The sequence below is a fragment of the Eleutherodactylus coqui genome, chromosome 1 (genome assembly GCF_035609145.1).
Source record: "Eleutherodactylus coqui strain aEleCoq1 chromosome 1, aEleCoq1.hap1, whole genome shotgun sequence".
NCBI lineage: Eukaryota > Metazoa > Chordata > Amphibia > Anura > Eleutherodactylidae > Eleutherodactylus > Eleutherodactylus coqui.
The window spans coordinates 101,538,658-101,827,015 of NC_089837.1; the positions used below are offsets into that span (position 1 = coordinate 101,538,658).

At 43.7% G+C, this 288,358-nt stretch overlaps 3 protein-coding genes across 7 annotated transcripts; 1 reads left to right on the forward strand and 2 right to left on the reverse strand.

Moving 5' to 3' along the window:
- The first annotated feature begins 30,725 nt into the window (after nt 1-30,725).
- Nucleotides 30,726-54,767, forward strand: FAM168B (family with sequence similarity 168 member B). Of its 5 annotated transcripts, none has more exons than XM_066598231.1 (9): nt 30,726-30,855; nt 31,382-31,437; nt 36,287-36,360; nt 37,932-38,012; nt 43,681-43,773; nt 47,629-47,771; nt 48,525-48,702; nt 48,919-49,044; nt 51,471-54,767. In XM_066598231.1, the coding sequence occupies exons 3-8, from the start codon at nt 36,297-36,299 to the stop codon at nt 49,029-49,031; spliced, it is 672 nt and encodes a 223-aa protein (XP_066454328.1). In that variant the 5' UTR covers nt 30,726-30,855; nt 31,382-31,437; nt 36,287-36,296; the 3' UTR covers nt 49,032-49,044; nt 51,471-54,767. The 5 variants fall into 5 exon arrangements, with proteins under 5 accessions (XP_066454328.1, XP_066454330.1, XP_066454329.1 ...); XM_066598233.1 differs by having other exon boundaries at nt 48,528-48,702; XM_066598232.1 differs by having other exon boundaries at nt 37,935-38,012.
- Nucleotides 54,768-83,912: 29,145 nt separating this feature from the next.
- Nucleotides 83,913-216,628, reverse strand: LOC136624120 (uncharacterized). The gene is made up of 14 exons (XM_066598236.1): nt 216,497-216,628; nt 157,424-160,843; nt 153,322-153,624; nt 145,644-145,779; nt 118,296-118,426; nt 100,486-100,665; nt 98,706-98,897; nt 96,539-96,718; nt 94,613-94,845; nt 91,497-91,626; nt 89,784-89,915; nt 88,643-88,886; nt 87,022-87,099; nt 83,913-84,205 (listed from the first exon to the last, which is right to left on the reverse strand). Exons 1-14 carry the CDS (start codon nt 216,533-216,535, stop codon nt 84,048-84,050), a joined length of 5,556 nt encoding a protein of 1,851 aa, XP_066454333.1. The 5' UTR covers nt 216,536-216,628; the 3' UTR covers nt 83,913-84,047.
- A 29,828-nt stretch (nt 216,629-246,456) lies between these two features.
- Nucleotides 246,457-247,512, reverse strand: LOC136624391 (probable G-protein coupled receptor 148). The gene has a single exon (XM_066598399.1). The coding sequence runs from the start codon at nt 247,510-247,512 to the stop codon at nt 246,457-246,459; it is 1,056 nt and encodes a 351-aa protein (XP_066454496.1).
- Between the last annotated feature and the right edge of the window lie 40,846 nt (nt 247,513-288,358).

Consider the following 288,358-nt stretch of genomic DNA (forward strand, 5'->3'; position numbering starts at 1 on the left):
AGTTCAGGGTTTCCATCTCTCTGCTGTGTTTTTGGAGAAAAACTGAAATAAAACAAAAAATAAACTTTTTTCCCATTGGTTTCTATGAGGTTTCAAAAAAACAGATAGCAAACGGAAAAGCTTCCGTTTGCTTTAATTCCATCAGGTTTACGTTTTTGGGACGGAAACCTAAAGCTGTAGACTGCGCTATTCTCCTGTCCAGAAAAACTGAAACCTGATGGAACGGAAACAAACTGAGACCTTTACGTTTGCTTTCTGTTTTTTTTTCTCCCTTTTTTGTTTTTAAACCCAATTGAAATCAATAGTAGCCTTAGCTCATTTTGTACTGGCAGAAAAAACTATGGTACAACTATGGTAACCATGTTTCCCTGAAAATAACACTTACCCCTAAAATAAGCCCTACCCTGATTTTCAGGAGGGTGGCTTGAGATATAAGCCCTACCCTGAAAATAAGCCCAAGCTATACTACATAAAAAAGCAATACATTACGTAGCAGGCGCCGTCCAGGTTCCTCCCGCTGCTCTCCGGAGTTCTGGCAGGCTTGCTTGCAGTTCTCAGCCACCGACAGAAGATTGCTTGCTCGTAATGGGGTTCGTAAACCCCCTCTACAGCAAGTGATCGCTCTGATTGGCTTAGTCGTGGCACCAATCAATGCAGAGCTCAATTAACCAATGCAATCGCTGCGATTGGTTCTTCGAGCGCTGCATTGATTGGCTGAGCTGCTGTGCTTGAGAACCAATCAGAGGCATTGCTTCCTGGAGGCGAGGTTTACGAACCTCTTTACCAGGAAGCGCTCTTCTGTCGACGGATGAGAACTGCAAGCAAACCAGTCTGAACTCCACAGACCAGTGGGAGGGACCTGGGCAGCACCTGCTAGGTAAGTATAATAAGACATCCCCTTTTGGGACAAAAATTAATATAAGACAGGGTCTTATTTTTGGGGAAACACGGTAGATGATTAAAAAATGAAATGTTTCACGATTCCAGTGTGCGCTATTGATGAGTTTAGAAGATAAAACCTCTCTACAGTGTACAACAGCTAAGAACTGTCTTCACCTTTAAGATATCTAGAGAATGTTACATCTGCTACATACAGAGCCTTACAAAAGTATCCCTCGCCCAGTGTTTTTCCTGTTTTGTTGCATTACAGCTTGCAACTATTTGGGTTTGTACTGTTTGATCTACACGACTTGTCTATCAATTTGAAAGTGCAAAATATTTTTTGCTGTGATATAAATAATAATTAAGACAAAAAACAAGAGTACTTTTATGTGTATAAGGGTGCAATCACACGAACGTATATCGGCTCGGTTTTCACGCCGAGCCAACATACGTCGCCTTCATCTGCAGGGGGGGGGAGGCTGGAAGAGCCAGGAGCAGGAACTGAGCTCCCGCCCCCTCTCTGCCTCCTGTCTGCCCCTCTGCACTATTTGCAATGGGGAGAGGCGGGCGGGGGCGGGGCCAATTCTCAGAACTTAGCCCCGCGCCCGTCCCGCCTCCTTTCATTGCAAATAGTGCAGAGGGGTGGAGAGAAGGCAGAGAGGGGCGGGAGCTCAGTGCCTGCTCCTGACTCTTCCATCCTCCCCCCCCTGCACACGAGGGCGTGAAAACCGAGCTGATATACATTCGTGGGAATGCAGCCTAAGGGCGAGCACCCACTGGCGTTTGCGTTTTCCGTGGGAAAAAAACGCAGCGTTTTCGCCGCGTTTCCCGCGATTTTTCCGCGCGTTTTTCGCGGCATTTTCGCGGCTTTTCCATTAATTTCCATTGACTTTCATGGGTGCATTAGGAGAAAAATAAGGACACATGTGCAACTGACAGTTCCTATGTTAAAAACGCAAACGCAACGCAAAAAAAACGCCAGTGGACAGGAACACATGTTATCTCTATGCCTGTGCAGGAAAAACGCAAAACGCAAAACGCAGGTAAAAAAACGCCAGTGGGTGCTCGCCCTTAGGGCTCTGTCACACCAGAGTATTTTGCTGCGCGCTGAACTCATATCTCATGCGCTGGAGCACGCAGCAAGTACGCAATGACATCCCCCTACACTATCTTGGCGTGTAAATAAATAACAAAATAAATGTTAATACAATTTTTATATAATAACCTCCATACTCTCACTGTTCAAATCCTATTATACCAAGACCAATATTTATCCCTAATAACACTATATATGGGACAAATAATTCCACCCCACCATGACCACATATTACCAACACACTAATAGCAACATACTGTCACTTCATGAAGACCACTCTAAAGATCAGAACTACCAATATTAACACTATATGAGGGTTAAAAATAACCTCAGACCATAACCACATAATACCACCACAGTGTGGCTGAAAAAAGGCCCCCACTCGGTAATAATGCTCCATACAGGCTGCCACTCAGTAATAATACCCCATACAGGCTGCCACTCCGTAATAATGCTCCATGCAGGCTGCCACTCAGTAATAATGCTCCATGCAGGCTGCCACTCAGTAATAATGCTCCATGCAGGCTGCCACTCAGTAATAATACCCCATACAGGCTGCCACTCTGTAATAATGCCCCATACAGGCTACCACTCAGTAATAATACTCCATACAGGCTGCCACTCAGTAATAATACCCCATACAGGCTGCCATTCAGTAATAATACCCCATACAGGCTGCCACTCCGTAAGGATACCCTATACAGGCTGCCACTCAGTAATAATACTCCATACAGGTTGCCATTCAGTAATAATACCCCATACAGGCTGCCACTCAGTAATAATACCCCATACAGGCTGCCACTCAGTAATAATACCCCATAAAGGCTGCCACTCAGTAATAATACCCCATACAGGCTGCCACTCCGTAAGAATACCCTATACAGGCTGCCACTCAGTAATAATGCCCCATACAGGCTGTCACTCAGTAATAATGCCCCATGCAGGCTCCCACTCAGTGATAATGCTCCATACAGGCTGCCACTCAGTAATAATGCTCAATACAGGCTGCCACTCAGTAATAATGCCCCATACAGACCCCCACTCAGTGATAATACCCCATACAGGCTGCCACTCCATAAGAATAACCTATACAGGCTGCCACTCAGTAATAATGCCCCATACAGGCTGCCACTCAGTAATAAGGCCCCATACAGACCCCCACTCAGTGATAATACCCCATACAGGCTGCCACTCCGTAAGAATTCCCTTATACAGGCTGACACTCAGTAATAATGCCCCATACAGGCCCCCACTCCGGAATAATGCCCCATACAGGCCCCCACTCTGGAATAATGCCCCATACAGGCCCCCACTCAGTAATAATGCCCCATAAAGGCCCACACTCCGTAATAATGCGCCATACAGGCCCCCATTCTGTAAGAATACCCCATACAGGCCCCCACTCCATAATAATACCCCATACAGGCTGCCACTCAGTAATAATGCTCCATACAGGCCCACACTCAGTGATAATGCTCCATACAGGCTGTCACTCAGTAATAATGCTCCATGCAGGCTCCCACTCAGCTATAATGCTCCATACAGGCTGCCACTCAGTAATAATGCTCCATACAGGCTGCCACTCAGTAATAATGCTCAATACAGGCCCACACTCAGTTACAATGCTCCATACAGGCTGCCACTCAGTAATAATGCTCAATACAGGCTGCCACTCAGTGATAATGCTTTATACAAGCTCGCCCCTGTAATAATTATCCCTACAGGCCCCCACTCAATAATAATGCCCCATACATACCTCCACTCAGTAACAATGCCCCATACAGGCCCCCACTCCGTAATAATGCTCCATAAAGGCCCCCACTCAGTAAGAATACCCTATACAGGCTGCCACTCAGTAATAATGCCCCATACAGGCCCCCACTCCGTAAAAATACCCCATGCAGGCCGCCACTCAGTAATAATACCCCATGCAGCCTCCAACTCAGTAATAATGCCCCACACAGGCCCCCACTCAGTAATAATGCCCCATACAGGCTCCCACTCAGTAATAATACCCCATACAGGCCCCCATTCAGTAATAATGCTCCATACAGGCTTACACTCCGTAATAATGCCCCATAGAGGTTGCCACTCAATAATAATGCCCCATACAGGCTGCCACTCAGTAATAATGCCCCATGCAGGCTGCCACTCAGTAATAATGCCCCATACAGGCCCCCACTCCGTAATAATGCCCCATACATGCCGCCACTCAGTAATAATGCCCCATACAGTCCCCCACTTCGTAAGAATACCCCATAAAGGCTTCTACTCAGTAATAATGCTCCATACAGGCCCACACTTAGTGATAATGCTCCATACAGGCTGCCACTCAGTAATAATGCCCCATACAGGCCCCCACTATGTAATAATACCCCATACAGGCACACACTCAGTTATAATGCTCCATACAGGCTGCCACTCAGTAATAATGCTCCATACAGGCTGCCATTCAGTGATAATGCTCTATACAGGCTCCCACCCAGTAATAATGCCCCATACAGGCCCCACTCCGTAATAATGCTCCATACAGGCTGGCACTCAGTAATAATGGCCCATACAGGCCCCCACTCAGTAATAATACCCCATACAGGCCCCCATTCAGTAATAATGCTCCATACAGGCTCAAACTCCGTAATAACGCCCCATAGAGGTTGCCACTCAATAATAATGCCCCATACAGGCTGCCACTCAGTAATAATGCCCCATGCACGCTGCCACTCAGTAATAATGCCCCATACATGCCCCCACTCCGTAATAATGCCCCATACATGCCGCCACTCAGTAATAATGCCCCATACAGTCCCCCACTTCGTAAGAATACCCCATAAAGGCTTCTACTCAGTAATAATGCTCCATACAGGCCCACATTCAGTGATAATGCTCCATACAGGCTGCCACTCAGTAATAATGCCCCATACAGGCCCCCACTATGTAATAATACCCCATACAGGCACACACTCAGTTATAATGCTCCATACAGGCTGCCATTCAGTGATAATGCTCTATACAGGCCAACACTCAGTTATAAAGCTCCATACAGGCCCACACTCAGTAATAATGCCTCATACAGGCCCCACTCCGTAATAATGCTCCATACAGGCTGGCACTCAGTAATTATGGCCCATACAGGCCCCCACTCAGTAATAATACCCCATACAGGCCCCCATTCAGTAATAATGCTCCATACAGGCTCACACTCCGTAATAACGCCCCATAGAGGCTGCCACTCAATAATAATGCCCCATACAGGCCCCCACTCTGTGATAATGCCCCATGCAGGCTGCCACTCAGCAATAACGCCCCATACAGGCCCCACTCAGTAATAATGCCCAATAAAGGCCCCCACTCATTAATAATGCCCATTACAAGTGCACACTTAGTGATAATGCTCCATACAGGCTGCCACTCAGTAATAATGCTCCATACAGTCTGCCACTCAGTAATAATGCTCCATACAGGCTGCCACTCAGTAATAATGCTCCATACAGGCCAACACTCAGTTATAAAGCTCCATACAGGCCCACATTCAGTGATAATGCTCCATACAGGCCCCCACTCAGTGATAATGCCCCATGCAGGCTGCCACTCAGTAATAAGGCCCCATACAGGCCCCCACTCAGTAATAATGCCCAATAAAGGCCCCCACTCATTAATAATGCCCCATACAAGCCCTCACTCAGTAATAATGCCTCATACAGGCCCGCACTCAGTAATAATGCCCCATACAGGCCCACACTCTGTAATATTGCTCCATACAGGCCCACACTCAGTTATAATGCCCCATGCAGGATCTCACTCAGTAATAATGCTCCATACAGGCCCACACTCAGTGATAATGCCCCATACAGGCCCCCACTCAGTAATAATGCCCCATACAGGCCCCCACTTAGTAATAATGCCCCATACAGGCTCCCACTCAGTAATAATACCCCATACAGGCCCCCACTCAAAGCGCTGCGGAATAAGTTGGCCCTATACAAATAAAGATTATTATTATTATTATTATAATAATGCCTCATACAGGCCCCTACACAGTAATAAAGCCTCATAAGGCCCCCACTCAGTAATAGCGCTCCATACAGGCTCCCACTCAGTATTAATGCTCCATACAGGCTGCCACTCAGTGATAATGCCCCATGCAGGCTGCCACTAAGTAATAATGCTCCATGCAGGCTCCCACTCAGCTATAATGCCCCATACAAGTGGTAAAGAGTTGACCTATATTGCTCATAATGCCCCATACAAGCCCCCACTCAGTAATAATGCTCCATACAGGCCTACACTCAGTGATAATGCTCCATACAGGCCCCCACTCAGTAATAATGCTCCATACAGGCCGCCACTCAGTAATAATGCTCCATACAGGCCCCCACTCAGTAATAATGCTCCATACAGGCCTACGCTCAGTGATAATGCTCCATACAGGCCCCCACTCAGTAATAATGCTCCATACAGGCCCACGCTCAGTGATAATGCTCCATACAGCCTCCAACTCAGTAATAATGCCCCATACAGGCCCCCACTCAGTAATAATGCCCATACAGGCCCCCACTCAGTGATAATGCCCCATACAGGCCCCCACTCAGTAATAATGCCCATACAGGCCCCACTCCGTAATAATGCTCCATACAGGCTGCCACTCAGTAATAATGCCCCATACAGGCTCCCACTCAGTAATAATACCCCATACAGGCCCCCATTCAGTAATAATGCTCCATACAGGCTCACACTCCGTAATAATGCCCCATAGAGGTTGCCACTCAATAATAATGCCCCATACAGGCTGCCACTCAGTAATAATGCCCCATGCACGCTGCCACTCAGTAATAATGCCCCATACATGCCCCCACTCCGTAATAATGCCCCATACATGCCGCCACTCAGTAATAATGCCCCATACAGTCCCCCACTTCGTAAGAATACCCCATAAAGGCTTCTACTCAGTAATAATGCTCCATACAGGCCCACATTCAGTGATAATGCTCCATACAGGCTGCCACTCAGTAATAATGCCCCATACAGGCCCCCACTATGTAATAATACCCCATACAGGCACACACTCAGTTATAATGCTCCATACAGGCTGCCATTCAGTGATAATGCTCTATACAGGCCAACACTCAGTTATAAAGCTCCATACAGGCCCACACTAAGTAATAATGCCTCATACAGGCCCCACTCCGTAATAATGCTCCATACAGGCCCCCACTCAGTAATAATACCCCATACAGGCCCCCATTCAGTAATAATGCTCCATACAGGCTCACACTCCGTAATAACGCCCCATAGAGGCTGCCACTCAATAATAATGCCCCATACAGGCCCCCACTCTGTGATAATGCCCCATGCAGGCTGCCACTCAGCAATAACGCCCCATACAGGCCCCACTCAGTAATAATGCCCAATAAAGGCCCCCACTCATTAATAATGCCCATTACAAGTGCTCACTCAGTAATAAAGCCTCATACAGGCCCACACTCAGTGATAATGCTCCATACAGGCTGCCACTCAGTAATAATGCTCCATACAGTCTGCCACTCAGTAATAATGCTCCATACAGGCTGCCACTCAGTAATAATGCTCCATACAGGCCAACACTCAGTTATAAAGCTCCATACAGGCCCACATTCAGTGATAATGCTCCATACAGGCCCCCACTCAGTGATAATGCCCCATGCAGGCTGCCACTCAGTAATAAGGCCCCATACAGGCCCCCACTCAGTAATAATGCCCAATAAAGGCCCCCACTCATTAATAATGCCCCATACAAGCCCTCACTCAGTAATAATGCCTCATACAGGCCCGCACTCAGTAATAATGCCCCATACAGGCCCACACTCTGTAATATTGCTCCATACAGGCCCACACTCAGTTATAATGCCCCATGCAGGATCTCACTCAGTAATAATGCTCCATACAGGCCCACACTCAGTGATAATGCCCCATACAGGCCCCCACTCAGTAATAATGCCCCATACAGGCCCCCACTTAGTAATAATGCCCCATACAGGCTCCCACTCAGTAATAATACCCCATACAGGCCCCCACTCAAAGCGCTGCGGAATAAGTTGGCCCTATACAAATAAAGATTATTATTATTATTATTATTATTATAATAATGCCTCATACAGGCCCCTACACAGTAATAAAGCCTCATAAGGCCCCCACTCAGTAATAGCGCTCCATACAGGCTCCCACTCAGTATTAATGCTCCATACAGGCTGCCACTCAGTGATAATGCCCCATGCAGGCTGCCACTAAGTAATAATGCTCCATGCAGGCTCCCACTCAGCTATAATGCCCCATACAAGTGGTAAAGAGTTGACCTATATTGCTCATAATGCCCCATACAAGCCCCCACTCAGTAATAATGCTCCATACAGGCCTACACTCAGTGATAATGCTCCATACAGGCCCCCACTCAGTAATAATGCTCCATACAGGCCGCCACTCAGTAATAATGCTCCATACAGGCCCCCACTCAGTAATAATGCCCCATACAGGCCCACACTCCGTAATAATGCTCCATACAGGCCCCCATTCTGTAAGAATACCCCATACAGGTTGCCACTCAGTAATAATGCCCCATACAGGCCCCCACTCCATAATAATACCCCATACAGGCTGCCACTCAGTAATAATGCTCCATACAGGCCCACACTCAGTGATAATGCTCCATACAGGCTGTCACTCAGTAATAATGCTCCATGCAGGCTCCCACTCAGCTATAATGCTCCATACAGGCTGCCACTCAGTAATAATGCTCCATACAGGCTGCCACTCAGTAATAATGCTCAATACAGGCCCACACTCAGTTACAATGCTCCATACAGGCTGCCACTCAGTAATAATGCTCAATACAGGCTGCCACTCAGTGATAATGCTTTATACAAGCTCGCCCCTGTAATAATTATCCCTACAGGCCCCCACTCAATAATAATGCCCCATACATACCTCCACTCAGTAACAATGCCCCATACAGGCCCCCACTCCGTAATAATGCTCCATAAAGGCCCCCACTCAGTAAGAATACCCTATACAGGCTGCCACTCAGTAATAATGCCCCATACAGGCCCCCACTCCGTAAAAATACCCCATACAGGCCGCCACTCAGTAATAATACCCCATGCAGCCTCCAACTCAGTAATAATGCCCCACACAGGCCCCCACTCAGTAATAATGCCCCATACAGGCTCCCACTCAGTAATAATACCCCATACAGGCCCCCATTCAGTAATAATGCTCCATACAGGCTTACACTCCGTAATAATGCCCCATAGAGGTTGCCACTCAATAATAATGCCCCATACAGGCTGCCACTCAGTAATAATGCCCCATGCAGGCTGCCACTCAGTAATAATGCCCCATACAGGCCCCCACTCCGTAATAATGCCCCATACATGCCGCCACTCAGTAATAATGCCCCATACAGTCCCCCACTTCGTAAGAATACCCCATAAAGGCTTCTACTCAGTAATAATGCTCCATACAGGCCCACACTTAGTGATAATGCTCCATACAGGCTGCCACTCAGTAATAATGCCCCATACAGGCCCCCACTATGTAATAATACCCCATACAGGCACACACTCAGTTATAATGCTCCATACAGGCTGCCACTCAGTAATAATGCTCCATACAGGCTGCCAGTCAGTGATAATGCTCTATACAGGCTCCCACCCAGTAATAATGCCCCATACAGGCCCCACTCCGTAATAATGCTCCATACAGGCTGGCACTCAGTAATAATGGCCCATACAGGCCCCCACTCAGTAATAATACCCCATACAGGCCCCCATTCAGTAATAATGCTCCATACAGGCTCAAACTCCGTAATAACGCCCCATAGAGGTTGCCACTCAATAATAATGCCCCATACAGGCTGCCACTCAGTAATAATGCCCCATGCACGCTGCCACTCAGTAATAATGCCCCATACATGCCCCCACTCCGTAATAATGCCCCATACATGCCGCCACTCAGTAATAATGCCCCATACAGTCCCCCACTTCGTAAGAATACCCCATTAAGGCTTCTACTCAGTAATAATGCTCCATACAGGCCCACATTCAGTGATAATGCTCCATACAGGCTGCCACTCAGTAATAATGCCCCATACAGGCCCCCACTATGTAATAATACCCCATACAGGCACACACTCAGTTATAATGCTCCATACAGGCTGCCATTCAGTGATAATGCTCTATACAGGCCAACACTCAGTTATAAAGCTCCATACAGGCCCACACTCAGTAATAATGCCTCATACAGGCCCCACTCCGTAATAATGCTCCATACAGGCTGGCACTCAGTAATTATGGCCCATACAGGCCCCCACTCAGTAATAATACCCCATACAGGCCCCCATTCAGTAATAATGCTCCATACAGGCTCACACTCCGTAATAACGCCCCATAGAGGCTGCCACTCAATAATAATGCCCCATACAGGCCCCCACTCTGTGATAATGCCCCATGCAGGCTGCCACTCAGCAATAACGCCCCATACAGGCCCCACTCAGTAATAATGCCCAATAAAGGCCCCCACTCATTAATAATGCCCATTACAAGTGCTCACTCAGTAATAAAGCCTCATACCGGCCCACACTCAGTGATAATGCTCCATACAGGCTGCCACTCAGTAATAATGCTCCATACAGTCTGCCACTCAGTAATAATGCTCCATACAGGCTGCCACTCAGTAATAATGCTCCATACAGGCCAACACTCAGTTATAAAGCTCCATACAGGCCCACATTCAGTGATAATGCTCCATACAGGCCCCCACTCAGTGATAATGCCCCATGCAGGCTGCCACTCAGTAATAAGGCCCCATACAGGCCCCCACTCAGTAATAATGCCCAATAAAGGCCCCCACTCATTAATAATGCCCCATACAAGCCCTCACTCAGTAATAATGCCTCATACAGGCCCGCACTCAGTAATAATGCCCCATACAGGCCCACACTCTGTAATATTGCTCCATACAGGCCCACACTCAGTTATAATGCCCCATGCAGGATCTCACTCAGTAATAATGCTCCATACAGGCCCACACTCAGTGATAATGCCCCATACAGGCCCCCACTCAGTAATAATGCCCCATACAGGCCCCCACTTAGTAATAATGCCCCATACAGGCTCCCACTCAGTAATAATACCCCATACAGGCCCCCACTCAAAGCGCTGCGGAATAAGTTGGCCCTATACAAATAAAGATTATTATTATTATTATAATAATGCCTCATACAGGCCCCTACACAGTAATAAAGCCTCATAAGGCCCCCACTCAGTAATAGCGCTCCATACAGGCTCCCACTCAGTATTAATGCTCCATACAGGCTGCCACTCAGTGATAATGCCCCATGCAGGCTGCCACTAAGTAATAATGCTCCATGCAGGCTCCCACTCAGCTATAATGCCCCATACAAGTGGTAAAGAGTTGACCTATATTGCTCATAATGCCCCATACAAGCCCCCACTCAGTAATAATGCTCCATACAGGCCTACACTCAGTGATAATGCTCCATACAGGCCCCCACTCAGTAATAATGCTCCATACAGGCCGCCACTCAGTAATAATGCTCCATACAGGCCCCCACTCAGTAATAATGCTCCATACAGGCCTACGCTCAGTGATAATGCTCCATACAGGCCCCCACTCAGTAATAATGCTCCATACAGGCCCACGCTCAGTGATAATGCTCCATACAGCCTCCAACTCAGTAATAATGCCCCATACAGGCCCCCACTCAGTAATAATGCCCATACAGGCCCCCACTCAGTGATAATGCCCCATACAGGCCCCCACTCAGTAATAATGCCCATACAGGCCCCACTCCGTAATAATGCTCCATACAGGCGGCCACTCAGTAATAATGCCCCATACAGGCTCCCACTCAGTAATAATACCCCATACAGGCCCCCATTCAGTAATAATGCTCCATACAGGCTCACACTCCGTAATAATGCCCCATAGAGGTTGCCACTCAATAATAATGCCCCATACAGGCTGCCACTCAGTAATAATGCCCCATGCACGCTGCCACTCAGTAATAATGCCCCATACATGCCCCCACTCCGTAATAATGCCCCATACATGCCGCCACTCAGTAATAATGCCCCATACAGTCCCCCACTTCGTAAGAATACCCCATAAAGGCTTCTACTCAGTAATAATGCTCCATACAGGCCCACATTCAGTGATAATGCTCCATACAGGCTGCCACTCAGTAATAATGCCCCATACAGGCCCCCACTATGTAATAATACCCCATACAGGCACACACTCAGTTATAATGCTCCATACAGGCTGCCATTCAGTGATAATGCTCTATACAGGCCAACACTCAGTTATAAAGCTCCATACAGGCCCACACTAAGTAATAATGCCTCATACAGGCCCCACTCCGTAATAATGCTCCATACAGGCCCCCACTCAGTAATAATACCCCATACAGGCCCCCATTCAGTAATAATGCTCCATACAGGCTCACACTCCGTAATAACGCCCCATAGAGGCTGCCACTCAATAATAATGCCCCATACAGGCCCCCACTCTGTGATAATGCCCCATGCAGGCTGCCACTCAGCAATAACGCCCCATACAGGCCCCACTCAGTAATAATGCCCAATAAAGGCCCCCACTCATTAATAATGCCCATTACAAGTGCTCACTCAGTAATAAAGCCTCATACAGGCCCACACTCAGTGATAATGCTCCATACAGGCTGCCACTCAGTAATAATGCTCCATACAGTCTGCCACTCAGTAATAATGCTCCATACAGGCTGCCACTCAGTAATAATGCTCCATACAGGCCAACACTCAGTTATAAAGCTCCATACAGGCCCACATTCAGTGATAATGCTCCATACAGGCCCCCACTCAGTGATAATGCCCCATGCAGGCTGCCACTCAGTAATAAGGCCCCATACAGGCCCCCACTCAGTAATAATGCCCAATAAAGGCCCCCACTCATTAATAATGCCCCATACAAGCCCTCACTCAGTAATAATGCCTCATACAGGCCCGCACTCAGTAATAATGCCCCATACAGGCCCACACTCTGTAATATTGCTCCATACAGGCCCACACTCAGTTATAATGCCCCATGCAGGATCTCACTCAGTAATAATGCTCCATACAGGCCCACACTCAGTGATAATGCCCCATACAGGCCCCCACTCAGTAATAATGCCCCATACAGGCCCCCACTTAGTAATAATGCCCCATACAGGCTCCCACTCAGTAATAATACCCCATACAGGCCCCCACTCAAAGCGCTGCGGAATAAGTTGGCCCTATACAAATAAAGATTATTATTATTATTATTATAATAATGCCTCATACAGGCCCCTACACAGTAATAAAGCCTCATAAGGCCCCCACTCAGTAATAGCGCTCCATACAGGCTCCCACTCAGTATTAATGCTCCATACAGGCTGCCACTCAGTGATAATGCCCCATGCAGGCTGCCACTAAGTAATAATGCTCCATGCAGGCTCCCACTCAGCTATAATGCCCCATACAAGTGGTAAAGAGTTGACCTATATTGCTCATAATGCCCCATACAAGCCCCCACTCAGTAATAATGCTCCATACAGGCCTACACTCAGTGATAATGCTCCATACAGGCCCCCACTCAGTAATAATGCTCCATACAGGCCGCCACTCAGTAATAATGCTCCATACAGGCCCCCACTCAGTAATAATGCCCCATACAGGCCCACACTCCGTAATAATGCTCCATACAGGCCCCCATTCTGTAAGAATACCCCATACAGGTTGCCACTCAGTAATAATGCCCCATACAGGCCCCCACTCCATAATAATACCCCATACAGGCTGCCACTCAGTAATAATGCTCCATACAGGCCCACACTCAGTGATAATGCTCCATACAGGCTGTCACTCAGTAATAATGCTCCATGCAGGCTCCCACTCAGCTATAATGCTCCATACAGGCTGCCACTCAGTAATAATGCTCCATACAGGCTGCCACTCAGTAATAATGCTCAATACAGGCCCACACTCAGTTACAATGCTCCATACAGGCTGCCACTCAGTAATAATGCTCAATACAGGCTGCCACTCAGTGATAATGCTTTATACAAGCTCGCCCCTGTAATAATTATCCCTACAGGCCCCCACTCAATAATAATGCCCCATACATACCTCCACTCAGTAACAATGCCCCATACAGGCCCCCACTCCGTAATAATGCTCCATAAAGGCCCCCACTCAGTAAGAATACCCTATACAGGCTGCCACTCAGTAATAATGCCCCATACAGGCCCCCACTCCGTAAAAATACCCCATACAGGCCGCCACTCAGTAATAATACCCCATGCAGCCTCCAACTCAGTAATAATGCCCCACACAGGCCCCCACTCAGTAATAATGCCCCATACAGGCTCCCACTCAGTAATAATACCCCATACAGGCCCCCATTCAGTAATAATGCTCCATACAGGCTTACACTCCGTAATAATGCCCCATAGAGGTTGCCACTCAATAATAATGCCCCATACAGGCTGCCACTCAGTAATAATGCCCCATGCAGGCTGCCACTCAGTAATAATGCCCCATACAGGCCCCCACTCCGTAATAATGCCCCATACATGCCGCCACTCAGTAATAATGCCCCATACAGTCCCCCACTTCGTAAGAATACCCCATAAAGGCTTCTACTCAGTAATAATGCTCCATACAGGCCCACACTTAGTGATAATGCTCCATACAGGCTGCCACTCAGTAATAATGCCCCATACAGGCCCCCACTATGTAATAATACCCCATACAGGCACACACTCAGTTATAATGCTCCATACAGGCTGCCACTCAGTAATAATGCTCCATACAGGCTGCCAGTCAGTGATAATGCTCTATACAGGCTCCCACCCAGTAATAATGCCCCATACAGGCCCCACTCCGTAATAATGCTCCATACAGGCTGGCACTCAGTAATAATGGCCCATACAGGCCCCCACTCAGTAATAATACCCCATACAGGCCCCCATTCAGTAATAATGCTCCATACAGGCTCAAACTCCGTAATAACGCCCCATAGAGGTTGCCACTCAATAATAATGCCCCATACAGGCTGCCACTCAGTAATAATGCCCCATGCACGCTGCCACTCAGTAATAATGCCCCATACATGCCCCCACTCCGTAATAATGCCCCATACATGCCGCCACTCAGTAATAATGCCCCATACAGTCCCCCACTTCGTAATAATGCCCCATACAGTCCCCCACTTCGTAAGAATACCCCATAAAGGCTTCTACTCAGTAATAATGCTCCATACAGGCCCACATTCAGTGATAATGCTCCATACAGGCTGCCACTCAGTAATAATGCCCCATACAGGCCCCCACTATGTAATAATACCCCATACAGGCACACACTCAGTTATAATGCTCCATACAGGCTGCCATTCAGTGATAATGCTCTATACAGGCCAACACTCAGTTATAAAGCTCCATACAGGCCCACACTCAGTAATAATGCCTCATACAGGCCCCACTCCGTAATAATGCTCCATACAGGCTGGCACTCAGTAATTATGGCCCATACAGGCCCCCACTCAGTAATAATACCCCATACAGGCCCCCATTCAGTAATAATGCTCCATACAGGCTCACACTCCGTAATAACGCCCCATAGAGGCTGCCACTCAATAATAATGCCCCATACAGGCCCCCACTCTGTGATAATGCCCCATGCAGGCTGCCACTCAGCAATAACGCCCCATACAGGCCCCACTCAGTAATAATGCCCAATAAAGGCCCCCACTCATTAATAATGCCCATTACAAGTGCTCACTCAGTAATAAAGCCTCATACCGGCCCACACTCAGTGATAATGCTCCATACAGGCTGCCACTCAGTAATAATGCTCCATACAGTCTGCCACTCAGTAATAATGCTCCATACAGGCTGCCACTCAGTAATAATGCTCCATACAGGCCAACACTCAGTTATAAAGCTCCATACAGGCCCACATTCAGTGATAATGCTCCATACAGGCCCCCACTCAGTGATAATGCCCCATGCAGGCTGCCACTCAGTAATAAGGCCCCATACAGGCCCCCACTCAGTAATAATGCCCAATAAAGGCCCCCACTCATTAATAATGCCCCATACAAGCCCTCACTCAGTAATAATGCCTCATACAGGCCCGCACTCAGTAATAATGCCCCATACAGGCCCACACTCTGTAATATTGCTCCATACAGGCCCACACTCAGTTATAATGCCCCATGCAGGATCTCACTCAGTAATAATGCTCCATACAGGCCCACACTCAGTGATAATGCCCCATACAGGCCCCCACTCAGTAATAATGCCCCATACAGGCCCCCACTTAGTAATAATGCCCCATACAGGCTCCCACTCAGTAATAATACCCCATACAGGCCCCCACTCAAAGCGCTGCGGAATAAGTTGGCCCTATACAAATAAAGATTATTATTATTATTATTATTATAATAATGCCTCATACAGGCCCCTACACAGTAATAAAGCCTCATAAGGCCCCCACTCAGTAATAGCGCTCCATACAGGCTCCCACTCAGTATTAATGCTCCATACAGGCTGCCACTCAGTGATAATGCCCCATGCAGGCTGCCACTAAGTAATAATGCTCCATGCAGGCTCCCACTCAGCTATAATGCCCCATACAAGTGGTAAAGAGTTGACCTATATTGCTCATAATGCCCCATACAAGCCCCCACTCAGTAATAATGCTCCATACAGGCCTACACTCAGTGATAATGCTCCATACAGGCCCCCACTCAGTAATAATGCTCCATACAGGCCGCCACTCAGTAATAATGCTCCATACAGGCCCCCACTCAGTAATAATGCTCCATACAGGCCTACGCTCAGTGATAATGCTCCATACAGGCCCCCACTCAGTAATAATGCTCCATACAGGCCCACGCTCAGTGATAATGCTCCATACAGCCTCCAACTCAGTAATAATGCCCCATACAGGCCCCCACTCAGTAATAATGCCCATACAGGCCCCCACTCAGTGATAATGCCCCATACAGGCCCCCACTCAGTAATAATGCCCATACAGGCCCCACTCCGTAATAATGCTCCATACAGGCGGCCACTCAGTAATAATGCCCCATACAGGCTCCCACTCAGTAATAATACCCCATACAGGCCCCCATTCAGTAATAATGCTCCATACAGGCTCACACTCCGTAATAATGCCCCATAGAGGTTGCCACTCAATAATAATGCCCCATACAGGCTGCCACTCAGTAATAATGCCCCATGCACGCTGCCACTCAGTAATAATGCCCCATACATGCCCCCACTCCGTAATAATGCCCCATACATGCCGCCACTCAGTAATAATGCCCCATACAGTCCCCCACTTCGTAAGAATACCCCATAAAGGCTTCTACTCAGTAATAATGCTCCATACAGGCCCACATTCAGTGATAATGCTCCATACAGGCTGCCACTCAGTAATAATGCCCCATACAGGCCCCCACTATGTAATAATACCCCATACAGGCCCCCACTCTGTGATAATGCCCCATGCAGGCTGCCACTCAGCAATAACGCCCCATACAGGCCCCACTCAGTAATAATGCCCAATAAAGGCCCCCACTCATTAATAATGCCCATTACAAGTGCTCACTCAGTAATAAAGCCTCATACAGGCCCACACTCAGTGATAATGCTCCATACAGGCTGCCACTCAGTAATAATGCTCCATACAGTCTGCCACTCAGTAATAATGCTCCATACAGGCTGCCACTCAGTAATAATGCTCCATACAGGCCAACACTCAGTTATAAAGCTCCATACAGGCCCACATTCAGTGATAATGCTCCATACAGGCCCCCACTCAGTGATAATGCCCCATGCAGGCTGCCACTCAGTAATAAGGCCCCATACAGGCCCCCACTCAGTAATAATGCCCAATAAAGGCCCCCACTCATTAATAATGCCCCATACAAGCCCTCACTCAGTAATAATGCCTCATACAGGCCCGCACTCAGTAATAATGCCCCATACAGGCCCACACTCTGTAATATTGCTCCATACAGGCCCACACTCAGTTATAATGCCCCATGCAGGATCTCACTCAGTAATAATGCTCCATACAGGCCCACACTCAGTGATAATGTCCCATACAGGCCCCCACTCAGTAATAATGCCCCATACAGGCCCCCACTTAGTAATAATGCCCCATACAGGCTCCCACTCAGTAATAATACCCCATACAGGCCCCCACTCAAAGCGCTGCGGAATAAGTTGGCCCTATACAAATAAAGATTATTATTATTATTATTATTATAATAATGCCTCATACAGGCCCCTACACAGTAATAAAGCCTCATAAGGCCCCCACTCAGTAATAGCGCTCCATACAGGCTCCCACTCAGTATTAATGCTCCATACAGGCTGCCACTTAGTGATAATGCCCCATGCAGGCTGCCACTAAGTAATAATGCTCCATGCAGGCTCCCACTCAGCTATAATGCCCCATACAAGTGGTAAAGAGTTGACCTATATTGCTCATAATGCCCCATACAAGCCCCCACTCAGTAATAATGCTCCATACAGGCCTACACTCAGTGATAATGCTCCATACAGGCCCCCACTCAGTAATAATGCTCCATACAGGCCGCCACTCAGTAATAATGCTCCATACAGGCCCCCACTCAGTAATAATGCTCCATACAGGCCTACGCTCAGTGATAATGCTCCATACAGGCCCCCACTCAGTAATAATGCTCCATACAGGCCCACGCTCAGTGATAATGCTCCATACAGCCTCCAACTCAGTAATAATGCCCCATACAGGCCCCCACTCAGTAATAATGCCCATACAGGCCCCCACTCAGAGATAATGCCCCATACAGGCCCCCACTCAGTAATAATGCCCATACAGGCCCCACACCGTAATAATGCTCCATACAGGCGGCCACTCAGTAATAATGCCCCATACAGGCTCCCACTCAGTAATAATACCCCATACAGGCCCCCATTCAGTAATAATGCTCCATACAGGCTCACACTCCGTAATAATGCCCATAGAGGTTGCCACTCAATAATAATGCCCCATACAGGCTGCCACTCAGTAATAATGCCCCATGCACGCTGCCACTCAGTAATAATGCCCCATACATGCCCCCACTCCGTAATAATGCCCCATACATGCCGCCACTCAGTAATAATGCCCCATACAGTCCCCCACTTCGTAAGAATACCCCATAAAGGCTTCTACTCAGTAATAATGCTCCATACAGGCCCACATTCAGTGATAATGCTCCATACAGGCTGCCACTCAGTAATAATGCCCCATACAGGCCCCCACTATGTAATAATACCCCATACAGGCACACACTCAGTTATAATGCTCCATACAGGCTGCCATTCAGTGATAATGCTCTATACAGGCCAACACTCAGTTATAAAGCTCCATACAGGCCCACACTAAGTAATAATGCCTCATACAGGCCCCACTCCGTAATAATGCTCCATACAGGCTGGCACTCAGTAATAATGGCCCATACAGGCCCCCACTCAGTAATAATACCCCATACAGGCCCCCATTCAGTAATAATGCTCCATACAGGCTCACACTCCGTAATAACGCCCCATAGAGGCTGCCACTCAATAATAATGCCCCATACAGGCCCCCACTCTGTGATAATGCCCCATGCAGGCTGCCACTCAGCAATAACGCCCCATACAGGCCCCACTCAGTAATAATGCCCAATAAAGGCCCCCACTCATTAATAATGCCCATTACAAGTGCTCACTCAGTAATAAAGCCTCATACAGGCCCACACTCAGTGATAATGCTCCATACAGGCTGCCACTCAGTAATAATGCTCCATACAGTCTGCCACTCAGTAATAATGCTCCATACAGGCTGCCACTCAGTAATAATGCTCCATACAGGCCAACACTCAGTTATAAAGCTCCATACAGGCCCACACTCAGTGATAATGCTCCATACAGGCCCCCACTCAGTGATAATGCCCCATGCAGGCTGCCACTCGGTAATAAGGCCCCATACAGGCCCCCACTCAGTAATAATGCCCAATAAAGGCCCCCACTCATTAATAATGCCCCATACAAGCCCTCACTCAGTAATAATGCCTCATACAGGCCCGCACTCAGTAATAATGCCCCATACAGGCCCACACTCTGTAATATTGCTCCATACAGGCCCACACTCAGTTATAATGCCCCATGCAGGATCTCACTCAGTAATAATGCTCCATACAGGCCCACACTCAGTGATAATGCCCCATACAGGCCCCCACTCAGTAATAATGCCCCATACAGGCTCCCACTCAGTAATAATACCCCATACAGGCCCCCACTCAAAGCGCTGCAGAATAAGTTGGCCCTATACAAATAAAGATTATTATTAATATTATTATAATAATGCCTCATACAGGCCCCTACACAGTAATAAAGCCTCATAAGGCCCCCACTCAGTAATAGCGCTCCATACAGGCTCCCACTCAGTATTAATGCTCCATACAGGCTGCCACTCAGTGATAATGCCCCATGCAGGCTCCCACTCAGCTATAATGCCCCATACAAGTGGTAAAGAGTTGACCTATATTGCTCATAATGCCCCATACAAGCCCCCACTCAGTAATAATGCTCCATACAGGCCTACGCTCAGTGATAATGCTCCATACAGGCCCCCACTCAGTAATAATGCTCCATACAGGCCCACGCTCAGTGATAATGCTCCATACAGGCCCCCACTCAGTAATAATGCTCCATACAGGCCTACGCTCAGTGATAATGCTCCATACAGGCCCCCACTCAGTAATAATGCTCCATACAGGCCCCCACTCAGTAATAATGCTCCATACAGGCCCACGCTCAGTGATAATGCTCCATACAGGCTACCACTCAGTAATAATGCTCAATATAGGCCCACACTCAGTTACAATACTCCATACAGGCTGCCTCTCAGTGATAATGCCCCATACAGGCCCACACGCAATAATAATGCCCCATACAGCCCCCCACTCAGCAATAATGCTCCATACAGGCCCACACTCAGTGATAATGCTCCATACAGGCTGCCACTCAGTAATAATGCTCCATACAGCCTGCCACTCAGTGATAATGCTCCATACAGCCTGCCACTCAGTGATAATGCTCCATACAGGCCCACACTCAGTGATAATGCTCCATACAGCCTGCCACTCAGTGATAATGCTCCATACAGGCCCCCACTATGTAATAATACCCCATACAGGCACACACTCAGTAATAATGCTCCATACAGGCCCACACTCAGTGATAATGCTCCATACAGGCCCCCACTCAATAATAATGCCCCATACATGCCCCGAATCAGTAATAATCCCCCATACAGGCCCCTACTCAGTTATATGTACTAAGATAGAGAAATTTAGTCCATCAATTGTGCCTGCAGCATGTCTGTACACCATAGGAAGATTAGAAATTATTTTTGTCTGCATCCATCCAAATCAGATATAGATGTTTAGGCCACATTCAGTTAAAGGGGTTGTGCCAGAATATAAAGTTATCCCCTATCTAAAGGTCTCACCGCTGAGACCATCGCCAACCTGGAGAACTGGACTCCCGGGTCCCATTTTCCTGTCACTGCGGGGGTCGCTTTTTCCACCGCATTGACGTCACTCTGAATGGATGCTAGCTGAGCACGCAGAGTCAGCTCTTCATTCATTGCAATGGGAGTGACGGAAATATCCAAGCAGGTGCCGCAAAGGTTCTCGGCAGTCCCATTAAAAGTGCATGGAGCGCTTGTGAAGTTGCTCGACCAGCGCTCCATTCAGCCTCTTCCTCATTGCGGGGAGAGCAGTAATCCCGCAGTGAGGAGGACAGGGACCCCCACCAATCAGCAAGTTATCCCGTATCCTGCAATTCTGGTATAATCCCGTTTAAGGGTGCGTTCACATGAGCGTGTTTTTGTGCGTACATACGCACGCACAAAAACACGCTTCTATTTGCAACAATGCATTCCCTATGGTGTGTGCACATGTCCGTACTTTGCAGGTGCGTGCCTGCAAAGATAGGACATGCGTGCACCATAGGGAATGCACGCATTGTTTTCAATGGAGCAGCGGCTGCTGCCGGCGGCTCCATTGAGAAACAATGGTCTGCCGGCTCCCTGCATTCTTTTTCAGGGAAGGGCTTTACATATAAGCCCTTCCCTGAAAAAGAAAAATTTTTGTGTAAAAAAAATGCAGGCATTCTCTTCAATGAAGCCGCTGCTGCTGCCGGCGGCTCCATTGAAGACAATGGTCTGCTAGCACACCTGAATTGTTTTTCAGGGAAGAGCTCTACATATAAGCCCTTCCCTGAAAAAGAAAAATTTTTGTGTAAAAAAAAATGCAGGCATTCTCTTCAATGAAGCCGCTGCTGCTGCCGGCGGCTCCATTGAAGACAATGGTCTGCTAGCACACCTGAATTGTTTTTCAGGGAAGAGCTCTACATATAAGCGCTTCCCTGAAGAAGAAAAATTTTAGTGTAAAAAAAAAAACTACTAACCTGTCCGCCACTGCTGTGTCCCCCACTAGTTAAAACAATTCCCTGCTGCTGCATTTGCCACATCTGTGGCAGATGCAGCAGAGGAATTCTTCAATTTTCTACCGCAGCTGTCAGACATGTCAGCTGCGGTAGAGGATTCTCCTGCTGGCAATTGATTTCAGGAAAGGGCTTTAAATATAAGCCCTTCCCTGAAAATCAAGTATAAGTGGTTTAAAAAACAAAAAAAATAGATACTCACCTCCCTTCAGCTGCCGGGGCTCAGCCGCGTCTTCTCCTGCTGTCCCCTGCACTGTGGTGCTGATCTATCAGCAGGCGGGGATTTTAAATCCCGAATGAATGATGGGCGAGAGCTTCCTGTGATAGCTCAGAACTACAGAACCGCGGACAGCGGCAGGAGCCGCGGCTGAGCCCCGGCAGGTTAGTATTCAATTTTTTATTTTTACACTACTTTTAATTGACTTTTCAGGGAAGAGCTTATGAAGCCCTTCCCTGAAAAGCCATTCACGGCTGCTGAGGCTCAACAGTGACTTCTGCCGCTGTCCCGGGCTCTGCACTGCTGTTTTGAGCTATCAGCAGCCGGGGATATAAAATCCCCACCTGCTGGTAGCTCTGATTGTGATTGGCTTAAGTGCTCAGCCAATCACAATTAGAGCTACCAGCAAGCGGGGATTTTAAATCCCCAGCTGCTGATAGCTTAGAACTACGGAGCCAGGGACAGCGCCAGAAGTCGTGGCTGAGCCTTGGCAGCTGAAGGGAGGTGAGCATTGATTTTTTTTTATACACTTTTTTAAATGGCTTTTCAGGGAAGGGCTTATGAAGCCCTTCCCTGAAAAGCCATTGATGGGGATGCCGGCAGCAGGATTCTCTACCGCAGCTGTCATGTGTGACAGCTGCGGTTGAGAATTAAAGAATTCCTCTGCTGCATCTGCCACAGATGTGGCAGATGAAGCAGCAGGGAATTCTTTTAACTAGCGGGGGTGAAGGAAACAAAACCTGTAGTCTGAATTGGTACCTGAACGATGGGTCTCTATATACAAAATTATTGGAAGATGCTCTCTCTCTTAGGATCTTGGGATTCACTTCACTCACATCCAGACTCCAAACACTACTGGATATCTCTCCTCCTCTTCCATCTTCACCTACATGGAAGCTGAAGGTGCTTCCATGTGGCTTTGTGTTAGCACTCTCCAAGGTAGCAGACAAGATGGAACTCCTTTCCCGCTCTCAAGCACTCCTATTTATACCTTCACTTATACCACATGACAAGACAAACTGATACATTTATCAGTGCATCCACATAGGACAAAACATGTATGACATTTATGGAGGGGACCACGATGGTGTTCTGGGCCACTACAATAGTCAAGGTTGGCGGCACAGGTGTGTAAACAAGGTCCAGGCCGAAGATCAAGGCAGGCTTCCGGCAATTACAAAGTCCAGAAAACAAAGCCAAAGTCAGGGACCACAGAATCAGGCAAGGTTCAGAACCTGAATATAAACTAACTGGAGCTTTGTCGCGATTGGCAGTATGAGACCAAATTGCTTAGGCATCCTACTTGACGGGAGGATGCCTAATATAGCAGGGAATAGCTACTTATTGATGGGGGACTGGATTAGGAAGTATGGACTGCCCCTACAGTCAGAGGACTAGCGGTGAGCAGAAGCAGAGGTGCAGTGTACAACATGTGGCAGGTGAGCAGTGATGATTCACTGTGACAATAGGTCATCAATATGTTCATTCCAGAAAACTCTTTTAAGACTACACTATCCTGCCTTTGGCTACAAATTCAAAAACTGCAGCAACTTCCCTGGTCTAAAAGGATTTACTATAGGATAGGTGGTAAATGTTCAGTTAGTGAAGATCTGGCTGCTGGGACCTGCACTGGTCACAAGAATGAGGCTTCCAGTTCCCTAAAATTGAGCTGGCTGTGCGGTGCCCCACAGCGACCAAGACACGAGGCCCACACTGAGATGCTGGCGGGGGTAGAGGTGTCACTTGTCACGGTGGCTCTACCAGACTCCTCCCCGGAGGGACGTACGGAACCTCAGCCAAGGCACTTCTAGGCCTCTTCCAGGCAACGCCGGGTAGCGGTTACCTGAATAAGTGTGGTAAACTTCAAGTTGTCACACGTGACACCACCGTGCCTTTACACCGTTGAGTATCAGACGGTTGAATAAAGAAAGTCCACACGAACTTGATAACCCAGTCACTGGGAACGGGCAATGACCGGTGAACCTTACTGTAAATCAGGATACAATACAGCTTACTCGCATGTGCAGAAAAGACAGCTCTTTGAGTGATTGGTCAGGGAGGAGAATTCAGGATGAAATCGGGCCTACAGTCTCAGTTATCTGCATTGCGCCACTCCTGGACACACACACTCTCCGGGATTCTGAATTACTCCAGAGGAGAAACATGACACTCCACTGACACTCACTCAGAACTCTTGAGGATGACTCTGGACGGCGGACTCCTTATTCCTTTCTCTCCTCAGAGGTGGTTCCTGACATGGAAGGACTCAGGGTACCTTTCCTCTTCCTCCATCACTCCATCCTCACAACCGTTGAAGATGATGAAAAACCCAACATGTCTCAATCACTCACATTTATAGAAGGGCGACATCACGTGACGAGACAGATTTTGATACTTTCCCAGACATATCCCAGCGACTTTCAGACATTATCCTCTTCCATGCTGCAGCTGTGTAATACACATAACAGCAGACAAGACACTTTGCACAGTGCATCAACATAGAAGACATGACATGTATCACAATTATGGAGGGGCCAGAAATGGGTGTTTCGGGCCACTACAGCTGAAGTAGGGAGAACAGAGAGAAAGCTATATATGCATAGGTAGTCAACTTTTTCGCTATGGTCCACAAACATTTACAAATAGTAATCCATAACTACTGTGAGCACATATGTGTCCACCTAGTGATGATAGATAAAAACACTGACATGAGATGCTCAGAATATGTTTATCCCTGTCAAGAATTAGCATTTTCAATTAGTTATCAGTTCTGAGATATATCATTTCAACAACAGTGCTATAAAAAGGTATTTGAACGCAACCAGATGGCCCCAAAATTATATATTTGTTTCAATAAATTGTTAAAATCTGACCCCTTAGGGCTATATAATGTATATATCTGTCACAGGCAAGTGCTTCGTATGTCACAAGGATGGGGGGTACTGCTACTGTTCTTACAAAGTCACTAGCACAAGTGAAACTTTTTATGAAGAGCCATGTCCTGTCAAGACTGGAAATAATGTTGATCTTGGCAGTTTACATTGTTGATGGCAAACGCAGCATCTAAGTTGTTTGACCTCTACTTACCTTATTCCGATTTTATATGCAACTTATTTTTCTTAGCTATGACTTATACGCATCTCATGCCTAAACTTATTCCCGTTGCAAAAGTATACTTATCTTTAATTATTCCTATCTGTAACACTACGGCAGTAGAAAGCCCATCCCAGGATGACGACTGCAATCTATATATACATATATATATATAAAAATATAAATATCCACGGTCAGGGAAGTGATTCAATGGAATTTGGAATAATAGCTCATGCCTTTCATTAGAACTATTTCAAGTACTCAAGGCAAACCATCGTGGAGGTCCCTACTTTTGTAGACCCTGATGGAATTCTTCCAAAGGCTCCGCTGGCATTTCTTTTATTCCTAGCACATCTAACTAAAATATTTCCCAGTAAACAACATTCCAAAGAAGTTTGTTGTGTAGAGTGGGCCACGGAAAATTAGCCTGGCACCACGCTACCTGAGAGAAAATCTTCGCTGCCCATAGCAATCAATCGCAGCACAGCTTTTATTTTATCTCAGCAGTTTCAGAAATGAAAGCTGCGCTGTGATTGGATGCTATGGGCAACAAAGACGGATTTTCTTTTAAAGAAACGGAACAATCTCCATTAGAGCTCATTTAGTGCTGTTTGGTTCCATTAGAAGAAGAATTCGTTTGGCCATTGGGTGCCAATCTCCTGCTCCCGCAATGGGGCAGGGAAACAGGAATTCTTAGCGCAGATGAAAGCGAGCCCTGAGCGTTAGTGTGTGAGGCAAGGGCGTGCATACCATAGAGGCAGACCATGCAGCTGCTATGGGGCCCGTGGAGAGAGGGGGCCCAGTGATGTTTCGTCTCACCCCCTTTTTTACTGGGTGATTGAAACCAGTGCAGTTAATTGAATTGCTCAAAAACAAGGGGGTTGTGAAATGTCTTAGAGACCTTTCACAGGGGATGGAATTAGGACGCAGGATGCACCCAAATCTACAGATGTGGATTTTGATGCAGAATTGCAAGCAGGTTTTAACTGCAATAAGGGTGGATTCAGATGACCGTATATCGGCTCGGTTTTCACGCCGAGCCGATATGCAGTGTCCTCATCTGCAGGGGGGGGGGGAGATAAAAGAGCCAGGAGCAGGAACTGAGCTCCCGCCCCCTCTCTGCCTCCTCTCCGCCCCTCTGCACTATTTGCAATGAAAGGAGGTGGGACGTAGGCAGGGCTAAGTTCTGAGAATTAGCCCCGTCCCGCCTCCTTTCATTGCAAATAGTGCAGAGGGGCGGAGAGGGGGTGGAGAGGAGGCAGAGAGGGGGTGTGAGCTCAGAGCACAGCTCCTGGCTCTTCCAGGCTCCCCCCCCCCCCCTGCAGAGAGAGACGACATATATCGGCTCGGCGTGAAAACCGAGCTGATATATGTTCATGTGAATCCAGCCTAAAAGTGATCAAAAAAGCCATATGTAGCCCAAAATTGTACCAATGAAAACTGCAGCTCGTTTCGCTAAAAATAAGCCCTCACAGAGCTCCGCCCATGGAAAAATAAAAAAGTTATAGGACTTTGAATGCAGCAATTAGAAAAAAAAAGATTTACAAAAAAAAGGTTTTAATTGCAGAAAAGTGGAAAAACCTATAAAAAATATAAGAACTTTGGTATCATTGTAATTGTACCGTCCCGCAGAAAAAATGTAGTGTGTCATTTAGGGCTTATTCAGATGACCGTATATCAGCCCCGTATTCACGCCAGCCGATATACAGCGTCCCTCTCTGCAGAGGAAGGAGGCTGGAAGAGTCGGGAGCAGTGCTCTGAGCTCCCGCCCCCTCTCTGCCTCCTCTTAACCCCCTCTCCACCCCTCTGCACTATGTGCAATGAGGGGAGGCGGGACGTGGGCGGAGCTGATTTACAGAACTTGAGAGGGGGTAGAGAGCAGGCAGAGAGGGGGTGGGAGCTCAGTGCACTGCTCCTGGCTCTTCCAGCCTCCTTCCCCTGCAGAGGGACGCCGTATATCGGCTGGTGTGAATACGGGGCTGATATACGGTCGTCTGAATAAGCCTTTATGCTGCAAAATTATCGCTTTAAAAAAAAATCTATGGCAGAATTGATGCGTTTTCTCTCCCTGCGATCATAAAAAAAATAATAAAAGTTTTACAGTATAGTCTATGTACCCAAAAACGGCACCGATAAAAACTACAGTTCGCCACGCAAAAAACAAGGCCTTATACGGCCGCGTCGACGGAAAAATAAAAAAGTTATGGCTTTTGAAAAATGGAAATTAAAATCCGCCAAAAATCGTTGCGTCCTCAAGCCCAAAATATCCCATGTCATGAAGGGGTTAAACAATCTTCAATTCTGTATCAAATGTTTCCGTTCCATTGTTTACACAGACTGCTGCACCTTTGTTTCCAGTTTTGGGAATGGAAGACAGGTGGATACTTTTTTAAATTGCATTGTACTCAGTTGGAGGCAGATGGAGCTTGAAGACAATCTGTTTTTCAGCGGAGGTTCTTCAATGAATGGGGCTCCGTGGTTAGCACTGTTGCCTTAAGGCCCATTTACACACAACGATTATCGCTCAAAATTCGTTCAAACGATGTCTTCTCAACTATAATCGTCGTGTGTAAATGCTACCATTGTTAGCTTTTCGGCCGAACTATGATTTTTAGTTCAGCATAAAAACCATAGTTCAGCTGGCCAGCTGATAGCAGGGACCGCACACTGTGATTCTCCGTGGGAGTACTGATAACATTGTTTTAGGCTGCTGTCCCTCTGGAGAACAATGGAGCTGTAAATGTGCCCATCTTTCACTTTTCTGCCGAACGATGGATCTCAGTTCGGCTTGAAATCCGTCGTTCAGCAGAACAGCTGATAAGAAGGACCGTGCGCTGTGTTCTGCCCGGGGAGTGCTGATTACAGCTGATTACATTGTCTCAGCTGTCAGTTGGGTGGCAGAACAAGGGAATGTATTCAGAGCACAGCGTGTGGTCTGTTCTCTGAATACAGCTCCTGGCGGCTCACACACTGCTACTTGGTACTAATAGGCATTAGTACCAAGTAGTAGTTTATGCAACGTGATCACTCAAAAGCCATCTTTTGAGTGATCATCTTTGTATCTAAATGCACCTTTAGGCCACATGCACACGGGCGGGTCGTATTCCACATGCGGAGCCGGCAGCGGAATCTGATCCTGTGCCCAGCTGGCATCCGTGCGTTCGTGTATTTTCTTCTCTGTACTGCGGATGGTCCGCACGGCAGACAAACGCAGTACAGATTTTTTTTGAAACTCTTGCTTTTCCTGCAGAACCCACAGCCCGGCTGGGCCACGGGTCGGACGGCTTCCATTGACTGGAATGAAAGCCGTCCGTGCGGGAACTGCTGTGAAATGGAGCATGCTGCGAATTGTCATCCACGAGCGGAAACCGCAATTGGCTTCCACTCATGTGCATGACAATCATTTTTCCATAGCGTGCTACGGGGGGTTATTGCTGCGGAATCCAGAGGCTGACGCCCGCTCCGCATTCCACAGCACAAATCCGCCCGTGTGCATGAGGCCAGCAGGCAGACCCTCCTGTCTGGGGGGGCGACATGCAGCACCTCAGTAATCTGCTGTGGACGGCACTGCTGTGGGGGCGGGGGAGATAGCTTTTGAGGTGCAGGAATTTCAGGGGGGCAACAAGGTGTGAACCCGTCCGTGCTGTATGTACACCTCACACACGTATGTATGTACAGCTCACACATATATGTACACCTCACACACACGTATGTATATATGTATGTACACCTCACACACACACGTATGTATATATGTATGTAAGTATGTACACCTCACACACGTATGTATATATGTATGCACACCTCACACACACGTATGTATATATGTATGTACACCTCACACACACGTATGTATATATGTATGTATGTATGTATGCACACCTCACACATGTATGTATGTACACCTCACACACACGTATGTATATATGTATGTATGTACAGCTCACACATGTATGTATATATGTATGTATGTATGCACACCTCACACACACGTATGTATATATGTATGTATGTACAGCTCACACACGTATGTATATATGTATGTATGCACACCTCACACACATGTATATATGTATGTATGTATGCACACCTCACACACGTATGTATATATGTATGTATGTACAGCTCACAACATGTATGTATATATGTATGTATGCACACCTCACACACATATGTATATATGTATGTATGTATGCACACCTCACACACACGTATGTATATATGTATGTATGTACAGCTCACACACGTATGTATATATGTATGTATGCACACCTCACACACATATGTATATATGTATGTATGTATGCACACCTCACACACACGTATGTATATATGTATGTAAGTATGTACAGCTCACACATGTATGTATATACACCTCACACACACATATGTATATATGTATGTACACCTCACACATGTATGTATATACACCTCACACACACGTATGTATATATGTATATACACCTCACACACGTATGTATGTACACCTCACACATGTATGTATGTACACCTCACACACACGTATGTATATATGTATGTATGTACACCTCACACATGTATATATGTATGTATGTATACCTCACACATGTATGTATATATGTATGTATGTACACCTCACACACGTATGTATATATGTATGTAAGTATGTACACCTCACACACGTATGTATATAGGTAAGTATGTACACCTCACACACGTATGTATATATGTAAGTATGTACACCTCACACACACGTATGTATATATGTATGTACACCTCACACACACGTACGGACGCACAGCGCACACTCGCAGCTTTGATAACACAGCCGTCTCCAGCGACCGAGTGGCACTCGCACCACGTGACAGGTCCGCTATCAGCCCCGCCCACATAAGAGCAGCCCGTGGGGCGGGAGGTGCAGAGCCCCCCAGCCGGAAGTGACGTCAGCGGCCCGGAGGTTGTTGCTGCGCAGTATTCCCAAAGAAAGGAAAAACCCGGAGAGCGGTGAGTGCGGCGGCCGGAGCGGGAGGTGAGGCGGCGGGCAGAGGAGCAGGGGGGCCGCTACCTGCGCTGACGGGCTACACCTGCCGGGCCGCGGCCTAGCCGCCCCGTCTGTCCTCTCTCAGCCCTGTAGCATCCGGTCCCGTATGTCTGCACAGGACTGGCGGCCCAGTGTCCCGCCGCTGCCATGCATGTGGGGCCCTCAGTCTGTGAGGAGGTCTTAGTGCCCCCGGTGATGTCTGCTGCCCCTCAGACTATTACAGGGGGCACCTCAGTACCCGCTGCTTGGTAGGGCACAGTGCCAATCTATGCTGGTTGCTATGGACACGCTACATGAAGGCTACAGTCTTTTCATTGGGTTGTCAAGTAGCGGGTCCATAGCAACGAGGCTGTCGCTGACTACCGGGAAACCGGCGTTGTCTTTTGGGCGGGTGATCGCCGAACTGCAGCTGTTAGAACACCGACTGTCGGCCATGCTGGGATTTGTGGTCCGTGTTTAAAATGTCTCTTTTTTTCCCCCTCTTTCTAGATAGTTTCTGGAGAATTCCTGACCTTCCGGACGGAGTAGAGAACTTCTTCCAGCTTGTAAGTGTGCTGCAGCTCTTCATGGTAGCTGGTGTATAATGTGCAGCGCCCCTACGGTGCTGGGCAGCCATGCTGACGGGGTGCATTACGGGTCTCCCCCTTCTTACTACTATACTTGGGGTAGGGCGTCAGTAGCAGATCAGCGGTCACCCAGCGCTCAAGATCCCGGCTGATCCGTGTCATTATGGAGCTGTGCAGGAAGCAGACAGCTCTGTACAGTGCACAGTGGCCATGGCTTGTATTGCATCCTGCTATTCCTTCACTTCAATACGGCTAGGCATGTAAGACCAGCCAGGGCCACTGCGCACTGTTCGGAGCTGTCTGCTTCCTGCACAGCTCCATATTGATAGTCTGTCAAGTGCTGAATCACTGCCGATCTGCTCTTGATGATCCGTCCCGAGGATAGTAGGAAGCGCATTGTAATCTATAGAAACTGTGTGACACTTGCTGAAACGTCTGAGTTCTGCTCTTTTTGATAGCGCCGTAGACTGCGCTATTCTTGTAAGAAAAACTGTCTCCTAGGCAATCTAAGGAGATCTGCCGCAGAATATAACTGCATGTGATATCTGCCGGCACGGAGTCCAAGCTCTAGATGTGATTCCTGTAGTGTGGGGTACCTGGTGTAGATAATTTAAGTTGGGGGTCCTGGGAGGTCTGATATATTGAAGGGATATTCTGGGACTTGGCTTTTTCTACTGATGACAAATAGGTCATCAATAACAGTCAGCAGGGACCCGCTGCCCAGATCCCCCACTGATCAGCCAATTCCCAGTGCCACTGTTGTTATGGTCGGCAGATGAAGCAGAATCGCAGACCATGGCACAGTGGCTCAAGTTGGTATTTCAGGCACCGCTCCCCATTGAATTCAATGGAGGCTGCACTGCGGTACCGACCCGGCTGCTGTGCTGTGGTCAGTGCTTTTTGCTTCCTCCGTGGACCATAGCGACAATCCCATCGGGATGGAAGCGGCAGCTCCCTGCTGATCTCTATTGATCACCTGTCAGTCATCAAAGAATATTAACCAAGTCCCGGAATATCCCTTTAATATAAGGTATATGAGTATATTTGGCACTGCCCTCTTATAGAAGCCGCTCCCATGCCCCCTGTGAAGGGCTCTCCCAGTTGGCATCGCTGTATTTCTGTGCACACGTTGTAGGATTGAGTCAGATCTGTGCTCTTTAGAAGTTCTACATATTGAGAATGGTTGTAGTTTGTACAAGGGTGGAGACGGAGATGTCCTACTGATATATACCAAAGTCAATATATTGGTCAATGTTTTGACTACTTTAGAACTCGGGAAGTCAGCAGTGTGGGCAAAGGTCAGTCCTTTCTTTGGGTGCGTTCAGTTGTTGCAGAAGGACTACAGCGGGAGCGCATACATTTAGGGCTCCTGCACACCGGTGAGTTTTGCATGAACCTCTGACAATAAAACCAATGGGTTACCTCATTCAGCATTTTTGCACCCGTCAAGCAAAAAAAAACAAACCACGACCTGCTCAGTTTTTGCGCACTTAAGCCACCATAGGAGTCCGCACAAACTGGTGTATGTCACTCCATGATTTTGCTGTGTTAATGGATAACACTGCGGACTAATTAGGCTGCCCAGCCGGATCAAAACTTTGCGGCTGTGTCCTGTGAACGGGCCCGGCATCACAAAAAGGTACAGTAAAATGCGCGCAAAAGCAAGCGATGGCGCTCAATTCACAGTGCACTTGCGTCATCTTCTCGTGAGCATATATACGCATATGCTAGTCTGCAGGAGCCCTTAAAGAAATGAGCTTAAAGGGGTTGTCCCGCGGCAGCAAGTGGGTCTATACACTTCTGTATGGCCATATTAATGCACTTTGTAATGTACATTGTGCATTAATTATGAGCCATACAGAAGTTATCAAAAGTTTTATACTTACCTGCTCCGTTGTTGCTAGCATCCTCGTTCCCATGGAGCCGACTAATTTTCGGCCTCTAATGGCCAAATTAGCCGTGCTTGCGCAGTCCGGGTCTTCTGCTGTCTTCAATGGGGCCGCTCGTGCAGAATGCCGGCTCTGTGTAGCTCCGCCCCGTCACGTGCCGATTCCAGCCAATCAGGAGTCTGGAATCGGCAATGGACCGCACAGAAGCCCTGCGGTCCACAGAGAGAGAGGATCCCGGCGGCCATCTTCAGCAGGTGAGTATGAAGACGCCGGGATTCGGGTAAGTACTACCCGGTTTGTTTTTTTAACCCCTGCATCGGGGTTGTCTCGCGCCGAACGGGGGGGGGGGGGGGGGGGGTTAAAACAGGACAACCTCTTTAAGGCTGCATGTCCACGGGCGTGAATAGTGTTGCTATGGAAAGCGCAGCCGCAGCGTCCATGAGCGGAGAATTGTAGCGTTTCCCCGCCCGTGGGATCTTTTGCAAGGTGTTTGCTTCTATGGCGCTTTGTTACTAAGCTTCTGTTCACGTTAGGCTTTTACTAGCCTTTAGGTGTATTTGTTTTAATACAAAACAATTATGGTTTATGTACTTTTTTCTATTCCTCAAAAATAACATACAAAGCTTGTCTGTGTATACAGATATATCTAAATATTTTCCCATCAGCTGAACGTATGGCTGTATGTCTTCGTATGTGGTTTTTGTTTAGGAAAAAGCGTGCAACTACAAATTACTATTAAGGCCCCCTCACACAGGCGGCTGCAGCAGCGTTGACCAGCCTTTGTGGTAGCGGTTTCATCCCAGGGGAGGGAGAGTACATTGCTGTAAAATCGTGCTGCTTAACGTGTGAGCAGCGCCATTGAAGAGAATGGGAGCGTTGTACAGTGTTTATCGCAGTGCTAAACGCCGAAGAAGCGCCTGTGTAAGGGAGGCCTTACGAATAGTTTGCAGTGAAGGAAAAAAATGTAATGTAAGGAAAAACTTCTCTAGACTATGTATGGCCATCCATTTAATGTCTACACTTTAAATACATACGGGTACGCTTACAATGGTATACGCTAGGATTTTCATGCAGAATAAACATACGTGAAATACAAATGTGAAGAGCCCCTTAGGCTATGTCCACACGGGGCAGGTGCAGTATGGATGAGTGAAAAACAGGCCCCTTTTACTGCAATTTCCATTGTGTTTTTTTTTCTGCCAAAGAGAAACCCTGCACTTTTACATCAGACTTGCATCAGTTTTCCGCACCCATGAATAAAGTTGCATGTGATCCCCTTAGTAAAATACTTTGAAAAACGGATTGCGCTCACATGCAAACCGCGTGTCATGCGAGTACAAATGTTATTTTTCTTCTAATATGCTCCCATAGTAAATGAGTGATTCTTGGACAAGCTTGCCCACGTAGCTGCCGCTGTTCTGCCTGCCATTGAAACCACTTTGCTGTTTGTTACTAGCAGCCGAGTGTGCGCAAAGGACTGACCACTCGAACTACCTGCCCTTGCACATGGAAGGGGAATCTATTAAAGGTGTTGGGCCACAATTCTTGTGTCAAGAAGTCGCAGTTCATCACATTTACTGCAAATTAGGCCAGAAAACTGGCATAAATCATAGCAGAAATCTACACTCGCCTAAAGCTGGCATAGATTTCCTGTTAGTGCATGGGTGGCCTGAGATGGGTTTAGTATATAAAGAGGCCTGCACTTCTTAATGTGCATTTTTGATGGGTGAGGCTGCATATTAAGATGATCACATGAAGCACTGGACTTAAAGGGGTTGTCTCGCGCCGAAACTGTTTTTTTTTTTTTCCATCCCCCGTTCGGCGCAGGACAACCACAAGGGATGTGTTAAACAAAAAAAACATATTACTTACCCGAATCCCCGCTCTGCGACGTCTTCCTTCTTCTTCCTTCACCAAGATGGCCGCCGGGATCTTCACCCACGATGCACCGCGGGTCCTTTCCCATGGTGCACCGTGGGCTCTGTGCGGTCCATTGCCAATTCCAGCCTCCTGATTGGCTGGAATCGGCACACGGGGCGGAGCTACGTGATGATGCGTAGAAGGGGGCGGAGCCAGAACGCCGCTCGTGCCCGGACCGACCAGAAGGGAGAAGACTGCACAGCGCAAGCGCGTCTAAAAAAGCAAGAAGCTATCAGAATTAGACGGATCCATGGAGACGGGGACGCCAGCAACGGAGCAGGTAAGTGTATAACTTCTGTATGGCTCATATTTAATGCACGATGTACATTACAAAGTGCATTAATATGGCCATACAGAAGTGTATAACCCCACTTGCTGCCGTGAGACAACCCCTTTAATAGATCAAGCCACTGACTGGAGCAGTCACGCTTTTGTGACCATACTAGGGGAGGCATGCAGGAGTTGCATAGGATACTAGTGCCTTGGCGATGTAGGTTTCAGTAGGGCAGCAGGCAGTCTCCTGAGCTGGACTGCTGCGTTGCCCATTCTTCTACTTGATGACTTTAAATGTTCCTGAAATGGTAGGGGTGCCTACTTGGGAAGGGAATCGACCAGGAGGTGGGTGCGTTTCCATTGTAAGCATGAATATGTACCTTTTGCAAAAAAAAAAAAGTTGGGAGATCCCTTTAAAGTGTCTCTGAAAGGTAAGTGCATACAGAGTGGAATTTCTTGGATTCCAATACCAGCAATGTGGACAATATCTGGGCAATGTTAACCCCATGCTGTGGGCTTTACATACATAGAAACTGTTAACCCCTTCAAATGTGAAATCCGCATGACAGTGTGCACCATTCGGTGTAGACGCTCTGCTGCAGGGAAGCCTCATTGTGTGTCCATACTCTCCTACTGGCGGCTTGTTTACTGATGTGCAGGGAAATCTGATGCGAGGTAAATGTGAAGTTATGTTCAGGGGAGTAGTGACTTGTTTCCTTACTCTCTACCTGTTTTTGTTCTTTTAGGTGTACAATCATGAACCCTGTTTATAGCCCTGGTTCTTCTGGGGTTCCTTACACTAAAGGCATTGGTTACCCTGGTGAGTATAGTGTATGGGTTGTATAGCCAGGTATGTTTTTACTGCATTTGTCTAAGCTTGGCATCCTTGCATATAGCTGGTTAGCATAGTGTCACAAACCATTTGTGCTGTGCTTTTTAACAAGTTTTTAAATTTTTATTTTTTTAATTTTCTTTTCCCTCAAAATAAAATGTAAACTTAATAAAATGGTAATTTAAAAAAAATTCAAATTCATGACTTTTTCACCTTTTTAAAAAATTTTTTGAAATACAAGTGTTCTAAAAGACTGAAAAAAATGAGGGCATTTTGGAGTAAGGTATCCTTCGTCTTTTTTTTTTTTCCCCCTCTTCCTTCTCTGAAATTTTCAGCCATCCGCTGGATGGGTGAAAATTGATAGATCGGTAGGGGTCCAACTGCTGGGACCCCACCAATCCCAAGAAATGGGGTCCTGTTGGCTTCAAGGGAATGGAGGGCAGAGTGCACCGCTCCTCCATTCTGGAGATTACTAAAAGCTTTTCTTCCTGCTTTGTGCTGAGAATTTTTTTCCAGCGCTATCAATGAAATGATGGGAGCAGCGGCGTGCCTGTGCAACCTCTACTGTTACCTTGAAGGCCAACCAGACCTAGATTCTTGGTATTGGTGAGGGTCCCAGCAGCTGGACCCCCTCCAATCTATCAGTTTTCACTCATCCAGCAGATAGTTGAAAATTAGAAAAAAATATTTTTTGAAGTCTCTGGAATACCCCTTTTAGAAAGGGTTTCCACCGCTTTTAATTGCAGGAATATATCTTAAATGTACGATTTTTAAGGCTGTTCTCACACAGCACAACTCCTCCATTGATTTCAGTGGGGCTTTGCAGACTAATGCTTAGAAATGCTGGGATTTTCAAACACTGTCTACTCTATTTTTGTGCATTTTAGTGCTTTTTAACACACCTGAGAATGATGGTGTGTTAAACACTATCAACCGCAGTAGAATGTGTTCAAAAATGCAGCACAAAATCACAAGATTTGCAGCACGTTTTGGTGTAGATTCAACCCAGATGGCAAATCTAGTAAATATCTGCGGTATGAAATAACCTACTGTGGCTGTAAAATCTGCACCACTGGTCAATTTATGCTGCAGATGTTTATGACTGTGTGTGGATGAGATTTAATAAAATTACACATGCAATTGCTCTGTAGAAAAACCCGCAGCATTTACATCCCGTGTGGATGTACACGTTCATCTGCCGTTCAAAGCAATCCCACCAATGTGATTTAAAGTGCCTTCATAAGATACTCCCCGTTAGTCTTGAGACTTGCTCCTCCAAATTTCCCTGTAGTTACCACAGGCACTTGCTGGACTTTCATTTTAAGTGTTTTATGGGTATGAACAATCAGTTCTAATAGATTTGCCCCATAGGCTGGGTGTACATCTCCCCAATCGGTGAGCATTTTTGTGCAGAAGTCTTCAATCAGCCGTCCAGCGAATGTTTGTGCCTGATGATGGGGCCTTAAGATCTTCTCTAAAACAGTTACCTATAAACTTTAGTGATACTGTGCTTTATCTATAAACTTGTATTAACTTAATAATCTCCTCTTACTTTCTAGCAGGCTTTCCAATGGGGTATGCTGCTGCTCCTGCCTATTCTCCTAACATGTATGCTGGCACAAATCCTGCTTTCCCATCAGGTAAACAAGTGTTTCTTGCATAAATGTACTTTATGCACATTGTACATATGCAGAACATTTTACAAGCTTAACGTGACTAAGCTGGTGTTACACACGGATTACTCCCCAATGAGCCTGATAACATTGGTCCGACTCTTACATCCACAGATACAACGAATTCTCGTCTTATCTGTTCCGACCGTCCTGAAATAAAACCTTTCTATTCCCTATAAGTGAGCGGCCTTTCAGATATTTTTCAGTCTGTTTACACACTCTATGATGGATTTTTACACCTACTGCATCAGACCAGTTTTCTTGGACATGAGACCGATTTCAATCAGCCTAGATTTCAGTATGATTAGACATAAACTAGTCTGGTATCTATACATGTAAAAAAGTATCCTTAGGCCTGTCTCACAAATGATGAGTAATTCATTATCCTTTTTGTACTGAAATTATGGCAGAAGAAAGTCATAATTTTGGGACAAGTGCTGGCTTGCACGAAAACGAGTGACTTTTTGCATTTTAAATGGGGTTATGCTTAGTCAGTCAATCTTTATCACTAATGCCATAACCAACTGATGTAAATTGCAGCTGAAATCTATGCCGGCTTGTAGCTGCCGTGGAATTCTGTAAGCACACAGGGCAGCAAGAGATGTGCCTAATATATTAAGATACCTCTTGTATATTTCTTAATATATTGGGTGTGTCTTTAGACAGTGGGGTTGCATATTAAAAATGCCATGCGATGAGCGGATATCCCAGCCCACTGCCATTATACAACGGGGGTGGAAATGCCCAAGCTGGCTTTACTCCCACTGAAATCAATGGGAGCTGAAGTAGCTAAGTGTGTTAAAGCTGGTAGTGAGTCACAAGATCTTATACAAATGTGGCATCCACCATTGTTTTGCACCACATCTGTGGTGCGTAAACCATTGAAACATTCCCTGTTTTATTTTTTGCACTTGCACATATGAGGGACTACAGCCCCCTGTCATGACAGTAGTCTTCGGCAGAACTGATGATGGCTTCTACTCATTACATATCACTTAAGCAATTATAAACTTGCTCAGGATTCCAGGCTGATTCTGACATTTATGCGACCGACCTGCTCTTGGTAGATTGCAGGAGCTTTAAGGGCATGTTCACATGTAATGCATTCGCTGTGGACAATACTGCAGCATGTTACAGCAGTAAGCAAAGTAAAAGATTTTTAATTTGTCACTAAATTTTGAGCAAACTCATGCTTATGTGTTAGCCAATATGATTACTAGCAAACGTGCAAACTACTTTATCCTAAAATGAGGTTTATGTGCTGAAAAATAGATCAAAAATGCTGATTACTAGGGTTTCCCTTTTAGTTTGCTGTCCATTCTGTCATGTGAAATCTGTCTCTAGCAGCAGAGGCTCTGGCGCACACTACAGGTGGAGAAGGAAGGATCTTGCGGTTGTCTCATGCTGCCCAAAAGTCTGTGTGGAGGCAAAAACTGGCACAGATGCTGCTGCAACTTCTAGTAATTGTTTTACACTGTCACAGCTAAATGAATTACATCTACACTGATCAGCTGTTTCTACTGCTTGTCTGTATATGAGAAATAGGGGAGCAGGATCTCCTCTTAATGTATGATGCACATTAGAGACATCATGGCAGCTAGGGTACACCCTCCAGCTCAGAAAACTGTGCAGAGGGGAAAGCTGTCGAAAGATGCAAGTCATAATGGACAAAAAGTGTTATTCCTCATGTACACATGGCAACTTATTTTGAAGTCACCTAAAAGTTTGGGTACACTTTAAAGGAGTATTCTAGGCATTTACTACTGATGACCTATCCTCAGAATAGGTAATCAATAGTTGATCGGCAGGAATCTGCCTTTATGGATCTCTGCCAGACAGCCTCAGGCTTTCAGTACAGTGGGGCAGGAAGTGTAAAGGGCAACTCCACTCCCATTGAAATCAGTGGATGCAATGCCTCCTATTATGCTTTCGGCTCGCCATAGCTGGAAGTTTAATAGACCGTTTCAATGAGTGAAGCTGTCTATTACGCTTTCAGCCCTGACCGCTGATAACTATGTCCAACCCTGCTGCACTGAAAGCTGTAGGATCAGCTGATTGGCAAGGATCCAGAGCAGTGGATTCCCGCCAATCAGCTATTGGAAATAGATGCATGGAATTTAAATCTACTGCAGTTCGACTTTTGGTGGGTTTTTGCCACTTATTTCACACTTGGGGTGAAATCTGTGACCGAAGCCGATTTCAACACTAGTTCTATGGCAAATCTGCAACAGATTCTCCAGTTTATGCCATCTGTCCACATCGCCTAAAGCCTCATGTTTCTCCCCCACCCTGCGGATGCACTGCGGGTCGTCCGTGTGGGGGAAAAAAATCCCAAAGTGACTGCCTTCTCCCTCCTTGAGAGGTATCTGCCTACAAATTGTGGATCGCTAGTTTCCATAGAGATCAATGGAGCCCATCTGTGCGGAATCTGCAGTAAAATAGATCATGCTGTGATTTTCTTTTCTTCGTGTGGCATCCACAAATCAAATCCACAGGTGTTAATTGAACTGCAGACGCCCCATGCTTCCCTATGGGCGACTTAAACTGTAGATCGTATGTGTGGGCGCCCTGCAATTCAAATCCGCCCGTGGGCATTGGGCCTAAGGCAACGGCATCAAAGTATGTTGCTGCAGATTTCTAGACGTGCGCCTCCTGCTATCAGCGTATGGCAGGTGGTTGCTTCTATTTTACTTCTTAAATCCTAATGTTAGGTGAGACTTGTCGGGGTCCTGTAGATGTCTTAAGCAGGTGTACTTAACTTTCTCGAAGTACTGTTTCTGTACTTGGCTAGTGGTGGCTTCCTACTTGTTGCTTCAGTAACAGGACCTTGGTCTTAAGTCAATACAAAGTTTCCTTCCTCTCCAATGCAGAATCAGAATGTGCTTCAGTCGCTCTTGCAGCAGTTTTAAAGTATTGATCCCTGTTGAATGGTATTTAATAACTCGCACACCCCACCGTTGGCTATGCATGAATATGTAAGCCGGAATGATTCACAAGCTGCATGTCATGTTCTGGCTGGAGGGACTGATGTCGGCGAAAACCTCCACAATTCCCAGGAAGGGAGCTGAATCATCTCTTAGCTGGTAATACCTCCCTTCTATTGAGCTTCTCACCGGAGCTCTTGGTGTTTGTGTATTGTCGGGAGAAGTATGCATGACTAAACACTACAGCAGTGTGGTGTCGGCTATGTATATGGAAAAATAAGCCATGGGGGAGATGGTCCTCCTTGATATAAATGCAAACTTGCCAGCAAACCCTATAGAGTATTGAGGGAACACTATTCATAATGTATTAATGAATTGCTTTTCACGCAGGTCCTTAATATAATGTTTAAAAGGCCATTCCAGCCAAAAACGCTTTTCCATCCCTGCCCTACTTACCTGGCTGTCGCATTCTGGGGGTCTCCTTTTGTATATTGCAGTCACTTCCATGCAGTGCAGCCTCCTGCCTGATACTTATCAGATACATCTTGATTTTTATTTTTTTTTTCTCCTGCTTTGCTTTTCTTCTATGCTGTGCTTGCAATCCCATGATGCATCACATAACCAGCTAGAGTCACTACCATCTCTGCCTGCTGGGAAGATGGTGTAAATATTACTGTGTGACAAGAGCCCCCTAATCATCAGCAGTAATTGTAATAGGAATTTCGCTTCCCTCTCACCCTGTTGTGAAAAACTTGTGTGGTACTTGCCGTGTAATTATAGAGAAAGGAAGTGCTGGAGAGAACATAAAACCAAGTAATTTCCAGGCAGTCACTGAGATCATGACCCAACCGAAGAGAAGGACTCCAGGTAAAAAGGAATAACTAACGTAAAGGGACTAGAAGGTGTAGAGCTCAAACCATGTCTAGAGGTTGTCCTGGCAAATGTTCATCTCCCATTGTACACCTCTGATATACCCATGGGCTGCTGTTAGGCATATTTGTGTCAAAATAGTGTTTTTGTGGCTGTTGTATATCAGGACATCAAGGCCTCAGCTGTATTAAACGCCACCCAACTGTGATGTGACCCCAGCGTTGGCCATAGGTAGTCTTCTGCAAAGATCAAATCTCTACCCAGCGATGCTAGGTCAGGAGCGCCTCAGCCATGTGAAGTAGAGCTGCGGCTATGATGGGTTGTGGTGGAGTTCATAAACCTTGCTAGATACTTGAAGGCTGAATTCTTCTACCTATGGCAGTGGCATGTAGTTGGTACCTGCCAAGTCTACTCCTTTATGTGGAAGCAAAATAATGCCTAAGATGGCATCATTTTGTGGGAGCGGTTGGCACCTTTTAACAACTATGGCTGGCACCTATAGGAAATGTGCTGCAATGAGGAAACCAACATGTACTGAAAATCAAACTCTGCTATTGTAAGTGATCAGGAATTTGTGGACCGGTTATCCAGCCAATCTAAAATGAATCATGGGGTGCCAAATGATGTGTCTTGGGGCCCGTTCACACTGGCACTTTCATCTACATTTCATGTACATGAAGGAAGTAAAAAAAAAAAAAATGCATGTTTTTTTTTGGGGGGGGGGGTCATACATTTACACTTTTAAATTCTATGCATGGTATACATTTTGATCTGTTTTTTTTTTTTTGTTTTTTTTTCAACTTCATTTTTTTTTCTATCACAAAAAATTTATATGTTAAGCATATTGAAATGTACAGCGATACTTTTTTTTTTTTTTTTTTTTTTTTTTACATTAACTGCGTTATTGGAAAAGTGTTTACGCCTCCTTACTGGTTTTCATTTGTTTTTTTTGTTTTTTTCCTGTGGGACAGAAAAGCGTAGTCAGCCATACTTTTCAATCTAAAAAAAACATGCATGCCATGCTAAACACAGTCAAACGTATATGAATTGTTTGACTGCATCTAACCCACTATACCTTATGGGTCCATTAAACGCTACGGTTTCATCTGGGGTTTTTTGGAAACGTCGTCTTTTCACGGATTACCATATGAGAGTGGGGACGGGCCCTTAGACATTTCTATAAACCTTGCGAACATGACACAAGCTTAATCTGTTGTGTGATTTATATGTGGTGTATGTTCATTCAGGCTAGTCATATAAGTACTTAAAAGGGGTAGCCCATGAAAAAGATTGTTTATAGTTAAATCCGGCACATAATTATAACCTTTTTTGCTTTACACTTGGTAAAAATGTTTCAACCCCCCCCCCCCCCCCCCCCCCCCCCCAATATTCCAGGACTGATTTTAGAATGTAGCTACCTGCTGTTTGTACTGAAGACACTTCTGTGTCCGGTCCACCTCAGTAAATGTCCCAGGCTGATCACACTGCTCAGTCTTGCTTCTCTGCAGCATCGCTGTCTCCTCTCTCATCACCAATTCTGCATGCCTTCTGACCTTCTGACTTCAGAAGCAGCCGCTCATCACAGCAGGGATCCTTCCTTGTACTCAAGGGAGCAGAGACGGAAGCAGGACTGAGCGGGTGGAACAATTACTGAGGTTTAAAAACTATAATTATGGGACAGATTTAACTATAAACAAACTATATTTTTTTTCTTTGTGGGACCCCCTTTTAAATATCTCGGCTTCCTGCAGTCTGTGCCCTCGTGTCTTGGGGGTACCATTCATTTATAACTGCATTGACATTGAAGCTAAACTGAACTAAAATTCAACTTTTGTTTTCAGAGGTAGAACAACCATCATATGCGACTGCCGGTCTGCAAATGTACATGTTCGGGCACACGTTCTCTGCTGCGAGAAACGGTGCACTTAATTCAGGTACCTGCTTTGCTTTTCTTTACCTCTAGTCGTCTTTGCTCTTCCTTTTAAGTAATGCATTAAAAAGCAAAATAAGTACCTGAAAGTTCTATGTCTAAGGTAAAATATGCTAGAAACGTGATGTATTTGGATAGTGCCTGCAGCCATCTGGCACCTAAACTCCACATTTGTGGCTAACTGATTACCCCTTCTCTAAGGTTAGTTACTCAGTGAGACTTGCCATTAAAGGGGTTGTATGAAGAGTGCAGGTTATTTGTTATCCGCAGGATAGGGGATAATTTGCTGATCGTGGGTGTCTCGCCACTGAACCCCCGACTATCTTGAATTGGGGTCCCATGCTCCCCGACATCCTCACTGTTTGGTTACTGCACCCCCACAGTGAGGAGACTGAAGGGAGCACTGGTCGTGCAAGCGCACCATTCACTTTCAGTAGGGCTGCGGAGATGCCAGAGCGGCACCCAGTCAGGTATTTCCATCAGCCCTGTTGAAACGAATGGAATGCTGACTGCACATGCTCAGCATGAACAGGACATAAGAGTGCGGTTCTGGGGATCGCAGGGGGCTCAGCAGTGAGACCCTCACCGATGAGAAAGTTATTCCCTATCCTATGGATAGAGGATAACTTGCACTCCTGGTACCGCCCCTTTAACTTTCATAGCTTAGTTTTAGCACCCCAGCACAGCTAGTGTTAAAGGGCTCTGCAGAAGTTACTGGGGTTTACTCTCGGGAAGTCTGCCTCCTTTTCCATCCCAGCTATTTATCTTCTCTTCTATTGCCAATGCCTTCGTTTTGCATTTTTGTACTCCCTTCCTTACTCGACTGGAAGATGGGGCTCCTTGTATGGAAAATGTGCAGAAAGAATAACGGGTGGTATTCATGTAATTGAGACCTTAGTACTGAAGGTATGGATTCTTGCAGGAAGCTATTCTTGTTTAGGGCAGGTACATATGCAGACATTTATTTATTTTTTTCTTCCTCGCCACAAATATGCAAGTGGGCATTCAGATATTGCTCTGAGTACACAACAGATTTCACATCTACTGTCAAAGGGCTGAAATCCTCAACAGAACACGCGATAGATTTTAAAATCCACATTGCAGGTCAATTACCATGCAGAAAAAAATCCTCAGCTTATGGATGCGATTTTGTAAAATCTTATCCATTTACCTGTATTCTGTGGATTTTGCTGATGTAAATCTACAAGTAAAATCCGCCTTAACTCTTCTACATAAGGACCCCCACTTAGATGCTGCGATCAGGTAATTTTAATGAATGCCTACGAGTTTTTTTACATGCCTCCTGTGGTATAGGAGTAAAGTAACAGCCTATAGAAGATCTTAGATGTAGAGACGCTCAGTGGCTGAAGTTTTCAAATGGTTGTTAGGCTCTTCACTTTTTTTTCCTGCCCAGGACAGATTCCCTCCCGGATTTCTATTTCTATGCAGAAAACCTCATAGAGCCAGAACCATAGAGTTCAATAGGTGAGATGGAGATCCCACGTGGTTTCCCTGTCAGTCTTAAAGGTGGTTTCCAGGGAAATGCCATTGATAAGCTATCCCCTTGATAGGTCATCGGTAGATTATTGGCTGGGGTCTGCCACTCGTGACCCTGACCTATCAGCTGATCGGGAAACCACGGTCAGCATCACTATACACTGAGGTATGTACCAGAAACTGCTGCTCTGACCCCTGTGTAGTAGCTGGCTCTTTTAATTGCAGGCACAGCTCTTGCTGTTTTTTTTTTGTTTTTTTTTGTTTTTTTATGAGCTGCGCCTGTAGTTACACATTCTGGCCACTACATGGAATGGAGCAGCATCTCTCTCTTCGTACCCCAGTGTGTAGCGCCTGTGACAGCAGACACCTGATCAGTCGGGGTCCTGTGTGGCAGACCCCAATTGACCGGGGTTGTTGCGTTATCCTTAGGATACATCACCAATAATAATTCCTTGGAAAATCCCTTTAAGACTGACGAGCATGGGAACAATATGGGGTCCGCATCTTACATATTGGACATTATGGTTCTTTCCTTATGCAGTATTCTGTATAGAAGACTGAAATCTGGGATTGTATCGGCGTTGGACAGAAAAACTTAATGTACGAAGGGCCTTAAAGGGGTTGTCCCGCGCCGAAACGGGTTTTTTTTTTTTCAATAGCCCCCCCGTTCGGCGCGAGACAAACCCGATGCAGGGGTTTAAAAAAAAAAAAACGGATAGTACTTACCCGAATCCCCGCACTCCGGTGACTTCTTACTTACCTTGCGAAGATGGCCGCCGGGATCTTCACCCACGGTGGACCGCAGGTCTTCTCTCATGGTGCACCGTGGGCTCTGTGCGTTCCATTGCCGATTCCAGCCTCCTGATTGGCTGGAATCGGCACACGTGACGGGGCGGAGCTACGAGGAGCAGCTCTCCAGCACGAGCGGCCCCATTCAGAAGGGAGAAGACCGGACTGCGCAAGCGCGTCTAATCGGGAGATTAGACGCTGAAATTAGACGGCACCATGGAGACGGGGACGCTAGCAACGGAACAGGTAAGTGAATAACTTCTGTATGGCTCATAATTAATGCACGATGTACATTACAAAGTGCATTAATATGGCCATACAGAAGTGTATACCCCCACTTGCTTTCGTGGGACAACCCCTTTAATGTCCGCGTGCTTTGCAGATAAACCTGCTGTATACATTAAACCTATTAAAGGTAAAAAAGATGCTGAACTTAAAGGGGTACTGCCTGCTATATTCTATAAAACAAGTGATACTCGCCTCCCAGTAAGGTATGTAATGAACCATATATTTCTATTTTAAATATCAGTGGCTTGACTGTTAAAATTAGTGTTACATCAGATTCCGTAAAAAGCGCGTGCCGACTTACCTTCTATTAACCGGGTTTTCTCGCTAGTTGGAAACTCCCGGTTATAGCGCAGAATCACACATGCCTGTCTTTCACAATTCTTACGGACAGTTCAGCGGTCTTTATTTACGTGGGTGCAGAAACGACATGCTGTATCTGACACATGATGGTGGCGACCAATCACTGCCCACTAGGCTGACGCCCGTACTGGCTACACAACCATAGAATGCCATTATGTAGACTCTCAAACTCACATGAGATGCTATTGTGCTTTTTAGTATGGAGTAAGAAGGTCTTCACAGCACAAGCGCCTTCCAGTTGGCTTATGAGAACTTGGTGCAAGTGCTGCATGTTGTAGCACGCAAATAAGATGTGGAATGTCGCAGATTGAAATGAGCTCATCTGTGTTACTTGATTTTAAAAAAAAATGGAGAATGGCAGCCAAATACTCCGTGAATTTGATGAATGTTCCTCTTTTTGCTTTAGTACTACAAGAACTTTAAAAACTGCCTGTGACCATTTTTGTAAAAGCTTTCATCGCACACAACTAGTCTGTCTTCCTCGGTGGCACTGATGCCAGAGTGGGTGACTCCCTACAGTGATGGTGGCACTGATGCCAGAGCGGGTGACTCCATGCACTGATGGTGATGGTGGCACTCACTGTATTGGTGAAGGAATCTGTATAGGTAATCTCCACCAGCTATTGCTGATATTGACAACCCAGAGGGTCTGGCGGTCAGTCTCTCTAGCTGTGGAGATTAAATGGCTAGATAACTGTGGGAAGCGGCTACTATGGGGACTTGCAGGCAGCTTACAGGTGGAGAGGTTCTTCAATGAAATGCTTTGTTGATGTAATTACTGTGAGTCCTGTCTGACTCCATCTCATTGCTAATCTTATGGTTCTACCTTTTACAGCAATACCTTACACTCTAGAATTATTACAGTTAACAGCTTGTTGTCTACACCCGAATATGTACTCTTACCCATCATGCTGCTATCTTGCAGGATATACGTCAGGTACGCCATACAAAGTGTCCTGTTCCCCCACCAGCGGGACTGTTCCACCCTATTCTTCTTCTCCTAACCCTTACCAGACTGCAGTATACCCAGTAAGAAGTGCCTACCCACAGCAAAATCCATATGCACAGGTAAAGGCTGGTTACATTAGTAGTATTAATGTGTCTGTCAGCATTTCAGTTGTAGACATATATTGTATCTTATGCATGTATAAGTGAACGAGCTATATACCAGGCGTTGTATTCAGAAGTCAACCTTTTTTTTTTTAAATGCTGTACTGCTTTTCATCCTTGTTGTATGAAGAATATATGTAGCAGAGCTGTGTATGTGACGTGCATGTAGCAGAGCTGTGTGTGTGTTTGACGTATGTGTAGCAGAGCTATCTATGATCTATCAAACACCCTAGAGATGCAATGACAGTGATGTCATCCCAGGTCTTAAAGCAGCAGCCCTGTGCTTATAACTCCAATATTAGTAGATGGTGCATTGCACCACCAGAAACCCTGGTACTATAATTTCCTAATAATTACTAGTATCTTTTTAATAAATGACCTGTCCTTTTATTTTGAAGATCTCTGCTGGCTGTCAAACATACACGGGTATAAAACCTGAGTGATGCGAGCCGCTCACACAGCGGCAGGCTTTATTACAAGAGAGCTGTGGTACAAAGTGATGAGCCGTGTGGCTATGTGAGCAACAGTGTTTCTACGCAGGCTTTCAGCATAAAGCGACATTACAGATCAGTCAGGCATAACATGCGTCGTGTTTATACCGAAGACTCTCAAATCTTGCTTTCTTCACTGCTGAGCTCTAAAATACAGGACACAACTCTTCGGAACGGCTGAACTAGTTTCTCTGTAAGTAATTATATTTTTTCTTTGCAGCAGGGAACCTACTATACACAGCCTCTGTATGCAGCTCCTCCACACGTAATCCATCACACTACAGTTGTGCAGCCCAATGGTATGCCTGCAACGATGTACCCTACGGCAATCCCTAATCCTAGAGGCAGCGGTGTAGCTATGGGCATGGTAGCTGGAACCACAATGGCAATGTCGGCAGGTATGAGCGTGTATTTCCTGTTACACACTGTAACTAAACTTGGATGTTTTATGAATGTAAAGGAAGCCTCTATGTCCTTATGTTCTTCTGAACTGCTACACTTTTTTTTTTTTAATTTAATCTTTTTTTGCTGCTGCCTTCCATTTGCTGCAGATGATACGTTTAAAAATGAATAGGTTTGCAATGTATTATAACGATCTAATTCTTGTTTTCTAGGTACATTGTTGACCGCCCATTCGCCAACTCCAGTAACTCCTCACCAAGTTACAATGCCTGCATATCGGCCTCCAGGGACACCAACTTATAGTTATGTCCCAACACAATGGTGATTAGCCTACCAGTGTAAGTGTGTTTTGTCATGTCTCTTATCCTCAGCCTTTGTGCCATTTTGATTCTGGGTTCGATCAGTCCTCATTGGTTCTAAACCTAGAACAAAATTACCAATTGCCATAACTTGAGCCTTCTATGCATTTTGTTTTTAGCTTGGTTTTTATCAGCTACCTCAGTTTTCCGATCGTGCAAAAAATGTCGGCCCCCCCCCCCCCCCCCTCGCTCTTATTCAAAGCTATGCGTTGACAAATTGCAGCTATGGGATTTCCTTATCTTCATCAACCAGGGAATGTAAAATGTTGTCATGTTGCTTCCTGCCTACTATGTCTAACATTCTAGATCTCAAAGTTTACACAGTGCTGAGTCAAGTGGTAAAGTGTAGGTGTGAGGAGACTTATAAGGCCGTGCATGCTCCTCTGGGAAATGTATGCAAATGGAGGATGCAACAATGCCTCTATAGCGCCACCTATTTGACTTGCAAGAATGTTGACTTCTATGTCAAAGGCGTTTTTCTGTCTTCCTACAAGTACAGTGCTGGGAAAAAGGTCTCTTATACTGCATACTTGTAAGGGCGCTTTTACACTGACCGATTTATTAAAGTTCGGATTGTGCAGACATTAAAAAAATATTGAACGATGATCAGCCTAGTTGTCAGCTTTGGATGCCCGCCTTCATTCAAAGTAATGTCTAGTGCGCTCCGCCTCCATTCACTGAGCAGCAATCGCTGGTGCGGATGTTGATTATCCCATGTAAAAGGACCCTTAGGTTCTGTTTTCAGCACACCTTTCATCAGACGTGTTCTTCAAGAGTATTGTCATAACTAGCAGTAACTTTACCAGCAGTTGGTACTACAGTAGCTCTTCTGTGGATTAGCCTTCACTCCCAACATACATCAGTAAGGTATTCGGATTGTGTTGTCTTTGGGCACATCAGGAGCTCCAGTGGGATAGTCATCCCATATCCTGGAGGAAGAAGTGTTTTTTTTGTTTTTTGTTTTGGAGTGGGTGGTTTGTTTTATTTATTTATTTATTTATTTATTTATTTATTTATTTATTTTTACCTCTTTCTGACCCAAATATGCCTTTTTACTGATCTCACTAATAGACTTTAAACCTGCACATACATCATAAGGTGCTCACTTGAATAACATCCAGGCTTCTGCCAGGAACAGAGAAACCTTAGATTGTGGCAGTTTAACCATTTAGATGCCACAGTCCATAGCAACTATCATGTAAGCCGATGGGAGAGGGGTGGTTTTTGTAGGTCACCCATTGGGACACTGCAGTGCAATCAGAAGGGTTCCCATTGCAGCTGGGAGCCTGACATATCTGCTAGGTAATGCGGTCTATTAGATCCCAATGAGTCTAATGGGCTTAGTAGAATGCACCACATGAGAAAAATGCAGTGTACTGTCCCAGCGATCAAACCATCTCATAGTCAAGTCCTTCAGGGAATAAAGTGTCAAGAGGGGGAAAAAAAAGTTCAATAAAGTTTAAATGACAGGGGGAAAAAACACACACAAAAAAAGCACTTTCCTCCACAGTTTTCAAATGAATGAAATATATTTTAAAAACACCTAACAGGAATTGTTCATAATGACCCGGTCAGTGAAAATATTTTATAGTGCATGGTGAATGCTGTAAAAATAATTTTAAAAAGTAATGCCAGAATTGTTTTTATTTTGTTCACCTCCCAAAAAGCGTCATAAAAAGCAATCCAAAAGTCATATACCAATAAAAACTACAACTCTTCCAGCAAAGAAAACAAGACCTCATAACTCTATTGCCAGAAAACTAAAAATGCTGTGGGTCTTGGAATGCGACGATGCAGATTCAATTGGTTTTTCCTTTAAAAAAAAACAAACTGTTTCTATTGTCGCAGTAATCGAGCTAATTTAGATACGTTATCATGTTAGTTTTACTGAATGGGGAAATGCTGCAACCCCCCCCAAACAAATAGCGGGTGTAGGGAACATTTCTGGGTGTAATACAAAATACCATTCTAGGGTACAGAATGTGTCATTGGAGTATACAACTCGTCCCTCAAAATAACAACCCCTCATACGGCTAGGTCAACAAGTTATGGCTCTTGCAATGGGATTATGAAAATCTCTTAAAGGGATTCTCCCATTACTTAAAACTGCTCCACAGCCAGGACTTTCTGACCAGGACATGTGACTGATGCAGCCAATCACTGTCTACTACAGTTACCTTCTATAGCCAGTGACTGGGTGCAGCAGTCACATGTCCTGGTCAGTAGCAACCAGGGAGCAGCGTGACTGGAGCAGTTTTAGGTAATGGAAAAACCCCTTTAAGGCACAACATAGGCTGCTCAGGAAGGGTTAATGGTGAAACTCCTGTAAGTCAACTTACAGGATATCTGTCTAACGTTGTTTCCACCTTCTGATTACTTACCTATTCTGGTTGCTGTTTCTTCAGGTTTAGAGATGGAAGATATGCAAGCAAGTAAGATGCTTATTAGATGGTGCTGAAGTGTTATACCTCCAGCGAGAAGTTTCTTTCTTCTGAATTCTCTCAACACTTTGCCTAACACTAATTCAGGATCCGAAGATTTCCATTATTGCATATCTTAACATCTTGGGACTCTAGTGGTTGTCTTTAATATGAAATCCTGTTTTGTGGACAGTCTTGCAATTTTTTAGCTAATTCTAATGATAAAAAGGGAGTTGTTTCAATGATCCATATCTAGTTGAATGCATGTTTAAACACAAAAATGACGCTTGCTCAGTTTATTGCAGTGACATATGCAAACAAAAAGACATCATATGCAAAATCCAAAGGAGTCAAGAAATCGGAAGGCTTTTTGGCAGTTGTAAGGCCTTAGAAACTTGAGGCAAGACTAATCACCCCAGTGTTCTTTTGAGTGTTGCTCTACCATTTCTTTTGAAGGTTGTTGCTAGTAAGATGTTGCCATGTGATCTACAACATCATATGAAGTAATTAGTGTAATTCAGATTATACCCAACTTCTCACTAGGGATAATAAGTTTATTTTATTTTTCTTTCAATTTTTCATTCCTCCTAAGTTTGTCTTTCTACATTGTGTTAAATATAGGAATAGCTGGTTCTGTTGATTTGACCATGTGAGCGGCCGTGTGACTTCAGGAAGAGAACTTGGGTCATTGAATGTGCTGAAAGTTACAGCTAGCATTCAGTCTATCTCCTTGGGTACAGATCACACCATGCATGAGGTGGCCGCTTTCTAGTATTCGCTCTGCACTTATTGCAGGTTAGTAGATTGTCACTACAGGCATTCCGCAGAAGTATAAAGGACCTGCTGCTTCTCTGCTCCTAGTATTTGACTTGACTGAAATTGTAGGGAAACCCCCAAATTTTATGCATCATGACAAGTGAGAGAATATGGAAAAAGTGGAGATGATAGTTCTCGGCTCATACGATACAATGACCATATTTTTATTTACTTTTTTGTTTTTTGTGGTTTTTTTTTTTTGTTTTTTTTTTTTAGACATTATAAAACTTTTTGTTTTTTGTTTTTTTTTTATTGCTCACTTTGTGCAGAAGTTTTCTGTTTTGGTTATCCACAATAAAAATAAATCTGGTGAACATTCTTTCCAATGTATATACATGTTCCATAATAAAAGGGTTTTTGTTTAGAAAAATATAAATAAAACATGTTACACAAACCTGCTATTTGACTCATAAATTCTCATGGCTGTCGCTAGGCTGATGCCCAGTTAATAACTACACAGACATTTATGCTATGCCTGTACAAGCTATCAATCTCTGTATAGCTGCTGTGTCCATATGGATCAGCTGTAGGAGATTTATTAAAGTGATTATCCCTCTTCTAGTTTTGCTGCAGGAAGCGGACAGCTCCATACATTGCACAGTGGCCCTGTTTGGTACTGCAGGCCGAGTCCTATTCACTTCAGTAGGACAAGGCCTGTAATACCAATTTAACCCACTGTGCGGTGTGTGGAGCTGTTACTTTTTCTTTGCACCGCTTTTAATTGCCCCAGTGGTGTCTGTGTAGTCACTTTCTAGGTCCCAGCTTAGTGGTAAGTGAATCCTTGAAAGTGTTTTGGTACTTTGAGACATGAAAGTTCATGTATAGTAGCTTCCTTCTGGAGGGATTTTATAGTATTTAAGAGTGTATGAATGACAATGTAAATCAGGTGGTATTTGATCACTGGTAACATCCGGTGCTCCTTCAGCAGTATTAAGCCCCTCTACGGGGTCAATTTTATTACTTCGTAGCTTAAGGGCCTTTTTACAAGTGCCGATAATTGAGAACAAACTTTTGTCCACCTGATCACTGCCTTGTGTGAAGGTGCCAGGAGACCCTTGTATGTTGGCTGATTGGCACCACAAATCCTCTATTGTCAGCAACACATCGCTTTTTGTAAAGAGGAATGCGTTACAGACAACAGTGGAACTGTATATGCCCGAACAATTGCATTAAGGATCATTCGGCACATACACTAGTGCTGACTACTTCATATATAACAAGTCCTGATGGACCATTAGGAGGAGGGTCTGCACCAAGTCTTGGGTGCCTGTCCCTAATTGGTATATTCAGATGGGTACAGAGCAGGTTGCAGTAATAGTGCACAATCTATCCTTTTGTTACAGTTTTCTATCTTGGAAGCGAATTGGGAGTAGCCATAGGGACAATTCATCCCTTATTAATCAGCTGAATGTTTGTGCATTGAGTATAGAGAACAGAGCGATATACAGCAGGTTGTGAAGTATTGTACATGGCTAACAGTCCACTCTACTACTGTACTTGTATAACAGATTTATGTAATAATCCAATGTGATGTCCAATAATCATTTCCTTGTATTTTATATAGAGGGGGGGGGGGGAGGAGAATTACCCCTATCAAATACACCTTTCAATACATTTCCCCATTGTGTGTACAATGTTCTATAAACACCCTTACAATGTCTACACTCACTATTAGGTCGCTCGCATACCGGTTTTCTGGTAGCTCGCTCTTTGATCAAATCAAGGGTTGCATCGGCAGATGAGGAACATTCCTTAATATGTCCTAAAATGTTACACATCATTCTTGTGTTTAGATTAGTCATTTTTAGCGTTTGGGGGGAAAAACGTGAAGGGTGCCTAGTTACGGTCCTTGATTGGGACTATAAAATGGGCCTCTGTGGGCTGTCATTTCTCAGCTGCCATATGTGAGTAAGACCTGTACCCTTAGTAAAAAACCACAAGCAGTTTGCTGGAATCTGGTACGATCTACAGATGTAGATTTTGTTTTGAAGGTTACCATTTTAAAGCCCACAGATCATCTGGGGTATAATAGACCTTTTTTAGAGAGAATCAAAAATTTACGTTTAGAAATAAATACTTGTATGCTATGGTTTGGTATTTTTAGTTTAATCTGTCCACATCAGAAAGGGTTCCTGCATGAAACCCATGTTTTTGTTTTTTCTTTTTTGGATTTGAAATTTGTGTTTTTTAAACCCATTTCCACACAGTTTTTCATACTTTTTATATGTAGACTCAATGTTGTCTTCCAAAAACAACCAAGATACCATTCTTGCATTCTACATCTACAATGTCTTTCGTAGTGGGTGGACGACGCAACCGTTCTGAGCCAGTTCAATTATGTATACTTTTTTTGTATAATGTGATTAGATGCGCTCAGACTTTGACTCTCTAAAAGCACGTTTATTGTAACAAGGATTGTTATGTATTAATACTGTTTTGAATAAAGATTGACTTTTGTGTTGCTAATTTTGTTTTTGTGACTTTTTTTTTGAGTCATTCGAAATATGGAAGTCGCAGAGTTTAATAATTGCACATTTGCAGGAGGAAGTGAGGCACCTTTTTATTCATCCTCCTATGATGAATTGTTATTGTGGACACGAGTCTTCATTCGCATGTGCCGTGGAGTACGATCGCTTCAACTCTTTGGAGAAGGGGGTTGCGTGACTTCCACTTCTTGGCGATTTGTGGATTTTCACTGTTAGAAGGATGTGGGGAAACTATCCTCCTAAGCCTTTCTGGAATCTTCTTTCTATCAGGAAAATAGCTAGTTGGGGACTCAAGGGATCCTTTTGAGCGCACTGTTTTACTGATTAGCGCAAAAAATTTCTGCCATAGAGGGTGTAGTCTCCCACAACTCCAAAATATATGGAGGAGGGTGCCATGTGCTCCACTCCGCACAATCTCCAACATTCAGCTGTGACATTTGGGAAAAGGGTTATCCAATCTAAAGGGTGAGCAGTACCATCTGGTAATTACTTTATAATGGACCTCCACCAGGGGCTAGAGCATAGTGCAGATTTGTGGGCCCATACAAATGCTCTGGACCATTGTGCGGTAGTGGATGCGGCACTAAAATCTTTTTCCCAGTTGAGAATGTGGGTCTTTTATAAAGAAATTTCAAGCTGCGATTTTGAAGGTAGGTAGAGGGGATAAACACGAAGCTATAGATAAGTATAGGAAGATGGAGATCTAGTAAACTTACATTTTAGAAGAATATTTTTTATTTGTAGATGTCTAAAGTATTCGCTCTGGGTAAATTTGAACTCTTCTCTCAGGCTATGGAAAGTTTTCATTTTAGCAGTTTCCATGAGGTTAGAAAGGAAGTCCAATCCCTTTTCACTTGCCCAATGACAGACATTCAGAGTAGAACTCAAGGACCTTTAACCCCTTAGTGACAGCCCTATCGTAAAACTACGTCCTGCTGTTGCAGGACGTGTATGGAGGGATGTAGCGCCGCTATCTCCCTCCATACAGCGCGGGCGTCAGCTGTTTATTACAGCTGACACCCGGGGGCAATAGCCGCGTTCGGCCTATCGTGGCTATTAACCCTTTAAATTCTGACAGCGGCATTTAGATCCCCCGAACGCTGTTCGGGGGTCCTGCACAGCTCCCCTGGGGTGAGATCGGGGGAGCCGTGCAGGTGTCATGGCAGCCGGGGGCCTAATGAATGGCCCCAGGGCTGCCTTAACAGACTGCCTATCAAGCCATCCACACAGGGTGGCTTGAAAGACTGCCTGTCAAAAAGCAGTATGACGTAATGCTATAGCATTACGTCCTACTGCAGAAGCGATCAAAGCATCGCATGTCAAAGTCCCCCGGGGGGACTTCAAAGTAATGTAAAAAAATCAAAGTTTTTTTAATTGTTAAAAAAAAAAAAAAAAGTTCCAAAAGTTTAAATCACCCTTTTGCCATATCCATTATTAAAAAATCTAAATCCTAAAATAAAAATATGTATTTGATATCGCCGCTTCCGTAAAAGTCCGCTCTATCAAAGTAGTGCATTATTTTTTCTGCACGGTGAACGTCGTCGGGAAAAAAAAAAAAAACGCCAGAAATGCATTTTTTTAGTTACCCTGTCTCCCAGAAAAAAACGCAATAAAAAGCGATCAAAAAGTCGTATGTATTCCAAATTGATACTACCAGAAACTACAGGACATCCCACAAAAAATGAGCCCTTGCTCAACTACGTCGACGGAAAAAAAGTTATTGCGCGCACAAAATGACCGCAGAAAATAATTGAAAAAAATTAAATATCTTTAAAAAAAAAAAATACAAGTACTACAGCAAAAACAATACTATATAAGTTTGGTATCGTAGTAACCGTACTGACCCATAGAATAAAAATATCAGGTCGTTTTTGTTGCAGTTTGTGCGTTGTAGAAACAGGACGCACCGAAAGATGGTGGAATGTCGTTTTTTTACATTTCTCTCCGCTTAGAATTTTTAAAGTTTTTCTTGAAAAATACAATTTGTCCCGCAAAAAACAAGCCCTCATACAGCGACGTCGATGGATAAATAAAGGAGCTACGATTTTTTTTAAAAGGGAGTAGGAAAAAACAAAAATGGAACAAAGCAAAAAAGCTCCGTCACTAAGGGGTTAATGGGTACAGGGATTTTTTCCCTAGGAAAAGGTGGTGTAAGGCCCATTTACACGGAGCGATCACTCAAACAACAGTTTGAGTGACAGCTTTGAGCGATTTATTTTGCATAAACTATATTAAGTAGCTACTCAGCTACTTAATAGCTATTTAGTGTGCAAATGAAGCCTTTAGATTAATGCAGTCCATAGCCTGAGGGCTCTTATCTGCATTTGGCTCCAGTTGTTCTCCCAACAGGTAACAATGCTATCAGCGCTACCTGTGGAGAACTCGGAGTGTGGTCCTGATAAGACCACAAGACTATTTTTAGGTTGGCCTGAATTTAATGATCAGCTAGCAGTGCACGAAGGCTGCGCGTTTAGATGCAACGATTATCGCTCAAATGATCGCATTTTAGCGGTGTTTTTTTTTTAAGTGATCATCGCTCTGTGTAAATGGGCCTTTAGATATGTGCAATAAGTGGATCCAGGCCTTTTTACTGATGGTTGGGCAATCTGGTATAGGAAAGGAGGGGGCCCCAGGCCATCGCTATGAATTATTATTATTTTTTTTTTTCATGGATTTTCCTCTAAGTGTTCCAACGGCAGCCAGCCAATACCGTCAGTTAAAAAGAACCAAGGTCTCAGTTGTTAAAGGGGTTGTCTTGCGGCAGCAAGTGGGGTTATACACTTCTGTATGGGCATATTAATGCACTTTGTAATGTACATCGTGCATTAAATATGAGCCATACAGAAGTTATTCACTTACCTGCTCCGTTGCTGGCGTCCCCGTCGCCATGGATCCGTGTAATTCTGATGTCGTCTTGCTTTTTTAGACGCGCTTGCGCTGTGCGGTCTTCTTCCTGGTGAATGGGGCCGCTCGTGCCGGAGAGCTGGTCCTCGTAGCTCCGCCCCGTCACGTGTGCCGATTCCAGCCAATCAGGAGGCTGGAATCGGCAATGGACTGCACAGAGCCCACGGTGCACCATGGGAGAAGACCCGCGGTGCATCGTGGGTGAAGATCCCGGTGGCCATCTTGGTGAAGGAAGAAGGAAGACGTCGCAGAGCGGGGATTCGGGTAAGTAATAATTTTTTTTTTTACCACAACCTTTGGGGTTGTCCTGCGCCGAACGGGGGGCCTATGGGGAAAAAAAACCCCCGTTTCGGCGCGAGACAACCCCTTTAAGTTTACTTGAAAATAGGCCTGTATGTTTAGCATTCCTAGTCTTCCTCTATCCTTTGAGCATTGCATGATGGATGCTGCTACTCTCGGCCTTTTGTTTCCCCATATGAAAGACCTGTCTTTGTAGTGATTTTTTTTTTTTTTGTGGGAGGGTATTTATCATTTTATATAAGACAATTCTTCCCAGCCAGGAGGGTTCTGTCTTAGCAAATTAGTTTAGCTCATTTTGAAGGGGCTTGTGTAGAGCATTTTATATTTTTAGTTGGTATATCCTCTAGGGGAAAGGCGAGTTCTATGCCGAGGTAGGGGACTGCTAATGCCTCCCATGAGTAAGGGAATTCTTTTTTGATTTGGTCTTCATTTGCTAGAAACATCTATGGCTAGTTTTTGAGATTTTGGTGCATTTATTTTATAATATGCTGCTAAAATGTTCTATTGTTTGGGGAATTGCTTGGAGTGAGCCAGGAGGGCTGGTTATTGATAATACTACCTCATCTGCCAATGGGCCTACTTTGAGTGGTCTAAATGCTAATGTGATCTTATATTGGTGATTCCCCCAATTGCCTCTGCAAAGGTCACCATAGTAAGAATGAATAGAAGTGGGGACAGGGAACATCTCTGGTGGGTTCCGTTTATTTTGAAAACATTCATCAGGACCCCATTAATGAGGACTTTTGCAGGGGGTGCTGAGCAAATTGGGGTTTAAAGGTAGCATAAGAAAAGCAATTAGTGCAATTTGTGAAGTACTGAAAATGTGTACCCTCAGTGGATTGTATCGAATGCCTTCTCTGCATCCAGTGTTGGGAGCAGAGAAGGTATTCAGAGCTCACCAATTTTATGCATCAAGTCTAAGGCTCTTCCAATGGCATCTGAAGTCTGCCTGCCCTTGACTAATCCTGCTTGATCGCTATGAACTAGAGTTGGTGGTATTAGGCGATTAACTGTAACCTTGGCATACAATTTTATATATCACTATTTAAAAGAGAGAGGCCTGACGTTTGATGGGGAGGATGTACTCTTGCCTGCTTTAGGGATTGCTACTATGGTGGCCTGAAACATTTCCGGGGAGAAGTCGCCTGGCTTCATAAGTTTCCGACCATATGTTTAGTTGAGGTGGGGGACAAAAATTGATGATATTCGTTAGAATATCTATCTGGCCCCAGGGCTTTTTCTTTTCTAGATTCATGTATGATTTTTAAACTTCTTGGGATGAGATGGGTAGATTTAGGTTCTCTATTTGGTTTTGTTTGACAGAGGGTAGGTGTATCGTTAATAGGAATTTATTAATACTTTCTTTAGATGGTTGTACAATTGTTTTGTCCTCATCTAGGTCTTATTCACACGTACATATATTGGCCGGGTTTTCACGCCCAGCCGATATACTGTGTCTTTCTGCAGGGGGAAGAGGCGGGCCAGGCCGGGAGCAGTGCACTGAGCTCCCGCCCCCTCTCCGACCCTCGCCACTGTTTGCAATGGGAGAGGTGGGGCGGAGCTAAGTCCCCCCCCCCCCCCCCATTGCAAATAGTGTCGAGGTCCGGAAATGGCACCAAGTTATAGAAAAGCGTGGCAGCATCAAAGGTGTTTAAAAGAACAAATTATTTTTATTGCTCCATGTTCATACAAGGACAGGCAACCTTTCGACAGCAATGTCTATCAAGACTGCTCCCGGGCCCCGCCTCCTCCCCCTACAGAAAGGGACACCATACATCGGCCGGGCGTGAAAACCTGACCGATATACAGATGTGTGAATAAGCCCTTAGGTTGTACAGTTTAAAGCAGAACTCCCTAAAGGCATCAACTATGTGCATAGGGTTTCTAATTTTTTGGTTACTTTATTGTCAATCATATATGGGATGTTGGCTTTGATTCTCTATTTTTTGTTTTTTTTCCTTTATTTGCCATTAATCTACTAAATTTATAGTTCGCTATTGTATATAATAGGAAATGTTTAGGGCCTATGTGGTTTTTGTGGTCTTCTAATAATCCCCGCAATTTTGGCTGAGAGATATTGATGGTCTTTCTTTCAGCTCTGCTTCCAGATTTTCCAGAGATGTTAAAGGGGTTGTCCCGCGCCTAAAGAGAATTATTTTTTTTTGCCCAGTCCCCCAGTACCTGTAAAGGAATACTGCTGCCAGGTGTTATTAAAAAAAGAAAAATTCCCTTACCTGAATCCCCGTTCAGCAACTTTAAAAAATCTTCTTTCCAAGATGGCTGCCGCGGGTCTTCTCCCATGGTGCACCGTGGATGTTCTTCTGCTGTCTGAGCTCCACTGCCGATTCCAGCCATCTCATTGGCTGATCGGCACCACGTGACGGGGGCGGAGCTACGCGATGACGCTGAGAAGGGGGAGGAGCCAGGATGCAGCTCGTAAGCCCGGACCATCCAGAAGAGGATTCCTCTCTCTGCAAGCGCGACTGTTCCGGCGACCAGAGAAGAAGTTTGGTCATCGCCATGGAGACGGGGATGCCAGCACCGGGAGGGGGTAAGTATATAACTACTGTATGGCCAATATTTAATGCACGATGTATATTACAAAGTGCATTAATATGGCCATACAAAAGTGGATAACTGCACTTGCTTCTGCAGGACAACACAGTTGTTTTTTTTTTTGTTTTGTTTTTTTTATGCTGTACCCCTGTTTTAGCTATGATCCCTCATATTACTGTTTTGTGGTCAGTCCAGAGAACAAATGGATTTATTTCTGGAGATTCATTAAATGGGAAATACTGGAATTTTGTATTTCTTGATATTTGTGAATTTTCATTAGGTAACATAGTAACATAGTTCGTAATGCTGAATGAAGACAATGTCCATCTAGTCCAGCCTGTCTAACCTCCTGTTTTGTTGATCCAGAGGAAGGCAAAAAACCCCAAGAGCAGAAGCCAATAGCCCTTTTGGGGAAAAAAAATTCCTTCCCGACTCCCTAATGGCAATCAGACTGTTCCCTGGATCAACCCCTAATAGTTCCTACCTGCCTGTATACCCGGATTAACAAATAACCTTAGATTTATAGCCTAAATTATTAGTTTAGTCGCCCTTGTTTGAACCCCCTCCAGCACTGTAACATCTTTCCTGAGCACCGGTGTCCAGAACTGTACAGAGTATTCCATGTGGGGCCTGACAAGTGCCTTATATAGTGGGAGGATAATGTTCATAGGATAAGGATAAGGTATGTGGTGTTCCTTTTAGCTATGCTTAAGCTTTGAGCAAGATTGTGGTTTAGGTACATTGGGCATGATCGGACCATGCAGCTATAGATTCCTGCTGAAATTTGGGGAGCATATAGAATATATCTACTCTAGAAAAAGAGCGATGTCTGGCCGAGTAAAAAGCATATTCTATGGAGTTGGCATTTAGGCATCTGAAAGTGTCATGGAGTTCTTCCCTGCACATCCAGGAAGATGGGTGTGTGTTGATTTTCCTTTTTGGATTGTTGGTGTCCATATCTGTCTGCGATCGTATTAGAAATGGATTTGTGATGGATTTGGCGAGTAAAAAATATTGGCGATCATCACTCTGAAGTCGTTTGTTTTGCATACTAGTATTAAGAATCTGCCACCTGTTTCTTCTACGTGATCAATCATTTTAAACCTTATAGTGTCTTTTATAGCTATTACTACTTCTGCTCATTTTTGTCAGCATTGGCCATGTAGATCGTGGGAAAACTTTTTGGCCAGATTTCTTGATGAAGTGTCTCCCCTGTATCCAAAGGATATCTGCTTTTGACTCTGCAGCTTCTTTCCATATAGCAGATGATTTGTATGGCATATTTAGGCCTTTAGTCTTGATAGAAGTAATGTTTTTACTCATGTTGGGGTTCCTTTCATTTGCTGGGATTAGGTGTTCTTACTCTTTTCAGTCTTTCGGCTTGATGAAATTCCTGGAGAAAAGGTGATTTGTTGGGATGGTATTCTGGGTTTTGATGATTTTTGCAGAGCTGCAAGGAAGGTTAATGTGATAAACAGTATAACTGGTAACTTTAAAACCCGGACTTGCATCTGTGGAGTCATTGATGCCCAATAGCACGGGAAATTTCCTCAGTAGGTGACAGTTTGAACTTTTTTACCCCAAGAGGGTCTTTGCAGATAAGGTCAGCCATATACAGATGGAGACCTCCTCTGTAGCCTCCACAACTGCACCAGTTTTTAGTTTAAAAGTATTACTGTGGACGCGGGAGCCTAACCGCGGAAAGAGATGGACGCCTAGAGCCTGCGCTCCGTCTTTATAGCACAGAGAGAGACATTCTAAAGCAGCGATCTTACCTGAAAATGGGGAAGCTCGGCAGGGAGAAAGCAGGAGATCACGCTGTGACTCCTCGGCCGGTCCGGAGACAAACAGACCTTCAGGGATTCCTAAAAGATAGAAGCTCCCGCTCTCCACATGCGGCAGGGAAGATGGCGCCGGCGGCAGCTTCAGCTTCAACCTCAGCAGCGGCGCGGGAAGGAGAAATGTCCTCAGAGGAGGAGGAGGACGAACCCCTCTCAAAGGGATTTATGAGAGATCTCCTGTCCACAACGATGAAACCCCTGCTTGCCGAGTTGACAGCTATCAAAGAGGAGGTAAGAAGTGTGGGGAGGAGGGTGGAGGAGCTGGAGAACTCCACGGCAACCATCACCACACACTCGGGGGAGCTGGCAGCAGTGTTGAAGGAGCAGCACACCCAGTTAAATAAGATGATCCTCCTGCAAGAGGACTTAGAAAATAGGAGTCGCCGCAATAATGTCCGGATAAAAGGTCTCCCAGAGACCTGGGCATCTGAAACCCTGCAGAAAGTTATGATGGAAATTTTTGTGAGTTTGCTGGGGGAAGACAGAGCAGCAGAAATCGTTATAGAGAGAGTGCATAGAGCTCTCAGACCACAACCGGCTCCATCTGACCCCCCCAGGGACATAGTGTGCAAAGTGCTGTCTTTTCCGGACGCAGTAGCCATTTTGAATGCGGCACGTGACTCCAGAAACTTACAGTATGATGGGGCTGCGATCCGGATCTTTCAAGACCTCTCCCCCTCCACCCTCGCCAAGCGTAGATTATTGAGACCTCTTCTGGAAGAATTAAAAGCCAAAAACATTAAGTACGCATGGCTGTTTCCTTTTGGTATCGGGATCACCTACAAGGGAAGGAGGTTCAACATAAGATCCCCAGAGGACTTACAGGAAAACTGGCATGCTTTGGGGCTGGAGCCCATAAGCCTACCCAACTGGCTCCCCCTTCCGGAACTCCCGAGCCTCCCGCCACTGCCTACGCTATCCGCGCAGGATTCCTGGCATACAGTCTCTCACGCGAAATCCCCCCGCAACAAACAAAAAAAGAAGCAGAGAGAGGAAAACACAGACGGAACCACCTGAGGATAAAAAGATGGTGATTTCTTTAATCCCTCAACTTCGTCTTGTTTTAAGCATCAGACGAACTCTCAGGCCCAACAAGGGCCTGTTGGCATAGCCCGAGGGACCACCATCGGGCCACGAGAAAGACTGCACGCCAAATTACAGAGTTCTGATGATGCAACTGGTTTCTGCGGATCATAACTACCTGGTTGAATATCCCCAGCTTTGTTTCCTCACAAGGAGAATGTCCTATTTGTGCTCCCCCGATTAGGCCTTAGCTTAACTTTACCCGCTGAAAGCAGATAAATTCTTTTCCCGCCTGGAATATACGCCTGCGCTCTTGTAATTTTACAGAGCCCATCCGTATTTCATACAGCACGGAAAGTGCTGATTAGTTAATTTAAATTTATAATTGTTTTGTTTTTTTTACTGTGTGACCTACCCACTCCCCATCCTCTTCTCCCTCCTACTTTCCTAAACCCCCCTCCCCCCCCATCCTAATCTAGAATATACAAACAGCTGGTGTTGGTGGAGACACGGCCCGATCGGCGACGACAGAGAGTCTGCCCAGTCTTAGTGGTACATTGAGTATCTGAGTCGTACGCTGACTTCTAACTTTGATATTTTTGTCTCCTAGTGCCTAATAAACATCATTTGGTCTTGCTAGATGGCAGTGGGAGGGCCGGATGCCGCGGAGCTGCTCAGAGTCACATCGTTCAATGTCCGGGGAATGAACACTCCTCTAAAAAGGTACAATTTATCACAATTAGTTAAAAAATACAACACCAAGATATTGCTCCTCCAGGAGACACATTTTAAGGCCGACAAACATAGCCACCTACCCGGAAAAAATTTTCCCCAGTGTTACCATAATACACATCCAGTTTCCGCTTCTAAAGGGGTGTCAATCTTGATTCACAAGTCTATCGTGTTCACCCTGAAGGCTAAATACTCAGACGAGTTAGGGAGAACGCTTTTTATAAAGGGCTCCATTAACAATGCGAAAATAACAATAGCAAATCTTTATGCCCCTAACTCGAACCAAGTAAATTGGCTGCTAGAACAACTGAGAACCCTAAAAGAATTTGCTGAGGGCCCAATTGTATTGGGAGGAGACTTTAATCTATTCCTGAACCCACTACTAGACTCGTCCAGGGGTAGATCATGGATCTCCCAGAGACAAACCAAAAAGCTACATAAACTACTTCGGGAGATGAGAGTCGTGGATGCATGGAGAACCATCAACCCCTCAGAAAAAGATTTCACGTACTTTTCACAAGTACATAACTCGTTCCAAAGACTGGACCATTTATTTGTCTCCCAGGAAATTCTGCCTAAGGTAGTGAAAACAAAAATAGAGGCATTCACTATCTCAGACCATTCCCCCATACACGTTGATCTTAGATTTAACGTAGAGGGACACAGGGAGTGGATCTGGAAACTGAATGCCTCCCTATTGGACTCTGTTATAGAGAGGGACCGTCTCTCAGAGTTGCTAGAAGAATTTTTTCTGCTCAACGACATGGGAGATGTAAACACACCAGTCCTGTGGGAGACCCATAAGGCATACGTAAGAGGCCTGTTCATTTCACTGGGCTCCAAACTCAAAAAACAACATCAACTCCAAATAGACAACCTCTTAACCCAAATCGCGAAACTAGAACAGCGCAACAAACTATCCTTAGTTAAAAACAACATGGAGGAACTAGGGGACCTTAGGCGGGAACTGGGTCGCTTGCTAGAATCCAGATACAATAAAAAGCATCTCTATCTTCAATATAAATTTTATGCTCATGGAAATAAAGGTAGCAAGCTACTTACTTCCCTAATTAAGAAAGCCAAAGCTAGGAACCACATCCCCTCCATTAAAGACCACTTAGGAGCATCTAAAACCTCGTCAAAGGAAATAGCGGAGACCTTTCAAAGGTTCTACGCCGATCTTTATAACCTTAAAAATACAGAGCCACCAACCAACCAGAATAACACCAAAGACCAGATTGATCACTTTCTTTCTTCAGCTAATCTCCCCAAGCTGAGGGAGTCAGAGGCAATAGATTTGCTACAACCTGTCGCCCTGAGCGAGGTGGAAGAAATAATCAAGAACACTCCCAATGGAAAGAGCCCTGGCCCAGACGGCCTCCCAGCAGTGTACTATAAGGCATTTAAAGACACGCTGGCCCCCAAATTGAGAGACGTGATGAACGCACTCATGTCAGGAAAGCAACTTCCAAAACAGGCGCAAGAAGCGCACATAACGCTTATCCATAAGGAAAATAAAAACCCGGAGCTCTGTGGCAGCTACAGGCCCATATCTCGTATTAATGTAGATATCAAGATGTGGGCCAAATTACTGGCAAAAAGATTAGAAGACATCATTCCACGCCTGATAGATAAAGAGCAAGCGGGCTTTGTTAAAAACAGAGAGGGCAGGGACAACTGTTATAGGCTACTCCACGCGCAGATACGCGCAGACCCACAACATTGAACTAGCACTGGTTGGCACCGACGCCGAAAAGGCGTTCGATAGGGTGAGCTGGATCCACATGGAGAGAGTATTGAACCATTTCAACTTCCCACCCACTTTTATTTTAGCAATTTTTTCTCTATACAAGGAACCATATGCAAGACTTAAGATAAATAACTTACTCTCCCCTCCATTCGACATCAGAAACGGCACCCGCCAGGGCTGCCCGCTCTCGCCGTCCCTCTTCATCCTCACTTTAGAACCCTTACTGAGAACAGTCAGGCTTTCCCCCACTATTAGGGGACTGGAGGGGGACTCAATAAACCTGAGTGCGGCAGCCTTTGCGGACGACATCATGTTCATAATCTCCGAACCAGAAAAGGGAATTCCCAACCTCATTACCCTATTAGACACCTTTGGATCAATATCCAATTTTAAGATAAATTATACTAAATCCACTATTTTCAATGTATCAATCCCCCCAGGACGATGGGCAAAACTTAGATCCAGCTCGTGAATGCTCGGATACAACCATCGACTACTTGGGAATCAAGATTACTAAGAACGCAAATAATCTATATAACGCAAATTTTGTTCCCTTACTGACGCAGATTAAACTCACACTACAAAAATATGATATCCCGTGCGCCTCATGGTTAGGCAGAAAAAATATATTAAAGTCCTATGTCCTCCCTCAAATCTTATACAAACTCAGAATGGTGCCCATTCACCTACCACAGGCTTTCTTTAAAGCTATCCGTTCTGCCTTCTCAGGGTATACTTGGAGACAAAAGAGACCCCGTCTGGCCTTTAGTCTCATGATTAAGAGGAAAAATGAGGGGGGGATTGGGCTGCCATGCGTCCACGACTTTTTCCTGGCGGTACAACTAAGATACTGGCTAGACCTGGTATCCCCCGCAGGGGACAGTACCCTACGTGCTCTGGCTAAGGGATGTGTGGGAGACGCCTTTTTGGAGGAGCTATGGATTCCAACTAAAAATAAATATAGATCTAAAAACTTCAATCCGCTCCTGAGAGGCCCATGCGAGACGTGGGACAAGGTCAGGCACTCCTTAGCTCCGGCTCCCTCCCCTATAGCCCCACTGAGCATTCTGAATAGATATCTGGGTCGGCCAGTAGATAGCGTCTCCAGAAAACTATGGAGGAGATTTGCACCACATAGCCTAGGGGACTTACAAAAACAAGCAGGCAGAAAGTCAGCAGATATTCTGGAAACATTGGCACCGCAACCCCCCTTATCTTTCTTACAAAAAGCCCAAATAACACAGACATTGGACGAATTCCAAAAAACCTCTAAATCTACGAGACCAGAGACCCCCTTTGAGAAGACTTTTAGAAGCCACCCAAACAATAGCTCCATATCGAACATCCGCAACAGATTTGTTGCCCCCACAGCCCAATACAAACCGGCGTTTTTAACGTCGTGGGAAAAAGAACTTAAAATAACCCTCTCAACGTCAGACGTAAAGCTGATTCTACAGACCTCTTTCGGCCTATCTCCATGCATCTTGCTACAAGAAAACCATTATAAAGTCTTAACCAGATGGTATAGGACCCCACAGTGGCTCCATACACATAAATTGACGGAACAAGACAAATGCTGGAGATGCGAGGCAGCAACAGGCTCCTACATTCACATATGGTGGGAGTGTGATGCACTCACCACATTTTGGAGGGAAGTAGAAGAAGTTTTACGATCACTGAAACCTAACTTTCGTATCACACCAGAGGTACTCTTCTTATGGAGACCGTCAGCAATCTTTCACCCCCTCAGGGACAAACTATTAGCCTTTTTGATAGATGCGGCCAAGGCATTGATACCCTCTCTGTGGCTCCAAAAAACACCACCCACTATGGCACTTTGGAAAACTAAAGTCAAGTCTATTTATAACATGGAGGAGTTACATAGCTGGAACACGGACTCACACGAGGGATTTATCAAAATATGGCACCCCTGGAGACAAATAGAGCAGAATACTGACCCCAAGCGCACGAACACACATTAGACAGAACTAGAAGTGATACCTCACAGGGTCGGATAACACACGAACAATTACCTGTAAGATCCTGAGGAGCTTGAAACCCCGGGACATACTGGACTTTGGCGACACCAAGGACTTCCTGAGAGGGAAGACCGGTGCACGGTGGAGGAGGTGGCGGGCGGCTCCGCGGCATCGGGCACCCATTAGAGAGGCAGAGTGATTTATGACCGTGAGTATCTGGATAGAGTAGCTACAATTGACCGGACCCAGTTGGGGGCAACCCACTGGATCATACTGAGATATTATTGAATCTGTATATTCTCCCCTTTTCTTCCTCCCACCCTATCTTTCCCTCCCCCCACCCATGTAAAGGTTTAGATTAAACTTATTTATCCTCTCTCCCATGCGAAATGAGGGCTAGAGGGGAGCCTCAGCTCCACGAGCAGTGGAGAGGGAGAGAAATGTTGTACCTTATGTTATAGTAATGATAAGTTATCATCAAGGCTTCTGTTTTAGCATTTCTTTGGATCAAAGACCGTGGTATGACAGATACAGACTCTGTTCCAGAACACTTTAATACCTCGGCTGTCTTATTATGCCAACCATTTGCATTCCAAGTGGTCCTTGAAAAATGTGATTGTTTTGACTATTATTGTAAAAATTCAATAAAAATTTGTTATAAAAAAAAAAAGGATTACTGTGATCTTGTTTTAGGGTGCTCCTTTCCTGCCCTGGGAGTGGGCATTATTTGGACCATTCTTGGGATAAACGTGAGTTGTTGTTTTTTTTTGTTTGTTTGTTTTTTCTGTCCCTGAAGGAATGTGAATTCCCCATTTTTAGTAGTATGTTCTGGCTGCCTTCTAGTTGGAAGATAATGTGGGTGGTTTGTTCCTTGACTATTAGTTTTGTCGGGAATCCCTATTTTATATAGTATTTTATTTTCTCAAAGACTGGATGGGATGAGGTTAAATTTTTTTTTTTCTGGTTAGCACTGCAGCCTGGGATAGGTCTGCAAAAAGTTGTCTTTTATGGTAGGGGTGTGGTAGATTCCTGAGCTGCTTCGCTGCCTGCATCATATTTTCTTTCATATTACAGAAGCGTATACGGGTGATGTCTCTGGGCAGGTTTTCAGAAATTGTTTTTGGACGTGGTAGCCTATGCGCTCTGTTGATTATTTCCTCCTGTTTCGAATCTGGAAGTAGCATTTTTATTAGACGTTTTAGGTAGTTTGGTAGTTCTGTTGGCGAGACTGACTCTGCTGCTCCTCCTATTTCTATGTTATTACTTCTGTTCCTGTTTTCCAGGTTTGCTTATTTTAATTTGACGGTTTTGAGTTCAACTACTTTATAATGCACGTCCACCAATTCATTATGAGAATTAGTAAATTCGCCCATCTTGGTCTCCAGGTGTTCCTCTCTGCCCTCTAGTGCATTCATAGAATTGAATGCTATATTTTTTGAGGAAATGTCCTTTCGCAGGGATCCTCTTGGGGCTAACACCATCTCCCTGATAAAGCATTCTGAGGCTGCTTGATTTGAGCAGGAGATTTCTCTAAGTGGGTCTTCCTCCTCTCTACATATCTGCCTTGACTCCTCAGTGCCTGTTGCAGTTAGTGGTTCTCTCCCTTCTCTTGCATGTCTACTGCCCTGGGTTTACGTTAGTGGGGCTCGAGCTATCACTGCACCATGGCAGATTCCCTGCATCTGGCCATGTGCTGTGGGTAGTGGTGCTCTCTTCTCGCGGTACTCCTCTAAACTCTCTTCTTCCTGCACTTTGTGTGCACTCAGGGCCCAGTGGACTGGGGTAAGCCTGTTGACCAGATTCCTGTAGCAGGTCGTCGCCTCGTGCCGCCACTCCCAGCATCTGCTTCTCCAGTGAAGAAAGTCCTGCATCCTGCTCTTCCTCCGCGCCTCCCTGGTCGTGAGTGGGGAAGAAGTTAGTGCGCCTTTTCGTCCTCTACTTCATCCTCCTCCTTGTCATTTCTCCCATGCTGACAGGTCCTTTTATATGTGTCTCAGTGTGTTGTTTCCCATCGGGTTATTGTTGCTGGGAGGTTTGGGTCACAGAGGTTCACTCTCTTGCGACCGCCGCCGGCTCCATCCAGGTTTCCATACCATGTAAGGAAGGGTAAACATGGCAAAGAACAGTTGGCATTACCACGGTGTATGCTTTTGCACATAGCGCCACATTTTTGAACCTATGGAAAATTTAGAGCTGTTCGTGTCAGACTGCCTGCAAATCTATCATTGCGTTCGTTAATAAGTGTTTTTTAAGTAATGTCATGCGAGTTCTAGATGGGTAGGGAGATGTTCCCAAATCTACTGTATTACCTTAGTGTCCTTTTACATGCAGGCAATGGCAAGCATTTAGTGATCAACATGTTTAGGGCAGGCTCGCACAGGTGGACTGAATTCCGCATGCAGGGGGCCCGCAGCAGATTTCGGCTGTGAGCCCAGCCAGCGCCCCCACGTGCCTTATTTTCTTCTATCGCGGATGACTATGGCAGCTCGCAGTTCGTCATGCACAGTACAGATTTTTTGTTCGTTTTTTTTTCTGTTTACTTCCTGCGCTGTCACTTGGCGATGACACAGGTACACGCAGCCCATATGCAATGTTAATTGCATATGGGCTAGAAGTCGGACAGCCTCCATTGACTTCAATGGAGGCCAATAGTGCTGAATCCACGGTAAAATAGCGCTATTCTTATCCGCAAGTAGAAAAGTGAATTTACATGCTTTTTGATGACCGTGGTTTGCTGTGTATCCCACAATTGGAATCCACCTGTATAAGCCAGGCCTTAGTCTTCTTCTACTGGCTAATTTAGACGCTGAGACAAACTATTTGCACCCCCCCCCCCCCCCAAGAGCTTCATCATTTCGGGGGATCTCTCTCCCCCCCCCCCCTTCCCGAGCCTGCTCGGACCAGTAAGCAGTTACTCGAGAAGAGTTATGCTCGCTCTAGTAACTGCTTGATCCGAGCGTGCCCACTCATCTCTAGTCCCGATCGATCAGGATTGAAAATCTCAAACAAGCCGCCTTGTAATGAGATTGTGGACTGCTGTCCAGCTTTCATGGCAGCCAGGTGCCTTCTTCTTCTTCGCAAGTTCAAGTCTGATATGGGCACTTAAAAAGTAAGAATAAGTAAAATAAAGACTTTTGTTGAAAAAAAAAAAAGAATAGACCTAAAAGTTTAAGCCTTTCCCCCCATCCACGTTTTCCTAGTTATCGCATTAAAAATTAGCATTGCTGTGTCCATAAAAGTCCAGTTTATTAAGATATCACATCAATAATCCCACATGATGAACGTCATCAGAAAAAAAAACTACTGAATGCCAGAATTGCACTTTTTTTTGGTCACCCTGTTTCCAAGAGAAAAATGAATAAAAAGCTATCAAAAAGTCAAATATATCTAAAAATGGTACCTATAAAAACTACAGGTCACCCAGCAACAAATGACGAGCCTTCACATAGCTGCAAGTTACAGGGATCAAAAGATGGTGAGATAAGGGGCGTGGCCTGGACGCGAGCAGAGCTGGACGCATAAGCCTGTGCTCCACTCTTCGTTAGCCTTGAAAGCTATCTAAAAGCATTTCCAGCGGGTCAATTTATCATAAATCCTTCTCGGAAGCTTCCCTGGGCATTATGCCGAAGAGAAAGTCAGCAAAAATGCCGGTACAGAGGGTCTCCGACTTCTTCTCCTCCCGCGGCTCGGGACAGACTGAGCCGACAGTGAGGGAGAGCTCTCCGAAGTCCGCGGGCTCCGACGCTGCCGCCGGAGCAGAGGGAGACACTGCAGACACTCCAGACAGAGAAGGAGACCTAGCGATCGGCTTGGAGAAGCTGCCCTCGGACCAGCAGAAGACACCATCTCAGCGCAGGGTGAGTGATCACAAAGACAGCTCCGCCATTAGTGACCCTGATGTAAACAAAATGGCGTTGCAGCACTCACACTCCCTGCACAATGTGCCTCCATCTAAGTCACTCACACCATCTAATAGCCCTGAAAAACAAAGGCCCCGCATGTCCCCATCTAACACCACTCGCAACCAGCTTTTTCAAACAGAAGAGGATCCTATAAGCGACCTCCCTTCTTCAAGTCTTCCCGCATCGGAAGACTTTATTAAAAACATGGTCCTGGCCTTGCGCGGCTCGCTACAAAGGGACATTAAAGTTCTTTCCAATACATTTAGCGTGTCCATACAGGAGCTAGAGCAGCGTACGGACCATGTCGAAAATAAAATAGGAGAAATAGCATCATTCCATAACAGTCTCATTGATGCGCATTATTCTCTGGAAGAGGAAGTGGAGTTTCTTAAGATCAAAATGACGGATTTGGAAGATAGAAGTAGAAGAAACAATGTGAAATTTAGAGGCATCCCCGAAAGCATAACACAATGCGACCTTGAAAAATACCTCATTAAGCTAATAAAACACCTTCTTCCAAACGCCACTGAGCATGATTGCATCATAGATAGAGCTCACAGGCTAGCTAAACCAAGCTTCCTCCCTGAAACTACGCCTCGAGATGTAATTGCCAGAATACATTTCTTTCATGTAAAGGAAGCGCTTCTGTCGGCCTCCAGAGCCTCGGGCTCTTTAACCCCGCCGTACAACAACATCCATCTGTACACGGACTTATCTCAGTCCACAATTCAAGCCAGAAAAGCCTTTTCTCAGATAACTCTGGCATTGCGAACCGCCAAAATACCCTACAAATGGGGCTTCCCTATCAAATTGATAATCCGAAGAGATAACGCAACACAAATTATATCTTCTCCAGACGAAGGAAGAAAATTACTACTGAAATGGAATATCTCTTTGCCGGATATCTCACAAACAGTGAAACCCCAGAGACCACAGAGAGCTCATGGCCGTTGCACTCTACCTACCACGCCTCCGTGAAGAATTTGCAGCCTCATTAAGCTAATAAAACACCTTCTTCCAAACGCCACTGAGCATGATTGCATCATAGATAGAGCTCACAGGCTAGCTAAACCAAGCTTCCTCCCTGAAACTACGCCTCGAGATGTAATTGCCAGAATACATTTCTTTCATGTAAAGGAAGCGCTTCTGTCGGCCTCCAGAGCCTCGGGCTCTTTAACCCCGCCGTACAACAACATCCATCTGTACACGGACTTATCTCAGTCCACAATTCAAGCCAGAAAAGCCTTTTCTCAGATAACTCTGGCATTGCGAACCGCCAAAATACCCTACAAATGGGGCTTCCCTATCAAATTGATAATCCGAAGAGATAACGCAACACAAATTATATCTTCTCCAGACGAAGGAAGAAAATTACTACTGAAATGGAATATCTCTTTGCCGGATATCTCACAAACAGTGAAACCCCAGAGACCACAGAGAGCTCATGGCCGTTGCACTCTACCTACCACGCCTCCGTGAAGAATTTGCAGCATTTCCAACCTGACCTTACCCACCCTACACGCTGGAATTCTAATGCTATTAATACCAGAAAAAAAGGCTGTCACTTATTTGCCGAACTTTTCCCCTAAATGAACCAGGTTTCAATACCTGCCATACTGTTTTGTTTATACTGTTTCTGTTCGCAGATCTTCAATCATCTAAGCGAGGAACTATTCCCTCGAACCTTGTCTCATAGGCACACTACTCCTACCTTCAAGAACAACATCCGCAAACCTTCGCCTATACGTTATGGAAGATCTGTCTGCACTGTTGTAAGTTCTCAAGTTCTTATATACACTGTTAAACATACTGCCAAGTTATCTTTGCAAACAACACATATATGTATCTGTCATGATGTCACTAAATGTTTGCTCCTTTAACGTCAAGGGGTTGAACACCCCTTTCAAGAGGGCAATGGTATGGAGGGACGCTAGGTCAGCAAACATTGACATACTATGTCTGCAAGAAACGCATTTCACACATCTCTCTTCTACCAAGTTCTCAAATAAGCTCTATCCCAATATTTTCTTTGCAAATGCCCAAAAGAAACACGCAGGCGTACTAATCGCATTTAGAGAGTCGGTAAATTTTTCCCTTAAAGAACAAATCGCCGATAACAAAGGTAGATATCTTATTCTAGTGGGTAAACTTGGTGAGGCCCCGGTGACGATAGTAAATATTTACGCGCCGAACAAGGCACAAATCTCCTTCCTAAATAAACTAATAAAAAAAGCAAAAAAGCTTCATACAGGTAAACTCATTCTCTGTGGTGACTTCAATATTATTCCAAATAGAGATTTAGACTCCACAGCAAAAACAAGAACATCCCCCACACTTCAACCCTGGCTCCACAAAGAGGGTTAATACGACTCTTTCAGATGCCTAAATTCCTCCTCAAGGGAATTTACTTATTATTCCCCGAGACACAAAACGTTCTCGAGAATGGACCTCCTGTTGGTGGACAGATGGACCCTCAACTCCATTATTAATTCATCAATAGGTACTACTACGTGGTCCGACCATTCTCCTATCTATCTAAAACTTGACATCAACGCTCCTTTCAACCCAACTAGAATCTGGCGGAACGACGCAAACCTATTTAATTCTCCTACCAACCAAAAACTTATCGAAAGGGCGTTGGATGAATATTTCGCCATAAACGCAACTTCAGATATCAGTAATTACACGTTATGGAACGCCCATAAGGCGGTAATTCGAGGAGTCTTGATAAAATTAAAAATACAGGACCGAAAAAACAAACAAACAAAAATTTACTCCCTATTAGAGAGTGTTGAAAAACTAGAGAAAGCCCAGCAAGAATCTCCACAAGACATCCAGCATGCAGAATTGATGGCTATGAGAAGCGAACTGAGGAAAACCCTTCTAAATAAATATACCAACAATCTTACATTCCTTAGAGCAAATTTCTATTCCTACATTGACAAGCCATCAAAGCTAATGGCCAAAATAGCCAAAAAGAGACAAATTAAAGCCAAAATTCCATTTTTAAACTCACTCAAAGACCCTACCATAAAAATTTCCCACCCCCAACAAATAGCGGATCAGTTCAGAACTTTCTATGCCAAATTATACAATTTGGCTGAAGATACCGGCACTTCCCAACCTACTGCAGATCTCATAGAGAAGTTCTTAGAGAGGGTGTCCCTCCCTTCTTTGAAGTCGAAGAACGGATCCTTAAATAAGCCAATATCTATTCCAGAAATAACTAAAGCTATCAACGGATTAAAAAACCACAAGTCCCCAGGCCCTGATGGCCTATCAAACGAATATTATAAGAGATTCTCCCCCTCCCTACTACAAGACCTAGCGGCCATTTATAACGATGTAATGAACCAAGGCAAGATGGCACAAGAAATGCTACAAGCCACAATTGTTACCATCCCTAAACCAGGGAAATCCCTCTCATCACCAGCAAACTTTAGACCCATTTCCCTCCTCAATTCTGACGTAAAGATATATTCCAAAATTTTAGCAACTAGACTTCTAGAACTCCTTCCTGGGGTCATACATGACGACCAGGTAGGCTTTACAAAGGGCAGAAATGCAGTGGATGGCGCGAGAAGGACCCAAAACTTGATGGAGCTATCAAACTCGAGTCGGACGCCTTCTCTCCTCCTTTCCCTGGATGCAGAGAAGGCGTTCGATAGAGTCCATTGGGGATTCGCCTTTGCCGTTCTTCGCAAGTTCGAGGTGGGAGATAATTTCTTGCGAGCGGTACAGGCCCTCTATTCCCAACCTTCCGCGAGAGTCCTGGTTGACGGAGCATTGTCCAAACCATTTTTGATAACAAATGGAACCCGTCAGGGTTGCCCCCTCTCTCCCTTGATATTTACCATGATAATTGAACCCTTGGCTGAGACGATTAGAAACTCCCTAAAAGTAAAAGGGATACCAATCGGCATGAGGCAACACAAAATAGGCCTTTTTGCGGATGATGTCCTCATTACCCTAATCGACCCTTTGAACTCTCTTAGAGAGGTATGCAAATGCATCTCCCGCTTCGGCCAAGTCACCTTTTATAAATTAAACTTAAGCAAATCGCAGATTATGGGTTTCAACATAGACAAAAAATTAAAGGAGAGCATACAAAATGAATTTCCTTTTCAGTGGAAAGCAACCATTCCCTATTTGGGAATCAAACTTTGCAGTGCCAAATCAGAGATTATCCTGCAGAATATAAACCCACTTTTTTCCACACTTGAGAGGGAGCTGGAGGAGTTGGGGAGAATAGAGATCTCCTGGTTCGGTAGAATGGCCCTATATAAAATGCTTATCCTACCAAAAATCCTATATCTGTTTCGCATGCTGTCACACCCAATTCCTCAAAACGTAATAGCAAATTTCCAAAGACAGATGTTGAACTTTATTTGGAGTAACAAGAGACCCAGAGTGGCAGCTACCATCCTTTATCAACATAGAAAACAAGGCGGTTTGGGGGTGCCCAACCTCCAGGCCTACTACAATTCGACTATCCTGAGCCAATCAGCCAACTGGTTTAAAAATTCACAAATTCCATCATGGTGTCACATAGAGAGACAAAGAAACCAAAGCAAACCTCTGAGTCTCCTTATCAAAACCGCAGTGATAGGCTTTCTCAATCCAGAAATGCCTTCTTTAATCCTGGAATCAAGCTTCTCGCCTATAATGTTAGCAACCATCCACTGCTAGAACATTCTGGCGTACAAATTTGAACAAACCACCAAAATCTCCTCAACCAGCCTCCCCTTGGAAACATTAACCTACTATACACGAGACTTGAACCTGAGGGAATGGCGCAGACGCGGAGTCCACCTTATATCTGATCTCCTGAATGGAAATGAACCTCGATCTTTTCAATCTATCCAATCCCAGTTTAATCTGCCTGACAAAGAGGCTTTCTCCTACCTGAAAATCTTATCACTTCTCGGCAGTTTCCGCCCAGGATCGTTCTCTTCTCTCTCCCAAACAATTTAGAGACCTTATTTTATAAATGTGCCAACTCTCAAACCTCCATGACAAGGAACTTCTACGACATTATCGCAGGAAACATAAATAAAAAAAAAAAATCCATCTACTAAATTGGGAACGAGATCTTGGAAAAAAATTTGAGATAACACACTGGCTGAAAGCCTTTGAAAGAACAAATAAAGCAACCATATCAGCCAGTTTACTCCAGACACACCATAAAGTGCTATCAAGATGGTACTATACTCCTACAAAATTAGCCAAATGTTATCCAAACACAAGCAAAGAGTGCTGGAGAAACTGCGGATTCGAAGGCTCACTCTATCACATATTCTGGGACTGTCCCTTGATCCAAAACTACGGGCTAGAGGTCTTTGATACAATCCGACTTATAACAGGAGCACGACCCGCCAAAACACCGCAACTAGCTCTCCTCCTCCTGGAAAGCGACTCCCTTCCGCCAGACAAAAGAACCTGGATATGTCATTTCCTTCTTGCAGCAAAGAATAACATAGCGAGGAAGTGGAAAACGACTTCCCCGCCCCTTCTAAAAGACTTATTGGACCCATTATCCGACCACCATTGCTTTGAAAAAATAAACGCCAAAAATAATAACTCTCTACCCAAATTCTATCGCAAATGGAAACCTTGGCAGCAGTTCAAGTTAAAATGTTTGTTTTAATCCTACTTTGTGTACACACTTGAGAAAATGTTTAATAAAAAAATATTTGGGAAAAAAAAAAAAAAAAGATGGTGAGATAAAGCATTTTTTTTTTAAATGCACTGCATAAAATTCTCTCTACATTTGGTATTGCTGTAATCATACTGACCCACAGACTAAAAATTTCATTTTCACTTTTCACTGCACTGTGAATGCAATAAAAACAGATACCCACCGCCTTCCATGGCACAAGTGCGCGTTTTCTTTTTTTTTTTCTCTAATTTCATCTTACTTAGAAATGAAAAAAAGATTTTCAATACATTTTATGGTACGATGCATGCTACCAAAGAAAATTATAATTTGTCCTACAAAAAAAACAAGCCCTCATGTAGCTATGTCATTATACTTTTTGTGAAAGTGTGGGGATGGCATATTAGACATGGACATGTAAGGGTGAATGCACACAGATTTGAATTGCGGAAGATTTTAAGAGCACTGACAAGTTTTGATACTTGGCTATAAGTACACTTCAAGATCAAAAATGGCTTTAGTGTATGTTCACACGTAGCAAAAGTCTGTGGCAAAGGCTCCTCACACGGTGCTTTGAGCCCCCTCACACATCATCTAGTGAGCGCCAAGCTGCTGGTCAGGTATTTGGAAGTGGTATCACCTGCCCAGTGGCTTGGTGCTCACTAGAGGCTGCCAGGTGACATTTATGGCATATCCACATAATATACCATGGACCAGGTCTGGGACCTGCGCTTATCTTTAAAACATGAGTGTCGCCTAACCGTGTCCCATCTCACCATACTGCCTGAGGTGGCCAAGATTTCAGAAACAGATCTAGAGTTCTGTGCTTTTTCTGTAACTCCCACAGCAATGATGGAACACACTAAGCTGTTCTGTTTCCACCTCTCAGAAGTTAAGGAAACAGCCCAGCTTACTGTGCTACATTATTTCGACAACTCATATTCACTTCTGTGGGAGTTCCGGAAACACTGACCGATAATGGTTCCATGTAAAAGGGCCCTTAGTCCAGCCAGTCCTACCATGCAGGGATAATGGTGATGATGGAAGCCCCAGGGTGACGGTCCCATATACCCTCCCAAGAATAGTCAGACAATAAGTGAAGCAGACCAGTGCGGTGTCGTTGTGTATGGCTTTGAAGGTTTGTACTATGTAAGGCAATTTATTTCATTGATGTAAAGAACAAATATACAGTTTCCAAAAAACAAGCATGAAATTAATACCATCCATCTAGATGTCATTACAGAGGTTGTTAAAAATACACCGTACAGGTCAATGTTAATATGTAGAAAAGATGGCAAAGAATTTAATAAACAGGACTACACGGTGAGGCGTTCTTAACACCGTCGCTGCTGGAATAAAATACAGCCGCATTGCTGATGAGAATGTCACTCCAGCAGCAGATTGAATTAGGCACAGGAATTTAGACTTCGATGTGATAGAAAATGTAGAGAAATTGATAATTTGATGTGATATACACACAACTGATTCTGTGATTGTATGAGGAAAGCCTAACTCCATAGAAGTAACTGCTTACGTCTACAGGGTCCTTGTTTCTTCTCTCTTTGCAGCTCCTCCTCGGTGTATTCTGCAGATTGCTTTTCTTCATGTTGCCTAACAGCCAATTCTCTTCGTTTCTTGACCAGTTTAATACAAGTATTGAAATGGTTACAGGAAATGCCTCCTTATGCTGCACAGGCTTCCCCAGTGGTGTACATACACTGAATAGTCACGTCATTAGAGACACCCAACTAGCGTTGGACTTCCTTTGGCCTTCAGAACCGCAGCAATTCATTGTGGGGTCTATCTACAGGTATCAGAGGGGCCGGGGTGTGGCAGGAAAACATTTCCCACACCATTATTCCACCTTCACCAGACTGGACTGTTGACAGGAAGGGTTCATCGGTTCATGCTGCTTGTGTCAAATTCTGAACAGCATGGTGCAGCAAAAATCTGGATTCATCTGACCAGGCAATGTTTTTCCACTGCTCAGTGATCCAATTTTTTGTGCTTTTTCTGCCCACTGGAGTCTCACCTTTCTGTTAGCAATGCCACTCAAACTGGTTGTCTGCTCTTATAACCCACCCATGCTAAGGAATAGAGATGAGCGAGCATACTCGCTAAGCGCAATTACTCGATCGAGCATTGCCCTTAGCGAGTACCTGCCCGTCGGATGAAAAGATTCGGCTGCTGGCAGCGGCGGGGAGGAACGGAGGGGAGATCTCTCTCTCCCTCTCTTCCCCCTGCTGACTGCCGCAACTCACCTCTCACCCGCGCCGGCTATCGAACCTTTTCTTCCGAGCGGACAGGTACTCGCTAAGGACAATGCTCAATCGAGTAATTGTCCTTAGCGAGTATGCTCGCTCATCTCTACTAAGGAACAATGACTTGTGCATTCGATCATAATAGTTGCAGCACCTGCATTGTAATTGGCTGCAATTTGCTTGACTGGGCCGTGCATGTTCTTTAGAACAATTCTTGACATCCACCTCTGACCCCTTTCGCCAATTAATTTTTTACATCCACGGGATCCCCTTTCATTGGATGTTTTTTCTCGATGACACCATTCTCAGTATACTCTTGAAACTATTGCATGAGAAAAACCCTAAAAGGTTGGTAGTTCTTGAAACACTGGCCCAGCTAGTCTAGCACCAATGACCAGGTCTCAGTCAATGCAGATCAGATCTTTCAATTTTCCCATTCTAATATGGATTTAAAACTTATTCGCTTGACTTTATGCTGTACTCTGGGCTCACGAGTCTATTTTCCATACAAGAAAGCTCCAATCGTTAAAGAGCTGGTGTCTCTAATAAAGTGTCTATTTTGTGTAAGAGGATGGGTGCAAAGGTAAAAATCAGGCCCCTTTGGAGTGCTGCTCAACGCACTCCTCACCACATGTGATAGGAAATTCAGGTGCTCCCCTTCTTTACTAACATTGCATTACCTCTGTAGGCCACATCCCTTTACAGGTCATGACCATACATTAAAATGGACATAAGAGCAACCTGGAATGGGCACTCTCTCCCCATAGTAGCCACAGGGGCTACCCTACCTGTAAGGTATATACACCTTTGGAGTTTCCTTGTTCTTACAACTCTTCTACTAGGCAACATGAATCCCGAGAAGTCTACACAAGAACCTCAGATTACAAGACTAGGGGGAAAAGCTGCAGAGACCAGGAATGTTGAAAAGTAGTTGATGTCACTTCAGATCCCCATAATTTCTTTTCAAAGGCCTTAAATTACCAATAGGGTCACAACAGCCGAACTGTAATATATATATATATATATATATATATATATCTCAAGCTCTTGGGCACAATGGATCTGATAAAGCAGTGATATAAGTTTTTAGTGGTGAGGGCGTTAGAAGTTGAATGCCTACAACCCCTTTACTGGTCTCCGATATCTTTGGTGATGTGTGTAAGCTTTCCAGAAAACATTTCGAGAGACGTAAAATGTTTTCCTGCTTGCTGTTGGCACCACTCCACCAAGTTGGTTTTTATAGTCAGTTAAATATAGAAAAAAAACTGGCTCATTAAGTGCTTTACAGCAGCAGACTGAAGTTAGCAGACAGTGCGTGTTGCTGCTATTGTAAACAATTTACCCATAAATATTTCTGGTGTCAGGTGACACTTGGGAGCAAAGCATATGGCAGTTTTCTTATCTCTAGCTTGAAGCATAAAAGACACTTTGGGTATCATTGAGGAAATTTTCATGTGCACTTTGCAGGCCACTAGAGTGGAGGCTGTGTTTTTTTTTATGTCAACAGAACATAACAGTATATATATTTAAAAGTTGTAAAGTCTATGAAGAAATTGTGTTTAGGCTGGGTGCATACACTATCCTATCCAAAATTGGACACCTGAACAAGATTCAATAGTAGTATTTTACATAGGTTAATCCTTAGCAGGGTCTCATTTGATCCTAATGACATCAAATACTTAAATAATCACTTCAGCTGGTATTTCCCTCCATTCATCCTGCAAATGTCTGGTGAGTTGTCTCAAAGAAGATTGACATTTTATATTCCCTGATCCGATGTTCTAGTAAGTCCCAAAGAATGTTCAGTTGGGTTCCAATTGGGACTCTGTGCAGGCAAGTCCAATCATGGAACATCCAAATCCTCAAACAAACGTTAAACAGTGGTGGATTTGTGACAAGGCTCGTTGTCTTGGTGGAAGTATTGCTAACCATTCCCAGAGTATTGTCACATTGTCAGCAGCACATTATTGTCTGGAATGTCAGGGTTCACCTTCATGTTCATGGTTCTTGTCACAACTACCAATGGACCAAAGACATAAAGAAACCTTTGCCGTACTTAACTGTTGGCACAACACATTCAGGCAAAAGTCCAGGCCTTTTCTACACCCAGGTCCGTCCATCTGATTTAAAGATGGAATAGTGTGATTTGTCTCTCCCTAGAACAATCTTCCATTTCTCAACTGTTCAATGACGATGCTCCTTGCACTATTGTAAACAGGTCGTTGCATTTTCTTTAAAAGAACTCATCAGATGTTTGCAGGATGAATGGAGGGAAATATCAGTAGAAAGTATGCCATGGATAGTATCCCGTGTCATTAGAGCCAAAAGAGGCCCCACTAAGTATTAACATATGGAAATAAATACTACTTTTGATTCTTGCTCAGGTGGTCGATTACTTTTGGTAGAATAGCATATATTAATGACTGCCTGGTTACTGTACATAGAGGCAGGTGGGCTAGAATGATCCCCGGCCCGCTCCGCCTCCATTCACTGAGCGATGATTGTTACTGTGTAAAAGCACAGGAATGATTATCACTGGGACGGCCTGTCAGGTATCTGTAGGAACTAGGGCTGACAATAGAGGAGGACAAGGAGCAGTTGCTCTGTGCAGCCCCATCCATCCTTGGTGTAACTTCAATCATGGGGCTGCTTATACAGATGGAAATACAAGTAGATCTGATGCGGCTGCACACAATCTCTGCTACTGCACCTCTTTGACCTCGTTTCCGCTTCAGCATTTGTTATCTGTTTAAAACCCCTTTAAAAGGAAGCCTATCATTAGGATTGGCCATCACTTTTGGAAGGTGGAGGTCCTCCTGCTTGGAACCCCCACTGATCCTCAGAATGAAGATGTCCTTCACAGTATAGCAGTGAACAGTGACACTGTCCACCCTTGGCTTCTTCATTTTCGGGGATTAAGGGGGTCAGATCACAAGCGATTATAAAGTTATGGCTTATAGTATCAATATGGCATAACATTAAGACACAAGAATACTCTTTTACAACCACTTGAAGGTGTTCTCTGGATTATTGTGTTTGCCAATTCACTACAGTTTGGTTTTTTTGTTTCTTTGTGCTCATACTTTGTAGTAGGAGGTCCTTAGAATAGTCCTGGGAGAGCAAATTAGTGCAAGGCCCAGAGAACTCACTTAATCCAGTCTAGAGCCCTGAGTAACATTGGCCATGTATGGTAGAATATATATTTCTATTGGGGTGCAATATATGAACCAATATTTGCAACAAGTGGAGCAATGTACAATTTTTATGGGCTCACATATTCCCCCAATGTTGCCTAAATGATACAAGAGTAACATTAACAACTACTGACCTAGAAACATGTCCCACAAGTGTTCCAGCTAATGCAACAGGGCCATTTCCTCCATGGTCAGCCAAGCTCAGAAGCTAAAACCTCCCTTGCCTAACAGCAACCATAAGGCTATGCTCACACGGAGCAGAATTGGCTGCAGATCTGCAGCATATTTTACCATTTCAATTGCATTAAATTGAAGGGGTCAAATCTGCAGCAAATTAGCGATGTGTGAACACAGCCACAGGGCTTATTCCGACATGCGTATATAGGCCGGGTTTTCACGCCCGGCCGATATATGCTGTCCCTCTCCGCAGGGGGAGGAGGTGGGCTGGGAGCATTGCACTGAACTCCCGCCCCCTGTCACTGTTTGCAATGGGAGGGGTGGGGGTGGAGCTAAGTTCCACCAAGCCCCTCCCACTGCAAATAATGGAGAGGGGGCGGGAGCTCAGTTCACTGCTCCCGGCCCGGTTCCATCCCTGCAGAGAGGGACAGCGTGTACTGGCTGGGGGTGAAAACTCATCCGATATACGCATGTCGGAATAAGCCCTAATAGTAACTGTGGTCCTGCTGACCGTAGCCCATGGAGTCTACCTGCTTATGCTCAACACATAGCGAAAATATAGGCCTCCCCCATAATAGCACTCGTTAACATGGCATTCTCTTCACCTTAAAATAAGGTGTAATATCCTGTTAGGTTATATACATTTTTTAACTCTTTGTCAGCTACAGCGACTCCGTTCTAAAGATTCAGTGTGAGTTCATAAAATATCCATCTGGTAAACTTTGTAAAAACAACAGTACAGTTCATTACATTACAGAACAAAAAAAAGGAGTAAAACTACGACACTTCCCGGAGGATCAGAGGCAGCAACAGAGAACATGTAAAATATGTCCAATTCTGTCTAAAAAATAAATATGGAGTAATGTACCAGCCGGCGCCATGCCCTGAAGAAGGAAAGTAGGAGTCCCAGGCACGGGCACTTTGTCAACTGTGGGTAAAGTGCTTTCTTTGTACAGGATGCAAGAGCGGATCACAAAAAGGTCCTTTATTTTCGGAAGGGAGTAAGACGGCTGATGTTCTGCCAGAAATTGGAGGGTTTGCGCTTGGGTTCAGCAAGCATGAAGACTTGTTGCTGTGGGAGGTTGGCAGGCAATGTGGGATGCTTCTGTCTCATCCAGAAATCATAGTATGTCCTATTAACGGCTGGAAAGTGAAATGAAACAGGTTCTGTGAGAACGGGCTTGTATCTAGCAGCTGCTCAGCGCATAGTAATCAGCTCTGCAGTCACCAATGAGCTCATCTCGTGCAGAAAGAAATGGCTTTTCAGGAATGTCTGAAGCAGGGAAAGGTTTTTCTACAGCAATGTGAGGCGGTAAAGGGTTAAAACTAGAGATGAGCGACCGTGCTCGTTTAGGACAATTAATCGATCGAGCATCGCTTTTTTTCGAGTAACTGCCTAATCGGGCGAAAAGATTCGGGGTGAGCAGGGGGTTGCACGGGGGAGCGGGAGAGAGAGAGCGCGCTCTCCCCTGTTCCCCACTGCTACCCCCCACCGCCCCCCAAATCTTTTCGCCAGCGCAGGCAGTTACTCGAAAAAAGCGATGCTCGATCGAGTAATTGTCCTAAACGAGCGCGTTCGCTCATCTCTAGTTAAAATATAAAGCGGACAGCCACATTTTAGCACCCTGTTATTTTTACGGTGATACGGGTGATAAAATTGCGCGATGCGAGAGTAAGTGAAAAAGCACAGAATTATGAAACCAATTTGAATGGTTTCGTTCCCATTTGCGCTAAAAAGAACAAAACATCGCAGCATGTCCTATCCTTCCGTGTTTTTTTTGTCGCCTATGGAGCCTCCTTTTTATCGCATCGCAACACACGAACTTGCAATTTCCGTGCAGTGCAATGCCTTTTTAAGATTAGAAAGTCCTATTGACTTTCACGTAAAAAAAAATCACAGGTGGCAGCGATGCGAGATTATTCTTAAGAAAAAGCAACGCTGACTCTCAAAAATAGTGGGAACGAATCGCGATCGCCCATGTGAAATTAGCTTTAGGTGCAACGTTCTGCTGTGTTAATTATTTTCTTAAAGGGGTATTGCAATCTTGGGGAATCCTATTTCAATGTCTTCAATACCAAAAAACAATTGCGCTCATCCATAAAATGTTGATTTCCAAAATGCTCCGTTCTCCAGATATTGATTCCTCTGGTTGTTTACTGCTTGCTGCCAGGGAAACAGACCACCTCTTATATGGAAAGAAATACTAGAGCTCAATGGTAGATGGCGGCTGAAAGCTAGTGTGCAGCGCTCCTGAGATCCCGGCCATCAGATTTAGCCCCCTCTGCTGTTTCTAGCCATACTAGAGGTGGTCTGTGTCCCTGGAAACAAGTGGTAAATAACCAGAGGGTAGAGGAATCAATATCTGGAGAACGGAGCATTTTGGAAATGAACATCTTATGGGTGAGTACATCTTTTGTGGTTTTGAATACACTGAAATAGAATTTCTGAGACTGGAATGTCCCATATAGGGGTTGGGGATCCAGGTTTCTGAAAGAGTTCCAAAGGACATGTATAGACATATGAATACATGATAGTATTTTATCAGTCACCAACAGAGGGAGCTAAAAAGCTTATTCTATACTGTGTTTAGACAGTATATAGTAATCTTTGAAGCTCCCTCTAGTGGTGGAACAGTCAGAATTTTATCATTAGAGGGGTTGACCCATTTGTGGCTATGGATAACGTATCCTCAGGATTCACGGCTTGGGACCTCTAGCCGATCAGCAGCTCCTTTGGCTGGTGTCTCTGCTGCTGAAAGCTCCCTACATTGTGGTGGCCTGGATTGGTATTGCAGATTGAGTCCCATTCACTTCAATAGAACTCGGTCTGCAGTACCAACACTGGCCACTGTGCAATGTACAGAGTGGGCTGCTTCCTGCGGCAAAAGACTTCAGTACACAAAGACACCAGTCAGGGGAGAAAACTAATCCAGGGGCCCCTTTTAAAGTATGTAGAAGGAAACTGCACAGGATGGGCCACGGAAGAAGTGTCTCAGCACCACACTTTTATGAAAGCTGTCTTTGTTGTCCATAGCAACCAATCACAGCACGACTTTTATATTACGCCAGCAGTATAAGAAATGAGAGCTGCGCTGTGATTTGCTGGGCTACTTTTCCATGAGCCACCATGTCGATGCTATGGTGATGATGAGCATGTAGTTACATAATGCATTGACATATGGGCAGAGTTTTTGAAACCTCTGAGCAGGAAGCGCTGGCTGAAGACTACAGACAAGTGTGCCAAAGCTGTAGAGGTGACGTGCGTCGAAGCAGAGAGCACCTCTTGAGTAATGTATTGTTTTTTGTTCTTTTATTTTAATGCAGATAGGGTTAATTTTTAGGGTAGGGCTTATATTTCATCCACCCCGAAAATCCTGTGTGATGCGTTTTTAACATTAGAAAGTTGCATTGACATCCCCTTTAAAAAACGTAGCGATATCGTATGAATAAAAAAAAACAAGTAAAACGCAAGTGTGCAAGAGCCCTTAGGCTGGGTTCATTCGGGGCGGATTTTCCACGAAAATTCCATCCGTAATTTGCCGCGGCAAATCCGCTTGTGGCCACTAATCCCGAGATTAGCCAGCCATGTGTACGAGATTTCTCAGAAGGCAGATTTGCCGGCCGCAGTATGTTCATTTTTTTACTTCTTCCACTTCGGCCGCACTCTCCTCTATGAGAGCGCGGGCCGCAGTGGAAGAGCGTGCGGCCAGACTGCTTCAAAACCCGCGGCTAAGTGCCGTGGGTTTTGAAGCAGCACTTCTCCCAGCGGAAATCTCGTGTTTGTTCGCTGCGGCCAAACCGCGAGATTTCCGCCGGGAATCTGGCATGTGAGAACCCAGGCTTACAGTTTCTCGGGCTGATATTGCGCTCGCCCTTTTTTAAATACAGCCTAGGCTAAATTTGCGCTGTATGACTTCTTCAGTTGCCTATGATCTCATCATCTGTACGCACTCACTCACCTTTTGGTTTTCCCGTGGGCCGCGGTTTATTGGCGTTCATCATTGCCTGCTTTCGTTGTATTTCACTGATGCTGAAACCTAGAAACAGATGCAAGTTGGCTGTGACAGTGCTGGAGATTCGTGAGTCATACAGGCTTAAGGCTAACAGAAATAATATGTTGACGTTGCCAATAATATAAACAACCCAAGAAATACAGGTCTGAAATGTATTCAGTATGCAGCGATGGATACTAAGCATGGCAAGATGATAGTTAATGATGCCGTATGATGGTGCAACTGACTGTAAGGCAGCAAGATGCATAATGAGGCTGCCATGGACTAGGGGGCGCGCTTAGGATAGGAAAAGGGGGTGGTAAGAAGTGTATTGGGGAAAGAGGAAGAGGAGGAGCGTGAGAGTGAAGAGAATGCCCACCAACCCTCCCAGGAGTTTGAGTGAAGAGGAACACTTTCGTGCCGGAGTTATGAGTCATAGGATATCAGGATTTTGGAAGTCGTCATGGCTGTAGGCGGAGGCGGAAAGTTCTTTGTTAGGAAAAGGGCGGTTCTTCAAGCCTACTATATCTGAAGGGCTCTCAGGCACCTCTTGGACTCATGGAGGTTTTGAAGCATGGAAAGGTTTTAAAGTTTTAAAGTTTTAAAAAGTTTTAACGGAATGTTAAAGGTAAAAAGTAATAAAGCTATGGCCTACCCCACTTAATAAGCCATTTGATACATGGAGTTGTGTTGTTTTAGGTTAAGAGAGGGAGCAGGTTGGAAAACGGAGCGAGTACCCCCAGTCCTTGGATTAATGGTTCTACCACTTTCACCACATCTGGGACTTCGTGATTTTTAGGCCGCTTTCACACGGGCGACAAATATGTACGATTTTCTCGTGGTGTGACAGCACTACAAATCGCATGTATGTGAAGCCCATGCTTTCCTTCACATTAGTGATGTTTTGTAGACTGCTGCATTGCAAGAAAAACGAATCACAATATGCGCTATACACCTCCGATTTGTGAGGTTTTGTAGCCCATGTTTCCCTATGTTTAATGGAACCAGCAGCAGCATCTGTGTGTGTCTCTCTGTCTGCCTCTGCATCTGCTCCATCCTCCTCTTTCCCCTCTACTCTCCATAGACTTAAATGAGCAGCAGCTGTAATCTAATCTCTCAGTAAGTTGATCATCTATCTTGTCTCTGCTCTTCTAAAGACAGATTTTAGTAGTATTTCAGAGTAAATGATCAGTGCAGCAGATAATGGAGAGGAGAAGTTGGAGACATTGGTCTCTAATCTGATTTATTACAAAGTTATAAACTAAGTTGTGCTGCTGTTAGGGGACAGGGAGCCCAGTGAGGTATTTTTTATACTCCCCTGATCCCTGGGTCCTGCTACTGAAGATTGCGCCGGCACTGCACTGCAAATTCAACTCTTTTCACGGCGTCGTACGTGCGCTCTCCCATACAATTCTATGAAGGGATCCAGGGAGCAGGGGAGTATAAAAAAAAAATCACATCCCCCGACTCCCTGTAACTGCACTCTAACTTAGTTTATAGTGCTGTGAGGACGTGATCGGCTACCTTTAAGGTAAATGTAGATATTGGCGTATGGCGTACAGTATGTAACCCTTTATTGTACACTTACCTGTCTGCTCGTCTAGCAGCACCTGTTTCCTTTCTTCCTCAAACGCTTGCATCCAGCGCTGCTTCTGCTCCGGCTTCTTGGCCAGAAACAGATGAACCTCCTCAGAGACTTTACTCTGCAGCTTGAAGGCATTCTTCACAGTAATGTTGAAGTCCTTGTCTTTGCCGTCCTCTAAGTTTATGACTTCCATCTCATCCATGTTGATCTTGCCTTTGTAATACAGGATGTCTCGCCGCAGAATATCCTGATAATTGTAGAACAAGATATAACCACAGCCATGGCATCATTTTCATCCCTATACCAACTGCTGTATCATTATTATCTATTACCCTTGCTAATGGGGTGTATCCCAACACTTTCTGAAGCTGTCCAATAGACTGACACTTTCTATTGACAATGGAAAATTGGCAATTTATTCAGGAGGAACAACAGAGGTACAACACAAATTCTAAAAAAGGTGTTTCAGCAATGTTATTTACTAAAGCAGACTTGCCAGGCGAAGTGACAATGACTTGTCATATCATGCTGAATAATTCATTGTTTTTCTTCTAGTCCCTCTTGTTTGGTCGCAATCCTTCCCGTTACTTTCAATTGTCATGTGGGCCATCTCCTATATATATATATATATATATATATATATATATATATATATATATATATATATATATATATATATATATATAATATAGTGAGCTAGTATTACCTTGGACAGTTATTCCTTTCTATCTGAAACTTTTTGGCAGTGTCCTCCTACCAGGCAGAGATGATACTGGCTCATGCCAGTCATGTGATATGTTGATGCCTTAAGGGAGTGTTAACATAGAAAGTGAACTGGGAGAAAACGCAGCATCAAATTGGTGTCTAATAAGTATCAGGCAGGAGACTGCACTGCATGGAAGTGACTGCAATACACAGAGGAGATCTCCACCAGAGTGTGACAGGCAATCGGGTGAAGGGGAAAGGGATGGGGAAAAAAAGGGGTTTTGGAAGAGTGGATCCTCAAAGATTGTTTCTAGGGTTAAAACATTTTTAACCCTGTGAAAAAAAAAGTTTTCAGCGTTCTGATTGTGCCCAAATCTCTTTCTCTGTAGCCGCAATTACTAATATAGAACATAAAATATACCAATAAGGCCTGAAATACCTTTTTGCAGTACACAATTTGATGATCGAAGAGAAACACTATCCGCTGTTGCCCCTTTGATTGAAGCTGGGAGAATTTTGTTAATTCACTTGAATAAATAAGTTCTGAGCTTCTTGTCAGGATATCGTCACCCTGTGATAAAAAACAAACTGTTTTTAAAATAGGCACTTTTATGGAGGTCCATTAATCCAGCATTTGATCATTTGGAATGTCTCATTATTCAGCAGAGTACTGTGATAAAAAGTGGGATTTTACAGGAACAGAAGGCGATTATCATAAAAAAAAAAAAATAATTGAAACGAGCGAAAGTGAAGGCTAATCGTTCAGTCTAAAGTGAGCCAATGGTTGACCGACGAACAAGAATCCTTCGCTTCTCGCTCGTTGTTCATTTCATGCAGGTATACAAATCATCCTTGGCTTGTTCGCTTGTCATTCCGTTTAAGCAGCGTTTGTTTAGTCTTTGACATTCATTATGTTGGAACGTCCAACGATAAATCTGCCAGTCTAAACAGGCCGCACGAGAGCCAGCGGGTTAGCGGCGACGTCACTCGCTTGTTCGCCCGTGCAAACACGAATTAGCTCATCTAAAAAGAGAAATCTTGCATCGCACTCGCCTACACATCGCACACAATGTAAAGTGTTTTCCGGCCTCATTGAAGACAATGGACAAGATAGGACATGCCGCAATTTTTTCCCACACTGCGATGCAGGAAAAAAAAATACATTGCTCTTGTGTATGACCCTATTCAGAAAATGGGGGTCATATGTGTGCAAGTTGTGCCCGAGTTTCTCAATTGCAACTCATATATGGTTGAGTGCCTTTGAACTAATGCTAGGACTACAAGGTAACTTTAATGCAATGGTCACGGCAGTGAACCTCCGAAAGAAATCCTTGTACTACTTATATCGAAGGGGAAAAATATATAATAACTTACTTCACTAGGGGGGTGTTGAATAACATCCAACTTCCCCCCCAAATCTAAGCCAGCCAGGCGCAAGTTAGGAAAGTGATTAGGAGAAGTTCTTCATCCAAGTCTTTTATTAATGATGCTATCAAGTGTCACATAGACTTCCAAGTAAGAAGGCAATGCGTTCCGGGGGCTCAGGACCCCTTTCTCAAGCCTGGCTGCCTACTCGGCTGTCTATGTGATACTTTATAGAACCACGGAGTGCAAAAAATCCAATGAGCTGCAGACTTTGTGTTATATATATTTTGCGCTTTCTTCCTGAGAAGTCATAGAAGGCACAATATGCTCTGTTGGACCTGGCGCTGCTGAAGACATTCTATAGTCTGGCACCATAATTGATGCCGGATTAACGGTAGTTTACTGTAATAATCGAAATGCACACGCAAAAACGAAAAATGGGAACTAATCCATTGAAAACAATTTGTCCTATCCTTTGCGTATTACGCGCGCAGATTTTGGGCGAGCAAACAAACTCGTGCGAGTCCGCCCTAAGAGTCGGGTAGGTGATAACAATAGGAAGGTCACCCTGTGAATAGACCTGCAGATCTCATGTGATAAGCAGCCTGTACTCTGCTGACAGATCTGTAATAGCAGCCATAGAGAATTTGAAATTCTCCACATTGTTGCAGGATTTGGGTGCCTTAGAGCAGTTGCTACATAAGCACTTGTCCCGGCAATCTATTCTGGACGGTGGAGCTTCCCGGCTGGTCTGTAAGATGGTGACGGTAACTTTTAAGGCTCCTACCTCCCAGTCCTCTATGGAGCTCTGCCAGTGGGCTATCTTGTCAATGTTTTCCAGTCTTCTCTTCCGCTCATTAATTAGTTTAGCGACATTTTTCATGGCATTCAATGCAGCTTCAACATCTGCAAAATCCCTGTATGGAGAGAAGATGTATTAAGACGTATGCAGCCATACGGCTGGGGACAAACACCAATCAAAGTTCCACAAAGGTACATACGCTCAACTTTTTTAAGCACACACGGTTCACTCCTCACAGCTGCTTTTCTACATAGTCTACACAGGTCTCATTTACATGGCCGCATGTGAATAGCGTCCAAGAATCTGGGGTGCAACCTATATCAGACACCCGTCTGTGCGCGGTCCCAACTGTGGGGACAGTGGACATTGCATCCGTCATGCAGACATTTTTTTTCACATGGACTATCGGTCCGTGTGAAAAAGTGCCGATGTGAATGTCCTATAGGCTATAATGGGTCCGTATTCGGCCCATGAAATACCTAGCTGTCTGATAAAGGTCTGAGGGTGTATTCACACAGGCGTGTGCGATTTCAGTCTGTGAAAAACGCAACAATTTCAATGCTTGTGTATGTGTGACATCCGTATGTGTTGCGTGCGTGCATTTTTTTATATCCGTGTAACATCCGTTTTTTTGTCAAGTACACAAAAAAATAACTGAAGGAGGTTGAATTTTTTTTCCAGAATTGCGTAGCAATTAGTGAAAAAAAGAACAGTACTCGGATGCCATGCGTTGACATTGACTTGAATGGGCAATTCTGGTCCACGAAAATGGACCAGAATCGTAAATGCATTTTTTTTATTAATACATGGACCATCAGTTTGTGTAAAGCACAGAAATACGTGTGCAAATAGCCCCATTGACTGTAATGGATCCGTGTGCTGTCAGTTACACACACAGATTGGAAATATGCTTGTGTGAATAAGCCCTAAAGAGCAACATGTTTTTTAGGCCCTAGTGTGTTTTTTCTACCCACAACAAGCTCCATCCCTATCATTAAAGTGACTGTTTAATCCAGAAACAAAGATGGCTGCACCAGCTTCTCTGATCACCTGGTGCCCACTGTGCAGTAGTATGCATCATCAGTCTAAGACACTACATGCTGTTTTGATTGACCAGTGCTGCCCACATGAGCAGTACTTGCCAGTCAGAACAGCATGTAATGTCCTAGACAACCCATGCATGCTATGCAAAGTGTGCATCAGGTAGTCACAGAAGTGGTTCGGCCATACTTTTTTCTCCAGGACTGGATGGTCCCTTAAAAAGAAGTTGTCCCATTTTTAGCTGTTTTGCAGCAGGAAGCAGACAGCTCCGAACATTGTGCAGTGGCCCAGGTTGGTACTGCAGGCTGAGCCTTATTGAAGTGAATGGGTCTCAACCGGCAGTACCTAACCTGGCCACTGCACAATGAACAGCACTGTCTGCTTCATGCAGCAAACAGCCAGAAGTGGAACAACACCTTTAATAATGCTTTTCTTCCTTTGACTTCAGTTTGATGGGTAAATAAGGAAATGCAAGAAGTAAGACAGCAGAGGAGGCTGACCATACACTTTAGATAACTATCGGCTGGTGGTGTATCTCCTCGGACATCAAAAAGATCAGACATGTTGAAATTCAATATGATCCAGCCTTCTCTCCTTGACATCTGCTGTTGGGGAATAATTGGGACACCACTATACACATTAGATTGTCAGCCGGTCCCAGCAAAATTGGTGGGTTTGGCTGACATTCATCTAATGTGTATAGCCACCTTTTACTTTCTGTGTAGTAAAAGCCAAACACACCATAAGGGTAAGTCCACACAAGGCGGATTTGCTGTGGATTTTCCATGCAGACTGTCCGCAAGACTGATAAAGGTGCATGGCTCGTTAAAGGGGTTTTCCCACATCTTAAAGTTACTCCATAAGCACCCTGTCCATCCTGGTTGCTGCTGATCAGGACATGTGACTACTGTAGCCAATCACTATCCACAGCAGTGACCTTCTATAGGCAGTGATTGGCTGCAGCAGTCACATGTCCTTATCAGCAGCAATCAGGAAAGACAAAGTGGTTGTGGGGCAATCCTCTAAGTGCATCAGAGTTGTGCCTTGGCAAAAACAGGGCATATGGGTCAGTTGGAAATGATCAGGTTAGCATGGTGAAACAGTAAAGTATATTAGAAAGTTGCATAACTTTTCATTATACAATGAAAGTTTTCTAATCTGGCATCTGCTATTCTAGAAAGTCTGCTTAAGGGCTTCTACCCACTAACGTTTTTTTAACGCTGCGATATCTGTGTTTTTTTACTGCAACTGTCAATGTGACTTTCTAATGTTAAAATCGCATTGCACAAAAATCGCAAGTTTCCCTGCAATATCACAGCATTGAAAAACACAAGTGGGTAAAAGCCATTACCTCTACTTGTTTCCAGCATAGATGTGCAAAACAATCCAGAATATTTGATTATCAGATTTCATCGGTGTCGGATTAAAAGGAATATTACTGTGCAAGTCTAAATATTTGAGAAAATCCCTTTAACTCCTTAAGGACCAATCACAGTACTTTTACAGCGCTTGGTCCTGGGTTTTAATCCCAGCCGATGGCAAAAATACAACATGGGATCAACGCTCCTGTTCCGGCAGCTGGTCTGGTCCTCAGCTGTTAGTCACAGCCTGGAGGAGAAGGCAGAAGCTGATACCCACAACAATCCCCGAACCGATGTCCCTTGTCCCCATCTTCTCATCACTGTGGGATCGCTGCACCCCCCGAAGCAAGAAGGAGGCTGAATGGAGCTGCAGTTCAGCATACATAGTGCTGCTCCATGCATCTTCAATAGGACTGCCCAAGATAGCTGCTATTTGGCTATTTCCATCAGTCCCACTGAAATAAATGGACCGATGGTCGCACATGCTCGACCGTTGCTCTATTCCATCTCCACATCACTACGGGGGTTTAAATTAGTCCACAGTGATGGGAAAACGGGGCTCACATTCTCAGGATCGGTTGGAGTTTCAGTGGTAAGACCCCCCACCAATCAGAATATTATCATCTCTTCTACGGCTAGGTGATAAAAGTCAATTTTGGGAATACCTCTTTAGGCTCCCACTAAGAAGGTTGTCCTTACCTGTGGTGGGGGTTGGTGTATTTCAGCAGCTCGGCCAGCTGAAGGGGATATTTGCAGATTTTTTGCACCGGTGTCAGCAAGAAACCATCAAGAGAGATGTCAATCATGTTCTGTACCAGGCGGCAAGTCTCAAAGAAGTAGCCATACTTTTTGACCTTGCTGAGTTTGGAGAGTTCTGTGCAGGCGTTGGGGTGGTTGTTGCAGTATTCAGAATAGATCTGAAAGTCATTTTGCTATTAAAGAGAAAAGAAGAGTAAAATATAAGATGTGATCAGTAAACAGAATTGGAAGCTGCTGGGATGATGTGGGGTATTTTTTTACTCCTTTATATAGCACATACATACTTCGGAGCGCTGTACAATCATTGGTACAGGATATGGCAGTATTATAGAAGTCTATGATGGCAGCTTCATGCAAGGGCAGATGCAGCTATGTATTTTAGAGGGGGCAAAAAGTTTTAGCTAGGTATACTGGAAAAGGTCAGTCTCGGGCAAAGCATCTCCCACCCCTCCTGAATGTTACAAGTATAGAAAAGTTACAGGGTCTTGAACTGAGGGATCTGTAGGGGTCTCTATGGAAAAATAAGGGGCACAAGCCTCAAGACATAGGTTCCCCCACTCCTAAAAGGATTATATATAAATATATATCAGAGACAACACATCTATAAGACAACTTTTCTAACAGATCAGGCTTAGATGCAGCAGCTCAGCTCTACTATACCTCTATATGAGGCAGTCACCATTTAATAGTCAATTGTGATTACAGTGCAGTACCCCCAATGACCACAGGTGGCATTTCCTTGGATTTGTGGTGTTCTCTTGCCTTTTTCTTGTATCCTACAATGATGACTTCTGCCAGCCACAACACATCTCTGTACAGACTTCTCATGCTACTAGTTCTACTCTTCTTGGTAATAATATGCTATTTGTGCCACTCTTGCGCTTTTACACAGTGAGAATTCCCTGTTTGTGCCACCCATAAAGTAATAATACCTTTTTGTGCCCCACAGTTATGGAACCCCTATCAGATAATAATACCCCCTTTATTGCCCCACAGATATAGTGACCCCACAATGTAACAATGTCTCCCTATTATCCCACACTTACAGTGACTCCAGAAGGTAATGGTGCCCCCTTTGTGTCCCTGCAAAGGCAGTAGTGCCCACTGTGTGTACCCCACAAGATAAGTGTGCCCTTTGTCCCCCCCTATGGGTAATTGTGTCCCCTTTAGATAACAGCATCCTCTATATGCCTCAATAAGGTAAAAGTGCCCCCTTTCTGCTCCCATTAGGCAACAATGCCCCTTTTGTATCCCCATTAGGTAATTGTGCTCCATTTGTGACCGATTAGGTAACTCTGCCTTCTTCTTGCTCCATTAAGTAACTATGCCTTCTTTGTGCCCTACACAATTGTGCCTTTTACCTGCCCCGATTAGGCAATTGTGCCTCCTTCCTCCCTATTAAAAAATTGTGTCTTTCTGTCAACAAAATTACTTGTGTCAAGCACCGCTTCACGTTCTCGCCAGGCATTTTCATGTGCAGTGCATCTAGATGAATCCTTCTCCTTCCAGATCTGTCTAATGTCCGGAGATGGCGGTGGGGAGGAGACAAAGCCAGGAGAAGGAGTATTCAGGGAGCACTTCTGGTCATTTTATCAATATAATTAAACATTAAGCCTCATGTACATATTTGTATTTTGGATCCACAGGCTCTGAGTTATCGTACAGAGCCATGGTACGTGGCACAGCCCCGACAGAATTCTGTGGGTCCAAAGGGTAACTGTAAGAGGGTGCTATCAAATGACAGCACAAGATATACCTGTGCATGAACCCTTAAGGCAGCATTGTCTTACCAGAGCAATTCCACTGCTACAGAGGCAGATCCCAATGATAAATATCAATGACCTATTGGCATTATGTAAAACTTACATATTGAAGGAAGCAGGAGCCGATCTCGCTCAGATGAGGAGCATCTTTGATGATTCTCTTTTCTAATGTTTTCAGGAATTTCTTCTGGAATTTATAGATGTCCTCGATGTTCCCAAAAATTGTCCAAAGTTGTTCCTCTGTGAACATGTCTGCCCTTTTACGACACTGCTTGATGTAACCCTTAAGATATATTAAAGTTCAGTAAGATCAAGTATTTCAGGAGTTGAAGCAATCATCAAACTAGTGTTGATGGCAGTTTTTAGTATTAACATTTATTATGTCCCTTTTCTAATTTAGTGTATGTGTATTCAGTGCATGTCTACCTACAACACCTGCCATGTTGAATTGGGCATTTAAGGTGAAAGATTTGGTTCCTCTGTCTCTCTCCATTTGTGAAGAGCTGTGGCAAAAAGTGTCAATTGCTCTGAAGGAGCTTTGCTTGTTTTAATCGTTTCATCTGCGTGTATATTTTTTCTAACATATGAGGAGACCTCCAAATAACACCGCAAAGTGAGTAAAATATCAAATGTTATAGCACTTATTTTCAGAATATATATGATTATGTAAGAGGCGTGAGCAGTGCCCTGCTCCCCTCTTACAGATTACAGGGGCTCACAGTTACTCCATTCTGTGCACTGCCACTGTCAGCCATTCTGTGGCACTACAGCTGGAGCTCTAAATTAGGAAACAGACTGTACTATTAAAGTGGCCACAAGAGGGAGCTCCAACATTGCTAAAAGAGGTCAATGGGGCTATTAGAGACTATATTGGGAGGCTTTCAGAAAAGGGCTCTGATTGGCTTTATAGCCCCATGTCACACAGTGGGAAAGTGCTATCAGCCATCTTGGGAATGGAACACAGTCTTGTTCAGTGTGAAGCAGCAGCAGAAACAGCTGTCTGTGCATGGTTATTCTGGCTTTAGCTCATTGTCTTGAGACTTGTTTAAAAAATCTCACTTTGTCTAGGAGAAATGCTGCCATCCAATAGGTGGTGCTGCAGACGTATTGTTCCATCTTTCCATTTGCATATTTCCCAGAGCAGCATGGATGGCCTCATAAGACTACGCACACCTTCTAGGTGCTCTTCTTAAGGAGAAATGCTACCCTTCCTGAAAAAGCAGTAGGACATAGCAGCCAGTTGCAGCGGTGGAGGCCCTTCCTGAGCGGGACAATGCAGAAGTCGACATCCCTATACTGGAGAGCTGTAGAGGGCTTGGATGACTAGAGGTTGTGGCAGAGGCCAAGAGCAATTCAAGCCAGGGCCACAAGTACCGGAGACTGACTGACACCGAGAGGGTCCTGATGACCTGGGGGCCGAAGATGGCAATGATGACAGTGACTAGCCATATGGAAGGTGAGGGATTGGAAAAGGAACAAGCTGCAAGACACGCAAAACCGATCCAATGACATGTTAGTGTGGTACACTGTAGGGAGTATGATGGACATATATGAGCTGGGAGAGTGTCTCCTTGCAGGAACCATTACGAGATGCGGATTGTGATGTAACACTAGAGTTAACGGTGTTAGTAAGCTACACTCTGTGAAATCGAGTTAGGAATTTATTGTTTAGAGTTAAGTTCATTCATGAATGACGCTATATGTACAAGAGATGCTCTGTAAAGATATTATTTTAGCGTTATGCACGGATGGAGGATGTCCTTATGCACCTACGGTTTGCGGTGTCTGTGATCTCATATTCTGCCGGGGCGCTCCTAAATACAGTAGCCAAGTAGATAGGAGTAATGGTCAGTATTGTGTGCAGATATTGGCACCTACAGTGTGTTGAGGCAGCGATTATTATATAATACCGCAGACCTTCGAAATTACGGTATGGCGTGCAACAATGGCGACGGATAGTTGTAAGTAAAGTACAAAGTACTTTTTCTGCCATACTTGGATGATGCTTCATTCCAAAGTCACTGTACTTTAAGAGCATTTTGGGTCCATTTAATTTCCGATTGGGGGCTGTAATATTAGTGTTTATGGAAAGCCCTGCCTCATTCAGTGGTAGAAAGTAGTATTTGCAAGTGACGGTTTTGTAACTTTTCTGTAACCAGTGGCAGAGTCTTTGCTTTCCCACACGCAAGTCCTATTATTATTGAATTTTATATGGATTTCTGCCAAAGTAGTTTTGTCTGTAGAGAAATAAATGAAATGTTCTCTTTTACCTCACATATATCCTTCAAATGCTTGATGTAATCCTTCTCCGTGTTCAAGATCTCATTTATGACGTTGGTTCTCATTTGATCTTTGTTGGTTTGCCCAAAAACATGGCGCCTCAAAAGAGTCTTGGCATCCTGGTCTTTGTCTCCAGGCCTACCGGTGTAGTCTTCTAAAGAGTCATCCTGGTTCACACGAAGCTGCATGGATAAGAGCATGGTACTGTAGTAAATGTATTCTGCCAGACTGGGCATGAATATAATAATCAAACTAGAAGAATTATTATCCATTGCAATGTAGGGATGCAAACAATGCAGCCTAATCAGAATATCACCCATGAACACGGTGAGACATCTGATCACTAGAGGGTGTGTGACACCAGAGTTTGCTTTGTTGCCTTAATACTGGCCACTGAATTTTAGACGGACTGCTATAATATGATAAATACAGAACTGAAAAATATGGTTGTGAAATAGAGCATGGCTAATGCCAACCTCATTCATGACGCTCATTCATAAGCTTCAAGATGAGTCACTCAATGGCTGAAAATCTGGATTTCAGGGTCATACTTGCCCCACGCGGTCAATGTTCAGATGTTCAACAAATCATCCATTCATTTATATATGTATACTTAGTTTTGAAAAAGTTGGTTGGTTGTACTCTAGTTCTCTAAATAGGTCATCCTAACAAAAGTATGTGGACACCCCTATCAGTAAAATGGATTGCGTCTTATTAGCATGTTCTAAACCACTCAACATAAGCTGATCCTTAGAGGTTTCAGCCATAGTTTGTGATGGGAACGGCATACTATTGCATATACTGGTTGTGCCGCTGCAAACAAGCCGTCCATCACAAAGCGCAATACAACAACCAGTCTACAATGGTGCATGGAGTGTCGTCTTTGGATAGTCGAGCAATGGAAGAATATTCTAGGGAATTATGGATTAAACTACTCCATCTTCAAATCTGATGGCTGTACCTGGTTGTGGAGGATGGCTGGGGAACGCCTTTTGTCAGAGTGTGTTGTGCCCACGGTTAAGTACGGCAGAGGTTTCGTTACAGTCTGGGGGTGTTTTACATGGCACGGTCTTAGTCTATTGGTTGTAGTGGCAAGAACCATGAACATGAAGGTGAACCCTAACATTCCATACAATAATGTGGTGCTGACAATGTGATAATACTCTAGGAATGGTCAGCAATATTTCCAACAATCAAACCCACCTTGTCACAAATCCAACACTGTTTTATATTGGCTTGAGGATATGGATATTCCACAATCAGACTGGCCTGCACAGAGTCCCAACCTGAACCCTCCTGAACAACCACGTTAGGGTGAACTGGAACATCAGGTCAGGAAATATGAACAGCATCCATCTTCTTTGAAAGAACTTACCAGACATTTTCAGGATGAATGATGGGAAATACCAGCTGAAGTGTATCAGATGTTAGTAGAAAGCATCTAATGTCATTAGGACCAAAGGAGGCTCCACAAAGTATTAACTTATGGAAATGAATACTACTTTTGATTCTTGCTCAGGTTTTCAATTACTTTTGGCAGCAAAGTGTATACCAACCACAGTACTGGACAGTATTGCTAATATGGAACTTAACATTCTGGAATGGGTACTAATAGTTGGCTTCTGTGTTGGTCTTTTCACCAAGGCATCAGCAGCTGGTTGTATTATACTGTATACTTGGAGGGGGAGAATAAAATACTTAGTGTACTGAACTTTATACAATTTTATGGTAGTTACATAAAATGTTTTATCAATTTGACTTAATACTCACTCTTACAAAACTTGCTGGAAACCATCCTTCACTCTCCACGATGCGTCCCCACCACCACTCTTTGTTGGTAGCATCCATTACTTCAATGACACTGCCAGCCTTGAAGCCCAGTTCTTGATCGTCCATAGTGACATGGTCCCACAGAGCTTCTGCATACACCACACTGCCATCACTTATCAGCTGTGGAGAAATACGTATATTCACTCAGTCTAGACATTATTAGGTTATCAGTGCATGCGTCATCTTGGCATTACAACAACAGTCTTCTCAAGATACTCATGTGGGAACAGCATGGGTCCTTTATCTTTCAGAACTAGCAAGGATTTTGTTTATCACAACATACACTGTATATTGTAAGGCACAGTATTAGGGTGGGCACATTTGAAAAGTGTTAAGCTGGTATTCGATGACTATGTCATGAGGATGGTCTGCTTGAGTAACAGCTAAATCGCTCTTGACTTCCCCACAAATATGTAGGTTTGGATTTCTCAGGGAGAGGTAGACAAAGGGAACAAAGGATCCAACATCTTGATTCTTCTTTAGTCCAATGTCTTTCATCTGGGTTGCCCCTACACACAGTAGGTTGGTAGCATGGGCGTAACTATAGAGGATGCAGGGGATGCGGTTGCAGCCGGGCCCAGGAGCCTTAGGGGTCTTCTCTATATAGGGAGCCCAGTACTATGAATAAAGCATTATAGTTGGGGGCCCAGATTTTGCCATGGGGCCCAGAAGCTTCAAGTTACGCCTCTGGTTGGTAGATAATTACACAGGAACCATTGAGTTCGGCCAACATACATCTAATGTTTATGGCTAGTTTCAGTAATTTTAGTTCTACTATATCAGCTCTGATACAAAATTCTTATATAATGACATCAGTGAAACCTCCTTGAGACAACATCGAAAAATTGCATGAAAATGTTGTCTTGTAGGGGGTGGTCTTCTCAAAGAAGATGAACAGTATACATAACATGTGGTGCAATTGAAAAATTCTCATAGAAAATCAGGTCTGGTTAGGGAGTGGTCAGAACAAATACTTCATATACAAATAAAATACTTCTGGTTACCCCCTTAGTAGTCACATAACTGTGTGCCCTGATGAATGGCACATGTGAATGGAAAGGTGATAAAATTCCTGTTGTGAGAACAATGGGTCAGGATTACAATTGAAACTGCAAATCGTGCTGGAAAATTGTCATTGCTTTGCACCACATTTATGATGTGTTTTAGACACTTTTGGACTCTTAGGTGTGGCCTGAATGCAGTATTATGTGGCAAATTTGCACCAAAATTTTGGCACAAAATCTAGCATAAACTAAGCCAACTAATAGGTGGTATAAAGTTATACCAGCCAGTCTAAAGATTTGGGTGACAGTTTGTATGACATATGATTACTTTTCTTAAATCTTCCTAGCTGCATCTCACCTACCACTGGATAGCACCTCGCCATTATAGAATCAGATAACAGCCATAAGCTGCTACTAAGTAGAAACCATATTACAACAGCAAAGATAGGGAGGAAAAAGCTATTAAAATGTAGAATTGAAATTATGTTTGACTGAGTTTCTTCTAAAAGTATGTTTTGGAGTTTAAGGTTTCCTCCCAGTTACCCCCAAAATTGCTACAAATAGCAAATCATGTAAAACGTTTCATTTTTGAAAGTGTAATAATATGTACTGATGATGGATGACATTCATAACAAACGACTGTATGTAAATTCTCCCTTAATGCAGAGCAGGTGTGTTGTGTTAATCACTCAATGGACCTGATAATTGATGTACCATGCTGCATTATGATGGATGACTCCGCGGCAAGGCTTCTTACTGGCACTTTTTTTTTGGTTTGTTTTAATTCTCTAAATTTCAAAGAGGAATCATAAAAGTTTATCATAAAACCAAGTACACAGGCTTCCGTATTAACCGGAAAATATACTTTATGGATGTAAATCCCAAACAGATCTTAGAACCTATGAGAGAATAATTATTCTTGGTACAAATAAAACAATGGGTGTCGGGGAACATTGGCAGTCCCCGTCCTCAGAAAGAGATGTCAACAATAAAAAGAAGCTTATGTTATGGCATAGTTCTACTCCTAAGGAAATCGACAGTTAATATTCCCTGAAATGTAGTTTTATATGTACTGAAGATAAACATTTTTTATATGCCGGAAGATGTGTTTTTTTTTTTAATATTCTCTGTGATCATGGCTATTGGCCGAACCGTTTAGAAGAGACAGCATGTCTTGTGTGGATGTTAGAGATGAGCGAGCATACTCGTTAAGGCGATTTACTCGAGAGAGCATCGCCTTTTTCGAGTATCTGCTGGCTTGTCCCTGAAGATTCGGGGGGGTGAGCAGGGGGATCGGGAGGGAAAGAGAGAGAGAGAGAGCTCTCTAACTCTCCACCCAGCGCAGCCCCCCCAAATCTTCAGGGACGAGCTAGCAGGTACTCGAAAAAGACGATGCTCTCTTGACTAAATTGCCTTAAGGAGTATGCTCGCTCATCTCTAGTGGATGTACAACTAGCTTATGTGAATTAGGGTGCTTTTACACAAGCCAATAATCGCCCAAGTAATGAGCAATTGCTGGCACCAGTTGGCCCATGTAAACACGGCACCTTACAGGGTATTGAGCAAAAAGTTGCCGAGTAGTCGCTAGTTGTTACTATCGACTTCTCACTCAGCATAAACAGGCAGTTGTTTATATATGAATGACTGCCTCTTCGTAGTAAATTGAGGCCAGCGGCTGGAAGAGATTTCTGGTCCCCTCCTCCTCCGTTTATTGAATGACTATCGCTTCTGTGTGAAAGTACAGGAACGATAGTCGCTGGAATGGCTGTTGGGTGCTTAAGTTCTCAACAGTCTAAAACAACCCTAAGATTATCTTTCTCTACTAGTAAAAGGCAGAGGATGTAGAAACAACTGGTGTGGGGTGCAACCTTCCGGAAATTAAAGTATTTGGACAAGAAAAATAGGTTCAACTACTTTTTATGAAATTTTTCAGCCAACAACAAAACATGTTTCGGGACAAAGAGGTTGTCAGAGTATAATTTTTTTTTTTATATAAATGGCCAGTCACGTGAAAAAAATAACAAAAGAAGCAATACTTACCTCTCTTCTCACCCAGGAAAAGCAGCTCCGATGAAGATCAGGCTGTCAGCACAGTCCAGAAATCAGGAGACTGCTGAAGTCAATCAGAGGCCACAGTGTCATTGTTTCGAATTTCCGAGATTATGACGCGCAGGATGTGAGCACTGATGCCAGGAGAACAGGCGACGACACTGCGGCCTCTGACGTCTGCGCTGCGCTGCCAGCATAATCTTCGCTATAGCCACTCTCCTGTTTCCTGCGGAGAGTAGAGAGCTGACTATTGATTTATTTTATAGTACGGCCCGGCAGTTACATTTTTTTTTCTACTCGGACAACCCCTTTAAGCTGGTGTATGTGTTAATACAGATGATATATAAATGACATGCAGGGGCGTAACTATAGGGGATGCAGGGGATGCGGTTGCACCCGGGCCCAGGAGCCTTAGGGGGCCCACAAGGCCTCTCTTCTCCATGTAGGGAGCCCAGTACCATGAATAAAGCATTATAGTTTTGGGGCCCTGTTACAGGTTTTGCATTGGGGCCCCGAATCTTCAAGTTACGACTCTGATGACATGGATAACAATATAAAATAAAGGGAGGAGGTGAAGGGAAAATAAATACAACTGAGGATGAAATGAGACAACATACACGATGAGGACACAGAAAATCAATTTTACAGCATACAAAATCATTTCTGGAAGGTTGCGTCACACCAATTGTATCATCTCACTCCTACTTTCAGTAAGGAGTTCATCTGGATAGCAGCACCACCACTCGGTAATCAAGTCTCATTCCCCGGCCTCTACGGTCCTATTGTAGACACCGCCACTGGGTTGCTCCAACCATTGTACTTGTTTCTCGCACTAGCCCCAACTGATAAAGGCATTTTGCTTGGCGGGATTTGGAATTCGATGTGATGTCATCCGATGCCACATACCTGGTGGGTCACTTCTTTTGTATCTACACTTTGTACTTATCATCTGGCACCAAAGATTTTTTTTCTAATTGCCTGTTGTGGGGTCATATGCAATTTTGTAGTAAAAAAAAATCTTAATTTATTTTAAGGCCATAAACACTGAACAAAACAAATTGCCCCTGGATGTAGACATTTTGGGCATTACATAGCCTTTGAGTTATAAATTAAAATGTACTACTGGTTCTTAAAGGAGCACAAACTTTTCAGATGACTTACACTCATGTAATAGTCTGTATGTCTCATCAATATTGTAATATATTTTCATCAAAAATGTTGTTGTTTTACCACTGTAAATCAAGTTTGAAGTAGCTGTCACTGGGGGTCTCCAGCCCCTCAGCAATCCACTGTGTGTTGCTAGGTATTGAGCTTCTGTAGTTACAGGAAGACTAGGACATGCAGGAGGGGCTATCTTAACAGACTGGTATCTGCACTCACACAGCTCTCAGGTCTGCAGACACGGTTTCTGCAATCTCCACAATCTCTGCCTCTCTTGCTTTTACAGCACCTGTGTGTGTATACATATTACTAACCATTTAGCCATAATTGGACCAGAGCTGCAATGCAGCATGGGAAGTGAGGGAAAGAAAGTTCAGGACAGTGAACTACTGGGAGAATTGCAGGCTTGAAACATGACCCCTGCCTGATAGTGGATTGTAAACAGCAGTGCAAAAGATAAATGGGGAAGACCCCCTGAAAATCAGAATTTATGATCATGAAATAGGGTGCAAACAGCAGCAAATGAGAGGGGAAAGAGAACCAGTTGTATTTTAGAAAACTTAAGTGCATTTTAAATTAATACTGTAGGTAAAATATGGAATCTGCTCACATTCTGCTTGCTTAGTGTATAATAATAGAATCCTTCTCCCACTGTTCTGCCTGCAATGGAAAACCAGTAACATTAAGCCCCGCCCCTCAGCAAACTCCCATCCCCTCTGATGACTGCAAACTGAAATTAAAGATATGAATAGGAAAATAATATGCATATTCTCTATGAGATTTCTACAAGATATTTTTGCTGCAGAGCAAAGATTTTCTGTTAATTTGTATTATTTCTAATCGGACGCTAAGGTTTTTCCAAAAAAAAAATTCAATATGATGCAAAAGGAAACAAAAATCCTCAAAGCAAAAATAAGATAGTTTTCACTTGCTGGGCTTGCCCCAATTGGTGGAACCATACGCTATATGTATGTTACGTTGACATTGTTTTGGGGTTTTTTTTGGCTGTGTATTCATACTTAGAAAAGTCAAGAAAAAGTAATGTTGCCCTGCTCGAAACAGAAATCCATAACGTCACTGCTAACCTACATGTTATAAAAAATGATCAAACGATCAGAAGATCTAATAGTATAGTACATGGTTCACAGAACAACTATTTTTGACTTTATGGAGATTCTATGTTCTTACAAGTCAGTGTTATATACTTTTGTATAGCTGACTGGTAATCCAGAACATCTGATAATCCGGTACACTTGGATGCAACTTGGGAAAAAGTGAAAAAACTTTACTGCTGTGGTCCACAAAAAGGTCTGAGGTCACATGACAGTATTCTGCATCGGTATTTGTAAGCCAAAACCAGAAATGGGTCCAATATACAGAAGAAGTGCCCAAATATGCTTACTGTGGCCATGGCGTGTGACCCATAATATCAATCGGGTCTTCTGGCCAGGTGACATCCTGTAAACAGGTCGCATTGACCTTTAATGTAGAAGCCCTGGCATGTTTGCAGCACGTCACTAATGGTGTCCCATGTCGGGGCCTCCTATTGGCCGCTGCGGTCATGTGGATAAACAACCACATGACTGCTGCAGACAAAGTAAACAGATTCACCAGATGACTGATTCGGAAGAGGGGGAGGGGGTGTGTGGCATGTCAGAGATAGGCAAGTGTTTTGTTTTTTTTAAATATATAGTTCGTCCTCTCCCACTACCAACAATTTATTTATATAGTGGAAAACCCCTTTAAGTATGAATTGACCCTGTAACTCAAATTTTGCGGCAACCCAACTGGGAATTTGAGCAAGAACTTTATGAGAGAAATGAGAGTTCTTCAGTCACCATGTTACACAGGCCCATAGTCACAATGGAGCAGGTGACTAGACGTCCATTTTTTTATATAGCACAAGGTTATTTTCAGTAGTTGCACATACTGCAAAATCTTAAAATATGAGCAGTTTCTACCATCTCACCCTAGATGTAAAGCATGTTACGTTCTGTTCTTTCTTCACATCTGCTGATCCACACCACAATCTAATCCCCTCGTTAGCACCTGTATCTTCATTTATAGAGGCGGGAGGATGGGTGACGTCTTTCTCATTTCCTTTTTTTTTCTTCCTAATTACTCTTTGAACAAACAGTTTCCAACCGTGCAGGAATCGTTTATGGGCAATCCCCAAAAAAGAAATAATGCATAATTTATTTCCCTCTCAATCTATCAATTCATACGATTTGGACTTTTTAGATTATCAAAAAATATTTGTAGTTGGGGAAACTTGGGAAAATGACAACAGAATGTGGACCACTATGGATAAGGAATAATTACTTTCCTCTAGATCTGGTTAGGATTCTTCTTTCTTATTCCCTAAGGCCTCATACGTCCCCGGCAGGCGCAGATTCCGCAGGCGGATTTCCACAACGGAAGACCTGCGTGTTAGTGCAGAAATTATTTTTAAATGCATGCCGGCGATCATGGATGCGATTTTTTTTTTCCACACGGATGCACTACAGATTGTCAGAGCAGGGCAAAAAAAAAAAAAAAAAAAATCACAAGCCCATAGTGCCTGCCTTCTCCCTCCTACTCACGTCCCAGCTTGGTCTCCAAGCAACCAGAGATGTATCTGTCTACAAATCCGCAATGCATCCGCAATTGAATGCTGTGATTTTTTTTTTCCACATTTGGCATCCGCAAATCAAATCCGCAGGTGGTAATTGAAGTGTGGACGCCCCATGTTCCCTATGGGCGGCTTAAACTGCAGATCATCCGTGCGGGCGTCCTGCAATTAAAATCCGCCCGTGGACATCGGGCCGAGATATCCCTGTAAGATAATCCAGTGTAAGCAAAAGGGGGCAGATCTAAATGGAATGGTAGGTAACCAATATAACTGTAGTAGTATTCAGAGGCTCTCACCTGGTGGAGGTGTGTTATAGTCGTCACGACTACAATAACCACCAAACAATTTTGATTGAGGAATGTACACCTGTTTTCAGCTATACTGTGAGATTTGGGTATATTCAGCAGCACATCAGAAATGATTGAAAGTCCTATATTTTCCCATGAGAACATTTCATCAACATTTTGTTCAGTATAACCTTTGCCAGGCTTATATTTGCCCATATCATCGTAAATCATTTTGTTTAACCTTTTACAGGCTGAATTTGTTTTTTTTCACAAAAAGTGGCAACATTTTTTTTTTTTTTTTACAAAACTGGTAATTTAGGCCACAAAAAAAGTAGAAAAGTAATTATCTCATTTGCGAACATTGGCATGTAAAATAAAGCCTTCATACTTCTGGAGTATTTGAATGTAGTTTTTAAAGTCAACCTGTTACCTGTACAGCTCCTTCTTAGAGTAGGACATCAGTACAATGGAGACAATGGTGAGCATTAGGCTGCCCCTACAGAACCAAAAAGTGTCCACTATAAGCCCCTCCTCTTCACACTTCACTTCCTCTTTATAAGGAATTGATTCTGGAAGAAAACTCTGCCGATTGGCTGACAGATGGGAGGGGCTTACATGACAATGACAATATCCAGGCCTTCAGCAAAACTTCAGGAAGATATATAGTGATTGCAACTGTACCCTCCAGTTGAGTGATATTAGTGCACCCTAATAGAACGAAACCCTCTACGTATAACCAGGCGCTCCAACCATTTGACCTTACCAGCCTTTATTTCGTTTCTACAGACTGTAAAATAATACAAAAATGAATAGGAAAAAGATATTTATTTTTGAAAGTGCATACCGAGGTCTTTAGCTACGTAACAAAATGCCGAAAATGAAAAGCAACAGAAAACAGAGTTTGACACAGGAAAAAACAGACATGTACTAGACTAAATACTGGACTTCCACATGGTCTACACCTCTAATATCACAGAAATTTCATTAGTGCTCACCGGGGCCTCCATGTGATACACACAGCCCCAAAAATTTGAAGGCAATTTTGGTATTAAAATGATGCTAGAAAAAAACATTTTAATACAAGATCGTTCGAGGCATCATATGGTATATATCAAATTTGGCTTGCTTCGTCTTTTACCTCTGAGGGTATCGAGGGTGAATTAATACTGCCGTTTCCGTATCCAAATAACCCCAAAAATATGATCATCGGTATGATGATTAAATGTATGCTAAAATGCCTCCTCTAGCATCAGTCTAAGAACAAATCAACCAGCATAATCCTTGCTACAAAGAGCCCCAAATACTTGGTTTATATCCTCTTAGAGCCTGACCTCTGTGTGCTATAGACCTAACGCTACAAGCATCATGTTCCCAGTAATATACTACGCAGACATAAGGCTTCTTGGCTGTAATCCCACACTCCAATACACTTAATATTACTCACAAGGTTTTTCCTGACTGCATTTTTGCTTTCGGATAGATATGTATGTGCGTGATACAAAGTGCACAGTGTAAGAATCGGTAAAATGAAATACAAAGTATTTTCTCGTTAAATTGCAACCCGGGACGTTCCATGGAATCCAGAAGAAAAAAAAAAAAATGATCCGAGAAGGAATGTGTGCTTCCCATAGTCATGTGTCACCATGCATTACCGAAACAGAACATAGCAGTGTATCACAGTCACAATACAAGAACAAAGGATGACTGATAATAAGGGCTCTCATGGGTTCATGTCCTCCATATGCATGTAATACCTGAAGAGAATCTATGGCTGACGCTCCGTAACCCACCACAGCAATGTCCAGAGAAGCATTTTTTTTTTTTTTGTAATTAATCCAAGGCAAACGTCTGGAAAAAAATTGGTTGCAAGTAGCTGAAAACCCTCATCGTAAGATAGAATAGCATGTAAAAAAGGGACTCGGATTCCCAGCAGTTATGTAACGAAGTCTCTCCATCTTGTAAATGGTATGTCTTCAAGGCACAAGTGTTGGCTGTAGTTATTTGGGACCAGACACATAGTCAAGGTGACTATAAGAGAGGCTTCTATAAAGAGTCAGGCAATGGTAAAGCTGACCTCGTGATTTGGAACCATGACAATCCCAGGTGGCCGGTGGACTCACGAGAAGGCCAGCAGGAACATTAACACAACATTAATGAAGATGAGAAAGAGCAAGATGACAAAGACTACAATGCGTTGGGTTTCGGGGTTCATGTTGCAGCGAAGGATGGCATGAAGTGTGCTCCATTTCTGCCTGGCTCGGTCAGATCCTCTTGCCATGTCTTGGCCTGGGCTTGAGCAAAACCGTGAGGCTCTCAATGCTTTGTGGCCGCAAACAAAAGGTCTGTGTTGCAGCTGTCAGCAGCGGGGATCTATCTGCTGTGCATAGTGAGGCACGGTGCATGCAGCACAACTATTACCTTCCCGCAGGATTCAGCACGTAATCCCAAAGCCTTCCATCCATTAAAATCTACGATGCGGAAACGGCAGTCTGTTTTAATGGAAGCAGCATAGATGTTTCCCAGTCTTTGCAGGGTGATGGAGGTATTTAATTCCCTGTACCAGGAAAGCCTTACATTCTGTAACAGCAGTCGTTGCTGAGTTATTGGCTTTTTCCTCGTCCAATCCTCGCTTTGCAGACTACCGTCGCTAGGAAACGCACAGTCGGGGGGGAAGGCAAAGAAGGTAGACATCAACGTATTTAAAGCACCTCGTAAATGGCTCTGATAGATATTGGGAAGCATCTGCTTCTATTGAGAGTAGAAGAAGGCATCACTACTAGAGCAGCCAGCGCTGGGTGTAGCTGTCAGCTTCAATGAGGCTTTCACTATATAAAAGGGATTAAAGTAATGGTCTCTGAACTTCTCAGGGAACGTTTACAAAGCAGCTCAAGAAGTGCCGGCCATGACAAGCAATAGGCCTGGTTCACACAGGCCAGAGGAAGATGCCTATACCAGGAGCAAGTCCTGAGCATAGTATAAAGCAATGGTGGTCATGGGAGGTAAAGGGTGCCTTAGAAGTGGTTCTTGTCTCAATCAAAGGCAATGCGGTTCTTAGGTTAGATGGGGAATTTTTTAGGTACCCCCAGTCAAAAGAAGAACGAAAAAAAAGATGTATATTGCATCAATGAGCAAGCAATTTATATTCTGCTAGTGCAGAAAGATAGTAGCATGTCCACACCATACAGCTCAGTGAATAAATACGACAGTAGAACCAAGCAAACAACATAAATACAGCCCTACGGCCAAGTTCATAACATGAATAGATCATCAGAATCAAACACAACATGAATACAGTACCAGGACCAAGCTCATGCTATAAATACAGTAGCAGAAATAAGCAATCATGTTGCGGGGGCATCAATGGGCTGACAGACTGAGCACTCCTCGGTGTAATAGTTAAGATGCCATTCCTTATTCAGAGGCGTAAATTGAAGCTCCTGGACCCCAATGCAAGATCTGTAACGGGGCCCCTAACTATAATGCTTTATTCATAGTACTGGGCTCCCTATATGGAGAAGAGAGGCATTATGGGCCCCCTAAGGCTCCTGGGCCCGGGTGCAACCGCATCCCCTGCATCCTCTATAGTTACACCCTGTTTATACTGTATATAGGAGATTATTTCTACGGAACAGGGAAATCTACTACGTTATTCCATACAACAAAAAGGTACAACGGACTGATAAAGGCTTAAATGACACACTTTTGCCCTATGAATATGCTTAGGAGAAGCTTCTGACATACATGCTGACATACACACAAAGCACAGATCATTAATGTTTTGCGAACAGGACTTAAAATGTAACTATCATGAAAAAAAAATTAATGTACAGAATAGGAGATTCTAAGCAGTTGTGCAATGTTTTCTTAACCTATTCTGTGCATTTTTCCTTCAAAACCCCTCTTCTGCTGGTAAATACGTTGCTAGGGAAATCCATCTTCACCTCACTGCATAGAAGAGTGCGCTGCAGCTGTGCCTGCACTGTTCTCTATAGAGCAGCTGCAGGCACAGTCGCTACCATTATATCACTTGAATCCTGCTTTATACATTTTATTCAGTCTTAAATAGAATTCGCCTATTCCCCATATCTGCACATCTGGCCCCAGTGCTGGTGTTTAATATATTTCTTCTTGCTCCGCTCAACTGTCCTCCGGCGGCGCACTGTGTATTGAGCATCTGTTCTATGCTGATGGTTTTAGCCCTCCAAAGTGCACCCGCTCCCCACCGACCCGGTTTACTTGTTAGGGTGTCAGTACAGCAGTACTATGCGTCACAACCTAATGAACTGAGAGCCTTATTAGTGTATCAGGTCCAGCAAGGAATGGGTGTGCCATGGAGGGGAGATGCCTTCAGCATAGAACAGCTTCTCCATACACAGTGCACCGCTGGCGAACAGATGAGCAGAGGAAGAAACAATATACTAAACACCAGTACTAGGGACAATGTGCCGATATGGGGACAAGGGGAATTATATTTAAAACTGAATAAAATGTATAAAGAAGGTTCAAGTGGGCAGATGCGCAGATGTGAGGCACAGGAGGAAATCTATTTAGGACAGAAGTAGGGCTTGTTCCCACAGATGACTGCGCTATATGTTCCATTTAAAAACAAAAATGGAACAGAAGTGAGTCAAAGGTAAATGAATGGAAATATTCAATGGGGAACAAAAACAAAACTTTTAATTAAGTTTAGTTTCCAATTCTCTGCTCCAAAAACGGAACAGAGGAACAGAAATCACTAAGTACTGAAAACAGGCCCTGAAATGCATAAAGCAGCTGTGCCTGCAGATGCTCTATAGAGAACAGTGCAGGCACAGCTGGAGTGCCCTCTTCTGCTATGCAGGGAAGTGAATATGGATTTCCCTAGCAACGTATTCACCTACGGTAGCTGCATAGCAGAAGAGGGGGTTTGAAGGACAAATGTACTGAACAAGTTAATAAAACATACTGCAATAATGCTTAGAATCGCCTATTCTGTGCATTTAAAAAAAAAAATGTAAATGACGTTATATCTTAAGTTACCTTTACATGGGACGATTATCGCCCAAATAATCACTTAAAAAACGATTTTTGGAGAAAGTCATTCCGTGTACACGCAGACACCAACAGGGCACTGAGCGACAAATCGCTCAGTAGGTTCTAATCACTTTGTTCCACCTCACTGAAACAGAGCGACTTATTGTACTGTGTAAAAAGGAGTTGTTCAATCTATGGAAGAGATCTCCGGCCCGCTCCACCTCAATTTAAGGAGCGACTTCGCTGTGTTAAAGCACAAGAGCGCTAGTCGTTGGGATGGTTGTTGGGTGCTTATGTGCAAAGGGACCTTAAAAAAAGGCAATAAATAGCAAAGACGCCACTGAATTCGGTGCCTATTGTCCATTTATTGCTCACGTCGAGTCCTTCTGTTCTGTAACACCACAGGGTGCTGCTGCACATTGTACAGAGGAGGGAAATTATCTGGCCGGGTTGTTCTAAGTAGGGCATTCGCCCCCAACCATAATCTGCCTGTGCCACTCCTCTACAATCTTGTGTCCATGCCCTTTGCAACCACATGAGACACACATAGTTATGACCGGCCATTATCAGAGGGCTACACACTGAATTCAGCGCTTCCCGCAGGTGGAAAGGTAGATGCACTTAGCACAGTCACTATTAGTAGTCAATGGAGATACAGAACCACTAAGGAGGTCCTATTACAAGGAATGCCATTAATCGGATATTTACGCCAGATCTTATTGACATGCCATAAGTATCTATAGCAAGAAAACTTGTTTTGCAGTTCTGATTATGTTCATACTTAAACATGACAAATACCAAGAACAGGGTGGTAAGTATCAAGGCAAAGAAACAGGCGACCCGAAACCAGGGGAACAAGGTAAATGAGAAATAACTGGGACATATCCATACTGTAACCAATACATTTGTGTCCTCTTAGCAAGAATTTCCTGCCTTAAAAGGGGTCAATCATGAAACAGCAGGGGTGCTAGAGCAGGACTAGAAGAAGAGAAGAAAGAAAGAGCAGAAGGGAGGAGGGGGCAAACACAGCAGGGCCAAACACCCAGACAAGTGGCTTAAAAGCGTGAAAGTCCAAGGGCCTCACTACAGGGAAACTACTTTGGAAGTGAAGGATGTCGACTAACCACAGAGTCCAGTCTTTCAGGAATTTATTGTGCCGATCTGCAATAATAGAAGACGCAAACTTCTCATTGATTAAGTAAATTAAATTTTAACTTCGGATAAAACCATCTTTCCGCCACAATTGAGCAATAATTTGCTTGGTAGCAAAGCGGAGATGAATGGCCATGAGTTTTTCTGTATATTACTTCCCATTATAGAGTAAATGAATAAGTAAAATGTAATCTACAGCCTCTGGATGCAAGGACAAGATCACCAAATATGGGGCGTATCTCCAGAAGATTGTCAACAACGGCAGCAATTTGACAGCTAACCAGGCGCTCCATGAACTATTTTGGTAGGAACCAAATACCAAGCAAGTAGGACTTTAAATGAGGTCTCTAACATTAATATATTATGGGCACTTCGATTAGTCAATTCCCATATTTGGAAGCAGTCCTCATCGGCAACAGTGAAGCCTAGGCCTGCCTCCCATCGAGAGACATATGACAGTTGAGTACGGTGCAAGGAGTGGACCAAACTAGAATACATTTGAGAGATAAGGCCTCTTGCATGTAGGTATTTAAAGCAATACAAATCTAAGGGAGTTATGGTCAGAGGGGAGTTTGTATTTCTAAGGAAATGGAATACAAAATGTTGAAAGGGGTTTTCCACTGAAATACTATTGATGTCCTATCCTAAGGATAGGTCAGCAATAGTTGATCGGCCGGGGGCTGCGCTGTAATAATAGAGGTTGGAGCGGCAGCCTCCGTGCCAACCTCCCATTTAGTGGCTGGCCCTTGTAACTGTAGGTACGGCTCCCATTGATTTCAATGAGCCGTACTTTTACTTACAAGCACCAGCCACTACACGGAGGTCAGCACTTGTAAGGCTAGGTCATCAATGGTATTTCCCCGGAAAACCCCTTTAAGTTGCAAATATCAAAAAAGTTCAGAGGAGGGTAAATCATATTTCCCTTGAAGTGCAGAAAAGGAGGAGGTAACTTCCAGAAAAACACAGAGGCGTAACGTGAAGCTCCTGGGCCCTAATGCAAAGCCTGTAACAGGGCCCCCAACTATAATGCTTTATTCATAGTACTGGGCTCCCTATATGGAGATGAGAGGGCTTATGGGCCCCCTAAGGCTCCTGGGCCCAGGTGCAACCGCTACTGCTATAGTTACGCCAGTGAGTGAAATCTAGAGTGAGGAAGTAGACTTCAAGGGCCTCTAAAGAAAGCCAAAGAGGAGCATTGGAGGTTGCATAAGGAAGAGTAATTTGCCATCCAGGATGCCTGTTAATATTTCAAGTAATTTAGGACCCTAAGGCCTCATTTCAATCCGTGCCTGTCTGGAGTGGAGCACACAACACTTGGGATAGAGTCCTTCCAAATAAACTGGAGCAACATTTGCTGAAGCCTTTTTAGAATGTGTGCTGGGATATTCACTGGAAGAGCTCTATAAATGTATACATTTCAATGAGAGCTGTGCCTGCAGTTACCAGCAATGACCAATCAGAGAGCAGTGCATAGTGTACAACCGGCTGCTAGAAAATTGCAGCTGCCATCTTGGACATCTGAAAACAGGATCCCAAACCAGTGGATCAGAGAATATGAACATGCAGTATACTGCACCCTCCAATCCAGAGCCACAAATTTGTTCCAAAACTGGAGGGATGTTTTGAAGAGAATGTGTCACCTGCGTAGAGCATCATAAACTAAGTCATGGTGCTGTTAGGGCAGGTGACAGGGAGCCCGTTGATGTATTTTTTTCTTTATACTCACCCGCTCCCTGGATCCCCCGCTGCCCGCTGCTGAAGTCGGACTCTTTTCAGACTCCCGTGTGCGCACTCTCCCATTGACTTGTATGGGAACAGGTTGCAGATAACAACCCTCATAATAAATGCAAAGGCAGTAAATTTAATTTTAAAAGTATATGATATTCATCAAGCAAAGCAGCACTGTAATGATCCCAAAATGTAGATGTTCCAACCATACTATATATGCTATAGTGATCCCTTCATGCACCTACTGTACAATCTACCAAAAAACAAAAACCACAAACTGTCACTTTGTAAGGGGGTTGGACGATCAAGAACTGGTTAATTAGGGCCTATTCATATTACTGATCTAGAATATGGCCCCCATATAATTTTATGAGCCCATGCAATGACACATGGAAGTTATTTCAACCATGGGTTTATGCAAAATCTGTAAGTGAAAAAAATTGTGGCATCCTCAGACGTATGGAGGATACCACTGTCTATTATGGTCCAGAAACTCTGTGCTCACTAAAAAACAAGGTGAAGAAGTTGAAGAAACTTTCTAGCTCACGCTCTTTCATAGCGGGGTTGCGTATGAAAATGACACCCATACGCAATGTATTGCCTATGGACAGCTGCAGATGCTGCCTATACAATGTATAGGGTTCACACTGCGTGGTACGCAGAGAAATAGAGCGTGCTACGATCTACTTCTCCTGCATAGATCAATGAAAGGCCATTGACTTTCATTGACTCTATTCACCAAGTATTACGCGGCCGTGCATCGCACACGTAATACGCGGTGAAAAAAACTCCAGTGGACATGAGCCGTTACTGGTAGCGTACACCCCTACTGGAGGTGCGCAAATGAAAGACTGATCGTGGGTCAAAACCTGCAGCGGTGGGGGCTGCTAAAAAGTACATGGTACAGGTAACATTGTGGTCAGAAATATAACTCAGGTACATACAAATGGTAGCTTATTCTAAAGATTTCAACTGGACTCATAGGTATGCTTTATAAGCTTTGTACACAACAAATTAAGTTCCTGATCAGGATTTGCATCCAAAATGAAAACAATGAAGCAACTTTGCAAGTTGTTTTGATTTAAAAAGCCATATCGTTTTAGGTCTTCAGCTCCTATGCAGATCTATCTGTCTCCATGGTTACAGACTGCAAACAAACCCTCGGTAGTCTGATCCTACAGTCAAACTCACTTTCATCAGTCCCCTGCTTCTTGCTAATCTACAGAATAAATAGACGGATACATGGGCACAACAATATTTATAGTCAGTCCTCAATATTATAATGGATAGGAAATCAGCAGATATGTTTGTAGCCCACTGCCATCAATAAAAGAGAACAAGGTCATTAATGATACAGCATAGAACAGAAATTCTGCCATTGAGTACAATTTATTGTAATATTTATGTATTATTTATTGTAATAGGCATACAGCCGTGTTGGCCGTTATCAGTACAAGGACATACAAGAAAGGGTAAAGCAGGGACAAATGTAGCAGTGCTGCAAAACAGACGATTGTATCTGGATGGGGCCGGTGCATGAGTGGGTGAACTAGAGAGCACTTTGTGCCCCGCAGGGTGGTGTCGGGGGCAGGGAGTGGAATGGAAGCTGTGCCCGCGAGGGTGCAAAGTTGGTGTGTGTTGCAGTAGTAATTAGCGTGCGCAAACATTGCCTGGAGGAGCAAGGTTGGGTGTGGGGAGCCACATGGGAAACCCTGTCTGAAAGGTTGGGAGCCGAGTAGTGCAATTTCCCTGGAGCATCCTAGTCGGATCGGTGTGCCGAATAGTTTAAGGCTGGATTCACACAGATGTATTTGCACAGAAAATAGAACCCATTGATTTCAATGTGTTAGTACGCATGCACGTACTTTCATGTACAAAAAAAATGCAGTATATTCAATTTTCCTGTGCATTTGCGCAGAAAGGGAGGACATATGGAACTCATTTAACTAATTGGCCATTTCAATGGTTGAGAACATGGTTGTGTGGTTTTTAGCACATACAATACGTAAAAAGCACAGTTGTACACGCAAATACCAAATTCCCATTCAGCAAAAACGGTATGCAAATGCATGCACCAATACGCATACGTTCATGTGAATGTGGCCTAAGTGTGAGAATAGTGGTTCTATACACTATTTCTAGAGCTCACAAGCATGAGAAGTGTGAGTGTTCAAGTATAGTGTGATGCCATACTGAAGGAGGCAGTTATACTACCGGCTGTTGGACTTCTGTGCCTATGCTCCTCTCATTCACTACTTCTGGGTCCCATTTTCACTCATCCAAGATGACCGATGCGATCTTCACATTACCCAATTCCCACAGTGCATTAGTAGTGTTAGAGTACCAATGCACTACACCTGCTCTCATTGGCCAGCACTGCTCATGTGATCAGCAATGACCAATCAGAGGGCAGGTTCTCTGGGAGCCTGATAATAATAAGACACTGTGTAAGTAAAGTGGCCTGCAGAGTAACTGAGCATATTTGAGAGGCATAATAATTCTGTGTGTCCAAAAGGCCATATCTTGTTTCTGCAAAGGCCGGTGAGCCGCTTCAAAGCTGCTAGAGTCTTCTGAACTGTGACGCAGCATTATAAACCTGTTTGTTGAGTTCAAGTACATGTACGGCCATTTCTTGTAAAACATGACTTTGTCACTGAAACGGTTGTCAAGTAAATTTTATTCTTGCCTATCGGAATCCATGCTTAGACTTTTATTCCACCTGCCCTATTAATAGATAAGAAGTACCTCATTTATTGCTAGCTGTTCGCCGCCTCCTCCATATCGATGACTGGATACATGCAGGTCATCATACAAGTCTTCATCGCTCCCCATGTCATCAGTGAGAGATGGTCTATCAAGTGAGCCATCTGTAATTACTGTAAAAAAGAAGACATACAGTCATACGGTGTAAACCGGAAATGATATGTAATCAGCTGAAATGGTAATAGTGTGAGGACAGCAAGCCAGTGATACTACCTGCCGCGCAACAGCATGGAAGCGAGTGTATGCGGGAACGAGTGTCAGGCATTGTCTGCCCGACATTCGTCCCGTCTAAATGGGCCTTAAGTATCACAGTGCACGGAAGGAAGCCACTTCAGCCACGGATAGAGCTAATTCCAAAACACAAGATTTCTTCCAGCACTCATATGAACTTAACTACAAAACTTATTGTAGCATCCTTAAAAACATCCTCCTCGAAGCAGATGGAAAAAGGGGAACGGAGAGGATGTTTTTAAGGATGCTATAATAAAAGTGTTGCAAGAAATCTTTGGCTTTCACTTCACATCAGACATTTAGAGCCCCTGTTGACATCACATTGTTTGCAGATGCTGCTGAAAGCACCTGATCTCCCAACTGAAATTAAATGCCAGTAGGTATTCTTGCATCATCATGTTTCCTTATATTGTTTAAAACTCCAGTAGAGTACAAGGAAGGATTTATGCCTATTACACTACTTCCAAAGTATTTACCATGTAAAGTTTAGTCGCTGCTTAGGTCATTATAAAGCTGCTGCAGTCAATTCTAATATATCATGTGGTCTGTAAATATATCATTGCATGTTTCTTTAAGACTGTACATTATAATTTATCCTATGCAACAAAAAAAGATGTTGAGTCAGATATGGTGTGAAGCTGTAACAACTCAATTAGGAAATCCGAGTGGTGATAATACAATGTAGCATTTAATGAGGGCAATAAATAAAGAGTGGAAAACACAAATAACATTTATGAAATGTGACAGACAAGGTTCAGCCTAGCGCACAATAGCAGATTATGCACGATTGTCTTAACAGCGTTGTATCTGGGAAGATTGTAACCATGGGGACCGTCAATTGGTTTAATCCTCTAGCGGTACATGTCTAAGGAAAATGACCATTATGTTTAGAACTGGGCAGATACATGTGTGTCTGGACAGATTTAATGCTGCTCTCCTTCCGTCATCAGCCTTATTATACGTCTCCATCTCTCCCTGGCAGGAACAATGCACAGGGATTATGTGGAAGTGGTTAGCAGGTGTGTGATACATGGATTGTCCTGAGCTTTAGTTTATTTGAATCATTACACTTACAAAATGGTAATTAAGGCGCAGGAACAAAGCGCGGCTATGCTGGAAGCTTCCTCTGAGGAAAGTGGATTCTGAGAGTCCAATTTGTTCCAAATAAAGGCTTCCCCTGTGGTCAAATATCCTCCTCCCTCAACTAATTTTCTAAGCTGTAGGTAAAACATCGTAGAATGTGAATTTCTGACTCTTGCAGCCCACGCACTTACAAAAAAATGTTAAAAAACACTGCCCGAAAACATAATCCAAGGTTCTGCTAAGGTGCAGATTCATATGATTTCCTGCTGCTTATATGGCGCCAATATGTTCTGCATCGCGGTACGTTCCATGTGCCTAATGGGAGCTCACAAACTTAATTTTAGTTCTCACACCCACTGGAACCAATTTTTTGGGAAGCCAATTAATTGACTAGTTGGATTTTAGGGCATTGGCAGAATCACCAGAGAAAACCTGCACAATTATGGGGAGAACATACAAACTCCATGTGGGAAGCATTATTACATGGGGGACCTCAAAAGTGTGGAAAGACCCATCCAGAATAAAAATGGTTTAGCAGATGGTGATCCAATTTAGCATACAAGCTGCAGGTGAACAGGGAGACCAGTTAGGCCATGTTACAAATATGACGGCCATTTTGAAAGCTGCCATCTTGGATTTAACTCTAATTTTTCCGGTGGAAAGTTCGGTGTATGATATATCAAACTTGTGGAGAATTTCACCAGAAAAACAATGGCGTGCTTGATTTTAATATAACTATCAGTTTTCATGCATTCTTCATTACAAGTACAAGTTTTCAACCATTGGAGCCATGCTGTACACTAGGGTAAGGGCTGAGCTAAATGTTTGTCATGATCGGGCCATGTAAAGAGGTGGAAAGTTGGCCTATACTATAGAAGTCCCCTTGAATGTTTACCAGGCAGAGAATACACTGCCAGACCTTGGCCAGGAAATGTTATACAGACATTATTTGGGATGTTCTGGATCAGAGCAATTACATCAACTACCCCAACTGCACCCAAACGCTGCCCAAGAGCACAATGGAACAGATATGAGTACTAAATACACTGTTCAATGCCATATTGTAACTCCTTAATGGCGGTCCCGTTTTAGGTCTTCATGAACCAATTTTTCAGGGTTTTTTGTTGCAGAATTCTGAAACATGGTCATCCCATGTAATTGCATGCAGCAACTGAACGACACAGGAGCGAGCACCACTGGGACGAGCTTTTGGTCATCATTTGCTCAGCAGCTTATCCCGTGTAAAAGGACCATAACCTGTGGGGTACACGTTTCCCCTAATTCCAAATGTCCCTATCCAGAGGCGTAACTTGAAGCTCCTGGGCCCCAATGCAAAACCTGGAACAGGGCCCCCAACTATAATGCTTTATTCATAGTACTGGGCTCCCTATATGGAGAAGAGAGGCCTTATGGGCCCCCTAAGGCCTCCTGGGCTCGAGTGCAACCGCATCCCCTGCATCCTCTATAGTTACACCCCTGTCCCTATCTGCATCTTGCATTGCTTACTGTATAGAGCATAATTAGTAGTAGAGCACAATAAAATAATGACTACAGCTTACATAAAGATAACAGTACAGACCAAGCGAACGGCATATACCCAAATCATATCTTGTCACCCCTCACCATATTATGGGAGGGAGCACTGCTCTCGGATATCTGGAATATGCTCATTAGTGCTTGGAAACAGAAAGCAGCATTGATGTCTCCCGGCTGTAGTAAATGTCTCTTACTGTAATGACGGTGTGAGAATTTGGCTGAAGCGTATGTAAGCAGGCACTTGAAGAAAAAGTTCATGCAAAGGCCATTGTGGCACATAGTAGTGCAGGAATCGCTGTGCCCATCGCTGAGAAAAGAACAATACACAAGTGGCCTTCATGCCATCTGGGCAATGTGGGAGCCCCCATTAGCATCCATTATAAGCACACACTGTAGATTGTGCACTTCAGGACTCGGCATCATTTAATAATTCCGCCTCACATAGACATCTACACAGCGTACGGCCTCTGATTACGAGCCTTCAATCCACACTGGCATCTACCGCCGTTGACCCAATAATGTCAAAACATGACATGCTACAAGGAATCTCACATTAATACCTGGCAGACACACTGGCATCATGAATAATACTCCCAGGCTACAACTTTTCTCTCTGAAATGGCATTAGGAATACTTCAGTGTGAAGACAGAGTTTTTCTTTTCCTGTGCAGTAGTTATATTGTCATCCGTTTTAATAGAAGACATATGGATTTCAACGCAAATTTTGATGAGGATCCACACCAATATATATAGCGGATTTTTGGCTGCGGAAATTACTCTGTGAATGCCTTGTATATGTGTAGACTAATACATTCTTGGAAATACAATAGTGAATAAGTCAAGAAAGCAGGAGGATGTTACATGGCAACAATGTGAAATTCATTCTCAGGGTCAAGGGCAACATTGTAACAATTTGTAAATTTCCCGAGAATGCCAAATATATTAAATTAAAGCCTTATTTGGTCCACGGGTGTGATTTCGCTGGCAGTAAATCACCGGCGAATCACGCTGTCTGAAGCTTTCCATAACGTTGCTATGGAAAGCGCCGACCCCCTGTCCACGAGCGGAGAATTATTGCAATTCTCCACTCACGGACGGCAATTCGCAGCATGCTGCAAATTGCTGCGATTCTCTGCGGTCAGCCCATCTGTCAGATAGGCTGACCTGCGGAGATCTGTCCGCCGGCTTCTGCTTCTGGGCAGCGGCTCCCGCTGTGGAGATTAGTCACGGGATACCGCAACGCCTGTGGACAGGGAGCCTCAGGGTAGTTTCAGATCTGTATCAGACTGGCTGGAGGTTCTGTCGCAGATGTGGCTGAAAATACCGGAAGAAAAATGCTACATGCAGCACGTTTTCTTTCATCCAAAAGCCGGCCAGTTGGGCAGAAAGCAGACAGACCCCATTATAATCAATGGGGTGTGCCCAGCGCTGTTCAGTTCCATCCAGAGACTGAACCGTTCAGCTGCAGGGATTCCCCTTTCCGAACGGAGAAGTGGAATCCCCAAGGCAGGGGTGAAAGCACCCTTACTACCACATATGTTTTAACGCAGGGGTGTACGACTCTAATCCTCAAGGCACCCCAACAGGTCATGTTTTCAGGATATCCTATAGTAAGAACACCTGTGGCAATGTCTGAGGCATCAACAATAATTACATCACCTGTGCAATACTGTGGGAATCCAGAAAACCTGACCTGTTGGAGGTTCCTGAGGACTGGAGTCGTGCCCTGCTATTTTAATGTTAGCTCTGTACCTTTGGCACTATATTTTACCAAAATGACATTGATCAACTTCAGCCACAACTATTTTTAACATTCATTAAAAAGTAATGATATTGGGTCAGGAAGGAAACAGAATTTACTAATTGATTTTTGGATTGTTCGTGAAGATGAATTAAAGGGGTTTTCGAGGCATTTACTATTGATGACCTATCCTAAGGTTAGGCCATCCATAGTTAAGTCTCTGAACTTAAATTTGTGATCAGAAGCCCACTGCTTGGGATTCCTGATAATCATCTGATCCACTGGCTCATTGTCAGTGCACATGAGAGCCAGATATCCACATTGGGGTCAGAACCAAAAGTGTACTAGAAGGCATCATTCCCATTGAAAATTGGTAGGAGTGATGCCTTCTATTACACTGCTCGCTCTGACCCCAATGCGAATGTCCGTCTTGACTGCATGGACAGCAGGGCAGAAGATCTACTGATTGGTGGGGATCCCGTGCGGTGGACCCCTGCCGCTCAACTATTTATGACCTATCCTCAGGAAAGGTCAGCAATAGTAAATGCCCAGAAAACCTCTTTAATGAAAGACTTCAAGTGCTCTCCACAAGGAGAAACCATACACTCCCAACCTTAGCATGATATGCAATAAAAGTAGACATGTGCTTGGTCTATATATCTAAAGGACAGGTTCTTGGAATAATTTCCCTGGTGGTCCGGAGGTTCAGTATTGGACTTTGGCTATTTGTATACTTATAATTAAATCAGTCACACACCAAAAGGATAAGACGATGAGAACAGTCACAACCATAATGTGGTATTGTTCCTTCACACACACCATTATATGTCTTTTCTAGTTTATCAAGGGATCCTTTGGGAAGGATCAATGTGTAATACGTACCCTGCCCTTTCCATAAACATCTCGGACAGCAGTGCTCCATGGTAAAACAAGGTTAATTATTTCTCCTTCATCTTCTTCAACGCTTTGTCTGCTCAGCTAAATCCATTTGTGGAAACCTCTCCATTCACAAATCACATCGTTCTGCTTAGACACAGCAAATACACTTCTTACGTCGTCAGCGTGTTTTCTGTCTTGGAGGACAGGCCTGTCACATATGTTCTCCACACAGCGGATCAAGGCACAACAATGGTGCCGTTCACTTGTGACTGCCAAGAAGGGCACAGAGCTGGTTTTGTTTCCTTTTTACTCACACTTTTGCCTACAATATGCATCAAGTTTATATGAGTCAAGAGTAAGATGCCCTGTGTGTCATGAGCCTCATCAAAGAGCTGAACTACTTGAGAAATGTTGTGGGAGTGAGACATCTGCATAAGTGTCATGCCATGCTACAGTCACAGGGTGGGCATACATACATTTACTCACACATACAGTGTATTCTACAAGACCTTACAATGAACTTAGGCTGAGTTCACATCTGTGTTGGAAGCCCCGTTGGAGGTTCCATTGCAGATCCAGCTCAAAATGCTAAAGCCTGGCATCAGAGCAGAATCCGAATGGACCCCAATATAGTCAATGGGGTCCGTTCAGAGCTGTTTGGTTTCGCCCTGAGATGGAGCTGTTTGGCTGCAGGGATTTCCCTTTCCTCTTCCCCAAACAGAGCAGGAAAGCGGAACCTCCAATACAGATATGAAATCACCCTTACTCATTGATATGCCTCAACTCTCCACTGCTACTCGTTGTGTAAAAATATAGAGAATGCCTCCAATAAGCAAGTAGTGATCCAGGTAAATTAACGGATACAAGTACTCTGCTGAGAGCTGCGACCCTTCAGCTCCCATTGGCACTTGCTGGGGTCATAGTGCTAAGCCCAACATTCTTGCCCCTTTGCTCTAGCAGTAGGCAGCAGTCTTAGGATCCAGACACACACCAACATGGCCGATGTTTTTGAAACAACGGTGACCTTTTAATGTAAAATATTAGGGGACTGCATAAAGAACTATTTCTGGCAGCTGCGATGAATGCTAGTCAATTGACAGAAAAATATCAAATACTATTACACAGTAACATAGTATGTAAGGCTGAAAAGAGACATATGCCCATCCAGTTCAGCCTATTACCCCAGAAAGTTGATCCAGCAGCAGTTCCAAAGTCTCACTGCTTTTACAGTAAAGAACCCCCTTCTATGTTGGTGTAGAAAACTTCTTCCCCGTAGACATAGAGGATGCCCCCTTGTTACAGTCCTGGGCATAAGTAGATTATGGAAGAGACCTCTGTATTGTCCCCCTAGTTATTAGGTCACCCTCCAGCCATCTTGTCTAAGCTATTTTTGTTAAACTCTCTGGGTTTTGTAGTCCACAGTCTCCAAGAATGCAGTTAAGTGATGGAATAATAGTCCACAGAACCAGGTATTGGAATAGTAGCCATTTTATGAGTCACTATCTAATCCTTTAACAAGCATTGCAAAATAACTAGAGATGTAACCCAAAGCAGAGTCACTATATATATATATATATATATATATATATATATATACATACATACCTGTTCCAGAGTACTTATTACTCATCAGTGTGCTAGTAGGATTTGGGTTGGCTGGCTGAGAAGCTGTCAATGTGAGTCCAGGGGGTCAATGTTTCTCCATGTGGAGAACACCATAGGAGAAAGCACTACAAGAGCGTAGCATGTGCTATATAGGTCCTGCAATGCTCCCTGGGAAAAAAAACTATGTAAATGAAAAATGGAGCAATCATCTACATCACCACCTATTGGAATGCTAGCTAGCCTACGAGTCAATATCCAACCATTTTACAGGCTCTGCTACAGGAGGTGCTCTCCTTTTGACTAAGACCTTATGGTCCAAACGCTGTATTTATGGAGGAAAAATCACAGAAGATTTTGAATGCAGATTAAAATGCTCAGATTCTTTTCTTGACATTGCTGGTTGGATTCCAGGCTCTGGTGATGAGCAAAAACATATTTCTTAGATGGGGAATGCTGCTTCCAACTTGTACGTATCTTAAAAGGTCGGATATTGACTCATAAGGTAGCTAACATTCCAATAGGTGGAGCATTCCATGACCTATATAAGACTCCTTACTCTCGAACTCAATGTTCTGATGAGTCACTAGACATTAAGGGTTATAAGATATAAGGTTAGGCTGCACCACAGTGTATAAAAGTTTTTTTTCAAATTTTCTATTTTCCACTGCACCACCATACCTAATAACCTTTGCCACACAAATAGAGCTACTCCATACTGGTTACATGGACATTATATACAGGCCGCCAGTGATCTTTAGTTCTAGGGTGTGAAAAAAGATACAGTCTGGCAACCTTGCGGCAACCCCAATGCCTATTGATCATTAAAGGGGATGTCCCGTTGTAAACTGGATAGATCATTAACAGTAGATCAGTGAAGGTCCATCACTAGGGACAGATCAAAGGGAGTATGACTGTAGTAACTGACTATGCTGGGGTTAAAGGGCCAGCAAAAACACGTTTCCTTTCACACCCCCTCATCTGATTGCCTGTCACACTCTGGACATCTCCTATGTATTTTGCCCTCAGGCAGTGCAGCCTCCTGTCTGGTACTTATCAGACACCATCTGAATTCTGAGATTTCACCCTGATCACTTTCTTTCTCTATGCTCTGCTAACACTCCCATGAAGTATCAGCACAGCATCACATGACCAGCTAGAGCCAGTACCATATCTGCCTGCTGGGAGAACATTGCCATTACTTATTCTATCAGGAAAATGAGCTGTGATCTCCTTCATTATAACTGTGTGACAGGAGCCTCTAACCATTAACAGTAACTCTGATGAGAGTTTCTGTTCCCACATAAAGAACAAAAGTAAGACAATTTGAAAAGTTGCTTCAATTTTTTTGTTGTCGATGCATTGAAACAGTACATAAACATCGGTTCGGGAGGTGGAACTTCCCTTTAATATACTTAGATCATTATGTATCATTTCATTTCTATGCAAGTTACATAATGCAATGAACTTTCGTGCATTCTGGCTAAGGTAATATATTACAAAGTTGTCTTGTGCATTTGTTTTCTTTGTTACCATTTTCCCAAACAAATCAAAAAGTATTTTAACATTTCCCCTCAGTGGCATATAGTACACGACAAGAAATGACCTAAATGCAAAGGAGTGCATTATTCCAAAGTGTGCGAAGGAAGGAAAGGTAATAGACTGTGACAGGCTAAAGTAAGGCTGTAATGTTAAATCTGCGTTAGAACTCTTCTTACTGCACATAGTGGAAATAAGGACATATTTCTAGGCTGCTCTCATTTAGTTATTTCTCTTTGTTTATGTAGCCCCAACATATTCATGCAGCGCTGTACAGATTGTCGCCGTTGACATTAGAACCTGTCCTAATGGGCTGACGCTATACTATAATTTCTCTATCTGAGGCACACACAAACGAGGAGTATCAATGAACTCCAGTTAGATCTAAAAAAAAAACAAAAAACACAAAATCAGCAAGAAATTTCAAAAAAGTCAATGGGATTTTTGAACTTCTTGTTCACATGAACTGTGGTATCATTCGTGTGACAATCTGAACCCCAACACGTGTACCTGATCTAAAGCAGTCCCCCTGTCATGGCTTGTCATCCGTATCAGGTCAGAACAGGGGGGATGTCACAGCATAAGCCCCAGCCCTCATGATCCACAAGCTTACGCATGCTTGGTGTCATTTTGGCACTGCTGGATGCCAACATAAACACTTCTCTTCGAGTGTGGAGATTGGTTGGCTAGGAGGTGTATGTCCCAGCCGGCCAATCAACGCTTGTCTGTACACATTTATTCTGGCTCCTCCATATGGAGGACGCTGGTTATACTTCTAAAGAAAGTAGGATGGGATATCAGCATAGCGATAAGTCCAGGTTTATTTTAAAGCAAACATACACAAAAGGCAGCAATGTTTCAGCCCTGTAGTAGAGGCTTTTTTAATTATACTTCAAGTCTGATGGTATTTTTGGTCATGATGGCCGCCCCTGCCCAGCTCTATGGTCAGATAAGTCTGTTTAAGTAACAATATTTCAAAGTGCTGCAGTATCTAATTCTTGACAATATATAGTTATTGTATTTAATCTGTTTCAGTGTGTGCTACATTCCGTCTAAACTGTATTTCTTGTTTTTATCTGCAGTTAGTTTTATCTCTGGTTTTCCAACTAGGGAGAATCAGGGTTGCCCCAGGTTTCTGACCTGACTCGCCCTAATCAGGGCGAGTGCTCCACTTTAAAGGAGGGTTAGATTTCACATTCTCCCACTTTTGGCTTTATTTATATTTTGTGCTCTCCTCTTTACTATATTGTGTATATCCGTCCTTTTTGGACAAATAACTATGTCTGATCTTGACAAGGTGGATGGGGTCCAGCTCCGACGTAACAACCTCCTATTAGACTGACATCAGCCAAGCTTGTCTACTTTGGTGGGATCAGATGGTGATCTAATGTGTATGGAGGCAGCTCAACTGTTTACCCATAGTAAAGAAAAGAAAGATCAGGCATGTTCGATTTCAGGAGGTCTCTGTTAGGGTTTATGTGCCTTTCCCTATTGAAATTAGTATGTACAAAGGTGTGCGAGTTGGGGAATGAGATAGCCATACACATAAGATGGCTGACTTTATAGTAAAAACAAATTGCATAAATTAAATTCTCTCTCGGTGAACTCTTTTTTTTTTTTACCATTTCTCATCTTATCACCAAAATTTCACTCCTCAACATTATCAGCAGTTATACTTCTGATGTCATCAAAAATATATTTCCTCTTTCCATTTTCATTCTATATTCGTGATCTACAAGATATTCATCTAAACTAATTTCCATAAAATATATCTTCATGTTGCTTCTGTTTTCATGTCCAACAAAGGGGCGAGGCTTTGTGGAAAAGGTTGCATATCCTAAAATTTTGGACTATTTTTGACAATTCACAGAAAGCATCAATTTTATTAGTAATCAAATTATATTAAAAAAACCTGACTGCACCCTCTAATGTCCCAAACTATAATATTTAGATGAACAAGCAGAGTAACCACCCCAAAAAGGACGACCCCACACTAGAACCCAGCCCTCCTCTCCCCATCTTTCCCTAATTGAAAATAGGGAGGGGATAACATAAGGGGAAGGTATTAGATACCCAGATCAGGACAAAAGAGGCCTGATCTAAATAATGAAAAATAATAAATCCCAAAAATATTAATACCACCACCAAAATGCAAAAATGCAAAGAAAAAAAATGTATATATTGACATCAAACCCTCATGACATCAAACAATATAGATTACTTTTTTAGTCTACGCATTTCACCTCTAAGTTCAGAGGGCTCATCGGGGATCTCCAGTCAATAACTGATGCCACGAACAGATCTCATTAATAATATACAGCCAAATATTATCAGTTATCGAAAAATACTACCAAATTGTAATGGATCATATCTCAGATTAAGAAGGCTGACGCAATTTTTGGCATAAACTACTTCGACTAATAGGTAGTATAAAGTTAGACTAGATTTATCATCCAGCAGAGTCACTGTGATAAATTTGGTGAATTTAAGGACCGTTTGTCTCTAAGTTTGCACTGTCTATGTCTAACTACTTTATTAGACAGTACTAGCAAATCTGCACCGCAGTATTCTCCATAGCACTGGATGGCACATGTGGAATCCAAAAGAAAAGACCTCCATATGTAATCAGAGGCTTACTAAAGTAATACAAGATTTCTAAGATTTCTACCAGTGCCATGTTATGGCTTCATGTAACTCGGAGGTTGTACAGAGCCATAACACAGTAGGCCTAAAACGGAGGCCACTAGGGGTCAGAGGCACTCTTCAATGGGTCTTTCTTGGGTTATACAGTTTGTCTAGGTCTTTTTTAAAGTGGGGTGCCCAGAACTGGGCATAGTATTCCAGATGAGGTCTAACCAATGAAGAGTAGAGGGGGATAATGAACTCACGTGATCTAGACTCGATGCTTCTCTTAATATAACCCAGAATTGTGTTTGCCTTTTTGGCTGCTGCGTCACATTGTTGACTCATGTTCAGTCTATGATCTATTAGTATACCCAAGTCTTTTTCACATGTGTTGTTTAGCCCAATTCCTCCCATTCTCTATGTGCTTTTTTAATTTTTCTTGCCCAGATGTAGGACTTTGCATTTCTCCTTGTTAAATACCATTCTGTTATTCACCACCCACTGTTCAAGCTTTTCTAGATCTTTTTGAATACTCTCTCTCCTCCCTAGTGTTAGCTATCCCTCCTAGCTTTGTGTTGTCGGCAAATTTGATCAGTTTCCCATCAATTCCCTTCTCCAGATCATTTATAAAAATGTTGAACAACACTGGGCCCAGGACAGAGCCTTGTGGTACCCCGTTCTTTCACTTGGATGTGCCAGTGCCTCTTATATAGTCATATAAGAGGCACTGGCACGATATAGATAATCTCTCCATACAGCACTGTATAACAAAGGTAAAGCGTTCTACCCCAGAAGCAATGCACATGGGGAGAATGTCTCCGTATTACAGAATTGTATTTTTCTGTCAGATTCATGTGTAATCCAACAGAAAAACCTCCATATGCAATTGTATATTATCATCAAGACTACGTTTTATTTAAAACACACAAAAAGATAAGCATAAAATCAATTAAAAGTACCAAAGGGTACACAAATAGACAACAGGACTGCCAAGACAAAAACTGGCAACTCCAGGAAAACCTTCCTCAATTAATATAAAGCACTTCCTATTATTATACCGGTAGTTTATAAGTAAACCAACAAAGTGCAATCTCACAAGTACTCGCCACATAGTGCCACTAAATGAGATACGTAAATAAAATAAGCTCAGACTACACAAACAAAGGCAAAAAAAGTGACAAGTGCAAAAAATAGCAGCAGACTGAAAGAAGGAGGAGAAGAGGAAAAAACTTTTTTGTGGGTTCGGCTGAGATGAACTGCCCCAAATTTCGGTTTGCAACAAACCGAACTTTTAGCAAAGTTTGACTTGAAACAGGGTTCAACTGTTTGCTCAACACTACTAGTTACATAAAACTGAATAGCAAAATGAACTGAAAGAGAGAGGCAAGGGTGCTAGTACCCTATTGGTCATTTCCGGTACCCACCTCCCTCGATATCATTTTGAGTGTATGCTGAGGATAAATCATCAGTAGTAAAAGTGCATAAAAGTCCTGGATTATCTCTTTAATTGTCTAATTAATTGGCTTTCCCACTTTCAGTCTTCTTTATACTTGCAATATCTGTAGATGCACTAATGATCAGTATGGGTATATTCCATCAATATTCACCAAAATGGCACAATAGCTCAAAAAACTGAGAGCTGGCCTCTGACTGGTTAAGGCTGCCCTAACATCTGTGTTGGAACCTCCAGTTGGAGGTTCTAGAACAGATCCGGCACACAATACTGGAAGAAAAATGCTGGACAGCTGAGCGGAAACCGAACGGACACCACTAGGGCGGGCTCACATAAGCGTAATACATGGTGAATGGAGTCAGTGAAAGTACATTGATTTTTATTGATCCATTTCCACTTCGATATATATATATATTGAGTATAACACGCACGTAAAAAAGAACGCAGCATGTTCTATTTTACCGCATATTACGCGCGATAGTGCGCCATTGTTCTCTACGGGTGTGTAATAATTGTGGCATTTATGCACAGCATCGCTAAGTGACAGAGGGAAATTAAAAAAAAATAAATAAAAAATGAAACCAGCATGCGCAAGATATGTTGTCATGCACAGTGCAAGATCGCTGCCATACGCAGCACTATGCCCGCTCACCACCGGCTCACACAGCGATAAAACGCAGAACTTTATCAAACGTTTGTGTGAGCTTGGCCTTATAGTCAATGTGCTCCGTTCAGCGCTATTCGGTTCCGTTATAAGACTAACATATTTGGCCAGGGGATTCCCCTTCCCTGCTCCGTTCGGAATCCCCGCCACAGATGTGAAGGAAGCCTTATGAGAAACTTCCCTGTCCGCACTCCTTTTGATAAACCTGCTTTTTCTTATCTGGTATAAGAACTGAGATAGAGTATAAAATGAAACATGGAAATAAATATAAATATGAAATCAGATGTACTTGCTACATTCTGTAATTCTATACTGCAAATGATAACAAAAATAAAGGCCTTTATCATGCGCCTGTACCTTTAACATGGAGCTAGTTGAACATGCATCAGCAGATCTAACAGTAAAAAGAGGTGCCAAATCATTTCCATGACAACGTGCATTTTTCCAGATATAGCAATGTATTTTATTAAATAGAACAACCCTAAGACCCGTCTTCCTAGCAGAGCACCCACTTCTATGAGTCATTTCCATTATCTCTTCAGTCATTCTCATTTCAGTCACATAAAATATATAGCAGTAACTATCCTGCTGAATTCAATTAGAACTGATGTCATCCACCAACCAGAAGAAACGATCTTGGGAGATCCATTTCTGGTCAGTCAGCATCCAGCAGGAATAGAGCGAACGGATAATGGAACCAAAACTTTGTATGACCCCAAAATTCAGGGCTAAAATTAGTTTGGGTACAAAAGTGCTAAATTTAATTTCTTGGTCTGGGGGGCACATTCCAAAACTATGTTGCGACTGTTTTGTAGGGATGGTGAATTATTAACAATTAATACACAGGGCAGCCCTGCTAGTTTCCCAATCGGCCCCCCTCCACTTCATTCCAGTACAGGAAAAAACTGAATGGGTCAAAAGTTACCTGAAGCCAGATTTATTTTCCATTCGCTACACTGACACCTCTACCCTGTGCCAATCACTACACTGACACCTCTACCCTGTGCCAATCACTACACTGACACCTCTACCCTGTGCCAATCACTACACTGACACCTCTACCCTGTGCCAATCACTACACTGACACCTCTACCCTGTGCCAGCCAATATACTGATGCCTGCACCCTGTACCAATCACTAGACTGATGCATCTACCCTGTGCCAGTCACCACACCAATAGCTCCACCCTGTGCCAGTCCCTCTACTGGTTGCCCACCACTATAAAATACATTTTAAACCCATCACTCTCATCCATAAAGCTCTCCACAGTGCTGCATCGCCCTACATTTTGGTCCCTTGCACACAACAGGGTTGGATGTAGCATGCGGGATCCCGGAAGGACCACGAGACAGACGGCATCCATTGACTTCAATGGAAGCCATCTAGGCGGAAACTGCACAGAAATGGAGCATGCTGCAATTTTTCTGCCATGAGTGGAAATCGCAGTTGACTTTCACTTGTCTGCAGAAAGTAGCGGATCTACATAGAAAGCTATTTGCTGCAGAACCTGGGAGCAGCCGCCGGCTCTGGATTCCGCAGATCAAATCCGCCTGTGTGCAGGAGCCCTTCCTTCCCTATCTCTGTCTATTACCCTATAGTGCTCTCCACTCTGCTAAGAAGTCAGGGCCAACTCTTGGGCACTTTATGGATCAGTCCTCTCCATGCGGTTAATAAACTCAGACTGCTAAACGTTGCACTGATGACATCAGCTCTGTCCATATCCTCCATCTTCCCCTGCGGTTCCCTTTTCTCGAGAGCAGACAGAGTATTTCAGACTAAACAACTCTTTCCACAGCATTTTTCATTCTACTGTGGGATTACATCTGAGGGCTTCCATCAGGGTACAGAAAACAGCCTTGTGATAGAACCTCCGACTGTCATCAGTGACATGGACACCACTTGGGTATCTCTTTAACAAAGGATCAGTTTGTTTCCGTTATATCTGGAGTATTAAATAACACAGTCCACTACGCTATTCTGTAATAACAGAACCCTTGTCCAACGGACACCAAAGTGGTGTCCATGTCCCTAATGACCGTAAATGGTTCCGCTCACTTATGTTGAGGGGTTCTCTCCCAGAGCAGTTCTCGGCACCTTGATGGAACCCCAGATGGAATCCCACAGTCTAGTGCAAAACAGTATGGAAACGCTTTGTAACAAACCCACTATGCGAAAGGTAATCTGAGAATCTGGTGGCTGGGAATGGGATGAACCAAAGCAGCAACATTAAAATTGACGGCACCAAGCATATTAACTATATAATTATGTATTGTGAAAAATTTGGTATATTTTTGACACTATTTAGTTTGAAAAATGTTGTTTGAGGGTGAACAATCACATGTTTATACTGCAAACTGAAGGCAAACCCTTCATCGCCAGGCTGCGATCAACCAAGACGTCCTCTGATTTTCTGCTAAAATGTTTCCTTGGTGTGACCATTAATCAGAACATTTCTCCTTCCTCTGTACTCCAGTGTAATGACCTTCCTCATCCACACACTTCTTTCATTCCTCTCCCGGTTCCAGGCTGCGCCCGCACATCAATCCTTGAAGTGTTTATAATTCAAGATGACAAGATTTCCATATCGTACTTTCTCTTGGCATTGCAGTTCTTCAGCATACATACATTTCAACGAGGCTTCGTCATCCGAAACAGCCTAGTGCCTGGCTGGTGGTTCTAAACCGTCAGCATTAAACTGCCCCGCTCAACCGCCGCCGAGAACGACTATCTTATCTAACACTTTCACTTGTGGGAAAATGTCTTCTTAAGTTCTGTGTTAAGGTGCTTCTATATGGGCCAATAATTCTTCAGATTCCCGCCATCCAGAGAAAATCTGAATTATCATTCAGTGTCAATACACGCCTGAACTAGAAGCAAGAAGTCGTTAGTTAGCTTCTTGTTCGTCATTTTGTTTATGCATGCAGAAAATCAAATGATGAATTGGCCTGTGTAAACAGAAAGTCGTTCACTAATGAACGACTACCTGCTAAGTGTGAATGGAGGCAGGTGGGAACGTTCACCGGCCGGCTCAACTTCCATTAGTTAGCGATAATCGCTTTGGTGTAAAAGCACAGAAACAATTAATCACTGGAATGAGGTGTCGGGCATCTTGCGCCCAACAGGTCGTCCCATGTAAAAGCACCATTAAAGGACCTTTACAAGGGCATATTATCGCCCAAATCCTTGATGGAAACCGTGAATTTGGGCGATAATCATCCCATGTAGATATGGCCGCTGATGGGGCACTGAGCAAGAAATCGTTCCCCTATCGGAGTCGCTTGGTTTTATCAGAACTAAAAACCAAGCGACTGTCGGGCCGTGTAAACAGGAGCTGCTCAAGGTTTGACCGATCCCTCTTTTCTGTGAATGGAGTCGGCCAGAACAATCCCCGGCCGTTGCGCCTCCATTCACTTGAACAACTCACTAAACAACTAAAACAGATGGGTACATATGCTCGCCCAGAGGCGTAACTTGAGGCTTCTGGGCCCCAATGCAAAACCTGTAACAGGGCCCCCAACTATAATGCTTTATTCATAGTACTGGGCTCCCTATATGGAGAAAAGAGGCTTTATGGGCCCCCTAAGGCTCCTGGGCCCAGGTGCAACCGCATCCCCTGCATCCCCTATAGTTACGCCCCTGTGCTCACCGTTAGGAGCATATTAGCGCACAAGCTGGCTTTTTTTTGACTATTCAAACTTGAGACGTGAGAGTTTGAAAAAAAGGCAAGAAGATAGGTCCCACCCCAACTTTCTCGCACATAGAAAAACTGCAAGTAAGAAAGACTACGCGCAAGAATCCCGATAGTAAAAACGTAAGTATTGAAATTAATGCTCTCGTTTCGTCCCCTTTTTTCGCCCAACTGTTTAAGCCTTCACTTCTATCTAAAGTCCCTTTGACCCATGATCTTTATCGAGCAAATCACTTGTTCAATCGAATGGTTTGCACAATAATTGTATAGTGTGAACGCATGCAGCGAGAGACCAATCGCTGATCGGATCTTTCATGCACACCATAAAATCATTGTTGGGCGCCACAGCCTAGTTCGCCGTCATTCACTTATGACTCTTGGAAGGATAATTAAAGTCATTGACACATTTTGAGAAAGGTGAGGATGATTACAGGGAGTGCGAAGAATGTGAAGAGGCTTCTGCTATATGTAAATGGCAACTGTGCTACATTTGGAATGTTTTTCTATATTTAGAGCTATCTAATCCTAGCAAATGCACAGCAATCTGCTTCAAAATCCGCACGTAACACACGCAGATGTGACTCAAATTCTCTGCTGAGGAAATTCTGTAATGTGTGAACATACCCCAAGGGCAAATGTGCGTACATACACAAAAATGCCTATGTAAGCGCAGCGCATTTATGCCGTGAATTTTGCGCTTTTGCACATATTTTTGCGCAAATTACTGTATGATTTGTGCTTGCAAGAGCATTTTACATATGCGGGACAGGACACACCTGTGCTATCATTTCAAAGGCTATTTAGCCTAATTAGTTTCAGAAGTGTTTTTTTCTGTAAAAAACGTGCAGCGTATTGCGCAATCGCACAAGTATTGATTTCTATGGGTCCTTGGGTGCATAAATTTGCACAAAAATAGAGCATGTTGGGGAAAACACGTAAAATGAGAACAAGCAAACCCATTGTAATGTGTATGACCCCCATTTAAAAGAATGGGGTTCATATTCGTGCAGGATTTGTGCGTCTTGCAATGCACAAATGTCCCCCGGCAATAGCCTGGTGTCACACAAGCGTGCTGTAACAGGTCCGTGACACCGCAATTGTATGTCATCAGTCCTCGATTTGCATTTGCTTCCATATTTTCAGTCATTGGTTTTATTTTGTACTGGACAAATACGGATCCATATTGCCCAATAAAAAAATATTACCAATGAATGCAAATATGGAGGCAAGTACAGAAAATGACAAATGGACTCATTTGTATTTCCATAGACTACAATGGACATATTTTTTTTTTATGTCCCATAAGTAGAGATGAGCGAGCACCCAAATGCTCGGGTCCGCGTTATTCGACTCGAGCTTTTCGTAAAATTCGAGAGCTCTACTCGAGTAACGAACCCCATTGACTACAATGGGAGACTCGAGCATTTTTGTATGTGGGACGCCGGGTCCCGAGCTTTTTTCTTTTTCTTGGTTTGTTCATTCTCTGGTTCTCTCTCTCGATATATATATATATATATATATATATATATTAGATTATGTGTTGGGTTCCTCTATGGTCGTACATGGGATATATATGCATTCTTACAGCCCTCCTATACCTGTAGGACACTTCCAGAATGGTTCCCCCATGTTGCTATCTACTGTTACATTGTAACACTTCTGTGTGATGCATTAATTTCTATTTCCAGCAACTCATGGGACAAAGGTCTGCTTGTCTTACAAGTGTCTGCATGTCAGTTCGAATCTCTTAATTACATGTTCCTCGAGTGCATAGCTGGCATTTTATTTGCGCTGCGAGCTTCACAGCCTTACTTGGAATCTACAGGAAATGTCTTCATGTTTATTGAATAGAGTCTCCGTTATCAGACCACTTTTTATACCTACGGATGTGTTCACACGTCGCAGATTTGCTGCTGATTTTGGTGCGGATCTGCAGCTCATTTCACCCCTTCAATTTGAATTCAACTGAAAAGGTGAAATCTTCTGCAGATCAGTTACGTGTGAATGCACCCCTAGAGTATGTCCACGCGTAGCAAAAATATTGCAGCAAAATCCAAAGCATTTCCGTATCAAAAATAGAGTCAAAATTCGCACATTTCACACCGGATCTGAACACAGCAGATGTGAATAGAGCCTAAGGCCTTATTCACATGACTGTGTGCGTTTTTACACTCAGCCATTGCATGAAAAAAGGATTGCCACGATCAAGTCCCAATCTGAGGACTTATTCAAACGGGAGTATATCAGTCTGGTTTTTACGCCCGGCGGATATACGCTGCCCTTCTCTGCAAGGGGAGGAGGCTGGACGGAACAGGAGCTAGTGCACTGAGCTCCCGCTCCCTCTCCGCCCCTCATCACTTTTGCAATGGGAGGGGCAGGGAAGGGCAGAACTTAGCCCCTCCCATTGCAAACAGTGATGAGGGGCGGAGAGGGGGCGGGAGCTCAAGCACTAGCTCCCGTCCCTTCCTGCCTCCTCCCCTTGCAGAGAGGGGCAGCTCCCTCCCTCTACCTTTTTTTCAGCTCCCATAGGAGTCTCAACAAAAGATAGGGCAAGACCTATCTTTTGACACTGCATATAAAAATCCATGACTGAAAACGGTCGCCGATGTGCTATTTTTTGTGGCACGATTTTTTCACACACCCAAAAATCTGAATGAATACATTGGAATCCAATGCTACAGATGGTCGTGATTTTGGGACGCACCTAAATTAGCTGCGTATATACGGTTGTGTGAATAAGGCCTAAGGTATACACAGGAGAATTGCTTTAATAGCAGTTCCTTAATATAATGTCATTATAAGAATCACTCCATTTAGTCAAATCTGAAGTCTATTAGTCTGATGAGAGATGCACAAGGCATTCAGAAACTAGAATTACTCATTGACCTACATGTGATTGTCACATTGCACTTGCTGCTAAGATAAAGGACTCTAAAAATAGTTCCGGAATTGTTACTTCGTGCACTGAAACAATCGTCTAATCATGATTGGCCCAACACTGTGGGGTGAAAAAGACCAAGTCAATAAAATAACTGATGACATCAGTTATTAGTAAATACTGTAACAATATAATCAGAAGTATTCTGCTGCTGTGGAGGGAAGCCAAACTGATGAGAACATGTTAGGAAATTGTTATTTAAGCAACTACAAATGGGATACATTTAGCAATCGCTTTAAAAGCATGTTCTACAGCCGTACATGTGATTTTCACACGTGTTTTCATGCACATATAAAAAAATCCCAAGTTGTTCCAATACTTAAAATGGAAAAAAAAACTGCATTGCATTCGCATACAAATTGTGTGACATGCCAGTGCAACACGATTTTTTTTCACATACTCAGAGGAAATAATAGTGGGCGAGTCTTGAACAGATTCGCCCCAAAATAGGACATGCTGTGATTTTTCTATCTTGGTCTCTCGGTCAGAGTAAAATATGTATAAACCCATTGAAAATAATGGTTCTTTACTCGTGCGAGCTCCGTCTATATCGCTTTGGACAGAACTCTCATAAGTTTCTCGTGTGTAAATGCAATCTTAGGGCTGATTCACACAAGCGCATGCGTATTTGCACACACATGCTTGCTTACTGTACATTTGGCATTTGCAAGAAAAATACGCACATATTGAAATGGTTCATTGGTCTAATGAGTTCCAGATGTGATCCTTTTCCTGCGCTATTACTCAGTGTTTCATGCGTATTTTGTGCACATTTGCACATCCCCATTGACTTCTATGGGGACTTTTGGTGCATAAATGTGCAGGAAAATCTAAGTATGGCATGCGCAAATATTTGTGTTACAAATACGCCTGTGTGAATCCAGTCGGAAGGTGTGTTCACACAGGGAAGTGTGATATCAGTCTGAGAAACTTGGACCGGTATCGCAATGGTAAACCTGCGCTTTTTGTCTACAACTACGACGCGTTCAGCGATGGAAAAACGCATCACGCTTGCATGAAATTTGCAGGCAATATTTCCACGCTCCTAAAAGAAAATAATAGGCAATTCAATTAACAAGAACCGCGCCACAATATCACATGCTACGATTTTTCTATCTTGGACCGTTGCTCCGAGAAAAAAATGTCTCATGTGAATAAACAGATTTGATGTGTTCTTTTTACGTGCGAGTTCCATCTATACTTAGCAATTGGACGCAACTCGCACGTAAAAAAAAATGTCGCACAGAAAAAAGTTACATAGAAAAGAACAATTAGATGGAAAAGAACAACATGAACACTCCTATTGGAACCTATAGAGCTACAGTAGAGAATTATTAATCCCCAGCTATGGTGCAACAAATAATACAGTTTGTAGCAAGTGCTGCTTGTGACGTGTAAAGTTCCTTAAGTAGCAGGCAATGGCGATAACCTCACATCCAGCAAGCAGCAACCCCAAAAATAATCTGCAAGAAGTAAACTTTTTTTTTTAAAGGATGGGCACAGCCGTTCCCCGGCATCTAATCCATATTATTCTATACCGCTACATTGTAGCACTGCCAGCTGTTATTTCCTACATGCACTTATCCAGATATATCCATACTAACCAAAATGTGCCCATTCACTACCCCAAATCTAGAAGTAGAAGCAATTCTCCTTACCAGAAGCAGACTGCAGGCTTTCCAGGCTCCAGTATCGAGACAGCAATCCTCTCATGCCAGCACCACCCCAACCCAGGCAGCTACTGCTGTCAGAATCAGAGCCCGAAGAAAGCCCAGAACTCCCACAACTACTGAGCGGGTTCATTGGATCACTTGGGCATTGCTGCCGAGTCCTCATCCGGCTGCAGCCTCTTGTTGCTTCTTGCAGGCTCTTGTACCTGGCAGTGCTGGCTCAATGCTCAGCAGCCTGGCTTCCCTTGTAGAATGCAACCTGACATCATAGGGGGCCTCTAGGGGGGCTCCAGCAATCACAAGCTTCATCCAACTCCCTAGTTCTTCATGGCTCAGTGGCATAAGGGTTTCCTAGCAACTGCTACTAATATTAAAGAATTGGAAGGTCTGAACTTTTAGGAATACTTGGGAATCTTCCGATTGTCTTAAAGGAAATCCTCTCGGAGAAACCCTGAATAGTTCTGCGCTGCATCCATTGATGTAGCAGCAGGATGTCATTGGATTTATCTTCCCATGTGATTCTTTGGCTGGGGAGCTTTATACTCCGACCCAACTTACAAATCAATTACAGTCTGATTACTTGAAGCTTATGAAGACATGAAGGATTCTTTACGCTTTGCATTGCAATGCAATTTTGCAAACAGGTTTGTCAAAAGTGGGATAAAAGACACTTCATGGAGTCTCCGCGACTCCACAACACGGCTCTGCTATGTCATAGCGCCTAGCAATTTTAATTAAGCCAAAGGCACACGGCCGTGATCCAAGTTGTGCCTAAGGAATCGTATCGGACACCAATCCATGTAATGTCCAATCGACATAGACCTTGGCTGAGAATAGCACCGGTCATGATTTTTTTTCACGTGGACGATTGATTCGTGAGAAAATTGCGCATGTAAATAGTCTCGTAGGTAACCCTTAAAGGGGTTGTCCACTTCTGAACTGTTTTAGCTATCCTCAGGATATGTCATCAGCAGGACTCTGGCTGATCAGCTGTTCTCTGGGCTGGTGCCCTCATGCACTAAGCTGATTTCTGCACGAAACGGACAGCTCCCTTCCTGATACAGTTACCAGGCATTGAAGCAAATGGGAACTTGGGCTGCAATACCAGGCCTGGCCACTGCAGTGGGAACAGAGCTATCTACTTCCTGCAGAAATCAGCTCAGTGCATGAATGCACCAGCCCGGAGAACAATTGATTGTAGGTTATCCTCTGTGGCCATGGATAAGCCATCAATAGTTTACAACCCCTTTAAGAACTATTTTCAGTGCCCTGAAATTTTGCTGCAAGATCCAGAAACATCAGAGATAGAAGTATAGCTGTGTTCACACTACTTAAACCCCTTTTTTGTGAGGGGTTCTGGACAATCGTAGTCGGCTGTGCTATTCTTGCCATCCAATATTCCAGACGTGGCGTTATAAATAAATAATAAATTCATCAATTTTTTTGGAATGCTTTCAAGAATGGACCGGTTGTAGCTAATATGGGTGTGGTATGAACAGAAGCCATAATGTTGGTGTGAACAGAACCTGACCCTCTTCCTCCACCCGCCCTCAGCTTAAACAAAATAAAATAAATAAAATAATCAATTAATTAAAAAGAACAACTTTTATATGTATTCTTTGTTAACCTACACTATAATCCGAATTGCGAGTGCTTCCCCTCCCTCTGGGTAGTGGGATGACTGTCCTTGATGAGATCTCCTCCTACTCTGCAGTTTATCTTCCACATGCCAAAAAGGCCGGGGCTGAGATGAATGTCAGCAATGTGGTATGTAAAGTGCTTCCTCTATAAAACTGCATTCTATTCTCACTTGCAAGCAGTAAACAGAAGCCAGGCCCTAATCTCCCCCACCCCTCCATGACCATAGAGGCTGCACATACCTCCAGCCGTCTTAGAAGGCGCCTGCACTGAATAAGATATGGGAAAAAATGTAACATTGGGCTCTTTAAATGTAACTTTGCAAATGCAGCTAAAATGATGAATACAATGTTAGAATCCAGCATGTACAAGTCCACAGATTCTAGTAGGATCGGGGCAGACATATTTCTGGACTTGCTGGCAGTGATCCCAGTTAGTAACATTACAGTCAGCCTCCTTTCTGCCTGAAATGGTTGTTACCAGGTAACTAGAGAATGAATTTAAAGGCTCCTGCATGCTAATATATTATGGAACCCATAGAAGTCTATGGTGCTGTACGACACCACTGAAATGCACATTACTGTCTATGCTCTGTGCTCCTGTCATATAACTCATACTTCCCTTACATAGGGTCCTTGTGGAAATTTCCCTTTAAGGTGTGCTCACACTTGTCAGACTTGCTGTAGATTTTCTGTAATTGAAAAAATCCACACCAAAATGTGTCAAAATCTGCTAAATTTGGGGTGGATTCACAGCATATTTCACTCCCCCTATTCCATTAAAGGGGTGAAGTCCATGGCACAAGCGCACCCAAATCCACACCAAATGGTGCATATGTAAGGGAGGTTCCCTGTTGTGGGGGGAACCTCTCTGCTGAGGGATGGGGGTCTTACCTCGGGGGCTGCTTGCTGACCCTCTTTTTTATTTCGCCCACTAGTTTATACCGGTTCCCATACCTCGGACGTATTGGCGGTCGTCTACAGAAGGGCCGCCATAGGCTTCCGACCATATGGATTAGACAGAAGGCCATTGCTCATTAGGTTATGCACAAAGTCCAATTTTATTTTTTAAACAGAACAAAACTCAAAAACAGTCCAGTAAACTGAGGGATTAATCCCGGAAAATGACTCGGAATATGTCTAAATCCCTCAGCGTCCGAGTAAGGGTGCTGACCAGATTAATAAAACGGAGTCTCTATTTGACTTCTCTTGCAGCAGCGTGAGGGTTGGTTGCTTTTAACGTTATAAACAGGAGGCCCTTCACCTAACTTCGGAGATATATGTGGGTAGCCAGTTAATTGAATCTCCCATGGCTGCAAGCTGAGTTGGTCCGCTATACAAGGGTGACCGGAGTCCGCCTACAAGTACAGACTTCCAGGGACTACCGGAGACATTGGTACAACAGACCAGCCGGCAGCCAGATTTTACATGCAACACTTGGCACTAGGAACACCCCAAAATTGCATGCTGCATCTACATTTATACCGACCGGAGAGAGCACATCCCCATATCCCACGTGACCGGCATCGGTAGAGCAGAAGCATGACCACCTATCTCTACACAAGATCATTGTAATAAAACTGTAGGCCACTAGATGGCAATACATCGCCTAAATTAGCATCAAATGTAAAACTTCAACCCATTAATGAGCACACAACATTACAAGGCAGATTTAACGGGGTACACAGCCATATCTCCCTCTTCACAGATTTTTTTTGCTACAGTAAATCAACCACGTGTGAACGCACCCTTAAAGACTGACATCTAGACCCCATGTCGGGATCACATTTGCCGAGAGCCGACATTATTTATTTCTATCTTTCTTTTTTCTCGCACATATTTATTTTTCTCGCCATATTCCGCTTGTTCAGCCTACTCACGTAATAGGGCGGGGTGTTTTACTACACCGTTACCTAATTTTCAGTATTGTTTTGGGGGGAAGTTGAGATGCAGCACGGTTTTTCTAAGTAAGTCATGGTGATGTGAAGGGATAATGCTATAGATCCATCCAAGGGGTTGTCTAATTAGGAACAGCCCCTTTCATGATATACCTGCTGCAGCAATCACATATAGCATCTGGGACTTTGGTTTTGGGGCAAAATTCTGTCCCAGGACTGTATAGGTGCGGGCCATATTACCTACAGTTGTTCTCTGCTGTCCATCTGATCTGCTGGTTTCAGGTCCCATTTTCGATGGTCCAACATGGGCAACACAATCTTCAGCCTACCTAATCCGCATTGTGCTTTGGTAGTGCTAGACTACTAATGCACTATACCTGCTCCCTGACTGGCCAGGGCCACTCACGTGATCAGTACTGACCAATCAGAAAGCAGTACACCAAGTGCAGTTAACTAGATAGAAAATTGCAACAGCCATGTACAATGGCCGAAAACAGGGGCCAGAACTGGTGGATTAGACAGACAACAGAGAAAAATAAGACCAGGTAATATACTCCTCGGTTCCTGGGATATAATTTTGTCCTGAAACTGGAGGGTTACTTTAAACTTTGTCAGGCCATTCACATAATACATGGATGACTGAAAACCACCAGAAGAGGAACTGTTCTTATAGAATGGCTCTCTTGTTTGCTTAATAGAGGGGAGCTTCCTTTTGGAATGACCTCCTAAAAGGGCATAGGGACATACAAGAGTGGGCAAAAATATGGAAACACTATACAAAATGCATGGGATTCTAATCATTAGCACTGAGCTGCCCTTTTGATTCCTGCTTGGCTGTGACCTTTCCCGACAAATTTGTGTTTACTTCACCTCTTGCCCTGCTCTGGTTGGTTTTGGGAGCCAGCTGGTAACAACAGCTGAGTAGCTCAAACCCCTGACCAATGGGACAGTGTTGCTCTGTCAAATGTTCCCGTATACCCGGCAGCATCTGTGTCATATTACCTCCACTTAAAATCGGTTTCTACATCTCTTATTGAAATATGAATTATAGTCCCATATAATTTAAAGCATGCATTTCTTATGGTGTTTCCATATTTTTGTCCACCCCCTCTATATTGTACTCCTGAGACAATCCCTTTCAGTTTGCTTCCCTGGCAAACAGCTGATTTTGCTGTGGGAAGATGTGTCTGGCTGTTCATGTAATATATGGACGACTCAAGATTGCTTAAGGGCTCATGTCCACGGGGAAAATAGGATTTAGGATCCGCAGCGGATTTCCTGCATGCGGATCCGCACCCCATAGGGATGCATTGACCACCCGCGGGTACATAAATACCCGCGGATCGTCAATAAAAGTGATTTAAAAAAAAATGGAGCATGAAAAAATCTGGACCATGCTCCATTTTCATGCGGGTCTCCCGCGGGGACGGCTCCCGCGGGCTTCTATTGAAGCCTATGGAAGCCGTCCGGATCCGCGGGACACAAAAATCATATTTTACTTACCCGCTCCGTTTCTTCTCTTCGGCGCCGCGCCATCTTCTCTCAGCCGCGGCCGGATAATTTTGCTTCGGACCGGCGCATGCGCGGGGCACGTCACCGACGTCATCGTGCACATCCGCCGGGCCGAAGAATGAAGATCCGGCCGCGACGAGAGAAGATGACGCCGCCGCGAAGAGCAGAAACGGAGCGGATCGGAGGTAAGTTTATTCTCATTTATTCTCCTTTTCGGCGCTCATGTCCGCGGGGCAGGAGGGACCCGCTGCAGATTCTCCATGGAGAATCCGTAGCGGGCCCGATTTTCCCCGTGGACATGAGGCCTAAAGGGGAGCCATTCTTGTAGAGTTCCCCTCCGTTTTGGCTCATATAGGAGAGTTCCTAGTGGAGGATGTCCCTTTAGGATGTCCCTATAGCCTAAACGGCAATAGGAACATGTAGGGTCTTCATGAAACACCGCCTTAACATCACTAGAGTGATCCCATTAATGGTACTATTGGAGTGCCCCACAAATAATGGCAGCAGAGCGTCCCAGTAAGCAGTAATGTCATCAAGGGGCGCTGCATGAACAGTTCTTCAACGTGTTTCCAATAAACAACACACAATAACACAGTAATAACACAATGACCAATTATTAAACACTTGTACATACCAGGGAATGTGATGCGCCTCACACAGCCCACGAGATCTAGCCTGGTCGGTGTGCTTTGGGAAAACGAGTGTATCTTCAATGGTCTAATTCGAAATATGTCAAAAGGTGTAGTAGATCCACTCCTACTCATTCTTGCCTAGGCAAATTGAGAACAGTAAGTCATTTTTTGTCAATGTTGTTATATCCATCTAAAGTGGAATTCTCTAGTATATTTCATGCTAATGGTGATTAAATCAAAAACTGTAAGAAGTTAGTAAATTAGTCACAACTACCGTTAGATGAACACATGGACAAAACAGAGAAAAGAAAGGTTATTAGTCTTGTAGTGATGATTACATGGCATATTGTTGCAAAGGAAGGCGTCAGATCAGAGGCGTACGTTGACGCTTCTGGGCCCCAATGCAAAATCTGTAATGGGGCCCCCAAATATAATGCTTTATTCATGGTACTGGGATCCCTATATTGAGAAGAGAGGCCTTATGGGCGCCCTGAGGCTCCTGGGCCCAGGTGCAACCGCATCCCCTGCATCCTCTATAGTTACGCCCCTGTGTCAGGTCAGTAAAACACAAGTGCGAAGGACCTGTAGTAAGTCGGATGAAATGTTGTGTATCTAATGCAGGCCAACAGCAATAATGGATACCTGATTAGGTTGAAGTAGCCATATAAAGGCTTATGATTCCCCTGATCTGACCAATGAGTAGTCAGAGTAAAATAGCTGATTACTTTCGAGGACTATGCAATGAAAGTGTTAAATAAAACTTTTTGACTATGATCAAAAAACATTTCCATGGCTCTATTCCCTGCCTCTTATATACTTAGTTAAGACTACTTGAGTTAGATCATTCAATTCCCCGTAGTAGTTATGTTTGGAGCTGGCCAGAAAGGTAGCCCAATATGGAATATCTCTGATATCTACTTACAGGATACTCCAACTTATTTACTCATGATCCTTATGATTTTAGCAAGATCATGAAGAGTTGTCCTGGAGACATCTACACAATTAACATGAAACCCCAGAATGTACCATAACAGTAGTATGTTTACATACATCTCTTGTGGCCCTTTTACACGCAAAGACAATCTTTTAAAACGATTGAAAGATTGACAGTTTTAGTGATTGTTTTGCGTAAAGTGTTAATGGACACTGATGTTCATTAACACTATATCAGCTTCATTTGTGTGTAAGAGGCTCCCCCTCCCCGTAAGTTGTTTGCAGAGCACAGCATGTGGTCTGAGCTCTGCACACAGCTTCATTGTTCTCGCAAGGGCTGTCAGCAGAATACAATGTAATCTTCTACTCCCATGGAGAACACAGCATGCAGTCCTTGATATCTCTCTCTGGCTGAATGATGGATTTTAAGCTCACCTTAAAATCATCGTTTAGCCGAAGAGTGAACGATGGCAGCGTTTACATGCAACGATTATTGCTCATATACCATAGTTTGAATGAATTTTGAGCGATACTTATTGCGTGTAAATGTGCTTTAGAGTAGGCTCACAATGTGTTATAACTCTCTGTCAGGGTTTGTAAGTTGGGCTTTCATTAAAATATCTCGAAAATAAGATTTCGACAGAACTATTGACTTTAATTAGGCAAGCCAAGTCCAATAGTTACCATCTTTTTTTGGAGGACCTGATAGTGTACAATAGTAATTCCAATAGCATACAATAGTGACTTTTTTGAGGGACACAATAGCGTGATAGTGAATCCAAAAGAGGATAGAAATGAATGGAAACCAGGTCAAAGGGTTGAAAGTTTGCACCTTCACACTCCATTGCCTCATTATAGGTCCATTGTGAGTTTTGTTGGCATACTGTTTTTCAGTATTCAAATGGGAACCCCTGCCGAGAGCTCAACTGGGAACTGTGGACTGTCTTAAAGACAACCTGTCTCCACTATCTCATCTACTATCTCATAGCTAGAACTGATTCCAGGGGATGAAATAGCAATCACTTCTGTTCTGATGCCTATCTCTTTTCCTAAGGAGCCCATCTACCTCCGCAATTAGGCTAAAAAGTTTTCCAATGCTTAATGCAAACTAGCAGAGAAGAGTCATCCATTAAGCCAAATCATAAACTGCCAAGCCATCACCGCCTCCTTTCGATAGACAGGATTACATGTGTAACAGGGAATAAAAGGAGCTGTCCATCAAGAGCAAGGCAGCATGGGTAGCTGGATACTTCATGAATCAGCAGGACTCTTCACAGCCAGATGACTCTTGTCTTCTCATCTACCCATTGTGCGGGATAACTAATGGCGGAGGTACATGCAAGTCCATCATCAGGCCGGAAGGTTACTTCGATAGCTCGTTTGGCAGCTGATCGTTCAGTTTCAGCGGGTATAAAAATGCTTGCTGATCAGCAGTACATCCCACCGTGTGAAGAGGGAGATGTACAGCCAGCCTACGGGGACAGGCAATCATACTAACGATCGTTCATGCACATAAGCCAATAAGCAATTGCGTACGGTTTTGCGCTATGAATGAGTCTTTCTTGCACACGCGTCAGTGTATTTTACGGTAATTTTTCTGCCCGTATTGCATGCTCATTTGTGCCCGGGACACAAAGACGCCTCGATTGAAATGGCTCGTTAGAATGGACTGAGGATTTGGCTCATCTAAAAGGACCATTAAGCTCTTATTACTATACTATATCTAAAGCAACCAAGTTTCAAATCATTTTGAGACACGCTGGCTAAACATGCGCAAAAGATGACCGGAGATCATCCGTGCAGGCCTCAGCTTAACAACAGAAACCCCTGATTACTCAGCCCAGAGAGGAAACAGTCACATTTGATCTAATTTGGCCCTACATGTTGTTACGCAAGGTTCTGCTTACAGAAAACAGCTCCGTTCATTTCTCCGGCTTTTCTGCTCAAATTCATTTCTCCATGACCAGTGACCACGTCTGTCGCCAGGGTCAGGGCTTCTCATTCACGGCTTGAAACATTTCTTGATGCAAAAATAATAATACCTTGGAATACTTTTCAGCACCATTTTAATTGTCAATGCTGATACGTACGCCCCCTACTGGTCTGTCACTGTAAACGGTAAGCCTTTTTACAATGTCTGATTGGATGGAAAAAATCCAACACAATAGTTCAAACAGTCGATGTTTGCACAATGGAAAGTCTCCAAATAATGGTCAAAGTTTAGAAGACAAAGTTAAGATCTGCCATTTCAGCAAATGTTTGCCTTATATCTGTGTTCTGCTGACTCGTAGTGTATTCCATTTGCACCATTTTCATTATGCACCATGTTCTTCCCATGGAAGCATACCTCTATAATGGGGCATATGTTCAAGCATAGCACAGGTTTTGATGGACTCAATGAGATAAAGAACTCTGTTTGCCTCAGTGTAAGATTAGAGGCTTGTAGGGGTACAGAATTGGCGCCTAGCATTCTATGGGTGGTGTATTTGGGATTTCTGTCATACAGATCCCAAATACAGCCATGCACACCTAAGGCGAGATTCCTCTCTTCACGCACACCAGCAGATTTTATTTGTGGCCGTTCCGTGCCGAAGTAAAATCGCAGCATGCTCTATTTTCCTGCGGATCCCACAGGGACAGCTTCCATTGAAGTCAATGGAAGACGTTCCTGCTGCGGAACATCCTCGGTTATCACTGCGGACATGCCACGGATCCATGGGAAGGCAGAAGATAAAAAAGGAAGGCACTGCGCCTGCACCGGGCGGTGCACCTGGACGCATCCACCATGCTGAAGAAAAAAGATCCAGCCATGATGGAGGAGACCCGCGCTGGATCCAGAGACGTAAGAACCTGTCTTTTAATGCCCATGTCTGCGGGCACGGGCGGATTCCGCTGCTGCAGCAGAATCCATGTGTGTGGGTGTGCATGAGGCCTAAAGTGACCCTCAGGGAGAACTTGGTATATTATTGAACCCAGAGGCGTAACTTGAAGCTCCCGGGCCCCGATGCAAAACCTGTAACAGGGCCCCCAACTATAATGCTTTACTCATAGTACTGGGTTTCCTATATGGAGAAGAGAGGCCTTATGGAACCCCTAAGGCTCCTGGGCCCGGGTACAACCGCATCCCCTGCAACCCCTATAGTTACGCCCCGGATTGAACCTGCACTTGTTCTTTCCTGCTGTCCGCCTGATTTGCCACTTTAAGGTTCTATTTTCAGCCTTCCAAGATGGCCGACCCAATCTTCAGACTACCTAATCCACACAATGCATTGATAGTGTTGGACTACCAATAAACTAAACCTTGACTAGCCAAAGCTGTTCACGTGATCAGCGCTAGCCAATCAGAGAGCAGTGCACAGTGTACATTAGCCAGATAGCAAATTACAGTCATCTTGGGAGCCCATAAACTGGGGCCTGAACCAGCGAATCGGACAGATGGCAAAGAATAAGTGCAGGCAACACACCTTCGACTATTCTGATTCTAGAACAGAATTTTGTCCTGAAGCTGAAGGGTTTAAAACTACATTTGTCTGAGAATGGTCTTAGGCGTGTAAACCGTTCAACTAGCTTTGTTACATAAAATTTCTTGGACTTTGGTTGTTGAGCTCTTCTTTGTGAGGTCTGGTCAATTGACATCTTGGCAGTTGTGATTTTAGAACACTAAAGTTTGTGAACCTAGCCAAATGATAGATTGAAGGGTCTATAATCTGTTGGCTAGCTCCACGTGCCTTTGTTACCGTGTTTCCCTGAAAATAAGACAGTGTCTTATATTAATTTTTGCTCCAAAATATTTCATTTTTACATGTGCAGCTACCTGGACACTATTTAAAAATCATGCTAGGGCTTATTTTCGGGGTAGGTCTTATTCTCAGGGAAACAGGGTAGCTCTGCTCATCGGTAGGGTACTATTAGAGAGAAACTAACAAATGATAATGTATCCACTGAATTTTCACTCCCATTGACTTTAATGGGAGTTGGAATTGACCTGATACAGACACAAGCTGATTATTGCACTAATCGCTCATCACTAGTCCTTAACACAATCCTAGGAGCAGCAGCTCTACCTTTAGGTTAATGTGATTTCAATACTAATATAATTCTAGAAGAGTTAAATCCATCCTTGAGTTGGACAAAGACACAGGCATGTGCAGAAAACATGAGTAGCATTGCCATGTTTTCCATGGGAATGGCCTACAAGCTGCGTCTTTATGGCTACCATAAAGCTGTATTGCACCACCACCCAAACCAGAAGCTCGATTAAAGATGCATCTCTAAAATAGGATGTACCATGATGCACTGCTGTTAATGGGGCTGTCTCACTTCTCGCTATTGCTGACCTATCCTCAGGAGTACCAGATTGGCCCACCGCCTGGGATCCCCGGAGAGCAGCTGTTTCCCATGTTTTATGTTTGGAAGCAGACAGCTCCGTACATTGTGCAGTGACCTGGGTTAGTATTGCAGCTTGAGTCTCACTGAAGTGATTGGGACACAGCCTGCAATACCATCTCAGGCCATTGTGCAATGTATGGAGCTGTCTGCTTTCAAAGAAAGACACTGGCCCAGGGGAACAGCTGCTTGTTGGAGGTCCCAGACGTTGGATCCCCACCAATCTACTACTATTCTAAGCATAGGTAATCAATAGCTACAAGTTTTACAAACCCTTTAAAAGCTTACTTCAAGAAAGATGAAAATGTACTAGTGAGATACCATATATGGAATTTCACTAAAGCAAAGATGAAAAGCTCAAAGTAGGAATCGTAATGAGAGGTAATTGATCTTTGTAATTGCTTTTTGTAATGCATTTACCAGGTCAGTTTGTTCCCTGAACTGATCTCCCAGGAAATGAACTGCATTAGTTTGCTAATATTGTATAAAATGTTTTATGGGGACTTTCTCTCTGTCTAAGGCCTCTTTCTCACAAGCGTTGGGATCTTCGGCCGTCTGTATCGCGGCTGAAAATAGCATGAACGAGAGAAAGCCGCGGCTGAATCCTGCGTTTTCTCGCCCATTCACATGGCGGGATGCGGCATATATGCGCCGCAGCATGGAACTCCGTCAGCCAGAGGGAGAGAGCCTAGCGATGCTAAACTCTCCCCCTTACTCCACTGGCTGATTGCGGCAATAGAAGCTCCCATAGAAGCCTTTGGAAGCTGCCGGCAAGGAGAAGGGGAGGGAGGTGAACGGGAGCTTAGCAGTGCGAGCTGCTGCTAAAGTCCTTCCCCTTGCCGGCAGCTCCCATAGGCTTCTATGGGAGCTGACGGTTGATCACTGCCAAATGATAGGACAAGACCCATCTTTTACAGCTGCGCGTAAAAGCAGCCAGCCGGAATCCGCAATGTATGTGCTATTTTTTTTGCCCGACTGATTCAACATACCGGAAAATCACCCATCTAAATGAACACATTGGAATCCAATGCTTCAGGTGATCGCGATTTTTGGCCAACATCTTATTTCGGCAAAATAGCCACGATAAAACGTTCGTTTAAATAAGGTACGGCATTGAATTTCTCAGGAGTGCTGTATTTTTGCGTGCATGGTGAGATTAAAAGAGATGTCAGTTCTTATGAGCCAGTCCCATAAACTAAAGTTATAGGCTAATAGAAAATGGGGAGCTGAGTCTGGGGAGGTCACTCTCACACTCGCCTTCCTCCCCATTCCTTCACTGTCTGCCTGCAAAGCAGTCAATCATTGTATACAGAGGACTACTTATGTGTGCACTCATAATAACAGAACTAGTCCTTTCATTATGAGTGCATGCATAAGTAGTCTGTTATATAAAGGGAGTTTAGATTTAGTGGGTGGTCAGTGGGGGAATAGGGAGGAAGGTGAGTATGAGAGTGACCTCCTCAGACTCAGCTCCACATCTATTAGTACATAACTTTATTTTATGCTGCTCATAGGAGCCGAGAGTCCCTTTAATACTCACTTGATACCTGTGGATTATATCACTTGAGGTTAGGCACCGGCATTGGTATTGATATATAATGCATTAATTAGGCATTACTACCAACTAATAGCAGCGACACTAGAAGACATATTTTATACTAAGTTGTCATCTAATGCCAAAATAACAGCATGATATGGTTGGCCTCTCAGTACATGGTTGCTACATCTGCATGCACATCCAACCATGTGAAAGCTCCTGAAACCTGTCAACCTAATTCATTGTCATTAAAAGGCACATTCTGGATATTTCTGGATATTGATGACTGATCCTCAGTATAGGTCATCAGTAGTTGATTGATGGGAGTCCATGGTGATCAGCTGATCTCAGCCCCCACACTCACTGTAGCAGGCCCAATATTGACAGCTCTGTCCATATTGGGCTTGGAGCCAAAGAGTAATAGAAGACTTTGTGCCCATTGAAATTAATTATTGCACTAGTGGCTCCAACCCCAATTTGGAAGCTGTGAACAACCAGCATGCTGCAGTGAATGTGGGGGCTGAGATCAGCCGATCGCTGGGGATCATGAGCGGGGAACCACCAACGATCAACTATTGATGACCTATCCTGAGTATACGTCATCAATACTACAAGGGTTAAATGCCCAGAAGCCCTTTAAGGTAATATAATTAAAGCTGATGGCCAATCATTTTTTTATTCCTTTCGTTTGGCCTTGGCCATCTGAATAAATTTGTTTTAGCGCCCACATCCTTAGCAAAGAACCATGTGAAAGGTTAGAATGAAAGAAAAGAGTGCGCATAAGACAGTAGAGGATAACGCGGAAGGATGGATGCCGTTCTTACTTGTAACTCATTGTGCATGTGACTCTCTCCTTGAATTGTGCTCTCTGTCTTGTCTACTTGCATCTCCTGTTTTCTCTGATTTACCCATAGGTCGTCACAGCTGAGGCTCCTGAACAACGACTTAGTATTGCTTTTCTCTGAGAATGGTGCCTGTTCCACAGACGTCAGTATGGGCAATGTAGCAGTAATACTTGTTTCCATGTTGGGGAATGTGAACACCAGAAACTCAGAGGTCTTCTTCTTCGGAAGGACTTTCTCCCTCTGCATCTTTATAGCTTTTGTTTGATTTTGTAGTCTAGTATCCTGTTTGTATCAGTTTTAAGTAAGAGGTATAAAAGACAATACTGACCCGAAACGTCCCATATTTATAGAATTCAGTGATATATACAAAAAAAAAATAGCATTGAAGGGACCCTGTCACAAGTTCGACTCTGTCACCAGGTTCATGAAGTTTGACTCATGAGAGAGAGCTGTCAGTCTGCATGATGTGGGCGGGGAGAAGCTGTCACAGCCCGCCTCCGTGACTCAGAGCTCAGCTCCGAGTCAAACTTCCCGAACCTGATGACAGGATCCCTTTAAATTCTGGGAAGGATTTAGGAATTTCACTATTGTACATAAATAAACAGAACATTTCTTGTGGCCACACATGAAGCACATGGAAGCTTTTAATCATTAGCCTTATAAAGTTGAATCTTATAATAAAGCCATAGAATATCCAATGTGCAATTGACATAGATCCACACCATTGCTATAGAGCCCATGGAAAGTGAGGTGCACAGATTTGTGGCTTCCTAAAGCTCTGAATGATAGAGGGCAGACATCATGACAAAGTGACACTTGAAAAGGTTGTCTGGTTGAGAAAAAACATTTTCAGATATTCTATTGAAGGGGTTGTCCAGGACTTTTACTGTTGATGAGCTATCCTCAGGATAGGTCTTCAATAGCTCATCGGCAGGGGTCTGCCACTCAGGATCCCTACCAGTTAGCTGATAGCCGGGCACCCTGTCAGTGCAGAAAGCGCTGGAAGCACATAGTGTTGTCTGTATTGCAGTGGTCCGGTTTGGTACTGCAGGCACAGCCCCCACTGGATTCAGTGATAGCTCTATCTGTTTCTAGCACTGTCCCCATCAACAGTGGGCCTGGTGATCAGCAAGGATCCCGAGTGGTGGACCCCCGATGATGAACTATAGAGCACCTCTTCTCAGGATAGATCATGAATAGTAAAAGTTCCGGACAACCCCTTTAAGGAATTATGAATTAATACAGAAGTATCCCCATTCCGAATCCTAAATTGGCAGTAATACAGAGCATCTTTCACTCTGGATGATCTGATGTGTGCATTGGTTTTAATGGAAAATTTTGTAATTCTTTATATATCCTGCGGGGGTGCTGTAGGGAGTTGAACACTTCCTGCTACAGTAGGTTCCTATGCAGTTTACAGATGATTGCTGGGAAATATCCTATTATCAACTAATCATTAGAGGACCCTTTTAAGAAAAAAGGATTGTCTAAAGCAGAAAGCCTCTTAAACCTCATAATAATTCTGTACATTTAGATTGTTAGCTGAGTGAGCAAATAATTATTGAAGGACCAAGGAATTATGGGAGGGATTTTCTGTTTGAATGAGAACTAATGTGCATTAAAAAGGTGTTCCCATCTTGGCTAAACATGACTGAGATGGAAACACTACTGATAACAAGGTGGCCAGGATGACAACAACAACTGAGCTACACTGTGTGCATAGCTCCCATAGAAGTCAATGAGAGTTGAGCAAACAATGTAGCAGAGCAAGCTACACTGTTTCTACACTTACAGAAACAGACAAGCCCGCTGTACTATGCTGTATGTGTAATTCCCATTACTTCTATGGGAATTATGGAAACAGTGTAGCACAGGGTGCTTGACAATTTTTGTCCCCCTGACCGCCTCCATCCACCACATTTAGGGTGGCTTAAAACAGTAGGACCCTTGCTCAAAATAGGTGATGCTCCCAGAGGTGGGCATATCCCGTGGAGATGGAAATACTCCTTTAATGTCTGCTAACTTGTGTCTTGCAGAATTATTAGACAGGTAATGGGAAAGCAGATGATCTACAAAATAAAAAAAACGAGAGATCACTGATTTACAGTGAACAGAAGCCAAAGTAGTGATGGGGAAGGTGAATTTCCTCACGACTGCTCTGTCATTCATGTAGGTAAAGTCATTTGGTAGTATGATATTAGAAGGAGAGGTCTGGGAAATGGGCTATCTAGCATTGCACCTCACTAGAATATGGCTGAGCTGCAACCTGCGAACAAAGGGGGACATTTATTAAGACCCAGATTTGATCTGCCGTACATGTGTGGTATAATTTACGCCAGTGTTTGGCAAAATTTATACAAGAATGTCTCGGTCTGGGGTAGCCACACCCCTTCCCAATAGCCATGCCCACTTTTCAGGAAAGTGATTGATGGTGGCACAGACCACCAAAAATTGCAAAAGTTTTGAGCAAGCAAGCCTTGCACAACATTTTTGTAACTTTTTCACACCAGAGACTGGCATAAAACATTTTATAAATGTCCCCGAAAGTGTTTACTCAAAAGTAGTAGTTTCTGAAAAAAAGCAGATCATTTTTTAATCTCACATATGCTTTTACATGATTAATACAATTATGATTTATATCTTCACTTCTTAATCAGAGAAGAACATGCAAAGTATAGCAAGCTAGGTATGCACCATCATCAATGTGACGCTTCACACTCGGACTAGTGAGAGCTGCAAGAAACCTGAATAGGAAGGAAAACTATGAACATGGAGAATTTTGTCATCAGACTCTTTTGAATAATTAAGGGTAACGGATTTTGAGTCATCTGTGCTCACAGATTGTACCCCAAATAATACATTATGGCCGATGACAGGATGTGGTTTTACAAGTGATTAGCCAGCTGAGTGCCATACCACAAAGCCTCAGATGATTACACATTCTTAGAAACTCCTACAACACTTGTTCAATCCTTAGGATTTTTTTTCGCTTGCCATCATAGCTATTGGCCTGTTACGCCATCTGCTGGCGGTTAAATTGCTGACCCAAACATTGCCAACCATTTGTAATAGAAAGTCAGCCCTGAAGCATGTTTCTTTTAACTTCAGATGGGTTTCCCAACCTCATAAATATTTGTTAAAACAGCTTATAATTGTGTGAAATACCAAAGGAGTAATAGTCACCTTCCCAATCCTCTGCCTTTGCTGTGCTGATACTTTCCCAGTACCCTGGTGGTCTCTGTTCTGTCTCTTCCAGAAATTACACGTTGACATGACATATGATCTCTGGCCAGAGCGGTGACCTTATGGATATCGACATATCCATGCTGGAGCAGGAAGAACAGAGATTGTCGGGGGACATCAGAAGCATCAACACAGGAGCAGTAAGGGATCAGTAAAGTATTACTACTTTTGTTATTTTACACCATTGGAAGGGCTCATTAAAAATATTTCATAGGGTTGGACAACCATTTCAAATGGTTGAGAGGAGAGACATTATCTGCTCGAAAATACAGGGTGATTCAAACAGAATGTGGAAAAGCAAAGCTGATTTCTTCACACTTGAATTGACATACAACATTCAGAATAACTGAAAAAGACAGAAGAACTCTTCAAGTTTTTATTGCACCTTACAGATTTTGATGTGGGTACCATTGGTGACACAGCAGGTGTCCAGTTGGTAGTCCAGGCTGCCGATTCCGGCATATGCTCTGTTATCGATTCCACTGCTGTGGAGATGTGTTGTTTTAGGTAGTCTTGTGTTATCAATAGCACTCACATCAAACATCTGTAAGGTGCAATAAAAACTTGAAGAGTTCCTCTGTCTTTTCAAGTTATTCTGGATGTTGTATGTCAATTCATATTGAAATAAATCGGCTTTAGTTTTGCACCATTCTTTTGGAATCACCCTGTGCATCCTGCCTATTTCCAAAAATCTTTATTAGAGCTGATTAGGTCTTTTAATTCTGACATGCTTTTACGAGGACTTGGAATAACTGAATTCACAGAGAGCATATTGTGATTGTGTAATACTTTGATTCTATGGAAATTCTAATTTTAAAAAGTGCTATCATGTACTTACATCTTCCTTTAGTATGTCGCTGGTTGAAGAAGCTGTGTATATGCTGGCTTGGGACTGGCTGCTGATCCCACTGTCCTCCTTCAGGGTCTCATTCTCATTTATCCATGGTTTAAATATCATGGATCCATCGGTCGTGTCCAAGTAGCCATCTAAAGGAGAAGTGGTTCCTAATGAAGTCATGGACGCGGCACTGGCCCTAGAATTTCGAAGGCTTTTACGCTGATAGTTAGGCCACTGACTTTGTGGTTTCGGACTCATAGGTCGACAAGGCATTGAGTTAAGGTCAGAATTGGAAAAAATATTTGCATAAGACGTGCTTGATGATTGTCTCATCATTGAAGGCTCATTTGGATTAAATGTTGTACAGTCCATAGAGTGATCAAACGAATTTCTTGCATTTGTAGTGGTGCCACACTTTACAGGACTTAGCACATCAACATCCTCAGCAGCAGATTCTGGTGAAGTGGGCACCACATGGTTATCATTGAATTCCATGTAGCTACTATCTTTTATTTGCGCTGTAGAACTGCTGAGTAAGTCTGGAACCACTGATGAATGATTCTCACTGCAGGTATCAATCTTTTCTTTAGACCCCTTCCTTGGTTTGTTTGGCGTGATGACGTTCGTGGATAATGTTACTACACTAAGTCTTTTGATTGAGTCTCTTTCCTTGTTCTTTCGCAAGGCTCTCCATGACATTTGATGAGGTCTGATCCTTTTCCTTTCATCTTTGGTGTGGACAGTTTCCAAGCTTTGAGTTGTATTTTCTTTTTCTACATTTTTAAAATCAAAAAGGCTTGAAAAGGACTTATGGGCCCATGATAGCCTTTCTTTTAACCGTTTGCCTTCCACATTTTTATTACTATTTTTCATATTGTTACTATCCAATTGGGGCTTGGAAAAATCTTGGTTGTTGTATGGTTCAGCCTGCTCATGGTTGTTGGATGGTTCAGCTTGCTCTTCGGTGTTGGATGGTTCAGCTTGCTCTTGGGTGTTGGATGGTTCAGCTTGCTCTTGGGTGTTGGATGGTACAGATGGCTCAGGAATCTTAACACTTGAAATATTACTTCTGAATCGAATAAAATTGTCTAGGTCAATCCTCCCTGGTCCTGAAGCTTTTCTCATACTCCTGTTATAGAGGAAGCTACTTTCACCTGGGTCTTCATCAGAGAAATCTGAAGACTGCTCATCTCTATATAGATCGGCCAGCTGTCTACTGTTTATAAATGGAGCTTTAAGAGAGTGTAATTGTTTGCTTTGTATACTACTCACTGTTCTTTCTGCTTTTTCATCTACATTTAGGTCATTTTCTGACTGGGCTGATTGATTGCTTTCTGGGGGAACCTCTAAAATTGGCGGCAATCCTGAAGATCTCTCACTCAAATCCATCTCTTGGTTAGTAGCATTAACATCTTTACATGGTTCACAGTCTTCATTTTCAGTGCAATTGTTGCAGCTACAGTAGGTACTTTCATCATCTACATCTATTGCAGCCTTGCCCGTGTTCTTTGTGGTCCTTTCAGGAGGAGAGTCTTGTAAATGACCTAAGATATCCTCCTTTTCCTCTTCTAGCTTTTGTAAGCTGTCATATTCCATGTCGTCATCATCATCGTCTGAGAAACTGAACGCTTCATGCTCTGAGCTATCTGTACTGTCTTCGCTCTGGTCATCATCCAGCATTTTGACAGAATTTGACAAGTTAATTTGTTCCACGATGGATTCTTCATCTGAATCACATACATTAGCAGACTCTATGTCATTCATCTCTGAAACCAGACTATTATCTTCTTCTTGATATATTCTTTTAGGATCAGGGCTGTCTAGTACATTGTCCTTCATTGGAGGACTTTGCTTAACTTGACTTGTTTCAATAGCCATGTCATCAGTATTCATTTCAAGTGAGACCTTCATATCTAAGTGGGCTTCAGTAGAATTGTTCTTCTCTGCATCATCACTACTGTCTACATTGACATCATCTTGATTAATAAGTGCATCTTTGACTAAATCGTCACTGGAGAACTCCTGAACGAGTATTTGACTATTTTCATGTAAATCATATGATTGCTCAAAAGTAGGCTGTATACTTTGTTCTTCTACAAAATGGACTTCATTGGGTTTGTTCCTTGTTGCCTGAGCATCTGTCCTTTCTATGGATATTATAATAAGACTAGGTTTGTTAGATGAATCATTGGTGGTATCTGACTCCTGATGGGAAGTCTTTCTGATGGTCATATGGTTTGGTGTGGCTTCCTTGTTAACTGCTGAATAGTTTTTTGCTTCATCTATGTTGTATTCAGGCACGTTTGGTTTTAGATGTGGTTTTATTGTATAATTGCCCTTATTTGCTTCTATGGCGTTTAATATAACCAGAATTCTGTTTTCTTTGTCTTCACATTTGTGAATTTCTGAAGATCCACACCCTAGATCTGTAATATCATCATCAAGAGAATTAGTGTGCTGGTTTCGGACTGGTTTATTGAGTACTCTAGTAGGTTCCCAGTGTTGATGGGAACTATGGTCCCAGTCTTCTTGATAAAGACTAAACTTATCTACTCGCGTTGGTTTTTTTGTTGGAGTCCTCATTAAATCTCCATTGGACTGATCTACACAAGCAGACGTTGTGTCCAGATTCGGACCTTCTTTAGAGCTTGACTTATCTGCTGTACTTAACTCTCCTGTATTTGCACCATTCTTTCTACACTCTTCTGCAGTGTCCTTACGGTTATGAATTCTAAAATGAATATTAGGCAAACTTTGGCGAGAGGCAACAATAGTAGTGTCTGACCTTGCACAAATCAGGCAACCTTCTGAATGGGAAATGACACTGACTCTCTTTATTCGATTTGCCCCGATTTCTGTGGAAACCACCAAACCTCTAAGGCTTTCCTCAATTACTGTCACACTGTGCTGCAACCCGGTGAAAGTTACATTATTGTTCTCTGTATCTTCCCTTAAATTTACATTAGAAGTAAAGAGACTTTTCTTGTTCCTATCCAAAGTTTGTACTTTATTTAGCTCAGATGTGAGGTTTTTCTGAGGAGACGGGAGTTGTGTTTGTAAACAGGAAGAGGCCTCGGTCTGATCTTCTTGGCTTTCTTTTGAGAAGTGTGTGTTGTTTGAATAAGTGCCACTTTGGATTTTAGTAAAATTCGAATACACAGATTCCTCCTTGTCTAATAAAATACAATCTGTCCTTCTGTTCAGTTCATCTGTCGCATCGCTAGAAACAGAGTCAACGTCGGAGATGCTTTCAAATACTTCGCTCTTTAATTCAGAGGGGCTATCGCTGAAGTATGATCTTGTTTCAAAGTAATCTTCATCTTGGTCCTGATTGAAAGACACAAACTCAAGCGTACAGTGCTCCGTGCTGTCTTCATTAAACTCTACTTTATTTTCAGCGTCTTCATTTAGTTCTGGGGTCTGTAATGATAAATCAGTGTAAGATGTGGAAATAAACAAAATCTCATTTCAACCGCAAACATATATTGTTATACTTAAAGTGTCCTATTCCTTTCTAAATGTTAGAGATAAGTGTAAATTACCATTTGCCATAATTCCAAAAACCTCACTTTGCTCTACTTATTTAATAAGTTACAAGTTTTTAATCGAAAATACTTTATTAACAATCAGTTATCATAAACAGGGGGTGGGCAAAAATATGGAAACAGTGTATGAAATGAGTGCCTTAAGTTATATGGGATTATAAATCATATTTTAATAATACATGAAGAGACAATATGACACAGATCTGGCTGGGAAGAAGTGACCATCTGCCCGATTAAGAAGGTTCCATTGGTCAGGGGTTTCAGCCACTCAGCTGCTGTTACCAGCTGGCTCCCAAAACCACCCAGAGCAGGGCAAGAGGTGAAGTAAACACAAATTTGTTGGAAAAGTTTTCAGCCAAGCAGGAGTCAAAAGGGCAGCTCAGTGCTAAGGATTAAAATCCCATGCATTTCATATGGCGTTAGCATATTTTTGTCCACTCTCTGTAGATACATACAATGTACTGCAATGTCTAACTAAGAGATTAATTAATTCACTGGGATGCTCGCTTTGACCATAATAGAGTCCAACCTGCTTCCATCATACCATACGGAATTTTTTAGACAAAATAGATTTAGTGCTGGAGACTCTGAATGTAGCCTCCAAATTTTACCTTAAAAAAACAAAAAAACATCATAGCAGTGATCAAAAAAGTAACGTTCCCAAAATGGTATCAATGAAAACTACAGCTCGTTACACTAAAAACAAGCCCTTACACAGTTACATGTATGGAAATATAAAAACTGTTATGGGTCTTTGAATGCAGCGATTTAATAATCTAATTATTTTCCAAAAAAAGGCTTTTTATTGTACAAAACTGCGAAAACCTCAAAAAATGCATGATTTTAGTATCGTCGTAATCATGCATAGAAAAAAAATTATCATGTCATTTACACTGCATAGTGGATGCCGTAAAAAAAAAAAAACAATCGCAGAATTGATGTTTTTTCACTTGCTCCCCCCCAAAAATAGAAGTTATACAATACGTTATATGTAATGGTACCAATAAAAATTACAGCTCGTACACAAAGAACAAACCCTCATATGGCTATTTTGATGGAAAATTTAAAAAGTTGTGGCTTTTGAAAAGCGGAGCTGAAAATCCCACAGAAATTGTTGCATCCCTAGGTCCAAACTAGGCCACATTGTTAAGGGGTTAATATGTAATAATACACCCCATTATATGGCCTTTTAGTATGCAACAAAGAATGTCTCCAGTGGATTGTAGGCATCCATTCAATAAAATTGAACAATATTGAGACTGGGCCAAACCCACCATAGGATCTTTCCTCATTACCTTCGAGCCTTCCATCGAATGTATACCTCATGGGATTTCCCTACATATGCCTCTGACACAAGGCTGATGTGCCTTCCATAAAGGAGCCTATGTTAAAAGTAGCATACCATGCCGTATCTTTCCTTTTTTATAGAATGCCAGCCAGCAACCTATTGCACACTGATAAGGGGCAAAACCCCCAAAACAGCTTTCTGTACATGGTGACCTTTTCCTTCTGGAGAAGAATCTTGTTTTAGTTTATATTTCCAGTCATTGTTACAAGGCTAGTTAAAAAGTCGAATGTTGACTTGCAGGAATTCTGTCTTCCAATAGATGGCGCTGTAGAGGCATTGTTCGATCTTTCAATTGACTGGAAAGAATAAAGTCAAATACAGGACTTGAAATAAAGAAAGTGAGCTTCCGAAAAATGTTTAAAACGACCACCATCAGTGGCTATACAAAGATGTACAAGGTTTAGCAAGGTGGAAAAGACGTACGCCAACACTTCCACGTACGAAGACAGCCTGGTCTGTGACCCCTTCTAGTGCTGCTGATTTGCCCCAAGCTGTGTACAGCAGTCAGGATCTGTCATGTGTGCCTGTCTAAGTGTATCTGGAAGCCTCTCATGAAATCTACGCGCTGCATACTATGTTAGGCTGAAAAAGACACATGTCCATCCAGTTCAGCCTATTCAACCCCCCCCCCCCCCATGTTGATCCAGAGAAAGGCAAATAAAAAGCCCAATGAGGTAAAAGCCAATTTTCCACATCTAGGGGGAAAAAAATTCCTTCCCGACTCCAATCCAGCAATCAGAATAATCCCTTCGCTGTACTCTACGTATTCTTGGAATCGTGGAGTTTGTCTGAACTTGTACCGGGAACATGCCAGCCCACATAGGATGACAACTTTCCTGCAGCTCCGTGTCACTCACTCTATGTGCTCTAATTAAGGAGAACCTGTATAATCTTCTATAGTACAACATTAATGTGCAATATACTATAAATGACGATATCTTGTAATTATAGGGAATCTATGGCTCTGCTGCTGCTCCGGAGGTCTACGATTGTTGCACGCTATACTAATGAGTCCTCATAACTTTTTAGGGGGACTTTAAGTACTGATGAGCTATCCTCAGGATAGGTCATCAATAGCTGAATGACAGGAACCTGCCGCTTGGAATCTCCGCTGATCATTCGGCCCACTGTCAGTGCAGCAAGACGTTGTCATCACTGGTCAGCCAGAATTGTAATAGCCAGCTGCACTCCCATTGAAATCAATGGGAGCTCTGCCTCATATTACACTTACAGCTGTGGTCAGGGTTGGATGTCTGGTACTGACTGCATTGAAGAGCCAGAAATGTAATATGAGGCATCACTTTCACCGATTTCAATGGGAGTGAAGCCAGCTATTACACTTCCAGCACTGATTAGCAATGATGATGTCTGGCCCACTGCACTGACAGCAGGCCATACAATCAGCTGATCAGTAGGCCCCCATCGATCAGCTATTGACCCCTCCAAAGTCGTACATTTTTTGGTACCAAAACTATCAGAAACCGTCAACTAAAATCTTTTGAATCAATAAAAAAAAATGAATTCCACACGTCTCCAAATGTTCATGGATTAATTGATGATGAATGGTGGCTAATAATGTACTATAAAGATAGCCATATGTTGTATAATGTTAATGGTCAAATGGTGAATTTTTTGTCATTAATTGAACGTAACCCTTTCCGATCCACTGTCTGATGTCTAAAGACATTATAATTTAAGGCTGTACAGCTCCGTTGTTGGAAGATGTCCCTCGGGTTCTCTTACTGTATATTGCCAGCCTCTCTGCTGTTGGAGCCTATCCAGTGTGTCACCTCATGCAGCACTGGCTTTAGCCAGCAGACAGCACCATTGTATAACAGCAGAAAAAGAGTAAGCCCCCTAGGAAAACCAGGGTCCAAATTGGATTGGAAAGGGTTAAAAGGTTGTCCCTTTACCCAACAACTCCATATATCACAATACACCCCTGTGTAGATTATGAATTGCTTTCTTCTCTTGAAATAATACTGGACTAATAAAAAACTTGTCCTTTGTCATCTTTTGCACTTATATAATTGAAAGTTTTCTAAGTTTCACCAACTTCAGGGACGGCTATCGCCATGTAATTGGGGAAACAAGTTTGCAGTTAATTCCTGTTAATTGTTGATGTCTTCATACTAGACAGAGGTGACATAATATTGGAATTAATATAATTCATATACGTGGAACATTTCACAAGGAACACGATCCCCAGCCCATTGTGACTCAGTACCATTTATCATCTTGGCGCTACCAAACAAAGACAAACTGGAATATGACTTAGGCTGGGTCACATGCATTAGTTGTGTCCAGCCAGTACTTTCACAACACAACTGATGCCATTTTTGTATTCTCAGTGGTCTGGGCCGATATCTATAGCCAGATAGAAAAATACAGCATACAATATTATTCTGTCCGGCGCCGGGAGGCATCCGGCATCAAAATGTATGTGCCGAAAGCCTTAAACTGTCCCATAGAAAACTTTGGCATCTGTTCGGACATCAAATTTCCTCTGGTATTTCATTAAAATGATGGAGGTAAAAAAAAAAAAAAAACAGTCTTACTAATCTTACTGCATCATTCACAGAGTGGGCAGAAATTCTCTGTATCTTTCATGCTATTGTCATAGTCAAAAATGCGTAGTAATCTCTGCTTACAAATGAAACCAATGCCAAATCTAGTGAATGATTTTTTTGCAATGCTTACTAGTAGAGATGAGAGAGTGTACTCGGTAAGGACAAGTACTCGAGCGAGTATCGTCCTTACCGAGTACCTGCCTGCTCGCCCGCTGGCGGGGAGCAGCGAGGGAGAGCGGGGGAGGGGGGGGGGGTTGGGATGGGAGGGAGATCTCTCCCCCCCCCCCCCCCCGTTCCCTCCTGCTCACTCCCGCAACACAGTGCTCACCTCCGCCAACACTTGAATCTTTGCGGGTGAGCAGGCAGGTACTCGGTAAGGACGATACCGGTATCTGTCCTTAATGGGTACGCTCGCTCATCTCTACTTACTAGTCATTTCTACATTTTTTAAGGGGCCGTCCACTGTTGTGTAAAATGAAGTCCTAATTCCGAGTAGCTTTCCACTGTGGTTTCTGCTATAATTTGGTCCTTGAACACTGGTCTCAGCTACAGTTTGGGAAGACCTGCAATATCATTTTACTTGCATCTATGTATTTTCATTATATCAGAATCTTAGATAAAAAACTGTCCATATAGCAATCTATATGGATGGATATATGTCAATATAGTTCAGGTTTTAGCACAGCAGAAGTCACATTGCAATGCCGCCATCCATCAAAGTGGCAGTGGAGTATCACAGTGGTTTTCCAGGAGTGTAATATTGATGACTTAACAAGATAGGTCACTAATATTCTACTCCTGGATTAGTGTTGAGCAAACCAGTATAACCCTGTTTTGGGTTAAACTTTGCTAAAAGTTTAGTTTGGAAAGAATCCGAACCAAACCGTCAATAAGTTCTAACCGAAACAGGGTTCTGCTGGTTCAGTTCGCTCAATGCTAGTCCTGAACACTGGTTAATAACACTGTCTTAGAGCCAGAAAAGCCCTGTATAACATTCTCAGGGAGTTCTACAGTATTTTTAGGGCTCTTAGGCAACTCTCACACATCCGTTTTTTACCACGATCTAAAAAAAGGTATAAGGCTCCCATTGATTTTAATGGGGCCTCACAGGCATGCGCTCAATCACCGTGCTTTCCATTACAATGATGGGGTGCACTAAAACCCTCTGTTGGCTGCAGGAACCTGCGGCCAAAAACACAGGTAAAATTGCGGCAAAACACCACGATCAAAATCGCTGCGTTTTGCCTAGCACCTGTGTGTGAGTGCCCTTAGACAGTGTTAAACACCAGTTCAAGGAGTATACGTCTTGTGTGGTTTGAACTAATTCGGACCAAACGAAACTTTTTGCAAAAGTTTGGTGGACCGGCCAAAGTGAACTTTTCAAAAGTTTGCTCATCAGTATCCCGGATCACCCCTTTGATGCCAATCTTAATAACATGGTTGGGGCAACTGAACGAATAAACAGCCTGGGGTATTCCATCCAAATTACAGCATCACGCTCCAAACCACAGAATGCACTTCGTACTTGGTTATGAACACTATATCTACATACACATTTCGGACCTCTTTATTAGCACTCTAGAGTAATCAGCAACTTGTAGATTTGAAGAATGAACTTAGATCTGATGTAAATTAGTCTTTCTCTTTCATTGGAAACCCATTAATCTTTCGTATGCCTTTTCTAGATCCCTATACAAATATAAGCATTCTGGAAAAGCCACAGTATAATCACACTACAAATACTACTACACATATCAGATCTAACACATGAATGAAAGAGAAGGCTGCTGCGCTATTTACACTGCCTGGTACCTGGACAGCATCCAAGTTGGCAAACAAGGGGAAAGAATTACAGCCAGTGAAAAGTTTAAGACATAAATGTACAAACTTAGAAGAAATATTGAATATTTTACCTGATGGTTCTGTTGTTCTTTGGTGTCTTAATCTCTAAATGTATGGAGACATAGGAGACAGCTAATGTGCACGGCGCTGTACCGTATCATTATAGAGATGTCTACATTACCGGTTTGACAAGTTATAACTGGCTGCTTAAAACAAAGCGCTTGGCTCTTGTAACACCCACAACTTGTATACCCGCTGTCTAAGTTGTTGTAAATAGTACAATCACACTGTTGTATCTCCGCATTGAGATTCATATACAGACCGTCCGCAATGTTCATGACATTTCCGAAGGACATAGACAGATAATCCCAGAGCATCACGCAGGTTTATTCATATTTACCGAGGGGCTTTCAGTAGTTATTTCACTGCATGCAAACACTGACATTCCTGCCGCATGGAATGAATACAACAGAGGCCGAAAGGAAACAAGTCGTTAAATGCTGGATCGTGCAAATAAAGGAAACATTGCTTGTTATGTCTAGGAATGTACTGTAAATGGAAGAGAGGGTCAACCATCCCAAGAAATAAAGTGACCCTTACTGCCGGTGCGAGATTCATGCCAACATATCATTCAGGTCTTTAATGATCCTACCGATGGCCCCTCACTTACTTTGTATAGAAGAAAGGGGCATTCTTTTATGAAGAACTTTAGGATGCTTATGTAGAAGGAGGATAAAGCCCCTTGATATGGCCTTTATGGAAGGTATGTCTATATATACATATGAAAATACGGGCAAAATTTATTAAAGGGTTATTCCCAACTCAGGAAGTTTTGCCCTATCCACAGTATAGGGGATAACCTGCTGATTGGCAGAGGTCCAACCATTGAAATACCCACTGATCCAGAGATATCTACGCTAGTGAGTTTCTAAATTTTGACAGTGGAGGCTGCCATCTCTCTATGGGAACTGTTAGAGATACTGAGTTAAAGCACTTGGCAATCTCTGGCAGTCCCAATAAAGTGAGCCGGGAACCTGCCAGGGTAGATATGGTGCAGGTCCCAGTGGTTGTACCCCTGCCGATCAGAAAATTTCAAACATTTCAAATGCCGTTAATATCATCCCTATTGGTGCATGATGCATAGGTCTTCATACATTAGGCACATCTTGCACCATCAATGCTACGGCAGCTGGAGAAGATTCCTAGTACAATTTATGCTCGTTTCTGGAGTACATTTTGCTTAAATTTGTCAGGCAAGAGCAGCCCCATCCCCTCATGACAAGATGTGCCACTTTTTTTTTAAGGATACGGCTCCACACGTTGGTTGCCACATGGCTGCTGCACATTTGGGTTGCAGTCAAGATGTGGTCAACAACCCCAGTGGTGATCCATATCCATGAAGCTTCTTCTAAGTGTTCCCTGGCTGTCAGTTGTTAATGGCTACATGAAAACCATGAGGTTACTAACAACTAAGAGCTAGTGAACGCTTAAATCATTAGCAAGCCTCACGAACCTGCCTCACCGAGTGGAGTTGTTGACCGCATCGCCGCCATAACCCAGCCATGCGGCAACCATACAGAAGTCACTGCATGGGGCCATAACCTAAGTGGCGTAACTCAGCATGAATTCAAAAAGTTGCACATTTTTTTGCAAAAGCTGGTGCTGAAATTTGCAACTTTTTAATGCCAATGTTAGCTTTATAAATTCCCCTCATTGTGTTTTTTAAAAAAAGCATAAAGTACATAACTGTCCTGATATTACAGCACATTGGCTTAAAGCTAGCTCAATTGCCATGCAGGAATGGAGTCCTGAGACAGAACCAGATCAAGGCCAATATCTGCATGCAGCTGGCATGTTCTCCACAAACTTGGTTGTGTTACCCCAAGTAATCCAGTTTTCTCCCACACTGCAAAGATATGTCAATGGATGAATTAATTTCCTATGAAATTGGTCTGTTTGTGTGCCTGAAATAAGGAATTAGATTCTGAGCCCCATTGGGGATGGGAACTGGTATGAGTGGCAACTATATTTGTTCCATACTTCAAAATATGTCGATGCTATATATAATAAACCAGACATAAATATTGCAATGGGTGTTTGCAAATAAATGAGGATAGAGTAGGGCCCATACGTTAAAAACACTGTTCACAATTTCACTTTCAGAGACCATGAAAACCAATATTATTTGTGGTGTCATCATTTTCATGTCCCTTAAAATGTGCCACGATGATAAAAAAGTCATGGATATGAAATATGTTGTAAGTATAGCGGGTGTGACCCGGACTCTCATTTACATGTTCCTGTTGATGATCACATGACAGGAAGTCTATCATGGTGATCCCAGAGCAAGCAAAATATTACCAGTGCAGCATCAATGTGCTTTTAAGAAGACCATAAAACTGAGAAAGTTGTATATTAGTGATTATCACTAGCTTAAAATCTATTCATCTACATTTTTTTTTTAAATGTCTGTTTGGTGACAGATACTGTTAGTTGTAATTGACTGAAAGTGCTCTTTAATAAATTCTGTAAAGCAGAAAAATGAGACATGAGTGCCCTAGACAAAGGCATATGGTATGTGAGTGCAGAGCATGGCGAAGAATAATCTTTTAGCTACCAGCACAGTGTTGGCAGTCATAACTCAAGCTACACATGGTCGGGGCAGATGGAGAGGACCAACTGCTTCAAATGCTTCAGACTTCAGGCATAAATACTAACCTTGTATAGTTGTTTTTTCCATACTCAATACAAAAAAAGGCAATTATGTCACACACACTGTCTAGTTCTTCACATAAGTACAGTAAATGACCTTAAAGTGAAACTGACTTTTTTAGGCAAAGTTTATCCACAAAGCAGAAAAGTCTTAATCAGTTCCTATCTACACTCATTTACAAAAAAAAATAATGCCCCCAGATAGAAATGTCCGATTTCTGTAATACTTGGTATGCAGTTATGTCTCAGGCAGATGTATACATGATTATAGTTGTGGTCTGATTAGACATGGGGTCTTGTCACCAGATACTGTAAAAGTGCTTCCCCTGTTACGCTATAAAAAGGCTTTCAGAGGATATTTTTGTGTAGTGGACCTCTTGTTGAGAGATCGTTGACTGCTGGATATGTCTCTATGATGACTTCAAATACATTGGAATGAGAGAATGATGATAATTTCAACAAATTGCCCACTATCCAGGCCATTCTGAACTTTTTGGAGCAGTGGTTATGTGAGAGCACACACACATGGCGGCCAGGCTCCACATGGCCCAGACAGATCAACCAGTAGAGAGGATCATTTTACTTGCTGACAAACACAAGCATATACAACAGTTTTGTTGTCCACCATCTAGACACAGGTGGCACCTTCATTACAGAGCAATGGCTCGGACCATTTCCAGGTGCTTAGCAGAAGGCACCCATTATGGGTTCTGCCATTAACACCCCAGCACGTTCACCTTCGTTTGCACTTATGTGAATGAGAAACCTGGATTGCTGTGGACTGGAACTGTATCATCTTTAGCGACAATTCCAGATTCTGTTTGGGAGCCGGTGTCCGTTATGTTTGAGTATGGAGGCTTCGTGGTAAGTGCTTCAATCCTACCTTTATTGTGGAGTGGCACACTGCCCCAACTGCTTGTATGATCATCTAGGGAGTCATTGCATACAACAGTCGGTCGGTATTAGTGTATCTTGATGCCACCAGGAATTCCTGGTGGAGTCAAGATTGACAGGGGGATGACGCCCCCTCAACGTGATTGGCTGCAGTGGTTGTTAGTATTCAGGTCCTGCAAGGACACTAAAATTCAGAGCAGCCTGTGGCGCATGTGCGTTTCCTTGCTGGCCCACTGAAGGGATAGCACTTAGCTTCCGAGCTGGCAGGAAGGGAGTGGGCGTAAGGGCTCACTGACGCGGCCACTGTGACATATCACAGAGGTGGCCATCATCTTCGGATGTGTCATTGGTGCAGCGGCCGTCTGGGGTCACAATGGCGGGCGCCCTTATCCCACAAGAGAGGCAGCCACTGTATAGTGAGGTGTCGCTAGGGGAGCTTCTGTGAGGCAGAAGAGAGAGCCGGCAGCCGCCAGACACAGCTGTCAGTCGACCCTGCACATAGGTGGCCGCCCTGACCCAGCAGAGAGGCGACTGCAATATTCTCATGTGCCACTGGGGGAGCGCCTGTCACTCAGCACAGAGACAGCCAGCGCAAGACACTGCAGTTCGCGGCCCCCTGCAGGGTGCACGCAGCCATACGGAGGAGTCAGGGGACGGACAGCATGGAGCCTTCAGTCGCCGCCCGAAAGGTAAGCATGTCTGAATTGACGGCCTGCCCACAGCACACTGTGCTGCTAGGACCTTACTACGTTGACCCTATTGGGAGCTAGGGGTGTAACAGGGGCTTAACTCCTGTCAAACCCCTACCTTCCGGTGGCGTCAAGATACACTAATACCTAGTCAGTCAACCCCTAGTAGTTATCAAGGGACACTAACAGCTCAGTGATATGTGCCATAAATCCTGCAACAATATGTGTTGCCTTTCATGGCAGGACTTCCAATAGGCATTTTTCAGCAGGATAATGCTCGCCTACACACAGCAAGAGTTTCCAAGAATGCCTCCTCCAGGTAGCCACATTTAATTGGCCTGCCGATTTGGCATATTTATTGACAACTATAGATGAGCGAGTATACTCGCTAAAGGCAATTGCTTGAGCGAGCATTGCCTTTAGCGAGTATCTCCCCCGCTCGAGACTGCAGGTTCGGGTGCCGGCAGCGGGCACGGAGCTGCGGGGGAGAGCGGGGCGGAACGGAGGGGAGATCTCTCCCTCCTGCTGACAGCCGCTACTCACCGCTCCCCCGCGCTGGCACCCGAACCTGCAGTCTCGAGCGGGGAGATACTCGCTAAAGGCAATGCTCGTTCGAGCAATTGCCTTTAGCGAGTATACTCGCTCATCTCTATTGACAACATATTTATGGAACCAGCTTGGACAGGCATGTACAGAGCTAGAGACCCAGTTGCAATATCCATGGGCAAGTATGCCACCATGCTTGGCAGTATATTATCATGTATCCAGGCCCAACAGGGTACTAGAGCCTGCTTTGAATTGTACAGTTTTCCCCAATAAAGTTATTCTTTAGCTATAATATTGTAATCACTTACATATCTCATCATTACCTTCACGCTTATAGAGTTTCATTCAATTCCAATAATTACTTCTTGGTGCATTATTATTTTAATGAGTGTATGTAGAGGGCAGTGTATGTAGCTTTACCCCAAGCCTTGGATTCTGATGGGACCCAAAAGCTCTCAGTTTTATATAGAAAGAAATCAGTACTATAAATGATGCTTAGTTAAAGGGGTTGTCCCGCGGCAGCAAGTGGGTCTATACACTTCTGTATGGCCATATTAATGCACTTTGTAATGTACATTGTGCATTAATTATGAGCCATACAGAAGTTATCAAAAGTTTTATACTTACCTGCTCCGTTGCTAGCGTCCTCGTCTCCATGGTGCCGACTAATTTTCGGCCTCCGATGGCCAAATTAGCCGCGCTTGCGCAGTCCGGGTCTTCTGCTGTATTCAATGGAGCCGCTCGTGCAGAATGCCGGCTCCGTGTAGCTCCGCCCCGTCACGTGCCGATTCCAGCCAATCAGGAGGCTGGAATCGGCAATAGACCGCACAGAAGAGCTGCGGTCCACGGAGGGAGCAGACCCCGGCGGCCATCTTCAGCAGGTGAGTATGAAGACGCCGGACCGCCGGGATTCAGGTAAGCGCTGTGCTGTTTGTTTTTTTAACCCCTGCATCGGGGTTGTCTCGCGCCGAACGGGGGGTGGGGGTTAAAAAAAAGAAAAAACCCGTTTCGGCGCGGGACAACCCCTTTAAGGAACTCCAGATAGATAGATAGATAGATAGATAGATATGAGATAGATAGATAGATAGATTGATAGATATGAGATAGATAGATAGATAGATAGATAGATAGATAGATAGATAGATATGAGATAGATAGATATGAGATAGATATGAGATAGATAGATAGATAGATAGATAGATAGATAGATAGATAGATAGATAGATAGATAGATAGATAGATAGATAGATAGATATGAGATAGATAGATAGATAGATAGATAGATAGATAGATAGATAGATAGATAGATAGATAGATATGAGATAGATAGATAGGATAGATAGATAGATAGATAGATAGATAGATAGATAGATAGATAGATAGATAGATAGATAGATAGATATGAGATAGATAGATTAGATAGATAGATATGAGATAGATAGATATGAGATAGATATGAGATAGATAGATAGATATGAGATTGAGGATCTCTCTATAGCACTTTTCATATTGTTTTGAAACAAGAGAGAAAAACCAGGATTAATGATAAATATGCCAAATACAATGCCGAAAGCATGCAGATATGTAGGATGAACTGATATTATATTACATATATGCTGTGCTTGCTTGCCAATAAACCCTTCACTTGTCCTTATTACAAGGAATTAGCCATATAAAAGTAATGACAAACACTCATGACTTGATGAAGACGTGGTGCCTTCATGACTACAAACATATCAATGGCATTTTAGATACATAGTTGACCTATATATATATATATATATATATATATATATAGCAGGTACTCTGGGCCTCAGACATACGTCATATGGGTCAATGGTGATTTAAATTTATGGAAAGCACACTTATTAAAGAGCATAACATCTCCTACTAAAAAAAAAACGAAAAACACTTTTAATCATGGGTTGTCCTCTCCTGTCAATTTGCTAAGGACTCCATGCAGAAATGTCTTATGGAGATTTATTGTATGCGTATTAGACGTATGTAGCATTTAAGAGTTTTGTCAAAGCTCTGTAACGATCCATGTAGGAGCTGTTATAGGGGCTACATTGGTTGCTGCTTACCCAAATTTCCAAGAAACGGATGATTGGTAGATACGGCAGGACTCTGTATCATTCAAATCAACATGATTATTGAGCAGAGATGTGCATGCAGCTAAACGTCATTGCAATATTTCATGCAACGTTAGCCTATAGAATTCCATATATACAAACAATATCATGCATCCTTGGTTTTGCAAGTATAGCAGAGATCGAATTTATGTTTTTTCTCAGACAAATGAGGTTCACATATTGCATGTAAGGCCGGCTGCACACAGGCATATTTGAATTGCGGAATTTGGGGCGGGCGTCCACCTCCGGATTCCGCAGCAAATACCACCAGTTAACATTGCAGAAAGCCAGTGGATTCCACGTCATCGCTACGCGACGGTGTGGGAAAATCTCTACTGCGCATGTGCAGCAGCTCGCCGGTCGGACAATCTGCAGTTCAGAGGAAAACTACAGGTATGCAGGGTCACCGGCCGCGCACAGAGTCGGATTCTGATGCAGGATCCCGCATCAGGAATCTGACCCATTCATGTGCAGCTTGTCTAAGTTTGTGCCGTGAACTTGCAGCGCAACATAAAATGGGCCAATATGTTACGGTGACGTCATGATGAATCGTTATCTACTCAGGGACCACTTTGTAAGTGTTGGTTTTCCTTGCAGTAAAATAAAGTATTGCAGGTCATCCATAGAAATCTCTAGGTTGTCCATTTCATAATAGTTGTGTGCGGGACAATTCTATCTCACAAGAGTGAATATTGACACCTATTGGGGTTCTTGGTGAGCTTAGAGTAGCCACAGAAGATGTTGGACGTGGTCATCACCAACCTTCAAGCACTTCTGAACCCGCAACAAGGAAAGTCTTATTGTTAATCTGTTTTGATAAATGAGTCACATCTTCTCCGGAAATGCAAACGGCACGCCAGCAAGTGCTACTCCCTGATAAACAATATACCGTGGCAGGAAACAAGGTATGAGCCATCCATAAACACCAGACTTCTGAAAGCGAGTACAGTTCTGCACACATTATAAGCCAAAATAAGGGCTGCATTTCGAGTGAAACATCCTGCACAGTACATATAGTAACATAGTATGTAGGGCTGAACCTTAGACGTGTCCATCTAATTCAGCCTATTACCCCCCCTTCATCCCCCCAATGTTGATCCAGAGGAAGGGGGGAAAAAACACCCAATGAGGTAAAAAACTATTTTCTTCATTTAAGAGAAAAAAATTCTCCAATCTGGCACTCAGATTAATCCCTGTATCACCGACCCTTCAGAAATAATCCGTGACTATAACGTGTAATATTGTATCGCTCAAGGAAGGCGTCCAGGCCCCGCTTGTATTCTTTTATCAAGTTCATCATCACCATGCCCTCAGGCAAAATCTGCAGCATAAATGTACCTCCTGTGCAGACTTAATCCACAGCATATCAACTTATACTATGGATCTTCAGACTGAAAGAAAATCTGCACCAAATCTGATGAAATCCACATCAAAATCTGCACCAAAATTCAGTCACGTGCGCACATAGCCTTCTACTTCTCTTTCATGCTAGATGTATTTCTGAGTTTGGCTCAAAAAACTACATCCAGTGCCAGCTCTAGGCTTAATGGCACCTTAGGTAGAGTTTTTCTTAGTGCCCCCATCATCATAATGAATAAACCCTATATATCGCACTATTAGGCGTTCTGCATGTATTCTGAAGTGGGAAGCAGATGTGACTAGTCATTGTGAATTATTTGTCCATTAATAGCATTAAGCTGAATATAAATGTCACTTGTTATGTTAAAAAATCTGCAGTGGACCAAAAAAATGCTACAACTTCTAGCATCAGTCTATCCATGCCTCTAATTTATCATCAGACAGACATGGCTTCTGACGGCTCATCTGTGCTGCGTCTGCATCCACTGTAACGCTGCACAACTGTCTATGCAGGAAACATCGGATCAGAGCTATTGCACTAGGCACCGCATTTTCATGCTCTGCTTTCAACCCTGCTTTTGGATGGAGCAGAGCTAGCACACTCAGAGCATGCTCTGTGGAGTGTGCTCCAGTAATGATGAACAGTTAAAGCATGTTTTCTGCGTTCTATGCATGCTCAGAATGCAATGGTGAATACACCTTTGATGGAAATCAGTTGTGATATAGTGAGTAGCTGAAGGACCTGCACCATCACATGACTCTGTAGCAGCAGCCATCTTGGAGAAGGGCATAGACACCCAAACAGTATAAAATTAAAGCCCTGGATTGTCGTTCTGCCCCTGCTCAAATGTTTTGGGTATAGCAGGCACCTTATATACGATCTGTGCTGTATCACAGGGCTGGGACAGCACAGAGAGCAGAGCAGAAGCAGTGTTGATACAGCAATACAGCCTCCATGTTTGTGAGCAGAGTAGAAGCAGAACCCCAGTAGAGAGACTGGTGACTAGAGATGAGCGAGCATACTCGGAAAAGCACTACTCGCTCAAGTAATTTGCTTTATCCGAGTATCGCTGTGCTCGTCCCTGAAGATTCGGGTGCCGCTGCGGCTGACAGGTGAGTCGCAGCGGGGAGCAGGGGAGAGCGGGCAGGAGAGAGGGAGAGAAAGATCTCCCCTCCGTTCGTTCCCGCTCTCCCCTGCAGCTCCCCGCTCCGTGCCGGCACCCGAATCTTCAGGGACAAGCACAGCGATACTCGGATAAAGCAAATTACTCGAGCGAGTAGTGCTTTTCCGAGTACGCTCGCTCATCTCTACTGGTGACATTGTGGCTGACGCTATGTAGAGTGCAGCATGTGCAGCTCTGTCTCCATACTGGGGAGCAGCACAAAAGGAGAGAGACTGATAGTGGCCATCTGTAACTGGGCCGCACCCAGACAGTGAGAGGGCCTGATGACCTGAGGCTGAAGAGACTGTGTAAGGGCCCTGATGTCTAGATGGCCTAAATGAATGATGAAAGGGCCTGATGACTAGGGGCCAAATGGAAACAGTGCACCTGCTTCATCCATGACACAAATAATTGCTGTAAATATCTATAGCTTTTTTTTCTAGAGATAATAAAAATAATGACCCCCTATACAAGTAAGATGGTTTACAGCTTTGGGAATATGATGGATGACAACAAAATACAATCACAAATAGATATTCTCTTGCTACTTCCACTTCCCAACTCACATGGTTAAGCAGATAACCAAATTTGCTGTTAAAACAACATTTTAGAACATATGAGTCCATGTCCATTCAGCCAAAAGCCAATTGGCAAAGTTTCTGCACCTTAAGGCCCAACCTAGCCTACAGTCAGCATGCTATTTTATTCTATCGGTGTTTGATGTGGTTGAGGTTGGGGCTCTGTGCAGGCCAGTAATTTGTTCTATTCCAAACTTTTTATGGATCTCTCTTTTAACCCAGTGGCATAGTTATGCTAAAACAAGAGGTCTAGAGAACATCATTTTCTAGAGGGCACTTGGAGAGCATCTAAAACCAAGAAAACCGATTCTTGTTATAAAATCGAACATCCATTTATCCAAACCCAATTTCTGAACCTGTGTCTAATATCATTACTGTAATATATTAACATATGAAGTCACATGTGAGGCTGATAAAATGGCTACAATGAGTAATTTATCCTTGGTTACAGTGGCCAAGTGAACTCATGTCGTAGACTGAAGAGCAGCTTAAAACGTACTCTAGAGTATGTCTTACATTCCATGGAACAGGTCCTGGAGGAGGAATGGGAACACCCTTGGTGAATAAATGAAATGATGTCCAAGGAACTTGCAATTAAAATGATACAATTGACGAGCTAGAGCTTAATCAAGAAAATAAGCGAAGGAAAGAATAAAACAGAGAGATATGAAGGTTGGAATGATATACACCTAGTCATGTGGTTCCATCTAACTGCTAATATTTATATTTAGAGAACTGTAAGATACATTTCGTAATTTAGACACCTCTGATTCCATTTTGATGACAGACTATTTTGGGTTCCTAAAGCGTTCCTATCCTGAGGACTCATACACATGCTCATACTACAGACCCATGTGGTATGGATCGTGATACTTCTGCAGCATCCGAGGAGCGGACCCCCAGCCTAGGAGACAGCGGGTAGAGTTTGGGCCTTGTCGCAAGGCTCTACCATCTCCCATCCTGAGGGTAGCACGGGACCCGTCCAGGTAACCAGGGGTAGGCCTTTCAAAGGGTAACCCAACCTGTGGTTTACCTTAAGTCCTTGTCACGGGTGATGTCACCGTTCTGTCCTCTGCGGTGAATCCATCAGGTGTCAATAAAGAGTCCACACACACACAGTTAACATTTCAGAACTAAACCGGGAATGGTCGGTAGAGCTTGTTTACTTGAAGTTAAAGTAACAGTTCAAAACAAACTACATCCAACCATCAGGACACTGGTGCAGGCAAATTAGTGGTGTGACAGGGAGGTACTCTCAGGTTGCTCCAGACGATCCGCAGTTGAGTTATCTGTGTGACTCGGTTCCCAGCAAACTCCTTCCCTCTTTCTCTCTCTCTCTACCGGTACACACTCACATTTAGGAAAAGGGCACTTAGCGCTGCATGGCGGGTTCTCGCACACTTGCGATCCTCCAGGTCCTCTCATAGAGGCTTGGGTGGATAGAGCCTAGGACACATACATGGCATTCGCTCAGCCTTTTCCATCTTCTCCACACACAGACTGAAGGTGTCTATATGCGGGCAGACTCTCCTCTCACTCCGACTGACTAATTCCAAAAAGAAGAAGACCCTCTCATGCACCTTGCAAGCACATATATAAAACAAGGTCACATGACATACAAGATTCATTTTTCAGCCATAACTCAGACAGTAACCCACTCAGTGCTGCAGAGGTGCAATACACATCAAACGTACCCACATAGGAGACACTTACAATATAAAGCACAAAACAAATGCATTCATACATTATGGAGGACCCCCTCTACTCTGGGCCACTACACTTCTCCAATCTCCAGATTGGTTTTATTTACTCCTACCAGAGCAGAAGATTATGAACGTCAAACTTTCATCTGTATAGAACATATACAAATCAAGCATAGCTGTATTGTAAACTTTTCTTCAATAAGGTCTAATAGGTTCTTTTTGAATCAACCCCTAAGAAATTGCCACTAGTGACTCACAAGTGATTGGTTCTTGGGGTTGTCTTTTGCCCATCCTTGTTGTGTAAAATCTTCTGAAACCAGCCCTTTACAATGACGATATGTCTGCATGTCTATGATTTTACATGGAGGTACACAGAGGCTTTTTTAAGTAGTTTCACAAGAATCTGTGCAGAAAAATTGTGGCGTGCTCCGTTGCATATGATATTATAGAGGCATACTGCTCTTAATGATTTCAGTGCACAGCAAATGATTTGTGCATTGCCTAAATTGTACAATGCAACATTTTATTTATTGTGTAGCCATATAAGTGTAGTGCACTATATAAGACATATAACTATACAAGGTCTATTCTGCTCTGACAAATCTAATATGTTTGGAGGATATGATCCGTCATCACTGTTGGAATTATTTTATTGCTGCTCTTTACTGCCATGCTCTATACCACTATAAATGTGTTTTGGCGAGTATTCATGAGTACATAGTAATTGTACCATATGTGTATAATGTATGACAAAAGGTTGCTGTCTTTACATTTATACATTCCAAAAAACAGCCAAGGATCTTTTGTAGCAAGAAAACTGTGTATTCTCCTTTCTTCAGGGTTTTAGGTAAAGCCTAATTAAAAGGGCCTTGCTGCTGCAGTACGGAGAGTCGGGTGGGTCCCTTCTCTATTTTGCTACTTCGGGTATTTGAGATGATTGTGGCTAATTCATTGGAAAGCTGAGATGTGCTTAGGGTATTTCACATGTAGTGGATTTGGTGTCAATTTTTCTGCTGCAGAAAATTTGAATCACGTCCTCTGTGTACAACCCTAAAGCCCCATTTACACGCAAAGATGATCGCTCAAAATTCGTCAGAAACAGATAGTTTTGAGCGATCATTTTGCATTAGCTACTAATGGGCTAATCAGCCTATCAGTAGCTAACTAGCTTCATTTGCATGTATTTAGGGAACAGTGAGTGGTCTGTTCTCTAAATACATCAGCTTTAGGGTGAAGTCACACGAATGTATGTCGGCTCGGTTTTTACGCCGAGCCGATATACGTTGTCCTCGTGTGCAGGGGGGGGGGGGGGGGATGGAAGAGCCAGGAGCAGGAACTGAGCTCCCGGCCCCCTCTCCGCCTCCTCTCCGCCCCTCTGCACTATTTGTAATGGGTAGAGGTGGGATGGGGGCGGGGCTAAGTTCCGAGAATTAGCCCCGCCCACGTCCCACCTCTCCCCATTGCAAATAGTGCAGAGGCGCGGAGAGGAGGCAGAGAGGGGGCGGGAGCTCAGTTCCTGCTCCTGGCTCTTCCATCCTCCCCCCCCCCCTGCACACGAGGACAACGTATATCGGCTCGGCGTGAAAACCGAGCCAATATACGTTCGTGTGACTTCACCCTTATTCTGCCACGGGCTGCCAGCTGCATACAATGTTATCAAGGGCAAGGATTTTATGCTGACTTGAAGTCAGTGATGAATGACGAGTGCACAGTAAGTGCACGATGGGCGCGCATTTACACACAACGGCTATCACTCAAAAGCCGTCGTTTGGACAAATTTTGAGCGATAATCATTGCGTGTAAATGGGGCTTAAGGCTGGATTCCCACAAGTGTATGCGTATTTGCTCTTAAATTTACACCACGTTATTGGGCATTGCATTTTGAAAATAGAGCACGCCGCATTTTTTGGGGGTGTGTGATGAAATTGCACACGCCAAGTATGCACATGTGAGCAAACCCATTCAATGGGTTCTATTTTCTGTACATTGCGTGTACAAATTTTTCATGCGCAAATACATCCGTGTGAATCCGGCCTAAAAGGGCGGACAGCTGTTTGTACTTTCTTGCTAGTTTTTTTCAGTAAAGGACTGTTTAAAGGGGTTGTCCCGAGGCAGCAAGTGGGTCTATACACTTCTGTATGGCCATAATAATGCACTTTGTAATGTACATTGTGCATTAATTATGAGCCATACAGAAGTTATAAAAAGTTTTATACTTACCTGCTCCGTTGCTGGCGTCCTCATCTCCATGGTGCCGACTAATTTTCGCCCTCCGATGGCCAAATTAGCCACGCTTGCGCAGTCCGGGTCTTCTCCTCTTCTCTATGGGGCTCCGTGTAGCTCCGCCCCGTCACGTGCCGATTCCAGCCAATCAGGAGGCTGGAATCGGCAATGGACCGCACAGAAGCCCTGCGGTCCATGGAGACAGAGGATCCCGGCGGCCATCTTCAGCAGGTGAGTATGAAGACGCCGGACCGCCGGGATTCAGGTAAGCGCTGTGGGGGTTGTTTTTTTAACCCCTGCATCGGGGTTGTCTCGCGCCGAACGGGGGGGGGGGTTTAAAAAAAAAAAAACCCCGTTTCGGCGCGGGACAACCCCTTTAAGCATCGCCACTTTGCACCATCTCTTCCCTCTACTGTCACCCCATCTCACCCTGCAAAACTCAACAGATGACCAATACGACTTTATGAAGCCCAAGTTATTTTACCAGTGATTTCATCTGGCTAGATATGGCAGTGGGTCCCATCTTCCCTGCCACGGTCAGTGAGCCTACGGTCGGTCGGCTTACATAGACAGGATTGCCTTGCTTTTCATGCATAGAATAAAAATATATTAAATAACCAGATTTTTGTAAATGTATAAAAATATATAAAACATTTACATTGTATTACCAGCAAAATAAACCCGGTTGTACGAGTAAGAACAAGGGCTGAGAGTCTCTGGACTGAGAAGTTTGAGGTATATGGATTTAATCCCTGGTTCAAACCTACTGTTAAAGCTATTCTTCACCAAACAGATTAGGTGAAGCACAAAATAAATATGTAATCTGAGTAAGAAAGGGAATGTAATACACCCGAGAGCTCTATTATGTGCCTTTTTCTTGAGGAACACTTGATCGAGAGTAGTGTAGAGTGTCTGTAGGAGGCAATGTCCACCTAAAGCATTACCAACCCTTGTTTTATAGCCACGGTCCATACAAGTACATCTTTGAGAATGTAAAAAAACAGGTTTTATGTTCAAATACTCATTTTTGTTAGAAGTGGAAGTTGACAACAGTTTGTTTTAATATGTACTAAAATGAGGCCCCCATTGCACGCCTTGCCCCTCATTACAGCCCTTGGATTCTTGGGCTGGTTCTTACCTCCTTAGTTTTCGGTTTCTGGAAAAGAGGATTTACCCATTACAATGAGGCATGGGACCTACATCAGCTGAGGCTCACCCTTTCATGACCCTCATAATAAGCTCACAGCAACCATAAAAATTTGCTTTACTTTAAATGAAACCTTGTCGAAAGATGGCTGAGCATTATAGTATTTGGCTTAGAGACCTTTCACATAGAATTCCACAGGTCTAACTGTAGATTTTGATGCAGAATTGCAGACAGATTTGAAGTCATTTTCAATTCTGCATCAAAATTGCACAATGCGGCTGACAGAAATACTCGAGCAGGTGCGCTCAGGTATCTAGGCAGTCCCATTGAAAGTGAATGGAGTGCGGGTGTGCTAAATGGGGCCAGTGCTTCATCCAGTCTCCTCCTCACTGTAGGAGGTGCACTAACCCCAGCAGTGTGGAGGACAGGGCATACGGGATCCCCGTTCTTGAGATCGGCGAGGGCCTCAGCAGTTATTCTCTATCCTGTGGATAGGGAATAACTTGTAATTCTGATACAACCCCTTTAATGAGGCTGGCCTCACTTACGAAATGGTGAGTGGGAATCCAGATAGTCGTCCCGATGCACTCCTTTGCTTGATTCACGTATGTGGTATACTTGTGTTGTTTTCACAGTCATGACGTAAACACAATATTTATGGTGTTTTGCATCTTTAAGTGCTTGGCATAAAAAATACTGCTGTGTGTTGGACTGTTGGGTTTTTTGCTCTGTGCTACATTTGCTGTCTTTATTAAGACATGATATCAAACAGCTGCAGGATGCATGGTTAAGAGGGGTAGGGAAAGCCTGAGCGCATGACCATCTTGGCCCGCAGCTCTGTTGGGGCAAGAAGGCCACCCTAAGCAATATAATTTAGTTTGGAGAGTTTAATAAATATGGTTTGGTTGTAATATTGTTATATCAGTCTTCTTTTAAATTGCTGAAAAGATTTCCATGACCACCCTTATGCTACCTTGTCCGAGGACAGCAGAAGAAAGCGACAGGCATACTGATTTCAGGTACAGTACTGTACAAATGTTTTAGGCCAACTTCACCTGGGTCAGTGCGATGTCGGGCCGTGAGTCATGGCCCGATATCACGCTCACCAACATGCCATTTCTTTGTGGATGCAAGGCACTTTTATCTCAAAACTGCCTCGCACCAAATATTGATTACATTTCTCTTTTTTTTTAAATCGCTTTGAATTTTGTTAATTGACAAATTAAACTATTAACACTTCTATTTTTGAAAGTATTCAAACTTTGCAGCGTTTTCCCAGACCTGCCCAAAACTTTTCCACTGTATTATATATGTCTATTTTATGTGGTTGTTAACTAGTTTGTCAGAAATATAAACTTTATCAGTAGCCGTGCACACATAGAGAGAACTACAAGAAGTAATCCTCAATATTCAGAAGCAGTGGGCTAGCCCCACCAAGCTCTATCCAAATTGATAGCTTTCTTCGTATTATTGTGCCTAGGGAAACAGATGTCAGTCAGATGCTGGATATATCAGGAAGTTTTTTTCTAATATCTAATTTGAGGAGACACAAATTAGATATTAGCAAAAACTTTCTAACAGTGAGGGGGATGAATGAGTGGAACAGGTTAGCACGGGAGGTGGTGAGTTCTCCTTTAATGGAAGTGTTCAAACAGAGGCTGAACAGACATCTGTCTGGGATCATTTAGTAAATCCTGCACTGAGCAGGGGGTTGGACCCAATGACCCTGGAGGTCCCTTCCAACTCTACCATTCTATGATTCTATGATAGTGATAGTGTTGAGGTAGTCTGCAGCTCATGAATATTGAGGACTACTTCCTCTATGGCTGCTACTGATAAAATGTAAACTTTTGACAAACTACTTCACAGATACATCAGACAGACATATCACTACAATCAGTGTGCCTGTCACTACCTTGGGCAGTTCTCAGATGGGGCAGCATAAAGGTGATGACAGATTCCCTTTAAGAAAAAGATTCCGCCTTGGTCTTTTCCATCCGTAGTTTTGTGAGTAGTTTTTTGTTTTTAAGGTTTATGATTGGATGAACATAACCCCACCCCTTGCCGTTAGCACAGTGCTACCGTCTTATACACCTCCTCTGATCATAATCTCTGACTTACCACCTAGTTATGCAGGTTATTTTCTCATGGGTACAGTATTCCAGTCTTATACCCATAGAAACAATATTTGTTTATAAGCACAATACAATGGGCTCTTCTAAAAACACGTAAAAGATAGTTATACACATTTGTATATGTACAAACATGGCCGGTGTGACCGTTAATTGCTGTCACTTTATGGACATTACAGTACTGTTTCTGGCATGTGTCACGTTTAAGTATTTACCGCGGTCTGTCATTTTTTCTTTAAGGAGTAACAATTAATTATATTTCTCTAAACTGAGAAAAAAACAGGTCCCTCCAGTTATTACCTAACATATGTACTTCTGCACTGGACTGTCTATTAGGAGCTAAGTCACTCTACGAGGTCATGTGTCCTTGTAATAGCCAGGGATTATTAAAGTCTGGATCATAGCCCATAAAGGGATCTTATAACTTGTTGCCATATAATTCCACTAAGAAAACACTGTTTTATTACCTTTTATTCCCTAATTTTTTTGGAAACTAGACAAACGTCAGCACTTGACAAAGGTGGACAAATGTCAGGGTTACCTGTACTTGGTGGGACTTGATGAGCCCTTCTATAGCTGACAATGGAGTAGATCAGTTTCAGATCCACAGTCAGCTAGCTCAAACAGCCAACAGAATACCATATCTGTCCATTTTAGCTGCTCAGTTAATTGTGATGATGTCACCCTGCAATGACTGAGTTGGGATTAGTGGTGACATCATCAGTTCCAAACAGCACCGCTCATACTCAGTCATTGGGTGGGTCTAAAAGTATGGGATAGTCAATGTTCTCAGTGGGACTATGTCCCCCAAGGGCCTGTATAAACCTGGAGCCAGCTTCGGCAGCTATATAGAATGGTTGAAGAGTTAGCCCCAGTCGGTGCTGGACTGAGATTAGATGACACCCTGGGCAGATTTTGTTTCTGAGACTGCCCCAACCATCATAAGAAAAAACATTATATATATTATATATATTAAACTGATCAGTCAGTCTGCCTGTATTCTGCTTGAGTAGAAAGGAGCAAGATAGAACCATACTCACACCAGAACAGTTCAGTGAATAAATATTGTACCAGAACTAAGCTCATAACATAAATACAGCACCAGAGTCAAGCACATAGCATAATTACAGCACAAATCATCCTCAGTACATAGACACAATACCAGAAATAAACTTATAACATAAATACAGTAGGAGAACTAAGTGATTGTGTTGCAAGGGCTAACAGCACCTTGGAACATCAAGGTTGCAGACCAGGAGGATGATGATTCATGTAGTTTCACAAGATGCTGCCACACAAAGGAAGAAGATCATCTGGGCGAGTAGACTTAAACAGAGTAATCGTTCCCAACCTATATCCGCCCAGTGGTCCTTGCAAGCTGGTGGCCAGCGCCCTGTGTGACTACACAGGTTGCATGCAGCAAAGGCCTGCCATGGCCCCAATGCCCCCAGTAACGTGTCTTTGACCAAACGTACATGTTATTTTAATGATGTGGAGTAGAAAAGGAAAGCTCCATCTTCTCTGACTTCTATTCCCCCTGATGGCAGCACTAGGGCCCCACAGACAGACTAGAAGTAGATTCCGCTGAGGTTTGTGGATTTTGCTGCCATAAAGCTGTCTATGGGCAGCGTTACAAATCAGGTCTGCAGGAAGCTGTCTCATTATCTATCTCAGTGCTACATTATTAATCGCCTATTCACAGTGACTTTTTGCATTCTTATAGTGCGAGATCCGTTCATATATCATAATAGCAATTCACACAGTTGTTGTATTTGTTTATGACTGACAAGTATAGTCCACATCCAGTTTAAGGCATGCGTCAAGGATGTCTCCTTGGAAATGTATTGGGGTAGTTAGACACGGGTAGCATTATTTAATTCCTTTAATCAAATCACAAATGAAGCATGGATTAGCTCAGGGGTCATTGCTTTTCACTATCTGTCTATTGAATAGATGAAATGTAAATGACAAGTGATGTAATGGTGCTGATCTACCCGGCGAAGCCACTATTCACAATCTAACGGTTTCTTTGACCAATTCACGGCCATTAAAATTTGGGTTTCCAGGGTAATATGCAATAGTAAGTAGAGCTATGCTACACTGGTATTAACGTGTGCCAAAATGTATCTTGAGATTTCATTGATTGCCTTCTGAGACTCAGAAGTGGCGGTCATAAAACACACAGAGGAATAGTTAGTCTTATGGAAGGCTTGGTTTTATGGAATCAACTACAATTAAAAACAACTTGTCATGCCAAGGAGATAAAACAATTCCACAACAGGCAAAGCCTTACTAACTGTGCAGGGCATGATTGAATGTGTTAGTATACAGCAGGAGTGTTGGGCAAACTGAAGTAATTGAACCCTGTTTCTGGTCAAACTTTGCTAAAAGTTCAGTTTGGAGCAAGCCCAAGCCTTAGGCAGTTCATCCCGGCCGAACCCACTAGAAAGAAGGTAGTGGTAGACGGCAGTGTTGCCTTGCAACGTGCAGATGATTGGTTCAAATCTGAGTAATGACAACGTCTGCATGAGTTTGTATATTCTCCAAAAAACATACAATTAGGTAAATATAGATTGTGAGCTACAATAGGGACAGAAAATATCCAATGATATAATGTGTATGTTACTTCATTCACACTCACGAACTGCCGAAACCTCGGCAGAACCCGGAAACAGCGGACATAACTAAGAATCAGACATAAATCATGACTAACAAGTGCTCTAAACACTCACCTGCATAACCGCACACATAGCCAGATGGGATAACTACAGAATGTATGAGGTATTAGTTTGAATTTTGGCCAAGATACTTAAGCCCGCGGGCCCACTTCAAGGGTCCTAGTTGTCTCACGGGTCTCTACTCTAATGAGACAACTTTCACATGAAACTTGCCTGCATGCAGGGTGATCGTCCCGACAGGGGCAGCACCACACTGGAACCTATGGACCTACCTAGACCTAGCTGACAAATGAAACACAGCAGGATTGAACTCAGCTCAAACCAACACGCCAGGGATTTGCATACACCATGCACCTTGAACAGGACTGTTCAACCACAGGGTCGGCACCCTGTACAGACATGCAGGAAGATAACAGTGTTTACACTAAACATGCTGAACAAACAGAGGAAAGCACAACAGCCTCTAGCAGAGGAGCTGCTATATATGAGTAGCAGACCAGGAGGATTGGCTGGCTGGAGAAATCCACACTCAGCCAACTCAGTCAACCCCCATCTGTGGGGCTCTGCTGCTGGAAACCCATGTAGAACAACAGATCTAACAGTACCTCCCGCTTAAACAGAGGCCTCCAGGGACACAGGCACCTAACACACAGGAGTCTGAGACCTGGGGGTCAGGCTGGATAGAGAAATCTAAACCTAGTAAGCAAGGCTCATTTGCATGCTTGTCTGTGCATAGTACTGTACTTTTTGCGTATGCATGGCATGTTCATATATGCGCACAACCCCCCCCCCGCCATTATTTAAAAAGCTATTTTAGCCTAATGAGGTCCAGATGTGTTCTTTTCCTCGCAGTTTAGTGTATCACGCATCCCCTTGCGTATTGCACACACATTTTCACACCCCTGCCATAGACTTCTATGCGGCCCTTTGGTGTACAAATACGCAGGAAAATACGCGCAAAAAAAAGTTAATGTGGACGCAACCATTGACATCAATGGGTTCTATTCTATGACTACTGTGCGCAATAATTCCGCATGCGCCCGTGTGAAGCCATCTGTTAGGACCGGCGGCTCTCGGGGTCTCCGTGTCCGCACCACTGGTCCCATCACCCGAGCTGATCAGGTGTGGCGCAGGGGAGCTCCAGTCTTGGTGACCTCCCCTGGCCATCAGGGTCCTGGACACTGGCTCCGGACGCATGCTCCTGTGCTCAGGGGGCGGCGCCTGGGTAATCGAGTTGCTGGGGATGCGGCTGATGCCGTCCCCGTTGCCATGGTATCCTGACTAGGATGATCTGCACTTGCTGCTGGATGTCTGGATCTCCGCACTCGTTGCCTTATGTCTGGGTCTGGTTGCTGGCAGGGCCCCGCCCTAATTAGCTGCTGGGGCGGGAGTTCTGACAGCATTTAAACATGCCTGTTTCCTCCCAGCATTGCCAGTGTATGTTTATCTCCAGGCTACACCCGCATATTTGAATTGTGCTCCCGGCTTTTGACCCTCGGACTACGGACCCGACTTTGCTTTGCCTGACCCCTTTGTACCTCGTACCCTCCAGTTGCCGACTCGGACTGTCTGACTCTCCTCTGTGTTCGTTTGTTTCCAGTGTTTGTCTGTATCGGTCCCGGTGCCCCGTTTCCCTAGTAAGTGTAGGGACCGTCGCCCAGTTGTCACCCTGGGGCTTAGCCCAGGGGGGCAAGTAGGTAGGGACAGGGGTAGTGGGTTGTTTTCAGGGAATCACGGACCCCAGATCCCTGACACCATCCTTAACACCGTTTTCCTCCTATAATAAGGCCGGCTTTTCTTAATATATCTCCATTGCAGTCGGAGATCCGTTTTTCTAATACAGAGCCTAAAATTCTTTATATAGACATAAATTTAAAGAGGACCAATCATCTCTCCAGACAGACGTGTCCGTTTTAGTAAATACTAGTATTCCCATGGAACAAAAATTTCAGAGCATGTTTTTAAAAAGTTCTGATTTGTGCCAAGCACCCAGAAATTACTGGACAGTTTGTAAAGTTAGATCCCATTTTGCTAGTGTCCTTTTAAAAAAAGTAGATTTTTTGTCTGTCTACTAGCTGACAAGCCTTTAGGCTATAACAACCAACAACATAAACTCTCTCAACAGATATGTATGGCAACGAGAATCTATATTGCATCCCAATGGATGAAAGCCACTCTCTCTCTAGAACCGATAACTGCTAGGGTATCAAGAATGATGCTCTACGAGAAATTAACGGCCGTGAGAGAAGATAACATGGAACTATTTTTAAAGACCTGGAGACCCTGGGCGGAATACCTGGAAATTCCAGGCCTGGCCAGACCCCTTAGTGCATAAAAGGAAGAAAAGCAAGAAAGGAATAACCCCACAGCCTAAGGACAAAGGTAACCTCAAAAAAAAAAAGCAACTCCACAGAGAACAAATGCCCTGGCAAAAAACTTAGGAAGAGAGACCGACCAATCTCAAGAACAGGGATACGTACTTAAGTAAAAGGTTAAAGACTAGAGATGAGCGAGCGTACTCGGAAAAGCACTACTCGCTCGAGTAATTTGCTTTATCCGAGTATCGCTGTGCTCGTCCCTGAAGATTCGGGTGCCGGCACGGAGCGGGGAGCTGCAGGGGAGAGCGGGGAGGAACGGAGGGGAGATCTTTCTCTCCCTCTCTCCCGCCCGCTCTCCCCTGCTCCCTGCTGCGACTCACCTGTCAGCCGCAGCGGCACCCGAATCTTCAGGGACGAGCACAGCGATACTCGGATAAAGCAAATTACTCGAGCGAGTAGTGCTTTTCCGAGTACGCTCGCTCATCTCTATTAAAGACATACTGCAACATAAGGTATAATAAGCGAGAGGAGGAAGGGATGGAGGGGGGGGGGGGGGAGAGACAACTCACAAACAAAACAAATTCACAAACACGATCAGCCAGTGTGGCCTCACAAATGTTCATTTTGTTTAATAAATGTTATGTCATTTTCAAATACATGTAAACTTGCTATGTAGCAGAGAACTCAACTATTCTAAAAAAAAAAAGTTTTACATTTTGATCACAAACTTGTTATATAAGACCCCCTGCGTGGGGATATTTCAGAATATATCTTACTGTTAAAATTGAAAACTTAATAAAATACTTTGAGACAAAAAAAAAGTTGATTTTTTTAGGCTGGTAGTCCTTGAGCAGGTTTGTTATGACTGCAATTCTTGTCATTTTAGAGTACCTTCACACTTATCATAATTGCTGCGGGCATTCCAGTAGGAAAACCTGTAACAATTATACTGGAGAACTGCAGTGGCCTAATCCACACCAGATTTGGCTGCGTTTTTTGTAGTGAATCTGCTGTAGGATCTAACCCTTGTATTTCAATGGTTGAATTCAGCAGCATTAGGCCTCTTTTACACGGACGACAGCGATATCGCTGCAAGAAAATTGCAGCAATATTGCCATATTTGAGCATTGTATGCTTGTTTTTACATCATATAGCCCTGCTCTTTCTACACTGTAGAAACTACTATTTTGGAGCGTAGAGGGGTGGCAGCATTGTTATTTAGGCAACTGTATGAAAGTGTTATTTGGGCATCACAATTATGTTCATTATGCTTTTTGTACACTGTATACCATAAAGAGGGGGGTGCCAATGCAATGTACTGTCTTGGTGAAGCCAGCTTTGAAGCTAATGCCTACAAACTGCAAACGACAGACCCTATAGATCCAAATGACATCCGTCCACTAGGATTTCAGTAAGTTTGCCTATGAAAACCCCACATATAGTCCCCAACACAACTTTAAATAAAGGCTAAGAATTTAGAAAAATACTAACCAAAGAGGAATACCGGTAGCGGCTTATGGGGAAATATCTGTCTCATCTTTGATATACGGCTCCTTTATTCCTGACACCTTAGTGATAATTGTATTTGACACCCGCTAAGCCGCTGTAAATAAAGATTATGTTGTCTTCTGCAGTAAGAACTCCTAAACCCTTTCATTATCGCACATCAAGTCATTTTTCACTAAGTAGGCTTCTCTTTGACCATAAATACCTGCGGCTGCACGCTATTGGAAGACGTAACTGGATACGACGGTTTTCACCTGTTAAGTCTCATTGCTATCAATGGGACTTATTGCCCAGCCATCGCGCGGCAGAGCTGATTATCTGCTCCTACAGGACAAGACCATCTTTCGCCTTCATTAGCTTCTACTGCTCCGATTCATTGAGCTCTTGAAATCTATTAGAAATGGTGACCCTTGTACAGATATTCAAGCCCATATTGGCACCAAACCCAATTAAACATGTAAAAGTGCCATCCATGCAAGACAAATGTTGTCTTTTATGTCCGTATGGAAGAAAATAATTGTGATGTGGAGGAGGAGAGGACATTTCCGCAGTGGACAATAGTAGCGTAGCAACAAACTAAAGCTATCCCGGTGTGAGAGGATTTACAAGGACAGGCTCAGCCTTCATGTAGGGCTTTGTGATTAACCAGAAAAGCCGCTCATTCAAAATAATAAACAAAAAAACTCTGTATGGTCGAAAGGAAAAGTAGAAGATAAAATGCCACAACTTTCCCCAGGCGTTTACCCCTTCACCTTCACGAATCTCTGCATCGAAACACCATCTAGATCAAAACACGGCTTAGAGTTTCCTTGGTGGTATGTTAACCTAAGCTTTGGTAATTGCATTCATTTTTTTGTTAATCCCTGGTCTAAGTACCTAATTTTTAAGATAAAGCAGAATTACTCATTCCTGTGCAGAATGGATGCAAGTCATTTCTGTAATACTCAGTAAGTGCCGCCATAAATGTTGGGATTATTATTATAACTGTCTTCTGGACACAAGGGGAACGGAAAATGCTGTAAAAGTTTTTAAATGTATCACATAATGACCAATACACAAGCACTACAGCCGAACCCTGCTTTGGGTCGAATTTCCCTAAAAGTTCAATTCGGTCCAAACCTTGGGTGGTTCGTCTCAGCTGAACCGACTAAAAGTATTCCCCCTGCTCTTCCTCTTCTTATTCTTCCTCACCACCAGTTTTAAGGGTTTATTCCCACATGCGTGGGCGTAACTATGCTCGGCAGCATAAAGCGTAGTTGCGCCTGAACGAAGGGAATCCCTTCCCCTTCGCCAGCTTTTCAAACTCCGCACCAGAGCGAAGGAGTTTGAAAAAAGCTGCGACAAGTCAGGTTCCCGCATGATCTTTTCTGCATGTAGTTTAACTATGCGCGGCAAAGATATGGCAGGTCCTATTTTTTTCCGGCGCTACGAATCACGGCCGGGAAAAGGGGTGGTGAAAACAAAACCAGTGAAATGCCACAGAGATCAGTGGTTTTGGTTGGTCCCGTTATACGGCTATGATTATAACGGGTGTATAAGAGGAGAAAACCACTGACGTCTGAATCCACCCTAAGGGCTTAAACACACTGCCGTGGGCGCAGCTACGCTTGGCAGCACGGAGCGTAGCTGCGCCCGACCAAGGGAAATTTCTTCAAATTTCAAAGTTCAAACTTTGCTCTGAAGACAGGAGTTTCAAAATAACAGCAGGAAGATAGCGGCTGCCCGATCGTCTAGTGAATACATCGTGTGGGGAAGATAAGGCAGGTCCTATCTTTTCTTGGTGGTAGGATTCACGGCTAAGAAATCTCAGCAGTGAAAACAAAACTACTGAACTCCTATTGAGATCAGTGGTTTTGTCCCGTTATATGGCCGTGATTATCGTGGCAGTATAAGAGGAGAAAAAAAACACGTCCATGTGTTTAAAGGCCCATTTACATGGAGCGATGATCGCTCAAAAATCGATAAAAAGTGATCGTTTGAGTGATCATCGTGCACTTTTCGTGCACTGCTAGCTGATCGTTAAATTCAGGCCAACCTAAAAATTGTCCTTCAGCCTTATCAGCTGTTCTCGATGGGTAGTGCTGATAGCATTGTTTCCCGTCATAGAACAAAGGAACTGAATGGAGATAATAGCCCTCAGGCTATTAACTGCTTCATTTGCACACTTAATTGCTATTAAGTAGCTACTTAATAGTTTATGCAAAATGATCGCTCAAAGCTGTCAATCAAACTGTCGTTTGAGTGATCATCGCTCCGTGCAAATGGGCCTTAAGCCCTGAGGGTGTTGCTGAAGTTCCAGTTTGGTTCAAACTAATTTAGACTAAACCAAACATTTTGCTGAAATTCGGTAAAAAGTTCACTCATCACTAACGAGCACATACATTATTATGTAGATTATTCCTCTGCAGGAGACAGTAAATAGATATGCTAATAATAATTTTCTAGTAAAAGCCAAGGCAGAGAAGAGGGGGAGGCAGAGTCTGCAGCAGCAGCATAGTGTTGCATTGACAGAGCGCGCAACTTATAGGTTATAAAGATGCTAAAGCACTTGGGCGTTGTGTCTGAGCTACTAATAATGCTATATAGATCAGGGTAAGATAAGTGCTTCCCTGCAGTGTATTGGTCAGGAAACAGTTTCAGTATAACATGCATTGTTACCTGTAGTGGGAAGTGGCTTAAAGGGGTTGTCCTAGATTTTGGGCATTTTTTTCTATTGATGACCTATCCTCAGGATAGATCAACAATAGATGAGCATCGTGCAGCTGCCACTTGGGATCCCTGCCAATCAGCAGATTCCCAGCTGTCAGCACTGGAAACGTACAGCATTGCCGTCGTCTGGTTGGTACTGCAGGCACAGTTCACAATGTATTTCCATTAGGACCATGAATGGTTGTTACGGCAAATAATCAAGGGTGTACATACTATAGAGACAGACCATACAACTGCTATGGGGCCTGAGAAGAAAGGGAACCCAGTGGGGTTTGGTTTCACCCCCTTTTTAAAGGGTGATTGGAACAAGTGCAGAACTTTCCATCCAGAGGAACGGAAGTGCTCTAAAACAAGGGGGTTGGAGAATTAGGGAAGGGGTCAAGGAAAGGAGTGGAGGGGAAAAAAAACACTAAGACCTTCTGTCCTGGGTGCTAAAATCCAATGAGAGCTGCACTTGCAGTTACAAGCACTGGCCACTACACAGAGGATGGAGCAGAGACTTCTGCTCCGACCGCTGTGTAGTTGGGCACTATCAGCGGGTGCACAATCAGCTGATCGGTCGGGTCCCGAGCGACGGACCGCAGCCGACCAACTATTGATGACCTATCCTGAGGACTCCTTGAAAACCCCTTTAATAAGGGGCTCATTTTTATCATTGTTATGGGGCCCACTTTTTTCTATGTGAACCACTGAAAATAATAATAATTTTCCATCACTCATGCGTATAACCAATGATCTGGGACATCTGACACACCTGAAGGAACAGCTGCATATATTAAAAAATACAAGTGTGCTCTTGCTTATCAGTCATTGAAAAAACAACCAGGACCGGCAGAAGAATAGAACAATATCATTGTCACAGCAATAACTGGGTCACATTTCCAGCAACACAACTAATTAAGACTTCAAACAAATAGTCACAAAGGACTCCCCCAATGATCGGAACTATAGAAAGTGGCAGTTATTGGAACATACTGATTGGTCGCAGATGCCCGACTCGCTGGTCAGTATTGGGCCCTCTGCTCGTTAGTATGTTCATTACTGACCTTGTAGAGGGCTTACAGAGTACAGTTACAATCAACTGGTTTGAGTAGAAGATGCCAAGGTCATTTATTTAGGCTGTATTTACACAGGCGAGTGCGATATCGGTTTGAGAAACTTGGACTGGTACCGCACTCTTAAATCCACGATTTTGCATGCAAGTGCAATGCATTTTACACGAAAAACACATTGCTGTCCATGTGATTTTCACGCATGTGGAAATCAAGTGTTGCAATAGGAAAATAGCATCACACTCGCATGAAACTCACATGTACATGCTAGTCTGATGTGATTTTTTTAATACTCGTCTATAGGAAATATTCAACAAGTTTTCTGCAGAATCGAAGAAATATAGGCCATGCTACAATTTGGTGAGCTGGCAGTTAAGGTTCCACATGCAAACCTGTACAACTTCTAACTGTTTTGCTGCAGGTAGCAGACAGCTCCATACATTACTCAGTGGCCCAGGTTGGTACTGCAAGCTGAGTCTCATTCACTTCAATATGATTCAGCCTGCAGTACCACCCTAGGCCACTGCACAGTGTACAGAGCTGTCTGCTACCTGCAGCAATACAGCAAGAAGTGGGACAACCCCTTCAATAGATCTAGATCAAAATATATGAAGGGGCAGGAAAAACACAAAAGAAGCTGCGTTTACCCATCTTCATAGCCCATAGGAACTAGGGAAGTGGTGTTAATCAATGGCACCTTAATAATATATCTGTAGTTATTCAATACCAGATATGGAACTGTAATGTTTGCCTACAGTATTTTACTTATTTAGTTGTGAAAATACTGACATACAGGATTTATTTAGTTAGGCCTGTGTCACAGGAGTGTACGCGTATTTGCCAGCGCAACAGTGTTTTTCACTGTACTTCTTGTATGCACAAGTCGTGCGCAATTGCACGTGCAAAGGACCTGCTATTCTCTAGGTCCATTCTGGTCCATCAGGAACCAAGCACTAATCTAGTATGGACCGCCTGGGAGAACCAGGAGTCTGACAAGGGTGGACGGCCCTTAGTCTGGCACCCTGGATGGGTACAAGGTGATGGACTTTTATGCTATATGTTTGAGTCCCCAGGCCTGTATTGTAGACCGGGTAAAATCAATATTATTTAGTGGCCAGACGGACTTGCACATGTTCTTGTACACTGTGACCAACAACAGTGTGAAGGTTGCATTATGAATTCTGTTGATTTGCCACAATAAAGGATGGATTTCCTAAGTTTATATCAAACCTCTGGCCTGGACGTGGCTTACTGCCGTGTGACTATCTATCTGTTGGAGAAAAGATGGTGATCTGATGAGCTGACAACCCCCAAGTTGCCACAGCATATATGATGCTCCAAGTTGGGGTCCGGAGACCCGCACTCAGGCCGGTACACATTCCCAAAGTCCATACAAAGTTCAGCAAAAGATGTTGTGGTTAGCCCCCAAGTTCACACATAGTGGAATTATTTAGTAAAACTTCTACCGCAAATCTTCAAAAATCCACAGCAGCAAATATGAACCCAATAATACGGATTTTGGTGCAGATTTGTAGATTTGCCGCTATGGATTTTTCTGCGGATTAAGCAAAGAAAGCAACAAAAAAAATCTATGTTTTTGAAATCTAATCCGCAGAAAAATCCCCAGCAGTTCCGTGTTCTTGTGTATTTTGTGTTCCCTATTAGGGCGGCTTTGGCCAACCGTTTTTGCGCATGTCAAATATACTTGCACAATGCACAGAGAGTAGAACACATTGATGTTAATGGGTTTCTTCTCATGAACGTTCTGTGACTACGCATTTTCTGCGCATGCACATTATGCTCCATCTTTCTGCATAATGTGCAGCAAAGGCCTCCATAGAAGTCTATGAGAGAGGCGCAAATGGGTACAATACGCAAGGGGAAACGCTGCGCAATTCTGTGAAAAAAGAACACATCTAGAATTATAAGCCTAAATAGCAGATGAACCTGCGTAAAAAATACAAAGCCTCGCTCATAGTGAAAATACCTTGCGCTGAGGCTTGCACAAAAATGCATACCCCTGTATGAAGCCTCCCTTAGGGCGCCCACCCACTGGTGTTTGCGATTTTCGTGCGTGAAAAACGCTGCGTTTTCCGCGCGTTTTTCGCGGCTTTTCCATTAATTTCCATTGACTTTCATGGGTGCATTAGGAGAAAAATAAGGACACATATGCAACTGACAGTTCCTATGTTAAAAAACGCAACGCAACGCAAAAAAACCCGCCAGTGGACAGGAGTACATTCAATTCTAATTGCTCTTGAGAAAAAACGCAAAACGCAGAGAAAAAAAAATCGCCAGTGGGTGGGCGCCCTTAGGGTATATATTCACATGAACATTTTTTGAATCTGATTTTCCACCCATAAAAATGAGACCAAAATTGGACGTAAAAAAGTCTATTATTTTAAATAACACACATGTGATTTTTAGTTAGCGACAAGCCGTTTTAAAGGTAAAAAGTTAACTGTTTATTTGCCATCATAACTCTGTTCCCTTTCATTTCTTTGTTCTTGACTAAATATTATACATTTTGGTTACTCCTTCTGCTGTATCGTATCCTAAATCCATATCGCGCCACCAAAACACCACAACAAACTATATTTCTTTAGCCCTTTCTAAATTTTTCATTGACATAAAAGCATCTCACATGTGCCACATATGACTACTTCCTCTGCTGCAGCCACACCAAGGCGGCATCCTGCAGGGGGACCCTCCATCTATGACGTCTATATACCCCTGCAAGCCATAAGGACAGGGGTTGTATTTGGGAAAAACTTTTAATGAAATAGTCAGATTCCACAATTCAGTGCCTCACGATCTACACAGCATTAAATCTACATCCTGCATGCTACTTATGTTCTATTTTAGTAGTGGTTATTCATAGATCTTACAAGACGGCACTCGCTGCAGTGCATCACCTTCACGTGGGCAGCGGAAAACCTTATTGGCAAGAGTTATACTTGTATTATATATTATCGTTGCTAAATAGTCTGCAGCGCCTACAGGGTGTCATCTGATAAGTGATGGGTTCCAGCTCAGCACAATATTAGTCCGCACACAGTCATAGAGGCGTAGAGTCTATTCACATGAGAAACGTCCCTGCCCCTTGTACGTATGTATCCCGAAGCGGTGGACAAATATCCCATCGGCACATGTCTGAGGATGAAGGAAGCCAGTAATTACTGGTTGATGAAAAGGGAAACGCATTTACGAGTCCTTTGAAATAAATGGGTTCTATCCTCTGTTTAGCGCACGCAGATTTTGCGTTTGTGCAAAAACATGTGCAAACACAGCTGTTTGATGCCTTCCTGAAGTCGAAAACACCAGGGACTAATTAGGCCGTACAGCCTTATAAATCGTGGTGCATGTGTAACTGGTCCCTAGCAGCACAGAAAGCACAGTACATAGCGCCGATATACGTGTCCTTCACAGCGCAAAATGTCATACTATCTTGTGCATTTTTGCACCTCTGCTTGTCTGCAGCCAGCTTCATATGAGCTTATGTGCAAAAACGCTCATCTCAGCGCAACGTATTTGCACAGTCAACAAAGCTTGCTTGTGTACTTTACTGTATGCATTTGCGCAGGCACGGCATGTTCACATAAGCGGGCCCTAATTTAAATGGGTATAAAACTTAATGAGGTCCTGCTGTGTGCTCTTCCTGGCGAATTTGCAAAACGTATTGCACATTGCCTTATATATTTCTTGTGCATTTATATAGACCCCATAGACTTCCGTGGGGCCCTCTGGTGTGCAAATATGCGGGAAAATAGAACATGTTCTATAATTTTTGCACGTGAGAGAATAGAAACAATGTTCATTTGAGACTGAAATGGTTTCCATGGATCACATAGTTTTACTCAGAGTTCTGTCTCAATGACATTTTTGAGGATTCCAATGGAACCCCAAGACAGAAACCAGGGACGTAGCAAAAATCACCGTGAAAAAAGCTTATTAATGCCATACATTCTTTAACAGCAAGCACTATTCTTTTTATTAAAAAAAACACAATATTTATTTTATGCAGTTATATATTGCCCACATATTCCACAGCGCTGTACAGAGATTGTCATCAGTCACATCGGTTCCTTCTCCGCAAATGCACCAACAAACAAATTCTATCAGCACTTCCTACAAATTAATCAAATGTGCAGTTGTGTGTAAGCATGGCTGCAACTCATACAGTAGATAAAAACATGCGCCTCAGCACTCATACGCATGGGTGTAACTATAGGGGATGCAGGGGATGCGGTTGCACCCAGGTCCAGAAGCCTTAGGGGGCCCATAAGGCCTAACTTCTCCATATAGTAAGCCTAGTAGTATGAATAAAGCTTTGTAGCTGGGGGCCCTGTTACAGCTTTTGCATTGGGGCCCAGAAGCTTCAAGTTACACCTCTGCTCATACGCATTTAATATCTGAATAAAACTGCATAACTGTTATATGTACTAACCTCATAAAAGTGTGAGGTTCTTAGTGCACATTTTGATTAAAACATGTGGGCCCATCCGCCCTGTCCAAAGGACACTTCAGAAGCTTTTTGTTGCAGCTGTGCTTAATGCATTTGTGCTTTGGATTCATTTGTAGGAAATGCTGACTGAATTTTTTTTTTTTTGCATTTGTGGAGCAGTGACAGCGTCCATATCTATCGTGCCCCATATTTTCCTATCTGTCCAAAAGCCTTTGATTATAGACTATGTAGCCTGTATCCTGATTTCTCAGGATACATTGAAAGTGAAGGCTTAGGCCAAAAAAGAAGCGAGTCTTTTAGAGTCAGGTTGCCATCTGAAGTGTCTCCTTGATGTTTCCTACAAATGAATCAAAAGCACAAATGCAGTAAGCACAGCTGCAGCAAGTACAGTAGCAAAAAACATCTGAAGTGTCGCTTGGACATGGCAGATGGGCACACATGTGTTGATGTGCTAAGAACCTTGCACTTTTATATGGTTAATAAAAATAACAGTTCAGTTTCATTCAGATAATAAATGCACACAAGTGCCGAGTCACATTTTTGGTGCTGTTTTCACATCTGTCTCTGTCCACATAATCAGAATTCCAAATTAACTTATAGTATTACTATATTTTTTTGGTGCATGGGAAGAAGCAAGAGGAAATCCATGCAAGCATGAAGGTTTCTCCAGGCAGGGGCGTAACTATAGGGGATGCAGGGGATGCGGTTGCACCCAGGCCCAGAACCCTTAGGGGGCCCATAAGGCCTCTCTTCTCTATATAGAGAGCCTAGTAGTATGAATAACGCATTAGAGTTGGGGGGCCCTGTTACAGGTTTTGCACTGGGGCCCCGAATCTTCAAGTTACGCCTCTATCTCCAGGTACTCTGTCAAACATATAATCAGCTTAGAAAGCCATTTAGGAAAGTAGTGAGAAGGGCTGGAGACCGAGCCACCTGACAGCCAGCCTTACGGGTTTGTTAGTAAACATCATTCTGCAGCTTCCATGTATTACAATAAATGTAGGCTGCAGAAGCCAAATGGTCCAAGATTCTTAATAGAAACCTATTAGAGGAATAACTTTAGCCCAAGATGCATGCAAGTAAGTAAAAAATAATTGATTTAAAATGAGTTCATAGCCTTTAATATTTTCTTATTGCAACATTTCTGACACGGAAGCTACAATTTTACTGCAACTCATCCGTCGCTAAAATTCTCTATGTAGCCCTAGCTCTTGTGTATACTAAAAGGTTTCTTAAATGCAGGTATATTTCTGCCTGCCAATCCTTAAAAGTAAACATTGAACGCCATAAAACCCATAATAAAAAAAAATATATATATACACACACACAATCTCAACAGTGCCTCTGTTATCACCCCACAAGCATTGCAGTTTGGGCTCATATGACTATATTTTGTTTTGCATCATACTATAAGGCTTCGTTGAAACACCGATAAGCCTCCACAGCAGACTCAACAAATTCCATCATGGGTACAGAATGCAAGAATTTCACAATACATAATAAGAGAATGATCCCAATGGAAGTGAGAAGAGTTACATTACCATATTCCTCTGCAGGGTAGTACAGTAGGAGGGTCCACAATCCTACTGTTGCGTCCTATGAAGTAGCCAGCATTTCTTATGGCTGAAGCCAAATGTAATGACAAGAAACAGTTTTATTTCTGTCTAGTTACTATCAGGTCTCCACCTTCACTGAGGGAGTGATTGAAACATCACTGGGTGGATGGTTTTGGGAGACACCCCAGTAGCATGGGAGAGCAGGTTTGCCAAACCCTTACAAATACTGTATTAGCATTTACTAATGAGAGAATGTGCATGTGGAGTTAATTAATCCAACAAAGGAGAATGACGAAGGTGGAGAGGGAGTCACCCGCAATATATAGTAGGAGACAAGTTGTTGCAAAGAATAATGATTACTCATATGAAGTGGGAGAGAAGTACAATAGGAGGAAGTATGTCGTGAAAACAAATGGCTGGATAGAAAGGATCCGATTAATAAGTGCACTCTCGCTACATGGAAAGGGACGTATGAATGTATGATGGTACGAAAAAGTAATGAAACAACCATAAAAAATCGAAATGGGGTTAGAAAACTACATGGGAGAAAGATAGGGCACGTCCTATTTTTTCTTGCGCATACTATTACTATTATTTAATGGTGGCTTCTAGAGATAAGCGAGCATACTCGCTAAGGCAAACTACTCGAGCGAGTAGTGCCTTATGCGAGTACCTACCCGCTCGTCTCTAAAGATTCGGGTGCCGGTGGGGGGCGGGGAGCGGCGGGGGATTTCTCTCTCACTCTCTTTCCCCCCGCTCCTCCCTGCTCACTCCCGCAACTTACCGCTCTCCCCCGCCGGCACCCAAATCTTTTGAGACAAGCGGGCAGGTACTCACATAAGGCACTACTCGCTCGAGTAGTTTGCCTTAGCGAGTACGCTCGCTTTTCTCTAGTGGCTTCACATTGATGTATGTGCAGATGCATGGGTCAATGTATTAGCGCCCTGAACAAGTTTTTTTTGCACACACATTAGCGTATTTCACGTACTTTATGCGCCCGCAGGACATGTTCATTTTCGCATGACAGGCAAATACGCCCCGATTTAAGTGGCTATTTAGTCTAATTAGCTCCAGATGTGTTCTTTTTCCAGCGGAATTGCCCAGTATTTCACGCATGTCCTCAAGTATTGTGCATGTATTTATGAATCCCCATAGTCTTTTATGCGGCCTTTGGGGCGCAGGAAAATAGAGCATGTTCTATTTTTTTCGCATGCGAAATGGGCGCACAAAATACGAAAATGTGTACAAACCTATTCAAATCAATGGGTCCTTTTCTCTGCATATTGCGCACGTAAATTTTGTATGTACAAAAAATGCACACAAATACGTTTGTGTGAAGGAACCCTTAAGGTTCAATACGTAAAAAATATATTTTTTGAATTAATGTTTCATTTATGCACATAATACAAGAATCGTCTAAATATACATTTATATGCATCAAATAGTAATATATCATGCAATCTAATACAGTCTGTATGCTAATGTGCAATTAGGAAGTGTATATTTTCTCCTTAAGTACATGGAGCACCTACTGTAGTAGGAGTGAGGAGACTTTATAAGGCCATGCATGCTCCTCTGGGAAGTTTATGTAAATGGAAGATTAAATAAAATGCCTCTACAGCACAATAACTAGGAATATAAGGCAAAGCCAGAGTTTTGTCCACAAGGAAACGAGAACTATGCAGAAATAGACTCTTTAGGGGGTTTTGCCCCTCATCAGTGTGCAGTAGATTGCTGGCTTGGCTGGGTGGGAAGCAGGGGTGTAACTATAGAGGGTGCAAGGGATGTGGTTGCACCCGGGCCCAGAAGCCTTAGGGGGCCCATAAGGCCTCTCTTCTCCATATAGGGAACCCAGTACTATGAGTAAAGCATTATAGTTGGGGGCCCTGTTACAGGTTTTGCATTGGGGCCCAGAAGCTTCAAGTTACGCCTCTGGTGGGAAGCCTATGATGTGAGTTGGGAAGGGTATCGTTTCTCCTTGTGGAGAGCACCTAGTAGGTGTGAGGAGACTTATAAGGCCATGCAAGCTCCTCTGGGACATTTATGCGAATGTAAAGGTGGAACAATGCCTCTAAAGGATCTGCAATTGACTTGCAGGAATGCTGCCATCCAATAGGTGGCACTGCAGAGACCTTGTTCCATCCTCCTTATTTGCATAATGTGCAATTATTTACCAGGCAGACACTTTTCTGGGGCAATATAGGATATCATTTAATGCCAATATTTTTATTGGGAGAGAGGGACCTAATAGGAACAGTTGGGAGATGCAGACTGTAAAATCTTACACAGTTCTCCCTATGTCCATCATTTGACTATTCACAGTGTGCTCTCTTTACAGGACAATAGAGGATTCAATAGATGACGTAAGTGAAACATCTCTCAGACTGAGTGTGGAAGCAGAGAGTTCGTGCCAAGAAGACTTACAAAGACAGCAGAAGGTGGTCCATATGAAACTAAATAATATACTGGAGCATAAGGAGTTAACGAGATTCACTGCTCTAAAATATTCTGCTGGTAAACTCTAGCTTAAAGGGAACTTGTCACCTCCTATAAGCAGCATTATGGTTCTGATAGGACAGGTCCTGCGGAGTCTGGGGGTGTCATTTTTATACTTACCGGTATCCCCATTCCCACGCTGTCACCCCAGGAAGTCAACACTCCATCTATTAATATAACGGCTTTCATTCAGTCCTTGTACATGTACTCCACTGTTCCCTGTAGACTGATTGAAAAGAGTCATACTGATAGATGGAGCACTGACTTCCTGGGGTGACAGCGTGGGAACAGGTAGCGTGGTAAGTATAAGAAGTACAACCTTGGACTCCGTGGAACCTATCCTATAAGCACCGTAACTTAGTTTATAGTGCTTATAGGAGGTGACAGGTTCCCTTTAAAGGAGTTGTCCAAGAAAATTTTTTTAAAAATAGTAGACGGGCTAATACTCACCTCTCTTGGTTCCCCACATCTCCCATGTCGGCAGCTCCGGGTCTCTCATAGGCCCCCTGTCCACGGCAGTTTATTCGCCGGCGGTAAACCACGCCAGCTGACGCTTCCTATAGCATTGCTGTGGAAAGCGCCGCCACCTGTCCACGAGCGGAGAATCATTGTGATTCTCCACTCTCCGCTAGCGGCGGGCAATTCGCAGCATGCTGCGAATTGCCATGATTCTCCACGGTCAGCTTTCTATTAGATAGGGCTGACCGACGGAGATTCGCCGGCGGCTCCCACGGCGGAGCTTCGCCGCGGGATACAGCATTGCCCGTAAACACAGACTAGACACAGAAGATGGAGGTGCAGTGCGTGACATGCAGGGAACCAGGAGAGGTGAATATAAATTTTGTCTATTATGTTTTACTGTTGGATATATGTTTAAAAAAAAAATATATATATATATGAAGGTGAGTCAAAAATTATCCGCACTCTGGCTATAGAATTAATTTTAATCAACTTTCAAAAAAGACAATTACATTATATTTCGGAATCATCTTCCTGCTTTTCAGTATACTTTGTCCATCTGTCAACAAACTTTCGTATTTCCTCATTAGAAAATGTTTTAGGTTGACCTGCGAGCCATGAATGCACCGCTATCTTCGCCTCTTCATCAGAAGTGACGTTTCATCCTCTTAGGGCTTCTTTCAGGAGACCAAACAGGTGATGGTCCGATGGGACAAGATCAGGACTATAGGGGGGATGCTTTAACACATAGATGTAAAAAAAAAAAAGGCCTGACTTCTTTTATGTGGCCTGTTAGGATACATCAGGGTTGGAGTGGAAGCCACTGCTCCAACTCCTGTGTAATGGCCAGCGCTTGTAATTGCAAGCACAGCTCTCATTGAAATCAGTGGGAGCTGTGCCTGCAATTACAAGTGCAGTTCCAATTCATTTCCGTTTTTTTTTTTTGCACTCAAAATGCGTGCACAAAATACAAAAATGTGTATGTATTATGCAGCAAAATAGGACATGCCACATATTTTTCTTCCACGTTGGCACATCACGTGAAAAAAATGCTTGAGAATAATACCATTAAACAGAAATATACGCCGATGTGAAGGAGCCCTTACTAAACAATTACAATTGGCCCTGGAAGGCAACTGTAAGGCTGATGTGGTCCTCGGTAAAAATGAATTTGACACCCCTACTTTAACACCGCAAAACAGCTTTTTTCCTGATAATATTCCAATATTGGTCCATGAGATTCCTAGAAAACTGTAGGCATCAATTTTCCAGCTGATCGTTGACTTTTGAATTTTTTTCTTCCATTCAGGGCTAACTCAGACGTGCGGAGGTGGGATGGGACAGGGGCAGTGCACTGAGCTCCTGCCACCTCTCCGCCCTTTCTCTGCCCCTCGCCACTATTTGCAATAGCTCTGCTCGCGTCCCGTCCCTCCCATTGCAAACAGTGGTGAGGGGCGGGGAGAGGGTGAAGAAGGGACGGGAGCTCAGTGCACTGCTCCCAGCCCGCATCCTCTCTCTGCAGAGAAGGACAGCGTATATTGGCCGGGTGTGAAAACCCAGCCGATATACACATTCCTGAATAAGCCTTTATACTCAGGCTCAAAAAACAAATCACTGCACGCTGCTCTTCTTAGTAGGGCAGCAACAAATTAACTGACATAACACATTCAAACTTGCACAGCAGCGAGTGGAGAGACTGAGACCTACAACGGAAAGCGTTGATAAGGCAGTGCGGCCGGCATAGTCTGCATAGACATTGATTTAAAAAAAAATACTATGGTGGCTGTCTCTACTATCCTTTTTGAGCTACTACATACAGTGTTTCCCCAACAATAAACCCAACCCTGATTTTTCACGATTTTTGTGGAGGCATGAAATATAAGCCCCACCCTGAAAATAAGCCCTAGCTATACTACATTAAAAAAAGGGAATACATTACCTAACAGACTTGGGCTGGCCCCTCCTGCTGCTCTCCGTAGCTTCACCGCGCTTCTTGCACACCTTAGTCGCCGACAAAAAATCATTCCTGGTTGCAAAATTCAAAAATCCTGCCTCCAGGAAGCGATGGCTCTGATAAGTTCAGCAAGCATTACTCAGCCAATCAATGCAGCACTCGCTGAACCAACACGATGGCTGTGATTGGGCCTTCGATCGCTGCATTGATTGGCTGAGCAGCGGTCGAAGAACAAATCACAGCTATCGCGTTGTGGAGGCAGCATTTATGAATTGGCCAATCAATGCCGAAGCTCAGCCAATTCCATGTCCTTTATTTGCATATTATCCAGAGGAGCATGAATGGCCTTATAAGTCTCCTCACTCACTCACCATCCAGGTGCTCTCCCTAAGGAAAAAAGATAGCGTTCCTGACCCACATCACAGGCCTCTCATTAGCCAAGCCAGAAACCTACTGCCCACTGATGAGGAGTAAACACCCCGAAACAGCTGTCTGTGCATGGACTCTGGCTTGGCTTTCAATTCCCAGGCATTGTTACAAGGCTTGTACAAAGAGTCTAAATAGAGGTATTAGTTCCGTATCTAGTGCTAGAATGTAAAATTGTCTTGTGACTAAATAGATGAGCCACATATTTAGAATTAACTAGAAAAATAAGAATAAGTTGTAATGTTTGGCAATCACAGAAAATGGCCATTACTTACTGGGTGAGGAGTGCATATAGATGCATCCTCCTCTCACCATGCAGGTAGCTGACTACCAAATGGAGGAGCGAATAACACCTGTGCAGGACACCGATAAGACAACCACTCACACTGCCTCCTGATAATGAGGGGGGTGGCTGCTTGGTGTACACTCCCACACATAGTGGATACAGGGTGTCAGACCATTCTGATATATGTAGTTCACCATGCAGACCAGCAACCTATTAATGACGCCATGATAATTCGGCGGGTTGCCCTGCACTTCCAATAGTGAACCACATTGGTACTGCCACCCTGGGCTCCCCCTGGAGTCTTAAAGCCACGCTGCATGTGAATGATAGATAATAAATGCAAGGCATTAGTTGGATTTTGGCCAATTGAGTCAGAAAATGACAGAACAAGTTTCGGCTAAGAATGAAAACTATGGAGAAGGTCATCTGCATTAACTATTAGTTGAAAATGCCTGTGTTGGTTCATACTGATAGGGATTTCTGGAATGCAACTAGGACATTAGTGGATATGATAAGATATACAGGTAAATACATCAGTCTGGTATCTAGTATATTTATGCTTCATGTTCCTCATTGTGCTACAGTACCACATACAGATAATGTCCAAGGTCATTAAAAACATAATCACAGTACAAGTCTCTGTGTCATATAATTAGATATGGAAATTCAATCTAGTTCCCTTCACAAGCTGCAGAGAAGCAGGATGGTGTTTGTGAATGCTAAGGGTCAAGTGTAAGCAGTTCCCTTAAAGGGTTAAATGTTTGATATGGCAATGAAGTGTGAGTTAACCCAAAAAGTGCACCAAATGGCCGCGTGACCCAGAAATTGTGCCAAATTTCAGCATAGTAGAACTGAGCATGCCCGAAGGACCGATTTCTGATCCGTTGAGTCTCTTGGTAGTGATTTTCTACTGCACTATCAGGAGAGCCCAAGGACTAAGACACAGTGCAGAAAAATGGTTTGTGAGCTGTGGGGGAGCATGATAGCCTGTAGAGTCAAAGAGCTAGAGCCTGCAGGAGGAAAAAGACTGTAGAGATGAACTGTACCATTGGCTGATATTACATCATACCTGAGATTGCTGGGATTCAGAGCAGTAGAGCATTTGGAGGAGCTAGAGAGTGTGTAACTACACTGCAGAACAATCATATCAGAATCAGGAGAAGATATCCAGGAGATCATTGGCATCAGATTGTAAGTTAGGCCGGCCTCAATAAAAGTCGATGAATGTACATACCGAAAGGGACTGTAAAAGCAAGCCTGCTAGCAGAAATAGTGATGATACCAAGGATGCTAAATCTCCAGCAATAAATTCTGTCTGCCTGTCATATTACAACAATATGGAATAGCCTCTTAAAGGGGTTGTCCTACGAAAATAACTTACACCTATCCACAGGCTAGGTGATAATACTCTGATTGATGATGTTCCGGCTGTTGGAATATCTGTTGATCATGAGAATGGAGGTCCCGGAATGAATGACCATCAATGATCACATACATCTTGCCTATCTTAAAGTCAACCCCTTTAAGATGAGGCCAACATGTCTCTTTTAGCTGTCATCATAATGTGTGAGATTACAATGGTTGTGTTCTTTAGTCATAGATGTTATATTGAATGATTTATTTTCGCGAGTCCAAACTGTGGAAGTAATGTAGTGTTTGATGTAGTGTTTGAGCATGTGTGATGGCATAACAAGAAGGATCTGTAAAACTTGACAACTCAGAATGGATGACAATTCTCTACATATTCTTTAAAGGCTTAATACACCTGAGAGGATGTGTCTTATTTACCCTATAAGTGATCTGTAGTATCATCCATCCTTGAGCAGCTCTGTACAGTGCTATGTAGTCAAGAATGCCAGATAATTACTTTTTATATCTGCCACTTAATCGAAAATATTTATGCATAGCGATTTATTTAATGCGGGAATCAGCTGTGATCCAGATATAACTGTCAACATCATGGAAATAAAAATGATTCATTTCTAGCCACAAAGCTCCTGCCGTATTTTTCTACCTTTCATAGACCGTAGACGGAGTAGTTATGCAGAAATATAGTTTTAGTATTTATTACAGTTTAAGCTGCATTAAGCTTTCTGTCCCGCGCATCGTCTGAATAGCCGAAAAGGGTGTTTAAACGGAACCCGCATCAGAACCGTTGATTTTTTATGAGGCAAGCTAAGTTGAAAGATGCAAACTTTGGTCTTCATTTTACTTGGTTTGCATTAGTTTCCATCATTTTTGGAAGACACAACAGTGTAGTCAGCTACAGACATATATAATATGTTGATTAGGTTGTTGGTAACAATGTGTAGTTGTAAACCTAGCATTAGGTTTAGAACTACACATTGGTACAAACACTGTTAGTATCCTTATCTTGGCCCTTCCTGACCCACGTTTATAGTCCTCTAAGTAGCCAAGCCAGAAACCTGCTACCTGCTGATGAGGAGAAATCACCCTGAAACAGCTGTCTGTGTATGGTTATTCTGGCTTTGGCTCACAATTCCTAGTCATTGTTATAAGTTTCAAAAGTCTAACAATGACTTGCAGGAATTCTGCCTTCCAATAGGTGGTGCTGCAGAAGTATTGTTCCATTTTCCCATTTTGCATATTTCCCAGAGGTGCATGCATGGCCTTATAAGTTTCCTCACACATCTTCTAGGTGCTCTCCTTAAGGAGAAACAATACCTTGCCTGACCCATATCTTGATCCAAAAGCATCTGAGCTCTCTCCTATAAAAAGGAGAAGACTTATAAGATATCCCAACGTTTTTAAAAACCTTCTTGTGCAATACGTGGTGCAACGGAATAACAAAACCTCAGTAGCTCCTAATAAAGAGCCTAGCCCAACCATTGACCAGCCCAAATCTGCACCGTGAACTTCTTGATGAAGATGTCTATGCCATATGTTTTGGGCGTATCTTTAACATGCAACCTTAGCACTAAACATGGACATTATAAGGCCATTGGTGAGACTAATTCTGCCCTCTTTTTACTTATACATCTTTCTTATTTCCTATTTTTGTATTTTTATCTACGGCTATGGGTTCTGTGAGGCTTTAGGTCTAAACCCACCAAAACTGAAGTCATGGATGGAAGCCATCTCCTCAATTATTGAAATCTATTAAAAGGGAGACCAAAAGGTCAGGTTTCCATCTGTTTCCGGTACAAAATGGCCAAAAATATTCCAGGATCAGATACAGTGAAAACCTTCACATGGATTAGAAGAACTATGTGGACTCAAGCCTGCAATTGAGCGATTATACATATATGGAACATATCTGTATTGTGAAATGAACATACAAAGTTATTTTTGAAAAGCTGATATGTACTTTGCATGCGTTTCTTTACGAATTGAATCTTTGTAAGGACTGTGGGACCTTGTTATGTCGGAGAGAGGGGAGAAGTGGCTGCTGTAGACAGGGACCAGGGATTGCCTGCTGCAAGACAGGACAGCGAAAGGCTAAGCTGAGCCAAGAAAGGTGGATCATATGGCCCTGACCTGGAGAGGGCCAACCAACACCTACGAGGAGGCTGAGCAAGTAGCAGAAAGTAGCGGTCCCAACCCAATCCCATGCTACAGGATTGCTTGGCGTTGTTTAAAATGGTAGTAGCTCCCATGCATCCAGTTGTAAATGAGGCCGGCCTCGTTAAAACCGAAGGTGTGCACACTGATCAGACTAGGGGTGAATAGTTAGCAGGCCTGCTGTGGAGAATAGAGGGTACCCCAGGAACATTGAAGGGTTCATGGACTGGGTCACACATTGCCTAAGGTATTAGGCGAGCCCTACAAAGACGTTACAAGGGTGTACAGTAATTGCTTTCCTGTTAGGGTGTTAAGCTCTAAAAGCGAAACTGTGTGTGGTATTTTGTGATCTGTATCTCTCAGCAATGGTAACATCATCAGCCAAGTGTTACTGATATTGTTCAGAGTACTACTGTCACTAAGGATTGCTCACAAGGTATTATTATCCCCATGTTATAGGTAGCAGTAAATAGCACATAGTTATTTGAAGATAGAAATTTAATGGCATAATCATTATTATTCCCTTTTTCCCTTTTATTTCTGTGTTACTAAATAAATATTGTACACTTTGGTTCCTCCATCTGCAGCATTGTATCTGGAATCCTGCGTCGCTGTATCTCCATCCGCGATAACTGTTCCTCTGAAATTGAATTTCATTACACAGTAATTTGTGGATCTCCCGCGCGGGTGCCCCATATGAAATGCGCCTGTGGACATTGGGCCAAATAGTTCTCCAAAATAGTTTTAAATAAACCCTAAATAAAAAATACCTAATTTGTAGAAATAAAGTACTTTGAAGATAGGACATGGCCTATATGAGTAGGGGTATAGTTATAAATGCAGTAGTTGCACCTGGGCCCATGTAACTAAGGGACCCCAAGAAGACACCAGTATTATAAATGACACTTGGGGGTGAGCAGCTTGCTACAGATTTTGCACTGGGGCCCAAGAACTTGATGTTTTCCTCTGCGTATATGCAAAACCCTATATGAGCATTGTGTCCATAAAGAACACCATTGTACAAGTTTTCCTTATACAATACTCTGGCTTGATTTCTGCATGACATACTTGGCATAAATCTGAGCCAAATGCATAAATATCAAAAATGTTGGGGCATGCAATTTTGGGAAGAATCACAGACCTGACACTTTAAGGACCAGTATACGGGGAACATCTTCACCTCTGTGTCTTTATTCTCTCAATCGCAACATAAGACAAGTAACGGTTGGGATGTCTTCTTATGTTAAGTGCATGAAAATATGAGTAACTGGTTAAGTAACACAAGCGACACAACTAGAGAATAGAAGTAAATAGAAAAAGGAGTACAAAAGTTCTTATGTGGGGCTGATAATGCCACCTAGTGGATAAAACCTTTAAACCAAGTAGAGTTATTATGGAACTGCTTTAAGAGCTCCTTCATACAGGCGTATTTTCTGTCCATATTTTTTACGGACATAAAGGCTCATGCAGACGGGCGTATGGAATTGCAGCGCACAGTTTTCGCTGTATGCGTGCATTTAATGCATTTTTGGAGCATATGCGTTTTTTTACACGTTCGTTGCATGCGTATTTACTGCATTGTTTACATGTCCAAATAAAAATACCCAATTGATGTCACAATTTTTTTACCCACGCTCGTGTGTCCCTGCTCTCAGTGTGGTATTGGCATGTACGCATTTTTTACACGTGTTTCATCCATATTCACTGCATTTTTCACGCGCACAAGAAACCACAAGAAGAACCAAGGGATGGAATTTTTTTAACCTATTTTCTCCTGACAACTTGTGTATAAACGCAATGAATACAGAGACTGTAATGGCCAAGTTTGTGTGCGCCAAAAAATAGGTGCTGCTCTATTCTCCTGTGTTTTTCGAAGTGAAACTGCCACTGGTCCTTCTGCCAGTTTCAGGGTCGCAGCTATAGCTGGTGAACCACTGGTCCCTCTGCCAGTTTCAGGGGCGCAGTCATAGGTGGTGAACCACTGGTCCCTCTGCCAGTTTCAGGGTCGCAGCTATAGGTGGTGAACCACTGGTCCTTCTGCCAGTTTCAGCATCGCAGCTATAGGTGGTTTACCACTGGTCCCTCTGCCAGTTTCAGCAGTGCAGCTATAGGTGGTGAACCACTGGTCCTTCTGCCAGTTTCAGCATCGCAGCTATAGGTGGTTTACCACTGGTCCCTCTGCCAGTTTCAGCAGTGCAGCTATAGGTGGTGAACCACTGGTCCTTCTGCCAGTTTCAGCAGCGCAGCTATAGGTGGTTTACCACTGGTTCCTCTGCCAGTTTCAGGGGCGCAGCTATAGGTGGTGAACCACTGGTCCCTCTGCCAGTTTTAGCAGCGCAGCTATAGGTGGTGAACCACTGGTCCCTCTGCCACTAGACAAGACCGCAGTATTATGAATGGCATGTGCTAGGTTTTACATGTCGCATTTGGGCACAGGCCCTTCGGACCTTTTTTTCCCCTACGAGCTCCTGCAGCTAAATAGATCATGTCCAATAACATTATTACACGAGGGCATTGCTATGCATTGAATTGTCCGGTGTAGTATTCATTAAAGCATTTCCACATGAGTTTAATCTTATGAAATCGGCAGTAAATAGCACGCGGCTCTTATACTATAATTTGTATAAATGTTCGGCTCGGACAATCACAATACAGTCATGTATGGAATGGTAATAAATCTTTGATACTTTAAAGGGGTTTTCTAGGTTTTTACTATTGCTGGCCTATTGTCAGTATAGGTCATCCACAGTTGATTGGTGGGAGCCCGCCACATGGGATACTTGCTGATCAGCTGATCTTCCAGCCCGCTATTAATGCAGACAACTTCATATTGCAACAGGCTGGGTTGGTATTGTAGGCACAGCATCCTTGAAGTCAATGGGAACTGCACCTGCAATACCAACCCTGAGCAGCAGACCTCCGCCAATTTACTCCCAACAATAGGTCATCAGTAGCAAAGTCCTGGAAAACCCCTTTAAGAACCTTGGCATCACAATGCTTTACCATCTTTCTAAAACCTAGATGACTGCTTTCAGACTATATTTATTCATTTAAGGCAAAGTCCACAGACCCGCTTGGTTTCCGTAGTCTGGCTCTATTCTCAAAGTCAAACAATGAAAATACCAGAACGGCCGGACCAGAATTCTGCCATCCAAAATTTGCAATTTTGGCACATGCACGAAAACTGTAACTTTTTGGGTATTTACGCAGCACCCCGACACTTTTTCAAAAAGTAGACATGGCCCAGCTTGTATGGGGCAGGGATGCATGCAACGTGTCACATTTATTATAATCTACACCAGGCAGTAGTGTAAATTATAGCAAAACCCCCAGTGCTGGCACACATGAGATAAATGTATTTAGAGGCTTGTGCCTGTTAATACATTTGTGACTCATAGCAGAGTGCAGTGTTTACTTAGATTGGCGTTTCACATGCTGGTCTAAGTAAATAGGCATTATTTTCTCTGAGGTCTTGAGGAACATGGCTGTGTAGGAAGAGTTGCACAATTTGCTTAGTCTCCATATATTATATCCTGCCTAAAGTAATGGACACCGGAGCAAGAATCAAAAAGTAGTATTTCTTTCCTTATGTTCAAACTGAGTGGGGCTCATAAGGCCCTAATGACATCAGATACTCTCCATGGTATACTAGCTGCTAACATCTGATGCACTTCAGCTGCTATTTCCCTCCATTCATCCTGCAAATGTCTGGCAAGTTCTTTTAAAGAAGATGCATCGGCCCATCTACAATGCTGCAAGAAGTGTCGTCATTGGACAGTTGAGCAATGGAAGAACATTATATCAAGTGACCAATCATGCTGCTTCATCTTCAGATCAGATGGACGTACTTGAGTGTTATTAGGGCCAAAGGAGCCCCACTAAGAATTAACAGATGTAAATAAATACTACTTTGGATTCTTGCTTAGGTGTCCAATTACTTTTGGTAGGATAGTGTAAATGGGATATGAGCATATATTATAACAGACATATCCTATAGTACTCTATCTATTAAACACTAAGCATGCATATACTGTAGGTTCTATAACTTTACTGCCAATAGTATGGTTGTATGTGGAAATACATGGATCAGGGATCCAAATACACAACAAATCAATGTGAAGGCTGTAGTTGCAGCGTATCTACAGCCTTCATGTCACCTAATTGTCAGTAACATGAGACGTCGCAGCAGCTGCGACCAACACTATCATTAGCTGTAATAAGCCTTCTCTGTTTACGCGGCCTCAGCCAATAATTTGCTGTGTTTTACTACTTTTGCTCATGAACGGCAGTAAACGTGTACACGTGGTTATTATACGTGATCCCCAACAACGCTATGAAGGCCGTCCGCCATGACTGAGTGCAGCGCATGTACTATCCAATATTAAGCTAATTATGAGCGAACCGAAGTATCACCAACCTAACAAATACAAATCTGTTCATACACGGGGGCCACAGAGAAGTAGTCCGGCACCACATTCCTTGTCTAAAAGAAACTCCGTCTTCGGCAACCAATCACAGCGCAGCTTTCATTTCTACTGCTGAAGCAAGATGAAAGCTGAGCTGTCATTGGTTGCTAAAGACGGATTTCCTTTTTGACAAAGAATGTGGTGCCGGACTACTTCTCCGCGGCCCCCCTGCTCTATAATAGGAACATCACAAGTGCTGATCCGTCAAGAGTTTCAGTTATTGAAAAAAAGCCAATAGTTGAAAACATTGACAACTTTTTAGACGTTTTGATGATTTTAGTCCCACGAGAATTGTGTGCACAGGGCTTTACAAAGGGATAGTGGGGCTCCTTACCAGATGTACCACCAGGTCATGCTCCGTATGGCACTTATGTTACCGGGATATTTTCCATAGAAGCAATGACCATAGACTTTGTAGGACTCCTTATAAAATCGAAGGCACAATAGAGTCCCATATTGGCACTATATAAGGGTTCCATACAACTTGGAATGTAAATATCTTGGTGTGCGTGAACTTTTTAATTACTTTGTCCTCAATGCTTGTGTATATGAATAATATGGAAATTATAAGTATAAGCCTCACTGAGGACAAGGGATAAGCCGGTGACAGACGAGTATATTCCGGCTCCATTTATGGGTCTGTAATATGGACAAGCATCCAGGCCTGATCTTAGGTGTCCTGACCCAAGCTCGGAGCATCATAAATGCCTATAGCAGTCAGAGTTCGGGTTGGGTCATGATGTTCATCCGTATTGTAGACGCATAAATGCTGTCGGAGTGCGCTTATCTTTATCAGATTTAATAAGTGTTTTACCCCAGTGGTCTCCAACTGTGGTAGAAATATGACAGTTAGGACTTGCTGGGAGTTGTAGTTCTGCAACAGTTAGAGAACTACTGGTTGTAGACCACTAGCTCAGGGTTAGTCTACATTCACATAGGTGAGCGTGATATCGGGCTTAGAAACTCAGCCCAATATTGCGTTTGCCAACATGCGATTTTTACAGCAATGCGAACACACAGCATGCCAGTGCCAAAACTGGCATGAGAATGTGTGGATAAACCCTTAATATGACAACTACTAAATACATAAAATGGTAATATCAGATCTAGCATGTGCATCATCGAAAGGACGCTATTCTACAAGAACACCTACAGTATACAGACATATGACAGCTACATATATATATATACTGTCCATTTAATTAAAATGGAAACAGAGCTTGTGCCCACAGAATAAAGTTAGATGCCCTTTAAGGACTGGCTTTGGCATCAACACTCCTTGTATGTGTAGCGAGGCGACGGAGCATCCAAAGTTGTGACAAACATCATCAAGTCGGGTTCTGGGTTGGACCCTACCCATGGATATCTCTGCATGGGCTGTACATTCTCTCCGTACTTCTACAGGTTTTCTCCCACACTCCAAATATATGCTGATAAGTCAGTTCTCTTCCTATGAGATTGGTCCTAGTTCACGTGTATTTGAAATATGGAAATTAGGACTTCGCACAAGCGTATACGCAATTGTGCATGACTCAGCACAATGAGTCTTTTTGCGTGCATATTGGGGTATTTTACTGTATTTTTGTGCTCACAGTGTATGGTTTTTTGTGCAGGGGACACAACCATACCTCGATTTAAATAGCTATTTAGGCTAATGAGTTCCAGATGTGTTTTTATTCTCCCAGAATTTTGTGCATCTCATTGCGTATTGCATTGCGTGTGCCCCCTCCCCCCCCATAGACTTCTATAGGTACCATTAGTGTGCAAGTAGAGCATTCTGTGTTTTTTCCAAAAAAAAAAAAAATGTCAACGAACCCTTTGATATCTATGGGTTCTATTCTCTATTGAATGCACAAATTTTGCGCACGCAAATAAGCCTGTGCGAAGGAGCCCTTTAGATTATGCAATGCACTGGGGACTCACATGAATGCATATGTCCTATACATGTCCACATAAAGGGAAATATCCTATTAGGACTCCTCTTGCACCAAACAGTTACATATTTGCATACGTTACTCCCCATACAATACTATAGTATAGTAATACTATTTTATGCTCTTTGTGGCCTCTGCCAACAATCCACCCCACGTATCCACCTCCCTTGCTTTAATTTTAGGTGCAGTAAACTATTGTACTATTTTTAGATCGAAGCTTAAATTAACCCCAGAAATTGCAGCTCCTCCACTCCTCCCTAAAAATAGGTGCATGTGACCGTGCCTGACAGAGGTAGCACCAGAGGCAATGTGGTGTCCTGCACATGTTACATACACAGTCCTGAACTTCAGAGACATCACTAGCATCTATGGGGTTTGTAGATCGACTGAATGTATCAAAGTAATGAAAACTAATAAACAAAGTAAATAGATAAAAAAAACATTTCCTATAAGCAGAAGTTATGGGAATAAGGGTCTTGTATGGCGCAGATTAAACTTTTTGTAGCACGAAAACAAAAAGACAAAGTCCCCGTGAATAGATTAAACCAATTATTAAGCATTAGTCCCCGGAGAACATTTTCCTGCATTCCAGTAGAAAGAGCCTTGACATTTATGAAGTAGGACGAAGCATTCTTTACATAGTTAGAAGTAGATAGGGCTTACCTTGAAGAAGCTCCGGAGAAAGTACATTACGCTGAACATTTCTGAAACTTTATAAAATTGTCCCAAACTCCAGATTAAAGGATGCAATTATTCTCGTCCCCCCGCTGGGTCTTAGGTGGCATGCATTCTTGTTGCTATTTTCGACAGTCTTAGCACCAGCGAAGACTGTAAGCTACGCCAGAAGCTTATGCTAAGGAGCTGAATAACAATTAGGGTTTATCTGTGCGCTGCTCAACTGTACGACAGCAAAAACAGGTTTGTTCACAGTCTACAGGCGAGGGGAAGGTCTACTAGGCATGCTCCAAGATGTACCATTGTACACGCTGAATGAAGTAAGAGTGCTTGGCCAGTTCACTGGCAACTATTGAGGCTAGACTGAAATTTACATCTCCTTTCTCACTCCCATCATCAATTGTGCTACTTGGAAACAAAAACTAGGGGAAGATTACATCATTTACATACTGAATAAGAAACGCTCATACGCAGCCCATTAGCATTCATAATACTGAATGCATTTGCAAATCGATCCATGATTTATTGTTTGCCACTGATGGCTGGTTTGGACTTGGGGAAGGACCGTTGTAGAAAATAATTTTTATTCATACTTTTTGTATGTTTTCTTTCATTTTCTTTTTCTCTTTTTAGAATGTCTTTGATGTTTTGAGGCCGAATGCATCCATTCACCCATAGCAGATGATGTCATCGGGGGCCAATATAATTCGTTTTCATGAGAAATCTGTTTTACAATACTTTTATTTCAAAAAGACTTGGGAGATAAATTTAGGTGAACCCTGTATGGTAAAAAAGAGGGTAAAAATACATGGACTACGTATGATTTTTTTTATACTGATCTTTCTTGTGATTCCTTACTACACCTTAATATAACTTTTGAACAAATAGTATAGACCCGCTTGGCAATTCAGAGTGACTTTCCGCGTTACTATTAAATATAGGACCTCATGGCAACTAGTGTCACCAGAACTCACCACCCGAAAGGGGCGAATACAACAGCAGTCATGTTGCCAAGTTATGCCTCCTTGGCTTTGGGCTTTTTTCTCCCCCACAGGCACAGCACCAGGGCATTATGGACTGCCATACAGCATTTCAACCATGTGAATAAAAAGACATTTGAGGTAAATTTAGGAGAAAAATGTGACAACTTTTTAACATTTTTTAAATGAAGATGGGCCACCAATAAACTTTTGACCCAATAGGGTGATCACTGATCAGCTATTATCGCCAGTGATCAGATACAGCCAGGTAAGCACTGTATCTATAGAGTCCATCCATGTAATAATGAATAAATGAATGATATAATACTTAGTGGTTCTTTGATCTGGCTGGCTGATAGAAGGGGGTCCTGAGTGGAAGGTCCACCCTTAAATGATATTCCAGTTATTGAAGGAAATTGCACATTTTCAGCCATCTACTAGAAAACTGATAGATCAGTGGGGGTCCAACTGATCCCCAAAAATGGGAGATGGATGAAAACTTTTAATTTCCTCCAATAACCAAAATACCCTTTTAATGATTTCCATAGCCTTAATAGGGCATGTGAAAATGGGTTGTCTTAGTGAGACATAAAATGAGTAGAGATGAAGGAAGAAAGACAGGTCAAAAGGAATCTGACTAGGTTAATCTACTTCTACTTAGAGTTTCCAACAGATACTTTTAAGAGTACCTATTCTTTTTCGACAGGGAGGGATTCCAGTAGGATATGTGCTGCTGTTAATAAACTTAGTAATATATTTTATTACTTTCTTTTGCTGCCCCCATCCCGGTCTGGTGTGTCTGTCTTCATTCAGAGATGAGTTTGGTTCTGCCAGTTCGCCGAAAAAGTTTGGTTTGGTCCAAATTAGTTTGAACTGAACCTTCACCAATAATAATGGTCTCAGCCAGATGATAGTGGCAGCTTTTCTCCTATGGCTCAGCAGTTAGCACTGTTGCCTTGCAGTGCTAGGGTCCTACTTATCAAACCTGATAATATCTGAATGGAGTTTGCATGTTCCACCTTTATTTACCTCCATGGTGATGTTGCCCTTGGTCAGATTTGAACCTAGGACCTCAGTGCTGCAAGGCAACAATGCTAAGCACTGAGGCATCATTGTTTCTTTCTCCTTCTAGTGCCTAAATATATGCACCATATTAATAAAGGTGATTATTGTGAAGAAGAAACCCACACAAACAGAACATACAAAGTCCATACAGATGTTGCCCTTGGTCAGATTTGAACCTAAATCCCCACTGCTGTAAGGCCACCATGCTGATACTTCTTCCTTCCCCCTCTTCCCCCTGAGCTATATAAAGCACAACATGATGTAAAAGAAAACGTGATTCATCAGACCAGGCCATCTTCTTCTATTCTCCATGGTCCAGTTCTGATGCTCATGTGCCTATCGTAGGTGTTTTTGGTAGTGAACAGGAAACAGAATAGGTACTCTGATTAGTTTGTGGCTATGAAGCCATAAAAGTAGCACTATGTGATGCACTTTATATGCAGATACTTTTTAAAATCACAGCCAATATATATTTTAACAAAAAATTGTATTACAGTAGTTCTTTTGTGGCATTGCACCAATATACATCAATGAACCTTGGAAGCCCTTGGCCTGGTTACTGGATCACCAGTTGTCTCTGCTCTGATCACTCCTGATGACTACTAATCACAGCATACTATGGTAAGATCACAAGACCTACTGTTTTATAGATGCTCTGAATCAGTTGTTTAGCCATCACATATTGTCCCTTGTCAGAGCCTTACACATCAACGTCTAAAACTGACTGATCTGGAGAAGAAGGAGGGAGAAGAAGAGTAGAAGGAAGAGAAAAAGAAATGAAGACGAAGAGTAGAAGAAGGAGGAAAAAAAGAAGACGAAGAGTAGAAGGAGGAGGAAAAAAAGAAGAGTAGAAGGAAGAAGAAAATAAAAGAAGAGGAGTAAAAATGAGAAGCAGAGTAAAAACAAGAGGAGAAAGAAGAAGAGTATAAGGAGAAGGGAAAAGAAGAACGAGAAGAAGGAAGAGGGAAAAGAAGAAGAAGGAGAGAAGGAAGAAAGAGAGGAAGAAGGAGGAAGAAGAAGGAGAAGAAGAGGATTGACTGGTTCAGTTCACTCAACTAATTGGAGGGTTCAAATACGTGTTAAAGGGGTTGTCCCGAGGCAGCAAGTGGGGTTATACACTTCTGTATGGCCATAATAATGCACTTTGTAATATACATTGTGCATTAATTATGAGCCATACAGAAGTTATAAAAAGTTTTATACTTACCTGCTCCGTTGCTGGCGTCCTCGTCTCCATGGTGCCGACTAATTTTCGCCCTCCGATGGCCAAATTAGCCGCGCTTGCGCAGTCCGGGTCTTCTCCTCTTCTCTATGGGGCTCCGTGTAGCTCCGTGTAGCTCCGCCCCGTCACGTGCCGATTCCAGCCAATCAGGAGGCTGGAATCGGCAATGGACCGCACAGAAGCCCTGCGGTCCATGAAGACAGAGGATCCCGGCGGCCATCTTCAGCAGGTGAGTATGAAGACGCCGGACCGCCGGGATTCAGGTAAGCGCTGTGCGGGTGGTTTTTTTAACCCCTGCATCGGGGTTGTCTCGCGCCGAACGGGGGGGGGGGTTTGAAAAAAAAAAAAACCCGTTTCGGCGCGGGACATCTCCTTTAATGTTGCTTTGGTATTATATATATGGAAAAGCTGAAGTGAGCAAGTCTGCAAGCCGTCTCCATGGCATATCAGTTTGTAATATTAGATCATGTAACAATGATGGAATATTTATGCAGAGATCCGAGGCAGATAAAACATTGATGAGATCCGATGAAGTGCATGATGACCTCAGATAAATTGTGAAAGCCTGGTACATTCACAGCAGACTTTACACCCAACAATATCACAGCAGTAATAGCCAAACATTGTATAAAGAATCCCAGTTTGTTAATTAATGGTGATAGTCATGTGACGCTGCTTTTACACGGAGCTATTGCAGCTCACGAAAATCACTGGATCGTTGAAATTTGAAGGATAATCATTCAGTGTAAACACAGCCAACGATTCAACGATGAATCATAATTCAATCGCTTATCGTTCATTTGATGCAAGCATGAGAATTATCGTTGGCTAGTTAGCTAATCGATCAGTTGAGGGCTTCTTCATATGGACTACAAAATCACGCAGGAGTTAGCCCCGCAAAAAAATTGTGGCTAGCTCGCAAGAAAATCACGTGAATGGACGACTTCTCACTATCAAGTCCCAAACTTAATTAGCGGTGAATTTGTCCATTCACATGATTGGGATCTGCGTGTTGCTTTAAAAAAAAACGCTGCTGCTCCAGGAGGAGAAAGAGAGATGAAGGAATCCCCCATGGGGCTTCCCTTCATCATTGGGGACTTCTTTCATGTCAGCGGGGAGAGAGAGGTTCTCCTGCAGAGAAGCTTGTGGAACTCATGTCTCCCCGCTGCTCAGAAATCCTCTTTTTTCCTTGCAGGGGAATCCCACCATTCCCACAGTGGGGGTATTCCTCCAGCTACCCTGAAGGGGAACCCCTCTCCACACTACGGGGGAATTTCTCCTTTTCCCCTGCAGGGGAATCCCTTTTTTTCGGGCTGCGAGGATATCCCTCAAGCCCCGCTGCTGGGAAATTCCCCCACTGCGGAGGGGGCAACAGCGGAATCTCTACAGCTCCTTTGAGCTGAGGGGTGTCCCCAGTGATGAAGGGGATTCCCCTGGGGCTTCCTTTCATTGCTCTTTCTCTCTTCCCACTGCGGAGAAATCCCTTTATCTCCCTTTGCTGGCTGTCTCGCATTGTCTCCGCTGATGTCCGAAATTGTTTGGTGCGATTTATTTTTTTTTAACGAGGGTACAAATCGGTCATCTGAAGGTTTCCATAGGAAACCATTCGTTCTATTAGACACGATTTTTTGACACATGTAACTTTGCTGCACAAAATCGTCCATGTGAAGGAGGCCTTAGACATCGACCGTTCAGTCATTCTCATTCACTGCCACAGAGAACTGAATGACTGGACTACTTATCTTTGTGTTTAAACTGACCGTTCAAGTGAACGAGCAAACTTTATCGTTGGCGCATTCGTTTGGGCAAATGATTATCATGACGTGTAAAAGTACCCTAACTCCTATGTGAGTCTCAACTTCAGCAGCAGCAGCCCCCTCTTTGAGCCGGAGTGAAGATCCGCTATTTATCAGGTGGACTCAGACTGTTCATATAGTACAAGGGTGGCCATTTATGTGAATAGCTTGCCATGTGCAACTACAAATGATCATGCTGCACCAATATCTCTGAAGCCAGAGTCATGGTAATCATCAATGGAATGGCTCCAATACTAAGGGGATTATCTGTGATGTGACAACCCCTTAAAAAATGACGCCGAAAGGAATCCCAACCATGATAGCTGTACTCATATCATTTTAGTAATAGCAGCTGCTAACATTAAAATACTCAGCTTGTGTAACTATTCCAAGCTGAACTTTGAATGACTGCCATTTTCCTGGAGAGTAAAGTTTCATCTCATGTCCAAAAGTTGAAAAACTCGCCAATATTTATGTTACAAGCACAGGAAGCCATTTTTGATTTGTATATAAAACACTTAGGCTAGCTTCACACGGGCGAGTGCGATACAGTGCCGTGAATCCCACCCCCATATTGCGCTCCCACCTTGTGGATGCGAAGCGTTTTCATGTCAAAACAACATCACATCACTTTCGGGGATGATGGGAACGTCCGCCGCGGCTGTCACTGAGGATCGCGGAGTTCTTTTATTGCTTTCATTGCAATGCAAGAGCATGCAGCCAGATAGAACACACTGGGATTTGTTTCCCGCATAGCATCACATCGCGGTGCCATGCGAGAAAACATCTCTAATGTGTATGAACCCATATAAAAGAATGGGGTTCATATTTGTCCGTCTAAACACGCAGAAATCTCGCACGATTTCCCGGCCGCGTGAAGCCAGTCTTATTGCATAATTGACCAAAATCAGCAGAAGCAACTAAGGAACACTGATTTCCAGAATGTAATTTCTTCTTCTAACCAACAGTCACTTCTCATCTGACTAGGAGGTGCAGAAATTCCATTCAGCAGTTTAGCATAAATTATCCATTTTCATGTTCTAGCTTGTTCTGCTGAAAACTGTGAATCAGATCTCGGGGGTGATGCGGAGGTGATGCGGGAGCGCTGGACGCCCGTACACTTATCTCAGCATTCGCTGTCAGCAGACTTTTTCACTTATCTGTTAGGGCAAAAACGTACGCTAAAACGCTCGCCGCTACGAAATGTATTAGCACACAAACCATTTTTCTTTTGACTATTTAAGTTCTTCACTTTTGCGCAGGAGTTTGATAAATTAAATGGGAAGATCGGTCCTGCCCTATCTTTTTTGCGCGTAGAAAAATCATGTTCGAGAAAGATAGGACAAGTCCGCATGTGGTATTAACGCATGAGAATTAGAGATGAGCGAGCATACTCACTAAGAACAATTACTCAGTCGAGCATTGTCCTTAGCGAGTATCTCCCCGCTCGGAAGAAAAGGTTCGGCTGCCGGCACGGGGGAGAGGTGAGTTGCGGCAGTGAGCAGGGGGTAGCGGGGGGGGGGGGGAGAGGGAGAGAGAGATCTCCCGTCCGTTCCTCCCCGCTCTCCCCAGCAGCTTTCCGCCCGCTGCCGGCAGCCGAATCGTTTCTTCCGAGCGGGCAGGTACTCGCTAAGGGCAATGCTCGATCGAGTAATTGCCCTTAGCGAGTATGCTCGCTCATCTCTAGTGAGAATGCCAATAGTGAAAACAAAACCATTGAAATTAATTTAGTTCAGTTTCATCCAGTTTGTGGCTGTAATTTTCACGATTGCAAAACTGGAAAAGATCAAACCCATGGGTTTAAGCCCTTATCTTGATGAAGACTAGGTATATTTATAAACACAAGGAAGCAAGAAATGCTCTCACTAGGCCCTAATTACCAGTGAAGTATTCAACTAATAAGATCTAATGTATCTATAGTTTAGGCCTATTCAGATGACCGTAGGCGCAACTATGCGCCGGTACAAAGCGTAGCTGCGGGTGAACAAAGGGAATCCCTTCACCAGAGTTTCAAACTCCGCAGAAGAGCAGAGTAGTTTGAAACTCTGGTGAAGGGATTCCCTTTGTTCAGCCACAGCTACGCTTTGTAGTTAAATCATTTCATTTCAGTTCACCTAAAAAATATTTGTGGCTTGATTAAAATTCATCAGGTATAAAATCATAGTCTTTTTTATTTGAACGACCTGTGAACACATTTGCTTGCAGATTCCCTCTATGAACAATATCTCTGAATAACTAATGAACAATAAGCACTCTGTGTAAAAGCTTTCAAACAATTGCAGTTCATAAGCTGAACAACAGCTACTAAGTGTAAAAGTACCCTTAAAGGCCATGAAAACCTTTGCACATAAAAAATCAATACAAACATATCTTACTAAGTCCCTGCAGAAAATAAAATGATGCACTTTTTTGTTTTTTTGCATTGAGTTTGCCTTTTCATGCATTTTAAAAGCCTCATAGTTGGTTTGCTTTGCTACATTCAGGTTTCTGGCTCAGGGGCCTTTCCAAAACAGATCAGCTAGTCTCTCTCACGAACATGTACAAGCTCTCCTTCCCCTCTTCTCTTTCAAGGGCTGTGTAGCATATCCACGTCCACTCAATACTACACAGCTATCTCTCCTCTATCTCATCCTCTTTCTGAGTAACTGCTTGTTCTTCTCCCTCATTGCTAATAAGAGTAGCAAATTTACCAGAAGTGAATTACAGCCATCTGTAATAGTAGCTCTCTCTGCTCTCTTTCCTCCGGATCTTCTCCACCAACTTTGGCACTGTATACAGCCCTCTGTAATAGTAGTTTTCTCTGCTCTCTGTCCTCCTGATCTCCTCCACCATCCCCTGCACTGTCATACAGCCCTCTGTAATAGGTCAGTGGAAAGGCAGTGAATGCACATTCACAAGATGGGGGCAGGCTAGGGAAGGAGTCAGTCAGCTTATTCTGCAGTGCCTTGGGAAATAATACAAGCATAGAAATTAAACAATCAGAAAATTTAAGTGTCTAGTCATTCTGTTATGTGTTTTGCACAGCTGCAGCAAGTGAGGAGTTAAATGTTTGCAAAGGCTTGCAGTTTGTCTGTGAATGTATCAGTTTATGTCCTGTCACATGGCATGAGTGCAATTATAAATAGGAGTGTCTGAGAGCGGGAAGAGGTCCATGTCTTCTGGGTTCCTGACCAAGAGTGCCAGCTACATGAGGGTACCTTCAATCCTTATATATTGAGAAGAATGGAAGAAGAGGAGATGTTCCCTGGATTGACTGTTCTAGCATGAGTGACGAGTGAGCCCCCAAGTGGAGAGAGAGCATGAGCAAACAGTGAGTGAGTTCTTCTCAAGGGCCAGTGCAGAGGTACTCATTGCTAATTCACACATCTGGCGTCCTGAAGTCTGCAACCGCCGGGTAGAGGTATGCATCTTCAATTGTTTACACGTGGGCGTCCTCAAGTCAGGGATCACCACATGGAGGTACTCTTACTCAACTCTCTCTTAATGCCTGCACTTGGAACATTGTTTATTTTGCCTTGTACTGTTGAAGTTTTATTCAAGTAAAGTTTTGCCAGGCCCTGACTGTTCCCAGGCACCTGAGGTAAGTTATATCTGTCTGCAGCTCCTTTATTCTCTGCTAAAGGTCATTCCGGTGTGTAGTGGAACGGTGGCATCACCTGTGACAACTACTATCCCTATTCTTGGGTTTATTGGGCATCCCTCTACTAGGGGTGTCTGGAAGAGGCCCAGCGCTGCCCTGGCCGAAGCTACGTGCGGCCCTCTGGGAGGAAGCGTGGTAAGTGCTGCTGTGACATGCCAGCATCTTACCCTCTGCACTCCTCAGCGTATGTCCTGTGTCCGGGGTCACCCTACGGGATGCTGCAGTAGTGACCAGCAATGCAATTGGAGACTGTGGGGTAGAGTTTGGGCCTTGTCATGGGGCTCTCCCATCTCTCACCATCAGGGTAGCACAGGACATGTCCAAGTAGCTGAGGCAAGGCCTACAAAAAGGATAATCAATGGTACGGATGATGAACATAGTAACATAGTATGTTAGGCTGAATGAAGACTGAAGTCCATCTAGTTCAGCCTGTTTCAACCCCTCCCCCTTGTTGGTCCAGAGGAAGGCAAAAAATACCCAAGCAGCCATTTAGCTCATTTGGAGGAAAAAATTTCCTTCCTGACTCCATAATGGCAGCCAGAGCAATGTAACATTTGAGATCATCAACCCCACTGTTCACCTAATGTCTATATCCTATATTATCATAGCGTTCTAGAAAAACATCTAGTCCCCTCTTAAATTCCTCTATGGATTTTGCCATCACCATGTCCTCAGGCAGAGAGTTCCACAGTCTCACTGCTCTTACAGTAAAGAACCCTTTTCTGTGCTGGTTATGAAGCCTGCTTTCTTCTAGACGTAGAGTATGCCCTCTTGTTACCGTCACAGTCCTGGATATAAACAGATCATGAGAGAGATCCTTGTATTGTCCCTTAATGTATTTATACATGGTTATTTGATCGCCCTTTAATCGTCTTTTTTCCAGGGTAAATAATCCCAATTTTGTTAGCCTTTCTGGGTATTCCAGTCCTCTCATTCTGTTTAATAATTTAGTTGCCCTTCTTTGGACCCCCGCAAGCACTGCAACATCTTTCCTGAGCCCCGGTGTCCTGAACTGTACACACTATTCCATTCTTCCGTCCAGTTTGTTAGTTAGTGCTAAGTCCAGAGTGGCCCTCCCTCTAATTGGCTCCCGCACAAGTTGGGATAGGTAGTTGTCTTTAATTGTTCTCAAGAACTTATCACCATTGTGAGATTTGCAGGTTTCGTCTTCCCATATTATATCCGGATAATTTAAGTCCCCCATAATAATTACTTTGTTGCGGTTTGACACGTTAGACTCTTCTATTTGCCTTAATAATAAGGTTTCAGTTTCTTCTGTTGCTTTTGGTGGTCTATAGAAAACCCCTATCAGTATTTTGTTGTTTTTTTTTTTCTCCCTGTATTTCTACCCACAGAGATTCCACGCTTTTATCTCCTGTACCTATATCTTCTCGTAGCCTCTGCATTAGGTAGGATTTAACGTACAGACACACCCCTCCCCCTTTTTGTTCCCCATGGTCCAGTCTGAAGAGATTGTAATCCTGTAAATTCACTGCCCAATCGCACTTAACATCAAGCCATGTTTCTGTTAATCCCACTATGTCGTAATTTTTATCAGTCATTCTCGCTTCAAGCTCACCCACTTTATCAATCAGACTTATTGCATTCGTTGCCATACAATTTATACAGTTGTTGTTATTCTTTATATTCATTTTGCTACTAACGGTACTATTAGCTATCCTGTCAGTTCTAACTGTACTAACCCCACTAACCCCGCCACCTGCTCGATCCCCATTCCCATTACATGATCCCAGGACGCTATCTACACTCTCTACCCCCTTGTTTCTCTTTTTGCCCTACCACCCAGTCCCTTAAACACTCAGCCCCTGTTTAAACACTCCTCCAACCTTCTAGCTATCTTCTCCACCAGCACAGCTGCACCCTCCCCATTAAGAAGAAGCCCGTCCCTATGGTAGCGCCTGTATCCGACAGCAAAGTCAGCCCAGATGAAAGAACTGGTCCACACTCAAAGAGTAGGTTTTAATAGCAAAGCTGGGAACGGTCGGCAGTGCTCCTTTACTTGTAAAAAAATTATTTATAAACCAACACGATTCAATTCATGCCAACAGGACAATTAGTGCAGGAATCACAAAGTGGTGCGACAGGGAGGAAATCACCGCTTCACCGAGGAATCTACAGTCCCAGTTATCTGTAGGGCTCTGGTCCTGGCACAAATACCTCCTCTGCTCTCCAACTCTCTACTGGTCTGCACTCATGTTTGGCATACACTCCACACTGCAATGGCGATTCACTCTCTCGCTCTCTCAGTTCTTCAGTGGGATCACACCACTGGCATTTCCTGGGTGTAACAGGCCCAGGTACAGCTGGGGATGTCTCTCCGCCTACTCCATCCCGGCCCACGCAGACGGAAGGTGTCTATGTGGGTTTCTTGCTGAGCTACGACCGCAACAGAAGAACCATTCACAATCCCTTGCAAACCCATATATCTCTCATGGCCACATGTCTCCAAACTTACAACATAAAACGATACATTTCCAGACAGAGACGGCTCATTTGCAGACATTAACCAATTCAGTGCTGCAAACTCCAACACACGTTTTGCTGATTTATTCCTCAGTCAAAGACAAGGTACAAGACAATACAGACAACATATACCAGACATTATGGAGGGGCCCCATTGTTCTGGGCCACTACAGTAGCCAGGAAGAAGGATTGGTCCTCCAACACAACTGGGATGGATTAAGTCAAGCATGCACCACAGAGCTGACCTGTGGAAACTTTTTAGGTGAAACATAGGATGGAGTTGCCTTCTAGCCAAATGTAAGACTATTGAGTGGGTGAGTTGAGCGTGAGTGATGCAGATAATAAGCCGCTAGACCAAGGTCATTGTTCACAATATTCAAGCCTTTGCACCTAGGAAACTGGTAAGAACTGTTTAAAACATTGCTGAGTCTTCACGTCATCATGTCACACCTCATGGCAGATTGTAGCTATAGTACTTCATAGCCAGACTCCGTAAAGTGATGGCTGGTTATTAGCAATTGACAATCAAGTTTTTAACGATCAATATGAAAAATCTTCAACCACATCTTGGCCTTCTGGTGGCTACTTTTTGAGACTAGACCCTTACTCTTAAATGATTAATGTCTGCAAGTGTTCAGTTTGGTAGTAAGCGCTGGCCACAAGGGTGTAGCTATAAGGACGGCACTTGCAAGTGCAGCCTGGCAATTATCAGGAAACACTAGCGCACGTGTAATAACATGCTTAGATTCCTCTGGAGCTCAAGCGGTGTCACCCAATGAAAAGCAGCTGTTGGTAATTATATTGGTATATGCTACCAGCACTGCCTTGCGTCACAAGGGTAAGCTGTGTGCTGAAGCGTTTAAGCAAATTTTACTTTTCCGTATGGGATCTCAGAATTAGTGGAGCTTGTATGGGCGAGCAATAGGATAACAAGATTACATCCTCAGCACATGTGTTGCTATATAGAAACTTGATGGGGGGATCCATCTGCATCTGCTGCCCCCATGTGGAAAACCACAGCAAACGTGATCATGGTATAGTGTGGAGAAGAGAATCAAGGAGCACATCACAATAGTTAAAAACATAGTTAAAAAACAGTTCCTCACATAGTGTTGATGTGAGGGTGGTTTCACATCTGCACCCCGGGGCTCCGCTTTCCTGCTTAGTTCAGGGACCAGGAAATGGGGAATCCCAGCAACTGAACGGTTCCGTCTCTGGACGGAACTTAACAGCGCCGAACGGACTCCATTGACTATAATGGGATCCGTCTGCCTTTCGTCCAGCTGCCCGGGTTTTAGACGGACCAAAAAGCTCTGCATGCAGACTGTCCAGGAATTTCTAGACAGTTGGCAAAGCTGGGCAGGGTATTTTCAAAAGCGAAACAAAATGCAAGCGATCACATCAAATGAAACTGTAGAATGTGTTGGACATAGCATTAGAAGAATTTTATATCAGTATAACATTTCAGAATAGAAACCATGTTTCCCCAAAATTAAGACCTTGTCTTATATTAATTTTTGCCGCAAAAGAGGCGTTAGGTCTTATTTTCAGGGGACGTCTTATTATACTTACCTAGCAGGCTCGGTCAAGGTCCCTCTCACTGCTTTCCACAGCTTGGGTGCAGTTCCTGCAGTACTCAGCCGCTTATACAACATTACTTCCTGGTTAGGGGATTCATAAATCCCACCTCCAGGAAGCAATGGCTAAGATTGGTTCTTCGAGCGCTGCATTGATTGGCTGAGGTGCTGCGCTCAGAGAACCAGTCAACAGCCATCGTGTTGTGGAGAGCAGCGGGAGGGACCTGGGCAGAGCCTGCTAGGAAATGTATTCCTCTTTTTTCATGTAGTGTAATTAGGGCTTATTTTTGGGGTAGGGCTTATATTTCAAGCCTCTCCAAAAATCCTAAAAAAAAATCAGCCTAGAGCTTATTTTCAGGGAAACACGGTAGTTCAATATAATTGTAGCTGTGATTACATAAGAAATATGTCTAATATCTGCTTGTGGGTGTGGTAATATTTGACATGGCTTTTATGTGAAATAAAAAGTACATACTGCGCCTATAAAATATTATGAGCGGGTGTGAAACAACATAGTTGTATGCCGAAATAAAAATTCTATTTATGTCATAGAATTCTTTTCAAATGCCAAAAATATAGCCACGTGGCTAAAGGCTACACAGCGTCAGTCTGGAGCTATAAAGCAGTTTAACACAATCCACACCAGCTTTCAAACATTACTGTATGTACACTGATCAGCGCTAACATTAAAACCATCTGACTAATACTTTGCACACATGGGACAAATTTTACTTTGACTGTGATAGCACAGCACAAAAAAGTTATCTTATATTAGCTTATTAAAAAGCTATTGATCTCTTATCATAAATGGAGTCTGTCAGCTTGAACATAACTTTTATTTTATTCATTTAAACCAGTCCAATGGGCGGTCCTATCAGTGATTGACAGCCTTTCCTGTATGTGCAGTCATACACAGACAGCTGTCAATCACTGATAGCTCCGCCCATTGGACTGTTCAGCTCAGAATGTGCAGAGATATAAATGAATCAAGCACAAGTTATACAGAATATTTCCCCCATAAAACATATATCAATCTGCTCAGTTCCTCCTGCTCTATAACATGATGCCTGCAGTTTAGACACCATGTTCAAGCCAACAGACTCCCTTTAACACAACAAAACTCTTTGTAAAGTCATTCAAAGTGTAGTGAAACCACCCTGATAGCACACCTTTATATCCCTCCATGTTCAAAATCAAGCTAAACAATAACCCATCTGTAGGTCTGGCATAGACTCCTCAAGACCTCTAAAGATGTCCTGGCAACAAAACGTTACCAGCAGATCCTTTAACCCTTTAATCCGTGAGTGGCGAGTTTCTTACCACCCTGTCAGACCCACCAGGGCAGGTTTTATAACCCCTTGAGTGGCACGCTCGGAAATTTTCCGGGACAAGCTCCACTGCCCATAGCGATATAGGCAGGGCGATTTCTAGGCTATGTTTCACTATGGGACCTGCAGAGCACATTGCCATAAGCTGTGGCATTATGCTCTGCCTACACAGACCCACACAGAGCAGTGCAGCATTTTGAAAAAAAAAGCTGGAAGATATTACCGATCTGCCGGCAATCTCCGGCTTCTATTTTCAAACTCCTGCACTACTTTGCTTACAGGTTGCTATGGAGACCATTAGCTTGTCAGAAGCCAGCCCATTGTCTCTGTGGCAGGGAGAGCTGGTGCTTGACTGTCAAAGGATAGCCTGGCACCAGCTCTTACACAGCAGAGAATGGAGAAAACCTCTGATCTCTGCTTTGTTAACCCTTTACATGCCGCGGTCTATGCGACCGCAGCATGTAAAGGGCTGACAGAGGGAGGGGGCTCCCTCTGTCAGAGGATAGCTGAGCACCAGCTCTTACACAGCAGAGAATAGCGAAAACCTCCAATCTCTGCTGTGTTAACCATTTACATGCCGCGGTCAATGCGACTGCAGCATGTAAAGAGCTGTCACCATCGGACCCCCCGGAATGTGATCAGGAGGTTCTGATGGGTCTCTATGAAAGTCCCCTAAAAACAAAAAATTTTAAAAGAGTAAAAAAAAGGGAGAAAAAAAAACAAAACACTTTTCTCCCTTTACTTGGTAAAAACTTAAAAGCAAAATTACACATGTGTTATGACCCAGAGAAGGAAGTTAGTACATTATTTAACCCCTTAATGACGCGCCCCCTTTTTTTCTTTTTTCTGCTTTTCTTTTTTTCCTCCCCCCGTTTAAAAAATCATAACTCCTCATCGCTGTATGAAGGCTTGTTTTTTGCAGAACGAGTTGTCTTTTTCAATGGTGCTATTTAAACTACCATATAATGTACTGAAAAACTTTTACAAAACTCCAAGTGGAGTAAAATTAAAAAAATGACATTCCACCATCTTTCACTGCGTTTGGTTTTTACGGCGCACAAACTGCAACAATAAAGACATGATAACTTTATTCTATGGGTCGGTACGATTACTACGATACCAAACTTGTAAAGTTTCTTTTGCTGTAGTACTTGTATTTTTTTTCAAAAATTTAATTTTTTTAAATTATTTTCTGCTTCATCTTCTGCGCGCAATAACTTTTTTATTTTTCCATCGGCAATGGCTCATTTTTTTGCGGGATGTCCTGTAGTTTATGTTGGTACTAATTCGGAATACATACGACTTTTTGATCACTTTTTATTGCATTTTTTCTGGGAGATAGGGTAACTGAAAAAGTGCATTTCAGGCGTTCCACATTTTTTTTTCGGACTACGTTCACCGTGTGGGGTAAATAATGCACTACTTGGATACATCGGACATTTAAGGACGCAGCAATACCAAATATGTATTTTTCTTTTATGAGTTAGATTTTTTTTATGTAGATATGTCAAAAGAGGGTGACTTAAACTTTTATTGCTTTTTTTTTTTTGAACTGTGAAAAAGTTGCGAAAAAGAAAAAAAACTATTACAATTTGGCATTGGCATAATCGTACTGGCCTGTAGAATTACTTTAATATATTATTATACTGCTCAGAGAATGCAGTGAAAAATAAAAAACATGCTTAGCATTTTGCCTCAGTTTTTTAGCGTTTTTTTCCGTGCATATGCATAAGCATTTTGCCTCACTAAAAACGCAATGAAAGTGATCAAAAAAGCCATATGTACCCCAAAATGGTACCAATAAAATCTACAGCCTGTCTCGCAAAAAATAAGCCCTCATAGAGTGCCGTACATCAAAAAATAAAAAAGTTACAGGACTTTGAATGCAGCGATTTAAAAAAAAAAAAGATTTTCAAGAAAAAGGGTTTTTATTGCAGAAAAGTGGGAAAACCTAAAAAAAATGTAAGAATTTTGGTATCGTTGTAACCGTACCGACCCGCAGAAAAAATGGAATGTCTCATTTATGCTGCATGATTAGCGCTGTAAAAAAAAAATAAAAAAATCTGTGGCAGAATTGATGCGTTTTCTCTCCCTGCTATCATTAAAAAAAAAAAAAAAGTTTTACAATATAGTCTATGTACCGAAAAGTGACACCGATAAAAACTACAGTTCGCCACGCAAAAAACAAGCCGTCATACGGCCGCGTCGATGGAAAAATAAAAAAGTTATGACTTTTGATAAATGGAGAAGAAAATCCGCCAAAAATTGTTTCGTCCTTAAGCTCAAAATAGGCCGTGTCATGAAGGGGATACTGGTGCTACATCTTGCCTAGATAAGTGGCACACATGCATCAGGACATCCACATGATGTAAAAGAAAGTATGATTGCTCAGACCAAGCTGCCTTCTTCTTCCATTTCTCTAAGGTCTATCTCTATTGGCGGTGGTGTAAATTGATAATATATTTCATGTTTTTTACGTTCCTTTTTGTGTGTCCGAGGGCAATGCACTCCTGATTATAAAATTCCTCAAATATGGAGGTTTTTGATAACACAGAAGGGGAGGGTCCAAGAATATGGTACTCAGACGGTCATCCTTGTGTACGGTATATGCTTCTTCAGATCTATCCTATTATGTCTGAGGAAGAACCCACAGTAGGTTCAAAAGCTTGTTGTAATATCATCTATGTTTGTTAGCCATTAAAAGGTATCACATCTACAAGATTACTTGGTTTCTCTTGCTAAGAACAATCACATTTTGCTCTACTGGCTAAAACAGTACCAAACCTTTCCTCTTAATTGGCCCAGTCACTATCCCTTATATCAACTCTATTAGAGGCAGGAGAGTGAAAATTAGTATTCTCATTCTCTCCCGTACCTCATACATCTTCATTATATAATATTTGTTACACTTCACTCTAGTAAACATTTGGTTGCTATGAGCAATGGCATCAGTTTCATCTGAAACTGAATTAGTTACTCCCTGGTTTCCCAGCACCCATAATAACGTCATTTCATTCAACTTCAGCATTAATACATGACATTTCATTTCTTATTGCTGTGTCCTGAAGAGTCACCATGGGTAACCATTCAGAAGTTACCATTGTGAAAAATGACCATACAAAGTCACCTTACTTCATACTATGCTTTGGGTTGAAGTTTGTTTCAGCACAAGAGCCTTGTGTGGCACAGAGTGTTAAGGCAGCAGAAATGCAGTCCTAAGCTCTTGCTTATAACCTGAAGTTTGCTGGTTCAATCCCTACATGGTTCAGATAGCTGACTCATCCTTCTGAGGTCATTAAAAAATATTTCAAGAGGCTTCAATGAAGAATGGACCATATGAGAAATCTGGAGCAGAGATAACAAACAGGCCTGGTGACCCCCTAACACCAATTTAGAGACCATGAAACTGTTACATCTTTATCAGTGGAATAATTAAGTATTTACTTCTCTATTCATCCTGTTTAAGTGCAAATCAATCACACTATGTCTGTGCTCTTTTATGTTTATGGGTGTATATATTCTATTAGGCCAAAGCTTGCCGTATTTGTTAGCCAATAAAAAGATATCATATCTACAATATTACTTTGTTTCTCTGACTGAGAACAATCGCATTTTGGGCCAATAAAACAATAGCATTCCTACAGGAAAGAAAAGAACGAGAAAAGTTTTAAGTCCCTAGATTTATTTGAAGAGGTAGCTCAACATGGGGAAGGGACGTAGTTAATGACCAACCATAGATAGTGAGAAGTAAGCTTCACCAAGAGCTAGAATGGGTTAGGGCTGAGCTGAGCCATATACATCAGATTAGTTCTACACTAAAGCCCCATTTACATGGGATGACTGTCAGGCAAAGATGTTGCACGGTAAATATGCACGGGAGCGAGTACACACAGGGATTAGTGTCGGGCATTGTTTGCCCGACAGTCTTCCCGTGTAAATGAGGCTTAACAGAAGAGTTGGAGAGAAAGAGAAAACTTCTGAAAGAAACTGCTTTCTACAAATGGTGGTCTGAATCAGAGTGAATACCCATGAAGACAAAGATAAACGTATATTGAGAAATAGCACATTGTTCTACAGGGAAGTGTTCCCACCTGAAAAATGTAGGCACAAAGAGATACTGGAGGAATCTCTGAAACAAAATAAATTGATGGAAGAGGAATTGTTGCGAATGAAGTTAGAGTTGAAAGGGACCTTTAAAAGAAAAGTCGAATCTCATCAAGTAATTGCACATTGAGAAGAAGAACTTTGGTGAGTGCCAAAATGATACAGAAATGAAGATTCGGAGGTTAGAAATGACTAAACACGTGTTTAGGCAGCGAATAGAAGAAATAAAGACTTACAAAAAGAAACGTGAAGGGGAATTAAGAATCACAAAGACCATCGCACAAAGAAGATGCACTTGGAAGGTAATCTGCAAGCATACAAATGGAATTAGAGAAAAGGTTTTAAATTAGGAAGTAGTCTCTGCAATCCAGGATAGAGAAGAAGCTATCCAACAGAAGTGCTAAGTGCAGGCCCAGATGAAGAAGTGTTAAAAAGAGATGGAAGACACTGGAGTGTCCAGAGATGATTTGTGGACCCAGGTGGTAAAGGCTGAGAAGAAACGGAAATGTCTTAAAGCCAAGATGATACCAGGGAGGAATATGCTGTTAGTAAAGATGAAGTGGACTCTTAAGACATTCGTTGGTAAAGCCAAGTGGTCTAATGCGTTGTTGCTGTCATTGTTCCAGTGACAGGTGAAGATTCTGCAGTATCTACCAACACCATAAGGAAAATACTGAAAGAAAATAAGATGAATTAGAGGCTACAAGTAATTCTTAAAGATGATGATCTTATGAGAAAGAGACCTACCGTGGAGAAAAGAGTATTTGGTGAAATTAAGGGCCCTGTTCTGATGGGAGTGACACAGAGCCTAGAAGATGATACAAGTGATGTGCTCAGTGGTGATGATGGTGAAGTTGACTTGGTGGTACTGGTACAATATGTATAAAGTGGATGGGTACTATATATATCACCTACATCAGCTTGTTTCTGAAATTTGCATCAGCTAGGCTTCTCCCAGGCTAAGATTTTAAAGCACTCTGGGGTTATGATATCAAGAGATGCTGTTCAAGCACTTTGGTAGCACAAAGAAACGGGCAACGTTGTGCACTGTAGACGTAGTGGTTGGCCAAGGAAACTTAGTGCAACAGATGAAAGGCACATCATGCTTACAGTATTTGCCTTTGAAATTGGAAAATGTTCAGCAGTTCCATCAGCTCAAAACTTACAGAACTCAGTGGGACCCTGGTACACCCATCTACTGTTCGGAGAAGTATGGCCAAAAGTGGTCTTCACTCTGGACCGATGAGTCAAAATGTGAAATATTTAGATTAGAGTTGAGCGAACATACTCGTCCGAGCTTGATGCTCGTTCGAGTATTAGTGTGTTCGAGATGCTCGTTACTCGTAACGAGTACCACGCGATGTTCGAGTTACTTTCACTTTCGTCTCTGAGACGTTAGCGCACTTTTCTGGCCAATAGAAAGACAGGGAAGGCATTACAACTTCCTCCTGTGATGTTCCAGCCCTATACCACCCCCCTGCTGTGAGTGGCTGGCGAGATCAGGTGTCACCCGAGTATATAAATCGTCCCCTCCCGCGGCTCGCCACAGATGCATTCTGACATAGCTCAGGGAAAGTGCTGCTGATGCTGGAGCTGCTATAGGGAGAGTGTTAGGAGTGATTTTAGGCTTCAAGAACCCCAACGGTCCTTCTTAGGGCCACATCTGACCGTGTGCAGTACTGTTGAGGCTACTTTTTGCAGTGTTGCACTTTTTTTTTTTTTGTATATCGGCCGTGCAGAGCATTGCGTCCTCAGTCTGCAGTCATTGTACATAGTATAGGGCAAGTAGCGGTGACGCAGGGACAGTGAAAAAGCTGAAAGAGATATACTGTCTATATAGGCCGTGGGCTTTTCCTAAAAAATTTGGGAAAAAACTTTCTATTTGGGCTGCCTGTGACCGTCCTCAGTGTACTGCGTCTGTGCTGGGGGTAGTAGTCCTAATTAATACGCAGCCAGCTAAGTGTTACAGCAGGCTTGTGCAAAATTCTTTACTGGCTCTGCGTTGGCCGTTATATCACCGCTGTCATCCTGTCCAGAGGGAAACAGTCTGCAGTAATTTTACATAGTTTAGGGCAAGTAGTGGTGAGGCAGGGACAGTGAAAAAGCTGAAAGAGATATACTGTCTATATAGGCCGTGGGCTTTTCCTAAAAAATTTGGGAAAAAACTTTCTATTTGGGCTGCCTGTGACCGTCCTCAGTGTACTGCTTCTGTGCTGGGGGTAGCAGTCCTAATTAATACGCAGCCAGCTAAGTGTTACAGCAGGCTTGTGCAAAAGTCTTTTCTGGCTCTGCTGTGCATTCCGTAAGCGAAGTCAGCCTCCAACCACAGGCCAATAAGCGGCACATTTAATTACAGCGTTCTGTTTCTGCTCTACTCGTAATACCACCAGCATGCGCAGGCATATGATGGCCAAGCACCCCACAAGGTGGGACGAAGGCCGTTCACCGCCTCCGGTTTGCACCACTGCCTCTCCCCCTGTGCCCCAACCTGCCACTGAGATCCAATCCCCCTCTGAGGACACAGGCACTACCGTCTCCTGGCCTGCACCCACACCCTCAACTCCGCTGTCCTCGGCCCCATCCAGCAATGTCTCTCAGCGCAGCGTCCAGACGTCGCTAGCGCCACTGTTTGAGCGCAAGCGCAAGTACGCCGCCACGCACCCGTACGCTCAAGCGTTAAACATGCACATTGCCAAATTGATCAGCCTGGAGATGCTGCCATATAGGCTTGTGGAAACGGAGGCTTTCAAAAGCATGATGGCGGCGGCCCCGCGCTACTCGGTTCCCAGTTGCCACTACTTTTCCCGATGTGCCGTCCCAGCCCTGCACGACCACGTCTCCCGCAACATTGTACGCGCCCTCACCAACGCGGTTACTGCCAAGGTCCACTTAACAACAGACACGTGGACAAGCACAGGCGGGCAGGGCCACTATATCTCCCTGACGGCACATTGGGTGAATTTAGTGGAGGCTGGGACAGAGTCAGAGCCAGGGACCGCTCACGTCCTACCCACCCCCCGAATTGCGTGCCCCAGGTCGGTGGTGGTATCTGCGGCGGTGTATGCTTCCTCCACTAAACCACCCTCCTCCTCCTCCTACGCAACCTCTGTCTCGCAATCAAGATGTGTCAGCAGCAGCACGTCGCCAGCAGTCGGTGTCGCGCGGCACGGCAGCACAGCGGTGGGCAAGCGTCAGCAGGCCGTGCTGAAACTACTCAGCTTAGGAGAGAAGAGCCACATGGCCCACGAACTGCTGCAGGGTCTGACAGAGCAGACCGACCGCTGGCTTGCGCCGCTGAGCCTCCAACCGGGCATGGTCGTGTGTGACAACGGCCGTAATCTGGTGGAGGCTCTGCAGCTCGGCAGCCTCATGCACGTGCCATGCCTGGCCCATGTCTTTAATTTGGTGGTTCAGCGCTTTCTGAAAAGTTACCCACGCTTGTCATACCTGCTCGGAAAGGTGCGCCGGGTCAGCGCACATTTCTGCAACTCCAAGACGGACGCTGCCACCCTGCGGACCCTGCAACATCGGTTTAATCTGCCAGTGCACCGATTGCTGTGCGACGTGCCCATACGGTGGAACTCTACGCTCCACATGTTGGCCAGGCTCTATGAGCAGCGTAGAGCTATTGTGGAATACCAACTCCAACATGCGCGGCGTAGTGGGAGTCAGCCTCCTCAATTCTTTACAGAAGAGTGGGCCTGGTTGGCAGACATCTGCCAGGTCCTTGGAAACTTTGAGGAGTCTACCCAGATGCTGAGCGGGGATGCTGCAATCATTAGCGTCACCATTCCTCTGCTATGCCTCTTGAGAAGTTCCCTGCAAAGCATAAAGGCAGACGCTTTGCACTCGGAAATGGAGGCGGGGGAAGACAGTATGTCGCTGGATAGTCAGAGCACCCTCATCTCTATATCTCAGCGCGTTGAGGAGGAGGAGGAGGGGGAAGAGACAGCTTGGCCCACTGCTGAGGGTACACATGCTGCTTGCCTGTCATCCTTTTAGCGTGTATGGCCTGAGGAGGAGGAGGAGGAGGGGGAGGAGCATGAGGAGGAGGGGGTAGAGACAGCTTGGCCCACTGCTGAGCGTACACATGCTGCTTGCCTGTCATCCTTTCAGCTTGTATGGCCTGAGGAGGAGGAGGAGGAGGAGGATCCTGAAAGTGATCTTCCTAGTGAGGACAGCCATGTGTTGCGTACAGGTACCCTGGCACACATGGCTGACTTCATGTTAGGATGCCTTTCTCGTGACCCTCGCGTTACACGCATTCTGGCCACTACGGATTACTGGGTGTACACACTGCTCGACCCACGGTATAAGGAGAACCTTTCCACTCTCATTCCCGAAGAGGAAAGGGGTTCGAGAATGATGCTATACCACAGGGCGCTGGTGGACAAACTGATGGTAAACTTCCCATCCGACAGCGCTAGTGGCCGAAGGCGCAGTTCCGAGGGCCAGGTAGCAGGGGAGGCGCAGAGATCAGGCAGCATGTACAGCGCAGGCAGGGGACCATTATCCAAGGCCTTTGCCAGCTTTCTGGCTCCCCAGCAAGACTGTGTCACCGGTCCCCAGTCAAGGCTGAGTTGGCGGGAGCACTGTAAAAGGATGGTGAGGGAGTACGTAGCCGATCGCACTGGGGAAGGAACATTATAGGGATCCCGGCGGTGAAAGTCACAAAGTCGAGGGGAGCACACGGAGAACGGCGGTGAGAATGACAGTGGGGGACATTGCAGGGAGTCCGGCGGTGACAGTCACAGCAGCGGATTGGAGCGGTCATGCTGGCTTCTGGAGTTAAGATGCCAGGCCGGCACAGACACCCTTTCAGCACCACTAGCAACCACGGTGCTATAAGCGGAGTAACCAGCCGAGGGGGCAGCTGACATGGCAGAAGTCCGACAGCACCAGTCGCAACAGCGGCACTAGCAGCGTACAAATAAGGCCAGTGGGGACCTTACATGGCAGAAGGGTGACAGGGATGCTAGCAGCTGAGAAATTAACCCAGCGGAGAACTTATATAGGAGCACCGCCACCAACATTGTCAGCTTCAGTCTGGGGAGGAATTTAAGGTAGCCTATCGCCAGCTGTGGGCGTACCCTTTCACTCCCCCAGGACAATCCCAGGTCTCCACCTATAGTTGTGGGGGAGACAAGATAAACCAGTACCGGTTGTTGCTTGGTGCAACTGTTCTGTTTCCATGCAACATTTCATAATTAAAACCCACAATTTGATATTTTCTTATTTCTCAGCTTTGTAAATAAAAAGGGGAGCAAAAAGGTACCAGCGAGCAAGCAGCAAAGAGAAGGCGGAAAAACGCAGCATCCATATCTTAAATATGTATGTGTCCCCCATACAATGTGTTTCAGTTCTTGGCTAAATGAAAAGAAGTATTCAACTTCTGGAAGTAAACAATGAATGTTTCTGTGCCTTTTATTTAGATCAAGCAGAATCTTTGAAGCGCACAGTAAGCTGCAAGTTCATTATACAATAAATAAGAATTATCTGCATGTGCCAAGAAAACCCTTTTATCTGATATACAAGATCCTGATATGTGTCTGCTATATAGAAACTATGTAAAAAAATGGCCCGTGGTGAAAAAATAGTCACAGTCTAGTTCATTGCTGCCATGTTAACTATTACATATTATATAGCCTACTGTATATTCTTTCTTTTAGTCAAAAAGTTTCACAGCATATCTATGTGGTTATATAACCAATCCAATGCATTCATATACCCGTAGGTCTTATTTTCAGGGAAGCAGGTAATATATATATATGTACTAATAGTGCTTTTTTTGTGCACATACAGCAAGATGGTTGAATTACAAATCACTGAAACATTGGGGAAGATTTACTAAGCTAAATGCACCAGAAATCAAAGTTAAAGGGGTTGTACCAAGATTAACCCCTTCATGACATGGCCTATTTTGGGCTTAAGGACTAGAGATGAGCGAGTGTACTCGGAAAAGCACTACTCGCTCGAGTAATTTGCTTTATCCGAGTATCGCTGTGCTCGTCCCTGAAGATTCGGGTGCCGGCACGGAGCGGGGAGCTGCAGGGGAGAGCGGGGAGGAACGGAGGGGAGATCTTTCTCTCCCTCTCTCCCGCCCGCTCTCCCCTGCTCCCCGCTGCGACTCACCTGTCAGCCGCAGCGGCACCCGAATCTTCAGGGACGAGCACAGCGATACTCGGATAAAGCAAATTACTCGAGCGAGTAGTGCTTTTCCGAATACGCTCGCTCATCTCTATTAAGGACGCAACAATTTTTGGCAGATTTTCTTCTCTGTTTATCAAAAGCCATAACTTTTTTATTTTTCCGTCGACGCGGCCGTATGAGGGCTTGTTTTTTGCATGGCGAACTGTAGTTTTTATCGGCGTCATTTTTGGGTACATTAACTATATTGTAAAACTTAAATTTTTTTTTTATGATAGCAGGGAGAGAAAACGCATCAATTCTGCCATAGATTTTAATTTTTTTTTACAGCGTTAATCATGCAGCATAAATGACACAATCCATTTTTTCTGCGGACCGGTACGGATACCAAAATTCTTACATTTTTTTTAGGTTTTTCCACTTTTCTGCAATAAAAACACCTTTTTTGGAAATCTTTTTTTTTTCTAAATCGCTGCATTCAAAGTCCTGTAACTTTTTTATTTTTTTATGTACGAAGCTTTCTGAGGGCTTATTTTTTGTGAGACAAGCTGTAGTTTTACGGGTACCATTTTGAGGTACATACGGCTTTTTTGATCACTTTTATTGCGTTTTTAGTGAGGCAAAATGCTAAAAATTGGCATTTTGCCTCAGTTTTTTAGCGGTTTTTTTAGGCGTTTTTGTCCGTACACAGTCAAAAGCATGTGCAACTTATTGTACGCGTCGTTACGGACGCGACAATACCAAATATGTGGGGGTTTATTTTTTTTTTACCTTTTTTTATGCTAATCTGAGAAAAAGCATTAAAAAAATGGTTTTTTTACTCTTTTTATTTACATTTTTTTAATTCATTTTTTTAAAATCTTTTTCTTTTTTTACAACATTTGTGTCCCCCTGGGGGACTTTGACCACTGCCCTGATGATCGCTGTCATAAGCTTATACAGCGATCTCAGGCACTGGTAACACAGGACGCCATCGTATGGCGTCCTGTTACCATGGCGACAGGCCGGGCTCTCACGATAACATCGCGAGAGCCGGTCGGAGACACAGAGGGAGTGCGCTCCCTCTGTGAACTCTTTCCCTGCCGCGATCTACTTAGATCGCGGCAGGGACGGGGTTAACAGTGGGGGGCGCATCTCCGATGCCCCCCCACTGTTGCAGCGGGACGGCGGCTGTGACTGGCAGCCGGCTCCCACTGCGGGATAGCGCGGGATCATATGTGATCCCGTGCTATCCCCAGGACGTAAGTTTATGCCCTGTTGCGGGAAGTACCCCGCTGCCAGGACGTAAACTTACACCCTGCAGCGGGAAGGGGTTAACCATTATCACCTCTCTATAGGATAGGTGAAAAAAATCTGATTGGTGTGGTTCTTAACCCCACCCACCCACTCTCCACAGGAGGAGGAGATTGAATGGAGCTATGGCCACAGTACCGCTCCATTCATTTTCAATGGGACCTGCTGAGTATACGCACTTGGCTATTTCCATCAGCCCGATGGAAATGAGTGAAGCAGTGGAAGAGCATACATGGCTACAGCTTCATTCATTCTGATGTGGGGGAAGCGTCCCCACAGTGGGGAGTAAAGGGGAACAACTGGGGACATTCGCAATAGGTGAGGATCTCCCTGAAGATAGTCTGGACACCTGTTGGCATGTTCTGCGGGCCCCTGCTCCCTCACTCTTCGGTCAGGTGTGATTCCAGACATCGCATGTCCTTTACACTGTCAGATGAGTGATGTCTGACACCTTGCCCCTTCTCTGTCAGATGGGTGATGTCTGACACTCTCCCCCTTACGTGTGTGGGTGTGGACATTTAAACTATATCCTGTTTTGGTGTATGCATTGTTGCAGAAGGTCCTGGGTTTGATTTCCTTGTGTCTGTAGGAATGCAGAGACCTGGTGTGAACACTGTCTTGTTCAGTGTCTGCCTGTTTGTGTGAGACACCTGATATGAACAATGTCTTGTTCAGTTTATGTCTGTATGTGTGCAGATTCCTGGTGTGTATTATGTCCTATGTTAGTGTTCCCCTGCATCTGCAGGTGTGTTGCGTCCTTGTCTGGTGTTCCTGTCTATTCATATCTAGGTGAGATCGGTGTCCCTAGGTTCCAATGTGGAGCCGTCCTTATTGGGATGATCACTCCACTTGTAGACAGGGTTCCCTTTTCTGTGGTTCAGTTGTCTTATTAGTGTAGGGACTCACAAGATAATGAGGACTCTTGATGTGGGCTTGTGAGCTTAGGTATTTTGGCCAAAATATGAACCAATACCTCATTCTAAGTGATATTTCCACCTGCCTTGTTGTTTTCGTACTTTGGTAAGTATTTGGCCACCTGGTGTTGTGTAGGGTCTATGTCCCTGTTTTCGCTTTTTGCTTGCACATTTGGGTTATGTTTGGTGTAACCCCTTTTGTCATTAGGTGATAGGATGTTTGTTTTATGTTTGGTGTGAATGGTGTCTGATCGTGTGTATATCCCTATATATTTCCCCTTAGTTATAAACATATTAGATTCGTGTAGGCAAGGTGAATAAGACCTGCACAAAAGTAACACTTATGGGGATGTGACAGGGAGCCAGGTGATGCATTTTGTATACTCACCCGCTTGCAGGATCAAGCACTATCAGTGAAGTGGGCGCATGGCAAGACAACCAAACTCTTTTGCAGAGTCCTGTGTGTGCACTCTCCCACAAACCTGTATAGAAGAACGTGGGACTCTGAAAAGAATCAGAATTTCGTGCCACACGACAATTTCAGAGGAGGACGCCAAAAGCAGGTGAGTATAAAACCACATTACCTGCCTCTCTTAGTTTATGGTGCTGTGGGGACGTGTCAGATTCCCTTTAAGTATAATTTGATCAAGAGAGGACACAAAAGAGTTTGTTCATTATATTATGTCACTTTTACAACCTTGAAGGTTTATTTAAAATAATCTCAGACCTAAAACATTCTTAAAAGAACATTAAACAATAAAAGACTTGAGATAATTTAATTATCTACACAAAAAGTTGTCCTGCTGCTCAGTTCAAGAGCTATACAACCTCTGTGCCCCATCGGGCCGTATACATAGATAATGTTTAGATATGGTCATTTAGCACCAAGACCATAAAGCTGCATAGCCCCATATTATGGATATTATATTTACTGACATACTACCAAATGTTAATTTTTGGTGGCAAGTTGTTGGTGCCTCACATATTGAAATATCAGCCCACCTCTTGTATATTACCCAGAGTATTACAGAAACTGTGCTAGCATGAATCGGAGAGCCTATCAGATGCCGTTTCGCTCCAGCAAACTTCTGCAACTATCTTTACCCAACATTAACATTTTTTTTTTTTTTAAATCGGATCATTTTCATTGAAGTTATGTTTTTGAATGAAATTACACCTTAATTTCTACACATTTCTACATGTATAAGCATAATATACATACAACATATCATTACCCGACTCAAACAATACAACTAATCATAACTATATTTAAACAAATCATAATAAGCCCCATCCCCACCCAAAAAAAGAAAAACCTAAAGGCCCATTTACACATAACGATTATCGCTCAAAATTCATTAAAGTGACCAAAAACGAGCGATAATTGTTACAAGTAAACTCGGGCATCGTGCACTTTTTGTTTGAAAGATGATTTTAACGTGAACTTAAAATCCATCTTTCAGCTAGTGAGAGATAAACTATCTCTCAGTAGACTGCATGCTGCTATCTCCATGGGAGTCGACAGATAACATTGTAATCTGCTGTCAGCCACAAGCAGAGCAATAGAGGCCCCTTTACATGCAAATTAATATGATAAAGTGTTAATGGCTAATAACACTTAATGCAAACAAATCACAAAATCTTTCAATTTGACAGTAGTTTGAAAGATTATTTTTGCATGTAAATGGGCCTTAACTCTTCTCCACCTTCTCACCTTATATATCCCCATTTCCGAATATATAACCTCTTTTATCTTAGTGACAAAATCTCCTACTGTCGGTGGGGCAGGCTGTATCCAACAGGGAGTAATCAGCTTCTGTGCCTGGTACAATGCTCTCTGAATTCCCTAATGAGTATACCCATCAAGTCCATCAACAATACCCAATATACACGTTCTGGGATGTAAACCCCATTTACATGCAAAGATGATTGCTCAAAATTTGTTCAAAAAATAGGGAGAATGACAGTTTAAGTGATCATTTTGCATAAATTACTAATGCCCATTACTAGTTTATTAGCTTCATTTGCGTATAAATGAGCCGCCCTTTGCTGTATGCAGATAACAGCAGGTAGCAGGTGGTCTGTTATCTGCATACAGCTCCATTGTTCTCCCATGGGACAGGAGCTGAAAACAATGTTATCAGCACTCCCATGGATAATCACAGCATGCGGTCCCTGCTATCATCTGGGCAGCCAAATTATGTTTTTTATGCTGAAAACTCTAGCTCTAGCTTTAACCGTAGCTCTAGAACACCCAAGAAATTTCACCAAAGGGTGTCGTACCAAAAGCATAGGTACTGACCAGGCCTGAGCAGTAAACGCATGTCGCAACTGAAAAAAAAATAACTATGTGGAACATCATTAAGGTCTCTAAATTGTAAACTATAAAAAAGACCCCCAGAATGTATCTGTTTCAAAAAGATTACTCGTCTCTTCTCCCATGGGGAAAATCCCTCCAACCTTAAAAGCTCTGGCAATTCAGGGTTCCTCCATCTAGTTGCAAAATCTGCTTACATTTATTCCATAATTTAATTCTTAAAATAATTGTTAGATATAATCCCTTTTCCTTCTTTCATCCCACTCTCACATACAATTATTGGGGGCTACAACTTGTCATTTTAGAAATTAATCTACCATCCAACCCCACCTCATTTCTTTTTACCCACACCTTCAAGTGTTGCAACTGAGATGCCAAAAAGTATATCCAAACATTTGGAATTGCCAATGCTCCAGACCATTCTTCCTTTTGAAAGATCTCCAATGTAATTCCAGCAGACTTCTTATTCCACAATAAACTCGTAAGAAGTCTAAAAAAAATATCATGATGGAATCCAAACAGGAGAGCTGTGAAGTATATTGTAGCATCAAAACAGTTTTATCGACAATGGGAGACAATTCCAGACCTTGATCTCATCCTTAAAGTTTTGTACCAAGGAAAGCAGAGTGGCCGAAATATAGTCTTGAGGCTTAGAAGATACCACAACTCCCAAATATTTGAATTCTTTCAGTATTTGTAATTGCATATGTTCCAATGAATAGTCCACCAGCAAGGGATCTAAATAGAGAATCATAGATTTCCCACAATTAATAGTAAGATCCGACATCTTACCAAATATAACACAAATGGACATTACAGGACTCATTTATTTACTCAACAAATTATCCCCATACTTGAATCAGGGGATTGCCTTATCAAACCAGCCAGGGATACCCTTGCCTATTTTTTTTACTGTCTAACGCTATCTGTCTCAAAATATGACCATTTACCATCACTCTTGCTCTTGGCATTAAAAAGAGCAGTTTTACCCATGCCAAGAATTTCTTACCAAAACCTATCCTATGAAGAACAGCCCACTAATAACTCCACTTCACGTTGTCAAACATGGCCACCTCACATCTTACCTATGTGATATAAGTGGTTCAATATGTCTGTGTTTTCTCAGTCTTAAAAAGAGCTTCAGGGACTTATATATTTTCCTATACCGAAGCCCATACAAACAAGGCGATGCCGCTTTTGGTAGTACAAGTAACACATTGCAGATTGTCAGTGTTATCCATAATCCTGTTCTTAAACCAATTACCCTACCCATATAGAGCAATGATTCTGACAACAGCAGGAGAAGTGGGCTCAAATAAAAGAACAATATGGTGTGATGCAGTAAAAAAGTTACACTGGCCCTTGAAGAAATGCTTTTCCAGATCCCAGTTTCCCTTGTTTTATAGTATAAAACTATATAACAGCAGAAGATTAAGGAGAAGCATACAAGAAATATAATAACACCCAGGATATAGCAAAGTTTAAGTGCATCGTCTCCATGTAACGCCATAAGTAGGATCATCGGTAGGGAGCATAGTTCAAGAGGACATGGTGGAGGTTCTTGAGTGAAATACAAGGTTAAGAACACGACTGCAGGGAAGAAAAATGCTGAGAACCAAAGCAGTATTAATAATTTCTTAGTTCTCCGTGCTGGAAGTAATGATATATAGTGAAGAGGCCATAGAACTGCCAAGTAGGTGTCCACCACCATCGAAGCGGTGGTAAGTACTCCTCCCCAGTAGGTAACAGCCAACAAAAAGAGAAGCAGAATACATATATATTCTGGCATCTTCCAGTTCAGGCTATTACATATCGCAATTACAGTATACAATATGAGGTATATCAAGTCGTAGAGCACTATGTTTCCCAGCAATATGAACCTTGTTTCCTTGCGCATGCTGATGTTGGAGTAAATGGAGAATATTATACAAGGAGTAATGAAGAGTGCTGTCACACAGCAAAAGATTATTGGTATAAGAAACAAGTGCATTTCCGAGTAAGACGGATAGATTATCCACTCCCGAATCATGTGTTGTGTCGGTGGGTCAATTTTGAAGGTGCGATTGACGGAGTTCTCTCTTTGCAGCATGATTGAAGCGTTGACTAATTTGGGCAGACTGCATTCTGATGTGTTCATGGTTCTTCTCCTCAGAGTGAACCGTTCTTCTAGGCTAAACGCTGCCCAAAAGTTTCATTCTTGCGTTTCTTCTGTGCTCCAACAGACACAACTGGATGTAAGGTTGATTTTCCAAGGTAGCTTCATTATTATCAGATTCTCTTTTCCTTCCTGAATGTCCTATAATCTGGTGTCTTCCAGGGCTCTGAGACGAAACATCTCTGAGTTGTGTGTACTTGCTTGTCCTTGCGCTTAAAGTTGAGAATCCAATATCTCTACTATAACAACAAAGAAACAGATGGGATGGCTGGCTGATTACACAGATGTGTTCAATAAAACAGGAAATACCATGTGCACCAGGCCATGCAAGCCATCATATCTACCTTTTAGAGTGCATCATATATCAACTTCATTCAATATAATCAATATTACATTTAGCTTTTTTTTCTAAGGAGTATAATAGATTTTGCCATGGAGTACAAGGAACATAATATGTGTACCTAGGCCTGAGAGCACTAGAAAACACTCAATAGCTTACTATGTACTTAGCCGAGAAAGCTAATAGGACAAGAGCATAGTTAATTTATCAAAACACATGGTACAAAAATATATTTCCTTGCTACATATAACACTTAATCCGGATAAGCTGAATATAGTTTATTTAAAGAGAAAGACTATTCATAACGGTAATGAATATTAATTAGAGATGAGCGAACGTACTCGTCCGAGCTTGATACTCGTTCGAGTATTAGCGTGTTCGAGATGCTCGTTACTCGAGACGAGTACCACGCGATGTTCGAGTTACTTTCACTTTCATCTCTGAGACGTTAGCGCGCTTTTCTGGCCAATAGAAAGACAGGGAAGGCATTACAACTTCCCCCTGCGACGTTCAAGCCCTATACCACCCCCCTGCAGTGAGTGGCTGGCGAGATCAGGTGTCACCCGAATATATAAATTGGCCCCTCCCGCGGCTCGGCACAGATGCATTCTGACATAACTCAGGGACAGTGCTGCTGGTGCCGGAGCTGCTATAGGGAGAGCGTTAGGAGTTATTTTAGGCTTCAAGAACCCCAACGGTCCTTCTTAGGGCCACATCTAACCGTGTGCAGTAGTGTGGAGGCTGCTTTTTGCAGTGTTGCACTTTTTTTTTTTTTGTATATCGGCCGTGCAGAGCATTGCGTCCTGCAGTAATTTTACATTGTCCAGGGCCAGTAGTGGTGAGGCAGGGACAGAAGACATATTTAGTGTATATAGGCAGTGGGCCTTTCCAAAAACATTTGGGAAAAAAAATCTATTTGGGCTGCCTGTGACCGTCCTCAGTGTACTGGGTCTCTGCTGGGGGTAGTTGTCCTAATTCATACGCAGCCAGCTAAGTGTTACAGCAGGCTTGCGCAAAATTCTTTCCTGCCTCTGCTGTGCGTTCCGTAAGCGAAGTCAGCCTCCAACCACAGGCCAATAAGCGGCACATTTAATTACAGCGTTCTGTTTCTGCACTACTGGTAATACACCATGCTGAGGGGTAGGGGTAGGCCTAGAGGACGTGGACACGGCCGAGGACGCGGAGGCCCAAGTCAGGGTGTGGGCACAGGCCGAGCTCCTGATCCAGGTGTATCGCAGCCGACTGCTGCGGGATTAGGAGAGAGGCACGTTTCTGGCGTCCCCACATTCATCTCACAATTAATGGGTCCACGCGGTAGACCTTTATTAGAAAATGAGCAGTGTGAGCAGGTCCTGTCATGGATGGCAGAAAGTGCATCCAGCAATCTATCGACCACCCAGACTTCTGCGCCGTCCACTGCTGCAACTCTGAATCCTCTGGCTGCTGCTCCTCCTTCCTCCCAGCCTCCTCACTCCATTACAATGACACATTCTGAGGAGCAGGCAGACTCCCAGGAACTGTTCTCGGGCCCCTGCCCAGAATGGGCAGCAATGGTTCCGAATCCTCTCCCACTGGAGGAGTTTGTCGTGACCTATGCCCAACCTTTGGAAAGTTCCCGGGGTCCGGGGGATGAGGCTGGGGACTTCCGGCAACTGTCTCAAGAGCTTTCAGTGGGTGAGGAGGACGATGACGATGAGACACAGTTGTCTATCACTCAGGTAGTAGTAATTGCAGTAAGTCCGAGGGAGGAGCGCACAGAGGATTTGGAGGAAGAGCAGCTGGACGATGAGGTGACTGACCCCACCTGGTTTGCTAAGCCTACTGAGGACAGGTCTTCAGAGGGGGAGGTAAGTGCAGCAGCAGGGCAGGTTGGAAGAGGCAGTGTGGTGGCCAGGGGTAGAGGCAGGGCTAGACCGAATAATCCACCAACTGTTTCCCAAAGCACCCCCTCGCGCAATGCCACCCTGCAGAGGCCGAGGTGCTCAAAGGTCTGGCAGTTTTTCACTGAGAGTGCAGACGACCGACGAACAGTGGTGTGCAACCAAGATCAGCCGGGGAGCCACCACCACCAGCCTCACCACCACCAGCATGCGCAGACATATGATGGCCAAGCACCCCACAAGGTGGGACGAAGGCCGTTCACCGCCTCCGGTTTGCACCGCTGCCTCTCCCCCTGTGCCCCAACCTGCCACTGAGATCCAACCCCCCTCTCAGGACACAGGCACTACCGTCTCCTGGCCTGCACCCACACCCTCACCTCCGCTGTCCTCGGCCCCATCCACCAATGTCTGTCAGCGCACCGTCCAGCCGTCGCTAGCGCAAGTGTTGGAGCGCAAGTACGCCGCCACGCACCCGCACGCTCAAGCGTTAAACGTGCACATAGCCAAATTTATCAGCCTGGAGATGCTGCCGTATAGGGTTGTGGAAACGGAGGCTTTCAAAGGTATGATGGCGGCCGCGGCCCCGCGCTACTCAGTTCCCAGTCGCCACTACTTTTCCCGATGTGCCGTCCCAGCCCTACACGACCACATCTCCCGCAACATTGTACGTGCCCTCACCAACGCGGTTACTGCCAAGGTCCACTTAACAACGGACACGTGGACAAGCACAGGCGGGCAGGGCCACTATATCTCCCTGACGGCACATTGGGTGAATTTAGTGGAGGCTGGGACCACTCACGTCCTACCCACCCCCAGAATTGCGGGCCCCAGCTCGGTGGTGGTATCTGCAGCGGTGTATGCTTCCTCCACTAAACCCTCCTCCTCCTCCTCCTCCTCCTCCGCAACCTCTGTCTCGCAATCAAGATGTGTCAGCAGCAGCACGTCGGCAGCAGTCGGTGTCGCGTGGTGTGGCAGCACAGCGGTGGGCAAGCGTCAGCAGGCCGTGCTGAAACTACTCAGATTAGGAGATAAGAGGCACACGGCCCACGAACTGCTGCAGGGTCTGACAGAGCAGACCGACCGACCGCTGGCTTGCGCCGCTGAGCCTCCAACCGGGCATGGTCGTGTGTGACAACGGCCGTAACCTGGTGGCGGCTCTGCAGCTCGGCAGCCTCACGCACGTGCCATGCCTGGCCCACGTCTTTAATTTGGTGGTTCAGCGCTTTCTGAAAAGCTACCCACGCTTGTCAGACCTTCTCAGAAAGGTGCGCCGGCTCTGCGCACATTTCCGCAAGTCCCACACGGACACTGCCACCCTGCGCACCCTGCAACATCGGTTTAATCTGCCAGTGCACCGACTGCTGTGCGACGTGCCCACAAGGTGGAACTCTACGCACCACATGTTGGCCAGGCTCTATGAGCAGCGTAGAGCTATAGTGGAATACCAACTCCAACATGGGTGGCGCAGTGGGAGTCAGCCTCCTCAATTCTTTACAGAAGAGTGGGCCTGGTTGGCAGACATCTGCCAGGTCCTTGGAAACTTTGAGGAGTCTACCCAGATGGTGAGCAGGGATGCTGCAATCGTTAGCATAACCATTCCTCTGCTATGCCTCTTGAGAAGTTCCCTGCAAAGCATAAAGGCAGACGCTTTGCGCTCGGAAACAGAGCCGGGGGAAGACAGTATGTCGCTGGATAGTCAGAGCACCCTCCTGTCTATATCTCAGCGCGTTGAGGAGGAGGAGGAGGAGGAGCATGAGGAGGATGAGGAGGAGGGGGAAGAGACAGCTTGGCTGAGGGTACCCATGCTGCTTGCCTGTCATCCTTTCAGCGTGTATGGCCTGAGGAGGAGGAGGAGGATCCTGAAAGTGATCTTCCTAGTGAGGACAGCCATGTGTTGCGTACAGGTACCCTGGCACACATGGCGGACTTCATGTTAGGATGCCTTTCTCGTGACCCTCGCGTTACACGCATTCTGGCCACTACGGATTACTGGGTGTACACACTGCTTGACCCACGGTATAAGGAGAACCTTTCCACTCTGATACCCGAAGAGGAAAGGGGTTTGAGAGTGATGCTATACCACAGGGCCCTGGCGGACAAGCTGATGGTAAAATTCCCATCCGACAGCGCTAGTGGCAGAAGGCGCAGTTCCGAGGGCCAGGTAGCAGGGGAGGCGCGGAGATCAGGCAGCATGTACAGCACAGGCAGGGGAACACTCTCTAAGGCCTTTGACAGCTTTCTGACTCCCCAGCAAGACTGTGTCACCGCTCCCCAGTCAAGGCTGAGTCGGCGGGAGCACTGTAAAAGGATGGTGAGGGGAGTACGTAGCCGATCGCACGACCGTCCTCCGTGACGCCTCTGCCCCCTACAACTACTGGGTGTCGAAGCTGGACACGTGGCCTGAACTCGCGCTGTATGCCCTGGAGGTGCTTGCTTGTCCTGCGGCTATCGTCTTGTCAGAGAGGGTGTTTAGTGCGGCTGGGGGAATCATCACAGATAAGCGTACCTGCCTGTCAACCGACAGTGCTGACAGGCTTACACTCATCAAGATGAACAAAGCCTGGATTTCCCCAGACTTCTCTTCTCTACCAGTGGACAGCAGCGATACCTAAGCAATACGTAGGCTGCACCCGCGGATGGAAGCATCGTTCTCTATCACCATCAAAAACGGGGACATTTTTGCTTCATCAATCTGTGTATAATATTCATCCTCCTCCTCCTGCTCCTCCTCCTGAAACCTCACGTAATCACGCCGAACGGGCAATTTTTCTTAGGCCCACAAGGCTCAGTCATATAATTTTTGTAAACAATTTTTATATGTTTCAATGCTCATTAAAGCGTTGAAACTTGCACCTGAAACATTTTTTATTTTAACTGGGCTGCCTCCAGGCCTAGTTACAAATTAAGCCACATTAACCAAAGCGATTAATGGGTTTCACCTGCCCTCTTGGTTGGGCATGGGCAATTTTTCTGAGGTACATTAGTACTGTTGGTACACCAATTTTTTGGGGCCCTCGCCTACAGTGTAATCCAATTAATTTTTTGCCCACCTGCATGAAAGCTGACGGTACCTCAGCTGTGCTGGGCACTACAATGGGATATATTTATGTACCGCCGGGTGGCTTCCAGGGAGCCACCCATGCTGTCGGTCCACACAGAGTTGTAACTGCATGTGTCCACTTCTAAAGAACCCCAGTCTGACTGGGGCATGCAGTGTGGGCCGAAGCCCACCTGCATTAAACATGACATTACCTCAGCTGTGATGGGCAATGCAATGGGATATATTTATGTGCCGCCGGTGGCTTCCTGGCACCCACCCATGCTGTCGGTCCACAGGGATTTCACAATAGGGAGTTGTACCTGCCTGTGTCTATGAATTAAAAAGCCCGGTCAGGTTGGGGCATGCAGTGTGGGCCGAAGCCCACCTGCATTTAATCTGACGTTAGCTCTGCTGTCCAGGGCACTGCAATGGGATACATTTATATACAGACAGTGGGTTCCAGGGAGCCACCCATGCTGTGGGTGCACACGGAATTCCCATTGCGGAGTTGTACCTGCCTGTGACTATTTGTAAAAAAACGCGGTCTGACTGGGGCATGCAGACACCTTGACAGAATGAATAGTGTGTGGCACATAGGTTCCCCATTGCTATGCCCACGTGTGCAGCTCCTGATGGCGGTGGCACAGGATTATATTTCTCACTGCTTCTGTACAGCATTGTGGGCTATCGTCCTGCCCCTTTTAAAGAGGGTCGCTGGCTAGCCGTGCCAACCCTCTGCAGTGTGTGCCTGCGGTTCCTCCTCATGGCAGATGCACTTATAAATAGACATGAGGGTGGCGCAGGCAGTGATTGTGCTTTGTTGGAGGTAGTGTGGTGCTTAGCTAAGGTATGCATTGCTAATGAGGGCTTTTCAGAAGTAAAAATTGTTGGGAGGGGGGGGCCCACTCTTGCCGCTATTGTGGCTTAATAGTGGGACCTGGGAACTTGAGATGCAGCCCAACATGTTGCCCCTCGCCTGCCCTATCCGTTGCTGTGTCGTTCCCATCACTTTCTTGAATTGCCCAGATTTTCACAAATGGAAACCTTAGCGAGCATCGTCGATATACAAAAATGCTCGGGTCGCCCATTGACTTCAATGGGGTTCGTTATTCGAAATGAACCCTCGAGCATCGCGAAATTTTCATCCCGAGTAACGAGCACCCGAGCATTTTGGTGCTCGCTCATCTCTAATATTAATATTTTTATTATGATAGCAATTATCATATACAGAAGTAGCTGACCAACAGAAGAAAATAAACTAGCTCTAAAGTACTAGTATCCTGGTTTCTCTATAAAGGTACCTTGATGCAGATCCATTATCACCCAAATAATCACTAGAGACAATGATTGGGTGACAATTGTCCCATGTACACATGGCAACCTACAGGGCGCTGAGTAAGAAATTGTCAGAGTTGATTAGTTTTTGGCCCTTGTAAACAGGCAGTCTTTTATCTATGAACGACTGCCTGTTTGCAGTGAACAGAAGCGGGTGGCCGAAAGAGATCTCCAGGCACTCTGCCCCAACTCTCTGAACAACTATTGCTTCTGTGTGTAAGAACAGGAGTTTTAGTTGTTGGGATAGCTGTCAGGTGCTAACAGTCATTCTGAGCTGAAAAGTCCAATGGGCAGTCCTATCAGTGATTAACAGCTATTTCTGCATATACAGAGACTCACAAGTAGCTGTCAATCACTGATAGCTCTGCCTATTTTTTATTTTTTTTTATAAATCAATGTTTATTAGGTTTTGTGGAATAATCAGAGACAAACATAACAGTGCTATTACAAAAAAGAGGTGCAGGCATCATCTATGAAGGCAGAATTGTACCATCCTAATAAGTCGCAGTCCAGAAATATTGCGTGTAACTAGTGGATCGACCAGGATGGGGGGGCCCTATTGGTAAATATGAGCAACGTGGACCTCTTCTGAAACGAGGGGCTATAACCGGAGCAAAGATAGCTGTGAGAGTGTAGTCAGCCACCTGCCACTTTCTAACGAAACAAAACAAACAACGGGGGGGGGGGGGAGATATGTTTGGTGAGTAGGAAGGGAGGGAAGGGGGGGGGAGGAGGGGGGAGTATGGTAGAGGGGGTGGGGGAGGGGGACTAATACTCCCCGGAAGTATTCAGTGCCCAAGGAGATTGTTTGGAGGGTCATCAGGAGGGTCCCATCCCAAGGCTATGGGCGTAAGGTGTTTTCTCTGAGGTCGACCATCACAATGAGGAGAGGGGGCCCGACCATAGGTGGTGAGAGTGCTGAAGTCAAGAGGCATGCCGCCCGCTCCACCTATGCATCCTCAGCGGCTCAACTCTGGTCAGCTCTCCTAATGACACGCCAGGGTTCCCAGGTCTGCAGGAATCTGTCATGCGTTCCGTTGGACCAACTCGAAAGCTCCTCTAAGTTTGCTAACATATTGACTCTGGACCTCCAAAGAGGTAGGAGGGTCCTTCTGTTTCAACATCGCTGGAATAAGAGATTTAGCTGTGTCGATCAGGAGAGCAACCAGCCTGTGCTTGCTCGGGTGGAAGGCAGGGGTAGGTCTCCACAGGAGGGCCACATCCGGGGAGAGCGCCAAGTCAGGTAAGAGCTTTTTCATCTCTTCGGCCACAGTCCTCTAAAAAGGGGATATAATCGGACAGTCCCACCAGATATGCAGGTAAGATCCCGTGGAACTCCCACATCTCCAACACACATCCTCCTCCACCAGTTTGTGGTCATGCAGCCACTGCGGAGTTCTGAACCACCGCGCCAGGAGCTTGTAGTGTGACTCCTGGGCGGTGACACATGCGGAGAGCCCGAAGGCTGTCTTTAAAATCAATTTGGTCTCGCTTTCTGATAAAGTAATGTGTAGCTCTTTCTCCCAGGAGATGAGGAAGGCAGGTTTCGCACAAGCAGGGCGGAATATAAACTTCTTGCGGATGAGGGAGATTTTCCTCAAAGAGGGATTAGAGAGGTTGCCAATTGCGGTTTCGAAAGGGGTGAGTGGCCTAGAGGGGCCGCGGGTTCTCCGGAACTCATTTAGGATTCTCACCACATGGGTCGATACCAGGAAGGGAAGCGAGCGATCAGGGAGGAGGTCCTCCAGGGTAGTGAGGAGTGCCTCCTGGTTGGGGGCAAATACATCTTGGAAGCGTTTTTCTGAAAGCATCCTGCAAACCCGTGTCAAGCAGGAATCTAGTGGGAGATTCATGTATTTATATAAGGCGGACAAGGTTGTACAAGGGGCGGGGGGCGGAGCCAAGGTCTTCCCCAAGGCGTCCCAGGATTCCATCGCTCCCTCTAAGAGGGGATTTTTTTTGCGATCTCTACCCCTCTTTCTCCCCGGGAACCAGAGGTCCTCTAATAGAGTAGGGCCGTAGGATCCCTTTGCTAGGCGCTGAATCAGTGGATCTCTGTTTGGATGTGTTAGTTCTATCCAATGGTTCAAGAGGGTGGCAAGGTAGAATTCCCGTGGGCAGGGGAGATCCACTCCTCCTTCCGTGCGCCTCCTGATCAGCAGGCCATAGGCCAGTCTAGGTTTCTTTCCCATCCAGAGATATCTGGAGAAGGTTGAGCGAATCGTTTTAAAGAAGCTGGATGGGAGAGATATAGGGAGGAGCCTCATCTTGTAGAGGATTATGGGAATAATATAGGATTTTAAGATGTTCTTACGACCTAGCCACGAAATAAAGGGGAGATCGTAGGAACGTACTAGCTTCTTAATCTTGGCTAGGGTGGGAAGAAAATTTGTCGCAAACAAATCTTCCACCCTCTTAGTTATCTTTATGCCCAGGAAATCAATTGCCGAATCGGACCACGCAAAAGGTGATGCTTTTTTGATGGCGTTAAATCGGTTGGTGGGGATGGACACGTTTAAGGCAACAGACTTGGTGAAATTAATTTTAAAATTAGAGAGGTCTCCGAAATTCTCCAGCATAGAGGTAAGGCGAGGAAGCCCCTCTTCAGGGTTAGTAATAAGAAAGATAATATCGTCTGCGTAAGCCGCCGCTGAGAGAGTATCATTCTCAATTCTTAGTCCTTGTATGATAGGGTCTAATCTGATCTTTTGGAGGAATGGCTCCAGGGCCAGTATAAAGAGCGTGGGAGAAAGGGGACACCCCTGCCTAGTGCCGTTCTTTATGTCAAATGGTGGGGAGAGAGAGTTATTGATCTTGAGCCTTGCGTGGAGCATAGCGTAGAGAGAGAGAATCGCCGACACGAATTTGGGGGGAATGTTGAAATGCAGCAGGACTTGTTCCATATATAGCCAATTCACATGATCAAACGCTTTTTCGGCATCTGTACCTACTAAGGCGAGTGGTATATTGTGATTTTGGGAGAATCTAACCGCATATAGGAATCTTAAGCAGTTGTCTCTCCCCTCCCTACCCCGCACAAAGCCCATTTGCTCTGGGTTGACCAAATTAATGACATGTTTCTCTAGGCGTTTTGTTAAAATTTTGGCCCATAATTTCATGTTAAAATTAATCAGGGAGATGGGACGGTAGCTCCCACAGGATTCAGGATCTTTATTTTCTTTGTGCACAAGGGTAATGTGCGCTTCCTGCTCTTGTCTAGGCAGGGGGGTCCCATTTAAGAGTGAGTTATAGAGCTCGGTTAATCTTGGGATAAGAGAGGTATTCAGGGCCTTATAATATACAAGGGGAAGGCCATCTGGACCCGGGCTCTTGCCAGGGGGAGATAAGTTTAGCTCTGCCTATTGGACTGTTCAGCTCAAAATGAGCAAATGTTTAAATAGTTAAATTACAAGTTATTCTGAATCTTTCCCCATAAAACTATATATCAATCTGCTCCGCTCCTCCTGCTCTATAACATCATGCCTGCAGATTGGATAGCATATTTGAGCGGACAGGCTCACTTTAAGTTAGTGAGGACCTTTAAACTTAGCTCTGTAGCTGCAGCCCTGCTGACTCTTTCACCATTTTTCTTTTTCTCATACCTTCATTCATCCTAATAGGTGTAGTGGCCCAGAGTTAGTGGGGCCCCTCCATAATGTCTTGTGTCTGTCATATGTCAGCGTCTTATGTGTAGTATGCATCAGATTTATGCGTATTGCACTTTGCAGTACTGAATGGGTTAATGTCTGGGTTATGTCTAGAAAATTTATCGTTTTGTGAGTCATGTGATCATGTTTTTTATTTATATTGTTTGCATGATGAGAGAAAGGAAGAGAGGCAGACGGAAAGGCATACAGAAAGAGAGTCACACCGTCTTGAGGGCTGAGAGCAGAAGTCTGACAGAAAAAGGGAGATCGGTCTCCGTGTGGAGGATAGAGGAGGCTGAGCAATTTCCTAATCCTCAGCTGGGGCACAGCCTGGCCAGGAAGCCTCGGTACAGCTATTGATTGTTTGAGAGAGAGACAAGCCGCGTCAAAGCGAGGAAGGCACAACGAATGTGAATGTGAACCAGTAGAGAGTGAGAGAGAGAAAGTCGCCAGGAGTGGGGTCACACAGATAACTGGGACTGTGGATCAACTGTGTTTTCCAGAGAATCCTCCCTGTTACACCACTTTGAGTTGTTGTATCTGTGCTAGAACTGTTGACGTGGTTTGGAATTTGTTAAGTTACAGTAAATGAACATTACCAAGCGTTCCCGGGTTTTCTTAAGAAAGTTTCCCTGTATGTGGACTACTTTATTTCATTGTCAAATTTCACCGTGAAGGATGGAACGGGGGTGTCACGTGGAACACATAGTATGATGTACAGCAGCACTCACCCCCACCAGCTTGACAAAGACTCGGTTACAGAGTCGAAACGTCGCATCTTTTGTGTGTTGGGGAGGCACGTTTGTTGGTGTATTCATCTGGATACATAAATTCAAACTGCACAAATCTGCTGCCTGACGTCTCCTTATTGTATGACGTGGGACAAATAGACTCAACGTGACCTCTGGTTACTTCCCCTGTGATCTTTCTCAGCAGTAACATGGTTGGGTCCCGAGGTACCCCCAGGGGAGGAGATGGTAGAGCCCAGGGGCGTAACTATAGAGGATGCAGGGGATGCGGTGGCATCGGGGCCCAGGAGCTTTAGGGGGTCCATAAGGCCTATCTTATCCATATAGAGAGCCTAGTACTATGAATAAAGCATTATAGTTGGGGGCCCTGTTACAGGTTTTGCATTGGGGCCCAGGAGCTTCAAGTTTTGCCTCTGGTAGAGCCCCATGACAAGTTCTTTCTCTACCCCACTATCTCCTCGGCTGTGGGCCCGCTCTTCGGACGCTACACAGGTTCTTCTTAGATTCTGTCAATAGGTGACATCTGACTTGATTGAAAATCTGATGTCACTCACTGACAGTGATCGGTGAGGACCACAAATTTGACAGATTCACAGTGCCAGGCACCAGTTTCAAGAAGAGCCCATGTGGGCAAGAGAAGGTGAGTGTAAAAAAAAACAGCGACAGAGTTGGTAGGGCCACAGATGCAGAGTTAAGCAGCCAGCCTTTCTGACGTTGCAATATGACAGGTTCTGTTTAAAGCAATCTTCCAATTTCAAGACAAAATTCTGTCCTGGGACCAGAGGGGTTAGGGGCATATTAATTGCAATTCTTTTTCTCTGCTGTCTGATCAAGCTCCTGGTCCTGATTTTCAGCCATTCAGGATGGCTGCTGCAGTTTTCTATCCAGCTAATGTACACTATGCACTGCTCTCTGATTGAGTAGTGCTGATCATGTGAGCAGTACTGGCCAATCAGAGAGCAGGTATAGTGCATTTGTAGTCTAACACTACCAATACACTATAGGAATTAAGTAGTCTGAAGATTATATGGGCCATCTTGGTTGGTCAAAAATGGGACATAAAGCCAGCAGATCAGGTGGATGGCAGAGAAGAACAAGGGCAGGTAATATACCCCATGTCCCTTCCTGTACTAGTAAAGTGGGAGGGTAGTGGTATTTTATGGTGTAGCAGTGACAGAGGTGGAGGCAGCAAGCATTTTTTTTTTGTTTTTTTTTAATTAAAGGGGTTGTCTCGTGGCAAACCTCAAAATTTTACCTTACCCCATTCCCCCTGTCACCCCCCTGGCATAAAATAGCAAAGTAAAGCGGTTTTTAAGCCGCTTGCTACTTACCGATCCGACGAAATAAGGACTTTAAAAAATCTTCTCCCAAGATGGCCGCCGGTCCTTTCCCAGGGATGCAATGCGGTTTTCTCCCATGGTGCACTGCGGGTCTTCTCCCATGGTGCACCATGGGCTCTGTGCGTTCCATTGCCGATTCCAGCCTCCTGATTGGCTGGAATCGGCACACGTGACGGGGCGGAGCCAGAACGCCGCTCGTACCTGGACCGAGCAGAAGACCGCACAGCGCAAGCGCGTTTAAAAAAGCAAGAAGACATCAGAATTAGACGGATCCATGGCGACGGGGACGCTAGCAACGGAGCAGGTAAGTGAATAACTTCTGTATGGCCAATATTTAATGCACGATGTATATTACAAAGTGCATTAATATGGCCATACAGAAGTGTATAACCCCACTTGCTGCCGCGAGACAACCCCTTTAAATCTACTTAAAAGAACCAAATATTTGAATTATATCACTCCATAGCAGGGCTCATAATACTTGAATGTTCCATTTATAAAATAAAATTACATACTGTAGTATGACAAAGCACTTCGAACGTAGCTTGCAACTATCATATGCATCAGTAGACTTGATACAGTTTTGGAGCTCCAAGGCATGACACGAACCTCGTGGATTCAATGCACTATAGGTGCGATAGTCAACTTCTTTACATACTTCTTCCTAGCATACACTTTCCTTGGCACATAGCACCGCTATTCCAAAGTGCCTTCTCACTTGTTACAATATAACAACTCAGACTGGGCCGCAACAAGTCAACTGATTACTACATCTGGCCATTGGCCATTACCGATTCTGCTACCTGTAATGTAAACTTTTAACATTCTATTCTAGCCAAGTCTTTTCACATAAGACACCCAACGTTGTTGATGTCAATTTACCTTAGGTCTATCCTGCGACAAACACATTTCTTGAAGAACAGCATGTACGAAAAAGATGAGCCGCTATACACTGTAAGGGGGAATGTGATTCTACAGGATTCCCCTTACTTAGGCTAGTTTACTTCCATGTACAAATATGTCCTTAGTTACCTTTGCTATTGGTTGGATATGTTCAGATACGGTATGTGTATCATGAGATGACCAGCTTTTCAAAACAACATAATTTTGTGATACTCTGTCACAAGATCTCTATCCTATATGTGTCTATTGCCTCCAATGGTTGTAACGTGTATTGCAAAATTCAAAGCTTTTCCTAGTGTGTTGCAATGTTCTGTTTAAAGAACGGAAATTATTGTACTGTGTGAACAAGGAATTATATGTTTTATACTAAGCATTTTATGGCAACTAATGAAAATAGGGAATATGTAGGTGCTATATAATACATAATATAATAAAGAAAGAAGAATAATATATGTCCTCTCTTATCTCCCTTCTAGAAAGCCACAAGCACTGTGTACAGTACAGAATGTTCCTGACCGTTGTCTAAGATAATCTCATAGTATCCATTTGACTCATCAGTCTATTAAGCGATTTCTTGCACAACTGCTAAGACCATATAAAAAGCCTTATACTTTATATAGTAATTGTAATATATATGTAATTTATATACAGTATATATAGTAATTGTTTACCATTGTTACATATAGCACACATCCAATTAACATACGTAATGTTTGTGCATCACTGCCAAAATCCAATTGTGTTTCACTGTAATGGCAAAGAAAACACATTTGCAATATCAGTGTTGATAAGGGAAGCTGCAGGTCTTTAGCGTGGCGATTTCTTCCACTTAGCAAGTCATTCTAATAGGAATTAAGATAAATAAGATCTATATTTAACGTGCCGGTTGGAGACAGGGACATTTGGCAAACAAAAAAAAAATGTGCGCCTTTCTTCCGTGCTGTTATACTGAACAAATATTATGAATAAACTTTTATTAAATACTAGCTGATATACCCGGCTTCGCCCGAGTTAAAGGGGTTGTCCCGCGGCAGCAAGTGGGTCTATACACTTCTGTATGGCCATATTAATGCACTTTGTAATGTACATTGTGCATTAATTATGAGCCATACAGAAGTTATCAAAAGTTTTATACTTACCTGCTCCGTTGCTGGCGTCCTCGTCTCCATGGTGCCGACTAATTTTCGGCCTCCGATGGCCAAATTAGCCGCGCTTGCGCAGTCCGGGTCTTCTGCTGTATTCCATGGAGCCGCTCGTGCAGAATGCCGGCTCCGTGTAGCTCCGCCCCGTCACGTGCCGATTCCAGCCAATCAGGAGGCTGGAATCGGCAATGGACCGCACAGAAGAGCTGCGGTCCACGGAGGGAGCAGACCCCGGCGGCCATCTTCAGCAGGTGAGTATGAAGACGCCGGACCGCCGGGATTCAGGTAAGCACTCTCCGGTTTGTTTTTTTAACCCCTGCATCGGGGTTGTCTCGCGCCGAACGGGGGGGGGGGGGGGGGTTAAAAAAAAAAAAACCCGTTTCGGTGCGGGACAACCCCTTTAATTTGGTACTGGTGTTTATCTGGTGTTCACACGGAAAATCTTATGAAGTCGTGGTTACTTTAGAGATACCGGAAAAACATATGTACACCATTTTGCATAGTTCTCTGCGTTACCCAGGAAACACCACGTGGAGGTAACCATGCAACGTTTCCTTCATATAAAATGACATCAGGAAGTGAGAGAATTAGATTACGTACATAAAATTTGGACACTAATTCTTTTGCACTTAGAATTGAATAATCGAGTTGGGACCTATTAACTTTTCATATTTATGACACAATCAATGCTTGTGCCAAATTTCATGTTTCTATGACATTGGGAAGTGAGAGATTTGGATTATGTACGTAAAATTTGGACGCTAATTCTTTTGCGCATAGAATTGAATAATGGAGTTGGGACCCATTAGCTTTCCCTATTTATGACATAATCTATGCTCGTGCCAAATTTCCCGTTTCTATGACACCGGAAAGTGAGAAAATTACATTCTGCACGTAAAATTTGGACGCTAATTCTTTTGCGCATAGAATTGAATAATGGAGTTGGGACCCATTAGCTTTTCCTAATTATGACATAATCAATGCTCGTGCCAAATTTCCCGTTTCTATGACACCGGAAAGTGAGAAAATTACATACCGCACGTAAAATTTGTACGCTAATTCTTTTGCGCATAGAATTGAATAATGGAGTTGGGACCCATTAGCTTTTCCTATTTATGACATAATCAATGCTCGTGCCAAATTTCCCGCTTCTATGACACCGGAAAGTGAGAAAATTAGATTCCGTATGTAAAATTTGGACGCTAATTCTTTTGCGCATAGAATTGAATAATGGAGTTGGGACCCATTAGCTTTTACTATTTATGACATAATCAATGCCCGTACCAAATTTCCTGTTTCTATGACACCGGAAAGTGAAAAAATTACATTCCGCACGTAAAATTTCAAGGCCAATTCTTTTGCGCTAGAATTGAATAATGGAATTGGGACCTATTAACTTTTCCTATTTATGACATAATCAATGCTCATGCCAAATTTCCCGTTTCAATGACACTGGAAAGTGAGAAAATTACATTCCGCACGTAAAATTTGGACGCTAATTATTTTGCGCATAGAATTGAATAATGGAGTTGGGACCCATTAGCGTTTCCTATTTATGACATAATCAATGCTCGTGCCAAATTTCCCGCTTCTATGACACCGGAAAGTGAGAAAATTACATTCCGCACGTAAAATTTCGACGCCAATTCTCTTGACAGTTAGGCTACGGGAAAAAAGCCTCCCAAAAACTCCAGATGCAGCAAAAAACAAAATCGGTACCTACAGCAAATGAATTAACTGTGGAGGTGCACGTGAGCCATGGCTGCAACAATTACAGTAACAGAAACACATGCTTCATCATTTATAGACATTTAATATCTGCATAAAATTGCACTACTGTTGTTTATACTAACTACATAAAAATGCAAGATTTTTGGCACACATTTTAATCAAAACATGTGGGCCCATCTGCCACGTCTAGATGAACCTTACAGGATTGATTCCTCATGCTATATACATCCCTGTTAAAAAAAAAACAACTCCAAATTGATGCAAAAGCTGTTATGCAATTTTATACAGACATTAAATGTATATGAGTGTTGAAGCACGTGTTTCTATTACTGTAATTGTCACAGTCATTGCTTATATGCACTTTCACATTTAATTAGAGATGAGCGAGCACGCTCGGCAAAGGCAGTTACTCGAGCGAGCATCGCTCTTCTCGAGTAACTGCATATTCGTTCGAGCAAATGCAGGGGGCGATGGGGTGGAACAGGGGGGAGAGTGAGAAAGATCTCTCCCCCCCCCCCCCCCCCCCGAGTAACTGCCTTTACCGAGCATGCTCGCTCATGTTTACATTTAATCTGTTTGCAGGACATACTGACATTGTTTTTTGCTGCATGTACATTTGTGTTGGAGTGGCTGTCCAAACTTTTGTCCTGCACTACATTCACCCATCTATCCCAGGTGCTCTAGTGACAGTATATAGCCAGGTATCTAGCTTTCCCATTAATTTTGAGACTTTTTGTCCAAAGAGAGGTGTCTGTAGAGTTAGGAACCAATCCAATATGGTTCACCTTGGACGTAGCAGATGGGTCCCCATATTTTGATCAAAATGTGCACTATGAACCTTGCATTTTTTTATGGAGTTATTATAAACAAAAGTTTTGCAATTTTATGCAGATATTAAATGTGCATGAGAAAAAAAACTTAAGAATCAGAGCCTTAATAAAATAAAGTATGTAAAAAGCAGTAATTTTTGGGCAGATTACCATTGCTAGAAAAGAGCTTCTACTTTGGACCTTTGCATCTGTATAGCCTTCCAGTAAGGGAAAGTGAATGCAAAGCCAATAAACTTATAAGCACCACAAGATGAGCCTCTAAGCCTCCAGGAACCTGCAGACAGCACCTCAGAGTTTCAAGACATCTTTGCAGTAAGTCACATGCTCCCCTCTAAAGAGAACTGAGAAAGCAGGTGCACTCAAACACATTATATTCCGCATGATAATAGCATAATCTTCACCTACACATCTAAATGACTAACTGCACTGTGTAAAGAAAGCTTTAAACCTCATAAATCTCTGTATGCCAGTACATCAAGATTTTTACTAGGTTATTTTAAGAATGTATAGTCACCCCAATCAGCTGGACACACATGTGCCATAACCCAGTATTATATGCGGTAACTCAGAAATACCTAATCACAATATGTTCATTATGACAATGATTTAATTTTTGCTTCTGCCAGAAGTACACCCCTACTAATACTACGTACAGCTATGTGATCTGAAGACATAAAATCATGGTTCACAGGAAGTCTACAATATTTGGAGTTTCCTTAAAGAGACTCTCCGGTACTGACAGATGTACTGCCTCTCTGACAACCTGATGCATGCTGTTTATTAGTATGCATCATTGGTCTAAATAAGGAAGATGAAACAATACCTCTTCAGCGCCACCTATTGGATGGCAGCATTCCTGCAAATAAATGTCCGTCCCTTTATACAGGTCTTTATAACAATGATGGGAATTGAAAACCAAGCCAGAATCCATACACAGATAGCTGTTTCAGGAATAGCATGCATGGCTTTATGTCTCCTCACTCACCTTCTATCTAGGTGCTCCCCCTAAGGGAAGATGATACCCTTCCTGACCCACATGACAGGCCTCTCACTAGTCAAGCCAGGATCCTACTGCATACTGCTAAAACCCGAAACAGCTAGACCCATAACAACCCGTAGGGCTTCGTCTCTTCTCATAAGACGCCTGACATTGTAGATGTCGCAATTATCAAAGGTCTATCCCCGGCTATGCTTACAGCGTGAGGTGGTTTATTGCACCCTTACATCATACATATTGTGCACAATACCGGTTTCACACAATATTAATAAGGCAACATTACAAAGTGTTGGCGCATGCATACTAGGTGGCGTTTCCTTTACTATGGTAACCTATTCACATCAGTTGAGGTGAAAGAACCATTTGGCTTGTAAAATATTTTTTTATCCAATTGACCCCTCCCCACTCCCTGTGCCCAACTTCATCTGGGATATTTCTTAGCATCTCAGGCCTGTTGCCACTCCTTTATGTACAGAATTAAAATGCTGTACAACAGGAGTATCTGCCTTAGTGCACACGGAGCTTGTGTTTGCTAATCCTTCTACGGAGCTCCAGAATGGTCTTCCCAATATAGGCAGACGGACGGGGCACACAATCCTATATACAGCTCCGGCTGATCTACAATTCAAAAATTAACTGATATATTTTTACCATCCTGAACAGGGGTGTCAAACTAATTTTCACGAAGGGCTGCATCAGCTTTATGGTTACCTTCAAAAGGCAGATTGTGTAGTGTCCCAGAACATCATTCTGGACCCCTCCATAATTGTCATACATGTCTGTCTTATGTGGATGCACTGTGCAAAGCTGTCATGTCTATTTTTTGTATGTGTGTTGCACAGCTGCAGCGTCTGAAGGGTTAACTACATTAAAACCATTGCCTGTGAGCTTGGCTGCATGTCACATGTATCTATCTTTCTGTGTCATGTGATGTGGTGTGGATGAATCTATAAGTATAAGTGATTGGGTTCCAGAAAGGAGCTTGGAGTCCATCTTCCCGGCTGAGGAGCACCCATCTATCATCTGAGGGTTTGCTACCACAGAGGCGCATGAGGGCACCATCAGCCCTTATGTTGGTGAAGATGGAGGAAAAGGCGAGACCGCCAGACCGTATGTGAAGTGCATAGGAGTGAGCCTAAATGTTTTCCCCTAAAAATCTCACCACAAGAGAGAGCCATTGTAAGTAACTACCACTTCAAGTGACTATACATTATACAGCTAATAGGAGTGCAGAAGTCCACCGAACCTCTGAAGATAATATTGAGGGCTAATGCTCACGGCCGAATATCTGCCGCGTGAAACACAGCGGAAATCCGCAGCATTACACCCCAGCTATTAGATTCTATTGAACCTAATTGTGCAATGTTCACGCTGCGGAATTCCGCTGCGAAAAATAACCCACGGCATGTCCTATTTGCTGCAGGAATACGTGCGGCCGGCTTCCATTGACTACAATGGAAGCTGGCCGTCACGCTATACTTCCGCTGTCATATGACACTGCCAGCACGTCATGCGCTGTACTGCACAGCGGATCTGGAGGTGAGTATGGGGTCTTTGGGTGAGCGCCGTCACAGATTCTGCTGTGGTATTCCACTGGCAGAGTCCTTCACGGCCGTGGGCATGAGGCCTAAGTCTATTTATGATTCCTATGCGGACGTCTGAAGTCTGGATCCCCGTATAGTGGTACACCTTTAACTGACACCCACGTGTGCTGAAGTCTATGAGAGCGGGGTGATGATTATTGCCATTCTGTGGCCATTGACTTTCATGTCAAGTATTGCTGAATATGTACTAAGTTTTCCTGCACTGTAAACTCTGCATACTGAAGTCGGCTGTATTTTATGAGAAAGTCACTAGTAAAGTTTTACAGGGTCTCCACTGTTCTGGGGTACCAGACGTACTATGAACTTGTCCAGTGTCATTAATGCGTCATGTATGATTGCCGATGTGTGGAACGGTGGCATCACGAACTGACAACTACTACCCCCATCATTGGCTGCCATTTCAGGTAACAAGAAGATTGTATATAGTTTATCCCTCGGCCCCGTGTACAATTTTTGGCGTCTTTTACAGCATATATATATTTTCAATTGCCTGTTACAACTATATCTGCAGTCCTATGAACAGGATCTAACCTTGTGTGCCTAAAAGTTGATGGACTGTTAAAACTTTATTGGGCGCATCCAAGATGGCGCTGATCTCAATGGCTCTCCCCAAAGCTCACTCCCGCCAACAAATTCTCGCCAAACGCATTTGGCGCCAAAAAGCCAACGTCCTGGCTTGGCACAAGGTGGGGAGGGGGGGACTACCCCTACTTCATAGACTTGCTGGTGCCCACAGTGGGAGGAGCTAACTGCGTCTGCAGGGCTTGAAGCATTATCGGCTGTAGAGCAAGGCTCATGTCTGCCGCTACGGACGCGAACAGCTGCGTGATACGCGGAATACCTGCAGGTTACCCACCACCCGAACCCCGCTATTATTGGGGTGATGAACCAGGTCTTATGGAACTCTTGAAAGACATTACTCTGGAACCAACTAAAAGAAAATGTATCCCTCCGGGGACCTTGATGCCGTGCAGACCACGAAAGACACTCAAGCCTGTGGAGGAGGTCACCAGTGGCAGGACCTCCAACAATTCAAGAACTGGACAAAGACGGCGCTGGGATCCTGACAGCCCGTCCTCAGTGGCATCCATAGGGATCACCTCCTGGGAAGTTTACCGTCTCCCTCGGGTTGGTCTACTGAATCTGAGACTGGGGAGGTTTACGTTTCTCAAATATTTAATAAGACCCAGACCAGATTTGTCTACAAATAGACTTTTTACGTAAGAGACATCGCTCCGTTTTTGTGTTTTTCATATTTTTCAGATTTTCATACTTAGGCAAAAGACTCTTAACGTACCAAAGACTGCAAAGCATTATACAGTTATGCAACGTTTAAGAATATGTGCTGGTGGAAGTTAAAGTAGTAGAAGGATACAGTTTAAAAAGTTATATGCTAATGGGCTCTCTCTTAAAGTTAATTTTTCTTAAAGTTATTGTTCTAAAGTCAAATTACATATTTTAAGTTCTGCATAGTCATATCTAAGTAATGTATAAAGTAATCAGTTTAATGCTAGTCTCATGCAAAGTAATTTAATGCAAATATTTAATCTAATAATTTAATATAATGTAAAGTAATGCAAACTAGTTAAGTAATGTTATGCAAATTCAATTACAAGTCCCTGTATGCAAGATATACATGTATAAATGGTATGGCTGTAAATGTGTATGACTGGAGGTATTTTGTATACACCTTAGTCCACTCTTCTGTGTTTGCAGCCCGTCATTACCCTGTCTCAGGGGGCGGGGCCTTCCTACCACTTCTTCAATCACAGACAGTGGTATTGACTGAAGCTACTGACTGACCTGATGCTTTTTTCTCTTTTTCCAGGTACATCCTGTGTTCTTTCTCTGCCAGTCACCTCTTCTAATTTTCGTGTAGGTCCTACAGTGTGTTTCATTCTCTTAAAGGGACAGTGATGATATTTCCACTGATCTCATTTTTCATTAGTCTTTGGAGTAAAGAGTTATGTACGAGACTCCATAGCAATACCTGAGGTTTTCAATTCCATCCACCCTAGTAGATTTTTCAAAAGTACTTGCAAGTCAACTTTCTTACACGCTGTCATAAATCCAAAGTCTTACACAAAAATGACACTTCCTTTAGTCACTAGTACACTGGGGGTGGGTTAAGCCATATATGCAGGTAACCAGAGGATGGAAATTGTGTTTACAGGTTTTGCCTTGCACAATCCTTGACTGTGCAGAACCTTTGTAGTGTTAGTGAAGTAATACACTTAAAAAGACACGTCTCTGGATGTATACACTCTGTTTTAGAGGCACCGGGGTCAGCTTATTTTTAAGTAGGGGGGAACTGTAGTGTCCCAGAACATCATTCTGGACCTCTCCATAATTGTCATACATGTCTGTCTTATGTGGATGCACTGTGCAAAACTGTCCTGTCTATTTTCTGCATGCGTATTGTACAGCTGCAGCGTGTGAAGGGTTAACTACGTTAAAATCATTGCCTATTAGCTCCGCTGCATGTTGAATGTATCTATCTTACAGTGTCATGTGACGTGGTGTGCATGAATCTATAAGTATGAGTGATTGGGTTCCAGAAGGGAGTTCTGAGACCCATCTTGTCTGCTGAGGAGCACCCATCTTCCACCTGAGGGTTTGCTACCACAGAGGCGCATAAGGGCACCATCAGCCCTTGTGTTGCTGAAGATGGAGGAAAAGGAAAGACTACCCAACCGTATGTGAAGCACATGGGAGTGTGTGAGCCTAAATGTTTTTCCCCAAAAGTCCCACCACAAGAGAGAGCCATTGAAAGTAACTACCTATTCAAGTGACTATATGTTATGCAGCTAATAACAGTGCAGAAGTTTACCGAACCTTTGAAGATAATATTAGGATTGTTTATGATTCCTATGTGGACATCTGAAGTCTGGATCACCGTATAGTGGTACACCCTTAACTGACAACCACGCATGCTGAAGTCTATGAAAGTTTTCCTGCACTGTAAACTCTGCATTCTGAAGTCTGCTGTATTGCATGGAAAAGTCACTAGTAAAGTTTTACCGGGCCTCCACCATTCCGGAGGACCCGACGTACTATGTACTTGTCCAGTGTTCTTTATGCGCCGTGTATGAATGCTGGTGTATGGAACGGTGGCGTCACAAACTGACAACTACTACCCCCATCATTGCCTGCCATTTCAGGTAACAAGAAAATTGTATATAGTTTATCCCTCGGCCCTGTGTATAATTTGGCATCTTTTGCAGGATATATGTATTTTTAAATTGCCTGTTACAACTGTCTTTGTAAAACTGTATAGAAATAGTGACCCCCATAGTGGCCGCAGTAGTAGGTGTCCCCTATATCGGTGGCGCCAGTAGTAATAGTGCTAACTGGTGGCACCAGTAATAATTCCTTACAGGTATTCCACTCATCCAGTCGACAACTCTGTTGATGGTGGCAGCCACTGTTGAGTCTGTAACTGCTGACCCTTCCCCTCAGCATCTGCGCTGCATACAGGAGCTTGCAAGGGGAGAGTTCAGCGGTGAAAGACTCTGCACTGCCATCGCTGGACCACAGCTGCAGGCTGGGTGAATGGAATACCTGTTAGGTTGCTGCCTGGCCGGCGGACCACATAAAATGAATTGTCGGCCAGAGTCGGCCTGCGGGCCTTGTGCTTGACGTGATTGTCCTAGTGAGTTTGGATTGAGCGGTTCTTTATTAAATTTTTATATACTTTTTATTTTAATAAATGCTGCAGCCAGTTTATACCAGTTTTTTATTATGCTTGATATATCCGAGATCAGGTGGATGAGATACAGTAGATTGTGAGCTGTGTGCTCCGGCCGGACTCACTCCTGCATCAGTATTTCTATTTTTTTGCTCAATTATAGGAACAAAAAAATGAAAATAACGATAGGATTGGATCAGTCACATGACAGACAGAAGGTACCTGATGAACCCTATTGTCCATAATCGGGTTCATTAGCTTTTACTTATGGTGCCCATTTTTGACAGACTCACGCACGCGGTCATGCTCAGTACACCTGTTTGGGTCTTTTTTGTTTATACTTACCACGCCACTGCTTAGCGATGACACATCTACTTGGAGATCATATGCAATATAATTACATATGGGCGCGTGTATATATGCGACAATAAAGTACTGTGGGCTCTATCTCACGTATATACACAGCAAAATAGAACATGCTGCGTTCTATTTTGCGCTCATGGATTGCGCAATTCTGACACGCTAATGGGAGCGGAACTGCGTAAGGCAATGTAATTGATTGCCTGTGAGTTACCGCATATCACGCGGGCGTACAGAGCTATCTGAGCCGGCCTTAGACTGCAGTGTCTGTATATAGTGATATGTAGAAGCTGCAGAAGGTAAACGGCGCAAAACTTAATTAAATCCTATTGCAAAAGTTATTGTCAGCCCAAAATACATGGATTTAACTGAAAAAATATGTTACCCCCAAAGAGTGTCCAATAAGTACCCTGTACGTTTACCATATAATTGTGTAAGCAAAAGTGTTTGTTTTTTTTCATTTGTATAAGGCAAAAAGATATATTTAAGGATTCATTAGAGGGAGCAAGAACCACTCAATATAGTCCAGCCGACTTTACCAGGGACTTAGCAATTTATGCAGCACCTTTTTTTATTTCATACATGTGAGGTACATATATATATGATCTCAGTGGTGAGCTTGTGTATATATGGCACGGCTGAGGAACACTGACTATTGGATGAGACAGCCATGCATCCCTTGCAGTACGTCTCCCATTGCAGAGCTGTGTGAGCAGTGCTGGGAATACATGTGCAGAGACAGTATCAGATGTGAGCGGGGTGGGTACCAGATCTTGTACAGCAGAAGCAGCCTCCGCATCCCCAACACTTGTATCCTACATCATCAGCTCTTGGGAGAAAGCAGCGTAATCCATAAAATAAAAAAATGCACTAAACCAAGAGGATCCAGAATACTGAACGGTGAGTACAGAATATCTCTCCTTAATCTCTCAGGCAGATTTTGCTGGTGATGGGAGGGGGGTATATCTAGAAGACATGGCATAATCCGATGCTCCCAGGTAAACAACATTACTGTATCAGAGATCATGTAATACCGGCCCTATATTAATCTAACCATGAAGACAATCTGTCTTTATTCCATAGATGCTTGTGTCAATCAGTAGATGAAATTAAATGGGTTTTTTTTCTACCTGATTACCAGTATCTATGATTTGCAATGGATGTCTCATTAATGCATGACTGTACGGTCTTTAATAGCAGCCGTATAGCACATTTACATCTGACATTCCTGCATGCAGCTTGCATCGCCTTCCCTGCCACACAGCAGCCAGAGCCTATGATTCCCCCTACAGTGCACATGAGTAGCCATGCACAGAGCGGGGCATGGAAGGACGGCTCTCCCTGCTGAACCTCTCCTTCTGCTTTCAGCAGCTACCGTGTGTTCGATGATGGACGCATTTTCACTTAGGAGCTCAGATCACTATTGCGGTGGCGATGTCTGCGGCGGAGGGTTTGAGGGGCTGCTTCAGTTCTCCGCACCATCAGTGGAGATCAATCCTTTGTTTCTATGCACAGTGCTCCGATGTCCTACAGGCTGACTATTCATCTACTGACATTGTGCATTTGTTGTGGAGCTTAATATAATAAGCGATTGTATTTCAGGGTTTGGGGGGAAAATGGGTGAGATGTACCGTCAGCATTAGGAATAAAAGGATATGGTGTACTATAGACCAAAGAGTAGTGCAACGTCTTGACGGTGTAGCAGCACAGCCTGATGTCTTCTTCCTTAGGGTGCCTACCCACTTGCGATTTTTTTTCCTGTGATGTTTTGCGTTTTTTCTCAAGAGCAATTAGTATAGAATGTGTTCTTGTCCATCTGTTTTTTTTTTCCGTTTTGTGGGTTTTTTTCACATAGGAACTGTCTGTTGCATATGTCTCCTTATTTTTCTCTTAATGCACCCATGATTGTCAATGGAGGGCTGCAAAAAACGCGCAAAAAACGCCGCGAAAAACTATGCGGAAAACGCGCAGAAAACGTGCAAAAAATGCGCAAAAACGCCGCGTTTTTCACGCGAGAAAATCGGCAACGCAAGTGGGTAGGCGCCCTAATACACAATTTCCTATAAACATTTCATGGATGATGATACTTTCCCATTTTATTTCTGCATATCTGGATGGAAATTGTCTTTCTGAATGCCTCAGTGGTCTAGAAAACCATTGCTTGTGTTTTGCAAATGCGTCTTGCAAAATCATGTTGCTTCCTCTATTCACTTATATGGTATACTTTGAAGTGGCCGAGCCCCAAAGCAAAATCTCAAACAGACCAGCTCCCCACCAAATTGACATGCCCTTTGTGATAGTAGTAGTCTCCTTTGGTGGCCACCTCAAGCGCCAGTTCGCAGGTGAAACTGTAACCCCTACACCTCATATTCTTCTGCCCTTGAACGTGCACACAGTGATTTCACCGCACAGAAATAACGCTTGCTGTTATGTCACAGAACCTGCATAGTAACCAGTAGGAAAGGCTGAATAACAGACATACTGTATGTCCATCCAGTTCTGTCTATTACCCTACAAAATGTTGATCCAGAGGAAGGCAAAAATTGTCATGAGTTAGAAGCCCATGTTTCTCCTTTTAAAAAATATTCCTTCCCTACTCCAATCTGGCAATTAGAATAATCTCCGGATCACCGACCCTTCTGAAGTAATTAGTGACTGTAACATGTAATATTGTATCGCTCAAGAAAGGCGTCCAGGCCCCTCTTGTACTCTTTTAGCAAGTTCACCATTACCACATCTTCAGGCAGAGAGTTCCATAGTCTCACTGCTCTTACAGTAAAGAACCCCCTTCTATGTTGGTGTAGAAACCTTCTTTCTATGGTTTCTGAATAATGCGCACAATGATAGTGATACTTCATTAAGGTTCAGGGCAGAGGCGTAACTTGAAGCTCCCGGGTCCCAATGCAAAACCTGTAACGGGGCCCTCAACTATAATGCTTTACTCATAGTACTGGGCTCCCTATATGGAGAAGAGAGGCCTTATGGGCCCCCTAAGGCTCCTGGGCCCGGGTGCAACCGCATCCCCTGCATCCCCTATAGTTACACCCCTGGTCCAGGGATAGGCTAGTACCACAAGGCTCCGAACTGGGAAAGGGCACCACTTGCGGCTTCAGCTCCATTCCCAGATAAATTACTGGATAGTTCTTCATAAAGTCCCAACTGCAGGGGTTGCGGATGTGAGGGACATGCAGGAGGGAGATTATCAGCTGCAGCCACATCACTCTGTAGTACAGCGTTAGTCACTGGGTCTCACTGAAGAGAAGGGTCGCACAGAGACATTGGATGTCAGTGGTACAGGACTGAGGAAGCATGTCCTCTTGCACAGAAGCAGGGCAGTGTGCCCCTTACCAGTGTAGGGCTCTCTTAGGGTCTGTTCATACTGGCACTTTCAGGTATGCGAGAAACGTACATAAAAAATTTAAAAATGTATGCATTTTAAGCATACGTTTGCATTTTTAAAATCGTATACGCCGTATATGTTTTGATCAGTTTTTATCCATTTTGATCTGTTTTTTATTTGAAAAACGTATTTTTCTAATAAAACTTTGTAGTTCAACACTTTTTTTCCCCTTGATCACAAAAAAAACCCAAAACCGGATACTTTAGGCGTATGGAAACATACAAACATACGTTTCCATATGTTTTCCATTGAATGCAATGTTTAAAAAAAGTATACACTTCCATGCGTTTTAGTTTGTGGGGCAAAAAAACATAGCAGGCTGCGCTCTTCAATCCCACAAAAAACGTATAAAGGCTAATGTATGCATAGACTACATTTAACCCATTATAGAGTATATATCCATGAAATACTACATTTTCATTCGTTTTTTGTACAAAAAAGTGTCCGTTTTGCAGATGAACATGTGCCAGTGTGAACAGACCCATAGAGGAGTTTCCCAATCCACAGTATGTCCACAGGAACGTCTTCCTCTTATACCGGGGCAGCGGAGCAGATTATCTGCACAACTCTTTCTAGTTTTCTGCTGAGCGGGAACAGTGAGACTTTCTTTTATTCGATATCTCCCCCTCCCATGAGGGGACACGTCTCAGTCCCGCAACACTTCAGCTTGGGGCCATTTAAAGTAACAATACCTTTTTAAACAGTAAAATAACATAATGCTGGAGGTGAAGCGGAATAACCCTACAATATTACAATACAGAAATAATGACCAAAGTGACCCAGCAAATCAGCAAAGTGTAATATTCATAGTGCAGTGATGGAACAAGGGGGACCATGGCCATAGTGTATCACTCCATACAGCGGTAATGCGAAGTGATGTCACCAAACAGGATAACAACCATAGTGATATTGGAATATCACTGTAAAGCAGTGGTGGCGAACCTATGGCTCGCGTGCCAGAGGCGGCACATGTTGGCACGTGCCACCGTCGACCGCTCACCACGTTGGTAAATACCGGCAGGGGTGCCGTGCCTCCCCTGCCAGTATTCACTCAGCTGTGCTGATCCCGGCGCACACTGTGACGTCTGTGTGCAGCCGGGATTCTCCACCCTCCTCCACTGACTTCTCCTCTTAGGTTCCATGAGAGCAGAGGAGGAGGTGTTCGGTAGCACACTGACGTCACAGTGTGTACCTGGGATCAGCGCTGCTAGCAGCGCCGAGCAGAGGAGCAGTTGCGCTTCTACAAGGAGGATAGCGTAAATATACAGGTCTCAGGGGGGCACTATTACTACTGGGGACCGCTGTGGGATCTCACTATTACTACTGGGGCCACTGTGGGATGTCACTACTACTAGTGGGGCCACTGTGGGATGTCGCTATTACTACTGGGAGCCGCTGTGGGATGACACTATTACTACTGGGGGCTGCTGTGGGGTGTCACTATTATTACTGAGGCCACTGTGGGATGTCACTATTGTTACTGGGGCCACAGTGGGATGTCACTATTACTACCGGGGCTACTGTGGGATGTCACTATTACTACTGGGGCCTCTGTTGGATGTCACTATTATTACTGGGGCCACTGTGGGGGTCACTAATACTGCTAAGGCCGCAGTGAGATGTCACTATTACCACCACTGGGGCCGATGTGGGATGTCACTATTACCACTGGGGCCACTGTGGGGGGTCACTGTTACCGCAGGGGCCACTGTGGGATGTCACTATTACCTCCGCGGCCACTGTGGGATGTCACTTTTACTACTGTGGCTACCGTGGAATGTCACTATTCCTACTGGGGCCTCTGTGGGATGTCACTATTATTACTGGGGCCAGTGTGTGGATCTCTATTACTACTAGGGGGCCACTGTGGGGGGGGGGGTCACTATTCCTGCTGTGGCCGCAGTGAGATGTCACTATTACCACTGGGGCCGCTGTGGAAGGTCACTGTTACCACTGGGGCTGCTGTGGGGGGGGGGGGTGACTGTTACTGCTGGGGCTGCCATGGATGTCACTATCACTGCTGCAGTATGTCTACACATGGCAGAAATGCTACAGAATGTTCTGTGGCAAATTCTGCAGCATTTACGTATCCAAAAAGCAGTCAAAATCTGCACCCTCTCTATTTTAAAGCGGCCCTATCCATTTTAGAACAACAGTGGTAAAATCACACGTTGTGATAAGCCCCGCCCCCTGATATGCTGGCACTTTGCGATAAATTAGTGGCTTTTGGGTTGCAGTTTGGGCATTCGGTCTCTAAAAGGTTCACCTGCTCTAAAGTCACTGGAAAGGGTTATTGCACACATTCATGTCAGACACTGTGGTATCATAAGATGGGACTTGTCATGTTTTACTCCTGTGACCTAGTTCTATGGGCTTCTAGGAGATATATATACATACCAGCCCCTCTTGCTAGAGGATGCTGGTCATATCTGTCCGTCCTTCTTGGAACTCTGCAACTGTAAGCCAGCTTTTTTTGCTGACTGAAAACCAACGATAAACAACTGCAAGTGCATAGTTAACCATTTTTTTTGCAAATACACTAAGCGATTATCGCTCAAATTCGTTAGTTTGAATGAAATTTGAGCAATAATCGCCTGTAAATGAGTCATAAGTTGAGACAGGTGATCCTTAGGTTCCAGCATTGGGTGGTCCTTATTGGGACGATTGCCCTGCTTCCTGGGTTTATTTGTCTTCTTAGTGTAGGGACTCACACGACAACAAAGACCTTAGATGTGGGCTTGTGAGCTTATGTACTTTGGCCAAAATACTAACTAATACCTTGTACTTATTTATATTACCCTCTTCTTGTAGTGTTGGTACATTTGGTAAGTATTTTGTGGCCCGGTGTTGGCGTAGGGTCTATGCATGATGTGTACGGTGTCTGATCATGTATATATGCATTCCTGTTTCTTTCCAGCCCTGATTTAGGTTGCATTTATGGAGGTCGCTGTTCCCACAGCCTCCACTAATGTTACAGGACTAATGCATATAGCTGATGTGAAAGATGTAATTTTAGGCTAAGGACCACAGTGATGTCATAGAGCAGGTTTAATAAACACAACATTATAATATAAGGATAATGCACACAGTGATGTCACAGTGCAGAAGTAATTAATACAGTGATGTTAAAAGATAATAACTGCATTGATGGCCATAATCTCAATGTCACATATTGCTGCAACAAGAATAATGTTATTTAGCCAGTAAGAGCTGGGCTTGTCACATATGATATCCTCTATGGCTCCCTAGCGGACCCTTCATTGAAGGATTGTAGGTTTATGGCAATAATTATGAAACATGAGAATTACTAGTACAGTCTCTTAAGGCCCTTTTACACATAACGATTATTGCTCAAAATTAGCTCAAAAGCCATCTTTTGAGCAATAATTGTTGCGTGTAAATGTGCCCATTTTTCACTTTTCTGCCGAACAATGATTTTATGTTCGGCATAAAATCCATCGTTCGACAGCAGAGCTGATAGCAGGGAGTTCATACTGTGTTCTCTGCGAGGAGTGCTGATAACAATGTCTCAGTTGTCAGCCCCCTGGCAGAACAAAGTGAATGTATTCAGAGGACAGACCACTTTCTGTTCTCTGAATACAGCTCCCAGCGGCTCACACATATTGATAAGCTACTAATTAGCATTAGTACCAATTAGTAGTTTATGCAAAATGATCGCTCAAAAGCTATCTTTTGAGCAGTCATCTTTGTGTGTAAAAGGGCCTTTATAAGCAACCTAGAAGAGAGAACAAAGCACTATTATTTTCCATTGTAGCTTGCAGTAGGCCTCCTAACCAACAGGGGGGCTGGTAAATGATTGAGAAAATGAATCCAACAATGAAAGAAAGCACTGCTATAACTAATTTCTAACCAATTTTGTAGAATATTCATAATCATGTCTAATTAGATAGTGTGGAAAAGTTCAGTATTTTAGGCAACAGTAATAAAAAAAAACATCCATCGCCTTCAGTCCAGAGCTGAAAAACAGAAAGAGAAGGACAGAGAATGCCATAAACATGTAAGGTTAGTAGCAGTAAAAAAAAGTGTAGCACAATGTAGCACAGCATGCAAAATCTTCCATCTTTGAACTTCATGTCCTACATACTAACACTGAATGTCCGTGTTTCTAGCTGTCTTGTAATCCTCAGGAACGCCGTAGCTCTCATAGTAGTTACTGAGCTAACAATAATCAGCCTTGACAAAACACAAGGTTTCCCCACAAGTGTCATGTAAAGTCCGCCGGCCTTTTAAAATGCTCCATCTGTTCTCTGCAACCACGGTCACTGATTCTGAAGACCAGATCTGCAGCGCTATGTTCCATGTAATACTATGATCTTAGATATTAAAATCTATTGGTTTTTTCCTACTGCGTGTATTTAGTTTTATTCTTGGAAATGAATTATTTTGAACTTGAGGTATTCCGTGACGCACATCAGTCTCTATCTCCAATTGCTTACAATTCAACTTCTCAGCCCTTCACAAAAATCAAACACTAGAGCCAACTTGCTTATCAGTATGTCTTTGGAGTATGGGAAGAAACCAGAGATAACCAATGCAAACACAGGGCAAATATGCAAACTTTATGCAGATGTTGTCCATGTTTGGATCTGAACCTAGAACACCAGTACTGTCTGTAAGCCAACAATGCAAACTGTTGTGCTGCCCAAAGATAGTTCTTATGTCAGAGATTTAAAAAAATATGAATAAATAATGTGCATAAATATTTCCTATTATAGGGTATGTTCACATGTGGAGGATTTGGTGCCGATTTTCCACAGTGGAACAATCCGCACCCAAATCAGCAACAATATCCACGTTTGGGGCAAATCAATATGAAATCCTTCCTGGATCAAAAAAAACCCATTATATTATTAGTGGAAATTAGTTGAAATCAATGGGGGCTGCGCCTGCAATTACAAGTGCCGGCCACTATACAAGTGTCGGCGCAGCTGCTTCCACTCCGACCCCTGTGTATCCCGACATTGACAGCGGGCACTGCCTAGAGCACCTCTTTATGTGTATCCTGCAAATGGTGGGTTGTAAGACGCTCTTGATTTTTATTACCTGAAGTGACAAGCCAATTTCAGTCCCCTCCTAGTTTCTTAAAGAGGACCTGTCACTGGATATAGTCAGGGGGCCGGTTCCATGGCTTTGCAGCTGACGTCCTGCTGAGTTTATCCCCATTTTTTCCATACTTCCCTTCTTTCACCCAGACAGGCTATTCTTAGGTCTGGCTCTTGGCGCTCTCAATGTGTCAAGTGGGCGGTCTGCAATGCTCAGTCTCAATGGATGATGTTGGACTTAATTGACAATCCAATGTCACTCGGGGACTGCTCACTCAACATGTTGACAGTGCTGGGAGTGGGACAAGAAGAATCCTTCCAGGTGAAGGGAGGCGAGTATGAAAAAAATGGGGATAGAGTCATCAAGGCGACAGCAGAAGAACCAGGTGACAGGTCATGTTTAGCTGTCCAAACACAAGAAATAATTTCTTGAAAATTCTTCATGCCCATCCCTATTTCCCTGAATTTTCATCATTCAGAAAGAGTCAGGAGGTCTCCATATATATAGCATTGGCTTGTGATCCTGTTGAAATTAGATGCTTTGGCCAACTTTTATGTTTTCTTTATGGCTAACTTTACTACTGGACATTTTGCTACTGCTGTAGCAGTTCATGAATATTTGTAACTAGAGATGAGCGAGCACCAAAATGCTCAGGTGCTCGTTACTCGGGACGAACTTTTCGCGATGCTCGAGGGTTCGTTTCGAGTAACGAACCCCATTGAAGTCAATGGGCGACCCGAGCATTTTTGTATATCGCCGATGCTCACTAAGGTTTTCATGTGTGAAAATCTGGGCAATTCAAGAAAGTGAAGTCAATGGGCGACCCGAGCATTTTTGTATATCGCCGATGCTCGCTAAGGTTTTCATTTGTGAAAATCTGGGCAATTCAAGAAAGTGATGGGAACGACACAGCAACAGATAGGGCAGGCGAGGGGCTACATGTTGGGCTGCATCTCAAGTTCACAGGTCCCACTATTAAGCCACAATAACGGCAAGAGTGGGCCCCCCCCCACTGTCAGCATAAAGATCGTTCTCCTCTGCCATAGCTGTAACAGCTGTGGCAGAGAAGAACGATGTTAGCCCATTGAATTCAATGGAGCCGGCAATACAGCAGGTTCCACTGAAAGCAATGGGCTGCCGGCGATCGCAGGATGAATTGTCGGGAAGGGCTTAAATATATAAGCCCTTCCCTGCAATTCATCCAGAAATGTGTTACAATAAAAATATATACCGTATATACCGGCGTATAAGGCGACGGGGCGTATAAGACGACCCCCCAACTGTCACCTTATACGCGGGGAATACAGCGGAGCAAAGAATAAAAATCATTACTCACTTCTCCTGGCGTTCTGCGGCGCTGCTGCAGGCTGTCGCTCCCTCCTGGTCCACGGCAGAGCATTGCTTTCTGGACACAGGGCTTGAAATCCCCGCCTCCAGAAAACACACGTGCCTTCAGCCAATCACAGCCATTCAATGACATCATTGACAGTTGGGGGGTCGTCTTATACGCCCCGTCGCCTTATACGACGGTATATACGGTATATATTTTTATTGTAACACATTTCTGGATGAATTGCAGGGAAGGGCTTATATATTTAAGCCCTTCCCGACAATTCATCCCGCGATCGCCGGCAGCCCATTGCTTTCAGTGGAACCTGCTGTATTGCCGGCTCCATTGAATTCAATGGGCAAACATCGTTCTTCTCTGCCACAGCTGTTACAGCTGTGGCAGAGAAGAATGATTTGTCTTCTATATGTTCTCAATGGGGTCGGCGCTGCTGCCGCCAGCCCCATTCAGCGCATATAGAGAAGAGAACAGGAATCGCAGATCGCACATAGGTGCGATCTGCGATTTCTATGGCCTAAGAAGGACCGTTGGGGTTCTTGAAGCCTAAAATAACTCCTAACGCTCTCCCTATAGCAGCAGCACCAGCAGCAGCACTTTCCCTGATTTATGTCAGAAGGCATCTGTGGCGAGCCGTGGGAGGGCAGATTTTAATACTCGGGTGACACCTAATCTCGCCAGCCACTCACTGCAGGGGGGTGGTATAGGGCTTGAACGTTGCAGGGGGAAGTTGTAATGCCTTCCCTGTCTTTCTATTGGCCAGAAAAGCGCGCAAATTTCTCAGGGAAGAAAATGAAAGTAACTCGAACATCGCGTGGTACTCGTCTCGAGTAACGAGCATCTCGAACACCCTAATACTCGAATATCAAGTATCAAGCTCGGACGAGTATGCTCGCTCATCTCTATTTGTAACCTACAGCTCAAAAAGACACAACTGTTTAAAATATTATTTCAACCAGTTTTTTTTTTCTCTTCAGAAATATATTTTTCAAAATGGAACTGATTCGTGGCAAGACCTTTATAAAAAGTTACGCCCAACACCCACCAGAAAAGGTACCAACTGTTGTATACAAAAGAAAAAAGAATGTCGAATTTGGGAAGCATTTTAATGACTGTGATATTCGCGGTAAGACCTTTATAAAAAGTTATACCCAAAACCCTCCCGAAAAGCTACCAACAGTCATATGCAAAGAAAAAAAGAATGTAGAACCCGAGAAAAATCTTAGCGAATGTGATAGCAAAAAGAATGCAGTGCAGACACAAAGAATGTCTAATGGTATTTGCACAAAAGAAGCAGATAATGTCCGATATCCAAGGTTTATAAGAAAAAGTAAAACACACGACTGTGTTATAAGAGATGACAAATCAGAGAAAATCACCAGTCAAGCGGCACAAGGCTGCATACCGAACAGTCTCAGTTCCCCAGGCCTTGCGGAAGAGCGTGGTGGAAAAGCAAATGACATGGAAGCAGCCAACAAGCAAGCACCATATAAGCAAAACATGATAGACTATAGAAACTTTGTGCCTCAGATGCCTTTTGTACCATCCGTTGCGAAATCACTGCCGAGAAAAAGAATTTCTCTTAGAAAGTCCAAAAAAAGTTTAAAGAATATATTTAATTTGAAGAAAAATAAGCATCAGGATGTCATATCAGAAGATGAGAGCCAGCCAATGGTGTTTCAGATGAAAGTATCTAAAGCAAGCGAAAACCAACATCAGCTAAGTCTCGGCGAAAGTCCTTCTGATGAGTTCCTTCTTCAAAATTGCCTGGACTATGACATGTATATTGATGCTGTTGATTCTTTTAAAGCATTGTGTGAGGATGTTGCTTCTCTGAAAAGTTTTGACTCTCTCACCGGCTGCGGGGAAATCTTTGCAGACGAAAGTGCTTCTTTTATTGATATCGAAAACAGTCGAGTCACATTTATATCTAAGCCAAGTTCCATAGCTGCTAGTTTCCAAGGAGGAGTAGAGCGACTAGCCTCCCCAGCCAAATCGGAGACCATTGACTTCTCTAGACTACGTGGCCACATAAACTCGTCCGCAAGAAGTGTATGTAAAAATGTACTTAGTGAGGCCAACATTCTACCAGTTTGTCACGATGTAAATAAAGTAGAAATGAATGGTGGCTTGTCAAGAGATCAATCGGCCAACTCCATCTTATCCTATAATGATTCAATGTCTTCTAATGAGAATATTCATGATGCTGAATCCCCAGTGTCCACAAGTGATGAGGGGTATTATGAGCCATATTCTCCAGTAGTGGAAGAAAGCAAAAATGAGTCTGGCAATAGAAGACCATTTCCAAGGGATAGTTACAGTGGAGATGCCCTCTACGAGTTATTTTCTGACTCATGTGAAAAGAAACTATGGCCCGCTCAGGACTCGTCTGCACCTGGTCATAGTAATAATGACAATCCGACATCCATATGTAGCTTTTGTGTGGGATCTGAAGAAAATATGGCTTCTCAACCATCACCGGGACTTGATGAAGAAGACAGTCCTGAAGGTACATGGCAAGGAAGTGAATGTTTATTAAAGCTATGTGACACTGAGCTGTCTTTAACTATTGGAATGGTTAACTGGTTGAAAAAGACAGGAAGAATAACAGAAAGTGATTTTGGTGATCAAAATGTCATTTGTAACACACAGGAGCCGGCAGACACGAAGAACGGCAACGAAGTTGAAGAAACTGCAACAACGTTTGCAAACAGCAAGGGAGAGACATTTTCACATTGGGAATCTGTCAAAACAGAACATACTGAGCATGTCAGTAGCGAGAAAGAAAATATAGACAATGCTTGTAACACAATTGCCGAAATACCCAAACCTACAATAGATTCAGATGAGTGGAAATTTGAAAATAACTCTCCACTTGTAACAAATTTGGTCATCTATGACCCATCACCAAAGCAAAATGTTTTAGGTAACTTTATTGACTATAACAGCTCACTGGAATTATCAAGTCCATGTGCCAAAACTCTAGCTCCAATGGTTTTATCTCAAAAACCAAATGGGATAGATGTCCCTCTTTTTGTCAACCATCTAGATTCCTTGCAACCATTGGGCTTCCAGTGTCTTACGTATTCTGGAAATAATAGATGGTTAGCTGATATTCTGGAGAAGTGCATTTCTGACATCCCACCACTGCAAGTATCATTCGGCAATGAGTTTGTATTGCACCATGTAGGTAAGATAATGCGGCCTTATGAAATTGCCCAAAGTATCAAGAACTCTGTAGAAAAACCCAGACCTTCTCAACAGACTTTAAAATCCAAAACTGATAATGAAGTAAACAAGAAAAGTCTGATAACAGATACCGATGATCCACAACAAGCAAATAGCATCTGTAGGAAACAATTAAAGCATGACTATATCAGTAACCAACAATGCATACTAAAAACATCAAGATTGCTTCCAAAGGAGACTCAAGCCTCCAAGGATGTGGGTAAACCACGATTCCTACCTCTTTTTAAATCCACCTGCTCATCAGTGATTGCCCGATGTTCTTCAGTTTTATACAAAGTTCACAATTCAGAAGATGCGCTAATATTTTTTGATACAAGAAAGTTCAACCCATTACCTAAGAGTAAGGATGAGCTTACAGAGGGTTCGACGGCTTCATCTGTAGACTACTCCGAATACACAGAGGATGGTTTTCTGTCTATCAGTTCTGCGACCTTTGCTAGAGAGAGCGGTGAGTGTACTTTTCTACGTGCCTTTTAAATCCCCCAATGATTGGGCAAGAATGTTCACAAAAATGTTTGTTTGCCTGATTGTCGAGCCGCCAATCACCTTGTGGACGAGCAAACACTCATTCGTCATGTGGCACCAAAAATCACCATTGTTAGCAGCATGTCTTCCCATATAAACAAAGATGTGCTGCCAACAATGATGAAACTTTATGAGTGACGAGAGATCATATAAACAATCCTTTGTCCCTCATACATTCTGAATCAGCTTAGATCAATGCTTCCCAACTCCACTCCTCAAGACCCCCTAACAAGTCATGATTTCCTTAGTATTAAACAGATGATGTAATTATCATCGGTCTCCGAAATGCCCAAAGGTGTTCTCTTCTATAGGATATTCTTGAATCATGGCCTGTTGGGGGATCTTAAGGACTGGAGTTGGGAAACACTAATCTAGATGAAAGTCAGAGAAACGAGCACCAATGTTGTTGATCAGTGCTTGAAACAAAACTCAGATCTAGTTGTGTAAAAGAACCCTTAGCAAACCTCCTTCTTCTTTCTATGTCAGCCCCTTGGCAAAACAAAGGGAATGTATTCAGGGAACAGCTGGTGGTCTGTTCCCTGAATACAGCTCCCGGTGGCTCACACGCAACTAATTGGTACTAATAGGCATTAGTACCAAGTAGTAGTTTATGCTAAAATGATCACTCAAAGGCCATCTTTTGAGCGATCATCTTTGTAGTGTAAATGCACCTTTAAGTTTGATGTAACTTAACGACCTCCAACTTTTTTAATGCTAAAACAAATCTACCCAGATATGAAGTGCTGGAGGCTTCCCAATTAGAGCCAACCAAGCAATGGAGTACAGAGGCTAGTAACATGCCTGAATGCAGTCCAAATATACAAAGCATTCAGAAAGTAGTCAAACCTCTGACCACCATACTCTAAAATGGATAATACTCTTTATATTTTCAGCAATCTATACACAATGATGACAAGGCAAAATCAACTGTGTAGAAATTAACTTTAAAATAGATAATTTAGTAAAAATAAAAAACGAAAATATCACAATTACATAAGTATGTAAACTCTTTAGTCAGTACCTTGTTAAGACACCTTTTGCTGTGATTACAGCCTTAAGTCTGCTTTGGTATGATGCTACAAGCTTGGCAAACCTCTATCAGGTTGGATAGAGAGTACCGATCAACAGCTATTTTCAGGTGTCTCTCCAAAGATGTTTGATCAAGTCAAAGCTCTGTGTAGGATACTCAACTACATTAACAGACTAGTCCAGAACACTATTTGGGATTGTCTAGACTGCCTATTTTGGGTCATTCTCCTGTGTGAAGGTAAAACCTTATGACAGTCCAGAGCACTCTGGAGTGGTATTTCATCAAAGAGCTCTGTCTTTCTTTGTTCCATTTATCTTTTCCACAATCCCAACTAGTCTACCAGTTAGAGCAGCTGAAAATATCCATGAAAAATAATATTGCCATCACCATGCTGTACCATAGACATGAGATTGGCCAAGAGAGTGGTGCCTTGTTTCCCACAGACATGACACTTGGCAATACAGTGAAAGAGTTAAATCTTGGTTTCATCAAAACATGTAAAGTTTTCTTTTGCCAAACTCTAATTAGGTCGCACCTCATGTACCTTTTACCGAGTAGTAGCTTTCACCAAACCTCTCTACGATAAAGCCCTGACTGGTTGAGTGCTGCAGAAATGGTGGTCATTGTGGAAGGTTCTCCCATCTCTACCATAGACATTTGGAGCCCTATCGTAGTTGTGACTCAGTTCTTGCCCATGTCCATAAAGCTCTTCTCCTCAAATGCTCAGTCTAGGAATAGTCCAAGTGATTTCAAACAAAATTTAAGAATGATGGAGGCCGCTGTGTTCTTTAGAACCTTCAGTGCTGCAACTATATTTGTCTCTACGCTTCACCGGATCTGTTCTACTGCGTATTTCCAACTGCTAGACAGCTGCATGCCTCTCTATATCACGTTAAAGTGATAGAATTAACCACATGTGGACACACATTTCAAGGAAATCTCAATGGAAATAGAATACACCTAACATTCAATTTTGTAAATTTGATGTTTCAGTTTTCTATTTTTAAGAAATTTGCAAACATTTCTGTGAAGATGATTACAGTTTAACATAATGGAGTATTTAATATCATACCCAATTTACCATCATACCTTTACCATACCAATTCATAAACTCATAAGGAGTTAAATGTGGATTAACATTAATTATGTATTTTCTTTCTTTTACAGGTCTATTAATAACAAAAAACAAGAAGTGGAGTATATGAGAACCTGCTGAACAAGGAAATTGACTTCTGCATAAGAGGGTTTTTACATGTAATCCAATATTCCATAATATACTGCGGAATATTCTGCCATCAAAATCAGCACCAAAATCCATATTTAACCCTTTCCAATCCAATTTGTATCCTGGTTTTCCTAGGGGGCTTACTCTTTTTCTGCCGTTATACAATGGCGTTATCTGCTGGCTAAAGCCAGTACTGCATGAGGTGACACGTTGGATAGCCTCCGATAGCAGAGAGGCTGGCAATATACAGTAAGAGAACCCCGACGGGCGTCTTCCAACATCGGAGCTGTACAGCCCTAAATCATAATGTTTTTAGACGTCAGACAGTGGAGTGGAGAGGGTTAAATGTGAATTTTGATGCAGAATTGGTGGCAGAATTAAGCCATTTTCAAATCCACATTAAAACCCACACGTTAGGGTGGTTTCACATCTGCGTTGGAACCTCCGGTCCAGAGTATCTGTCACAGGTCTGGCACAAAGTACAGGAAGAAAAAGCGCTATATTCAGCCCTTTTTCTTATGGTAACATGCTGGGCAGCTGAGCAGAAACCGGACGGACCCCATTATAGTCAATGAGGTTCGTTCAGCGCTGTTCAGTTCCATCATAAGACGGAGCCGTTCGGTCATGGGATTTCCCTTATCTGCTCCCGAACGGTGCAGGAAACTGGAACCGCTGATGCAGATGCCAAAGGTTCCTTAGACATGCAGTTTTGGTGCAGATTCTTCTACAGAGTGAAATATTTCAGTACGTGTGAAAGCACCCTAAGGCTATGTTCACACGGGACGGATACGCTGTGGAATATCCTCTGCAGAATTTCCGCAGGACAATTGATAAGCCGTCCTGAAATCCACAGGACGTAAAGTTCCTGTTTGTTGCAGATTTCAAGGCGCTTTCTTAGCTAATGATGCGCCTTTTTTAGTGCGGATTTTAGTGCGATTTTGAGTTCCGTTTATTTACTTTACTCAACTGCATCATTGGAGGAACAATATGAAGTTACAGGCGGATCCTCAATAAAACGTGCGATGCAACCTACTCTCGCAGAAACACCTGGGGATTTGGATTTTATATTACCTGTATCTGAAATTCTGCTGTGGAAAGATGCAGAAAAAGCTGCTTTTCTATAACATTAAATTTCGCTCAGCAAGCACAATTGCGCAGTGGATATTTCCTGCTACATGTACATGAACAATCACTAAAACTCTTTCATTTAGTTGGGATTTCCAAACACTGTGGATTGTGCAACGGAAATTCTGCGGCTGACATTCCGTAGCCTATTTGTCCTGTTTGAACATAGCGTAAACGTATATTCAGGGGTTGCGGTCAAGTCATGATTGTTACCACAACAACCACAAAATCTCATTAAAATGCCATGTTTTTTGTGAAATTGCAGGAAAAGCATTGCAT

What these genes read in the sequence shown, in the direction of transcription:
- LOC136624391 (XM_066598399.1), bottom strand. Translation starts at nt 247,512, where the DNA reads ATGAACACATCAGAATGCAGTCTGCCCAAATTAGTCAACGCTTCAATC.
- LOC136624120 (XM_066598236.1), bottom strand. Translation starts at nt 216,535, where the DNA reads ATGTTCAGCGTAATGTACTTTCTCCGGAGCTTCTTCAAG. An exon ending in AAATTGTGTACTGCAAAAAG is followed by an intron (nt 88,887 to 89,783) that starts GTATTTCAGGCC and finishes TACAATTATCAG; the next exon opens with GATATTCTGCGGCGAGACAT. An exon ending in GCTGCTAGACGAGCAGACAG is followed by an intron (nt 87,100 to 88,642) that starts GTAAGTGTACAA and finishes ATCTGTTTCTAG; the next exon opens with GTTTCAGCATCAGTGAAATA.
- FAM168B (XM_066598231.1), top strand. Translation starts at nt 36,297, where the DNA reads ATGAACCCTGTTTATAGCCCTGGTTCTTCTGGGGTTCCTTACACTAAA. An exon ending in TAAAGGCATTGGTTACCCTG is followed by an intron (nt 36,361 to 37,931) that starts GTGAGTATAGTG and finishes CTTACTTTCTAG; the next exon opens with CAGGCTTTCCAATGGGGTAT. An exon ending in AAACGGTGCACTTAATTCAG is followed by an intron (nt 43,774 to 47,628) that starts GTACCTGCTTTG and finishes GCTATCTTGCAG; the next exon opens with GATATACGTCAGGTACGCCA.